The sequence below is a fragment of the Balaenoptera musculus genome, chromosome 21, assembly GCF_009873245.2.
Source record: "Balaenoptera musculus isolate JJ_BM4_2016_0621 chromosome 21, mBalMus1.pri.v3, whole genome shotgun sequence".
NCBI lineage: Eukaryota > Metazoa > Chordata > Mammalia > Artiodactyla > Balaenopteridae > Balaenoptera > Balaenoptera musculus.
Genome location: NC_045805.1, coordinates 23,969,678 through 24,203,620, shown reverse-complemented (window position 1 = coordinate 24,203,620; position 233,943 = coordinate 23,969,678). Strand labels below are relative to the sequence as shown.

The window sequence follows — 233,943 nt, the reverse complement described above, 5'->3', positions numbered from 1 at the left end:
GTGTCATCCTATTTCAGTGTCATCTTACCTCTTTCTTATATCCAAGCCCCAAAATATGGCATGAGAAGATGTAAAACTGAGACTCTTCAGGATAATTTAGAAAATGGGAAACTCAGTCTGTCTTGCTTTGTAGAGGATTTTTGCTAGTAAGGAAGAGCTTTAATATTTTATGGCATAAACTAGTTCTCTTTTTAAAAAAAAAAAATCTGGAGCTGGCTTATCTCCAAGTATACCTACTTTTTCTGGTCTATACATACCCACCCCCGCCAGTTTTATTGAGATACAGTTGACATATAGCACTGTGTAAGTTTAAGATGCACAGCATAAGATTTGACTTACATACATCATAAAATGATTACCACAGTAAGTTTAATGTCACTCATTTCATATAGATACCAAAAACAAGTGATGAGAACTCCTTAGGATTTACTTTTAACAATTTTCACATGTATCATACAGCAGTGCTATCTGTAGTCCTCTTGCTGTACATTACATCCCTAGTACTTATTTATCTTAAAACTGGAAGTTTGTACCTTTTGACCACCTTTGTCCAATTTCGCCTCACCCTGGCCCACACCTCTGGTAACCACAAATCTGATCTTTTTCTGTGAGGTTTTTTTTTTAAGAATCTATATATAAATGAGATCATTTGGTATTTGCTTACTCTGTATGACTTACTCACTTAGCATAATGCCATTAAGGTCCATCCACGTTGTTGCAAGTGACAGGATTTCCTCCTTTTTTATGGCTGAATAAGGTTCTCTTGTGTGTGTGTGTGTGTGTGTGTGTGTGTGTGTATGTATATATCTGCGTGTATCCATTCATCCACTAGGGAACAATGGGGAACACGTCTTGGTTATTGTAAATAATGCTGCTGTGAACTTGGGGGTTCAGATATCTCTTTTTTGACTTAGTGTTTTTGTTTCCTTCGGATGTATTCCCAGAAGTAAAATTGCAGTATCATATGGTAATCTCTGTTAACTTTTGGAGGAACTTCTGCCCACAGTGGCTGTACCAGTTTACAACCCCATCAACAGTGCGCAAGGATTCCATTTTCTCTACATCTTCACCAGCACTTGTTATCTCTTGTCTTTTTGATACTAGCCATTCTGACAGGTGTGAGGTGATAGCTTATTGTGCTTTTGATTTGCATCACTAATGATTAGTGATGTTGAGCATTTTTCCAGGTACCTGTTGGTCATTTGTATATCTTACTTGGATGAAGGTCTATTCGGGTCCTTTGTCTATCTTTTTTTTTTTTTTTTTTTTTTAAAGTGCATGTATAGTATGTTTTTTTTTTTAAATTAATTAATTAATTTTTGGCTGTGTTGGGTCTTCGTTTCTGTGTGAAGGCTTTCTCCAGCTGTGGCGAGCGGGGGCCACTCTTCATCGCGGTGTGTGGGCCTCTCACTGTTGTGGCCTCTCCCGTTGCGGAGCACAGGCTCCAGACGTGCAGGCTCAGTAGTTGTGGCTCACGGGCTTAGTTGCTCCGCGGCATGTGGGATCTTCCCAGACCAGGGCTCGAACCCGTGTCCCCTGCATTGGCAGGCAGATTCTTAACTACTGCGCCACCAGGGAAGCCCTGTCCATCTTTTAATTGGATTACTTTTATTTATTTTTTTGTTATTGAGTTGTATGAGTTCTTTATATATTTTGGATAGTAACCCTCTTATCATAAGATAAATGGTTTGCAAATATTTTCTCCAATTCCATAGATTGTCTTTTCATTTTATTGATTATTTCTTTTGATGTTCAGAAGCTTTTTAGTTTGATATAGTCCTACTTGTCTATTTGCGATTTTGTTGCTTGTGCTTTAGTTGTATCCAAAAGTTTATTGCCAAGACTCATGTCACGGAGCTTTTTTCCTGTGTTTTCTTCTAGGAGTTATATGCATTTTGGTCTTACATTTAAGTCTTTAATCCACTGTGATTTAATTTTTGTGAGTGGTGTAAGTTAGGGGTCTAGTTTCATACTTGTACATGTGAATGTCCAGTTCTCCCATCACCATTTAGCTGTGGAGTTATCATTATATGTCCTTTATTATGTTATGTTCCTTCTGTACCTAATTTGTTAAGAGTGTTTTATCATGAATGGATGTTGAATTTTTTGGAAAGCTTTTTCTGCATCTTTTGAGATGATCATATGATTTTTTTCTTTCATTCTGTTAATGTGACGTACCAAATTGATTTATGTATGTTGAACCATTCTTGCATCCCAGGGATAAATCTTACTTGATGATGGTGAATGATCTTTTTAATGTACTGCTGAATTCAGTTTGCTAGTATTTTATTGAGAAGTTTTGCATCTATATTCATCAGGGGTATGGACCTTTAGTTTTCTTTTCTGGTAGTGTACTTTTTTGGCTTTGATATTAGGGTAATGCTAGCCTTATAAAATGAGTTTAGGAATGTTCCTTCCTCTTCAGTTTTTTGGAAGAGTTTGAGAAGGATTGGCATGAACTCTTCTTTAAATGTTTGGTGAAGTTCCTCTGTGAAGCCATCTGGGCCTGGGCTTTTCTTTGTTGGAAGATTTTTTTTTTTTTAATTTATTTATTTGGCTACGCTGGGTCTTAGTTGCGGTGTGCGGGATCTTTAATTGCAGCATGTGGGATCTAGTTCTCTGACCAGGGATTGAACCTGGGCCCCCTGCATTGGGAGCACGGAGTCTTAACCACTGGACCACCAGGAAAGTCCCTGTTGGAAGATTTTTGATTACTGATTGTTTCTAGCAATTGGTATTTTCAGATTTTCTATTTCTTCTGATTTGGTCTTGGTAGGTTATATGTTTCTAATAATTTTTCCATTTCTTCTGGGTTGTCTGGTTTGTTGTATATAGTCATTCATAGTAGCTGTTTATGATTCTTTGTGTATCACTTGTAATGTCTCCTTTTTCGTTTATAGTTTTGTTGATTTGGATCCTCTCTTTTCCTTAGTGTAGCTAGAGGTTTATCAGTTTTGTTTATCTCTTCAAAAAACCAAGTCTTAGTTTGGTTAATCTTTTCTACTGTTTTTCTGTTTTATTTATTTCTGTTCTAGTGTTTTTTATTTCCTTCCTTCTGCTAACTTTGGGCTCAGTTTGTTCTTTTTCTGTTTCCTAAAGGTGTAGAGTTAAGTTGTTTATTTGAGATCTTTCTTGTTTCTTAATGTAGGTGTTTATTGCTATGAACGTCCTTCTTCGAACTGCTTTTGCTGTATCCCATAAGTTTTGGTGTGTTGTGTTTCCATTTTCATTTGTCTCAAGATACTTTTAAATTTCTCCTTTAATTTCATTTTTGATCCATTGGTTGTTCAGGTGAGCATTATTTAATTTTCATATGTTGAGGAATTTTCCAGTTTTCCTCCTTTTATTATTTCTAGTTTCATCCCATCTGGTTGGAGAAGATACTTGGTATGATTTCAGTCTTTTTGTATTTGCTAAGACTTGTTTTGTGGCCTGACATATGGTCTATCATAGAATATATTCCATGTGTGCTTGAGAAGAATGCCTATTTTGTTGTTGGGTAGAATGTTCTGTACAGTTGACCTTTGAAAAACATGGGGGATAGGGGTGTGGAAGCCCCACACACTCAGAATTCTGCATGTAACTTTACAGTTGGCCCTTGTATCTGTGGTTTCAACCAACCATGAATTGTATAGTATTGTAGTGTGTATTTATTGAAAAAAAAATCCACATATAAGTGGACCCATGCAGTTCAAGATTCAACTGTATATGTCTATTAGGTACATTTAGTCTCTAGTGTTGTTCAAATCCTCTGTTTCCTTACTGATCCTCTGTCTGGATGATCTGTCTGTTGTAGAGAGTGGGATATTAAAGTCCCCAACTATTATTTTATTGTAGGTTATTTCTCCTTTTAGCTCTATTAGTTTTTGCTTATATATTTGGGTGCTCTGATTGGGTGCATAAGTATTTACAATTGTTATGTATTCTTTTTGTTGTTGTTTTTTGGCTGCACTGCATGGCTTGCAGGATCTTAGGTCCCTGACCAGGGATTGAATCTGGGTACTGGCAGTGAAAGTGCCAGGTCCTAACCACAGGACTGCCAGGGAATTTCCAACAATTGTTATATATTCTTGATTGATTGATCCTTTTATCATTATAGAATGACCTTCTTTGTCTCTTTTTACCATTCTTAAAGTCTATTTTGTCATACATAAGTATGGCCATGCCTGCTTTTCTTTTGAATACCATTTGCCTGAAATGTCTTATTCCCTTTGCTCTCAGTCTGTGTCTTTAAAGCTAAAGTGAGTCTCTGATAGGCAGCATATCATTGGATCTTGTTTTTTTAATCCATTCAGCAGTTCTGGGTATTTTGATTGGAGGATTTAATCCACTTATGTTTAAAGTAATTATTGTTAGGTGAGGACTTTACTGTTTCCATTTTGTTAATTGTTTTCTGGCTGTTTTGACATGTGGGGAGGGATATAGTCTTAGTGGGAAATTGTGATAGGAACCCAGTTGTGTTTGAGGGTTGTAATAAAAAGAAAGAAGTTCTTTACCAGTTCTTCTGGGCACCTAGAAACATATCCACCAGAAATTCAAGTTAAAGTCAAAGTCATGTTCTCACCTCTGCCTGTTTCTGCTGGGTCTGTGGCCTGTTTAACAGAAGGAAGTTGGAATGGGCGTGTCTGGGTGTGTTAAAAGTTTAAGACAGTATGTAGTGCATTTGATCTATAATTCATCACCATAAGCCGAGGCTTTTAGGGGATAGCTAAAAGAAATATATTTGAGCCCAAAAGTGTAAAAAATGACATTTGACTGTTGCTGTTACATCCTGTAAGTGTGGCGAGATGATGGTGGGACTCGGGGGACGGAGGAGCACTTGATACATGTGGAGCAGAGTCTCAGGGAGAAGGCAGTGCAGCTACTTCCCGTTCCATTGTTTGTAGCAAGGGCACTGCAGACATACAGCCCTTGGTTCTTTTGTGAGCTGATTGAAGTCACTAGCAGGAAAAACGTTTTGGATGTGGGAATAGGGCATTTGGATTTATAAGTTCCCCAGTTCGTATCGGCTAACAGTGGTTTTCTGAGGCATAGAAAATGAGACTTGGTGTCCCCTCTTCCTTCTAGCTACTGTTTTTACTTGCAAAAATGATTTATTTATGGGGAAGATGATTTTGTTTTTTTTAAGGTTTTATTGACTGTTCTTAACAAGCTGGGTCCAGCACTGTTGCTGTGTAGCGAGGCTGGGGTGCTGTGTGTGGGGACAGAGCGATGACCTGTATCATGTGTTGCTGCCCTCAGGGCTTCACGTAGGACAGTCCATCCTCTCCTCGGGTGTGTTTTTTGGGCTTGTTCTGAGAGACTTAGATGTTCTGTGGGGAGCAGAGGGTGGGGGAGGCCCAAGGACCTCTTGGAAACCACTTCTCAGATGAACTGGACTTTGGAACCCCTGTCCCTGTCCTGTGAGCGTCATGTTGAATGAGCACTTTGGAAACACAGAGCTAGAATAGGCCCTGGCATTGTGCTGTCGACCTTCCTTCTGGCCATAGTTCAAAAAGCAAAAGCACATTTTCCTTCATAATGGGATTTCCGTTAGAGATGTGCTGGTGCTCTCAGGCGAAGTGGCAAGGCTGCTGCCATGGGCCCTTTGGACAGTTAGGCCTGTAGCACTTGTCCAGCTCTCCTGGTTTGGAGATGGGCCAGCACCTTCCTGTGACTCAAACCATGCGGTCTCAAGACCCTGTGAGAACCCAGTGACTTTCAGCCACCCAGAACTTTGCAGGGGTTAAAGGATGTTCAGTGCAGACTTACCTTAATTTTTTAAAAAAATAAGTAAAAACACAGAAGGATACTAATAGGAGAGACTGCTGTAAATCATAGCCTGACCTTGGCAGGATCAGCTTCAGAAACACCAAAGTCAGGTTTACCTTGCACTTACTGTCATGAGATTTTGGACTTTTCTGTGTTCTAGTGTTAGGGGAAAAGTGCTCTTTTGTCCAGGTAAATATTCTAACCTGAGCATCATTTCCTGTTCCATGTAGGTGTGTGTTTTTGCTCAGAGGAGAAGTTTGGGTGGGTTTAATTTAATCTAGCCTAATTAAATTTCTAATTTTTTAAAAAAAATTTTATTTATTTATTTATTTATTATTTTTGGCTGTGTTGGGTCTTCGTTTCTGTGCAAGGGCTTTCTGTAGTTGCGGCGAGCGGGGGCCACTCTTCATCACGGTGCGTGGGCCTCTCACTATTGCGGCCTCTCTTGTTGCGGAGCACAGGCTCCAGACGCGCAGGCTCAGTAGTTGTGGCTCATGGGTCTAGTTGCTCCGCGGCATGTGGGATCTTCCCAGACCAGGGCTCGAACCCGTGTCCCCTGCATTGGCAGGCAGATTCTCAACCACTGCGCCACCAGGGAAGCCCTAATTTATTGTTAATTAGCACGGTGAGAGAGTTTCACTTCAAGTGAGAGATGGGTGTGAGCAGTGGGGAGCGGAAGGCTTCCCTGGGTCTTGAGTTATGGGCATGTTGTTACGGTTCATGGGCACAGGGCCCTTTCCCCCTCATAAAGCAGGGAAGTATGGTTTGTACTGTGGAAGCCCTGGTGAAGCAGCACCTGAGGAAGGTTTCTCACGGCATATGGGCATCTGGGGGCTTGGGGTGGTTAGAGCCAGGCCAGTCTGGGGGAGTTGGGCACCATCCAGGACGTTCTGCAGCAGTAGCCAGAGCTTCACTGTGGCAGTTAAGTGTTCTCCTGTCTAGAGGGCCTTATCCGTTAGCTGACTCCGTATGGCTTTTCAGTGTCACAGTCACGAGTTTCGGTGTAGGCGTTTTGAGGACCAACATTTCAGATAACACATCACTAGTAACATACTCTTCTGCCTTCTCAGAATGTTGTCCAGTTGTTTGATGTCATGAGGAGGTGTGATAGAACGGGGGTGACACTGGAAGAGTGAGAGAGCAAGCAACTGCGTGCTGAAAACTCTCTTCACACTGGGTAAGAATGCACTTTTCACCTAACAGTTGGGCGTCCCAGTGATAGATGGGGGATACAGTAGGAAGTCTGCTTGTATTCCTTGAGCTAAGCATGCCTTGCCCAAAGCACTCAGAAATAGCTAGTTGATTCCTGTATGTCACCGTGACACAGACACCAAGAGTTCTTGGGGTGTCCGGCCATGCTTCTTCTCCTGTGAAAGTAGGTCTGGACGTGTATTCAGGTACTGGGAATTTGAAGCCTGTATGTATGATTGATTATACTGTAACTTTCATTTTGCAAGTTTTAAGGTTCTTTTCCAGATTCCTTTAATTTGTAATTTTGTTATAGAGGTAGAAAGCATAGTACTTAATTTCAGTACTTAATGCCAGTTTTATGACATGAGTCCTGTGTTCTAAGCGGTACATCTTCCCTCTCAATGGAGGGTTTACTTGGTAACAATGGATGGCTTAGTTTATCTTGCTGGATTCTACAGACTGGGACATTATGCGCAGAAGTAAGCAGACAGACCTGCCCTTTTCTTATCGCAAATTCCCAATTCCAGTGTTTGTGCTCAGTGGAGTGACACAAAATGAAGCTGGTGTTCAAGTGTTCAAGTGGGGTTGTGTCTGGAGCTCACGCTAGACAGGTAGGTACTGTCCAGACTTGTCACTTGCACAGCAGTGGTGACCCAGGCACTCACTCATCCATCCCAAGGCCCTTTGTGCAAAAACCTATGGCAGTGACTGTGTTCAGCCCTTCCGGGGGAGGCGCCCTCAATTCCTAGGCTGCCTGGCCCGTCTCTGGTGCCTTGGAGTTGGAAGGTCCCAGATGGGCCGAAGGCAAAGCACACCATTAAGCCTGTCCCAGAGCCATGATCCCGGAGCCATGTCAGATGTGGCCTGCAGAGCCTGGGCTGGGCGGCAGAGCTGTGTGGTCGTTTTCTGCCTTCGTCCCTGGCCCCAGGGTACTGGAAGGCTGTGACTGGGACCCACTTTTGGTGGCTGGTCTTCTCTGTAAAAAGAACGTGAGATCCAAACCACAGAACCAATAACATCAGTGCCCAGCGAGACTAATAGTTAGTTGCTTGTGGTGGTTGCCATTAGTTGGAATTGAGTGCTATGGCCCCCTCCGCCTTTTGGGGGAAGAGGAGTTGGTGAGAATATATTTATATAAAGCACTTTATGGTCTTGGCTATCAAGGCCTGGCTTCTCACTTAATATTTCTTACTCTAAGTCAGTAGAAAACCGCAAATACAGATTTCAGATAGGCCTGAGCTAAAGCTTTGTAGCCTGAGGAGGATGTGGGGTCTGCTGAGTGCAGTAAAAGGCATCACGAAAGGCGTGTGAATCTCCCCTGCGACCCTCCTGTGGGTCGGGAGGCTCTGGTCAAGGCCGCCGCGTCCGTCAGTTAGCAGGCGCCCCCAGTAGAGCCTTTGCATGGGTTGTCCAGGCCCTCCCATCCCTGCCCCTTTCTTCCCTTAGCCCCTCTGTCCTGGGCTCAAGGGCCAGTGCTTAGCTCTGTCCAGACCTGAAAATGGGAGCAACTTCGCTCCCTGGTCTGCAGTGTGGATGCACTGGGTTGGTCTTACAAAAAGGAATATGCCAAGCAGTGGTGTGACAGCTGGAATTAGCACTTTATTCTTAAAAATGACAATAGAAAAGTACCTTTAAACAGTTTATAAAAGCATAATAGACTGTGTGGAAGTTGCTGTTTTCCTTAGAAACAAGAGTACAGAACTGTCACCACGAACCAGGCGGCGCTGAAGGCCTAAGCAGGGCTTGGGTGTGGCAGGGACGTTCCTTCCTGTCACTTATCGGAGGGTGAGTGCCCCTCACCCCTGGCTCCTTTTGCTTTTTTTGTGATGACCTTTAAAAGCTTCTTGATCTCTTTACTTCTAATGGAAAATAATGAAACTAGAAAATCTGACACCAACCATGTATATTAGTCATTAAAACATCGAAGTCTTCAGCACAACGTGAGCAGATCGGTAAGAAAGCTTGTGGTCATGTGTAGCTATATCAGCAGTTAAAAATTCTTAGGTCAATATATTCTTACACCCAGCTCTTCTCCAGCAAGGGGGAGAGTGAGCTGTCACACACCCTGGAAGTGTCAGCTTACCACGCAAGACCGACTCTCTGGCTTTGACGGAGTCTTGAAGCAAGCTGACGAGTACGCATTCCAGACGCCACTGGGCCGATGGGGCAGGTAGTGTCACGGTGAGCACGTGGGAGTCAAGATCATGTTTTAAGTGGTGTGCCTGGCCCGCTGCTGCCAAGGCTCAGGAACGCCAGCTCAGTTCTACCCACGTTTTGCAAAATCACTTGGGAGACGGGAGCAGCTCACTGCAGCCAGGTGGGCCAAGGCTTCCCCTCAGACTCAGCACGTTCACCGGGGGGGTCGCGCGTCAGCTGGGCGCACACAGGAGCGTGCTGGTAGAAGAAAAACGTAAGAAAACGGCAAAACCCAACACTTGGCCCACAATTTATGTATAGTCACCTCTGGAGCTGCCGGGCTTTTCTAAGGGTGCACTCTGGTGAGGAATGTGCACCAAGGAAAGGCTGCTTTGCCCAGCTGGGAACCTGCCGCCGTTAAGACAGAAGCTCCTGGAGGCTTTGATTGTCTTGCAGGGTGTCCTACTAGACCTGGGAGTAAACCCCGAGCACTGCACTAGCGGTTCTAACAAACATCTAATGCCGCGTTACTCATGGACCCTGGACTCAGGCCAGGTAAACAGATTTCTATACATTCACCATATGATTCTGGAAATTTTGATAATGTTTAAAAACATGCCTTAAACATGCAGCTTCTTTTAAAGGAAAAAAATAGATATTTTAAATTACAAGCATTCAAAAGTCAAGCACAAAATCTGTGATCCAACCCAGTGTAAGATCATCCATCCTGTCATACTTAAAATGTTTGGTATAAAAATACTCACTCTCTTGATTTTATCGTTGACATCTTTTATGTTTCATTCGAAAATATCTCCAAACTGTACAGAAATGGCAGACCATGCGTTCACAAATAACACACACTATTTCTTACAATTATACAGTGTAAAAGAGTAAAACATTTTTATTGTATTTTTTTTCTTCGAGAAAAACAGATGTGTGATAGAGGCTGTGGCAGAGTCTTGAAGGGACCAAAACTGGGCGGGTTCCAGCCTGAAACAGAAAGCAAGCGTGTAAGGGCAGCGGGTCTCACAAGCGCGCGGTCCTTCCTCTGAGCTGCGCAGCTGTTTGGGGACACGAGTGGATAGAAGCCATGGCTCAGAGACTCCTGGTGATTCCCTACGACGGCGCATGTGTACACCTCTCTGTAAACACGGAATATCCTCACTGACCCTCCAGATGCAGACCACTCACAAGCCAGACGCCCAGTGGTCTCGCTTTACAAACACGGGGAGTGGGTATTTAATTTCTGTTTATCTTTCTCTTACTAGAATAATCTTTTCAAGCCCTCCCTCCCCTGCAGTTGCAAGGAAGCACTCATATTTGTTTTGCTTCGTGGCAGAATAAAGGGCCTTCGGACGATCATCTAGACTTTGTCCCTGGCAGACCCTGGTCCCAGGCGTTTCTTAAACACTTCTCAGCTCCTTTGTGTCTGCATCTACTCACTCACGTGAAGGCTGCATTGTAGGTGCCCTACTCTTATTCTGTCACTCATTTTACTTTCATCTCTCCAACTCCCCAGTCCCTTGTTTTCTTGCCATCTTACCAACAGGTCAGACTCACATAAATCTGTGACTGCAGGAAAGGTGGACGTAGAAGTAATCAGCATATATACTACTAGAATTCTGTAGGTGGCAGGAGGCCGTCCTTGCTGTTAACAACCCCTCTACGGCCCTGAGTTAAACTCTCACACACAGCACACTGGACGATCGTACTGAGCACTCCTCTCCCACCCAGACCCGTCCAGTGCCAGCTGGACCTAAACTATGACCCAATATATCTTGTCAGAGCCCAGTTTCTGGATGACAGTACAAATGGGTAAAAATAATGAGCCACAAGTCAGAAGACCGAATATAATAACCACAGACCTGTGGCTCATGGAAAACTCCATGGGGAGAAGCTAGGACACTGCTCTCGAGAGTAGGGATCTGGACATCCCGAACCTCTTCTCTGAAGGTAGGTTAACACTTACCTGTCTCTTCAGCTTGTTGTAACTATTAAATTAGCCCTCACCCATCATTTAGTTACGATTATGGAGAGGATAACGAGTGTCCCCTTTGGTTTAGAAATGCTCCCAACTCGAGCTCTGGGAGCCCCGTCCCCACGTCCTCCCTTCAGTTTCTCTGAGTTCTCTGGAACAGGATTTGTCCAGCAGGAGGAGGTCACCTCCTTTAGGAAAATTCCTTTGCTTCCCCTGGTGCCCAGCATAGTGGTGGGGATCAGCCCCCCAGACTCACTCAATGCCGGAGGAATCGAAGCAGGCCAGGACCCTTCACACCCCATCTTTGGTGCAGGTCACACGTACTGTGACACTCAGCAGGGCCAGCAGAAGGACCCCCCTCGTGAAAGCTACATCTCTTCTCCCGCCTGATTTCTACCCAGCAGGGGGTGGGGCACCAGGACCCCCGATCCAGCCCAGGTGTGCACGGCCTGAAGCAGGCCCGGGTGGGTGGCAGGAATGCATGTGCCCAGCGTTACGGGGGTCACAGGGCCAGGCCTGGTCTCTGGTGCTGTAGCAGCTGACGTTCTCTAATGCACTCCGAGCCTCAGTCCCCACGAGCGTCTGATCTGCGGCCTCTGGCTGCCAAAGGGGCCTCCCCACCTGCCGGTCTCTGTCCGTCCACGGAGGAGGGAAACCAGCTTTGGGGACCCGGAGACAAGGCCGGCTTCCTTCCTCCACAGTCTTGGCTTGTCAGGCCTGGAATGACAAGTCCCCCGTCATTCCAAACTTGACCCCATGCCAGCAACCCAAGCCGCGGATGTCGTCGATTCCAGGAAACCAGTGCCTGAGGGCAGTTCCCACTTCGGAGCAGCTCACGGGACAGCAGCGGGCAGCCCGTGGGCTCTGGGAACCTGAGGGGCCCCTCGCAGGGCACGGGCTTGGAGAGGGCCGCCCTTGAAAGCGGCCGACGGCCTTCAGGGGCTGCGAGCAGGGGAGCCTTCCCCGGGGGCGCCCACTAGTTCAGGAAGGACGAAGCCGCTGCAGTCTCTTCCAGCCCCTGGCTGGGTGAGGCAGGGCCTGCCTCGTCTAGGTCTGCTTGCTTCTCGGGTGCTCAAAGGCCACCTTCGGGCAAGTGCACGTTGCCAGCTCCGGCCTCTTTCCGGTTCCACCACCAGCTCCCGGGCGGTTCTCCCCATTCCCATCAGCTCTGCCCTGGGCGCTTCTGCCAGGACCTCAAAGGCAACGCGTCTCTACCGGGACTCACCACTTGGCCTTCACACGGCTGCGTTCCCAGACACGCCCTGCACTCTCAGGTCACTCTGACCACCCTCACCGGCTTGGTTCGCCTCTCCTGGTACGTGTTTCCACTAGACTCTTCATTCATTTTGCTTTGGGCAGTAAGGTGACAATTCCTAAAGCACCTCCCGCTACCTCGCTCAGACCTCCGCTGCCTCCCCAAGACCCTCAAAACCTTGATCAAAATCCACTTTCCACAAGACCACACAGTCATTCTTACGTCCCCCGCTTCTGTTAGTGTATGTTCCACATATACAAACCCTACTATCTTTCAAAACTCAGTTTAAGCCCCACTTCCTCCAGCCTTTCCTGACCCCTTCAGGCTGCAGGGCTTTCTCAGCTCCTGGCCGGAGCTCTCACGGTCCAGGCCACTTACTTGGCTTTCACAAGGATTACTTTCCTCCCTGAGACCATCTCCACCATCCTCTACTCCAGACACAGTCACTTGCATGTAGCAAAAATGCAGACACCTGGACTCTAGGACAAATGAAACGGGAACGATAGGCCATTAATGGGACATGGCCCCCAGGCTAGGCTGAGAGCCAGGAGACTGTGCCTGGGGCCCACGTGGGGCTCTGCACACCGGCCCTGACAGGGCCTCTACAGAAAGCTGATGTGGGGAGTGGGAAGGCGCCCCCAGCTTTCCGAGGCGATAAGCAACACACCCGACTTCAGGGTACTCTGTCCCCTTCCTGGGCCCCTGAGCAGGAAGAAAGATGGACGGGGCCGGTTAATCTAGGCTGCATAGAAAGTCGGATCTTTTGAAGTGAAAAAGAACAGGGAGGGAAGAAACAAAGAAAGGGGTGAGAGTCGATAAGTTCCCCGAGCTTTTCCGCTTTTCCATAACTGTGTTGGGTAAATGCAATTCTCACACGGGAAAAAAATGCGTCCGCATTGCCATAGATGTTCCAGACTGAATAGAAGGTCAAAATGTGGCTATTTCAATCCCTGTAAACAAGGAAAGGGGTTTAGAGCTAGGAACGGAGTTCAAACCTTGGAATGTATTAACAAGGACATTTTAAACAGAAAGCAAAGACATCCGGGAACACAGAGCACCATGGGGGGTGGGAGAGAGTCAGGCTCTGTTTACAGAGCAGACTCTCCTCACAGAACCTTTCCGGAAAGGGGGTCAACTATGACATGCATGTGATGGGATAAACAAGGGAAGAAAATGTGTATAAAATCTTGTCTGAAGCAGGTCACAACTGTCTCAATTTGAAGACAATGGAGAATGTCTCCCTGTGTCTTAAGGAATATTGCACGATTCTAAACCAGTTCATTTCAGCTGTCCTTGATGGAGAAGATCACTGCGTGTCCCTCAGTGCTCGGGGACAGCTGCCGACGTGTATGGGTCATGGTGCCGGCTGCCCTGGTGGCGTTGGGGGGTGGCCAATGTCGAGACCCACAGGAGAGGCTGCTCTTCCCTGAGGCGGCTTGGTAGGTTGGTAAGTTAGAGTGTGTTGATGCAAGCGCCTTGTGAGCGTTTTCTCCCAGCGAGAAGAAAATCCTCTTTCTGTCTTCCCCCAATCCATCTGTATGTATACTTGACCTATTTACTAATGATTTCTTCCCCAAGAGTTTTTTTCTAACATTTATTCATTTTTACTAAAAGGTAAGAAATATTCCCTTCCATCCAAATCTCAACATCATGTGACTAAGGTTTTTAATAAGAGTGGTTTAGTTTTCATTTTATACCTGTCAGCTTGACTTTTAAAAAATCAAATGCTGATACTAATTTGTAACAGACTAGTTAACATTTTAAAAGGTTCACAGTCTATAGAGTCTCCAGGGAACAGTCATCTGTGGTTAGAAACTCCTCCCTATTCTAAAGATGCATCCCCTGCACCAGCGCACCACTGGCCATGGAAACGAGCTCACGCTGGCCGCCCCGCTGTGGCCCTGGGTGGACGCCAGCCCTCAGCCTCAGGAGGCCCGCCCTTGGGGCCAGAGATCCTCCCTCCTCACAGGCCAGGCCTATCCCTGCAGTGCTGTCTGACTGCAGAGCTGGGGAGGGGAAAGCCTCCTCTACACTCTTGTAACCGACGGGCGGCCTGGGACTGGTAAGCCCCACCGCGAACACGGCTAGTGCTGAAGACCCCGTCCACGTGGGCCACCGCCACTCTCTCAGGCTCAGCTGCCCACCCAGAACCAAGCCCCGGTTCTCCTCCCCCTTGTCACCAGGCCCTTCCACTGTCTGCAGAGAGTCACCACACGCTCCAGCTGCTGCTGCTTCCTGACGGGGCTCATCTGCTTGTGCCCGAATTACTGAGATCTGGGCTGATTTACTGCACTAAAAAAAAACAAAACAAAAAAACCCCTCCTCTAACCTTCTAAAAGAATTGTATGGGTGGCTTCTAATTGGTCCTTAAATTTCCCCAGAGGAGGAGAGAAAGCAAAGCAAAATCTTATCTTTTTAAACAGTTTTACTGAGTGGTAATATCCGTAAGAATACTGTGGTCACTTCTGTTAAGGGCCATGAGAAAAGGAAAACCTGATCGATTAGAAGGCTGTAGAACTAGTGGGATATCTCTTGGCTGCCCTGTGTGATGTGGAAAAATCTTTACCTGTTGGTCAGTCTGGTTAGTGTGAGAAACAGACGTCAGTGGGAAAAAAGACCCCAAGTGCCTGACGCCGGGTCCCCACGCAGGCAGGGTGGGCAGGCTGCACGCGCCCACTACGCGCGCCTCTCGGGGGCACTGAGAGGTGGTCTTCTGAGCACGAGATTACTTATGCCCCAAACGTGGTAATGACCTCCTAGGCCCAACTGCCCGGTTCTCTGCCCTTAGCAGGAATCTTGTTCTCTCTATGACTCATCTTTTCTTTATAGGCCCCTCGCAGGGATGAAATCTGCCACCTTATTTGGGCTGGGACATAACTGCTGCTGGCCTGCCCCTGGCATTCCTGCTGTTCTAGGTCAAGCTTTCCAAAGAGACTGGAAGCCCCACATGTGGTGCCCAGCAGGCAGGTCGCCTCCTGGAACCCTGCTGCACGACTGTCCCGAGACCACGCTTACTGCTAGGAGTGAAAGAACTGAGCAGTGACAGCTGGTAGCGACGGAGAAGACGGACAAATCACCAAAATCTTCACCACTAGAAAAGCCCCGCAGTTCAGAGGAGTCCAGGTAGACCCCGTTATAATTCCGTCACGCCCAAGGGCAATCGCCCTGTTTCTAAAGAGGCTCATCAGAATGTCTCCAAGTCATCCAGAAAGGACTGCACTACATTCAGTATAACTGGACTAACAGATCAAAAGGAATATACATACTACATCTGAAGATGTCCACCAAAATGGTTAATTAAAAGAAAAAAAGGCTTAGGGCTTAAAGGGAAAAACTTCATTCACACATATGTTCCCTTTGATGGACTACCTCATACCCGGCTGCTGCTGGCTGAAAGGTGTTGACGGCCTCACGCAGCAGGGCTGTGAGGACCGAGCACTGGGTGCCGCGCTCTGAGAGCCCGCAGAGCTCACCTGCTACCCTGGGACGACTCTCCCCCAGCAGGCGGCAGCTAGAGGAGACGAGCGCACGCTGATCCCGAGCACCCACCCAGCAGGTCGCAACCCAGGGCGCCCAGCGCGGCCCCCGGAGGGGCCCCACCCACAGGGGATGCTGGTGTGATGGTCCCGGCTACACCGCTCCACGCGGCCGTGCCCTGCCCGGGACACGCTGCTGCGTGGGAGGAACCGTTCAGTCTCTGACTTTGGAACTCACCAGCGCGCTCCAGTTTTGTAGAACAGCTCGAGAACAGTAGCCACTTGAAGATTGCGTTAACACCCACAAGACAGATTGCAGCCACCATCACACACCTGGAACCTGGGGTGGAGAAAGAGATCAGCCTTTAACACCCGCGGTGACAGCCACCCCGGCTGCCGGCTTCCCCGGGCCTGTTCCGAGGGCAGAGAGCTGCGAGGCAAAGGCACCAGCACCAAAGGCCTCCACTGCTGAGCCTGAGGACGAGCTCCGACTAGGAGTGCCACGAAGAGCTCTCGCCGGGACGTGGCGCAGCCAGTGGGAGGAGGCTCTCGGGGGCCGGGGTGCCCGGCGGCAGAGGGTGGCTCCCAGGGACTCACTGGCAGCAAGCCCAGTGGGGAGGGCACCTGGAGAAAAGCGTGCCCTTCAGGAGCACCAGGGCATAAGCCCCCCGGGGGCAGGCAGGCAGGGCCTCTGCACACACGTCCCCCAGGACTGGACAGAGGAAAGGCACGGGATCTGAGGCCCCCCCGAGAGGAGCCCGAAACCTAACCAACTCCAGGGGCCGCCCCAGACCCCAGGGACAACTCTGGTCAGCTCAAGGCCACAGAAGCAACTCTCCAGGAGAACCCTGTGCTGTCACGTGCACCAATGAACTCGACTTTGCTCCGAGCACCTACTAGGAAACAAAACCCAAAAGCTAACACTTGTGAACCTACCCTGCTATTCCCAGTGTCTGAGAATTCTGAGACAGGAAGAGGCAGACACTCAGTGAGCAACACATTTTTAATATTCTTCCTGCAGGCATGGCTGCCTCCGGGCTGGCTGGCTTCATCAAGAATTCCTGGTGCTGAGGAAGGCAGGCCCTCGCCCAGCACATGGACACCGGTGCCCGATTCCCCGCTAGCGTTCCTCAAGTCTTCAGCGCTGCTCTCCTTCCCGGGACAGAGAGCCTGCTTCTGGCGCACAGGGCTTTGTGGGCAGGAGCGCACGACGTGCTGTGGAAAGCTGCCCCGGGATGCTGCAGGGAGACCATGCCCTGCGCTCAGACGGCCTCCGGGGTGAGGCGGCAGGCTGAAAGAAAGACCGCCTTCCCAGGGCATCCCTCTTCTCAGAGTCAGGAAAAAAAAAGTTTTCCCCAGAATTTCACTATAAAAACATTGAAGATGAGTAGATGTGATTCTAGTCTCCTGGTAAGAGTTGGGTTGAGGACAGAAAAATCAATGTTCACCCCTGGAAACAAAACCTATCACCTGACCCAAGTTTTGCCGGCCGTGTCCACACTTGCCGGGCACAGGCAAGGAGGGAGGGAGGGCGTGCCTGCAGACCCAGGGTGCCTCCTGGGGCGGCCAGACCAAGACTGCCTTTTTAGGATGCCTGTCGTTTAGGAAATCACACTGATGACCAGATTCCTCTCAGCCTCCGGGCTGGAGCTAGTCGGGAGGACTGAGGTGGTTTAGGAGTCCTGGGACCCTGGCTTCTCGGCCCGGGTTCTGGGAGCCCAGGGTTTTATCAGCAAGCCGCTCTCTCCAGTTACTGCATCAACAACACTTGTCCGCACACCGGGCTCACCGGGTGGGCAGAGAGAGCACGTGGGCCAGAGTCTGCTTTGCAGAGACCCCGGGAGAGGACTCCCCAGAGAACACAAAACACCAGAGGGGAGTCCCAAGGCGTTCACCTTTAACTTTACGGTGAGCACGCCGGCCTTCTGAACCTCTCCTTTCAGCCACGCAGAGAGCGGATGGCAGTGGACGGTCGGCTCCTGCAGGTGGCCCTGCCCTGCGACCGCGGAGACACCGAGGCTCAATGCCCTGATCTTAACGTGCGGCCGCGATCTGTGACCTTCCTCCAGGGGCCGGGCAGGCAGCTCCCTGGTGCACGTGCTCAGGGGCCTCCGTGTCCCAGCCAGACTCGCAGAATAGACCATGGGTGCAGGGGGAGCCACAGGTGACTGCACTGGGCTGTCACAACAGTCTTGGGTGGCACGCGGCTCGGCAGGTGCTAGGAGGTGGTTAGCAGAAAGCTGGAAGGGACGCCACCACCCCGGTGCCTGGCAGGAGGCAGGTTCTCAGGCCCGTCCCTACTTTCTGACTCACACAGGAAGCAAAACAGACCCCAGGGCTCAGGGTGGGGTAATCAGAACCAGGGCACGTGGAGACCCCTCTCAGGGAAGGGCTCATCCACTCGGGCCGCCGGCGCACGTTCTGCCAGCACTGCCTTCAAGCCCTAACCAGCTCAAGCCTGTTCACGTGGATGTAGCAAAAGGGAGGGAAGAAGAGGAGGAACAGAGAAGTTAAACTGTTCTCTAAACTTGAGTAAAGTGAGGTCTGTTCTGAAAAAAGAACCCCATATAAATCTGGGAGAGCTTTCATCTCTGCTCCCGTGTGCAAGGAAGCACCTGCTGACCCCTCACATTTGCCCTCTTTCCTTGATTTACATTTTTCCATTAGCCCTTCTCACCACCTGACCTACTGTGTTTAATTTAGTATTTTATTACTCTTCTTCTCCCTGTTACAGAATGTCAGCTCCACCAAGTCAAGGGTTTTGTCTGCTTCTGTCCACTGTTGTATATGCAACACCCAGAACAGTACCTTACATCCTGCAGATGGTCACTGAATATGTATTGTGTCAATGGACTTACATGTGACCGAAAGACCTTGGTTCGCAGAAGGAAAGGGAATGACCCTGGGGCCTCTTCTAGGGAGAAGGCAGGGGGTGGCCGCGTGGAGCCCCAGCAGCTGTCTGGGCTTCCATGAAGACTCTGCCTTTCCCACCCTGCGAAGCTCTAAGCTCTGCCTGGACACCCAGCAGCTGGGGCTCTCCGGATCACGGCCGCATCCCCAAGGCACTGGTGCTCACAGCCAAGGACAGACTAGGCCATTCCTCCCCAAAACTAAACAAAAGGAACAAACAGGTTCAAATTCTTATCCCTTGCCATGTTCTCCTTTAATTCAGTGAGGCTGTAACTACATGTGCTTATAATTTCTATGCTGTGGTCTTGGTCCCCGGCCAGGGAAATTTCATGAGTTCTTTAAGAACACCCTCCCACATCCACTCCAACTCTAATTCTTTCTCCCCCCTTTTTTCTGATTTATTTAACTACATTTGGATACCCAACCAGGAAAACTGCGTAACCCTTATTCCTTGTAAGGAGCGACTACAGACTTGCTCGTGCTTTTCTGTCCTCAACCCATCTGGGAAATTGATCACTGCCAATCGTTATTATGTTTTCTGGAGTTCTCGGCCACATGGCTGAACCATTAGCAAAACTCTGTAGTGATGTGCACACGTTGCAACCAGACTAAACACCATCTGTCAAGCAAGATGTTGAACAAATTAAACCGTCAGTAACACCCACCCCTCTAACGACCACCCTTCTGGTGGTCTTACTTATGCCGCTGATGGCAGTCCACACGCACACCCACCCCCTTTGGAGCGCTCCTCCCTCTGGAGCATCCTGGGCAATAATTCTCCTTTCTCTTTAAAATGTGTGTCCATGGCTCTTGCCCCTTAGAACTGAAGCTCTTCAGGGGCACAGGCCTAGTTTCACACATTTTTATATCTACCACATAGTAGATAGACAACACACGTTTATTTAAAGAATAAAGAGCTTGTTTACTTTTCTAGTCTAGTCACTGATTTCCCTTTAGAAATAAGCGCTCAGAGTGGGTCAATTAAAAATCCCTGAAGGACCTCTGGGAGAACAGGCCTGGAATGTTCAGGATCCAGAAGGAGGCAGCCCTGACGTTCCACACATCACAAGTGACGCCAGTCTGCATACAGGTCCTTATGTCTGATACCAGATGTCACTTCTGCCCCTATTCTGGCGCCATCTTTCCGGCGGGGGGGGAAGAAAGCCCCTTCCAATGAGTACAGGAAGGCCATGTGGGCCAGTGGTTCCACTGGTGGCACTTACCCTTCACTTGCCCTTTTCTAGAGACTCATTTTGCTCTAAAATGTTTGTTATTTCATCAGCACCACTGTTTTCAGTTCTAACTTACGTTTCCTTAAGATTACACAGCCTGGATTATTAGCTGTCTTGGAAAGGACTTGATCCAAGAGATGAGAAGGAGCCTGGGTAATGGAGCCATACTGAGCTGGTCTAACTTCAGGCGGGATGGGAGACTGCAGTCCCAACCCCAAGTGCAGTGTATTGAGTGCAGTGATCTCTCCTCCTCCGGAGCCACCTCCTCTCCCCCACTCCCTTCAGACCCCAAGGAAGGAGCCTGGCCCATGGCCCAAGTTTATCTCAGCACAATGATGCACCCATAGGAGACATTACATCTTTATGCAGATCCTACAGTGTTTCCGAAGCCATACTTCCAGGGGAGTGGGGAGCAACTGCTGGCCCTTCTCTGGTAGCCACGCCGCCTGTAGATCTCTGGGGAATGGAGCTAGATCTCTTCGACTGCTTACCAATCCTGCCTTCTCTTTCCTTGGGCCCTATGCCACCACCATCTTTTGCCAGCTGGAACTGCCAAAATCTTGCTCAGCTTTCCTACAGCATTTGACGCTGCAGACCAGGCAGCTCAACACTGCCCTCCCCGGGCGCCGTGCCGCTCCAGCTCCTGGTCACTCTTCACTCCCAACAAGCTGACCCCTTGCATCCAGGAGAGCCTCCAGGTTCTGCCCCACCGACCTCACCTCCGATTTCATTCATTTCCTCAACTATCAGCTTACGCGAAAAATGCCAGATCTGCATTTCACCCCATGAACTCTTTCATGAGCTTCAGAATTTCTGGTTTTCTTATCCTAGACACCCCTAGGTGAATACCTACCAGCCTCCGAAAACTAAGAGATAAACACTGTCACAGAGAGGTACCTGGGAACAGTGCCTTCTGGAGCTGTATAACATGACAGCGCTGGACCAGTGCCATCCACTAACGGAGAAGATTCCCACACAACAAATGCCTAAGGCTTTTCGGAACAAAGAAACAATGGCTGGGGATATATAAATTAAATTTAAAAATTAATTATGGGCATATGGATATGGAGCATGGACTTAGGAAATTCTGGACTTAAAGGGACTCCAGAATATACCTCAAAAGCATAAAATTTATATTTTCAGGGAGAAAAAAGTCACCCTTAAATAGCAAACTAAGATTTCACAAAACAGTAAAACATTTTAAAGAACATTTTAGGTGTCTACCATGGACGGCTGACTTCATCTTTCTAAGAAAGGACATTTAAAATACAACTGTCACTAACATTACCATTTCATTTTAAAAGGGTACTTTAACACACAGAGAAGAACATAATTTCAGAATAAGGGACAAATACAAGTAGCTTTAAGGAAAGAATCCTGGTTTTCCCCCTGTAATCACAGATTAGTGACAAGTGTTAACAGGTGACTAATGGTCCAAGGGTTATACGTAGAGGTGCCCCTGGTTTAGATTCTGGATAAGAGGTGAGGGCACGGTTTCCCAAGGTGGGCGCTATGTAAAACATTAGTCTCCTAAGATTCTGTGAGAAAAGGGTGTACTGGTCTCAAATAAGTTTGAGAAATACTGCATCCTAGAGTTTCCTAATCTTCAAGATTCACGATGCTCATATTGTTATAAAGGCTCTGAGAATCGTTTGGTAAAAAGTCTTTTTAACTCCGACCTTAGAAGCATGTAAGTCTCTGTCCACGGTTATACCCTAGGACAAGTGCTCTTTGACCACACTCAGAAATATGTCATCTTAGGAGAAGAAAAGGTACAATCCTAACTTATTGAAGTTGATGTCTTAAAGCACAAAAGTGTCATCCCTTGACTTACTTATTGCCAGGGCCAGAGAAAGAATCCTGACTGGTCGGGGTGTGGGTTGAGTGGCCCCTCCGACACCCTTGTGTGGGATTTCTGATACTCTGACACCCAACACTAATCCTTCTGTTTGGTGAGGCCCTTCCTTCTGACCTAGGACCGGAGCCCTCTGGAAGCGCTGACCTTTTACGGTGCTAAGAACTTCCGTAACTGAAATCTGCACTCAGCAGTTGCCCTGGTAATTGAAATGAAGGTGACATGAGCCACCAACTGAGACTTCAGGTCAACAGGGCAACCTGCCTGTGGAAAGTAAATCCCGGAACTCTCTGGGCCACGAGGAGTTTGTTGGGTGACTGTTCACGAGCATGGACAAGCCCAGGAGTGGGCGCTGAGGCAGGATGACAGCCGCCCACTTATCAAACGTCTGCTCTGGCCTGGGCTCGTCCAGGCACTGGACACAGTTCTCTTCGAAACCAAGTACTTACATGGGATTCAGCAGAACTGACGGGACTTCCAGCCCTGAGAAGTAGCCTCGGAGGGAGGGAGCCAGCGCATCTGGAAAGACACGTGGGGAGAAGGTGTGAACCAGGGCTCCCCCTGCCCCCCCGAACATCCACACTCCTCCCAGGGCGTCCTGCTGGGCTGCTGCCCCCCTTCACTGTCCCCAGGCAGCGCCCACTCATCCTTGCCCACGGGCAGCTCTCCCCCCAGGGGCTGAAAAGCATCGGAGCCGCGTCCTGAGAAATCCTCCACAGGACCAAGCTCTCGCGGAACAGCCGGGGTCCCGCAGCTGCCCCGCTCCCAGCTTCCTTCTCAGCTAACAGCCACTGCTGGGCTAAAATCTGGCCCAGCGAGCCCCCTTTTCCATGCTCACTCAGCGGCACCTAGGCTGGGGGCCAGGCTGCCTAATGGCTTTCTGAGTAGCACGTGGCAACACGTATCAGCTTTGATAAGGAAGGGATGGTTCCCGACACCGTCCACGCCAGTGGTCTGGCCAGGAAGCCTTTTGAGATTCTGCTCCTATTCTTTTAGAAAGGGTCCTGGCCCCTCGGCCCTGCGGGGTGTCTGGTGCCCCGTGCTGTCTGCTCAGTCTGCTGAGCCCCAGCTCCCCCATGAGGTTTCCAAACTGAAAGGCCAGCCCCAAACACAAATGGACGGTGACGCTCTGTGCACTGGCAGAATGTTCCCATCCTGTAACGAGGAGGATGTGAACAAACAAACAAAAGGGCACGTGCACTACGGCTTTGACAGATGTCCATCTATTGGCACCGTCAGTTTTGACCCTGAGCCTTTGGACAGAGGCGAGAGATGCCCGTTTACCGCTGCGTCTGTTTACACCGAGGAGGGACCACCTCCCCACCAGCCTGTGAGCGACACAGGAAGCAGTGCTGGGCGTGGTGGCGGGAGAGCAAATTACAGCGAAGGGGGAGGCTGCCAGCAGGGGGAGGCGGCACACTCCCAAGCATGGCAGGCGGAAGGCCGCTCTTTATTTGGGTCTGGCCCAAACCGGTTCACGTGAGAACGTTTCTGGAGTGGAATGTGACGCTGGGAGGAATTTTACCCTGGCAAACCAACTTCCGTAGTTTAATGAAATAAAATCTGCAGCAGAACCCCTTTTTCATATGGCATCTTATTCACATCTCCAAAGCATAAACAGATGAAGCAGCAATCCGGCTGATACAGAGGTGCAGGGGGCCTGAGGCATTGATGGAGACCTTCTGCCTCCTCTTACCTGACTTGTACAGGTGGGGAAATCAGCTGAGGGCTGGGTTTCCTGAATGATGTCCACCATGGTCACAGAGCCCAGTGGGCTCGGGGCTGGGTCAGAATCCAGGGCTCAGGCTCCACCAGCTCTAACTTGATTCCAAAACCTGGGCTGTCTAGGAATGGGCCCGAGAGAGCCCACGTAGTACCCCTGGCCTCTCCCCCTGGTCCACGTGCACAAGTGCGCGAGTTCCCTTTGACCCGACCCCATGGGCCTCCTTCACAGAGTGGCTGTTTCCCTCTGGCTGTCACTGCAGGGTGAGGGGCCACACTGGGGCACTCTGTCCCAGCTGGGAGTAGAGGCGTCTGGCCTCACTTACTCAGGGGGCTTCAAAGGACCAATGTGCAGCTTCTGCCTACACCAGGACTCCATTTCGGGGAAACCGCTGGGCCGGCTGTGCCTTAGAGACCCGCTGGGGCAGCACATCAGATATGACTAGAAATCAGTTTACCAGCCAAAGTGGGGTCCCCGCGTTGGGAGAGGGCAGAGCTGTATTCCTTGGGAGCCACCAGCTGGTACTGAAGCTCATTTAAGACAGAGCCAGAGTCGTTTCAACACTCATAGCAATTAAGGGGACGGGGGCCAAAAACACTGCATGCAGGTAGGCTAAATACATGTCACGGTGGGAATTTAGGGGGTTAGGCAGGACAAAGGGGAGAGAAAGAAAGAGGGGACGTGTGGAGGCAGGAGGCCGGGAAGGGAGAGGGAGGGTAGAGTACAGGGGAGGAGGGAGAGAGGGCAGAAGGGAGGGGAAGAAGAGACTCAAAGAAAAAACTGATACCTACCCACGGCTTACGGCTTTGGGCATCTGAATCCACTTGCTCACTAAGCAAAGGGCAGAGGTGGAGCTGCCTTCCCGAGACACGTGGTAAAGGATGGGGTGGGGACTTGGAACCTAAGCACACACTGGAGGGGGCGGGTCCGTGCGCACCGGGGTCGGGGGAGCGCGGTGGTGACGGCTGGTGCTGCCCGGGTGCGGGGCCGGAGCGCTGAGCCCAAGGAGGCCAAGACGCGTTGGTGGTCCACGGAGGAGACACGGGACGGGGGCTGCCCGGGGAGGGGAGAGCCGCAGAGTGTCTGGCAGGCGCCTCGCTTCGATGCAGGTGAAGCCCCTCCCGCCCCGCACGCCCGCTCCAGCCTCTCTGAGCGCCTCTCCACGCACACACTTCCTTGCAATCTTCCCCTCGCCGCCGCGCCGCCGCGGGTGACGGGCAGGCGGATGCTGAGCCCCGGGCTCCAGGGTGAGGTGGGCTCAGCCGAGCGGAGGTGAAGTCGGCCCACTGGCCGATTCTCAGGGAGGGTGTGGCGGCCACGCAGTAGACGGGCCCCGAGATCCATCCCTCTCGTGCCCCGCGGCTGGACACCACCGCGCCTGCCTGCGTCGGCTCTGTGAGGCCACTTCCTCAGAAGGCAGGTGGCCGAGCCCGCACTTCTCATCAGCACTGTCCCTGGGCCCGCAGAGGACAGAGCAGCAGAGCTCACGGGGCAAAAACCCGAGCTCAGGCAGCCAGCCCCGGGGGAACAAGCTGTTCTGTGCTAATCACCGCTGTCTGGGAAAACAGGGTTCATCCTTACACCCACTCAGGCTGCCCTTCTGCTCTGGTTTTTGGCCCCAGGTCACTCGTGGCCACTCCTGCCCATTGCCTAGGGGCTACTTAGATGCGTCACAAACACGGGGGAAACCCATGATTCCCCGACTCCAGCTCCAGGGACAATCCAGCAGGGATGAAGTCTACGCAGCTGACCGTCCTTGTAAGGCAATGGTCCTGTCTGCAGAAAAATGCACATGTGCTCAATCACACATACACAACCGCACGCTCACAACCTCGTATGCAATTCCAGGGGCCTCGGAAATCCCTGCAAGAGCCTCTAACATCATTCATACGATCCAAGCTAACACTGATCTTTACTCTGTGCCAGAGACTGCGAAGCACGTCACAGAAATTGTGACGTATAAATGAATAAGCAACACAGAAGACACTGGGACCCTTCCACTAGAGCTTCATAACGCTGGCAGTTATTACTGTCACAATTCACTATCCAGGACCCACACTGGGATTCCACCATGACACTGCTTCAGGAACGCTCCTCTCAAATGCAGTGGCCCTGCAAGGGTGACACTGAAGTCTCCCATCACCTCAGCCTCGTAACAGCTCCTGTGACTGGGGACAGACTGGCGACAGACAGGAGCAGGAGGGCACCCAGAAAAAGAAATGACCCAGAGCAAAGATAAAGTGGAGCGCTAGAGAAAGAAGAAGGAACCCATACAGATAATTTCCATCCTCTTCCATGTGTAGATGAGGAAACTAAGGCCCAGAGGATTAAAATACATAGACTTCATGTCCCCAGTAGTGTTGCCAAGGACAGGAAACCCCGACTGGGCTCCAGGGTGGGAGCCCTGCCTGATGCACTAGCCCTCGTACAGTGGTTTGTGAGGAGCACAGGGTAAAGCACCGAAAGGGTAATCATCTGCATTGTACTATCCCCGACTAGTGATGACTCCCATCATCCCACATGCCTTTAGAAACAGTCATGAGAAGTGCTTACCAGGCAGCTGGCTCAACTTACGGCAACTACCATTAACAGATACCCCTTGGTTTAGCAATTTCCTTCTCTGTGGAATAAAGGGATAAGTCTAGACCAGTGGTTCTCAGAGTGTGGTCCCCTGACCACCAGCATCACCTGGGACATATGTCAGAGATGCAGAAACTGTAGGGGTAGGGCCCAAGCACCTGCATTTAACAAGCCCTCCAGGAGATGGTGATGCATATGTATGCTCCAGTTTGAGAGACAATGCTCTTGAACAGGTTTCCAAAAGTGTGTCCAGAAGAAGTGAGACGCTCTGCAGTCAAGTACGTTTGAGAGAAAAATGCACCGTCTCAGCAGATTCTAGATACACATTAGCACTGAGAAGTTTAAACAAACCTGTTTGACCTGATTTAATCCTGGGTTTCTCAAGTTTATCTGATCACATAATCGTTTGAATTACATAGCAGTGTTGAGAAACGCTGGTCTGGAAGGCCCCTTCCAGTGGTGACATATGGTGGATCCAGGAGGCTGAGGCATGCTGACACAGCATCCAAGTTCCCAGCTCTTAACAAAACTAATTAGGGCTGGAAGAAGATCACCAGACCAGCTGGTACCCTGGATGTCTAATCTATCAGGAGCAGTGACGATAGTCTTACCTTTGCTAATGCAGGTGCTGTACCTGAATGCAGATTTCCCAGCACCACAGTCAGAACGAAGCTTCCTCTCCTTTTAAAGGCATGGATATTCTTAGGCAGGTTTCTACCACTGTCCCCAAGAAGGAGCCCTGAATACCCTGCCAGGGCCTTCCCAGCATTGAGCCATTGGCCGCCAGCCACTCACACACTGTTTAATTATAAGCAACTCTGCCCCACTGACTCCAGCTCTAAGGATCCGCTCTTACGCAGCATCACCAAGTAAAGCATGTCAGGGCCCACGGCAAACTTTGTTGCAGGCTGCCAGGCCGCGGAGGGGCTGCCAAGCCAGAAGCACACTCTGGTCTAAGAAACTCCAAACTCACCAAATAGACTGGAGTGATAATTACAATACAAACAAGATGATCCTCTTTATGGGACTAATTATAGGATTCTTTTAAACAGCAATCCTCCCCATTTCTAATAAAGCATTCACCCAAACTGGAAGAACAAGGTCTAGACCTTGTCGAGGTCTAGAAGTAGAGGAATTCCTCTCCTTCATGAAATGAGGCCCGTGAGGCTCACCCCCTAAAGGAACGTCCACACCCATCGGTCCCCTCTGCCCCCTCACACTCTTTCCTAGCAGACGAGGAGGACACGAATGCAATCAGCATTCTTCACACTACTTGTTTAGCACCTAATACTCCTTGCCTAGGGCAATTAAACAAGTTGCCATCGCCTAGACAAAATGTCAAGATTTACACAAACCGAACCGGTTCAAAGGTTTAAGTTTGCCATCTGACCCACCCGGAGAGCTGGGGAGAAGGCCACGCCCCAGCCCAACCCAGTGACCCCGCCTGATCTCCCAGTCTGAATGGTGGGATGGTGCTGAGGTCTGAGCCCAGGCAGCGACAAGGTCTAGACCTGAAAAGCAAGGTCCTAGGCCTGTGAGTACCTCCTGCTAAGACCAATCAAGGCTGGGCTTAATTAAACATAAGCCTTCAGGGTTAGTTTTCTCTCTTGGGCTTTTAGACTCTTTCCCCATCTGTCCCAAGCACAAACCAGGCTCTTGCTTCCAAACAGGCAGGTGAAATGTGCTCAGACATCCCAGAAATTCACTCAAGACGCCACTCGGGTCGAGGGCACCCAAGCATGTAACACCCTGTGTCAGATTAAGTCCACAGTGGTTGCTTGTCATCCATATTTAATTTTGTCAGACTGTTAATTTTTAACTATGTTTGCTATCAAGGGCCATTAGAGATCTCCAGGAGCCGAGCTCGGTGAAGCGAGAAGCACTTCGTGGCAGAGTGGATGAGTCTTGAAGTTGGGTTGTCCCACTTTGCCATCCTGTCACCGAGTTCTGGCCTTGCCCACTGGCAGCACAAATCTTGAATAAAACATGATCCCATTTGGAGCTGATTTTCCTTTTTACCCCTGTCACAATTGGTTTTCTTCACGGAGTTCACTTTCTTTCTATGGAGGCTACATTTTACATTTCCAAAGTTTCTTTGTAGCCTTGGTTTTGTTTCCCAAGCAGTTAGAATTCACGTGCTTTCAGATGGTATCTGGGTGACTATTCCCACCAAAGGAGGCCAAACACCCTGGGTGGACGGCCAGCTGACCCCACCTAAGCCTGCCCTCAGCTCACACCCCGGCGACAGGCTGCCCTTCTGGCCCGGCTCCAGCTGCTTCTCTTCTTTACCAAAGAGTAAAGCCTGGACCCTTAGGTTTCTGCTGGCGGGGTACCAGTCCTGAATCCCTGCATCCTAACTGCTTCTTAAGCTACAAAGGCGCTCAGGAGCCTCTGGGCCACACCTGAAGTTCTGACCCACCCCCAAAAAAAAGAAAGAAAAGAAAAAGAAATGAAAGAGCTATTTTAACAGTAATTACTACTCTATGCCAAGCGCTTTACTCTTTCCCTCAAAATAACCCCAGAGAACAAGTGTTCATTCTTCCTACTTTATAGATGAGGAAACTGAGGCTCAGGGAGGTTACACAAAAACAAACAAACAAACTTGCCTAAAATCCCAAAGTTAGCAGAACGGATGGAAATTGTCATTAAAATTCGACCTGCTGGATTTTAAACACTGAGGGCCCGATTACATGCCAGGCCCTCGGCACATCCCGTTGTATGGGTGGACCGCTCAGCAGTTAATAATCCCAAAGGGGAGGCAGGCTCACAAACAGCACTTACAGGGGAGACTCACTGAGACTCGGGGACGGGCTCTCCCTGCTCATGAGGTCGGGGGGCACACACACAGCATCTAGGGAGCGTAGCTTTACAGAGGAGCAAACGGGACACGCTTAAGAAACCTGGAAAACACAGCGCACCAAATGAAGGCAATCCTGCTGCCGCCCCCCAGTCAGGAAAGCCGCCCAGTATGGGGAAGGCTGGGCCTCAGTGGCGAAGCAGCAGCTCTGGCCAAAGGAACAACTAGACCCAACAACTCTGGAAGAATGGTTCTGGACTGCTTCTGAGGGGCCAGTGAGGACGGGGTCAAGGTTTGTGTCGCTGCTTTATGAAGAGGATCCTTAGTTCTTCAAATACCAGACAGCAGAGGAGGGGAGGGGAGGGAAGGGATGGATGGGACAGAGAGGGTAAAAAGGGACAGAGAATTTGCTTGGCCAGGAGTTGGCCCCCCTGGGGGTTGCTTCAGCCACAGGACTATGATGAGAATAATATCCCCCCGAGGCACAAAATGTAACCCCATCGCCCGGACATGAGGCTGGGGCAGAACCCTAGCGGAAGGACTGTAGAAAGAATGAGCTAGAAAGCCCAGGGACGAACAGGCCGGGTGACCAGCAGCTGGAGAGTTCAGGGACAACAGCTCTGAGTGAAGCAACACACACGAACCGTTTGGTCTCTCCGGGAATCCAGCTGTTTCCCACTCTTGATCTATTTCCTGTCAGGGACAGGTTTTCTTCCGACAGGCGTGTCCGGGCCTGGCTGTAGGGACTTCCTCCGGGGGACAAGTTCTCCCAGCGCTGGCACAAGCTGCAGGGACCACACTGCTGGACGCAGGGCAGGCGCCGTCGCTCGGGGATGTCGGCGGCTGTCATTCGATGCCCCATCTTGATCACCTGTTCCTCATTCACTCTTTCCAGCCTCTGGCCTTTCATTTGGCTGCAGCCATGAGGACTCTGCGGCCCCATTAGTGTCAAGACAGGCTAGATGTCCTTAGTGTTTGAACTAGCACAGCTTCGTGGGTAGCCAGTCCTGGGCTTTCTTCTCCTTGAAGATTCAAATGCTCCTTAAAAGGCTAACGCTTTCTAAGCCCTTACTGTGTGCCAGGCACCCTGTTAAATGCTTTAACACGAGGGACGATTAGCCCCACTTTAGGTTAAGGAGCTTGTTCAGTCGAGGTCACAGAGCATGTAAATGGCAGCGCCTGTGTCTGACCAGGTAGCCCCAGCAGAGGCCAGGCCTCGAGGGGCCGGCAGAGAAAGAGGCCCCCCTGTGGGGGGAGAAGGGCTGGGAGAAGAAAGGGGGTCCTGTGCTCACTGGGGGCTGGCGCTGGGAGCACCGCGCCTGCCCCGCCTGCCTTCAGGCTCCTATGGGAGTCAAGCCAGACGCTCCTAGGTGACCAGAAAGCCAAACAAAAAACAGGGAACTAGACAAGGCTGGTGCGTGCAGGAGACGGAACACCAAGCAGCGGTTTCTCCCCACCCTCTGACCTTCACGGAGCTGCAGGTTTAGAGAGAAAAGTAAATGTCAGAGGATTAATAGTTTCATTTACGGCTGAAAACAATTCAGAGCCTTGAGCTGAACGGCCTCAAAGACAGCGCTGCAGTCCTTCGAAGCTGCGGTCTCTGGGCCGCTCGCAAGCCCCGGGCTGCAGGCAGACAATACCCGTTCGGGAAGGCCGGGCCTCCAGAATGAGGGCGTCCGCGTTGAGCGTGGATGCCGCGCAAGAGGCGCACAAGCCGGGCGCACATCTCCCGACCCCGCCCCGCCCTCCGACAGGCTGGCCGGCGGGTGAGGGGCGCAAGCTGCCTCCCGTGGGCTCTGCTCACGGGCCCACCCCTGCAGCACTGGCTACCGCCTTCTGAACAGGAGGGAGAAGCTGAGAAATCAAAGTCCTTCCCGAGCCGGGTGCCCACACGCGCCTGGGTGGGAAGCACGGCCGCCCTGCCGCCGGGGCTGTGCTCGCCCGAGTCCGCACTCACGGCCGCCCTGCTCCCCGCGCCCTCGAGACGCTACCTCTCCCCGGCTCCGGACTTAAACCAGACTGACGCCGGCCCGGACCTCCTTCTTCTTCTTCATCTCAGTATTCGCTATGGGGCACAGGGACAGAGGAGATGCCTAATGAGATGTGCTTTAAAGAGAAGTTCACAAACGCAGTTCTCAGAAGCTGCACAGTGAACGCCTGGCCGGGGGCCCCGCAGTCAGGTCACCCATGCACCATCCTAGGCCCCTCTCTCCTCCACGATCTCGCTTCCCTATCTGCCTGTGTCTTCTGCCATGGTTCATTCTGGTATTTGTTTTAGGTTTAGCCTTTAAATTTTTTCCAGTGTGTCACAAGGGACCTCCCTAGGGGCACGTCTTGCCCCCTGGGAAGTCCGTGGTATGATTTTAAAGCCTTTTGTTTACGTGCCGGTAATGCATTGAATGGTCACAAGCTGCCCAGCAGCCCTGGGAGAAGGTCTGCTGTTCCTCGGGGCCATTGGAGCCTCTGAGGAAGGGACAGGCAGTCAGGACTTGCTCTCTCAGTCCCACTTACCTGCACAAGTTTCAGGCCCAACAGTATGATGCTGGTCAAGGGTAAATAGTATCGTTTCTAGAGTGTCGTGAGGACAGTGCATTTTACTGGCTTTCGCTCAGCCCCATCAGCAACAAGACTAAAAGCAAAAATGAACCCAGATTTAAAAAGCTGAGATGTGTGAATATGAGGTGAAAGGAACTGTCTGGACATTCTCTTCGGGGCATAACTTTCCTAAAAGTCGTGAATGAAACCTTCCTCTGCTGTTCCCAGGGACTCACATAATATATTTAATAAACTTCGAATACCAATGACGGTGAAAGTAAGCAGGATGATCATTTCTTACAATGTTAACCATCTTCTTAGAAATCGGATGCTCTTAGAAATAGAGATGTTCTTTCGTCCCTAAAAGTAAAAAGGCAGTCCTGAAGCTTACAGTCCGATTACGTTATCCAGTAATTCTTTAAAAAATGGGATTTGATGTCACATAAGCATCTTGAATTTAGAGATGGATGCACGCGACCACAGATGGAAGCTGGGCAGAAGTAGAAATATGATGCAACTCCTTTTCGATGACAGTTTCTGTCTCTCCTGGGTCCTTCCTTCTGGATCAGACAGACTGGAAAACACTTCCACCCTTGTTGAAGCGAGATCTCCTGGCAGATGTGACACATGGATGCTAGACTGAGAATCTTCCAATATGCAGCTCTTGAGGGTTCAGGAGCCCAAGAAGATACGAGCAGCAGTGAGGCCTGGGCTCTGGACCAAGTGTCCCTGGGATGCTGAGTCCTTCTCGCATATAAGGTATACTGAGTGTCATGGGCCCAGCTCTCCCAAAATCTGAGATAACATCTTAGCTCCAAAATCGCATCAGCATGAAAACAAAACGCTGCAGTCTACTTGAGATCGTTTTTTCTCTAATTAAAATTTTTATTGAAATCTCAAACGTTACCAAGAAATAGTTTTTGCAAAAGGGGAAAGAAATAGCTAACAAGCAAATTCAACATGGGAGCTCCCTCTGCTGGTCTGCAGTAGGTTGATATGTTACAAACACATTCCCAGAGACAAATCTAATTTGCTGGAGAAGTGGACAAAAGACAGGTGTGTTGGGCTTTGCCTCAGGAGAGAAACACTAGAAGAAAAAAAAAATCCACGTCTCAAAACAGAGCACAACATCACTAAGAAAAGCAAAATTATTTAAAAGCTGATCTCCAAAGACATAATACGATTTCCAAAACAAAAATGGAATTAGCCACTAAGAGGACGCTCCATTTTGGTCTCCCCTCTGCTCTACCTCCAGTTAATAAAAATTCTCTCAGGCCCTTTGGGTGAAGGTTAAGTTCTGATCCCCTCGTCTCTGTCTCCAAGTCTCTTCTTACAGGCTTCTCATCTAGTTAGAGAAGAAAGATCCAAGGAGTCACTGGAACAAGGCCTTTCCAAAATTCCATCAAAGGATTAGTCTTTGGTGAGCCAGCACTGAGGTGTGGAAAGAGCTGGGAGTCAGGTGGCCTGGCTCTGGTCATGGCAGAGCCACTTGCGACTTTGGACAACTCTCTCCTCTTCTCCAGTCTGTTTCCTCATCTGTAAAATGGGTCAGACCAGCTGATCTGTCAAGCCTCTCCCAGTTCATTCTAAGATTCTCACACTGGACAAAGACATTTAAATGACCATATTTGTTCATCAGTCTTTAGGATACAGAACCCAAGCTTGCACTGGGAATGACCCCAAACAAGAAGTGGGGTTGAGCACAAGGGTCTCACTGGTATCAGAAGAGAGTCCCACCAACTCTAGGACTGACGTGGCAGTACCAAGTGGATTCCTGGCTGGGAAAGCCTCAAGGTCAAGGAAGAGCTCATGGGGAAAGTGCCACCATGAGCGATACATCCCAGTAAAGCATAACGGTTGAGTCCATGGAATCTTGGCACTGTCTCTCCTCATCCTTTCTCACAATGGCCTGGGCTTTCTGATCTCTTATGACTTTTTAGCTCCTTCTCCCACCGTATCCCCAGAATGACTTTTGATTTCATCCGTTATATGAATGAAGCAAGGACAAATTACCCAGACATCATGGCCAAAAGCCACCATTCGCAGTCTTTTTTGGCCACTGTCAATTCCTGCTTTTCCAGGACAGTGGTGAAAGGCTTTGGTGCTGATTAACCAAAAGCCATGGATATTTAGACGACTAGGCAAACTTGGCACCATTTCGTGGTATTATTAACATTTGCCTCAGCTGTCAATTGACCTGTATCTAGGCAGTCCAGGAAGAGGAAGAGGTGGATCACGTATCCCCAGATGGCAGGGGTGGGCCACAAACAGGGGACTTTTTGAGTTGCTCCACGGTATCTACAGAATAATCTAAGGTCACTACGAGCATTCTGATAACTCAGCAGAAGGTGTCAGCCCGTTTCCTTTCCCTTTCCCTTTGCCCTCCCCTGCTACCTGCCGTTGCAAGGGTGACCAAGCACTGACACGGACAAAGGTGGAAAAAGCAACAGGGAAGGAAAAGCAGAAAGCACAGCGAATCCAGAAATTGGGTCATCAGTCTCGGAAGAACCCCCGTTACTTTGTTTTCTGTGCCAAATACTCTCACCACCACCACCTTTTTCCTCACTACTTGTACTACTTTCTACCCCCTTCTTCCAACACACAGGGTGATCACTTCTGAGGCCCAGGCACCAGGGCCTTCTCTTTGTAGTTTGCCTGCATGGTCCCTGGGAAGCTGGGTTGTCCGTGCACATACGAGGCATCGACAGCTCAGCTGAGAGAGAATGGAAGGAGGTCCAGCTAAGAACACTCCTGACCCCATGGCCTGCCTGGGAGACCCTTGCTGGGGCCCCTTGTAGGTGTCTTGCACAACACAGTAAGTTGTGTACGACATAAGACTTTTAATTCAGAAGGGTCTTCTGGGAAGCTGTTTATTTCATCCAGCCTGGTACACAAACACTAAGCAAAACAAACAAAAACCCCACCTGTTCAGGCTGGTAATTTTTTAAAAACAGGCTTTCCTGCTTTTAGAGGAGTTACACATGCAGTAAGACAAATGAAAGCTATATTCTTTCTATCTTATTTGTTATTATTGATCATCGCGCTGAATCCTAACCTTGATTACTACTACTTGTACTAAAAGCAAAGCTAAGAGAAACATCGTTTCCAAGGGAAGAGAAAGGGTTGGTATGTAGACAGTAATCCTTGTGAAGAAACAGTGGAGTTTGTTTATAAAGCTCAGGCTATTCTTAACTAAGAAAGAAAGCTGATCAGAAGAGATACCTCTACCTTGACGGATAATTACATTTAAGACACTATATTGTACCTGCTTTTCTACAGGGTCTCTTAAAAATGGAAAAAAGGAACCCTTAATCTCTTCTTTAACATATGTAATGATAGCACATAACCTTCCTCCTGGAAGCTCCCAGCTTGCTCCTTCGTCCCTAGAGCTCCCAGAACACAAGAGAAGGAGATCTCAGTACACAGGAGCACACGCAGACAGGTAGCTCTCGTAACAAGCGCACGCCTTCCTCTGCAGCCCTTCCCCACGGCAAGGCACACACATCTCTGCTCTCGTGACACCCTCTAGCTGGCTGGGGAGGTGACCTGGGCCCAGGCTCTCGTGTGTGATATGAGGGTGAGATCATTAAGGAAGAGAGAGGTGTTGTTTGGGGGCAAACATCAGGCAGTGGGTGATATCATTGCTGTCAGACGGTCCTCGGAAGTCCTGGAGGAGTGTCAGCTTGATTCAGAGGGGATCAGTAATCTCTTGAAGGCGGATCTGTTAGCTGGATAGGGGTTAGTTGTATGGTGTGCCCTGGGGAACCAGGTTTGAAAGGGCTGCTGGTGGAGTGAAGTCGTGGCCGATGGGTATGAATTACCTGGGCATGCAGTGAGGCGGGGTAGGTGAAAGCAGGAGGTAGAGCAGGCGCTAGCTCCGCTGGGTACAGAGGGTACGGGGCCCACACTTCAGGGCTACTGGGGTAAAGTGCAGGCACTGTGAGCTCATCTGCAAGAAAAGAATAAGGGAAGAGTTAGTGGTTACCAAACAGCTGGCTTCAAATCAGAAACAAAACACCCAGTGTAGCCCCGAGCCCCAATCAATGTCAGAAGTCAAGTCGCTCTCATTCTTTCAATAACCTGTTGGCTTCGGTCCCCCAAACACTAATAAGCAGGCGAATGGTAAATACGAAATGGACAAAAAAAAAAAAAAAAGAAAAGCAAGAAATCTGCTTCCTGTCTGGCCTGCTGAGATCTCAGGCCCGGGCTCTACCCTGGACACTCTGATGTCTTTCCAACTGTAGCTCAGGGAAACCCACGAACAGTGGGGACTTCCTGCACCAAACAGCAAATGGGGTCCTCCGAGGAAAAGAGGAAGAAAGAGAACTAGTAGGCGATCTCCCATGAAGACTCACTGCAGAGCCTTTGGGAGAACAGTGGCTGACCGGCAGGACGGCGACAGACCAGAAGAACTGGAGGACTTTTCTGTTAATCAGCATAATTACCATTGACAAATATCGGGATCAGATCATCAAGCCTTTTCTGTTTAAAAGCACAAGGCCAGACACTGTGCCTATAGGGCATTTAAGGTGTTAAAAGTTCAGAGAATGGAAGTGCAAAGCCTGGGGCATGCTGGTTAAAGTTAAGCTCCAGAGATCCAAATAAGGACGTTCACAATTGCTGTTTACACAGATTTTATTTTCTAGGGAAAAAAAGATGAGTCATGTTGCCAACTGACTGGTCTAAATGGTCCTCGTGGACCTCTGATTCCACTCAGGTCAAGCCGCAGTTTGCCAGGTTGAAGGGCAAATGCCGGGCCTCAGAATGGATCAGGAAGCAACCCATTAAAGTAACAGCAAACACACAAGGGAGCGTCTCAGCAAAGGCAAAAATAACCTCAGTCAATAGTTCTGAATCTGGAACCCGTGAAGCAGCGATCTCGGTACGTGCTTTTATCACCTGTCAAAGTCTGACATCAAGTAGGCCCAGATGCTCCCCAGAACCACCGAGGAAGTCAGGAAAAGGTGACCCGGTAAAGCCGTCAGTGCCTGTGCCATTCAGGACGTCCCAGAAGTGTACAGTGCACGTGACCCAGGGTCAAGAGAGTCTCTTCACTCCCTCCCACCATCTAAAGCCAGCGCAGGCCTGCATTCTAGGTCTCCCCCATCTCCCCCAGTTCTGACCCCGGGCAGGGTTTTCAGCGTGGGAAGGGGGTTAGACACAGAAAACCGCTTTGCTGAGTGGGACGTGGGGACCGCTCTACAGAACCAGCGGAAGGCAGCTGAGGCCGTGCGCGCCTGCGCCGGCGGACAGGGTGTGCGCACGGCTCCTGTCGCCCGCCCGCGTGCAAGAGCTTCCACGGGCTGAGAGACGGTCCAGAGCCGGCCGATGAGGACGCGTCAGGGGGCAGCTGGGGATGCCCTAAGGTGGGGTCGTATACGTGGCCGCCCCGACTCCCTCGCTGCTCAACAAGGCAGTTGAAACGACCTCAAGACTTGGTGATGGGAACACAGATGGCCTGTCCATCTAGGCGGGGAAGCCTAGGCCCAAAGAGCAGACTAATAGTAATTATCTGGAGAGGGAAATACCAGCATCATAGCCCTCTTTAAAACGATCAGGTCTGTACCACCTACTTCCAGTTCTAGGGTGTGTAGGTGTCTGCAGTTTCTGTAAGGAAATTCCTTACAGAGGGGTTAAGAGAACGCTTCATGGACCCCCGTGTTTCCCGTCGTGATGAGACCACACGAAGTCCCTTAAGAGCAACAACTCTTGTGAGAGCCCAGCTCGTGGAAACCAACTACCGCCAGAACCAATGCCTCAGATTTTAAACAACCATTCTCGGGAACGGCAAGCTATTACTGTTGCTGTTATTGTTATTTCAGCTACCAGGCTATTTTAAGACACTGAGTCTTTTTTTTTTTTTTTTAAAAAAAGGCAAGAGTCTCAAGACCTAGCACACACTAATTTCTTAGCCCACGCTCGTCCAACCCCACTGTGACGGCACAAGACTATCAACAGCATCAGAGGGGCTGTGCTTGGCCTGCAGCCTGACTGGCTAAAGGTGAGGCTGGCTGCAGGGCACCCCTGGGGCTTCCTTTAGAAAGGTTTTAAAATGTGTGTCTTTTAAGATATCTGATCCTAAAGAGATAAGAGTCTGGGTTTCAATCTCAGCCTGATGGAATTTATGATTTCCATACATTTCCACATTTTATCCTAAAGCATGACTTCACACTGGGCCTACACAGATGCTTGGAGACAACTCACTGATTGATATTTGCATAAAACCTAGCCCAGTTGAATGGGGGGCCTGCTTCCAAATCCTCTAAACCCAAAGCTGCAGAGTAATAGCATATAGTCAGGTAGTGAAGCAGAGGCCTAAAAGAGACTAGGGGAAACGCACACGGGATTAAACCCCTTCTTCCATCTCCTCTCAGGATGGAATCTGGAGTCACAGTCCGGAGAAGGAGGATGCACCCAAAATATGTCAGCGGTAATGCTCTGTGTTGGTGAGAACTGGGAGAGGACGGCAGGGAGCGGGTTACTGACGGCACGTGCTGCGGGCAGGAGCCACATCTTACTCAAGTCTGCACCCCTGGGCCAGCTCTGACCCTGGCATTTAGCCTGCAGTAATGCCTGTTGTACTGAACAGTCCCCGACAGAAAATCCCACAAGTTGTTTAGAGATACACCACTGTTTTCTTTGTTAAAGGAACTGAGGGAATATCCATAGGAACTAGATCTAAAATTTCTCAATCCTTGCAGTATTTGTCATATCCACCAAAAAAAAAAAAAAAAAAGAGCAAAGGCAGGCTCAAACAAGAGCAAGTGTTTTTGAGCAAGAATCTTCAAAGTGAAAAATAAAAGCGACGGAACCTTTCTTCAAACGTGTTTCCCAGAAACTCTTGTTTACTAAAAGTGCAGCGGTTTGGGTTGACTTGCTGGTGGTCGTGGGGAGGGCTGGAGGACCTCCACCCCTGTTGAGTCCCCAAAAAGTACAGGAGGGTTCCGGAGAAAACAGCTTGAAAACCGCTCCTACAGCTGCTCTCACCCAGGGACCGGTTTTTAAAGTAAGCTCCTCTTCAAAATCTCGGAAGTCTGAATTCATTCCTGTAGCTCCTGGAAACCCAGCTGAGAGAGGATGGGCGGGTGGGCAGTGAGTAGCCAGAGGGGGGTGGGGAAGAAAGAAGGAACAAGGAAACACCTGGGAGGGAACGAAATAGGCTCTCTTGACCAACTTCAGTGGCCAAGGTACCTTGAGCCCCTGAAGGGCCCAGGGAGAACCTGAGAGAGCTTTAATGGCCTCGCAAACGAGGTGTTGATAAATCTGACCCAAGCAATACAGCAGGTAAAATAACAGGAAGAAAGGTAAACAACCCAGGTGGGGCTATTCACTCCCTCCCCCGTGTTCCCAAGCCATAGCTTCCCACCAGCACCGCAGCTTCCACAGGTGCTCCCGGCACCAGCAAAATCAGCGGCAGCTGGGAGCACGGGGTGGGGGTGGGGGATGCAAATTCTGGGCTCCACCCCAGACCTACTAAACCAGAAATTCTGCCCTCCAGGTGATTCTGATTCATGCTGAAGTCTGAGAACCACTGTTATCTTCCGACTTGTCTTTCTTATTCTATTATTAGCTGCTTGAGTCAAGTGTTAGGCATTTTGCTTTCCAAGGGCTCAGGATAGTACCTGTTACATAGTATCTGTTGAACAAATGAATGAAACACTCCAGGAGAGAAAATGCAAACGACAGCATAATCCTGGACTTGTTTTGTGAGTGAAACTGGAGGGTCAAAGCAGACCCAGCCTGACATCCCTTGCTTGGCTCAGAGCCACCCACGAGTGACAGAAGCACACAGGCACAGCAGAGGCAGCCGGCCGGGGTCAGGATCACACCGGTGAGAAAGCAGCCCTCGCGGACGCCTGCGTTTCAGCATGAGGCTGCAGACTCCCCCAAATGGCACACACTCTCCTTTGATGGAAGAGGGTAGTGAGCTGCATAAGCTTTTTGCATCTGTACGCTCTTTTTTTGTTGCTAATGTGATCTTGAGAAAATTACAGCAGCTTAGAGACAGGTTTTCCACAGCACAAGCCCTCTGTACGACTCCCCGGTGGAAGGAGCAGGTGTCAGCAGAGCTCAGGTGGGCTTCACCTTCTGGAGTCACTGCTCAGCCTGCTCCGACTTAATAGGACGGGAAGGCTGAAAAAAGAAGAGAAAGTTTGCTGCCCTAGGCCCACCGGGATGAACTGGAGTCAGGGAGGGGGGTTAAGGTCCCCTAACAAAAGAGGCTCTTGACCACCCAGAGTGAGCCAGGCCCCAGTGGGCAGAAAGAGATCAGAAGCCCAGGGCTTTTGTCTGGGCCTAATCTGACCCTCCTGAGAGGCTGGGTCACTCCTCTCCCTTGGCGCCAGATCTGGCTACACCCTTTTGTCCTTTTGCACCTCTGAGGATAATGTTGTTGAGGGCTCACAATATACATCTGAAGAGGCCTTTTTCTTAGCATAAGAGTACGCAACCAGGAGAGTCCAAACTGAATTCTAACCAACAAAGACTAGAAACTTCCCCAATTCCAACCTCCAATCCCTTTGAAAAGAAAGAACTGCAAAGTCTGATGAATGTTTAAACCCAAAGAGCTCATGAAGATCACCTAGTCTGCCTTTTCACCTGGATGAGGAAACAAGGATGCAGACAGGCGACGCTTCCAGTCTAAGGTCACACTGAAACGGACAAAGATGAATGACTCTTAGAAACAACTGAGATAAATGAGGGACAAGGAGAATCTTTAATGGACGTAACCTTAGGATAGTTGCGAACACAAGGTCCAAGGACGTTTAAGTCAGTATTTACTTTGTCTCTTGGAGATTTCTATTTGGAAATATTCCACAGCGATCTCACGCTCCACGCGTCCGAAATGAAGCACACTCCCTCCAATGGCCTGTCTTCCTTGGTTCCAGATCTCAGTAAAAGATGCTGCTTAGCTGCCCAAGCCAGGGTGACCTGGAAGTCACCCCACCTTCCCTCACAGTCAGTCTTTCACCAAGGTCCTATTGAATCTATCCCATCATCACTTTGATCCTAACTCCCATCACTGGATTACCGGAAAGGTCCTCCTGGCCGCCACACTGCACCTGGCTCAACTTTCAGAATACACAATTTAGTAATGTCACTCTCCTGCTTAAATAACCTTTCTGATTTCTCTTTGCTCTCTGGACAGGATGTGACCGTGGCCTAGAAGACCCCGCATGATGATCTCGCCATCATCGCCCACCTCTCCAGCCCCGGCTCTCACCTGGTTTTCCCTCCTGCTCTAGGATCCATCAGCCATTGTCCTGGCTTGAAAGCACATGGTTCTCTTGCCACTTCTAGGTCTAGTACACTCTTTTTCCCTCTGCTGGGAGTGTTCTTTCCTTTCACCTGGCTTTCCTTTCACCTTCCCTTTCACCTCTTATTCATTCTTCAAAGGATTCCACTTAGATGTCACTTCCTTGGGGTGGAGGGGAGGTGAGGCAGGCCTTCTTGGGAGCAATCAGTACCCTCTGTGTTCTGCTGCATTCCACACCTCCCCGTCACAGCAGTTACTTCTAGGGCTCTAAGTTCTCACCCTCTGCTTACCCCGGTGCCTACCACCAGAAAGTATCAAGAAGTCAACCATTTGCTCATACTTGATAAAATGGAGGAAAAAAAAAATACCTTGCCCTTCAGGAGGAAATGAACAAATTCTACGTTAATTCATTTCCGTGTGGGAGAGAAATAGGTACTGAAAGAGGATGAGTGTGAGAGCATGCAAGTGCTTTTTAAATAAGATTACATTTCAATCCTGTTTTAATAACACCTATTTTCATACTTTTTATACAAAGCTGCTGAGAGCTTGTACGTCAATATTCCAGATCCTCATTAAAAGCTCTGGAGAAAGGGGCAGGGATGAGTGTCTCATTTTAATGATGAGAAAAGATCTATCCAAGGTCTCATAGCTAACTCATAGCGTCTGAAGTGGGATTCGAATCCAGGTCTCATGTCTCATGGTTCAGGCTCCCTGTCACATAGCATCCTGTCCTCCCTGACATGGGGACGTCCCCACTACTGGTGGTGGTGACAGGCCCCTGGAGAGCAGGTGGTCTTCATCTCTAGCTTTTAGCATACTCAGTTTACTAGAACAAACTCAGGGACAGCGTCCTCCAGGAGAGCTTGCCTGAGAGATGAAGAATTTGGCCAGAGAAAACAGCAGCCATGACACAGAAGACCCAAGATTGATGAAAAATTCCAAAGAAAAATAAATCAAGGATTCTGTTAAGCAATCAACTCCTACTCACATACCTCTGCAAGTAGTTGATCCAAGTTTGTTAAGTAAACCCTTGAAAAACCAGCCTTAAGAGGCCCACTCTTTTGAGGGCTATCCCATTAGGACATGCTCTTCTGGTGTGAGGGCTAAGAATACAGCCCACTCCCCGTTTCTGAGGCAGAGCAAAGTGCACATAGCTCCTGCAGAGGTCTGAACAGTGTCCCCCACAAAATTCACGTCTGCCCAGAACCTCAGAATGTAACTTTTTGAAAACAGAAATTTTGGAAATGTAATTATTTAAGGATCTCAAGATGAAATCATCCTAGATTGGGGGTTCGGGTAAATCCAATGACTGATGTCCCTATAAGAAGAGGAGAGGGGAATTCTCTGGTGGTCCAGTGGTTAGGACTCCACACGTTTCCTGCCAAGGGCCCAGGTTCGATCCTTGGTCGGGGAGCTAAGATCCCACAAGCCACGCAATGGGGGAAGAAGAGGAAAGGACATAGAGAAGAAGGTGAGGTGAAGATGGAGACAGAGGTTGGAATGATGCATCTACAAGCCAAGGAACGCCAAGGACTGCCGGCACCCCCAGAGGTTAGGAGAGAGGCATGGGACGGTTCCTCTCTCAGAGCCTCTAGAAGGAACCAACGCTGCGGATGCCTTGATTTCAGACTCCTGTCGTCCTAAACTGTGAGAGGATACATTTCTGTTGTTTTCAGCCACCCAATTGCTGGGAATTTGTTGTCACAGCCCTAGAAAACCTTCGGTTCCCACAAAAGGTCACATACTTCATTAGCTCTCCAAGAAGGTAAGTGTAGGGGAAGAATCAAAAGATTTGGTGAACGTAGAGAATGGGCTTGAGGACACAGGGAGGGGGAAGGGTAAGCTGGGACGAAGTGAGAGAGTGGCATGGGCATATATACACTACCAAACGTAAAATAGATAGCTAGAGGGAAGCAGCCGCATAGCACAGGGAGATCAGCTCCGTGCTTTGTGACCACCTAGAGGGGTGGGATAGGGAGGGTGGGATAGGGAGGGTGGGAGGGAGACGCAGAGGGAGGAGATATGGGGATATATGTATATGTATAGCGGATTCACTTTGTTATACAGCAGAAACTAACACACCATTGTAAAGCAATTATACCCCAATAAAGATGTTCTTAAAAAAAGATTCGGTGAAAATCTCAAAGGATGTGTTCAGCACCACTCAGCACAAACCACGACTGTAGTGTTTGTGTTCTGCACCGGGAACCAACCGTACTAAGTGCGGGAGACACCAGGAGAAATCAAGTCTGTGTTCAGTCCTCCTCCACTCTACCTGTTCTTTAATCCCGTCCTTGGCCACTTTCTTTGCTTCAATTACTAATTCTATTTAGGGTAATTCATAAACCTACAGCTTTGACTTCCACTCCAACGCAGACATCCTAAACACATCCAAATCAACTCATACAAAAATGCACTCACAAATCAATTCCTCTTCTTACCTCTCCACATCCCTTTATCCCATTCATTCAGGTCCAAAGCCTCCTTCATTTCCCATATCCAAACCGCTGCTAAGTGCTAATACAATAAAGTATAACAGCAGTAGTAAAGTAGCTAATGTTTATGGAGCATATCTTATGTGCCACTCACTGTGCTAGTGTCCCTTGTGGAAGGTACTAACACCAGCCCCTTTACATTATGAGGAAACAGAGGCACACAGGTTCAATACCTAGCCCACTGGCTCACAGCAACCGACAGAACCAGGGCGTGGATCAAAGTCATCTCCGTCCAGAATCCAGACCCTTCACTTCTCTGCCTCTCCACACTGATTACATTCCCTCTGTGCCTTTCTCACTATCTTTTCCCTTCCATCCCTACTTCTACCACCCAAATGCATGTTCCCACTTGGACTTTTAAACTGCCTTCCTAATAACTTCCGCTATCTCTCCACTCACATTTTTCTCTCATAACACACATTCCTAGAGCAACCCTTGAAACCTGCAGGCAAACCCAGACCAACAAAATATGCCAAGGAAATTCCAGAAGCAAGCTGGTCTTTATTCAACTGGCCCAGAGTCACCTCCCCCCTAGTTAATGATATTCTGCCATGCCTCCGAGCAGTCACTGCTCTCAAGGTCCTGCTCTTTCCTTACTGTGCAGCTGGTCCCATGCCAAAATACCTTCCAACCCATGGTTTTAAAAGGATCTGACTCTTGATCTGAGAGTTCAAGGGAACCCAGAGAATAATAAGCTGGAAGAAAACTGTTCCTCGGGGAGTTGACTGAAGTCACCACTGTTATCTACTCTTGCTCATCACAATGGGGCATTTTCATAGCTCTTCCTTCCTGAAACCTGCAACTGCAGGGTTGAGGGTCACCCAGAGCTTCCCCAGGCAATTCCCTTCCCAGACACGGCAACTGAACTTTGAGGGTGTCTCTCTGAGAGCCGGTCCTTAAGAAACTGACTGCAATCAAATCTGGATGTTTAACAGGAGCTCTATTTCCAGGAAACATTGGTTTCATATTACATAAACCACATAAAAACATTCGCCCAGCTCCACTCTGCTAGAGACCTAGGTAAGCTTCATGAGGGTAGAATACTCTCATGTATTCACTACTAGCTATTCCCTACTAGTGAACACTACTAGCTATATTCACTAATGTGCCCTTTCCCAGTGTCTGGAGCAAAGGAGACACTCAATAAATATTCCCTGAAGGAATAAACCCTCCCCTTTTACACAGCACACCCCCTTCTTCCTCTTTTTCTAGTCCAGAACTGCACTCTCAGTTAAAATGTTTCTTCTGCCTCTTTTGCTGTCCAAACAGCCTTTTCCATCTGTGGTAGGTAATTTAATTATAAAGGGATTTCAGAATTGTACATAGGAGTGGCTGTGTGGCCATCTATGGGACTAGTCACATAACAAATGGTCATAATAAGGGTATTTATAACAGTGCATACTTTGTGCAAAATACTTCCCAGACTTTAACCTATTTATTCACCAGAACAGCCTTATGAGGTACTGCTGTTATTACTCTGAGTCACAAAAGCAGGATGCTACCTAAGGGCTTGGCGATGAAGTGACAGGCCCAAGGCCACGCGGCTGGGAGGAGTGGAGCCATGACCTGAATACAAGCAGCGTGGTTCCAGAGCTCACGGTCGTAACCCACTGTTAAGATGGTGGTTTTTCTACCCAAACATCCTCCCCACAAACCATAAAGCTTAATTTTCTAAGTTAGAAAAGACAGGTCACCACCTTCAAAAACAAAAAAGAAACAGAACACTACTTTAGGGCAGATGAACAACACAAGAGGCTATTCTGAGAACATGACAATTCTGGTCTGCTTCTCTGGCACTGATGATATGTAATGAATACTTAATTTTTAAAATTTATAATAAAAAGAAAAGCATATTCATAAGGTAATTTTGACATGAGTTTTACAAAACTAGTTAGGAGACATACTATGTATATATAAACACTAAGTAAGGGCGAAAGAAGACACGAGAAATTACAGGCTTGGATCACAGAGATGGTAGATGAGGAATGTCAACAACTTGTGCTTGACTGAGAATATTAGCGGGAGTAGAAAGAAAGGAAAAGAAATTTCTTCCTCCATTTAAAAAACATTTAAGGAAAAAAAACGTTTAGTGGGAATTCCCTGGTGGTCCAGTGGTTAGGACTCTGTGATTTCACTGCAGAGGGCTCGGGTTTGATCCCCGGTCGGGAAACTAAGATCCCACAAGCTATGCTGTGTGGTCAAAAAAAAAAAAAAAAAGGGATTTTAGCATAACTTCCACTTGCCACTCACCTTTTTGGGGGCATACATGTATTATCTGGTGAGGGAAGAAAGTGAGGAAGGGAGAGGTACGTTTATAAGAACACAGCCAGGAATAGGTGTCTTTTTAATGAAACTGCTGCCTGGATACACCTCTATTTAGTCTATAAAAATAATCTACAGAACTATTTTATTAAACGATAAGCTCCTTGAGTGCAGGGCCTGTGTGTGTTTTGCTCACCGTGGTATCCCCAGCGGCTAGTCTAGTACATTTATCTAGCAGACCTTCATCATTTTTGATAAACGCTGTGTTAGGCATAAATCTCTGCATATGTTGTTTTTCTTTAAGATAAATTCTAAGAGTGGAACAACTATGTCTAAGGTGATGGGCATTTTTAAAGACCTTAATACATCTTGCTGTGTTGAAATGTTTCAATATATATTCCCAATAGATACAGAAACATTTTTACCAATTTTTAATATGACAGTATTGGGAATTATTATTAAAAACAAAACTAAACAAAAAAAAGGCAAATTTATAAACAAAAAAGTCTCTCCATTATTTTAATGTACACTTCATTGACAGTTAGTAATGCTGAACTAACGTACTTCCAGATTCTTATTTGGAGCAGGTACTGCCAAGAGAAGTCTCCATTAAGGCATGCTGCTCTCTTAAACAAGCCAGGATGGGGACTTCCCTGGTGGCGCAGTGGATAACGCTCTGCGCTCCCAATGCAGGGGCCCTGGGTTTGATCCCTGGTCAGGGAACTAGATCCCACATGCATGCCACAACTGAGTTCACATGCCACAACTAAGGAGCCCACGTGCTGCAACTAAGGAGCCGGTGAACCGCAACTAAGACCTGGTGCAACCAAATAAATAAATTAATTAATTAAATTAATATTAAAAAAAAAAATCCAGGATGGACCAAATACCCTTCCCCACCCCTCCCATAACAGCATGTGTGCCTTGATTACTGCACCTGTCACTTACATTGAAAATGATCTCTTTCTGTAGCTTTCTCCTTCCCCAAGTTGTAATCTGCTTCTCCCAGCACTTATGTCTGGCACACACACAACATTCAATCAAAGTTTGTTAAATTTAATTGATATTTCCAAGTGCCTGCAACTTATTAACTATCAAGAGCATGTAGGGACTTCCCTGGGGTCGAGTGGCTAAGACTCCACACTCCCAACGCAGGGGGCCCGGGTTCGATCCTTGGTCAGGGAACTAGATGCCACATGCCGCAGCTAAGAGTTTGCCTGCTGCAACTAAAAAGATTCTGCGTGCCGCAACTAAAAGAGCCTGTGTTCTGCAAACTAAGACCCGGCCACATAAGTAAATAAATAAATATTGATATTAAGAATAAATTAAAGGACTTCCCTGATGGTGCAGTGGTTAAGAATCCGCCTGCCAATGCAGGGGACACGGGTTCGAGTCCTGGTCTGGGAAGATCCCACATGCCACGGGGCAACTAAGCCCACGCGCCACAACTATGGAGCCCGAATGGCACAACTACGGAAGCCCACGCGCCACAATTACAGAGCCCGAATGCCACAACTACGGAAGCCCATGCACCTAGAGCCCGTGCTCCACAACAAGAGAAGCCACTGCAATGAGAAGCCTGCGCACCACAACGAAGAGCAGCCCCCGCTCGCCGCAACTAGAGAAAAGCCTGTGGAGCAACGAAGACCCGACGCAGCCAAAAATAAACAAAATAAATAAATATATTTTTTAAAAAAAAAGTTTAAATAAATAAATTTTACAAAAGAGCATTTAAAATTGAGAAATAAATAACCCAAATGGTTTAAAATTCAGCACATTCCCTTGACTTTTAAGAAAATATCAGTCTAACTCTGCACAGGCTCCGCTCCCAGGCAAAAAGGCAGAAACTTTAATAACTTCTCAGTTTTCAAGAGACTGAAGCTGACTTAGGGAACTGATAAAGCAGAACCTCAAAATATACCTGAAAGTACAGATAACACAAATCCACACACATACGATAGGACGCTGGCCTCTGGGCCGCGTGAGGAATTTCTGAATGAAGCTGTGTGTCTGAGCGGAGCTCCTGCTCTCATCCCTTCCCTTCTCCTGCGCTATGAGCTCAGCAGCCCTACCCGGCCCCCACCCACCCTTCTGGATCCCCATCTACGTTCACGGGTTGGCCCTGGGCTATTTGCCCTTGATTTATCCACAGGGAATGTTGAGAATATTCACAAGCCCTCGGCAGAGCACGATATCCTGGCTGCACAGATGAGAGGTGGGTGTGGGCCACACCGGTAAAACCTATGTCATCCCTGCTTCCTCCTTCTCTGGTTTTCTCTCATGTCAGATCAATCCTAGTCTGTAGTTTGCTATCCTGAAAATAATTCTGAGTTAAATATGCATGGCTATGTCAAAAAGTTCCAAGCATACTTTCTAGAACTCAAGAAAATGTATCCATCTTTTGGAAAAAAAATAAGGCACTAGCTTACGCTAACATTGTGTTTCTCAAGGGGCCTTTCCGATCACTGACAAGGTACAGCTCACAGACTAAAACAGAAATGATAAAGACCTACTGAAGTAAAATGTCATCATCTCTAGAGATAAACAGACAGAAATTTTATAGTTTCTCAGGTGATACTGTAATCTGGGCTCCTAGAAATTCAAGTTCAAATTGCAATTATAAAATTGAACACATCAACTGACTTAGAGGGAGCTGTGTGTATCATTTATCACCTTCCTGACTGAGGTGGCTTGGGCACTTGACTACTACCACCACTACCCCTCCTGACTGTCAAAGCCCAGGGGCTATGGTAGCCGAATCGCAGGTGTGGCGAATGCCATGAAAGCCCCTACAGGAACATGCTTTCCCAAACTATTCCTGCTCCAGCCTCTGAATGGTACTTGGAAAATAAGAAGAAAGACACAAAAGAGTAAGAACATCTATCCCTCATGACACTGTGGTGATCATCAATTCATAGTATTAAAAAGTGAACTGAAAAAAAAAAAAAAGTGAACTGAATGCCTGAAATATCACTATCACTGTCTTTACTTAGTATCGGTATCTCAGCACCACAATGCTGATGGATATGGCCAAGGCTGCTTCAACATTTCTCTGTGCTGAGGTGTTTTAACATTTCTTCCAGGAGGCTAGAAATCAATCACTTAAAAATATGAAAAGCTTCATACCGCCAATTACTGTGAACTGTGAAAAGCCTATTGGAACAAAGCCATCAGAACACTCAGAACATTTCCTGTCCAAGGGTAACAAAGTTGATAGCACACAGAAAACTCAGAAAGTTGCTTTCCTGTTCCATCTTCTCTAAACTTGCCTTCCTTGATTCATCCAGTTTTATAATCTAGTTGACCTCAGAGCGAAACTTGTGTAAACAAAACTCCCCTTCCGGAAACTTTTGTTGCAAGAACTGCTTCCCTTGGTCCCCCTGTGCTCTCAGAGGTGACACAGGTCCCACATTACCACTGAAGGACAATTCCACCTGCACACTCTAGGATGGCGCTGAATAAAATCTTTTCTAAGACGGTTGAACCACGAGGCCACAAGCTGGATGAAATAATTGAGCAGTGTCCAGTTAATAACAGCAGCAAGAGACTAAACTAGTTCTTAAATACAGTTCAGGGCCAGCATGAATGAATAAAGCCCACAGGATGCAAAAATGTCAATTCAGTCAGGGCTACTTTCTCTCAAATTTTATCACATCTCTCTCAATGTCTTCAACAAATATTTTCTAAGTACCTAACTGTGGGCCAGATGCTAGGTGAATGCCATCATTTGAGATTTCTCCAGCCCAAATTTGGGACAGTAATGCTGAGCCCCAGGGGGAGGCCTCATTATCTACGAACGTGAAGGGTAATTCCTATTTAACTGAATGTATCTTGGTGATCCTGGGTGGGGAGAAGAATGTACTCGAAAACAACTATTTGGAAATGGAAGTCCTTATTAATTTCAAGATGGCAGGCTGTTAGGAGGATGCGATTTGTCATCTGGAAAGTGCTGGAAGAGCTGTAAACTCTCCGGGGAGTCAGCAAATGGTGACTGAAAAGGACTGGACAAGAGAAGAACAAATGACCTTCTTGTATCAGTATTACACATGATGTAATTCCAGAAACGTGGTGAGAGGTGACTCAATACGTTTCACCTGAAAGTCAAACCAGTGTTTCTCCTCTTTAAGTCTTAGCTGTAAACGTTGCTAGCTGTGCAATCTTGGACAGTTTATCTAATTCCTCTGAGCCTCAGTTTCCTCAGAGAAAAATACCGGCTATCACATAGGTTCATTATAAAAAGGAACTGAGAGCTCGGGATGCGTATAGTAAGTGCACTGCGTCGCGCACCGTGTTATGTAACAACAGCAACAACTACGGACGCTGATATAGGAAAGGAGGTGAGGACACAAGCTGGGGGTGTAAACAATGTCTCTGCTATAGGAACTCTATCCTAATTACAAGAAAATTCCTCAGTTCGTCAAATTGTCTGGGGCCGCAGCTGCTGGGAGGAGGCAGTGGTGCACTGGAATGTGTGCCTTCAGCCACTTTTCATGTTTAAAAACTTTTCATGTGTCTTCCTCATTCTTTTGTGCCCCATACGCACTGTTCATTACCAGGAAAAAGTTGATGATCACTAGAAGATAAAGCTTTGTTAACTACATGGCATTCACTTTTTTATTTTTGAAACAACAGTGCTCTTTCTTCCTAGCACAAGGCTTCCTTTAAAAGAAGTCTCACTGCCCTTCAGCTTCTCTAAGAGAATCTGATCTGCTCAAAGGTCCACTTAACCTCATAAATGAAAGTGGCCAAGTACCTTTGGAAACTGTGATCTACAGCTCCCCGGTCACCCAATGCCACCGGCTACAACAGGACTAAGTTACAACAGCAGCTCTAGGAGTTGATGCACCTCAGTCCCTGACTGGCCAGATTGTATTCTCCCTTTTTTCTCCATCTCTTTGCCTCATAAAAATCAGAAAGATTTAAGCACAAAGTTTAAGAACAACCATAACAGAAAGCCTAGATCTTAATTGTGCAGGAGGTTAACAGTCACACTGTTGACTTTGCAGTAAGACAAACAGTAAAAACTTGGCAAGCACTACTGTATACTATCCCCCCTCCTCCACTCATTCCTGAAGATTGTACTCATTCTTGGGATGTGAATGACAGGAAGAGTTCATCTGAGAGAACAGGGCATCCTAACCTGGTTAGAAGCTCTGAAATACCAAAGGAGAACTGGAGGGGTTAGGCTAACTGAGCTTCTTCACCTGAGGGAAAAAGTAACTCTGTCTCCTGAGGATCTCAGGTCTGTGATGACCAGATTACCTTCCAACTCTGAAAGGTTGCTTGTTAGCGTAATAAGTCTTTTCCAGTTTTACGCTGATACACAAAACCAGGGAAACATGAGAGAGTCCGCAGGAAGGCTGGCTGGCTACGGCGTGCCTCCTGGGCCTTGGTGGGCAATCCATGCAGGAGCTGAGGAGTCTGTGGGCTTGCTTCACCTCTTCAGAGTCAGATACCAGAGCACCTTAACAGTAAAGGACATGCCCAAAGCCATCCCAGTGCCAGTGAGATCTCTCACAAATCTAGAACCGGCAGCTGGTTAAGCATTATGAAGCAGGTCATATGAGGATTGTTTTGCTTCTTTTTAATTGAGGGGGAGGACCTAATGTTCAAATCTAGAGTCTGGTTAAATAACTATAAAACGGGGCTTCCCTGGTGGCGCAGTGGTTGAGAATCTGCCTGCCGATGCAGGGGACACGGGTTCGAGCCCTGGTCTGGGAAGATCCCACATGCCGCGGAGCAACTGGGCCCGTGAGCCACAACTACTGAGCCTGCGCATCTGGAGCCTGTGCTCCGCAACAAGAGAGGCCGCGATAGTGAGAGGCCCGCGCACCGCGATGAAGAGTGGCCCCCGCTTGCCACAACTAGAGAAAGCCCTTGCACAGAAACAAAGACCCAACACAGCCAAAAATAAAAAATAATTAAAAAAAACAAAAAAACAAAACTATAAAACGGCATATTATTATAGCCACTGAAAACGATGTGATAAATCTGCATTTATAAATACGGGAAAATGTTAACAAAACACTCAGTGAAAAAGAAAACAGGTTACAGAACAACATGGATAGTATAATCTCCTTAATAACGCACACATACATGCTTTGCATGAGGGACTGGTACAATTCTTTGGTTAGCAGTCCAGGATTTGAGCTACTTATTAGCTATGTGACCTGGGGTAAGTTAGTAACTTCTTTAAGGCCAAACTTCCTCATCTGAAAATTATTAAAGAGAAAGAAGGGGAAGAGAAGGAGGAAGGGAGCACCTGTTCTCATAGGCTATCAGGAGAATTGAATGAGATACGTAAAGGATTCAGAAAACTCCTTGTGGATATAATCACAATAATATCGATGAATATGTGTTATCTCTGGATAGTGGATTTTACATATTCTTAATTTTATACTTGCTAAATTTTATACAGAAGAAAAATATCTAAACCCCAGCAAATGACCCATTTAAAAAACTACTAAAAAAGTAAGAGGGGATATATGTATAACTGATTCACTTTGCTGTACACCTGAAACGAACACAGCCTTGTAAATCAACTATATTATCAATAAAAATTAAAAACAAACAAACAAGCAAACACAGCTACTAGGTATTATGTGTCTCAAAATAACCTTGAAGGGCAGGTATTACTGCTTCTACCTTAGAGACTGAGAAAACTCAGGGTGAGAGAAGCTGAGTAACCGGTCCTTGTTCCCACAGCTGACACGTGACAGACCTGTATTTCAGAAACCAAACCTGCCCGACTCTTGTAAATACTACTAGAAAAAGCTGGTGCAATGCAGAGTTCGCTGCAACAAGGTGTGATGCCCAGGGCTGAAGACAGGAGATTCCACCCTGGGGTGGTCCTCAGCTTAGGCTGTAATGTATACATGCCAGTTAAAACTTGGGCTCTGCACAACAGCCAAAAGGTGGAAACAACAGGGTCCATCGACCCGACGAATGGCTAAACAAAATGTGGTATATGCATACAATGGCATATTATTCAGCCATTAAAAAGGAATGAAATTCTAACACATGCTACAACATGAACGAACTTTGAAACATTAAGCTAAGAGAAAGTGGCCAGACATCAACGGCAAACATTACATGATTCCACTTACATGAATGATCTAGAACAGGCAAATTCAGAGACAGAAAGCAGATTAGAGACTCCTGGGGGCTATGGGGAGGAGGGAATAGGGAGTTATTGCCTTATGGTTAGTTTCTGTTTTGGGTGATAAAAAAGTTTCAGAGACAGATATTGGTAATGGTTGCAAAACACTGTGAATACAATTACTACTACCGAATTGTACACTTAAAAATGGTTAAAATGGCAAATTTTATGTCATATATATTTTACCACAACTTAAAAAATTAATAATATACAAAAAACACATTGAATTGTACTCTTTAAATGGGTGAATTGTATGGTATGCAAATTATATATCAATAAATCTGTTTAAATAAACGCAAACACCTTGTGCTCTAGCCCGCCAGACCTGCTGCTTTTGAACCCCAGATGGGCAGTCTGCCAAATGTGACACCTTGGACATATTTTTAAAACTCTCTGCGTTTGATTCCTCCTTTGTAAAATGAGGATAACAGCTGTATTTATGTAACAGGTTGTTGTGAAGAGTAAATGAGATAATATACAGAGCTTAACAAAATGCCTTGAGTAGCAATGGCTGCTGTTATTATAATCGCTATTATTTTCAAACTTCTCATACCTGAAGGTTCCCAAAGATCACACGTGCTCTACCTATTGACTCCAGGTTTGAACAGCTCTCACAACTGTATAAGAAGACCTACGACCCACCTCGATAGTAAGGAAAGATAATGCCCTAGTTCTCCAGCCGGAGCTCATTAGGCAGACAGGCTCGCAGGAGCTCCACCCTTCCTCACGCAACATCAGTTCACCTCTCTTCGCCACCAAAATTTCATAGCAAATCAGAGGAGGGACAGGAACACAGGCAGCTTAGATCCTATTGAAGGGTCTGTGTGGGCAGCTCAGACCACTTTGTCCTAAGTAATGTAACATCCTATATAAAGAGTCCGTCACTAAACAAGGAATACAATTTTTTAAAGTATCTTATGGACAGTACTGTAACTATGACGGAAATGAAGCAAGCAAAGGGGCTGCTGACTATTCTTTCTCAACCTCTCTATCTCCTTCTCAGAGCGAAACCCACCCAGTTCCTTCATCCTTTTCTCTTAGCAACTCCTCTTTCCAATCTTTCAATCATTTGCTTTGTGCTGGATCCCCTCCAAGTTTTTCTCTTCTCAAAGTGCTGAGGCCCAGCGTGGGAGGCAGAGGCTGGGAACAAACCGGTAAACAAATCATAAAGCCCACGGCACATACTGTGCGGGGCTTGGATGGTAAAATATGAAAAGACTAGGCTGTGAATGTAACCAATGGCCGCAGGCCAGCTAGTGGGCGACAGGACAGTAGTTTACAAATGTTTCACAGACAGAAAGGACTGTTTGGAGAGTTGTCTCTGGACCTTTCATGAGAATTGATGAATAGAGAGGAGAACGGGAAGTTTAGCTCAGAGACCTGTAGAATCAGTGGCTGGGGGAAGAACCACCTCATCTAGAGCGAGGCTGGGAGCCCCAGAAGAGGCCTCTTAGGGCAGCTGTGAGATCACGGCTAGGGCCAGGCTTCCGTGGCGTGGAGACCTCACACCAGCTCGCAGAACCGTTCCATCTGTTAATTCCTCTGTCCCTGTTGCAAACATAGAACGAGAAGCTGGCCTGAGGGTTTACAATAATTTATCTCAAGGTTTTGTTGGAAAAGTTACTTTTTCCCACACTCGGAATATCTTTAGATGAGAATCAGGTCCAAAGGGGCAAATGGTGCTGGAAATAAATAGAGGTGGGGGGAGTACTGGGAAAGTATCTTGAGAGCATGTGTCAGAAAAACAGGCTAACATGCCCTTTTTAGGATGGAGCCACAGAGCGTTATCTGAATCATCACCCTGGCACTTTTGATGATGCATTTTTAATCATTATGCTTAATTTGGGGAGATGAGAAAGTACTGAACACAAAGCTACCTCCTTCAAAACCTAATGCTGAATAATTACCTTTCTTACACATTTCCAGTAGCTCCCAATTCCTTTTGAATCAAAGGTAACTCCTAACTGTAGTAAGGATTTCCCTTTGCTCCTTTCTTCCTTCTTCCCATGCCCCCCACACAACTCACCTCTAGCTGGGTAAAGTTAGTTATGATTTCTTGAAAAAAGTTATTCTTGCCACTGAACTTTAAAACCAGTTCTTCCTCTTGCCCGGAATGTAATTCGTCTAAATCAAGGGTAGCCACACAGCTCAGAATGGATTGCACAAGGCTGTGTGTATTTCCAGAGCCAACTTCAGGGCTTCCCAGTTATTAAAATAAAATTGAGCTTGAAAATTTGATCTCAGTGGAATGTCTTTACTTTTAAGAACTTCTTATACCTATCATCCAACTTAAGTCAGTATTTACACGGTCACCTGTATTGTCTTCCTTCCTTCATTAGAAGGAAAACTGTAAGATCTTTGCTTACGCTTCTTCAGAAGGAAAGCCAGCCTTTAGTCTTCTCCCAGTGACAGCTCTTCTACAAGCAAGTAAGTATGTTCTGCCCATGTATAAGAAATCACTCTTTCTGGAATATCTCATTCTTTCTGGAGAACCATCTGCCAGAAATCTAGATTCTGAAGGACTATCATGTAAAAGTGGGATTAGACTTGTACCATGAAGCCCAGGGATTAAAAATAGGTTGCTGGGTGGAAGTTGCAGGGTATACAAATTTTGGCCAGTTAGAAGCAGAACTGGAGCAAGAATTAATTTAGCAAGTATTTATTAAATACTACTGCATCTACCACAACATCCAGTCTTATTACTCAAGAAACTTAGAGACTACAGATGGGGAGATGGAGAGTAATTAGCGATTTCAATACATTATACAGTAGTGAATATAGTATGACGAGTTTTCTCTAAAGGAATAAACACAGTTCTACAGCAGCGACTAATCTAGTAGGGCAGTTAATCCAGAAGGGCAGTTAATTCCTCCTTTGAATAGTCAGACAGGCTTTCCAGAGGAGAAGACTGTTAAGGTGACTTCTACAGGACAAGTAGCTAATGTGCAAAAGGACTGAATTCATGGCCAGGGAATGGGCGCTCTAAGCAAAGAGCCCAGAGGCAAAGAGGGGACATGATTTGCCGGTGCAGACTCCCAGGGGCTGTGTATTGCTGAGGCACAGATCACAAAGGGCTGGGGCACCGTGGTAAAGAGGTGAGACTCTACCCAGAGGGCAATGGAGCTCTTCTCAGGCCACTACAGAGATCTATTAAAAACAGCTTTTCATCAAAAAGCTATTTTAACTGCTATCATAACTGCTGCTAGGGACTTCCCTGGTGGCGCAGTGGTTAAGAATCCGCCTGCCAATGCAGGGGACACGGGTTCGAGCCCTGGTCTGGGAAGATTCCACATGTCGTGGAGCAACTAAGCCCGTGCGCCACAACTACTGGGCCTGCGCTCTAGAGCCCGCGAGCCACAACTACTGAAGCCCGCGTGCCTCGAGCCCATGCTCCACAACAAGAGAAGCCACTGCAATGAGAAGCCCGCGCATCTCAACGAAGAGTAGCCCCAAGCCTGCGCGCAGCAACGAAGACCCAACACAGCCAAAAATAAAATAAAATAAAATAACTGCTGCTAATCTGGGATTTAAATGCATCAAATATTTTAAACAAATCAATACATTTCACCTGAGGGTTGAGGAACTCTTTGACACACTGTATGGTATCCAGGGGAGAATTCAACAGAGAAGTAGCGAGAGGCTGGGAAGGCCAGCAGGAGGGGTGGTCACCAGCGGCAGAGGTGGAAGCTCTATTTGGCTTGATCCTGAGATCAGCAACCTACCTGCCCTTAGAAGGGTCTGTGAGCCAAATACCTTCCTCTGTACCAGGATGTACCTACCTACAGTCTCCTCAGGGAGCGTCCATTCTCTGGAACTAAAATCTCATTACTCATTTGCTTAAAGGAGTAACACAATCCCTTCTAGAAACTGGGGAAAAAAAATGCTCCTGTGGTTCCGCTTAACCATTTTAAGGCACTTAATGTTTCCCAAGTATAAACTCTCATACTTTTATCTGATGGTTTGTATTATGGCTCCAGAATTTTAGATGACTTCAGAGCGGAAGCTAGTGAACTGTGAAAGGACGTCATTTACATTTGTTTGCCGTATCAGGTGGCACTTAAAATATATAAATAGGGAGATGTGGGGAAGAAAAACAAAAAGATTTCTAAAGTTTCCACAGATTTACTGTAGATCCTTTTTATTTGGGGGTGAGGTGGGGGTCAAGTGGAAAAATGATTATATGATTTAAAACATTTAAAAAAAGAATCACATAGTTTCCTGTTTGCACGTCTCTTTTGGCATTTGTTAATATCAGAGTCTAGGTCTTCAGAGAGGCCCATATATTTTAGACTTTTAAAAGTTCACTTAGATTTGAACTAGAAGTGGAAGACTGCTAATTGCTAAATTTAGCTTCTATGCAAAATCCCTACATTCAAAACTTAGCTCAACCTTTGAGGAGTAAGTATTTGCCAGAAGTCAAATTAAATTGCTATTTTAGTAAAAGGACTTAAGTGGAACAAGTTTAAGAAACATTTACTATATAACAAAATGACTTTTGAAATACCTTTAAATGACAAGGCTTATTCTTGTTTATTAAATTTCTTCATGAATATATCTAGATTAAAGTACTTCATAAATACACCCACTGATAAACTAAGAGAGAAGTGTTAGGAAAAGTGGTATGTTAAGGTGAAATGATGGACTAAAGTTGTCATGTTCCCATAGGATTCCAGCTTTGGTATTTATTATCGTGTTAAAAATGGTCTTTAAAGGGCGTGGGAAAAGGTGCTACAAAAATGTAGTTTTTCTGGCAAAGTCTGAATTAAGATTCTAAAGCCACTAATGTTTGGTTATATGTATATTTTGAAACATACACAGGATCAGGCAATAAATTAGACCTAAGTAATGATAATCAATGGCCGGATAAGCAACAGAGAATCAAAATGACAGGATAAACTGGGGAAGGCTCTGGAAGTCAGTTTTGTATCTTTAACTCTCCTGCGTTAACTGTTCAGTTCCTTTCTTTTAATCTCTCACCTTACCTTCTTTATCCTTTCCATCATTTCTCCTAAATGGAGATAAGGTGTGGTCAAAGAAGACAAGAAGGAAGCTGGTGTTATATATGAGATTGAGGCAAGACCCGTATGTTGAACCCTCGATACCATACTTTGTGACCCTGGGGAAAACTATAAGTCCCCTTACGCCTCAGATACATCATCTATAAAGAGAATTAAAGTTTACATACTCTGATACAAGGCTGTACACTATGTAAATGGTTGTAATCTTTATACAGGGCTATCTGGCAAATATATAAAATGTTTTTAAAATTTCATGAAATACATTAAAATAACCAAGGTAAGTAAATAACTAAATATAAAAGGAATGGGCTATTAGGTAAAGTTCATCAATGGCTGTTAACATTACAAAAAAGAGATCAGGATACAACTAATCATTAGGTGCAAGTACAAACTGCTAGTACGTATAAGGTATTCTTGCCCTCCTACCGCAAATTCAAACCTTAATCTGATCAAGCCTTCCATAACTAAACTACTAATTTACTGAAAATTCAGAAATAGGACCATACTAAACAATACCACAGAGATGCAATCAGCAACATCCATGCTATAGGAAATTATGGGACAAATAATCTGAGTTCTTCAGTAACTACACCGTAAGGAAAAAGGAGAACGAGAAAGGAACAGAGATGACCACATCAGAAGTGATTTCAGAGACCAACCCAATGTAGAGATTGTATAGATTTGTACCTTGATTTAAACTGTTAAAAACATCAAAACATTATGCAAACAATTTCTCTACTTTTGTGTATATCTGAAATTTTCCATAACAAAAAGTTAAAAATAAAAAACTAGGAGATTGCCATTAAAAATGGTGACCCTGGGCTTCCCTGGTGGCGCAGTGGTTGAGAGTCTGCCTGCTGATGCAGGGGACACGGGTTCGAGCCCTGGTCTGGGGGATCCCACATGCCGCGGAGCGACTAGGCCCGTGAGCCACAACTACTGAGCCTGCATGTCTGGAGCCTGTGCTCCGCAACAAGAGAGGCCACGACAGTGAAAGGCCCGCGCACCGCGATGAAGAGTGGCTCCCACTTGCCGCAACTGGAGAAAGCCCTCGCACAGAAATGAAGACCCAACACAGCCATAAATAAATAAATTTTAAAAAGAAAAAAGAAAAATCTCAAATAAACAATCTAAACTTACACCTAAAGGAACTAGAGAAAAAAGAACAAAAAACCCAAAGATAGTAGAAGGAAAGAAATCATAAAGATCAGAGCAGAAATAAATGAAATAGAAACAAAGAAAACAATAGCAAAGATCAATCAAACTAAAAAAAAAAAAAAAAAAAAAATGGTGACCCTGAAAGCAAGGTAACAATTTGTAAATGTAAACTCTTTCTTGTCTAACCTCTGGGTTATTTGATTATTCCCCCAGTCACCAGAGTGTAACATACCAAGAGACCATTATAATAACACAATTTGTGTCTATATTAAGTGTAATGAAACTTAGGGACTTTGTAAGAGCCCACGAATTAAGAAAAAGGTATTTCTAGAGGAACTAACCGCATTCTAAATGACACTGTGTTTAAGCCGAGTTTCAGGTCCTCCTGGTGAAGCAGTACCATTTGCAATCTGCCATTATGTAGTGCTTAATATATTTCAAAGCACATTATCTCATTTTATTCCCACTATAGCTCAGTGAGGCCAAGCAGAACATGGAGTTCATCGCTATTTTAAAGGGAAACCACCAGCTGTGATGGGAGCTCATGTTATCATTTTTTCTGGGGGAAGAAAAAAGAAAACACAAAACTACCAGCTTCTTCTTCAACCAAATGATAAAGAAATTATCCACTGAAAATCAACCACACTAGTGAAGAAAGCACTGTTTTTCTAACATAGACATATCAGTAAGGGAAACAAGGAACAGATAAATAGAAAAATACCACTCAAATTAAATGGTCAATGAGCGTATGACAAGATATTAATAAACAATTAAATGCCATGTCATTTTGGTCTATCAGACAGAATGAATCAGTTTATATACGATAATAGCCCCACTTGAGGGGCACAGTCAGGGAACTATGCATTTTTAAACCAAGTGCCTACTAAGTTTCCATCTTTGTGCCCCGAACCATATTTGTTGATGGAATCAATCTACTACTCTTAAAAATAAAATGAAAAATCAAGTAAGTTCAACCTCAGACTCAACTGTCTAGTCTTTCTGGGGGAAAAGTCAGTGAACCCAAACAGATCACTATGGAATGACAGATCCATACTGTCTTGACTCTAGAAAGCCACCAAATTTTCAATGGTATTAAAGAGAGTGCAAAGAAACAACTAAAGGGCTTATACAAACAAAGAGAAAATGTCAAACAAACCCACCCACATCACTGAGTGTCTTCCCGTCTATACATTCCATTTCAGGGACCAAGGTCAGGTGTTAAAACAAGCAGAGAAGACATGTTCCAGGAATACTCCATCAATGGCACACTGCTACAAAGCTAACATTTTACACTAATCTAAATATTTAACTTTTTGCCCCCGAGCTTTTTTTAAAGTATCTAGTCAATATCATTGCTCAGTCTGCTTTAGGTTTATTTTACGTGCATAATTCAAAGACACTCTTTTTATGAGATAAATTTCATTTCTTTTTGAGGATGATTCTGGCTGTTAAATATTCCACGTTTCCATTTTTAGTTTAATTTCATTGGGGGAAATGGAAAACTACTTTTCATTACTCTTCTGCTCACATATTTTTTAAATTAAGAAGAAAATAACCAATCCTATATAATGACTAGTAATCCCAGTGCTCTACTGCAGTTCCTAATTAAGTAATCTGAAGAATTTAAAAAACAAAAAAACAACAATCTCTTTTCTTTCTAAAAATCTTATCCTCAGTGAGGTCATATAAGTGGCCTTTTTTAATTTTGATTAAAAAAATTTGATTTGACCAAATACATGACCAAAGAGACTCTTTATACTCCAACAATGACAGGTCCTACTGAGCACTTGGGGAAGTATATGAACAAAAGTGCACTGTTCCATTCCTGAATCACCAGGCAGGGAGAGCCCATCGCTCCCAAGAATAATGGACATACCAAAGCTCTGCACAGTGAGGCAGTCCTGGAATTTCTTTCCATCAAAAAGATGCTGCCCCACAGTGAAAACAATCTTGAGAAAGAAGAATGGAGCTGGAGGAATCACGCTCCCTGACTTCAGACCATACTACAGTATAGACAAAGCTACAGTAATCAAAAAGTATAGTTCCGGCACAAAAACTGACATAGAGATCAATGCAACAGGATAGAAAGCCCAGAAATAAACCCACACATTTATGGTCAATTAATCTACAACAAAGGAGACAAGAATATACAATGGAGAAAAAACAGTTTCTTCAATATGTGGCCCTGGGAAAACTGGACAGCTACATGTATAAAAATGAAATTAGAACATTCTCTAATGCCGTATATAAAAATGAACTAAAAATGGATTAACGACCTAAATGTAAGACCAGACACTATAAAACTCATAAAAGAAAACAAAAGCAGAACACTCTTTGACATAAACAGCAGCAATATTTTTTTGGATCGTCTCCTACAGTAATGGAAATAAAAACAAAAACAAATGGGACCTAATTAAAAGCTTTTGCACAGCAAAGGAAAGCATAAACAAAATGAAAAGACAACCTATGGACTGGGAGAAAATATTTGCAAACAATGCTACCGACAAGGGATAAATCGCAAAAATATACAAACAGATCATGCAACTTAATGTCAAAAAACAAACAACCCAATCAAAAAATAGGCAGGAAACCTAAATAGATATTTCTCCAAAGAAGAATACGGATGGTCAAGAGGCACATAAAAAGAGGCTCAATATCACTAATTATTAGAGAAATGAAAATCAAAACTACAACGAGGTATCAACTCATACCAGTCAGAATGGCCATTGCTTAATAGTCTACGAATGATAAATGCTGGAGAGGGTGTGGAGAAAAGGGAACCCTCTGGCACTGCTGGTGGGAAGGTAAATTGATATAGCCACTATGGAGAACATGATGGAGGTTCCTTAAAAACTAAAAATAGAGCTACTGGAGGCGGAGTCAAGATGGTGGTGTGGGAAGATGCGGAGTTAGCACCTCCCCACAACTAGGGCGCCTGCTGGCCGCTGGTGGGGGTACACTGATGCCCAAGGAGACAGGAGGAACCCCAAAGTGAACCGGTAGGATGTAGGGGGGCTGAGAGGGGGAGGAGAAGTGGAGGCCAGACAGGATCGGTGCCCCTGAGGCCGGGGAGATCAGGAGAGGCAGGTGGGAGGGAGCGTCCGGAAGGAGCAGGAGAGGAGTAGAGGGTGATCACCCGGCCCACTCGGGCCCGGGGAGCCTGCTGAGCTCTCAGGCTGGTCCCCTGCCCTCCAAAGCTCCCTCCAGGCCACGTGGCTCCTTGGGGGCATAGGAAGGAGGCCTCAGAGATCGGGAGAGGCAGGCGGGAGAGGCAGGCAGGAGGGGCCCTCCCAGACGAGAGGAGCAGAAGAGGAGTGGAGGGTGTTTGCCCTGCCCACTTGAGCCCAGGAAGCCTGCTGGGCTCCCAGGTGAGGTCCCCCACCCTCTGAGACCAGGGATGGGGGGCACGCCTGGGCCCCTTCTGTTCCTTGAGCCTAAGCCCCACCCCCCCACAGCCCCCAGGGCCTTTTCCAGCCCTGTGGGTCCTGAGCATAGGCCCCGCCCACCACCCAAACCACACCCTTGCTTAGGCCCTGCCCTCCACAGCCAAGGCCTTCCCCCCCACCCACCTGCCTTTTCTTCTTTTCCCTCCTCCTTTTTTTACTATTGTGGTACTGATGTACCTTCAAGTTGTTAAGTCATCTATATTTTTATTTTTGTATTCTTTCCAACATATCTGTTAGTTTCCTAGTCTAATTTTATTTTTTACTTTGTTATTGTTTTTGGTTTTTTTTCTTTTGCCACCCCATGTGGCTTGTGGAATCTTGGTTCACGAGCCAGAGGTTGGGCCGAAGCTGCTGCGGTGGGAGCTCCAAGTTCGAACCACTGGACTAACAGAGAACCTCAGACACCAGGGAATATTCATCAGAGTGAGGTCTCACGGAGTTCTTCATTTCAGCACCATGACCCAGCTCTACCCAATAGCCTACAAACTTCCAGTGTTGGAAGCCTCAGGCCAAACAACCAGTAAGACAGGAACACAATTGTGCTCATTAAAAAAAAAAGAGAGAGAGAGAGACAGCAAAAAAATATGTCACAGATGAAGGAGCAAGGTAAAAACCTACAAGCCCAAATAAATGAAGAGGAAATAGGCAATCTACCTGAAAAAGAATTCAGAGTAATGATAGTAAAGATGATGTAGAGTCTGAAATAGAATGGAGGCATGGACTGAGAAAATACAAGAAATGTTTAACAAAGATCTAGAAGAACTAAAGAACAAACAAAGAGAGATGAACAACACAATAACTGAAATGATAAATACACTAAAAGGAATCAATAACAGAATAACTGAGGCAGAAGAACGAATAAGTGAGCTGGAAGACAAAAGGGTGGATATAACTGCTGAGGAGCAGAATAAAGAAAAAAGAATGAAAAGAATTGAAGACAATCTCAGAGACCTCTGGGACAACACTAAAGGCACCAGCATTCGAATTATAGGGGTCCCAGAAGAAGAAGAGAAAAAGAAAGGATCTGAGAAAATATTTGAAGAGATTACAGTCGAAAACTTCCCTAACATGGGAAAGGAAATAGTCACCCAAGTCCAGGAAGCACAGAGAGTCCCATACGATACAGGACAAACCCTAGGAAAAACACACCAAGACACATATTAATCAAACTAACAAATTAATTTCAAAGAAAAAATATTAAAAGCGGCAAGGAAAAAAAAAATAACATACAAAGGAATCCCCATAAGGTTATCAGCTGATTTTTCAGCAGGAACTCTGCAGGCCAGAAAGGAGTGACAGGATATACCTAAAGTGATGAAAGAGACAAACCTACAACCAAGATTACTCTACCCAGCAAGGATCTCATTCAGATTCGATGGAGTAGTCAAAAGCTTTTCAGACAAGCAAAAACTAAGAGAATTCAGCTCTACCAAACCAGCTGTACAACAAATGCTAAAGAAACTTTTCTAGGTGGGAAACACAAGAGAAGAAAAAGACCCACAAAAACCAACCCAAAACAATTAAGAAAATGATAATAGGAACATACATATCAATAATAACCTTGAATGTAAATGCATTAAATGCCCCAACCAAAAGACACAGACTGGCTGAATGGATAGAAAAACAAGACTCATGTATATGCCGTCTAAAAGAGACCCACTTCAGACCTAGAGACACATACAGACTGAAAGTGAAAGGATGGAAAAAGATATTCCATGCAAACGGAAATCAAAAGAAAGCTGGAGTAGCAATACTCATAGCAGATAAAATAGACTTTAAAATAAAGACTGTTACAAGAGATAAGGAGGGACACTACATAACGATCAAGGGATCAATCCAAGAAGAAGATATAACAATTATAAACGTTTATGCACCCAACACAGGAGCACCTCAATACATAAGGCAAATGGTAACAACCACGAAAGGAGAAATCAACAGTAACACAATAATAGTAGGGGACTTTAACACCCCACTTAACACCAATGGACAGATTATCCAAACAGAAAATAAATAAGGAAACAGAAGCTTTAAATGACACAATAGAACAGATAGATTTAATTGACATTTATAGGACATTCCACCCAAACGTGGCAGAATACACTTTCTTCTCAAGTGCACATGGAACATTCTCCAGGACAGATCACATCTTGAGTCACAAATCAAGCCTCGGAGAATTTAAGAAAATTGAAATCATATCAGGCATCTTTTCTGACCACAACGCTATGAGATTGGAAATCAATTACAGGAAAAAAAAAAAAACTGTAAAAAAACACGAACACATGGAGTCTAAACAGTGTGCTACTAAATAACCAAGAGATCACTGAAGAAATCAAAGAAGAAATAAAAAAATACATAGAAAAATTGACAATGAAAACACGATGACGCAAAACCTATGGGACACAGCAAAAGCAGTTTTAGGAGGGAAGTTTACAGCAATTCAATCTCACCTCAAGAAACAAGAAAAATCTCAAATAAACAATCTAACACTACACTTAAAACAACTAGAGAAAGAAGAACAAAGAAAACCCAAAGTCAGTAGAAGGAAAGAAATCATAAAGATCAGAGCAGAAATAAATGAAATACCAATGAAGAAAACAATAGCAAAGATCAATAAAACTAAAAGCTGGTTCTTCGAGAAGATAAACAAAATTGATAAACCCTTAGCCAGACTCATCAAGAAAAAAAGGGAGAGGGTGCAAATCAACAAAATTAGAAATGAAAAAGGAGAAATCACAACTGACACTGCAGAAACACAAAGGATTATAAGAGACTACTACAAACAACTATATGCCAATAAAATGGACAACCATGAAGAAATGGACAAATTCTTGGAAAGGGACAATTTTCCAAGAATGAACCAGGAAGAACTAGAAAATATAAACAGACCTATCACAACTAATGAAATTGAAACCGTAATTAAAAATTTTCCAACAAACAAAAGTCCAGGACCAGATGGCTTCACAGGCGAATTCTATCAAACGTTTAGAGAAGAGCTAACACCCGTTCTTCTCAAACTCTTTCAAAAAATTGCAGAGGGAGAAACACTCCCAAATTCATTCTACGAAGCCACCATCAACCTGATACCAAAACCAGAAAAAGATATCACAAAAAAAGAAAATTATAGACCAACATCACTGATGAACATAGATGCAAAAATCCTCAACAAAATACTAGCAAACAGAATCCAACAGCACATTAAAAGGATCATACACCATGATTAAGTGGGATTTATCCCAGGGATGCAAGGATTCTTCAACACATGCAAGTCAATCATGTGATACACCACATTAACAAATTAAGGAATAAAAACCATATGATCATCTCAATAGATGCAGAAAAAGCTTTTGACAAAATTCAACACCCATTTATGATAAAAACTCTCTGGAAAGTGGGCATAGAGGGAACCTACCTCAACATAATAAAGGCCATATATGACAAACCCACAGCAAGCATCATTCTCAGTAGTGAAAAACTGAAAGCATTTCCACTAAGATCAGTAACAAGACAAGGATGTCCACTCTCTTATTCAACACAGTTTTGGAAGTTCTAACCACGGTATTCAGAGAAGAAAAATAAGAGGAATACAAATTGGAAAAGAAGAAGTAAAACTGTCACTGTTTGCAGATGACATGATACTACACATAGAAAATCCTAAAGATGTCACCAGAAAACCACTAGAACTAATCAATGAATTTGGTAAGGCTGCAGGATACAAAATTAATGCACAGAAATCTCTGGCATTCCGATACACCAACAGTGAAAAATCAGAAAGAGAAATTAAGGAAACACTCCCATTTACCGCTGCAAGAAAAAGAATAAAATACCTAGGAACAAACCTGCCTAAGGAGGCGAAAGACTTGTACTCAGAAAACTATAAAACACTGATGAAAGAAATCAAAGATGACATAAACAGATGGAAAAATATACCATGTTCTTGGATTGGAATAATCAATACTGTGAAAATGACTATACTACCCAAAGCAATCTACAGATTCAATGCAATCCCTATGAAACTACCAATGGCATTCTTCACAGAATTAGAACAAAAAATTTTACAATTTGTATGGAAACACAAAAGACCCCGAATAGCAAAAGCAATCTTGAGAAAGAAAAACGGAGTTGGAGGAATCAGGTTCCCCAACTTCAAACTATACCACAAAGCTACAGTAATCAAGACTGTATGGTACTGGCACAAAAAGAGAAATAGAGATCAGTGGTACAGGACAGAATGCCCAGAGGTAAACCCACGCACCTTTGGGAACCTAATTTACAACAAAGGAGGCAAGAACACACAATGGAGAAAAGACAGCCTCTTCAATAAGTGGTGCTGCGAAAACTGGACAGCTACATGTCAAAGAAAAAAATTAGAACACTACCTAACACCATACACAAAAATAAACTCCAAATGGATTAAAGACTTAAATGTAAGACCAGACACTATAAAACTCTTAGAGGAAAACATAGGAAAAACACTCTTTGACATAAACCACAGCAATATCTTTTTTGACCCACCTCCTAGAGTAACAGAAATAAAAACAAAAATAAACAAATGGGACTTAATTAAACTTAAACGCTTTTGCACAGCAAAGGAAACCATAAACAAGACAAAAAGACAACCCTAAGAATGGGAGAAAATATTTGGAAATGAAACAACAAAGGATTAATCTCCAAAATATACAAACAGCTCATGGAGCTCAATATTAAAAAAACAAACAATCCAGTTAAAAAATGGGTGGAAGACCTAAACAGACATTTCACCAAGGAAGACATACTGATGGCCAAGAGGTACATGGAAAGATGCTCAACATCACTAATGATTAGAGAAATGCAATTCAAAACTACAATGAGTATATCATGTCACACTGGTCAGAATGGCCATTACCAAAAAATCTAGAAACAATAAATGCTGGAGAGGGTGTGGAGAAAAGGGAACCCTCTTGCACTGTTGGTGGGAATGTAAATTGATACAGCCACTATGGAAAACAGTATGGAGGTTCCTTAAAAAACTAAAAATAGAACTACCATATGACCCAGCAATCCCACTACTGGGCATATACCCTGAGAAAACCATAATTCAAAAAGAGTCATGTACCACAATGTTCACTGCAGCTCTATTTACAATAGCCTGGACATGGAACCAACCTAAATGTCCATCGACAGATGGATAAAGAAGATGTGCCACATATATACAATGGAATATTACCCAGCCATAAAAAGAAATGAAATTTGAGTTATTTGTAGTGAGGTGGATGGACCTAGAGTCTGTCATAGAGTGAAGTAAGTAAGAAAGAGAGAAACAAATACCATATGCTAATGCATATATATGGAATCTAAAAAAAAAAAAAAAAGGTACTGATGAACCTAGTTGTAGGGCAGGTATAAAGAGGTAGACATAGAGAAAGGACTTGAGGACATGGGGTGGGAGGGGAAGCTGGGGCAAAGTGAGAGTAGCATCGACATATATACACTACTGAATGTCAAATAGTAGGATAGTGGGAAGCAGCTGCATAGCACAGGGAGATCGGCTCGGTGCTTTGCGATGACCTAGAGGGGTGGGATGGGGAGGGTGGGAGGGAGGCTCAAGCGGGAGGGGATATGGGGACATGTGTATGCATATGGCTGATTCACTTTGTTGTACAACAGAAACTAACACACTATTGTGAAGCGATTAACCTCCAATAAAGATTAAAAAAACAATTATAGACTTTCCATCAGAACTTGGAAATGACCTGGCAAATTTGCGTGTAGTTTACAATAAAAAAATGTTCTTCTAATCCTTGGAATGAGCTTCCCCCAAAGGCGATCCAGTGAAGTGTTCTGCATGCAGAGTATCTCATTACCTGACACAAACATGTAGGGTACAGCTGATGTCAGTGTCTAGTGGTCCTAGGAAATAAACTGCGGCTTCTGGTAAAAAAAAAATAAAATAAAACTAGAGCTCCCATATGATCCTGCAATCCCATTCCTGGGCATGTATCTGGAGAAAACTCTAACTTGAAAAGATACATACACCCCAGTGTTCATAGCAGCACTATTTACAGTAGCCAAGGCATGGAAACAACCTCGGTGTCCACTGACAGATGAACAGATAAAGAAGATGTGGTATGTAATATATGCAATGGAATATTACTCAGCCATAAAAGAGGAACAAAATAATTCCATTGGCAGCAACATGGATGGACCTAAAGATTATCATAGTAAGTGAAGTAAGTCAAAGAAAGGCAAGTATCATATGATACCACTTACATGTGGAATCTAAAAACGACATAAATGAATTTATTTATAAAACAGAAATAGACTTACAGACATAGAAATCAAACTTATGGTTACCAAAGGGGATGGGGGGGGGTGGATAAATTAGGAGTTTGGAATTAACATATACACACTACTATATATAAAATAGATAAACAACAAGAAACTACTGTATAGGGCTTCCCTGGTGGCGCAGTGGTTGAGAATCTGCCTGCCAATGCAGGGGACATGGGTTCAAGCCCTGGTCTGGGAAGATCCCACATGCCGCGGAGCAACTGGGCCCGTGAGCCACAATTACTGAGCCTGCGCGTCTGGAGCCTGTGCTCCGCAACAAGAGAGGCCACAATAGTGAGAGGCCCGCGCACAGCGATGAAGAGTGGCCCCCACTCGCCGCAACTAGAGAAAGCCCTTGCACAGAAACGAAGACCCAACACAGCCATAAACAAATAATTAATTAATTTAAATAAATAAATAAATAAATAAATAAATGATTTGTTTAAAAAAAAAGAAGAAACTACTGTATAGCATAGCTAACTATATTCAATCTCTTGAAATAACCTATAATGGAAAAGAATCTAAAAAATAATATATAACCAAATCACTTTGCTGTACACCTGAAACTAACACAACAATGTCAATTAACTATACTTCAATTTAAAAAAATGTTTTTTTAAAAAAAGATGCTGCCCCTTCGCTGCCCTCAGGTATCAGAAAGAATGACTGAAATAAACTGCAACACCTTGAAAATATAAAAACACGAGTTCATTACGATGCTGAAAAATATGGAAAGTGAAAGGAAAAAAAAGTGACAAAACCCCCCTCAGAACAGTGATCATCAATATAGACAACCAGGCACCAATCTCTTAGGCTCAAAATCGGCAATGAAAGGAAAATAATCAACATTTATTCTGCATTTTTTCTGCCTTGGATGAACTAACTGTATTTCATAGTAAACAAATATAATTAGTAAACCCACCCTTTTTCAACCACGAATGAAGTAGTGAGGTAAAGATCAGTAGATGAAACCAGGGAATTGAAGTTGAGAGACCTTTACAGTGAAGAGATTATGCCACTGCTACCCAAATCCACAGGTCCATCTTACCATCACCAAACGCAGAATAGCCCATATGTTAGTTACTTCATAATGCAATGCCATACGAAGCACACGGCACCACCTATGATGGTGATTCTTGACAAAAAAAGGTGAACGTGGGGGCTTCCCTGGTGGCACAGTGGTTAAGAATCCGCCTGCCAATGCAGGGGACACAGGTTCGAGCCCTGGTCCGGGAAGATCCCACATGCCGCGAAGCAACTAAGCCCATGAACCACAACTACTGAGTCTGCACTCTAGAGCCCACGAGCCACAACTACTGAGCCCGTGTGTCGCAACTACTGAAGCCCGCATGCCTACAGCCCGTGCTCCGCAGCAAGAGAAGCTACCGCAATGAGAAGCCCGCACACCGCAATGAAGAGTAGACCCCGCTCACCGCAACTAGAGAAAGCCCGCACGCAGCAACGAAGACCCAACACAGCCAAAAATAAATAAATAGAAGAAATAAGTTAAAAAAAAAAAAAAAAGGTGAACCTGAATTTAACCATACCTTTCAAATCTAATCAAGCCTTTCAGTTTGCAGTAAGTAGAAGGAACAGAGGAACAAGTAAAAGGACACAAAGAAATAAACAGAAAAGCCCAGCAGGATGGTTTCTTCTCAGGAAGGCTGATGCTTTTTTCAACAAGTCAATGGCATAAAAAAGAGAGAGTGCGGTAAGGGGACTGTTCTAGATTAAAAGACATTTAAGAGACTTAACTAAATGCAATACATTGACCTGGTATGAACAACTGAACTGTAAAAAAGACTTAATTTCCAGATTTTAACATCTGTGATGAAAAGCCATACAAATATACTCATGTTGATATTGATATAAATGGGATTATATATTACGTCATGCTCTGATACCTGCTTTCATTCTCAGCTCTAGGCCTCATTTCTGCATATCAATAAATATACAGCTGATCTGTAACAATGGATTACCCTGTATCAAGGCTCTTTTCCTTGGGGAAAAAACAAGTAGAAGTGGTGGTTGCTTGGAGCGTAAATGAAATGAAAAATGTCAGGCTCGAAGTGTAACGCAGCCCGTGCTTTGCCAATCCTCCTCTTCATTCCACAATGTGTGCAGCTACTAGGATTTTAGCTGTCCTGAGAAGCAACGGAGCTGGAGCCAGAAGAAGCTTCTCTACTTGAACAAAACAGTCTAATCAGTGGCTGAGGGTGGAGAAGTGTCTTTCTGTCTTTTAATTAAATATCTCTCAGGAGGTCAAGGAGCTCACCCTGGCCAAACATGAACAGTTCTGTACAGGAAATTATGGTGTGTTCCTGTGACGATTTTCTCACTTGAGTTGAGCAAACATTTGAGGGGAGGTGAGATAAAAAGTGGAGTAAGGTCCAGTTCTGCTCTTGAGATGTTTACACTTTAGTAGGAGCAATAGGCCTGTAAGTGACTGAGACAGAAAGAAGGCAGAGCAAAACTGAATGTATAGAAAACGCTGTGTGCAAATGACGAAGCTGATCATGAGGCATCGAACGCGGAAAAGACCCCCTGGAAGCCGGCTGACCTAGTAGATGAAGGTGAGAAAGATTTCAGAAAGCAGAAAACGTGCACAGCGATCTAAAGACTGAAGGGATGGCTGGCGTGCTGATGAAGACGGTGAAGGAACGGTATGGCAGGGGTCACAGAGGAGCTCGAGGTCTGCTGAGGAAGAACGGTGCACAGGAGAGAACAGAGGGCGATCTGCTGAGGAAGAACAGTGCACAGGAGAAAACAGAGGGCGATCTGCTGAGGAAGAACGGTGCACAGGAGAAAACAGAGGGCGATCTGCTGAGGAAGAACGGTGCACAGGAGAAAACAGAGGGCGATCTGCTGAGGAAGAATACTGCACAGAAGAAAACAGAGGGCGATCTGCTGAGGAAGAACAGTGCACAGGAGAAAACAGAGGGCGATCTGCTGAGGAAGAATGGTACACAGAAGAAAACAGAGGGCGACAACGCTGGACGGGGGTTTGGGCCACTTCAAAGGAATCCAGGTGAAAGGTTCTGTTCTGTGAACAGGAAGAAACCGCTTTAGGTTTTTGTTTGTTTTTTTTTTTTTTTTAACTCCATCACAGACTACATCTCTCCAGCATCTCAGATAAGCATTTATAGAAAAAGCAAACTGATAAAGAAGTATGGATTAGGGGACTGAGGTTTAAAACCCCATTTCACAGATTCTGTTGGTCAGAATTTCAGGCGCAGGTCCTCTGCCTCTGGTCTCACAAGGCTGAGATAAATGTGTTGAGTGAGCTGTCATCTCATCTAATCTTCCATGCCCACACATTTGTGGTAGATTTAGGCAACCGGGTATGATTTTTTTTAAAGCTGTCATTTAACTGAGCCACTACCATGTGCCCAATACAGGCACATAAGTACATAATCACTGACCTTTCATCACAACTGTGCATGACAGTATTATCCCCATTTGATAGATGGGGGAAAGGGTGCAGAGATAAGTAGAATGCTGTTTTGTTTTGTTTTTTTCTTCCTGATAAGCAGAGGAAGATTCTCTCTGGCGGTTCTGCCTACCTTTTGTCCATTATCCAGAAGCCTGAATTTAATTGGAAAGGAAAGCTTTATTAAAAAGTCTCATTACCCACAGACAAAGAAAACAAACTGATGGTTACCAAAGGGGAAAGGGGGTGGGGGAGGGATAAATTCGGAGTTTGGGATTCGCAGATAAAAACTACTGTATATAAAGTAGATAAACAATAAGAACCTATTTTGTAATAACCTATAATGGAAAATATGAAAAAGAGTATATAAATATACTTATACATATGTGTATATATGTGTACACATACATATACACACACACCCCCCATTACTTTGCTGTACACCAGAAACTAATAAAACATTGTAAATTAACTATACCTCCCTCCCCTCCCCCCCACCCCACAAAAGTCTCATTACCCTGTGACTCTAAGGATTGGGGTGAGGCATGTTTGTATAAAGAAAATGCTGTGATGAAAACATTCCCTGGATAATTTAAATCACCTGCAGCTTAGGAACCCATCTCACAGGGTTAGTGTCTCCTTGGCAACTTTACAAAAGAGATAATTTGCTGCATTTAATTTCTAAGATATACAGATAGTATGTTAAGTAAAAATAGTTATATTATTAAAAACCAATGAACATGAGGAAAATACATGTATATTTTTAAAGCTCTTAAAATGCCTTAAGCCTTTGTGCTTAAAAAATTTGTAAAGCTGTATGTTAAAAAATACAAAGGAAATACAAAAGAGTTTAACAGCGTGTGTCTTTAGGTTTAGGAACTCAAAAACATTAACTTTTAAAAACTCCCTTTCTATCTTTTCCAAGTTTCTTGAAATGAGCTTGTATTGCATTTGGTAAAGGGAGTGTGAGGGGGGAGGAATAAGCATTTCTGAAAGGTACTCAGTCCAGGCCTATATGAGGTTCTCTGAGAATGAATGGGTGGCATATCACCCAGCTGTTCAAATCACCACTTAACGCAGTTATTCTTGGGCTGGTCTCTAGACAATAAGCAGCAGAAGTAGAAGGTCCTCTCACAGCCGAGGCTGGTATAGGAGCCTGCAAGGCCCCAGGCACTGCAGGGGTGATGTTTCCCTCCAGTCTAGCTCTGAATGGCTTTAGCTGCTGAAGCCAAACAATCACCTGCCCCAAATTGATAGTAGTCTTCTGGTAACTGCAGATCTCCATGCCCACTCTATCCAACCAGGAATAAAATATTAACTTTAAATGTTTAAGACCAGTGTTTTCTAAACTTTAGTTTCAATACCCCTTTACACTGGTAAAAACTACTGAAGACACCAAAGAACTTTTGTTGCTGTGGGTTATATCAATTGATATTCACCATATTAAAAATTAAAACTTAAAAAAAATTAAAACCAAACCATTGCACATTAAAATAAATAAGATATATTTTGTGAAAAACATATTTCAAAACAAACAAGGAAAAACTTAAATTCTACATTTTTGCAAACCTCTTTAGTATCTGGTTTAGTAGAAGACAATTTGCAGATGACATGATGCTATACATAGAAAATCATAAAGATGCTACCAGAAAACTATTAGAGCTCACCAGTGAACTCGGTAAAGTTGCAGGATACAAAATAAATACACAGAAATCTGTTGCGTTTCTATACACTAACAACAAAAGACCACAGAGAGAAATCAAGGAAACAATCCCATTTACCATTGCATCAAAAAGAGTAAAATACCTAGGAATAAACCTACCTAAGGAGGCAAAAGGCCTGTACTCCGGAAACTATAGGATGCTGATGAAAGAAATCGAAGATGACACAAACAGATGGAAAAATATACCATGTTCTTAGATTGGAAGAATCAATATTGTCAAAATCACTATACCACCCAAGGCAATCTACAGATTCAATGCAATCTCTATCGAACTACCAATGGCATTTTCCACAAAACTAGAACAAAAAAATCTTAAAATTTGTATGGAGACACAAAAGACCCCGAATAGCCAAAGCAATCTTGAGAAAGAAAAACGGAGGACTTCCCTGGTGGCGCAGTGGTTAAGAATCTACCTGCCAATGCAGGGGACACAGGTTTGAGCCCTGGTCCGGGAAGATCTCACATGCCGCGGAGCAACTAAGCCCGTGCGCCACAACTACTGAGCCTGCGCTCTAGAGCCCACGAGCCACAACTACTGAGCCCGCGAGCCACAACTACTGAAGCCCGTGCGCCTAGAGCCCGTGCTCCGCAACAAGAGAAGCCACCGCAATGAGAAGCCCACACACACACACAAAGAGTAGCCCCCGCTCACCGCAACTAGAGAAAGCCCGCACGCAGCAACGAAGACACAACACAGCCAAAAATAAAATGTAAATAAATAAATAAATAAATTTATAAAAAAGTGAAGAATACAGTGATTACTAGTACAGTTTGGTGCCACTGTCTTGACATGTACTAAGGTGCCAGTAGCTGTGTCTACCACTACACAGTGAGAAAAACAACTCTTCTCATGAGAATAGTTTAGACCTTGTGAACTCCCTGAATGGGTCTTGGAGACCAATCAGGGGTTGGCAGACCAATACTTTTGAGAATTGTTGTACAAGAAAAAGTGTCTCTGTATTTGAGGATTACAAGTGTATGAAAAAGCAGAAGAGAGAAACAGGGAGCCTGCATCAAACTTTAACGAAGAAAGAGATGCTTTCCTTTTAATGAGCAGGTAAAGAGGGTACGTGGCCTTAAAGGAATGAAGTCTGTGGTGTCTGTTTCTTCGGGACTGTACCAGTAAATTAACTCCCTTTATTCTCTCATTTCTCTGCAGAGGTAATGAATAATATGAGTTTACAAAACACTAAAGTTGGGTCAGTTATTTGCATTATGAAAGAATTCTGTGATTTCCAAGGAGATGTGACTTCCTGAGTTCTTAAGGCATTTGTGTATAGCTGATCAATGATCAGATAAACAAGAAACAGAAATTGAAAGCAAAATCTTAACATCCATTGCTAATCAAAGATAGGCTCTTCATTAAATCATAATGTAAATAAATTGGATCAAATTAGCTGATCTACTGATACTGTAATAAAATACCTCCCATATAAAATAAGATATATCTATATGGAAACCACTCTTACCAAATCCATTGCCTAATATTTTAATATTACTGTTACATTTAATTATTAAAATTATTGCAATTACACACATTAAGCAACAACTAGGAATATGTGCAGGTTTGAAGAGAAGAAAGAGATGGAAGCAGGCTGTAAATCTTGGTGTGGCTCAGTAAGTGTTTGATTCTTCTTTTTAAAAGGAAAACAATACTTTTGCTTTTTCAGAGTGGGACATATGTGGAAATAAACATTAGTTTAGGTCTCTGGTTTCTAAGAGTATTTTGCTGTCCTTATTTACTGTAGTTTTGTTCCACGGTTTTATTTCTCAGAATGTCCAGGGGCCTAGGTGCTCTTATATATCCTGAGTGCCAAATACATGTCCTGACTCATAACAACCGGGCGTACAAAATGCCTGTTGGTATTGCCGGGCTGAAGGTGTTCAGTGAGTGCTCAGTGGGTTACTCAAACATTATGGAGTCTCAGTACACAGAATGGAAGTCACTGGCATGTTTCATTGAACATCACTTCTGACGGCTTCAAACTGGTCCAGAGCAAGGACAGAAAGCCTTGATGGTCCCCACTGCAGAGCTGCCTCAGAGGCAATGGGTGCTTGAGTCAAGTAAGCACAGTCAAGCACAGTCCTGCAGGCTCAGCTTTTACACTCTGATGTCCTCATCTCCTTTCCTCTCAGCGGCCGGCCACCTCCTGTTTCCTCCTTGTGTCCATCTCCTGACCTTTACTACTTTCCTTTACTACTGCTTCCCAATGCCTCTGACTGCCCCAAGACTCCTCACTACTGCTGTCTTTCTCCAGAACTTCCTCTTCACCCTTGGGCTCCCTCCCATCAAAACCCTTACCAGCAAGGACTGGGTTAAGCAAAACAGGCGAAACAATGATTTGTGTCCTCACCATCACCAATTCCTCTCCCATAATCTTGGTGGAAGGAGTGGGTGGAGAGGAGGACGGCGTCAGTCCTAAACACGCCACCTCCCTAAGGTATTTCCAGTGGCATTCTGAGTCAAATTTGGCAAAATTGGGGCAAGTGCCTTCTTCCCACTACCCATTTTCCTTCTCTACATAAAAGATTGTATGGTGTTCTGCTCCCTTTCCTGTCTTCCCAATGCAGCTTCCTAGAGCTTAAAGAAGGAGAGTCTGCCTTGGTAAAGTGTGAGACTATTGTGTTCAATGATCTCCATTCTCTCCCTACAAGTTAATTTAGAAAAAATTCCTTAGCCTGGCACTAAAGGCCCTCACCACCATGCCCATACCCTTCACTTATAAAGAGCCTTTAAAAATAATGCTCTGGTTTTACAATCCTGGATGGAAGGATGTTCAGGAGGTAAGTGAGAAATGATAAAGACAGCATGATCACATGTTGTAACCAAACTAAACCAAACAACAACAACCTGCCACACTCCGTATTTTTTTATGCATATATATATATATAGAAATGTACATAGGAAGATACACAACAAAATGTTAACAGTGGTTATTTCTGGACGGGAGGAAAATCCATAATTTTAACCCTTCAAATTTCATTTATGGTCTCCTTACTTTTATAACTAACAATAAATATGGGTCAGGCATAATCATTTTAGAAAATGAAATAAAAATACAATTTTATAAGTTTAAGTGTAAAGAGAAGATTCAAGAAAAAAGGATGGGCCGATTTCTCAAATGCAGGTGGGCTCAGATTGTGATCATATGATCATCATACTTCTGTCTCCAGGGATGGTCCCTAAAATAGACTGAAACCTTTGATCTCCCCAAATAACAGATCCAATATCCAGCTAGACAATCCCTCAGTTCTGTGTTAGTTTTACTTTAAAAAAAAATACTGCAGGACTGGGTCTCTCAATTCTATCTTTTACATAAAGAGCGGGCAACGTTTCTTGCTGATCTGTTCAATCGCTTTGAAAATTAAAAGTGAAAAATTTCCTGCAGATTGTGTATCAGCCTCTTGGAACTTTACAAAGAGGCACCACTTATAGAGCACACTATCTACTTAACCATAAACCGGTGAGTATTTATGCTGGTTTCATACTATCAGTTTCAAGGAGTGGGCAGGTGAGGTCTTAGGACCCCAGACAATGTAAATAAAACAGGGCTGTATCACACGCCTTTCCACCCATGCTCTTTGCCATTTCTATCTGAATGATCTGAAAAGCCTCCTAAGTGACCTGTGTGCATGTCCTCCAAGTATAAACAAAGAAGTCAAATATCCTGGCTGATGATGCCATTATTTATTGAAATAAAATACAAACTGTTAAAAAGTGGTCACTCTTATTTTCTGAAATAATGACTTAGAATTAACTACACCAAAACTAAATAAAACTGTCCAGTAGTTCAAGTTGGTCAACTACTTAAGAATACATTTTAGAGTTAATGGACCCTGGCCATCCAAATCTGATACTTGAAAGAGTTATAGTGAAGCCTGATTTTCACTAAGTAGTGACCTGCCCTGAAATCTTGCCCTTACAACTTGATGCGGGTCTCTGGGGTCTTTAATAAACCTTCAGAGGTTTGATTTTAAAGTACCTCCTAAGGAATATCTTAAAAACAGTGATAGCCAAAAGCACCTGTGGGCTGTAAGTTAGGTAGTATGGTATGGTGAGACCAGCAGTGGGTTTAGAGCCAATTAGGTTAAAAATGAGCCGTGTGACTTTGGGAAGGAAAGTAAGTATTTTACACACAGTTCTTAAGGGAATAGCATAGTTGCTCAATAAATGTTTGTTTCCTCTCTTCCCATGCATTTAATAAAAGCCTACGGATCAATCAACCACCTGAATTCCAGCAGCTCAGGAGCTTGCTGGACTCACTTGAGACCTCAGATAGTTAAGAAAGACAGCCCAACAGACATGTCTACCACCACTCCTCTGGTTTCTAGCAAGGTATCTGTGCCACCTGAATACATAGTGCCCTACAGTAAGTGCAACACAGAGAGACCGTGTGAAGGGTTGTGAGAGCCAGATATTACTTCTGCCTGTTCAATCTCAGTGGGCATCAGAACTTTGGCCCAAAGACAAAGAGGTGAATTAAATGATTTTGAAATTCAAAAATCAGAGATACACTTTCATTCTATGCATGCTAAAGGCATGGAAGGATAGACACCAAAATGTTCATGGTGATTGTCTTGGGGTGGTAGAATTTTAGTGACTTACTTTCTTCTTTATATTTTCCTGGACTGCCTAAAAATGTTTTTCCTCTCAGAAGCATGTACTTTTACCATCAGAAAAAACTAAAACTATTTGCATCATGAAGCATAAAACACAAAAATGCAAGGGAGCTGCTTTTCAGAGTAAAAACAAGTCTTGCCCTCCTCCCCACAGAACACCTGCAACTTTGTCTTTCCCTTGCCTCCCTCTACCCAGTTTGGTTAGGTCTTCCTCAGGCCCAGTTGCCATCTTTCTAGATGATCCCGCTCGAGGACAGCAGGTGTGGGATACACAGCCCCCGGTCCTGGTGGCACTCGGTGCACTTTCAGAACAGGGGCGGGGACTATAAAGACACCCTTGGGGGCTTCTCTGGTGGCGCAGTGGTTGAGAATCCGCCTGCCAATGCAGGGGACACGGGTTCGAGCCCTGGTCTGGGAAGATCCCACATGCCGCGGAGCAACTGGGCCCGTGAGCCACAATTACTGAGCTGCGCGTCTGGAGCCTGAGCTCCGCGACGGTGAGAGGCCCGTGCACCGCGATGAAGAGTGGCTCCCGCTCGCCGCAACTGCAGAAAGCCCTCGCACAGAAACGAATACCCAACACAGCCAAAAATAAATAATAAATTAATAAATTAAAAAAAAAAAAAAAGACACCCTTGGTTTTCCAAGCAGCACATGCTGTGCACGCTACCCTGGAAAATGCAGACATGCTGGCTCTGCTCCCTGGGCACAGAGAGCTTCAGTCCAGGCCCTGGAAGGCCCCTATGCCACACAGGTGATGGCTAAGAGATTTCGTATTTGCTGGGTGTTGTCCCTGGGAGGGCACTTGCCAGGTACTTTAAAGACTTTTCTGAACTTTCACAGGATCCCTTCAGACATAAGTCAGAAAGTTCACTTCCCGAAGGCTGGGGTCAGTATTGGACAAATGGGAAATTCCAGTGGTGTGGCAGGAAAACTGGAAAGTGGTCTGATTATTCACCAAAGGCTTATGTGCTTACTAGGTGTTTAAAAGTATCACTCTTATAAAATAAAATTCAAAAAAAAGAAGCCATTAAGATAATCCAAATATAAAAAATAAAATAAAATAAAAGTACCACTCTTAGAGAGCACTGGCTTTCTTTGGGGGGAGGAGATGCGTGTGAGGCTAGGGTGAGGGAGGAGAGTGAGTAGTAAGGAGAGCTTAACTTTACAATTCCTTGCTCTGGTGATTCTCAAAAATGCTTGTGTATCAGAATCACCCGGAGAGCTTTTAAAAATACAGAGCATAAGTCCTGGACCAGACCCGCAGAATCAGAATGCTCAAGGCTGGACTACAGGGATCTGAATTCTGCAAAGTTCTATAGAGCCTTGTGATATTTGCTCCATAAATCTGAACTGAAAAGGGAGGATCTGTCTGACCTAAGGGCTCTGTTGAACATTGGCTGCTTCCACCTTCTAACGGCATTAGAATACGGTATGCCGCAATGTAAACAGATCAAGAGCATTTATTCAATTAAATTCAATATGTATTATGACAAAACTTACCAAATTAGACACTTGAAGTATGTGCACTTTATCATATCCCAATCATACTCATTAATACTGTGAATTTTAAAAGTTTCAAATGAAAAAGCAGAAAATGAAATCTGTGGCATCTTAAAAAATTCCACGTATTTTTCTAGGTGCTAGGATATTGGGTATACAAAAAGCAGAAAAACTACAGGTCTCACAACAAGAGACAAACATACATTCTTCTATGCACATATTAACAATCACTGAGTACTCACTATGTGGCCCCTCTTCCAACTTTTACATTTGTCAATTAATTAATCCTCACCACCGTACGGGTATGTTCAATTATTGCCATTTTATAGTTGAGAAGACTGAGGCACAGAGAGGTTGTCATTAGACCAAAGTTACAAAACTAGTAAGTGACTGGCCAGAATTTATTAAATCCAGGCTCTATCGCTTGATGCATTAGACTGCTCAGGCTGCTGTAACAAAATACCACAGACTGGGTGGCTTAAACAATAGAAATTAATTTCCTCATAGTTCTTGAGGCTAGAAGGCCAAGGTCAAGGTGTCGGTAGGTTTGGCTTCTCCTGAGGCCTCTGCCCTTGGCTTGCATGGCCCTCACATGGGCCTTTCCTCTGTGTGAGCACATCCCTTATGTCTCTTTTTCTTCTTATAAGGTCACCAGTCATATGACTAGCGTCCCCCCTAATGGCCTCATTTTAATTTAATCACCTCTTTAAAAACCTTATTTCCAATATGGTTACATTTGGAGGCAACGCCCAACTGGGAGGTTGGGACTTCAACATATGAATTTGGGTGGGAGCGACACAATTCAACCCCAAACAGCTGATGACTGTGAAACCTCAAGAAAGTTACTGAACCTTCCTAGGCCTCAGCTTCTTCACCTGTAAAATAGTACTACTGAGAATCAAAGGAGATAATTCATGTAAAAGGCTTATTAGCAGAGTGGTGTGACACACAGTATCATTTTAAAGATGAAGAAAACAAAACTCAGAGACCGTGACTCGCCCTGCATTCATCTCTAAAGCAGAGTTCTTACACTTCAGAACACTATTTTCCTGTATAACCAAATGTACAATCCAGCACAATTTTATATAATTTATAAATTTTATACATCTCTTAACTTCCTGCTTTTTCACAGTATTTTTCTTTATTACATAAAAGGGAGTAAGAGAAGGAGAAGCTCAAATTAGTAAGAATTTAGTTAGGGAAGTATACTACTTTCGTGGGATTGTATATAAATGTCATTCACCTTTTCTCCTAATTTGTAAAGACAACTGGCTATAACCACCCAGTGATGACACCTCAGAAGATCAAAACCTACTTTTAACTATCAGGAATGAAAAGCAACTCATTTTTTTGTAAAAAAATTAGGATTGTCCTTTACATTTGCCTAGTACTCTACATATATTAACACCCATTTAATCTTCAACACAATCTTATAATATCGTTCTATTTAGCTCTCATAACAATCACGTGAGGAAGGTATTATTCCCATTTTTCAGCAAGGGAACAGGAGCACAGCAAGGTCAAAGGTTTTTCTTTAAGTTGCAATACTTGCTTTTCTCATCTTTCATGCTTGGCACAGAGCAGGTGTTCAGCAAATAAGGCAGTCTGACTTGGGGCAATCTAGACTAAGCTGCAAGGCATCTCATTTATATCCTTTATATGGGCCAAGTTTCCTGACAACTTTGATCACCACCAACCCCTTGGATTGACAGCTCTTTTAAGGCAGAAACCACGGTCCCCTTCTTCCCCAGTGTCTAACACACCTGGTGCTCATTTAAGTTCAATATTTGAGAAATGAGAGTTCGAGTAAATATTTGTTTGTATAATCGAATCCTAGCACATTCCTCCTTTAGTGATGGCAATGAGTACTTTTCAGCCACCATCATACAAAAAACATCAACAAAAGGAAGCATTTATAAAATCTCTCTCTCATGGCCTGAAACAGAGAAGCCTACAGGCCTTTTCCAACCCCCAAATCCTATGATTCCATCATAGTCTACTCCTGATAGGTAGTTAAACTCACCACCTCTAGTACCAATTATGGGCACAATGCAATTGGATTCGCCAGTACAGAACCACTACAATGTTCTTTCTTAGTTTGTGGTGTGCTTCAGGGAAAACAACAATTTTGCATATGTGACAGAAAAGTTCACAATTTCCAGAGGTAATTGTAATGGATGATAAGGTCGATCTCAGTGGACGGTGTAATTGCTGTCCGTCAAGGCCCCTATGTCATAAAAAGGAGCTATATTGAGAGAAATCAGGCCAACTTATTTTCTCAAGAATACACTGGTGTTTGCGTTTTAAAAAAAAAAAAAACACTTCAAAGTCTGTTTGGCCATGAGCAGTCAGGCAAGTTTCGACCCTGCCATGGAAACTATCTGACCACTTCTGAGCGGTTCAGTACACAGGGAAGGGTGGTAGGCGGAGCCGGCCACAGCAGCGCTCTAAACTCTGCTCGAAGCTCTCCTGTAACTTCAGGGACTTGTGGGTGTCCAGTTTGTTCATCTATCTTGCTTTCATGTACCCTACTGTGAACTGGCATCACCTCTCTGGCTAACTACTTCACAGCTGCTGTAGCAAATTTAGGGGGGAAAAAACCAAAAACCAAACTCTCAGAAAGAAAAAAATTCAATAAAGAACTGAAAGGATAAAAGTATTGCCAGCATTACACTTCCTGTCTGAATGTTTTCAAAATACTCCGAGATGTGAAGCAGGCAAATTCACTAAGTAAAGAGTTACTCTAGGTTGTCTTTTCTAAGTAAAAGTATCCTACAAATACTCTTTTCTGATGCCTTAAAGAGAGAAGAAATTTCAGAAAGAAATGAAGAGGCATACAAATGGAATAATTCTGCACAAAGCCAAATTAAAATACTCAATTTATCGACATCATCACTAATAAATATTTACTAAATATATGCAATGTACAAAGCACTGGGCTAGATGCTGTTTAGAATACAGAATTAGTAAGAAATGTCCATACGTCCTCCTGTAGTACAACTGTACCATAAGATGAAACTTTTGTTTAGATTTCCCAAATAAACAAAGGTTTTAAGTTTCCCTAGGACATGGAAGAACAAAATATTTTTTTTCTCCATTATGATTTCCTGGCTTCATAGAAAAACTGTAGAACACACCGAGGGAGAAACTCTTCTTTTATCTATTAGTTTCCCCTGATACGCAGCAGCTTTTCAAGAGTGACTGAGCTACAGAATGACTGTAATTTCCACAACAACCCGATTAAATCTGACACGCACATGACACGGGGGAGAAAGGAACCCATGTGCCCTTCGATTTCAATAAGAAATGTTGAAGCATACTGTCAAGGAAGGCAGGAAGAAGATCAAGATCATGTGGCTCAGAAAGAAGATCAAGAATGATAGGACGGAAACATTCCAAGTAACAGCAAGGCACTTGGGATTCCTTGAATGCCCTGCCGTATTCAATCACATACGGCCATGCACTGAAAGGAAAAGCTAGGGCCTATCTCACGCCTCACTTCTGCTACTGATTGAGCTTGAGAAAGAAAATTAAGACAACATTTTCAAGTTACTCAATCAAAGGCAGAAATTGTAGCCTGGACATTTAAGGGAATAAGCTCATGAGGTGGGGTAAAAGACTTGTTTTGCAATTAGTCAGTGTCTTTACCCAATGAATTTAAAACAGGAAGCCCCGAATTTTCTTAAAGCTTTACTGGTATTAGTTTGTTAGAACTGACCATTCTACTATATAAATTCTTTGTGTATGTTTACTTTCCCTCCTAGATTTATGGCCAAACTGTTCTCAAACACAGAACAAACTTCTTATTATCTGCTTCTTTCATATTTAATATTCTATTTCCCTGACGCCACAGAACTGATATTCCTCAACAGATGAAGTAAAGTGAATGCTGAGAACCAGCACTCATGGTCCAAGGATGGGGAAACGAATGAAGATTTAAACCCCAAGGCAAACAGGGCATACGCACAATAAGGTCAGATCACATTAAGGAAATCTACAGCACTTAAAACGAAATTTTGTAGTAACAGTACTGATCAAGCTGAACCATCTTTTGGGACAGCCAATCATGAACAAGATTGCTGTATGTGGAATTCAGACAGCAGGAAAAGGCAGTCTCTTCTCAGAAATGGAAAATGATACTCAGCCAGCTGTACGTCCCATGGTGTAATCTCACATAAAGTACGTGAACAAGTCTTACTTATTACTTTTTATCCAAAATGAAAAGTAGATCAACTTACACGGCTCTCTGGCAATGAACTGAGGTACAGTGTTGGGCAGAGGAGTACTAGGGTTTGGAGTCCCTACTAGTTTGTTCTTGGCCATCTTCGTGTTTGCCTTAGCAAACTCTAGTCGTAGTGTTTGTGGAATCTCAGGATCGAAGCGGATGCCCTTTGGAAATAAAGAACAAATGGAAGATGTTTTCATTTCCTTAGAGTCAAACCGGAATGGTGACAAAATAAACACACCAGTAAACCCGGCCTATCAGGGAAAAAAAGTTAGCAAGAGCTCTCATTCTCACTACTTACACAGAATACACGAAAACCCATAACACAGCATGTCCACAAAGTCAAGGAGATTTAGTTTACTGTATTAAAATTTTAGTTGCATGGTTTTTCATCTATTCCTTTTCTTTTTGGACTAAAACTTTCAGGTTCAAATTTTAAATCTGGACCAGCGAATGCCTAGCATAGTTAAAAACTAATTAATGGCTACCAATAAGAATGAATTAATGTAAAGCCCTGTGTAATACTGGAAAAGTCTAACACCTGAAATCGTTAAGAGGCAAGGCTTTGACCAGTGTTTAAAACAATGTTAATTCTTCAATGTCTTAGTTTCATCACCTATAGAGGGGGAAAATTCCCATCCTTTTCTAACTGGAGAGCTTTCATATGGGTGATACATGTACTCTGAGTTACTAAGTAGCCAGGAACTAAACAGTTTTAAGATTTCAGTATAACTAGTATCATTTAATTCCAGTTAGCTTATACATTTATATGAATGTCTTGATGTGGTAAGGTCCTGATTTTGATTATAGCTGGCTTATTAGCTACATGCATAGACAGACAACAGATTATATGGGCCAAAGAGAGGGTAGTAATTTCAATTACCTTTAACCCTATTATTGCAGTTTACCTAAGCCAAATATATTCAATAAAATAAGTCACAAACACTATAAAATACAAGATTTGGGGCAAGATAAATCTATTCTGAAACCCTCCCACCATTCAAGAATGCCTTTATTACTGAGCATAATGAATAATCTCGATATTTATGTCCAATGCTATGATTCTGGACCCCAACAATAGTATCAAAAAGACACCCCAGAATAGTATGGTGCATAAATGTGCATTCAAAACAGACTTAGGTACCATGTTTGTTTGTATGGCATGTTCTGAAAAAGGAGTGAAGTTCTGAAAATGAGTATCTTAAGAACACAGGTTCTCAGTTTAGCACCCACGTGGGCCTGGGCGCCCCAAAGCCCCTTTCTTCTATTAGCTTGAAGACAAGAGCAATTTCCACAAGAAATTAGTAAGAGTCTCTAACTCTGTAGACCAGGATGAACAACTCTGAACTTCTCGAGCTCAGCTCTAAAGATGGGAGGAACAGCCTGTGACTTGATGGGAGCGGCAGTAAGACAAATAAGGGGGTTGGGGTGGGGAGCGGAAGGAAAGCGAGGCCCTCAGGGAGGCACAACTACAGCCCAGAGCCCTGACCCACACATGTCCTGGAGTGGGTGAAATTTCCAACTGAAGGCACAAACAGGTGAGGGTGCACAAGAAGAAAAGGAATCCTCTTGTGCAGCCCTAACCAATGACGAAAAGGGAAAAGGGGGTGCCAGCTATATGAAATATAAAAAGAAATTCTTTCTTTAACTGGTCTCGGTTTCCGTTTTAATGTGAGAAACCTCAGTATTATCTTGAGAAAAATGTACATAAGGGGAAAAAGACAAAGCAGCATCCTGAAGCAGTGTTTGCTTCCATTCACTTCCACTATGAGCATTTCACTCTATCAAAGCTGACATCAACAACAGAGTAAATATTTCCAAATACGGATCTGAAGAGCTGTGGCCTTTGCTGGGAGATGAGCATAGTCCCCGCTGTCATTTAAAGGTATGCTGTGGAAGGACCTGCATATTCATATCACACCGCATCCAACTACACATAGAAGCAACTTGCTATCAATTTCCGAGTGTCCTCCTTGGCACTTAACTCCCCCATCCTTCCTGTGAAGCAGCAGCTTTCCTAATAACCCTGAGCCCCCATCCACGCGAGCAGCATGGGTAACATGAGAAGACCATCCTGGGACCTGTCAGGGGGCCTCTGGAGTCTCTAGCGTCAGAGAATGGGGCTGGACATCTGCATTCTATGCCTCAGCTCTTTCACTGATGTGCCAGAGCGGTTCATCAAGGCTACATACAACGTGCTTGCCTCTTACACAACCTGGTCTCGTGACTCAGGTCCTAAAACATGCTTAACTGAGCCCCCCCTACTCCCCACCCCCGTCTTCATACCCCTCCTCCCGGTGTGAGCTAAAATAACACCACCATCATGTTCCAAATCAAAGTTCCAGCTCTTTATTTAAAAAAAAAAAAAAAAAAACAAAAAAAACTCAGAAGTTAAAATGACCTAATTTGTTTGGCAGCTTATTCAGAGGCCGGAGGCTTAGAACACAAGTCACATTCCTCTAACATCTTTAGCAGCAATACCATATTTGGTAATCAATATCCTGCTCAGCTCAGTTTCTATCCAGAGGGACTAGCCAAGCCAAAAACATTGTAAATGTTAAAGGATGAAGAAGAGGAGGCAGAGTGGGGCAGGGGCAGGGAGAACATGGAAGTGAAGAGGAAGAATGAGGGGAGAAAGAGGAAGACAGGAAGGAGACAGATAGAAAACAAAACAAAACAAACAAATCCCCTTGTGCTTTTAATTAAAGCCCAATAAAATTATTCTCTGGCCACAGTGACTTCTCATTAAATGCTGTCAGGATAAGATTACTACTAAATCAAAGGGGGAGCCTGTGCCTTTCAAAATCAACTTTTTCCTCTATTGCCTATAATTCACCAAAACCCTTCTGATAAGTGAACAGAAACGTTTCTCTTCCAATTGTAAATGGTGTCTTATTTCCTTGGTGTCCAAAAAGGACAGTTTCTAGATATCAGTATGATATCAGTTTGAGAAGTTACTTAGAAGCAACCCAATCTGACTGGCTATAGGAACAGCCAATAGTCTCTCCAAGATGGCCTAGAACACTGTGACCAAAGCAACACAGGTTCACTGTGATCTACAAAGGCTAAACTCCCTACCCAGGGCAAACTCTGGGAGATAGCAAGTATCCTTAGTAGTCTACTATACCTAAGAGTATATCAGGGCAGTAGCAAATCCATATGCTTATGTGTCATAGACTGAATGTTTGTGTCCTCCCCAAATCCATGTTGAAGTCCTAACTCTCAATGTGATGGTATTCATAGGGGTAGGGCCCCTACGAAGAGATTAGTGCCCTTGGGAGAAGAGGAAGGGACTCCAGAGACCTCTCTCTCCAGGAGCACACACCAAGGAAAGTCCACGTGAGAACACAGTGAGAAGGTGGAGTCTGCACAAACCAGAAAGAGGGTCCTCACCAGACAGTGAATCTAATGGCAACTTGATCTTGGACTTTCTAGCCTCCAGAACTCAGAGAATTAATGTTGTTGACACCACCCTATCTGTGGTATTTTGTTATGGCAGCCAGAGCTGAGATACCTTAATAACACGGTTTTCTTTCCTGCACCATAGTTCCTAAAATATCTCACAGTACGCTTTCTGAACTTTCTACAGTCTCGTCCAGGTAACTCTCCTCTTCTCCACCAGCCTCATCCCCAGCCCCACCTTTTCCCTCAGTCCAAGTGACTCAGCCCATAGGAACACTTGTATTCAACCACCTTTGTTGATACATGTGATTACTGGAAGTCCTAACAGTTCAATCTCAAAAGCTACAGAGAGCAATTAGAGGCTTAAAGGACAATTCAAACCCTGTATTTGCATACTGTAATGCTCTAAACTCAAACAGAGTATATTATTGCATTTAGGACTCTGTTGAGGGAATTCTTAAAAATCCTCTTTTTTCCTCCTTCTCTTTCTCCTAAAATTAAAGCTTAAGAACTCTCTGTAAACAGAAAATCTTGAAAAAGAGAATTTTCTGAATTGTAGACCTAGACCCCTCAATGCAAATTTGTGCTTCCTATTTAAATTGAATTAAGATTCTCAGCAAGTTACAGAGCTTTAAAATGCCATTTTATTGCTCTACAAACTATATCAAAGGCCGGAGTCCTAGAAGGATAAGGGAAGAGCTAGTATATAATAAAACACAAGGAAATGGGCAAGGTAAAAGGAAATCACCAAATCCTGAAGACCCAAGCTTACAGGAATGTAGAGAGTCACTGTAAATGAACTGCAGCTCTTTCAGTGACTTTCTGGAAGACAAAATGGAGAAGCTATTAATTAAATGTGCTGCAAAGCTCAGATCCCAAGTAGCTCTCCTGTTTCTCTAGCTGTGGTGATACTGGCTTCTTATGCACATAGGCTGTGCTGGAAAAGATTTATTGGCTGCAAATCGTGGATTTGGAGCCGTATGATTATTCTGAACATAAAGGTTCAACACCGTTCCAACTCCTTAGTAGTGTCACGGTATTAATGTCATGCCACAAGAGTGGGATAAATATTAGTCAGGAGTTTATTCATTGAATAATGGGGGAAAAAAGAGAGAAGGGCTATTCTAGAATGATTTAAATACCCTTAGAGGCCTACCCTCATATGCAATGTGTGGTCCTTGATTGAACAACCAGATATAAAAGACCTCTCATGGGAAAATGAAGAAAGCTGAATACAGAATGGGCATTCGGCGATATCTGGGAATTGTCCATTTTATTAGGTGTGATAAAATGGTAATGTAGGAAAACGTCTTTAGTTTTTGTACTGAAATACAAAGAAAATATAATGACAAAATGTCATAACATCAGGTATTTACTTTAGAATACTTAGAAAAAATGGAAGCAAATGCAGCAAAATGTCAAGTTGGTAAATTCTGATGGATTAACGGATATCCATTACTATGCTCTCCACCTTTTGGTATGCTTGAAATTTCATAATAAAAAGTAAAAACAGAACAGATTCAACCAAGCACATAAGGTTTGTCATGTACTAGAGACACAAGGATCAGTGAAAATAAGTCCTGCCTTGAGGAGTTCAGACCTCAGGCTCTGGTGAGGGAGCTGTACAGGTAAACTGATGGTTAGACAAACAGACAAACACAATGTTTAGGACTCCAGGGGAAACAGAGCCACGGCCCTGAGTGACTGGGGACCAGGAAGGCATCACAGAGGAAGTGACAGAAGAGCAGAAATTTACCAGGTGGTAGTCCAGGAAAGAGCTCAGCAAAGTTCTGTATGACAGGATGTGGAGAGGGTGTGGATGTGTGTGGATGTGTGTGTGTGTGTAAAAGACTGCACAAGCACTGGGATGAGATCACGAGGAACTTTCAGGTCATGAGTGAGGACTCGGAGTATCTGCATGCCTGAGCCGCTAAAATTTTTTAAACTGGGGAAATATTATGATCAGATTTATGTAGTAGAGCGTGATCCTCAAATGTTAGCACGTATCAGAATCATCTGGAAGACTTCCTGGACACAGAGTGCTGAACCCGCGCCTCCAGAGTTTCTGCTTCAGTAGGTCTGGGATGGGACTAGAGAATCTGCATTTCTAACAAGTTTCCAGGCTGATGCTGATACTGCTTGTGTAGGGACCACATCTGAGAATCACTGCAGTGCAGGACACTCTAGTGGTGGAAGGGCAGCTGGACTTAAACGAAAGACGGGAACACACCAGACGCGAAGCAGTTCAAACAGCCCTGGAAAGAGGTCGGTTGCGATAACTGCTCTGCTGGCCCTTCTTCTCTGGGAAGCACCCAGAGGCCAGCATCCAGGTTCTGTGCCCTCACTCCCCTAGTGACAGCTGACTAGTTAAGGGACAGACAGATGCGGCCCACAGTGACCAAACATGTTTTTTCTTCTGAGGATTTCAACCTTGGGTATAAAAATACAGAAAATGGAGGTGGCTGGAGCTGAGTTACCCTAACAGTCTCCCACTAGAGAAAAGGTCTCTAAACTCCTGTCACTGAGGTCTTCAGAGCTGTCCTAATGCCGGATGGAGTCTTGTTTACTTGGTACATCCTTCAAATCTGTGAGCTACAGCCCAGTGTCTTTACAAATGGTTCTACCATTAAAGTAAGTGGGTTTATCCGCCCTTGACAACTCGTTTTAGAGACAAAGGAAGCATTCATTTAGAGGGGAAAAAAAGGGAAAGAATGAGGCAAAGCTACATATATTTACTGAGAAAGATGTCATGGCAATATGAGGTTTAAAAAAGAACAAGATACTCAACAATGTTTAGTAGCATTAGAAGGAGGAGACTTTGCATATGTACGAGTGTGTGAACCCAGGAATGTTTATAATGGGACAACCACCGCGTTAATAGTGGTAACTTTGGTGGCAATGTCAGGGTGGGGAGGGGATTTCTAGTCTGTATGATTTTGTATCGTTTGAATTTATTACAAATATGTATAATTTATAAAGTTATAATTTACAGGATCTGACACAGGTTAAAAGAAGAAAGAAGAGGGAGAGAGCGGGAATAAAAGGGTTCCTGTGGAGTGCTAGCAGAGCCAGAGGAGAACTAACAGTGACAGATATCCTGGCAGACGGCACTCAACCAGGTATGTTGGTGCTTTCTGCTTAGTTCTTAAAAAATACTTACTTTGAAATAATTTATTTATGGAAAAGTTGCACACATAGTACAAAGAATTCCTGTGTACCCTTTGCCTAGATTTCCCCATACACCTTTGTCCTCCCTGAACTGTTTAAGAATATGTTGAAAGCACGATACCCTTTACCCTTTACAGTTTGGCTTCCTAAAAGCAAGGACATCTCTTTGTGCTGCTGATTCAGGATCTAATCCAGAATCATACATAGCATTTAGCTGTCATCTCTTTAAGTCTCCCAGAATATTTCCCTCAGTCCTTGTCTTCCGTGACCTTGACATTTTGGAAGAGTACAGGCTATTTTTTTTTGTAGACTGTCCCTCAATTCGGGTTTATCTGATTTGTTCCTTGATTAAATTAAGGTTACAAATTTTTGGCAGGAATATCACAGAAGTGTCATTCTCAGTGCATCCTATCAGGAGACACATGATGTCGTTTTTGTCTCATTACTAGCGATAATAACTTTGATCACTTGCCAAGTTTCTCCACTGTGAGGTTACTATTTTTTCTCTTTTTAACTAATAAGTATCTCATAGGGAGATAACTTTGAGACTAAATATTTTGTTTCTCAAATTTTAACATCTATTGATCTATTGTTTTAACATCTATTGATAATTTTTACCTGAAGCAATCTTTACTATTGTGATTGCCAAATGGTGAGTTTTCTAATCCTATCATTCCTTTCATATTCATTAGTCTTCTACTCTAAGGAAAACCTTACCCTTTGGCCCTGTTTATTATTTATTCCTTTCTACATTCGTTTGTTCATTCACTCACACATCAGTACAGATTCATACCTTATTTTATGATTTATAACTTATTACTATTATTTGTTTTGTTGCTCAAATTGTCCCAGACTTATACGGAAACACACGTTTTCACATCCATATCTATTTAGATATATTAAAAACACAAGTTAGTACTGATACCTCCAATTCCAATCCAACACCATTAGGTTAATTCTAGCCTTCCCTCTCCAAATTTGTACTGGTAACTCCTTCTCTGAATACTAGCTCTCATTATCCACTATACATTTACTTATTCGCTCAACACGGGAATGAAGTTTCAGAATCGCTAAACAATATCAACATAAAAAGGAAACCTATTAACTACAGTTCAGTATATATAGTTCTTTTCGTCTTAGGCCTAAAAGTATATAGCCAATATGTACATTCAAGAATTATTTGGAAAAAAAAAAAAAAAGAATTATTTGGGTCAGCTCTCCCCATTCTTCCCAACTTCACTGTGGTTGTGTTATTCACTTGAAATAGATTCATTTGTTTGTGTCTGCACTGTTTGGGGTCTCCCCGTATTCTGTTGTCTTCACTTTCTCTCTCTGTATATTCATAGCAGGTAAAACTGTTTTACCACTTGAGAAGTTAAAGTTGATTCATCAACCCCTCCATCTTTTACCCATTTCTGAATTTCTGGTTATGAATTTATGAATAATTTTACGTATGTTGACTAAAAAGCCGAGGACTCAGAATTTTAACATCTCCCCAACCTGTTGTGACTTCCTGAGACACCCAATCTTTTGAAGGAAGTTTCTAAAGTACCAAGGTTTTCAATGTTGTTTATTGAACTTAATTTTTTAATTAATTTTCAATTACTAATTGAAATATGTTGAAATGTTAAAAAAGAAAAAAGGGGGGGAAGGGGTAAAGAAAATTGGGGCTAAAATTGCTGTAATAAATATTGCTATAAAGGTTCAGTTAAGTTCGAGGCCTGAATGAACCTGGGTTGATGTCCAGGCTTCTCCCGTTGAGTCCTGGGCCAAACGCCTTTACAGTGTCCCGATATGCGCAAATTCAAATGTTTAGAATACTATCCCATTTGGGTGAACTACATGAAACTCTACTGGAAAGCAACAGGTTGCCCCTACTGTCCACTCCACCGCCAGCGGACTCTGCTCTCCTCTGAGACACAGCCACAAGTGACCCATTTCTTCTAGAGCTAAGGTCATTTCCTATCAGAATCTCCTGGTGTTTCACACACACCCCATTCTGACCCAGTAATCCAGTGGATCTGAGGCTTCGGTATTGAACCAGATGAAACTACCTTCTTGTGTGTAGAATAAAAATAGTAAAGTAGCAGCAATCTCATAAGAGTCAATTTAATATGATGGCTGAGATTCCTGGTTGATTCTAATAAGCTTCTTACTGCCCTTTTCTCTATACCCCACTCCAAACGAATATCCACTGCTGCTGTAAGGAATGTGGAGCATCCAGAAAGCCCTGCCTAGCCAGGTGTCTATGCTGAAGGGGAGAAATAATGTTCCTCGTTCAGGTTATAGGTTTTAACCAATTCATTCGGACTTTCTAATACAGAATGAGAATAATTTGTCACCAGAAACTGTGTATGCTGTACAATAAAATCCTGGTGTAGGAAAATCCTAGTATTTCTTTTGTAATAATCTGCTCGGTTCTTCCCTAGCCTTTAGGACTTCCTTTAACCTTTACAGATGAGGTTAATGAAACCCCCATCCTGTGTCCAGGAAATAAGGAAAGGAGCTCAAATCAAGGTCAAACTTAGTAATAATACCTCTCTGATCGTGTAATAATCTCAGTACCTGGATCCTATCTCCCTGCTCCACACCACCCGCCTTATCTCGGTTTCTGGTACTAAAGCCCAGGTCATCTGAGGGCTGGAGTTCTGATATGCCTCTTCAGGTTTACTCAAACAGAGACCCGGGTAAATCTCCAGGGCTGCTTCAAAAACTGCTGTCAAAACCACCAAGCCTCGGAGCTCCACCAGGTGGTAGCTGATATACCTGGTGCCCACTGACCTTTCTATTACTGAGGCGTGATTATCATCCTACAAGGCAGAAGAAATCAGAGAGCATAGTGGGATTAGGGGGTGGGGTGGTAAAGTGATTTCCTTCTAAATTATCAGAATTATCAAGCATTAAACAGAGAAGTTGAACCAACACTGCTAATTTCTGTAAACAGTAGTACATAAAACAAGATCCATAGGGAGGGAAGAACTAAATCAGTTCTCAGGAGTAACTAAAGAGAAAGGCATACTCTGCTGAGGTTGTGGGGATTTTGCAAAGCACTTATATTCCAACTCACTGAGATCATGACTTGGTTGAGCTTTAGTAAACAACTACCCAGTTTCTCAGCAACCAAGAAACCAAGATGGCGTCCTCATAAACTAACCCTTAGTGCTCCAACACCAGTTCCCTCCACTTCAGTTGACTAGAACAAGCTAATAAATTACTTCCTTCCCCTACTGCTGACTAGAACAAGCTCATAAATAAATGAGAGAAAATGATTCTTATTACTTATTCTTGTACACATTGTACTCAAAAGATTTCCAGTCATAATAGTATGTGGGGGAAGATATAGGCAAGGTATTCAGAGGTTGGATACGGCTTAATTATACTATGCTACATTCAAAAGATTTTTCATTCAAGCACAAAAATGTATTTAAGTCCTTTCTTGCCAAGTGACCAAACACTGAGGTCTCTTATTTATGACTTAAGTTTCTATTTAACGTTGACTTAACTAAAAATTCAACATTCTTATTTTTAAAGTTTCTGGAATAGTTTCTGCTATTATAGATATACTTCATACAGCTGTTATTAAAAATAATTCACATACCATAAAATTCACCCTTTTGCATTAAATTTAATGATTTTTAGTACAGTCACAGAGTTGTGCAGCCATCACAATACATCTTTGGAACGTTTTCATCGCCCCAAAAGGAAACTGTACCCATTCTCACTTACTGCTCATTCCTCCCTCTCCCTCCTCACTCACTCTCCTCCCCCAACCACTAATCTACTTTCAGTCTCTGAGAAAGTACCTATTCATACTGGATATTTCCTACAAACGGAATCATACAACACGAGGTCTTTTGTCACACTGGTTTCTTTTAATCAGAATGTTTCCAAGGTTCATCCACTGTTTATTGCTGAATAATATTCTACTGTACAAACATTCCACATTGCGTTTATCCTTTCATCAGTTGGACATTGGGTTGTTGTCACTTTTTTGGCTGCTATGAACACTGTGTACACGTTTTTGTGTGGATATATGTTTTCAATTCTCTAGGAGAAGAACTGCTGGAGCATATAGTAACTCTATGTTAACTTTTCTGAAGAACTGTGAAACTGTTTTCTGAAGTAGCTATACCATTTCAATCCGACTATCAATGTATGAGGATCCCAATTTTTTCACATCCTCATCAATGCCTGTTATTATTGCCTGTCTTTGTCTTCGCCATCCTAGTAGGTGTGAAGTGGTGTCTCAATGTGGCTTCGATGTCCATTTCTCTATGCTTGTTAAATTTTAAAACATTTTGTAAAGAGGATTAAGAATAAAAGCCTTCTATTTTCAAACAGCATTTTGGTCACAAGGAAAGGAAGTAACCTGGGGACCACAAATCATTCAACATATAAAAGGGAATGAAGCTGAAAGAATTAACATTTACCTTTTAGAGTTAAAAAGAAGTTGGAAATATTAACTGTTCTCTGAAAATTATTGATAGACATGTCACTCCCATCAGAAACTGAGAGGAGGTAAATACATACTTCAGAGATATTCTGACGTCTCAGGGGACCAAAAAATATATTTACAGTTTTCTGAATACATTCAGCTTTCTCTTCTAAAGGCAGCATAAAACATTCAACAGAATTAGAAACAGACTCTACGCGAGGTATATGCAGAAGTTTCCCCAGGATTCTGAAAACAATTGTTACATTCAGTCAGAGCCTTAAAATGGCTCAGTGACAGGCCAAATAGAAACACACACCTGGGTAACCTGTTACTATGGAGTGGATGGGGCTCATTCAGAGACAACAGTGTGGAGGGAAGTTAAGAGAAGAGCTGTATGTTATAGATAAAGAGAAGATGATTGAAGAAAAGGAAATGGGGGGGGGGGATCAATCCCACAATCCCACAATTTCAAAAGTTTCTCCTAACTCAATACTGTTTCTGAAAATGAATGAGTAGAATTTTTCTACCATTTATAAAATGTCATTGTACTGCAAGTGAAAATTTGTGATGCCCAAACATTTAAAAAAAAAAAATCTGAATAAAAGAGCACAGAAGGGGGGAACTGGTGGCAAACTGGGTTAGGTTCTCTGATACTAAATATTGAGTACACAAAGCATGAAATCCACAGAATTTAGTATTACATTTTGGGGACCTCCTAATCTAGTAGTTTTCAACCACGGGTAGTGTTCCTCACCGCACCTGTCTCCCACCCCCCACTATCCTGCACACTCCTTAAGGATATTTGGAAATGTATGAGAGCATTCAGTGGGCAGAAAATAATAAGGATGCTAAACTCCTACAATGGGCAGGATAGTCCCATGCAGTATAAGAGCTGCCCCATCCAAAGTGCCATACGCTCTCCAACATACATGAAGAAATGAACATGCAGAAAAGTCAAGTAATCTGCCTAAATTCCCAGTTAACTACTGGTAGAATAAAGATCGGAATTTAATTTTGATTCCTGTTGACTGTGTGCGTGTGTGTACATTACAGCTCTGTGAAGTTCCTTATATAACAAAGACGACATTATTTTCACATAATAATGGAGGTTGTTGTTCAGTTGCCACTGTGCTAAAATTTAGATAGACGTGAGTTCCAACAGAAAATGAACAAGTGAGGAGAAGAATCCATCAGGCGTAAACCATATTTCATGCTTTTCCTAAATAAGGGCATTGCTTGCAGAAACATCAGTACTGTTAATAAAACAGCTTGTGCTACTGGGGCATTGTCCATTGAGAAACTATCAGACCAATTACGCCTTGTTCTTTTTCTTAATCCAACTACCTCAGAGTGCTTGCCCTGGATTTACCTAGAATAATCTGATTTACTACTCACTCCTCCTCGCCTAAGCAGAGTCATTTGGAAAGAATGTGTCCCTCTCCACTGGTAACATATCTAGATCATACTTGAACAAAGAGACCCCTTTCCAAAGGGCTCTCTGGGCTTGTGTGGCTATGCGAGTTGGAGCTGGGCTATAAGGCCAGGTACAATTCCTGCTCCACTGACTAATTTAAAAGTCTTCCAACAAGTATTAGGTTTCTAGATGTCTTATAGTCCCTCGTTTTTAACCCCTTGAATTAAAAAAAAATCCGCAGAATTTTGTTTTTTTAAACCAGATGTTCCATAAGATACAATGAAACTTTATCTTGTTTGGAAATTTTTAGTGAAAGGAATATCCATGTCTAGCCTAAAATGTCTCCAGAGGCTTACCCTTGATTTGAAGCCTATGTAATTCCTCCTCCGATAATACTGTAGAACAAGCTCAGGTCTCTGAGTGTTATAATGGAATCAGCTTGGCCGTGATAGAGAAACTCATTCTCATTCCTCACTAGCCAACCTGAGCCTGGAATAAAAGAATTTTTATATTTCTTTTTTTCTTTTTTTTTTTTTTTAAATTTTATTTTTATTTATTTATTTATTTACTTATGGCTGTGTTGGGTCTTCGTTTCTGTGCGAGGGCTTTCTCTAGTTGCGGCAAGTGGGGGCCACTCTTCATCGCGGTGCGCGGGCCTCTCACAATCGCAGCCTCTCTTGTTGCGGAGCACACGCTCCAGACGCGCAGGCTCAGTAATTGTGGCTCACGGGCCCAGTTGCTCCGTGGCATGTGGGATCTTCCCGGACCAGGGCTCGAACCCGTGTCCCCTGCATTGGCAGGCAGATTCTCAACCGCTGCGCCACCAGGGAAGCCCGAATTTTTATATTTCTTAGTGACTAGGCCACTTTTAAAATACACTTTATCCTTGGCTTCATTTTCATGTGAACAAACTGTAGAACTCAAATTCATACCCTTGCAACACTAAGCCACACTCTTAAGATAAAACCTACAAAGGTTTCCGTTAGGACAGATCTGACCCAACAACAAAATGAGGGAAACTTTGTTTCTGACCACCCCGCTCCCCTAATCCAGAAGGACTAGAAAAACAAAAAGAAAATGGTCTTGGTGGATCCCCTTCCAATTACTGGTGAAAGAATCAAGAAAACAGGTTCTCCAGAAGTATCATCAGTGGCAGTGAATTATAGTGACAATTATAAAGGAGATACCCCACTCAAGGACACAACCAATTTTGGGTAGAACCTCCCCCCAAAAAAGAGGCTTAAAATGTGGCAATTGTGTGGGCATTCATATCTACCTCCACTACCGAAACTGGATATGTTTATTTAACCTTTTTATGTGCCTCAGTTTCCTCATCTGTAAACTGGGAATAACACTCCATACCTCATAGGGTTGGATTGTAAGAAAAAATGGTTAGATTAATGCTGGCCTATGAAACACTCCTGTGGCCAGCTAAAGAGCTGTTCCTCCTAACATGGACTCATAGGGGTTTCTTCGTCTTTGGACTTTCTGGAAAGGTGCTTCTACCACTTGTAAAAGAGAAGGATGTGATTCATGCTCAACTATGAGATTTCCTCCAACTGCAGGAAGCGGGATACCTGAGCTGCTGTTTTGAGGAGATGGTGCTGTACAGGTTCAAAGAATTCTTTTATTCCACCTGGTTTCATTTCCCCCACAGGGAACGGATGTGTGTCCTGCTTCTCTTGCCTATTTCTATTGGTTCTCACAGTCTGAGTAGCTCTTGGGAGACTGGCTGGTAACTCCAGAGACGGGATCCACTATGGAGGAGAATTAGGGAAAAGTACCTAATTTGGAGCTATCTGGGTCTCCATATCTGGTGACTTGACCACTCACCACAGCTAAATTTCCTTCTTTTCCACTAAAGCACACTTTTTGTTAGGCAGCCATTCCCTGTGTACATAACCATGCCCGGGAAGAATCTGCTTTGCATAGGACAACTATAAAGTCATGACAGGGCCTTTGAAGAAGCTATAAACTCAATCTTTAACATGTCAAGAGAATCAGAGTCAAACGGAGTTTATTTTCCCAAGGGTCGAGAGGGCATGATCGTTTGAACTTCTGCCACTACGTTCTCAAACTGTCCTGAAAAGGATGACTGAGAGAGCCGGGCCCTGGCGATGTTAGGAAGAGGATGTCTCCACTTCACGCAGAGTCAGTTACCCGTTAAAGCAGTATTTTACAGTGACACTTTGAAATAGATAATATTACACGGAAAGAAACATAGGCCAGAGTGCACATAGTATTCTTTCATTCAAGAATCCTGACGTTAACGTTTTTACCCTGAGGGCTCTGAAGGTAAACAGGGGGTCAACTGTTCTGGTAGGGACAAAGGCATCTCTCGGAATCCTTAACCCACAAATGCCAAATGTGACTTGCGCTGCCAGCAGTCTCTTTTATTGTCTAGTCCTCAAGCCTCTTTCTCGCCTACCTCATTGTTGGGACAGTGCGGTGTCCATAACCATGAGCATCTCCTGGGGTTAAAGGTAATAGCTGAATGACTGCCTTTTACTCCTGCTATCTGCTGAATGGAGGCACTCAAATAGCACTCACAATGAAAGCTTAAAAGAAAGCAGATTCTAGGCAGTGGTTTTCATTGAAGTGTTTGAGAAGATCTTGAGGTGATATGGGGCAAACCTACAGACAAACTTTTGATGGTCCACATCTGCTTAATGTTGGTCTGTGACATCTAGTCTGATGTCTGTTGCCCCACCGAACACCAGAGGAACCTCAGAATTTTGAGGTTAACTTATTGGAGAAATCAACAAAGAGGTTCTGCCTCAACCAAGTACTTCCCTGTACTTGTCCACAACCTTATGGATGGCTGTCACAGCAAAAATTTCAGGGATTAAAGAGACAGCCTAAAGAAATGTAAGGGATAAACCATGCTGTGCCAGCGTAAATGATTTCGAGGGTATGTAGTTCGTCTCTGTAAAGTCCAGATTGTGAGCTTAAATCAGCAAGTGTGGCACTGAAGAAAAAAGAAAACTAAACAATAAAACTAACAAAAGAAATCACACCCTATTCCTAGCCATAGTCTATATTTCTACACCAGCCAGTCTAGAAAATATACACAGTTGATCACATAGTATATTTGATGAAAAAGCAAGGGTGTTTATGTTCAAATTCCTATCAATTACAACTATTAAAAAAAAAAAAAGCTTAAATCTCTTTTCCTAGTGATGGCCACACATGTGTCGATACAGCTTGCGCAAATCACAAAACCCAGAATTAAAATGGGAAAGGATGTGTCTCTAAATGCTTACTAATTCAACATCCAATGTATCATTAATAGATGACTTAGTCCTTTAAAGATAAAAAGGTTACTGGTGTTGAGACCAGAGTTTAGTGGAGGTGTTAGCTCTTCAAGGCAAAGAATAATCATACTAATTACACACTAATTTTCTAATTAATGAAAAGAAGGAAACCAACCTGCTTCTGCACCTAACACGTATTAGGTGCATGCCAGGAAAAATAAGACAGTGGATATATGTGTGTTTGTGCGTTATTAAAGTACTTACTGAACTCTGAGATACCCTGAATGATTAACACTGTGCAAAGTAAACAGTCTCAGAATTATAAAAACCAACTATTTCTGTGCCTATGTAGACAGGCATATGAAGAATAAGTCCTACTTGTGAGGTAGGCAGGCAAAGAGAATGTATTTAACACGCTGTTCTTTCAGGTTCACCTAAAGTGTGTGTTAGGTCATTTGAGCACCCACCGTAACTTTCTGTATATGCTTTAAGGATCATTCTGCAAAGTTTACTTTGAGTCTTTATTAGTGGCTGGTGTAGGAGAAAAAAGGAGGGAAGAGGGGAGAACAGTGCTGATATAAACAAACCCTATAACTGAAAAAAGACAGTTGCCTAAACGTTCCAAAATCATTTTGAAAAGACTTCCATTTAAAGATCAGACACAGCGCTTCCCTGGTGGTGCAGTGGTTAAGAATCCACCTGCTAATTAATGCAGGGGACACGGGTTCAAGCCCTGGTCCAGGAAGATCCCACATGCCGTGAAGCAACTAAGCCCGTGCGCCACAACTACTGAACCCGCGCGCCTAGAGCCCGTGCGCCGAAACAAGAGAAGCCACTGCAATGAGAAGCCCATGCAACACAACGAAGAGTAGCCCCTGCTCGCTGCAACTAGAGAAAGCCTGTGCAGCTACGAAGACCCAACGCAGCCAAAAAAAAAAAAACAAAAAACAAAAAAACAGACACATCCCACAACAGGCCCCAGGTATATTTTTACAGCCCTGTTTCTGCTTTCCAGTTTATCAGCAGTGAATATCCCTCATCCCAATAGGATCCAGAGGACTCTCCCACTCTGCGTGTGTATAACCATATTTAGGGTAATCTTAAAGTTAAATACTGAGAGGAGGCGAAACATGTACATCCTAGCTATTGAGTTTTAAGCTACACATCAGGATAATGACAAGTCTTTAGAGAGAAAAGGTTTCATTATATTTAAAGATTAAAAGTATTTTAAAAAGTCAATGATGTTATATCCTCAACTTTACTGAGGATAAAAATGAGTGCCATCTTTACCAATAAGTTACTTATTTGGTCCTCAAAGTCACTTATTAACACCACTACAGATAAATCGATCCGTGGGTGGGAAATCTGTTCTCCGATGAATACAGCAAAAATACAGAAATTAAAAAAGGACGGTAGCATTTGCTCCTTAAACCTGTTTTTTAAAAAAACTCTTGCTTAGACCATCACATGGCTTGTAAGCTCTTTCCAACCAAGAATCTGGGGCTTAAGCAAGAGTTGGTTGAAAAGAATGTAAACAGTGAAGTCCAAACTTCGGAAGTTCACTGCAAAGTACTTCCTGTGCTGCACAGGGATCCAAAATAAAGCGTCAAAACAGATCTCGCCTCCGAGCAACTTTAATCCGCACTCTTCCCCCGCTTTAATGCATCAACTCAAGGCCACTTACTGGTTATCTGACAAAGCAAAGGCTGAATTTCTCCCTCTCTAAAAGGCTGCCTAGACAAAAAAACTTTAAAGAATCTCACTGGCTGTTAAATAAATTAGTTTATACGGAATTGACGTGGGGTTCTTTGGTTTGCAATAGATTCAACTGGAACCGGAAATGGAGAAAGACATGCCTGGTTCGCTTAATAGGATAAAAGGGAGATGAGAATGTGCTTGTTGGGCTCACAATATTTTGAAGACTTGAGAACATTAAGGGCAACACTGTTACTCTGTTTCCCTAAAAAACTCCAAGGAAGGACTGATGAATCAACTTCATTAATCATACTATAATACAAATCGATGTATAAAAGTACTCTGAACCCAGGAGAATTTGGGATTCCACAGAAATTATTTTTAAATCAGTCTGTAGAAAAGGGGACCTAAGGAATTAAAACCAGTTCCTTGTGTAACTCATCATCACCATCAATTATCAGAATTTTTACCATTTACTGAGTTCTAGTGGCTTTAAAAATACCTATCTCATTTAATTTGATCCTCTCACCTTTTGTGATAGGTACTGTCAGAGTCTTAACGGGAGAAAACAACTTTGGATTAGTAAGTGGCAAAATCTGGATTTGAGCCAGGTCAGTCTGACTGACACCTTTATTTATTACACTGCCTTTGACCAGAAAGCCCCTCAGACATGATAAGTGGTTACCAAAAAGACACACTTTCCTTGCCCTCCTCTCAGCTGCAATTTAGAGATTCAGTACCTTTTCACAGGTATACATTTAATGTTATGCACAAATACAAAAAACCACCCTAATAAATCAAATACACACCACACTTTTAATATCAGTGAATTAGAATTCATTCTTAGGGTTGTGTTAAGTACGTTTTTAGAATTTGGTGAAAGGCCCCACAGATAAACCAAGAAGACAGAGTGGAGGTTGGCAAAAATCAACATCTTACCGTGGGCTTTTCTAAGCCTATATAAAAGACTTTCCGTTTCTCCTTTATTCAGCATTCTAAGATGTGTAAAACAGGCAGATTCTCTTTCATAATGTGGCTGTTTGCTTTTTTCATTGAGGTGTATCTATGACCTGTAACTGTGAACAGTCTTTTTCCACCTTCTATTCAATTTTCCTTTATTTGCACATTACATTGGCCTTCTAAATGAACACCAAAATTCTATGAAAAATTATAGTGTAACAATCCCATTTACCGTCGCATCAAAAAAGAAAAAAATACCTCGGAATAAACCTACCTAAGGAGGCAAAAGACTTGTACTCAGAAAACTGTAAGATACTGGTGAAAGGAATCAAAGATGACACAAAAAGATGGAGAGATATACCATGTTCTTGAATTGGAAGAATCAATATTGTCAAAATGACCATAGCACCCAAGGCACTCTACAGATTCAATGTAATCCCTATCAAATTACCAATAGCATTTTCCACAAAATTAGAACAAAAAAATTGTACAATTTGTATGGAAACACAAAAGACCGTGAATAGCCAAAGCAGTCTTTAAGACAGAAAAATGGAGCTGGAGGAATCAGGCTCCCTGACTTCAGACTATACTACAAAGCTGCAGTAGTCAAAACAGTATGGGGCTGGCACAAAAACAGAAATATAGATCAATGGAACAGGATAGAAAGTCCAGAGATCAACCCATGCACCTATGGTCACCTAATCTATGACAAAGAAGGCAAGAATATACAATGGAGAAAAGACAGTCTCTTCAATAAGTGGTGCTGGGAAAACTGGACAGCTACACGTAAATGAATGAAATTAGAACATTCTCTGACACCACACACAAAAATAAACTCAAAATGGATTAAAGACCTAAATGTAAGACCAATACTATAAAATTCTTAGAGGAAAACATAGGCAGAACATTCTCTGACATAAACTGCAGCAAGGTCTTTTTTGATCCACCTCCTGGAGTAATGAAAATAAAAATGAAAATAAACAAATGGGACCTAATGAAGCTTAAGAGCTTTTGCACAGCAAAGGAAACCATAAACAAAAGGAAAAGACAACCCACAGAATGGGAGAAAATATTTGCAAACGAAGCAACCAACAAGGGATTAACCTCCAAAATATACAAAGGGCTCATGCAGCTCAATATCAAAAAAACAAACACCCAATCAAAAAATGGGTGGAAGATCTAAATAGATATTTCTCCAAAGAAGACATACTGATGGCCAAGAGGCACATGAAAAGATGCTCAACATCGCTAAGAATTAAAGAAATGAAAAACAAAACTACAATGAGGTATCACCTCACACTGGTCACATGGCCATCATCAAAAAAGTCTACAAACAATAGATGCAGGAGAGGGTGTGGAGAAAAGGGAACCCTCCTACACTGTTGGTGGGAATGTACATTAGTACCAGCCACTATGGAGAACAGTATGGAGGTTCCTTAAAAAACTAAAAATAGAGCTACCATATGATCCAGCAATCCCACTCCTGGGCATATATCTGAAGAAAACCATAATTTGAAAAGATACACGTACCCCAATGTTCACTGCAGCACTATTTATAATACCCAAGACGAGGAGGCGACCTAAATATCCAGCAACGGAGGAGTGGATAAAGAAGATGTGGTACATACAGACAAGGGAATATTACTCAGCCATTAAAAAGAATGAAATAATGCTGTTTGCAGCGACATGGATGGAACTAGAGATGGTCATACTGAGTGAAGTAAGTCAGACAAAGACAAATATCATTTGATATCGCTTATATGTGGAATCTTAAAAAATGGTACAAATGAACCTTTTTACAAAACAGAAAGAGAGTCACAGATGTAGAGAACAAAGCTATAGTTACCAGGGGGGAGGGGGGAGGGATAAATTGGGAGATTGGGATTGACATATACACACTACTATATATAAAATAGATAACTAATAAGGACCTACTGTACAGCACAGGAAACTCTACTCAATACTCTGTAATGGCCTATATGGGAAAAGAATCAAAAAAAGAGTGGATATATGTATATGTATAACTGATTCACTTTGCTTTACAGCAGAAACTAACACAACATTGTAAATCAACTATACTCCAATAAAAATTTAAAAATTATACTATAATAATGTGTGAATTCTAATTTTTATTCCCACTTTTGAAAGTGCAGAAACGCTTTTATACTTTGCCTGTTTTTGCTCCTTTGTTATAAACTTTCTGCTTGAGTGAGTGAATTCTTTTCCATCTAAACTTATTTTCATTTCCCATAATACATTTCTAACTTTACTCTTTAAGTTCTGTGTATTTATTCATCCATTCACTTTTGAGTGATATCTTGTGTCAGGCAAATAAAGAATAAAATAGATTAAAATGGTTTACACTAGGAATTTTCTACCCAACTGTATTTTCCAGGGAAATTATCTGGATCTTTTAATTTTAAAACATTAATCTTTAGGGACTTCCCTGGTGGTCCAGTGGGTAAGACTCCATGCTCCCAATGCAGGGGGCCCAGGTTCGATCCCCTGTCAGGGAACCAGATCCTGCATGCCACAACTAAAGATCCTACAAGCCACAACTAAAGATCCTACAAGCCACAACTAAAGATCCCATGTGCTGCAACGAAGACCCAGTGCAGCCAAATAAATAAATAAATAAATAAATAATTTTAAAAATAACTTGCCCACTATGGCTAGAAAACAAAAACTTACAGCCTTTTATGCAATGTCAGGGTTACTCAAGGTACCCCTTAATTTTTTCAAATTGTTTTCTGCTGAAATTTATCACTACATTTTTAGAAGAGAAATTCTAGTCTTAAAAATATAGTTCATGGGATGGCGCATTTTCTTGCACCGAGTAATGCGGTGTTGCTGCCAGGTGAGGAGGGCAGAGAGTTCTATGGTGAAGTGAGGGGAGGGATTCATGCAGGCGTCCGGGGGAGGTTTGTTCTGAACTCTAAGGTGGGAAGTTGATGCTGGGTACTGCTACTCCCGGATCCCCAGCATGAAAGTTGTGATATCATCCTCGAACCACAAGCTTTGAAATTAAAAAACAACGGAGAAGACTCAAGAAACAGCCCAAAGAATTCTTCTAGAAACTTACAAGCACTTACTTCAGTTACCAGGTAAACAAGTGAAAACCAAACTTTCACAGGCGTTTAATCATTGGCTAAACGTTCCAGAAGACAAGCTACAGATTATCACTGAAGTGACGGAAATGTTGCATAATGCCAGTTTACTCATCGATGATATTGAAGACAACTCAAAACTCCGACATGGCTTTCCAGTGGCACACAGCATCTATGGAATTCCATCTGTCATCAATTCTGCCAATTACGTATATTTTCTTGGCTTAGCGAAAGTCTTAACCCTTGATCACCCAGATGCAGTAAAGCTTTTTACCGGCCAGCTTTTAGAACTCCATCAGGGACAAGGCCTAGATATCTATTGGAGGGATAATTACACTTCTCCCTCTGAAGAAGAATGTAAAGCAACAGTGCTGCAAAAGACAGGTGGACCATTTGGATTAGCACTAGGTCTCATGCAGTTGTTCTCTGATTACAAAGAAGACTTAAAGCCACTACTGAATACACTTGGGCTCTTTTTCCAAATCAGGGATGATTATGCTAATCTGCACTCCAAAGAATATAGTGAAAATAAAAGCTTTTGTGAAGATCTAACAGAGGGAAAGTTCTCATTCCCTACTATTCATGCTATTTGCTTGAGGCTTGAAAGCACCCAGGTGCACAATATCTTGCGCCAGAGAACCAAAAACGTAGATCTTTAAAAATACTGTGAACATTATCTTTCTCTGAGAACGTAGGTTCTTTTGAATACACTCGGAATACTCTTAAAGAGCTTGAATCTAAAGCCTATAAACAAACTGATGCATGTGGTGGGAACCCTGAGCTAGTAGCTCTAGTAAAACACTTAAGTAAAATGTTCAAAGAGAATGAATAATATTAAGCCATTCTTGATTAGGCCTGATAGGTTAGTTGACTTTTTTTTTTTTTTTTTTTTTGGTCTTTTAGCCTATTACCTTTTTAAAAATTTGGACCAAGCTGTTAGTCTCCAAAAACTGAGTGATACTGGTGATGTGAGTGAGGTTGTTTCAATGTAGAATCCCTGTGTACAGATAATCATCATAGTACCAAGCTGAAGGAATCAAAAGGAGCCACATTTAAATAAGTCTAATCTGAAGGTCAGAATGTGCTGTGGTGGGACGTTGTGGCCAACTCTGCCATGCTTCTTCTGTTGATTCTGTCAATAAAGAAGACTTCAGCTTCGGCAGGGTGGGGAATATATATATATATATAGTTCATGGTTTATTTTTATAAATATTAGCCTTTTTAGACAGATTTTATTATTTTTAAGATTCTAGACTAGCCTAATGTTCACTAGAATTCTGTTTTATTTCTTATCCTCCTATTCCCATGTTTATAATGCATGAGATATATTTTCCATATCCTAGAAGGATTTACTCTATTTCCTTGCCTCTTCTTATTTTTATGTACAAAAAAAATCCTTGACTATTTGTGGTTTTCTCATTTTAAAAAATGTTTCCATGTAGTAAGTATTAAAGTCTACTGAAACAGCAAGAAAAGTTTGCATTTAATTATAAAGAAAGAAATGCTGTATATATGTGTAAGGAAATAAGAATAGAATAATTAACAAACGCCCTGTCAAGATAACCTATTCCACTTTAAGGGGGTTAAGTCCTACCCTACTCCCCAAGGCTTTAAAATGTTCTAATGCATTCTAATTACAGAGTAAGACAAAGGGTTTCAGCTTTGTGGACCAATAGTTCAAATCTGTGTAGATAATCAGAAACATAAAAGCCAATGCTGAAGGGAGATCCATAGCCACTTGTCATTATGATGGTTTGATCATTCACTAAGGAGTAAAAGAGTAATTTTACAACAAAGACAGTGACTTAAGGCACCAAAATGTGCTGCACTGCAGAACAATCAGTAACGTACATGGCCTAGGGAGTCAAGATCTTTGGTTCTAAAACTAGCTTGGCTTCCTTACGGAAAGGAATCCTAGCAAATAACTCATTCTTTGCACTTCAGGTTCCATGAACACTAACTGTATTTTCTACTTTCATTTACAACAGGGGCAAATACCTTCTCAGCATTTCGAAATGCCTGAAGAACCATGGAGTAAGGGCAAGGTCAATACAAGATAGCATTTTAAAAAGAGAGTCTAGATAAGTTTAAAACAAGTAGATCCTTGAAAAAAGGCCACAATGCAAAGTCTGAGGGCAGTTTCACACAGCCATGTAGTATCTGATGAACTATTTTACCTAGGGAAAAGCTGGGCAAACTTGAGATCTCCACATATACTTGTCATTAGAATACAGACCGGTTTACGTGTGAGAACCTGTGGTTCTTCCTGCCAATTTCCTTGGATAAAGGATGACGCTAACACTTCCAGCTACTTTTCCTTCTTCAAACTTCCTTAGGATTTCTTTCACCAGCATTTTATTTCCTACTTTCCTATGTGAATGCTTAATAGATCTAAATAACCTACTTTTCTTCAGGCAAAGACTCTAATTGGGAATTCAGCAAATTCCTCACGTTCACCTTCATTTGCTCTTTCAGAACCACTTTTAATTTATGTGCTGCACCATCCTAGAGAGATTTTATAACAACCCCGAGTTGCAAGAAAGAGCAGAGCACAGCACTCCTTCCCCTGCAAAAAAGGGGCGATTTCAAAGTTCTTGGAGGGGGGCTAGCCGGATTTAAGCTGTTTGTCAAGCCCCAAAGTGCACAAAGTCGTTGAGAAAAAGAGGAGAGTCCATCAACCCTGCATTATGGCGGCTCTAGACTGACGCAGGCACAGTCCCCAACCCAGGGACATTAAATGGCTGCTTTAAAACTGCAAGTCAAGAGTAAGCAGTTATAAACAGATTTAACAGATAAACACTAGATCAGACTCATGATCTCATCTGGCAGCCCTGCATATTTCCCATCCAAAAGTCCCAGCTGGGATCACAGTAATTGGGTCTCTTCAACCACTTTGAGCTAAGAGAAATTTAGGGAGAAATTTTTAAAACTGATAAGAAACATATTGACATGGTGCCTGGTGAACAGGGAGCTGAGACAAGCCATCTGGATGCTTGTGTATGTGAAAAGTTTTGTTTAGTGGAAATAATTCATCTAACCCGCAAGCTGTACAAATATTACAATAAAACGTCCTGACTTGCACAAACTGTCAGAAGAACCTGTGCTACAGGAACCAGAGACTGTAGTCCAGACTTCTGTTTCTGTGTGGCCAATACCTGTTTCTCGAGTACCCTGGTATTCCTCTGTACTCAAGAGTTTGTACCAGGACTTTATGCCTACATCTTTTCACTGAGAAAGTATATTCATGGTATGGGTTCACATTTAGAACATTTGCAAGTGTTTTTGCTTGGTGATTTCCCTTTAACGCTCTTGGAAGTAATACCCTTATTTCACAGATGAGAAACCTGGTATAGGAATAATAAATTTATTATATACAAGTGTTTTAAAACTCAGCAGTTGGAGAGCTCAAGCTATTCAACAAAACAAATTATGCACAAGGCTGAATCATTGTGATATAAATAACTACAGTGTTTACTTCAATGCCAGGAATTTATGGAGATGGAGAAAACTACATTTTTCTGATTATGTCAGTTTTTTCAACATGTGACACTACCAAGTACCTTTTCAGCATGCTTTCTTACAAACTAAAGATTTTTTTTAAAAAATCTTCTTACCTCACACTATTGAATAAATTTCCTCAGTAACCAAGAAATAATTTAGTACTATATATCCTCAAGACCTCTTCATTTTCTTCTTATTAAGATGACTGCCATCTTTTTCCTCTTCAAAACCAAACTGCTTTTTTCTCTTTAATTCAAAGTCTATTCAGACCTTAAGAAAACACCTTTCCTTCATGCCTGGCATAATGTATAAGAGAGAATACAAAGCCCAAGTCTTATCTTATTAAATCAATCATCCAAGGGTTGGGTTTTTCCCTCCTTTTCTTTTATGAACAGGTAAACTATTTAAAGGTGACACAATTCTATTACATAGAACTGCCATCACAGAAAAGAAATGTTACTAATCCCCATTAAAAGAAACAATATTTTAAGTCATATGGGGTTTCAAGAGAAATCAAATCTACTACTGAAATTAGTCAAAAAGTATTTATCTGGGCTTCCCTGGTGGTGCAGTGGTTGAGAATACGCCTGCCAATACAGGGGACACGGGTTCGAGCCCTGGTCTGGGAAGATCCCACATGCCGCAGAGCAACTGGGCCCGTGAGCCACAATTACTGAGCCTGCGCGTCTAGAGCCTGTGTTCCGCAACAAGAGAGGCCGCGATAGTGAGAGGCCCGCGCACCGCGATGAAGAGTGGCCCCCGCTCGCCGCAACTAGAGAAAGCCCTGGCACAGAAACGGAGACCCAACACAGCCAAAAAATAAATTAATTAATTAATTAAAAAAAAAAAAAAAGTATTTATCAAGAAACCAATGACCGCTTCACACCTAGTAGGACTGCTATAATTTAAAACAACAAGTATTAGTGAACACAGGGAAAACTGGAATTCCCATACATTGCTGGTGGGAATGTAAAATGGTACAGCCAATATGGAAAAGTTTGGAGGCTCCTCAGAAAGCTAAAAACATAAATACCATATGACTTAGCAATTCCATTCCTAGCTTTATGCCCAAAGGAACTGAAAACCAGGGACTCACGCATATTTGTACACCAGTGTTCACTGAAGCATTATTCTCAACGGCCAAAAGGTGGAAACAACCGAAGTGTCCACCAATAGACGAATAGATAAACAAAATGTGGAATATCCATACAATGGAATACTATTCAGCCATTAAAAGGAACGATGTTTTGATATCTGCTACAACATGGATTAATCATGAAAACATCATGCTAAGTGAAAGAAGCCAGACACAAAAGGACAAATATTTCAATAGCTAAAATAGGCAAATTAATAGAGAGAGAATATAGATTAGAGGTTACCAGGGGCTAGAGGAAAGGAGCAATAGGGAGGTATTGCTTAATGGTTACAAAGTTTCTGTTTGGGATGATGAAAAAATAGAAATAGACAGTGGGGATGGTTGCACAACATGGTAAATGTATTAATGCCACTGAACTGTATACTTAAAAAAATCATTAAAATGTCAAATTGTTATATATATTTTATATACTCAAAAATAGCAACATACCCAAAATCATTGAATTAAATACCTTAAATGGGTGAGTTATAGCTCAATAAAGCTACTTATAAAAGAACCCAATAGACTTGAGGGTGCCATGATAATTGGAGATCACTAACATCAGTGAGTCTGGATTGAGAGTAAAGCAAATTATTGTGACAGCCTAAGCAATGTTTAGTTGTGAAGGCAATTTGTAGTAATGCACAGTTTGCAGCAGACTTCTTTAGTTCTGATAAATTTATAATAACGCCTATGATAAAACCTAGGCCAATAACAACTATTTAAAATTAGGGGAGGAGGGCTATCAATCAAAATGGCACATATACTCAACAGGCCACACGTAACCTTTTTAAATACTTTACACGAGTGAATCTCAAACACCAACGTAAGACAAAGCCTGTCATGGAAGTGTACACAAGCAGGAAGCACATCAGGCCTGCAGATCTCACGTGTTAACTACAGTCATTCTTACTTATGAAAACACGATTTCAGCTACACAACAATGGCAACACTGGGGTTTTCATAGTTGGCAGGAAGAGCCAGAGATGGTTTATTCCCACCTCTGCTCAGGGCCCTTACTGCCAGGCCTGCCTTGCTTCCTGTGTGTGTTTCTTCTTAAAATTTCCACAAATCAGATTTTCACTAAACCAGACTATAACTGTCAATATCACTGTACTTGATTTACATTCCAAAATTATAAACAAATCCTAAAAATAATTTGATAGTTTGGATTATCAGCTCCCCCTTCCATTAGCATGGAACATGGAAAACTGCTGGTATAGAAATTATAACTGTGTGTGAAGGGTAAAGGATAGGTTAGATATTTTGCTGTCGGGTTAAAGAATGGACGGGGTTTCTAGTCATGTGGATTAATGGGACCACAGATAACCTGAAGGGAAGTCTGGGTTTGGGTTATTTTTAGCTTAATTTGAGAGTTTTTGCTATAAAACCAAAATATACTGTATTTACTTTAGAAGATTTAACGAACACCCTGATAAAAGTTCAATGTTACCACTTAATTCAATCTGAGCATGTTTTTCCATAAAATTATCAAACTGACTAAAGCATACTCCAAAAATGGAAGAAAATAAATGGATTTAAACATCATTTAAAGTCATTTTGGGACAAGACTTAATACTAATAACTGAACCAGGACAGGAGCCAAGACAGGGCAACAATAAGAAGAGAAGCTCTAAACATGGACAAGTGGTTTTTAACACTGTGAACTGCTCCACATAGAGGAACTTACTGGATTGAGGCTTACGTTTCTCAATAGTGGAACAAAACAAAACATTACAACATGGAACTTTCCCCCAAAGGAATGTGAGGAAAAGCTTTTAAGAGAAGCTGGATGAATGACATGAGGAAAAAATTTTGTAATGGCTATGAGCATCGGATGTTTTTAATTCACCAAGTTAGAAAAAATGATCATGAAAAGAGCATGTTGGGTCACAGAGATGTGTCAGTTTCATGATTAAATACATTATCCTGAATGGGCCCATTTTCTCTGCAGAGAGAAGAAACCCTGCTCCACGGTCATGTACCAAACTTTACTGCGGGCATTTGTCCTAGACAATGTGATTAAAATATTCTGTCATTGCAGCAACATTCCATGGAACAAGCAAACAGCAAGAAGTTACATAAAGTAGACAGAACTAAGACACAGGAGGCTTCCTTCTAGCTGTAGCTCTAAACCTGTACTTTCTGACTGAGCCATCCATCCTCTCTGGCCTCAGTTCTCTTAACTGAAACAGGACAGTTTCTAAGGGACAAAAACCTCTAATACTTTTATATAAAAGTTAAAAATATCGAGAAAGAGATGACCCAGGACCTTAACAGATGCTCTAAACTCACAAGTCAACCTCTGAGCAGAAGAAAGCTCAGGTATAATACTCCACAGGTAAATCTTAAGAGTTACTCTTCTTCGGTCCACAGAATAGAGCAGAACGAGACCTGTTTCACTTGGAGTTCTTCCCAAGTTATTAATATATGAGCAACAAACACTGAGCCTAAAACCAGACCTTAGGACAAGACAGCATAATGATCTGGGGCCAGCTGGCATAGGAATGGGCTTAAACACCTCTATCACAATGTTACTGCATGTCTCAATACCGGTTATGTGTAACGATACAACCCTCAGTACTAAGAAAAAGTGAAATGATGTTATTAGCTATACTCTGCCTAGTAAGGCAAGGAAACACAGTTTGACTATGACCATTTAAACATCTAAAAAATAAACTTCTGTTAAAAAAAATCAAGCTGTAAACAACCCACTGTAAAAACCTACTGTCTTTCGGACAGTGGGTCAGTGACATATTTCTACACAGAGCAGAGACAATGAAAGGCAATGGAAAGCCCATTCTGTGAACTAGCTTCAGCTGCTGTTATTTCCTTTATAAGAACAAGAAAAAGAAGCTGGTGAAAACTTCAATTTGGAAGGACCCAGAATATTTCTGCATTTAGAAAGATGCCTCCTGGGGGAATATAAATTGGTGCAGCCACTATGAAAAACAGTATGGAGGTTCCTCAAACAACTAAAAATAGAGTTGCCATATGACCCAGCGCTCCCACTCCTGGGCATATATCTGGACAAAACTATAATTCAAGAAGATACATGTACCCCCATGTTCATAGAAGCGCTATTCATAATAGTCAAGACATGGAAACAACCCAAATGTCCACTGACAGATGAATGGATAAAGAAGATGTGGTACACATATACAATGGAATAGTACTCAGCTATAAAAAAGAATGAAATAATGCCATTTGCAGCAACATGGGTGGACCTAGAGATTATCATACTAAGTGAAGTAAGTCAAACAGAGAAAGACAAATATCATATGATATTGCTTATAAGCAGAACCTAAAAAAAATGAACCTACTTACAAAATGCTTACAAACCAAATACAGGTTATCTCTATTCAATTATAGTTGCCTATCTTTTATTATACCACAATGCAGAATGTCTTCTGGGAAAGCAGTATATGCAAGTTTTTAATCAATCAGAATAAAGACTACAACCTGTAAATTTGTTTGTTTGTTTAAGCCACATACCTTAAACAAAAACCTCATGTGTTAAGGAAAGCCAAGATTTTGATCTATTCTTGACTTCGGCTTAGCCACTGAGAGTATAATGATGGCCAAACTAAACTGTACACCACCATAGGATGTGACTGGGCTGAATAAAGACCCACATCATCAGGTATTTTGAGCATTACAGTAAAAGCTAGAGAAGAGCAAAGTGTTATTTAATAGTTTGCACGTCTAACCACAATTTTAGGAAAAATCTCTTCAGAGGGCTAATTAATTAATCCCTTCCTGTTAGATCGAGCAGTCATATTCCTTCCATTTGATTTCCTGTCCAAAGAGGTTCTATTACTTCCTACCACCTCATAAGGAAACCCCCAAAGATTAACATCATTAGTACTTACATTCAAAGCATTCTTTGCAGCTTCTGCTTCTGAGCGACTGTCAAAACTGACAAAACCTACGGGCTAAGGAAAGAAAAAGAAATATGAAGAAAACAATATCAGGGGATGTCTATTTTTCTGGGTCAAAGGTGATATCAAACTGAAGAGCTAAGATACAGAAATCACCACAGGCAATGGGTAGAAACAAGAAAGCCAGTCCAGAAGAATCACGACTCAGTGGCTTAGCCAAATTTCTAACATGAATCAAAGGGATTGTGAGGGTGGTTCTTCAAGGGCACAGCTGGAGATTTAGAGAATCATAAAAAAAAAAAATCTAGAAGGGGCTGGAAGGTGAGCAGCAGTGAACAAGGCAACAGAGGAAAACTTGGGTGGAAAGGCTCTACTTTCCTAAATTGAATTCACTGTACCTCAGTTTCTTCATCTTTTAAAATGGAAAGAAAACCGAATCACCTTTTGGTACACTGTAAGTGCAAGGGATATAATGACACAATGATAAAAGCCCTGTATTCTCACTGCATGATCAAAATTATATCATGAACATTTTAATCTCAAATCCCAAGGGATGCCTTTAAAAAGCTGTGTGTTTAATTAGGTGTATAAACCATACTGTTCCAACTAAAGAGAGGGGTCACAATTCCTTTGGACTCAGTATCTTTCAGTCCAGAAGGATGGTTGCAACATAGCTTATTCTCTGATGAACCAGAGAATACCTTATTGAGAGATGAAAAGTGACCCAGAGAGAGGATGCTGGTTGTTCAGCATTTAAAAAAAAAAAAAGCACATAGCTACAAATTTTCAGGACACTTGCAGAAACTATCAGGGTCATTGGTTACTACCTCCATTCTGTACCTTTTATGCTCCATTCTAGACCTGAGACTCTGCCTGCGGTTATTAAGGGTTTGAGAGACAGCCTGATTCTTCGTCATCAAATTCCCATACCGATCGTGAATGAAAAGTTTGCCTGTTTAACTTTATTAAAAACAAAAAAACAAACAAAAAAAAACACCCAGGAAAGAAATGGCAATAAAAGTGAATTTGGATAATAATCAATAATTTCTTTTGAATATATAGATCAATCCCAATATAACTATGCCGGATGCATTATATTTACCTTGCTTGAGGATAGTCTCAGACACTCTAGCTGCAGGCTATGGAATTAGGAATCACTTTCCTGTGCTAATTCCTAATCAATCTCACCCTTAACTTTACAGCAACAACAAAAAAAATAAAATCTTAATGGAAATAAAAAGAATGTCGAGCCCTAGTAACATTCCTGAAGAAAGCCAATCCAAACTTCTGTGGAAGTGATCATTTATGTGCAAGTCTGAAATTCTTACCTGCTTAGATGTGAGCTTTATAAGAGAACCCTCGTAGCCCTGAAAATAAAGAACCAAATTTAGACCAGAAATAAAGAGTAATAGGAGAAAAGAGCAATTGTAATAATAGCATCCTGCTCAAGTGAAAATGAGTCCTTTATGACTACTGACCAACTCTTCTCACAAATGCCTGTTAACTGGGAAAACAAATTTTATACACACATACATGCATGCATGATGTATACGCCAATCTTTGCATACTTGGGCCTTAAAAGAAATCAAGCCCTGAAATTCATGCACTTATGTTTCTTATCTCTATATATTTTCATGAAATTCAGAAAAGAAACATAAGTGCATGAATTCATGAAAATATATAGAGAAAAGAAACATAAGTGCATGAATGGACTTATTCATAGGAAAATGGCGTCTATGTCAACAGCAGGTCTTTTTCATTTTATGGAACTAGGAGAGGGAAGGGGATAAATTAAGTTAGGAAGGTCAGAGTATGTGATGACTTGGTCATATATTTGGTATAAAACAATAAAACATTAAGATCGTACTTGGTAGAACTTAATGAAAATTTCAAAACTTCCAGGAAAGGTTAAATAGGCAGTGATGCTAACATTTGTTAAGTTCTTTTGCTTATTTATTGCAGCTGTCAGTTTTCACATTGGTATTCTGATTGGGAGATGCGAAAATTCCCTGTTGGCTTTTTACTCCAGCTCATCCTCAAGGAAGATGGAAACATTCCTTTCACTCCCTCCCTTAAGCCCTCCTGGCTCCCCAGGATAAGGATAACAAAGTCTGTTTATTTCTGAAAATAATCAATGACTGTTAGCTTGCACTGATGGATGACACAAGAGGGGAAAAAACAACACTTGACATGATTGACCACCGCACGTATCGGTGCAGAGACAGATTTGCAGACGAGGGTCAGACTCCGGGGACTTTAATTAAAAGAGGGTTGGTAGGAATGTACCAGGGTCCTGACTTCAGCGTTTGGGTTTCTGGGCAGGATGTTGGGATTGATTCATCCTCCTATTTTCCCAGCAGAGAACTATGTTACTAATTAGCTACTGTAAACATTTTACCTCAAAGGCCTTGAGCTCTTCTAGCCAGAGAGGTCGTGATTCACAGTCCTGCCTCTTCCTTTTTCAAGGTGCTCTCACTCTCTGAAAAACCTGAAGGTTTAAACACCCTGAAGGCCTCAGAGGCAAAGGACAAATGGATGTTTCACTCAAGTAAAAGACCACTAGTAGGGATATACTGTCCTCTCAAGTCACAAAAAGAGAAGTAGTATCAAATAATAGTTCAGATGAGGGATGACTGCCTGGGTTTGAATCCTGGCTGTGCCATTTATTATGTGTGTAAACTTGAGCAAAATGTATTCAACTGCTCCAAGTTTCATTTCCCTTATTTGAAAAACATGAGGCTAACCTACTTTAAATGACTGTGATGAGAATTAAATGAGATAATTCTTAAGGGGCTCGCTGGCCAAATCTCTCTGTACGTATACAAAAGCATAACTATTTTGTCCTTTACGAGGATCAGTTAGCTTTAAAAAGTCCTCATCCTACAAAAGAGACAGACAGTAAAAACTACAACCCTGCAGAAGAAACTCGGGAAATTCTATAAAGCTGGCACTCTCCCCACAATACCTTCTCTTTCTTTCCCACTTCCTCTAGCTAACCTCATGGCTAACCCCTTTCTGCTTCCCTCTGTAATGTCATCATTATTGTTGCATTAAAAGGAGAGCTGTCAGAATGGAGTTATGTCCATCATTACACGGTGCCTTTGGGGCACATAAACTAGACTGTTTTATCTTTGCTGGTTTTAACTTGGCTGCCCGCTCAACCGTCCTTCTCGTTCTACTACCCAACTGTTCTCAGCCGTCACATCCTACTCTCTCCCCCTAAGAAGCGAGATACTGTCCCTCAACCTGTCTTGCCTCTGTGGCTGGGGTCCTGCTTCAAATCAGGATGGATCTTTAACCAGCAATCAAGATGGCCCATCACGTGATTGTAAGTGTGGCCCTGGCCAGGCACTGTTGCTGACATGTCCTCAGCTGACGTGACCAGCCCAGACACAGGCCCTGAATCTGTCATGACTTCCAGGTTCGCTCCTTGAGAGCCAAGGCCTTTGGCCCACATCATGCCCAGTCCCAGCTGCCTCCTACCCTCCAAAGGCTAACCTTCAAGGTTTCTCCTTGGAGCATAGTTATTTCAGCTTTAGTTCAACTTCCTGTTAAATTTTCAATCCCAGCTACATTAATTATCTCTAAAGTAGTTCTACCTTGACAGTCACGACGGACAGACAACTTGCATTAAATATTTCACTAAGCAACAGGAAAGATTTCCCTCAACTCACACCAAGCAATTTTTTAAAATTTTGTTTTACTGTTTTTGCAACTTTGGACATTTTGCCCATGGAAAAAATAATGGTGTTAGGCTCCCAGTCTAGTTCATAAAAGCCTACTTAACCTATTATGTCTCCAAAGAATAGTATTAACAGCAGTATTTCAACTGATAAGGAACCTCCTAGGGATGGGGCTTGACTTTTACTGCATTTGAAATATAAATACAGAATAAGTCATGGATAATATTTTTGGTGATCTGTACTCAGAAGAACACCCCTAATTGGCAAGAGGATAAACAGGGAGGACACTAAAGCAGTTCTGTAGAACAGAAACAGACGCATGTCCACGTCAGTAAGAGACTTCTCCAGATTAGCTACTGGGAGGACAAAAGGCGGTTTCAGTCTTTCCAAAGTGAAAACGTATATTAGGACTGAGTTGTCAAATCTCCTTTACTCACTAACCTTTTAAAAAACAGTGCTTTCACAAACATTTCATTTCCTTCTCCAAAAAGCCCCATGAAGCTTATACACACACACTCTTTGTCTCCTTTTACAATTTCTGAAAGATAGAAGAGGTACCTTAAATGGTCTGAAAAGCAGATACAGCTCCCGAGGTTTGATATCCAGAGGGAGACCACTGACAAAGAGAGTCCGGACCTGGAAGATAAATACAAGAAGTGATCAAGGGAGTGGACAGTCACAGAATAGCCCACCTGAGACCCCCAAAACACATTTCTTCAAATATTCCTCGACTCCTACCTAATTCGTGCTCTTTCCATGACACAATGATTACTCTAATGTTAAGATGCCATTAAGCCAACTCTTGAGTAGCTCTGTGTGAATTATCAGAGTGAATCACTTCTAGCTGATTTAAATTTACAAACTGACTTCTCCTTTCCTAGCCATCGCCTGGTTCTAAAAATGTGAGGGGAAAAGAGGGTCCATGATTAAAACATTAGCTTAAGGAAAACAAAAATGCCATGAGGACAGTAAATCTACCACTCCCCTCAGCTCTAATCAAATGAACACAGAATGTGGTTCAAAAATACAACTGAACCAATTTTTTTCTCCTACTTGTCTTGTCATTGCTTCCCTCATTGGCATTGATAATTACAGTAATTTTAATAAATGTAGAAGTTTATTAAACAATTGAAATGCATCTAAATAGTAGCCAAATGCATAACCCTGTGTCTGTTCAGTTCTGAAACAGCAGGACAGACTAGGCTGTACCGTAAGGCCTACGGTACAAAATACGTTACTTAATGTGTGCTAAAATACAGAACACAGATGACATTTCCAGCTGGGAGGATCAGAGTAAACATGTGGGCATCTGAACGGAAACTTCAAGGATAGGTAGCATTTTACCACATAGATATAAAAAGGTGAGGTGGGGAAGAGGCACAGGCAGAAAAAAAGCATTAACCAAGGCAATGAAGAGGGGGCTGATAGCACAGTGTATTCTGGGAGAAGGGGGAGCCAAAAGTGAACAGGTAGCGGAGAATCAAACCAAGCGGGGGTATCACGTCATCGGCTCAGGAATATGGTCTTGATTCAACAGGCAAGGAGTAAACACTGAATCATCATCACCATCACGTTTTGTTTCTACTTATTTTAGTGAGTCTTTAGTCAGACCCACCCCCCAGCTTTGAGATACATTTGACACATAATATTAAAGTTTCAAATGTACTTTTTGATCTAATAAACTTTCATGTACATTTCAAAATGATTACCACTACAGCATTAGCTAACACCTCTATCATACCGCAAAATTACCATTTCTCTTTTTGTGATGAGAACATGTAAGACCTCCTTCTCAGCGACTTTCAAGTACACCTATAATACAGTACCTTAAATATACTCACAATACTGTGCATTAGATTTCCCCCAACTTGCTCAGCTTCTAACTGGAAGTCTGTATCCTTAGATCAACATCTGCCCATTTTCCTCACCCTCCAGATCCAGGGAACTAATTATCCTACTCTGTTTTTATGAGTTCGGGTTCACCCCCATGTTTTCTATTCCTCTTCTCTACTCAAGCTGATACGACATGATCGAGTTCCTCATTAGAAATCACGTTACTACTCAAAGGAAGAAAAAAAACAATCAACGCTCAGTTGTAAACCATGTATAATTACGGAAGATTTTTCCTCGGTGAGAAATACGGAGAATATTTTCTAGACTCCTAACACTTTCCATTGATTCTGGCTTGAAGAAGCACAAATTAGCAAGCAAGACCCTTTGGTTGATCCAGCACAGTATATGGTAAAACGCCATGCCATTTGCATGTAGGTGTACAATAAACACTACGATCAAGTAAACAGCCCCAGAATCATGACTGCCTTTTTATTATTTGCTTCTTTGTATTTTAGACAGCTTTGTTGAGGTATAATTGACATATAAACTGTACATCTTGCTTTACAATAAGTTTTGACATATGTATAACCTGTGAAACCATCACAGCCGTCAAGATAATGAACATATCCATCACCCCCCAAAAAGTTTCCTTATCTCATGCTCCTTTCATCTTCTTTCTACCTTGTCCTACTATCCTCATCCCCAGGCGATCACTCATCTGCCTTCTGTCACTACAGATTAGTATGTATGTTCTAAAGTTTCATACAAATGGAGCCGTAAAGTAGGTATCCTTTTTCGTCTGACTTCTTTCACTTTAGCATAATTATTTTGAGATTCATCCACGGTGCTGCATGTAACAATAGTCTATTCTTATTTCTGAGTCGTATTCTGTGGTATGAACACATCACAGTTCATTTACCCATTCACTTGTTTATGAGACATCGGGGTTATCTCTCGTTTTTGGCTTTTACAGATAAAATGACTATGAACGTTCATGTATCGATTTGTACAGGTCTTTGTGTGGACGTATGTTTTCTTTCTTCTCGGATAAATAGCTGAAAATGGAATAGCTGGATGATATGGTAGGTATATGCTTAAACTTTAAAAAAAACTGCCCTTCAATTCCTTGTTTTATAGCCTAGAACATGATAAATGTTCTGTGTGTATGTAAAATAAATGTATATTCTGTTGCTGTTGGGTACAGTGTTTTATAAATTTCAATTAAGGTAAAGTTTGTTGTTCAGTATACCTTTTGCCACCCCCTTCTCTCTCAACTTTGCCAGTGATAAACACTCTTTCCAAAGAACTTTTTTTTTTATATTTCTTTTTTTTTTCACACACACACACTGTATTTTATTTTTACAAGAGATAAACGGACTGACACCAAGCATTGTACATGGATGACCACAACAAAAGCAACAATGATTGCAATTACCAAACATGAAACACACTCATACTATGTCATAATATTGACATTCAGTCCAGTAATCCTCCACTGTAACAGCTCCTTTACTTTGCAGTGAAAATTGATTTGTATATTCTTTGCCTCTGAGTCCTTGTGGGATTTTTTTTTTTTTAATTCAGACAGAAAGTCACAAAAATTATACTCATCCTCATCAGTTCACTTTCTTTATCAAAGCTGCTAAGGCTGAATTACTGACAACTGCCAAAGACATACACAAGGGAATGCTGCTATCCTGTGTGCCCTCTCTGCTATCCACATCCCTCTTCCCACATTCCAGAAAGTGAACACCATGTGTTCTACTTGGCTGCTCCGGCCACGATAACCTGGACAGAGAGGGAATCCCAGCTTCCACTCATTCAGATTCTGTTGAGTGCCCATTGTATCCGGCACTATGCCAGGTGCTGAATGGATTACAGAGAGTTCCATGGACATAATGATAAGCAGATCCTGTGTTTTAATCACTGTAGTACCATTTGTCAAGCAGGGAAGCTTAGCCATGTGACAGGTATCAATTAAGATCTGGGGAGTTAACTCAGGAAATTAACTACCATTTATAGCACTATCCTAAAGAAAAAGGCTTTAGAAACTTGCAAGTCAAACAATTTATCAAAAAAAAAAAAAAACAACCCACTAGAAATCTGGGAGTTAAACGAAAGATTACTTGATATAAATTAAGGTTCATCTACATCCATAAAATGTATTATGCAACCAATAAAAATTATGTTCAAGGAAAAAGTACATTCAGTTTTATTCTATAAAACAAAAAGCCAACACATGCATGTATATGGAAAGGGGGAAAAATACGCTGTAGGATATATATGCCAAAAGGTTTCTATCTACATTACTTAGTCCTGAATGGTGGAATAATAACTGATTTTTCTTTTTTTTTGGCTGTGCCGTGTGGCACGCGGGATCTTGGTTCCCCGACCAGGGATTGAACCCACGCCCCCTGCAATGCAAGCACAGAGTCTTAACCACTGGACCTCCAGGGAAGTCCTAATAAGTGCTTCTGAGGTTTTTTAATAGCTTATTTATATTTTCTATCTTTCTATAATAAGCATGTTTTAGAGACTATAAATGTATTGTTAGGTTGAGAACAGCCTACATTTTTATTACTTTATTTAGGAAAACATAAATAATGTCAATATTTGTATCAATAAAAATTGTGAAGTTTATAGAGAAAACTTTTTCATATATTTCAGAAGTAGAAGGGCTTCCCTGGTGGCACAGTGGTTGAGAGTCTGCCTGCCAATGCAGGGGACACGGGGTCGAGCCCTGGTCTGGGAAGATCCCACATGCCGCGGAGCAGCTGGGCCCGTGAGCCACAATTACTGAGCCTGCCGTCTGGAGCCTGTGCTCCGCAACAAGAGAGGCCACGATAGTGAGAGGCCCGCGCACCGCGATGAAGAGTGGCCCCCACTTGCCACAACTAGAGAAAGCCCTCACACAGAAACGAAGACCCAACACAGCCATAAATAAATAAATAAATAAAAATAAAAAGTTTAAAAATAAATAAAATAAAATAAAGAAATTTAAATTTAAAAAAATGTGCTTAAACCAAAAAAAGTCAACCTATTTAAAAAAAAAAAAAACTATAGTCCCTGGTGCCCCAAAAACAAAAACAAAAACAAACAAAACAAAACAAAACAAAAAGATATTAGGCTAGTAGGTTGGCTGGATTCTTTCATTTCTTTCAGTTGGGGGTGACAGAACCCATATAATCTCTTTTGTTCTCCAAATATCATGAATGCTACTCACTGCACAAAAGAAAATTTATTTCTAATATCCACTACGCTAATTAACTATCTAGTGTAGATTGAGATGATATTTGAAGTGCTTGCCTTAGTGCCTCTGTAATCTAGATTCCTAGTTATGTTCTCCAAGTGCTCACTAACCTCGTCTTGGGGTCTAATTAAAGTTAGCCTACATACACATATAAATCACACTACTTATTCTGAAGAATTTTGAAGTATATTAGTACCTAGTTGTCCAATAGGCATCTTTCTCCCTATTTCTGCTTCTTCACCACTCACAGCTCAATCCACTCTCTGCTGGCTTCTGTCTCATATCCAGTGAACTGGTTCTAAGGTCATTAAAAACCTTCGTGTCAAAAAATCCACAAACAACAAAAAAACAAAAAAACAAAAAACAAAAAAAGTAGAAGATTCTTATCTCAGTATCTCAACAAAAAAACTGTTAAACATAAAAAAAAAAAACAAAAAAACCCACAAAATAAAAACTGAACTGATAGGCCTAAATTTGCCTCTCGCCCATGGATTAAAAAGAGACTCAAGGCCACTCTGTTTTGTTCATCAAATTAGAGGCAACTAAGATGTCTGGCACTTTATTTACAAATGGACACGAATTACATTTCCTAGAATCCAGTGAAGCCCATTATTGTCTCAGAAACCTGTCAAGACATCTTATCTCTCAATGAAGAGCTATTCTCTCCTCTGACAGAACAGATAGACTGACTAGGAGAAATAACTCTTAAATACTTACATTATGAAGTTATGAGGACAACTAAAGGTCTCTTAAATCCAAATGCTTGGAATCTATGTGTTCTGAATCCTTTCTAGACTTCCTCAGACTGGGAAACTTCATTAAGTTTAAAAAAAAAAAAATCACAGATAATGAATGGAAAAAAAACCTCTTCTTGAATATCTAATTCATGCTTTTCTATGGTAACTGGGACCTAAAATCACGGGGATGTTTTAAAACATTTTAGTTTCCCTACTCTTCTCACCACCACTCGTTTTATCTGAGCCATTAAATAGTAAAGCACTTCTGGGTTTGCCTTTGCTACGTCTATGGAAATCGCAAAGGTTAGACATGATTTTTTTTTTTTTTTTGGCCGTGCCGTGCGGCATGGGGGATCTTAGTTCCCCAACCAGGGATCAAACCCGTGCCCCTGGCAGTGGAAGCATGGAGTCCTCACCACTGGACCACCAGGGAAGTCCCTAGACATGATTCTTTTTTTTTTTTTTTTTTGAGAATCAATTGTTTAATCCACATTGATTGACAGTAAATCAGATAGATGAGAGGAAAAAGGCAATCTAATTCTGAATTTAATTGGCCATTCGGTTTAGTCAAATACCATGTGACTGCACGTGTGGACATGTAAAAGACATCTGCTCTGTCTGCTGGATTCCCTGATTGCCAGCAGTGCCAGGCAACAGCCTCTGCCTGAGGGCAGAAATACGTGCAAAGAGCCCCAAGTATATGCCCACCAACAGTGCAGGAGGGTTCCCTTTCCTAGACGTGATTCTTGCTTGCAGGAAGCTTACTGTCACTGAAGGAATATGCAGCTTTCTGTGACAAGAGAAAGCTGAGCTCATTCACAGAGTAAACAATTAGAACCCAAACAATGAGATAAAAGTTTGAGACATGTAAGATCCATGATCAAATACTCAGAAAAAAGCGCCCCAAAACAAATGAATGATGCCAAATGAACTCTGTCGCAGGTCAAATCGTTTTCCAGGGCAACCCTTAATTTAACAGCACTGTCTATGGACACAGATGTGCCTGGCACTCTGCCTTCAGCATTGCAGACGTTTACTTTATCAGACACATGGGGAAACACATTTCTTAGTCAAGGACACAACATGCCTCATAGAAGTTCAAGATGTGAAGCTGCTGACAGCTCTGTCCCAAAGGGACGCTAATGGATTCTGTGGATGTACCTCCAACTTCATTTCTACCCCAACAGGATTGAAAGAATAAATGCCAGGAGAAATCGTCCTGTGCGGGTCAGGAAGAGCGAAGGCCTTCTTGGTTCAGCCATTATCAATCATTCCTGCAGAGGCCACAGTTCCATTTTGGATAACACCAGCTGTTGTATTCTTAAATGGCACTGTCAGCTCCCACGGGGAAAGACAAGCCACATTTCAGTGACTGACTTCTAAACTCTAATTCAGTAAGTAAAGTCACGGTGTCAGTCTTGGGCTTTCCTGGACAGAAAGGCCAAAACAGGCCCTGAAATGGAAAACGCCCTCCCTTTAACAAAGAACACGCATGATCTTGTAGGTAATCTAGACATTAAAATAAAAACCAATAGACAAATGCTTATTAATTTCAGTATATAGTAGAGAATAATCATGCACACTTTTCAGCAAGCGGCCACATCCAGTAAACACACAGTGTCCCAAGACTATGGGCATTTTCTGTGGACATTTTAATCGTTTATAAAAAGGTCTTAGACATCATCTCTAGCTGCTATGAGCTGACCTCTTGAGGAGCCTCTTAAATTCTAGGATTGGGAAAGGCAACTTCACATTTTCTAATGACTCATGAATAACTGTATAATCATTTATTTGAAATATCCTAAAACCCATGGGGGTGCTTCTATGATCATCTATCCTCTGCAAACTTTCTCTCCACCTATCCACATTCTCACACATACAAATGTAGACTCCAAAAGCAGCTTTCAAATGGGTTTTATGTTTAAATCATTCTGTTGGTGTAACTGTTTTTTGAAACATGCAAGTGGATTCCCAGGTAGGATCTTGCAGTGGGCATTTTAGAGGGTGAAAGTGCTTTTCTACGTAGTGTGTAGCACAGTCCTAAGCACACACTATAAAATTTTCCCTTGATTTTAGAAATCTACAGAGTAACACTGTATTCATGGGAAACAGTAAGTGTTTGCTTGTCAACGCCTCTGGTGATGACACGGCAAACAAAATGAGGTGATCATACTTCCCAGTCACAAGCATATCAGTACAGTTACAACATCAAATGATAAACACTCATATGACAAAAAGGCAGAAAAAATTAAGGTTGTTAAGAGACAGAAATTTAGATGAAAAAGAGAAATGAGACAAAAAAACAAGGGAGAAAAATGAAAAACAGACGAAATCGCATAAAAATCGCAGACATAAAGTCATAAACGGACCACAGAAAATTCAGCACTGTGCACCTATTAACAAGGAGAGAACGATCAGTACATGGGAAACAGTAAAATCACTCACATTTCTACTAATGACGACTGAAACGTACTTTTGTTTGCTTAAATAAGTCCCATTTCAAAGGTAAATGAGTAATTAACAAAAAGTTTGAGAAAATGCTCAAACTCTTGCATTTAAAATTTAAACATTTAAAATGGTGAGTAGATATCCTTATGTACTGATATAGAACAAGGTTTCTGATTATTAAGTAAAAAAGCAAACACCAGAAATTGCCCATAATCCCACTAATTCTTTCAGTGTTTTTAAGTACATGCTCAGGTAAAAAAAAAAAAAGGTACTAAAAGAATATATACCTCATTAACTATTAAGTTAATAGTGGGGAGGGAAGGTGGGATTACAAAGAACTTTCATTTTATATGTTTATACCCTCTGGCATTTAAATATTTATCAGCATAAACGATTTCTTAAAAAAAAAAAGAACAAACACAAGCCCAAAAAGATCTCCTTTCTTTGAAAATATAAACCTTGGGTCCTTCCCATCCACTTTTGTCCTTAGAAATTCTCATCTTCTGCCTGTCCTTGCTCCATAGGGACAAACTTGATCTAGCAGAAATATACATTTACGTAACTTGCTTCACATTTCAATTCTGACCATCAGTGAGTGTTTCTTTGTACTTACTCTAAAAATAAAATCTAACCCAAAAAAGGGCACCAGTGCCTCTAAGGTAAAGCCCTAGGAGCGGGAGCCTCCAGCCTAGCTTCAGTCAAAGGGGCGTTCTTGCTGTGTGATAACCTACTTCTCACTAGGACAACAACAGAGGAATCACTCACTTTCCAACATCCAAGAAGTGCCTTATCTCTTCTGAGACCATGAAATAAACGTGGTTCAGGGGCAGAGAAGTTAAAAGGATCTCCACGTATGTGTGGCAGTATAAGTCCCATAGAGCTGGGTTGTTTAAACACACGAGGCTGGGGCAGGGGATCTGTGTGTTCCAGAGCCCTGTAAGTTTTACACTCTGGTTTAATAATAATAATAATAATAATAATAATAATAATAATAAGGCTTCCCTGGTGGCGCAGTGGTTGAGAATCTGCCTGCCAATGCAGGGGACACGGGTTCGAGCCCTGGTCTGGGAAGATCCCACATGCCGCGGAGCGACTAGGCCCGTGAGCCACAACTACTGAGCCTGCGCGTCTGGAGCCTGTGCTCTGCAACAAGAGAGGCCGCGATAGTGAGAGGCCCGCCCACCAAGATGAAGAGTGGCCCCCACTTGCCACAACTAGAGAAAGCCCTCGCACAGAAACGAAGACCCAACGCAGCCATAAATACATAAATAAAATTTTTTTAAAAAGCAAATAATTAAAAATAATAATAATAAATTATTTTATTCTTTTTAAATAAAGTGTAAGTGGATTTAGTTCTTTGCTTATTCTATAAGCACCAGCTGAAAACCCAAATTGCAAGACTGAAATGAACCACGCTGAGGACTGCTGGTCCTCTCAGTTCCAAAGAAGGTTTTGCTGGCCTGCTATGATTTCCCATTCGTATCTTCTTTTTTGTTTTTAAATACATTTATTTATTTTGTTTATTTATTTTTGGCTGCGTTGGGTCTTCGTTGCTGTGCGTGAGCTTTCTCTAGTTGCGGCGAGCGGGATCTACTCTTCGTTGTAGTGCGCGGGCTTCTCATTGCAGTGGCTTCTCTTGTTGCGGAGCACGGGCTCTAGGCGCGCAGGCTTCAGTAGTTGTGGCGCACAGGCTTAGTCACTCTGCGGCATGTGGGATCTTCCCGGACCAGGGCTCGAACCCGTGTCCCCTGCATTAGGGGGTGGATTCTTAACCACTGCGCCATCATGGAAGTCCTTCCATTCGTATCTTGCCACCGCAGAAATGGATTACCACAATCACTAAAATGGCCTGCCAGGTATTTAATTCTGGTTGCAGCTCAGCAGAAACTGACCAGCCTTTGGTCAAGCTCCAGTTTCTTCGTGGCATTGGCTTCAAGATGGAACAGGTGGTCAGGTTCCTTCTTCCTGACAATGGCCACCTACTGGACTTAAAGACTTGCTCCTTTTCTAGCCCTGAGAAAGTATGTTTTGGTTCAGGAGGCCAGGTTGCTAGAGACACCAAGGACTGACTAACCATAGGATAAAAGGGTCACTATGCTGTTGTTATGGACTCCCAGCTTTGTTTTAGCTTTAAATGGGTAATTGTTCTATCCTTTCTAAAGAAAAAAGCCACATAATTACCCACAATGCATGCCTCCCTAGTTTTGAGGGATCCACTAGTGTTTGCCCCAAGTGCTAATTCAGTTGGATATCCTATCTGTATAACCAAATTGATAGCTTTATTTAGGGCCCATGGGAACCAGGGTCCCTTTGCCAAGGTGATCAAAAAGTTTCCACTAAGTTATGAGGGAAAGGAGGAAGACTCATGGGAGAACATATTGAAGAAAGAGAAACACCACGTTTCATCAACTCGTATGTACAGGGCTCAGAAAATGGACAGGGAACTGGGCCACAAGTTAGCACTAGGTACACCATGCTTCTACTTTCATTCTGGAGGAGCTTATCCCCGTCCAACCCAATATCAATTTATAATCAGTTGGTCTCAAACTCTCACCTTGATAGGACTTCTTAAAACCGAAGTCTAATCTAGGCCATTCCTCACATCTGTTATATTTTTAAAAGGATAAGACAAATCAAGAATTTCTAGGGTTTGAAACTGCCCAAGTATAGGCAGATGTGTCTGTACACGTAAGCGCTTAACCTCATTAAGATATTTTCTTAGTGCTGTCAGACACAAAGAGAGGTGGGTACCAGGGGCAAATTAGGAATTCAGGGTCTGAATTAGCCTAGATAGGAAACGAGATATATATGTCTGTGTGTGTGTGTGTGTGTGTGTGTGTGTGTGTGTGTGTGTGTGTGTGTGTGTGTGTGTGTGTGTGTGTGTGTGTGTGTGTGTGTGCGTGTGCGCGCGCGCGCGCGCGCGCAAGTGAGAACTTAACCACATTATTAAGAAATTCACTGAATGCTGTCAAACACAATATATGGTTGTCAAGTCCTTCGAGTTCAACAAGAAGTTCCTTATAAAGGCAGGAAGCTTTACCCTTTAACACCCCACCATGGCTTCTCTAAGTTCCTTTAGTCAATTTTTTGATGGCTTATTCTGTTTTAACACTGGTTAACCCATGGAATCGTACTCTTTATCCAATTACACTGCACTGCTTACATTGTTAAAACATGAAGATTTTTAATTGGGTACGTTATCCAGTACATTATAAACAGAAGTTTGCGTTCTGATGCCCCAAAGTGCAGTTACCCTTAGGGTTTTTTAATCCTATAGTGTACCCTAAAATTGTATGTCAAAAAGATCCCTTGGGCTACCCATAATACAGACTATTCCATGGCCTAACAAAATGAAATATAAGCCAAAAATATACAGAGATATTATCAAAATTCTAAGACCTCTCTCTCTTTCGGCATAGTTTGGGTGACTATGATTGTCATTTTACAAAACAGATCTCTTGGGGAAAAAAAATTTTTTTTACTTCATTTTACTTCTCCCAAACTACAGAGGAAAACTATCCCAGATAGCACAGGGTTCTTCATAGTCACTTAAAGTACTGGAAAAAATTAGCAGGGGCAAGATTATGGTCCTAACACTGCCCAGGGGTCTAATGCATTTATTGCTTTTGATATCAGTAGTGGACAAACTCCATCTGAGGAACTTGATCCCACTGTCAACTTCAGCTCACAATGCATTCTAAATAACCACCCACAATGCACCATAGTTCTAACAACTACAGAAGGTGTGAGCACTGCAAAACTAAAAGGCTATGGGAAAAATGTTTGCTTCCCAATGTTTAGTCATGGGAAACTACCCAATATACACCTTGAAATTCTTTGCTGCTAGGTCAGTACACCTTCAAAATCAAAGTTCTTCCCCATACAACAGTGGTGAGCATCCCAGTACTTAGCAGTAGATGCTAAGTATCTACAGAATGAACTAAATGAGTGAATCTAAGTATTAAGTCACAGTACTAGGAGTGAGGCATGAAAGAACCAGGTAACCCATAAATACCCAGATGTGGATGAGTATGAAGAAGTGAAGCCACTGTGACTTTTTAATGTGTACTCAAGAGATGAAGTACTCAAGGCAGTAAAGCATATGTAGTAAAAACAAAATGAAACCAAAAAAAAAAAAAGACAAAGAAAAAGTCACATGGAGTCAGGCTGCTGAGATTTAAACCCTACTTCTCCACCTAGCTATGCACCTTGGACCCGTCACTTAACTTCTCCATTCACAAGTTTCCTCATCTGGAAAACTGAGACAATACTGGTAACCCAGGTGTGGCAGTTTTAAATTATGTCCACAAAATCTTTGACACTCCTCCATTCATAACGTAGAACTTAGTTCCTTTCCCCTTCAGCACGGGCTTCACTTAGTGACTCACTTCTAATGAACAGAACATGGTCGAAGTGACTCACTTCTAATGAACAGAATATGGCCGAAGTGACAGTGTGTGACTTCTAGCAACTGGGTGAAAAAAGGCACTGTGACTTCTACAGTAGAAAACTCTCTTGAATCATTCACTATGGGTGAAGCCAGGTACCATGTCATGAGGATATCCAAGAAGCTCTGTGAGGAGGGCTACATGATGATGGACCAAAAGCTACACAAGCAAGTCGTCTTGGAAGCAGATTTTCCAGCCCTAACCAAGTCTTCAGATGACTGCAGCCCCAGCTAAAAATGTCTTGAGGTTTATCAATTTTGTTTATCTTTTCAAAGAACCAGCTTTTAGTTTCACTGAACTTTTCTATTGTTTTCTTTGTTTCTGTTTCACTTATTTCTGCTCCGATTTTTATGATTTCTTTCCTTCCACTAACTTTGGGTTTTGTTTGTTTTTCTTTCTCTTGTTGCTCTAGGTGTAAGGTTGGGTTGGGAAGAGGGCTCAAATCAATAAAATGAGAAATGAAAAAGGAGAAGTTACAACAGACACCAGACACCACAGAAATACAAAGGATTATAAGAGACTACTACAAGCAACTATATGCCAATAAAGTGAACTACCTAGAAGAAATGGACAAATTCTTAGAAAGGTACAATCTCCCAAGACTGAACCAGGAAGAACTACAGAATATGAACAGACCAATCACAAATACTAAAATTGAAACTGTGATTTAAAAACTTCCAACAAAAGTCCAGGACCAGATGGCTTCACAGGTGAATTCTATCAAACATTTAGAAAAGAGTTAACACCTATCCTTCTGGAACTCTTCCAAAAACTTGCAGAGGAAGGAACACTCCCAAACTCATTCTATGAGGCCACCATCACCCTGATACCAAAACCAGACAAAGATACCACAAAAAAAGAAAATTACAGGCCAACATCACTGATGAACACAGACCCAAAAATCCTCAACAAAATACTAGCAAACCGAATCCAACAGTACATTAAAAGAAGCATACACCACAGTCAAGTAGGATTTATCCCAGTGGTGCAAGGATTTTTCATTGTCTGCAAATCAATCAGTGGGATACACCACATCAACAAATTGAAGAATAAAAACCATATGATCATCTCAATAGATGCAGAAAAGGCTTTTGACAAAATTCAACACCCATTTATGATAAAAACTCTCCAGAAAGTGGGCATAGAGGGAACATACCTCAACATAATAAAGGCCATATATGACAAACCCACAGCTAACATCATGCTCAATGGTGAAAAGCTGAAAGTATTTCCTCTAAGATCAGGAACAAGATAAGGATGTCCACTCTTGCCACTTTTATTCAACATAGTTATGGAAGTCCTAGCCATGGCAGTCAGAAAAGAAAAAGAAATAAAAGGAACCCAAATTGGAAAAGAAGAAGTAAAACTGTCATTGTTTGCAGATGACATGATACTATACATAGAAAATTCTAAAGATGCTACCAGAAAACTACTAGAGCTCATCAATGAATTTGGTAAAGTTGCAGGATACAAAATTAATACACAGAAATCTACTGCATTTTTATACACTAACAGTGAAAGTTCAGAAAGAGAAATTAAAGAAACAATTCCCTTTACCAGCACATCAAAAAGAATAAAATACCTAGGAATAAATTTACCTAAGGAGGCAAAAGACCTGTACACTGAAAACTATAAGATGCTGATGAAAGAAATAGAAGATGACACAAACAGATGGAAAGATATACCATGTTCTTGGATTCGAAGAATCAATATTGTCAAAATGACTATACTACCCAAGGCAATCTACAAAGTAAATGCAATCCCTATCAAATTACTAATGGCATATTTTTTTTAACAGAACTAGAACAAAAAAAATCTTAAAATTTGTAATGGAGATATAGAAGACCCCGATTAGGCAAAGCAATCTTGAGAAAGAAAAACGGAGCTGGAGGAATCAGGCTCCCTGACCTCAGACTGTACTACAAAGCTACATTCATCAAAAAGTATGGTACTGGCACAAAAACTGTCATATAGATCAGTGGAACAGGATAGAAAGCCCAGAAATAAACCTATGCACATAGGGTCAGTTAATCTACAACAAAGGAGGCAAGACTATACAATGGAGAAAAGACAGTCTCTTCAATAAATGGTGCTGGGAAAACTGGACAGCTACATGTAAAAGAATGAAATTAGAACATTCTTTAACAGCATACACAAAAATAAACTCAAAATGGATTAAAGACCTAAATGTAAGACCAGATCCTATAAAACTCTCAGAAGAAAACACAGGGAGAACACTCTTTGACATAAATCACAACAAAATCTTTTTTGATCTGTCTCCTAGGGTAATGGAAATAAAGACAAAAATAAACAGATGGGACCTAATTAAACTCAAAAGCTTTTGCACAGCAAAGGAAACCATAAACAAAATGAAAAGACAATCCACAGAATGGGAGAAAATATTTGCAAAGGATGGGACTGACAAGGGATTAATATGCAAAATTTGCAAACAGCTCATGCAGCTCAATATCAAAAAACAAACAAACAAAAAAACAACCCAATCAAAAAATGGGCAGAAGGCCTAAACAGACATTTCTCCAAAGAAGACATACAGATGGCCAGGAGGCACGTGAAAAGATGCTCAACATCGCTAAGTATTAGAGAAATGCAAATCAAAACTACAATGAGATATCACCTCATACCAGTCAGAATGGCCATCGTCAAAAAGTCTACAAACAATAAATGCAGGAGATGTGGAGAAAAGGGAACCCTCCTACACTGTTGGTGGGAACGTAAATTGGTACAACCACTATGGAAACAGTATGGAGGTTCCTTAAAAAACTAAAAAAAGAGCTACCATATGATCCAGCAATCCCACTCCACAGTATATATCCATAGAAAACCATGGTTCAAAAGGATACATGCACCCCGATGTTCACTGTTCGCTGTTTATGATCACCAAGACACGGAGGCAACCTAGATGTCCACCGACTGATGAATGGATAAAGAAGATGTGGTATATATATATACAATGGAATATTACTCAGCCATTAAAAAGAATGAAATAATGCCATTTGCAGCAACATGGATGGACCTGGAGATTATCACACTAAGCGAAGTAAGTCAGAGAAAGACAAATATCATATGATATCGCTTCTATGCAGAACCTAAAAAAAAAATGATACAAATGAACTTACAAAACAAACTCACAGACTTAGAGAATGAACTTATGGTTACCAGGGGGAAAGGGTGGTGGTGGTGGGGAGTAGATTGGGAGTTTGGGACATGTACACACTAGTATATTTAAAATAGATAACTGACAAGGACCTACTGTACAGCCCAGGGAAAAAAAAATGTTTCCAGTCCACTCTCATGAGAGATCCTGAACCAGATGCACCTAGCTAAGCATCCTAAATTCCTGACCCTTAGAAACTGAAATAATAAATGTTCATTCTTTAAGCTGCTAAATTTGGGGGTAATTCTTTACACAGAGTTGTCACAATGATTAAATAAGCTAACAGATGTAAACTACTTAGAGTTCAGTGCCTGGTTCACAGTAAGGGCTCAGAAAATGTTACCTATATTAATTAAGGTGGCTTACAACAATCAAAAAGGAAATGTATTTTCATGCTCCAAAGGCAACTCTAAGAGAGGCTGCAACTGACAGTACTATCACACAACTGTTACACACGGGCTTAAAGTGGACAAGAGAGAAAATAAAAATATGTTTACAGAGCAAAAAGAACTAACAAGTTAAACTAGAAGTACTGTCCAAATTATGAACCCCAATAGTGTGGCTCAAAGTCCCTTCACTACTCTCTTTGTCCTCTTTAGAAGGCCATGAGTACACCCCATTCTGACCAGCAGCCCAGTCTCCTGCTATTAATGCATCCTCCTAGACGCCTTTTCTCCTTCCTTTCTTTCTTGTTTAACTTTCATCACATCAGGAAGTTCTCTTTTCATTCTATTTCTGAGATTTAAAAAAATATCAAGTCTGATAGGTTCAAGCATTCCTATCAAAGAAAAGTAGTAAGGAAAAGGAAAACTAATAAGGAAAAAGAATGTTAACAAATTGTGAAGTGGTATTAGGCAAATCATCGGTCTCTAAAATCTTTAAACTTGGACATAGTAACACCTGCCTTCTTCCTACTTACTTTAATGGTAAAATTAAAAGTAGCAGCTAACTTCTTGATTAAGTATTAATATTCAAAGTATATTAGAAGTACATTTTATTCAATTTCATAACATCTGATCTATTTAATTACTACTTTTTATTGGAGATAATATTTTAGCTACCTTATACATTGATTAATGTCCATAATTCATTAAATTATCCATTTGATTAATATTCCTATCAGACTGTATCATCTCATATGACATAAAAATAATGACAATACTGTGCTGGTGAGGATGTGGGGAAACCAAATCTCTCACTCACACTGCTGGTGGGAATGTAAAAAGGTACAACCACTTTAGAAAATATTATCGTTTGGCAAGTTCTTTCCCAACTAAAGGTGCAATTACCATATAACCTAGTAATTGCATTCTTGGGCAATTATCCCAGAGAAAAACTTATATTCACACAAAAAAACCTGTACACAAGCATTCATAGATGCTTTATTCATAATAGCCAAGAACTGGAAATAAGCCAGATGTCGTTCAATGGGGGAACGGTTAAACAAACTGTGGTATACCAATATCCATGGAATACCACTCAGCAATAAAAAACTGTTAACACAAATAAGTTGGATGAAACTCAAGGGAATTATGTTTAGTAAAAAAAAAAAAAACACACACACACACACAAAAAACAACCCAGCAATTCCTAAAGGTTATATACTACACAAATCCCATTCATTTAACATTCCTGAAATGACAAAATTCTAGAGATGGAAAACAGATGAGTCTGTGGAAGTCAGAGACAAAGAGGGAGTGAGGGGTGAGGAGGAAGGTGTATATTATAAAGGCAATTACAGGGATCCGTGTGGTGATGGGACTATTCCGTATCTTAACCGTGGTGGTGGATACACAAACATACACGTGGGATAAAACTGCACAGAACAAAACACGTACATGTAAAACTGGGGAAATCTAAATAAAATGAGTGGATTGTATCACTGTCAATTTCTTGGTTGTGATATGGTGCTATAGTTTGGTAAGATGTTATCATTAGGGACAACCCGGCAAAGGGCACACAGGATCTCTCTGTATTACTTCTTAGAACTGTATGTGAACCTACAATTACCTAAAAGTAAGTTTAAACAAATTTAAGTGTATATTTTTTAAAACTTTGACATAAATAATTATATAAACATTAGTCAAGAGACTTAACATCAGTTGGTAAAACTAGCCAGTGAAACTCTATGGTTATGGATTCATATGCATTTCTATTTTAAAGTACTGTCAGAAGAAAACTGGTCTTTTTCCTATTAAATTTTTAACTGATAAGATTCCGTATTGTAAAAGACATTAGAATGAAACAAATGTGACTTTTTTTAAAAAGAGTGTATTTTACTCAATTTATAATTTTCCTGATTTGTTCAATCACTACCTCTTATTGTACTACATATCTTAGTTATATTCTATTTTAGTATCCATACCTCATTTAAAATTCATCTCATGATATAGAAAATAAAAATAGCAAATACATAAATTTAAAATATTTTAAACTACTACCAGGTGAAAAACTTGGGAGGGTCACAGAGACTTCCACAGAGCACAAATATATATATATTATATGCAGGCTATATTTTGTATTAACAGGGCTTTAGGTGAACTTACTAAGAACCACCCACTTTTCTAAACCTATTTCTACACGAGAATTTTGGCCAATATTTGTTTGCATTTAAAATGCCACATGCCTGAAATACAAATTTTTAAAATACAATCTATTTTAGGTTGGCTACCTCCTCTAATTTATAAACTAGTTAGTTTATTGCAAAGCCCAGAGCTTATAATGTGTTCTTCCAGTAAAAGAGCAAACTTCAATGTTCAAGTTTGGATCACCTCCTAGCTTTTCCAATGGTAGGAATTTTCAATTCCAGAATACATTCAATATACTTAGGCTATGACTTATAATCTCCCAGCCTACTACAGGAACTACCTCTCTAGTGATACATATTTGTCTGATTTGATAACCACCTATAATCATATCTATTTCCCATTTGTGCAGTCATTTCAATCAAGTCAATATTAAGCTTATATATTACTTATGTGTATGTGTAATTATGTAAAGGGATGCCGGTCTCAGAACACTTGGCATGACTTACAAGCAGGACTGTATGTGTTGGCTACAAGTACTGAAAGATATAACAAATGTCAGAAGAGAAACGATGAGGTTTGAGGTTGAGAAATAACTGAGATTAATAAAAGTATAATATATGCTTTCCAAATGGATCTAAAATGTTTCAAAGTTTATTAGATATTTTATCTGGGTTCTCACAGCACTGTAACTTTTCAATTTCTATAATGGAAGGAAAAGACCACTAAACTGAGCCAAGTAATTTAAGTCACATTTCTGCTTCAGAACTAGCTGTTGAGGGCTTGGGCATGAACTCTCTGAGCCTCAGTTTGCTTATTTATAAAAGGAAGGTGTGGTATAGTTCATCTCCAGGTTCCATCCCAACTCCAAAGGTATAGTGAAAGGAAAAGAAAGGCTTTTGGTGAAAGCATACTGGGGTCAAAGGACATCAGTCAAGAAGACCTAGTTCTTGCCATTGAGAACCTCTCAATCAAGCCCTTGGAATATACATTTTATTGTTTTTACAAGTATATTTTTTAAATTGTGTGTTTTTATTTACAGTAGTACAGGAGAATGTCATCTCAAGCCACAAATTTAAAGAATTCAGCAGAATTGTTAGCACAAAACAAGGTAAATGGGCTCCAGAGTTACTGACAGATCAAAGAATCTGATGAACTGACAGCAAAACAGTCATGACTGAATCTATCTGAATTGGTTTTTTCCCTCCTGAGAAAGAGTGACTTAGTAGAGCACACGGTTTAAGCCCACAAACTCTGCAGGCAGACTGCCTGAACTTGAACCCCAGCTGACACACCTATTAGCTAAATGGTCTTGGACAACATAGTAACTAATTGGAGCCTCAGTTTCCTCACTGGTAAAATGGGGGATAGAATAAAACCTATTCCATAGGGTTGCGAAGAAGACTAAATACGTGAATATCTGTAAAGCATATAGAAAAGCACCTGGCACATAGTAAGCATTCTATAAGTTTTTGTTAAATAAGTAAATATAACCCTTCAACTGCTATCAGGTAATACTTTTTGCTGGCGGGGCAAAATGAACACTAAAGAATGAAATTATTCAAGTCCAAAACTTAGGACTTCATTTAGACAAAGATACTTTGAAAAATTACCCATAAAACAGGTTTTCAACAATAGCTATTAAGGAAAAAACATGACCACTGAACAAACTGCACACACCACTTAAGACACAAATATTCCATTATTAATACTGAATCTCCAGAGTGAAATGCTGTTGCTTGCACTACCTCCACTCGCTTTCAGGAACTTCTTAGAGTTCCTTTTCAAGGTTTAACATGTGAATGAAAATATGCATTTATAATATGACATATTTGTAAAGAACACGAAACAGTACTCTTTCCAGAAACCAGCTCTCTATTTTCCATTTTGTGAATTTCAAACAGCTCAGGCAGGTTCCAAAACTGTTCTTCTCCAATTGAGGACGAATTCTCAAAATTGTCAGAACCTGGGGGCATGTGAAGGATCTTTCCTAGTGGACATGACTTGACCTGTCAGTGATCTCCCTGGAACCTGGTGTGCCAGCCGGGCTCTGGGCAGGACACAGGCTGAAATACGCGCAGCCAAAACCGTTTTCACCGTGCCAGAGTATGTGTTCTATCTAATAAGACCAAATAAAGGTACGAGCAACTTTCCAGATTGTGCTGTCCTGTGGTGCCAAAACTTCTCACTCATTCTTCCAAATGGCCACATCTCAGCCATTAAAGGATAACTTATTTGGAACCTCGTGAAAGACACTCCTAATGTATACATTCTATACAACAGAATATAAAACATCATCAGAAAACTAAAAAACATTGAGCTACAATATGCCAATGACTTAAAACCTTTTTAGTGTAGTTAACACTACATATCACATGCAATACACTTTTTTGCTAAGTGAAATGTGTCCCAGGTACTAGGAAACCAGGGAACCTCACCCCTTTGACACTACCCAAGCGTAAGCAGTGCTTAGACAATTGGTTCGTAACTCTCAGATGACCCTGTAAGGCTGGCACAAGCACCATTTTTTTTTTTCTCCAAACGTCTTAATCTGTGCTACAGTGTCCCATTCATCAGAACATAATAAAATTTAAAACTATCAGAAATTTTAAATTTTATTTGCAATGCCATCTTATGGCTCAAAGATGTTAAAAACAGAATATCAGATACACATACACATGCACACACATTTGGTTTTGGAAATGAATAAAGACACAAACAAAATTACTGTTTTTCTAACCTCACAATCAGCACTGCTAATAACATGCATCAGTTTCTTCCAACTACATGAAAACAAACTTCCCAAGCCTCTGGCCTTCAAATATTCATAATTATGATTCCTTCCTTTTCTGCAACATTTCTTCCCTGGGCTCTACTAAGTCAGTCTTAACATCCATCATACCCTGCTTGCTCCTGACTAAAAGCCTCTTCTTCTTTTACAATTATTCTTTACTTGGGTAGAAGGCTCACTTCTGGACTTAGAAGCCCAAATCAATCAAGTAAGTCTCCTTCCTTCTCCAAAGCAGTAGCATTCCGTGCCTGCTTCATTATTTCCTTCCTTCTTCGCTGAACTCCTGTTGCACTGTTTGTAACAAGGTCATATGTCTTATTCTGTCTCTATTTGTTTCACAGGCTTTAGTTAAGTCCTTTCCAATTAAACTATAAATTTCTTGAGAGCAGGCACCTTACCTTATTCACCTATCACTATAGTCTTGAATTAGGGATCTAAATTTCCTAAGGTTAGGGATCAAAGTTTCCTTCTGGATCTGACATTTACAGATGACACACTCACTTGGGGAAAACCACAACTGGATAGTATTTAAATTATTTCACAGAAATGGTCAGGATCCTAATTGTAAGAGAAGACGACTCCCTTTCTATCTATCCATCAAAAACAATTAATAATTTAAACCCGTGAAGTGGTTTATAAAGTATAAGAATTTGAGATCCCAAATTAAGTAACATTATCTAATAGTGGATTTACACAAACCAATAAATTCAGTGACTTCTAAGAGAGTACCATTAAGTATTTGATAATTTATTTTTGTTTTAATGCTCAAGGCCCAGAATTACTCTAATCCTAAATTAGAGGTCAACACAATTTGTGCCTTTCCAAGAGGAAAGAACTAGCTTTCTTCTGCAAAGTTCAGAAAGGATAGCACATGAACTATTTAATTACAAGAAAAAGAAAGCATAAGTCATTTCTCTAAATAATATAGTAATAATAACAAAAGTTTATCTGAGGTTAAAGCACATTCAAGAGTTAAAAGCAAAGGAGCTCTGACATAAGAGATGACAAATCACATGTTTACGCAAGCCCCATGCACACACATCTACCCCTCAAGTATTTTATGGTGCTTCGTCATTTCACCATCTTAGATCTTCAAAACACTTGCCATTTTTATAACATTTTCAAAGGAACATAAGTAGTATGAAATAACATTAATTTTTAAGTCCTTGAAAAACAGTATTATGCAGTACTTAGTTATACATATTTCAGTTCTAAACTGGCAATCCCAAGCTGCCTTCTTTACTGCTCTTGGGGCAATATATGTTCAAGAAAACATAAGGGACAACAAAAAATATAATCAGAAAGGTAATCTGCTGAGGGAAAGATCAGATAATTCAGTGTTTCTCAGATATGCCTGATTACAAAGATGCCCAGGGTGTCTTAAAAAATAGGTTGCTAGGATTCTCCCCCAGAAATTGATTCAGTTGATCTGGAATGAGGCTTAGGTGTCTGAACTTTTAAGAAGCAACACAGATGATTTTCCTGTTCAGACACATTTGGGAAACACTGATGTAACAAGTTACTACATCCACAGAAAGGTTTTCTAGTTTTAAAAGAACATACAAAGCAATATTCAATTATGCTTACTCCCACTGAGATGAGGTTGTGGCCTTGAAAGCTCCTCACTGCCAAGGGCCTTGGGGGCTGTTGGGAAGACTTCACTTGATCTGGGAGCAGAGGCCTTTGAGCCAGGCCCAAAGTGAATCTCACACACGCAGAGAATTAGACCCTTTCATATGAGAAACAGATCTGTGATTATACTTTATGAGGTACTTCTGCATTTATTTAGGAGGAGATCACTAAGTCTGTGCTTAAACTGGTGACACAGTGAACTCTCACTATAATTCTTTATTGAAAATAATAGAATAATTCTGAGACACTCCCTAAAATTTCTGAAAAGCTGAAAGTTGTGGCTGTTTTGTTTTAGAAAAGGAGAATATCTGAGAAGCAGATCGACGAACCAATAGGCAATGATTAATTACTGAGAGCTTACTACTTGTAAGGAGTTGTAAAGCAGTGTGCTCCAACTTGAGTGTGCCTATTATCTCATAGGAATTTATTAAAATGTAGATTCTGATTCAGTTGACCTACGGTAGGGCCTGAGATTCTGCATTTCCAACTAGTTGCCTGGTCCACAGAACATACTAAAAAGGTTCTACAGGAATGACTGCCCAAACTTTAATGAGCATAAGGTTCACAGGGAGGACATGACGATTATGTAAAATGAAGATCCTTGGTCTCCATTCCTGGATATTCTGATTAATTAAGGCTGGGCCTCTGGAATGTGCGTTTTTAAATAGAGTCCCAAATGATACTGATACAGGCAGCCCACAGAACACACACTGAGAAGTACTGCTACAGAGGTCACAAAGATGGATAAAGTTTGGTATGTCTTTCTGAGGAATTTACAGGGTATGGGAAAGAAGACTTTCTGTGCCAGGGAGCCATACTTCAAAGCAGTATGAGATACTCGGTAAGAACAGTATTCACAATTTGCTCTGAAGTTCGTAGATATTGATATTTTAGAAAGGAAAAGGTTTTGAAGTTTTGACTAGCTAACAGAAACTATTAAGAATAGTTTTTAGGGCTTCCCTGGTGGCACAGCGGTTGAGAATCTGCCTGCCAAGGCAGGGGACACGGGTTCGAGCCCTGGTCCGGGAAGATCCCACATGCCACGGAGCAACTAGGCCCGTGAGCCACAATTACTGAGCCTGCGCGTCTGGAGCCTGTGCTCCGCAACAAGAGAGGCCGCGATGGTGAGAGGCCCGCGCACCGCGATGAAGAGTGGTCCCCACTTGCCGCAACTGGAGAAAGCCCTCGCACAGAAACGAAGACCCAACACAGCCATAAGTAAATAAATAAATAAATAAATAAATAAATAAATAAAAAAGAATAGTTTTTAGACAAATAGCATAAGTATACCTCAGATGACATAAACAAATGTCAGGAATCAGCTCCCCCAAGTCTCTGATAAGAAATGGCTTGACAGATGTAAAATAGATAGCTAGTGGGAAGCAGCCGCATAGCACAGGGAGATCAGCTCGGTGCTTTGTGACCACCTAGAGGGGTGGGATGGGGAGGGTGGGACGGAGGCTCAAGAGGGAGGAAATATGGGGATATACGTATACTTATAGCTGATTCACTTTGTTGTACAACAGAAACTAACACAACACTGTAAAGCAATTATACTCCAATAAAAATATTAAAAAAAAAAAAAAGAAAGAAAGAAATGGTTTGATGCTGAAGCAAGTTGTCCCGGTATACGATCCTTAAAAGAAAATACTACAAACATCTCATTGATGGTCAGGAATTTGAGGCCTAAGAATCACTTGGTACTCTTCCCCACCACCCAGGCATCATTACAGAGGTCAAAGATGATAGAACGACAGGTACTAAGCCAAAAGAAATGAAAGAAGGACCAATCCTATACACTACAAGAAAACAAATTCTTATGGGAGGGGCAGTAGAGGCGGAGAGAGCTAATCAATCTGGATGCAGCGATCTGTTCGTCTAGTGTCTGAACAAATGCCAGTGTGGAATATCTAATTCCAACCTAATGATTCTTCACCTCTCCTCCTCTAACATCTAACATTTTAAAATTATGGTTTGGATGCTTTCTCTCTGAGTGGTAATGCCCGGTACAACCAGCTCTGCACATCAAACATGATTACTCATTCCCTCCTGCTCTCCTGTAGGCTGGACTCATTGGACCTGGGTTTCTTGGCCACCTCTGAATAGAGATAAAAGGCCGCTGGGATGCCCATATTTTTCATGATAACTAAGCAAAGATGACTGTAAAATATATTTCTGATTACTGCCTTCCTCTTATTGAAGTTCAACTGATGCTGAACTTAGTATAATACTACTCGTACTGATGATCTCTTAGAAACAGGAATGCAGCCTCGTTGAGGGAGCCCACAGGGGAGGAAGGCAGAGGGATATGGAGGAAAAAGCACTTCAGGGAATTATGAGTCCTATATTCTAGTACTAAACACCTCTGACCACTGCTTCGTCCCTAAAAATTGTTTTCTAGGGATGTGCCATCTTTCTGAGGATGCTTGAAATAATACTGTAACTAACATAATGATGGAGAGGAAACCTGGAAGCAACCACTTTATAGTGGTTCCAGGCCAATATCAATTCCTGAATCAACACTGCACCTAGCTGTCGACTACTCTGCATTCCCTAGAAGATGGGAACAATTTGTACAGTTAATTTGATTTTTAAAAACAAATGGGCTAAATGTCCCCATAAATAAAATCAGCCCCCAACTGCACAAAGATCTCCAGTTTCTCACTTGTTCTCCATTCTTATCAGTGTATCCATCACTAACAGACTGTTTCTTGCTGGAAAACATCAGTAAAATGACAGTCTTCCCTGAGAAAAGGCACTAATCCCATTCATACTTCTAGAGATCCTGAAATAATGGGAGCTACTTCCAAAGAGAAAACTGTTTGGGGGTCGGGGGAGATAATCCGTATCTATCAAAATCTCAACTTAGTTTCTGTACAAAGCCTTCTTGCTTTGCTTGACAACCTTCACGTGACCTATATTAAAACACCCACTAAATAATGAAAGACAGCTCAGTCTTGCCTAATCAACAAAGCCCCATGAGTACAGACCCTGTGTCAATAGCTGCAGTAATACCTGATATACATCATTTTATACAAGAAGTTTATTAGATATTAGCTTAGGGAGGTATGAAAATGAAATCTTCTGAGGCTTAGGGTACTGGGATGGCAGTTGTGAATCTAAAGACCTCAAAAGCCCAGGCCAGTGAAATGTACTGGTCTGCCTACTTCTGCTACAGAGCAGGTTATGAAAAACAAAAGGACTCCTATATTGCAGCACCCAGGGCCTGTTCAAGACCCCAGGACTGGAACATTTCAGGGCGTGCAAATGACTAAATATTCTACCTCCAGGGCTTTTAAAGCAGTCTACTTTTAAAACAAATATTAAAATGCTGGCTTGTCACCATGCTCACTGTGTGTTTTCTACTCATTTCAATATATGTGGTAGGATTTTTACTAAAGAAATACACCTGCCTTTCATCAGTGAGTATCATAAATTGCTAAGGAAAAATCATTTTACTCCAAAGTTTCTCTACTATTAAAGAATGTTTTCTTAAACTGAAGGAAAACCTAACTTTTATAGCTTTCAGTCAATGGGAAACCCAATAAAACCAAAAATGACCAATAAATTAATAGCTACATTCACCCATGTTGCTACAGGAGACTATGCCAGCTTTTAGAATGCCAGTTATTTTTTCACAGTCATGCTGCTCTGGAAATCTTATGCAGCATTTTATGTGATGACTTCTTCCCCCTCAAGTGTCATGAGTTCCAAGGCAGGAACTGAGACTGAAAGCCTGAGCTGGTTGGAGGGAAACTATCAAAAGTTGCTATTTGTTCACCACTTGGAGTTCCCAGCCAACACCACAGGTATGGGCGTGGTGTTCTGCTCACACCCTTCCAGCCCCTACCTGAAGTGACCTCCCATGGTGTCTGTCCTACCCTCCTCCTCAAAGTCTAGTTCTGGGTATAAGGAATAAAAGGAAACAAATCAGGTTGTAACTATCCAGAGTTTCCATCAGACTGAAAGGAAGTCTACTTGATAGACTTTCCAAAGTAGTCCATCTCCAAGTCCATTTCATGCGGAATGGCTTAATTATTAATTCTTAGGAGCTAGCATGCAAGTGATTAAATATTCTACCTCCAGGGCTTTTAAAGCCATCGACTTTTAAACAAATATTAGAATGTTGGCTAGTCATTGTGCTTCTTGATTGTAAAGTGACTAAACATAGCAATCTAAAGTTTCGTCATTTTAATCCATTCTCCCACCCCTCATTTTAAGAGGAGAGTTATTTGAGAGAAGGAAACTATGCATTAATTTATTTTGATGTGGCAACCTGCCTTCCATCTGTGTCCCTTGTAATACCTCCATTTGTTTAAAAGAAAGATAAACTGTTCTTTAAAAAGGCTTGGAGCCCTGCTTCTAACAGGACATCCTAGTTGACTTGGAGTATAACTAAACGTAAAATGTAATTTTTCACGATTTTCTGTTGAAACTAAACTCTGCCCATAAAACCGTAGACTCTGGTCCTGAAGGAGCGCTTTCCAAAACAATGGAAAAGTACTCTGAAAGACAAAATGCCTAAGAGACTATCAGAGGGGCAGAAACCCCGTAGAATCTGGTCTCCAGCCTGAGCACTGATGTTGCTGCAGTCAATCTCCCTGAGGCCCGGTCTCTCCCTGTGTGAGACGCGGTGACGGTGTTGGCATCTGTCTCCTCCTGAGAGGAGGTGGAACGTGAGGAGGACAGGCTTCGTGACCTGCGAAGAACTAAAGGCGGAGGGAAAAGGGGGACATGATTTAGGTTGCTTCAGGATATGAAAACATGAGACTAAGTCAGAAGAGGAGGATCATGTTAGAGAATCCTAGTATTTTAACTAAAAACCCAAGTTTACAAATGCTATGAAGTTTTTTTGCCTGTCACATTTTCCTTTCTCTTACTTTCTTTTCTTTCATTCAATGAGGCTCAGCAAAGCATTTAAGGAATAGATACCAGAGTGGCAAACTGTTCAAAAGTCTGAGAATGTGGAGTTGGCACTGATCTAAATGCTGTTTCCCCCGTAAAAGGTAACCATCATTCTTCTCCAGCGTTCCTAGCTGAGTGAACAAATATGCCAAACCCCCAGATTTCTAATCCTGACTTCAACTCCAGGGGCAGGGCAGGCTTGATAACAGAATAGAGAGAAAAGCTGCTCCAGTGAATATGGCCTCACAAATGAATTGGATAAAGAGAAGAAATAAAGGGTATAACAGAGTTGTATAATACTTACAAAATACTGCCAAGCATTTTACCACATGCAGTATTTAATCCCAACTCCAACCAGATCAACTAGGTCCTATTTCTGTCTCCATTTTATAGATGAGAAAACTGAGGCTCAGAAAGCTTAAGTAACTTGTAATAAAACTACAAAGTGATAGAGCCAAGACCTGATTCTCCTGAGTCTAAGATCTCTAATCCATTATACCCATTTCTACCCACTGTTCTATGTACTTTTCCAAATTCTTACCAATTTCTACCAGTCACCCTTTCTTTTTCATGCACCGCTGCTTCCATTTCAAAAAAATTCTATACTTGATAGATAAGGTGTCTTGAATTTGAGAGGCAACACGGTAAAGATGGGAAAGAATGGAAAGGGAGCTGGTTTTAAGACTAGTACTGAAAACAGTGGTAGAGCTAATCCTCATGCCAATGGTAAAAGGGGCACAGGGGCCAAACACCAGGAGGGCACCACGTCACAAGTATCCTGCCATCTTCCACCAAGAATGTCACGCTGAACATTTTTTAAAAACGTGCAAGTGACTTCACACATCCTTAATGTTACAGCATTAAAATAACGTGAAAAATACCAACTCTTCTAATACTTTACTGACATACAAGCTAATCCATTAAATTCTAATATTCTAATTAACACGAATTATGCAAAAATGATCCAGAACTAGAAAACAGATTTTTTAATGTTTCATTCTGAATTTAACAATGGACACTATAGTTGTAAACCATCTCAATTTTTGTTTGTTTGCTTTTCATGCCTACACCCTCTTACTTCTAACAGCGTATGTATTCCCAGAGAAAATCCAGGAACACTGAAAGACCAGGCTATAGATTTCTGAGGCAAGAACAAAACGAACTAAGAGGCTTTATAAGTCTCCTGTTTTGATCAGGGAACTATCCATAATTAATCAACTAACAAAAAAATGTAATCACAAATGAAGTACGTGACAGCTATATTAACAGCATTGTTTAAAAATTCCCCAAATAGATTAACAGATACACACTACTGTATATAAAATAAACAACAAGGACCTATATATAACACAGGGTACTATATTCAATATCTTGTAAAAACCTATAATGGAAAAGAATCTGAAAAAGAATATATATGTATAACTGAATCACTTTGCTATACATCTGAAACTAACACTGTAAATCAACTATACTCTAATTTAAAATTTTAATTAAAAAAAATCCCCAAATAAATGCTAAATAACATTTTTTTAAGCGAGGTAGATCTACATTGCTGATACAGAAAGATGTCGAAGATACAAAAACATGATGCAGGTGCAATTTTGTATACTGACAAAATAAAGCTCGAAAAGTATTTATTTCAAAGCCAGTTAGATGAAGCACTTTTACTTTCTAATCTTTACTGAATTTAGTTTTTAAACCATATGCTTTTTTTTTTTTTAAATAACAATTTGTCCTTACAAAGTCTTTCCTAAATTAAGAATTAGGAGATCCTTCTCTACACGTGAAGATTTGTAAGGAAATATTTTTCAGGGATATCCAAGACTGGCGATTTATAGATCCCAATGGCTGTATAACAGAGGTGGGTCTTTTTTTTTTTTTTTTTTTTTTGGCTTCGCTGTGCGGGGGATCTTACTTCCCTGACCAGGGATAGAACACTCTAGACCTCCAGGGAATACCCGGGTCTTTTTTTTCTTTTGGTAAATATTGATAATGATGAGTATCCAATGTTAACAAAACACTGCACTTAATATTACACACTTTAGTAGCAATGGTCAGTTTTCTACAGTACCTATTCTTCCCATTTTACAAAGTAATATATTTTTAAAATTTATTTATTTTTGGCTGCGTTGGGTCTTCGTTGCTGCGCTTGGGCTTTCTCTGGTTGCGGCGATTGGGGGCTACTCTTCGTTGCGGCGCTCGGGCTTCTCACTGCACTGGCTTCTCTTGTTGGCGGCTCACGGGCCCTAGAGCGCAGGCTCAGTAGGTGTGGCGCACGCGCTTAGTTGCTCTGCGACATGTGGAATCTTCCCAGACCAGGGCTCGAACTCGTGTCCCCTGCATTGCCAGGCGGATATTTTTTTATATTTTTATATTTACTTTTTATTTTATTTTTTTTATTGATTGATTGCTGGCTGGCTGTGCTGGGTCTTCGTTTCTGTGCGAGGGCTTTCTCCAGTTGCGGCAAGCGGGGGCCACTCTTCATCGCGGTGCACGGGCCTCTCACTATCGTGGCCTCTCGTTGCGGAGCACAGGCTCCAGACGCGCAGACTCAGTAGTTGTGGCTCACGGGCCCAGGTGCTCCGCGGCATGTGGGATCTTCCCAGACCAGGGCTCGAACCCGTGTCCCCTGCATTAGCAGGCAGATTCTCAACCACTGCGCCACCAGGGAAGCCCAGCAGGCAGATTTTTAACCACTGCGCCACCAGGGAAGTCTCAAAGTAATATATTTTAGCTCGGTACACGATTTGCCAAACTCCCTTGCTGGTTAAGGTTATATTTCTAAGGTCGGCGCACGGTGTGGGCAGAAGCAAAGCCTGCAAGTTCTAAGCTGTGCCCGTCAAGGGAGCATATCGTCCCTCTTTTCTGTTGCATAGAAGATATGATGGTGAGAACTGGAGCAGCCATCTTAGACCATAAGATAAAAGCTACCTGTTGAAGACGGCAGAGCAACAAAATAGAGTCCCTGATGAATATGCACCAACCACACAGGCCATGGACCACTTTTCAGGTTTTCATGTGAGAGAAATAAATGTCTATTATGTTCAAGCCACGTTACTTTGTTTTTCGTTGCTGCAGTCAATGTCATACTGCGTGCATGTGTGCATACACACGCATACACTCATGCTATAAATATCTCATGTTAAAAACAAACTTATTAAACTAAAAACTAAAAAATAATCTCCCCGTGTTAAATCTTAAGATAGAAAACAGAAGCAGAAGAACCTAAGATATCTTGGTTTCTTGCTTAACCTCCTTGGTTTTTGAGCAGCAAGTTTGAAACAGAACAGCCTCAGCCTTAATGATTGCTGGCCTTGATTCCTACTTGTTAAAGGAGTAAAATATAAGATTTAAAATACTGTGAGACTACTAAAAATAAAACATACCAAGTGACCTAATGCACCTCACAGATTAACCACAAAAAAGAGAAAAGTGAACTAGAAGGAATCACCAAACACAAACTATAAAATCAGCTTTCAAATTAATATCCCACCTCACTATGATGTGAAGCAGCAACAGAGATAAATTTATACAAAGAAACAAGGCTTACTTCAAGGTGATTTCTGCCCGTTTAGATCTAACTTTCCAAGTTACTTTTAATGTGCCACATTGGTATGTCTTAAGGAGGCAATGAAATCAGTTAACAAAATCCTCACACAAATATATTTATAGACAGACTAAAGATAACTGATAAACGTTAGAGAAAAAGAAAAATCTAAAAACCCCAATATCAGCTTCACTTGTATAGAGAATCAGTTATTTTTAGGAACTAATGAACTACTGACTTATAAATGAGTAAAAATGAAATTAGTAGTTCTTCAGAGAATAGATATACTTCAGCAAATTAATCTAAAAATTATTCTCCTGAAGTGCTTAAATACCTATGTATATAGTTACTTTTGTCAATATGTCTGTTTCTTACAGACACAAGGATAGTAACATTTCCTCTAAAATTTTAAATTTGCCCTTCATAGAGTACATAGTTTCTGCTTACAGTATCTGTCTTATCTTTTCAAAAGCATACATTATTTTTTCAAACATTCCACATTCTCATTTTGGTCAGGCTCTGACTGGCAAATATATGTACTAAGTGAAAAGAGGATGAAAATCTAGACGTCTACTTATTTTCTACTATAAGCGTCAAGAGATTTTTCAATGGATTTTAACAGAATAAGACGTACCAGACCGCTAGACTTTCAGGCCAATTGTAATACTAACCATGAGTTCATATGAGACAACTAACCCCACAGTCCTAAGCTCAGGAGGCTCCCTTCTTTGAAAAAGAAGACTAAAATCTTAGGAACACTTAAGTTACTTAAAATTTAAGATTTTTCTACATCAGATATTCTAGAAATGATTCACTGGCAGCAAACCAGAGCAAAAGATTAAGATTTACAGGGTGGCTTTCTGTTCTTAATGTGTGCTTAAGAGTAGAGGCAAATGAAAGCAGAAGTCACAAACAAAAGAAAATATTTCAGAAATTTGAAATATTTGAAAGAGATGTTCTTTAAAAAAATTGTTCAGTGAGGAGCCAACTGGTAGGCAAGACAAGATGGCAGTTAAGAAGAACATGGCTATGACCCAGCAATCCCACTCCTGGGCATATACCTGGAGAAACCCATAATTCAAAAATATACATGCACTCCAGGGCTTCCCTGGTGGCGCAGTGGTTAAGAATCTGCCTGCCAATGCAGGGGACACGGGTTCGAGCCCTAGTCCGGGAAGATCCCACATGCCGCGGAGCAACTAAGCCAGTGAGCCACAGCTACTGAGCCTGCGCGCCTAGAGCCTGTGCTCCGCAACAGGAGAGGCCACGACAATGAGAAGCCCGCACACCGCGACGAAGAGTAGCCCCTGCTCGCCGCAACTAGAGAAAGCCCGTGCACAGAAACGAGGACCCAATGCAGCCAAAAATAGATGGATAAATGGATAAATTTATTAAAAAAAGATATATAAATTTATATATCTATATATATATATAGATATATAAATTTATATATCTATATCTATCTATATATATATATATATATATATATATAGGCACTCCAATGTTCATTGCAGCACTATTTACAATAGCCAGGACATGGAAGCAACCTAAATGTCCATCAACAGAGGAATGGATAAAGAAGATGTGGTACATATATACAATGGAATATTAGTTGGCAATAAAAAGGAACGAAATAGTGCCATTTGCAGAGAAGTGGATAGACCTAGAGACTGTCATACAGAGTGAAGTAAGTCAGAAAGAGAAAAACAAATATCGTATAATATCGCTTATATGTGGAATCTAGAAAAATGGGTACAAAGGGAGACACAGGTGTAGAGAACAAACTTATGGATACCAAGGCGGGAAGGTGGGAGTGGGATGAATTGGGAGATTAGGATTGGCATATATGCACTACTATGTATAAGACAGATAACTAATGAGAACCTACTGTATAGCACAGGGAACTCTACTCAGTGCTCTGTGGTGACCTATACAGGAAGGAAACCTAAAAAAGAGGGGATATATGTATACATATAGCTGATTCACTTTGCTGTACAGCAGAAACTAACACAACATTGTAAAGCAACTATACTCCAATAAAAATTAAAAAAAAAAAAGAAGAACATGGCATGTTTCTGCTCTGTCTCGTCCTCCATCTTTCTTATTCTTTTACAATTGGAAAAAGGGGTACACCTGAAACCCAAATGAAATAGTAATATGTGAAAAATACATGTCATTACGTGACCCCCACCATATTCACTTTAAACCACAATGATTTAACTATTCTTATAGTGACAAGCCAAAGGTCACAGAGTATAGAAAGAACTCAGTTCTGCATATAACTAACATTAATATGGTGCTTACAAATGGCTATGTAGGGATCCACAAACCCTAATCCAATTCCAAAACCTAAAAGCTCAGAAAGCCTAAAGTTGTGTGCGGTGGGGGGAGAAGGGTCGTATATGTAAATGCACTGGGTGGCAAAACATGACCTGAAATGACTAGTTTTCATTTCTCCCACTTAGTGTAACTATTTGTTTCACTGGAGAAATAGTAGTCTCCTTAATTACTAGGCTCTACCTTAGACCTCACTGGGGGTATTGTGTTCAGTGGGTTATACACTGTGTTATTTTTTTTTTGAACATTAATCCATTCATTTTATATTTAAGTTCACAAGTCACATCCACATTATGTCCCTAGTAAAAATTCTGAAAGGCCACAGCAAAAAGCAGGAAAGGATCACCTCCATAGGGGTGTCTGTCTATGGGCCCATGTTTGCTTTCCAACCCCCAAAAGAAACACCTGACCCAGCACCCTCTGGGAAAATCAGCCTTTGATTCAAAGAGATGCTTGTTCAGTGATGATTATTACAGCCCTAGCCATACCATCAGCCCCCCGGGAAGTCTATAACCGAGGCAGGCAGCCAGGAGGAGAGAACCTTCCTCTCACCAGGAATTAACTAGCTCCAAGCAAGAGATGGGTGACTTGGTGCCACAGGGGGAAAGATAATTTAGCCACTGTGTTCACGATGAGCATTCCCATTCACTCGTGGAAGCCCTTCAGTGTCACTGGTGCCTGGAACCAAATGTAATCCTCCCAGGCTGTAGCTGGGATGGCGGGTCGGCCACGGGATAGGGTCACAGCCAATCTGTGGCCCAGGCTGGGCACCCTGTAGTTGAGCTTGGGTCAAAACCAGTCTTCTCCACAGTCGCGGTGACCCTGTGCCATGACGATGGTGCCCATGAGTGGAGGAACCTGCAGCTCGCTGAAGGCATCAGCCATGAAAATGGCTCAGAAGAGGCGGCACAAACAAGCTGCTGTGATCAGGCTCGGGTCCACGCTGTTGGGGACCAAGCGGGACAAGTCAAGTTCGCAGAACTCCTCGGGACTGAGGGCATTGCCCCCAAGGAGGATCAGCACTCGTGGTACAAGTGTCCGGGCACTCCAGGTGGCTGAGGACGCTCTCCAGTTCTGCCAGGGTTTGCTGGCATTTCCTGCTGCTCACCTCAGCAGTGGCCCGAGGTTTCTTCTTCACCACATCCTCTGCCAGAGACCACGGGCAGGGGCTGCACTTCCAGCTCCGGGGCCGCCATCACGACCTCCTCCCCACTCTCCGTGTGGTTTGAATCTGTGTTACCTTTTAAAATCTAAAAGATTTTGAAGCACATCTGGTCCCAAGGATTTCAGAGAAGGAAGTGTGGACCTGTATCAACTCAATCACCCTTATCACAACCCTCTGAGATAGGAGTTAATTTGCAAACGAGGTTAACTAAGGGTTAAGGAACCTACCCAAGGTCAAAAAAGTTGGTAAGCGTTAAAGCTGAGATTTCAATTCAAGCAGCTCAGAGCCTGGACTCTTAACATTATGCTATGCAGTCTTGTCTTTTCTCTTTTACAGCATCCAGATGAATGAGGTTTTGGATTTTCTAGTCATAATTACCAAAGTTATTCATGCAGGACACAAAAAAATCTTAAAAACCATATTGAGGCTTCAGGAAAAGAACAATAAGTACTGCATTTTAGGAAAAAGACTGGGTCTATATTTATGCCTGTATTTCATAAACCACACTCACACAGCGCATTGCTCCAGATTAGCGTTGTGGGTACAGGGCAGAGCTCGAATGGGCTCTGTCACAGCCATCCTCGGTTATCAAGGAGCCATTGCCAGTGGGTGTGGAGGAAGTTGTCTAAGCACACGCTGTTTTCAATCGCCCCTACTGTCACAAGTGGATGTTTCAGGGGACATTAATATCGACACCATGATTAAAGAAAAATTATTATGGGGGATTAAAAAAAAAAAGGTCACGATTAAGAGTCATCACATCGGGCTTCCCTGGTGGCGCAGTGGCTGAGAATCTGCCTGCCAATGCAGGGGACACGGGTTCGAGCCCTGGTCTGCGAAGATCCCACATGCCGCGGAGCAACTGGGCCCGTGAGCCACAACTACTGAGCCTGCGCGTCTGGAGCCTGTGCTCCGCAACAAGAGAGGCCGCGACAGTGAGAGGCCCACGCACCGCGATGAAGAGTGGCCCCCGCTTGCCACAACTAGAGAAAGCCCTCGCACAGAAACGAAGACCCAACACAGCCAAAAATAAATAAACAAATAAATTTAAGGAAAAAAAAAAAAAGAGAAGAGCCTCTTATAAAAAAAAAAAAAAAAAGAGTCATCGCATCAGTGGTGACAGCTAATGGCCAAGCTGTTTAGCCTTTCCCTGGAAACCTTAATTCAGTTACTAGTATCATCCCCAAAGCCATCCTGACCTTCCCTCTTCTCTCCGCAGGAAACTTAATAGGTCTCTTACTTGGTGCCCTCCCACTCTTGACAGCAGGCTCGGGCTCAGGCCCAGCCGGTGCCCTCGGCCTCCCTACCAAGATGGCATCCGGCAGGGTGTCCCGCCACCGTAAGTGCGGCTGCACACCGGACACAGCTTCCGGCTGTGGGGACTGCTCTCCGGTGCCGCGTGCATCAGTCGAAGGAAGAGAAAGGCAGGCGGTGTTCCGAGGGCTTAAGGGGCACCATCTTTAGCAAAACAGGAAGACTTCAGGGAAGACAGCGGGAGTAGGGAGAATGTAATTAAGATGAGAAGGCTGTGACCGGCTTGGGAGGGTTTACAGAAACAAGATAAATGACTGGCCGGGAGGGTTTACAGAAACAAGATAAAGTGCCACCAACCCCGCATTTGGGAGCTGCCAGAGTCAGAGGAAGCAAGAAGAGGGAAGAAAACCTTCAAGGGACACAGGAGTGCTACAGAACGAAGGGCAAAAGGGAAAAAAGCAATGAGGACCTGGAAGTGCAAAGAATGAGAAAACGGAGTATGAAGAATCTCAAGTGTTTTATTTCATTTTTTGGCTTAATTATGCCTATATCACCAGAGGGAACATTTGGCATACTAAAGGTCCAAAAAAGTATGGTTCAAAATTAAGTCACTACTTGCTCTTAGTTCAGTAATTTCCCATGTTTTTCTATCCAAGTTACTTGTTTCTCTAATATGTGTAGTCTATAGGAGGCTGATCATGTTGTTTCTGATATGATTGTTAAGAGGATACACGGATAAATAAACACTACAGTGGAAAAACTCCCAAAACATTAGATTTTTTTTCTATTTTTGGAGGGTTCATTTATTCCACATTTAACAGCAAGGAAACAATCTTGATACTACCTAGCGTCTGTAACAGAAAAAGGACAGAAACTAGGCATTATGATGGAAAAAGTGAAACACTGGGGAGTTGAAGAGATCCACCACCTTATCCATCTTTCTAGACTGTTCGGTCTCTGGAACATTTCCATTAATGGGCAAGAAACATCCTAGTGCACTGTGTACACCTGTTATTTGTAAACTCTATGACATGAATCACGCTTTCCCCACAATCTGGTCTACTGAACTTGACTTTTTTTCTATCAGCCTAATACCTGTGCCAAGTTTGAGGTCTGCAATTTTAGCTACACAATGTTCCACTGCTTTTTCTACCCTGGTTAAAAATTTCCCTACTGGCTTTGCTGAAAATCAAGAAGAAACAATATACCAGACCTATTAAAAGCAAGTTAAAGAACAATTTAAAACCCCAGCTTTTTAGACTACACCCGAATCTCCTATTTGTGTACACTCAGGCACTCAAAAATTATTTGATCATTATGGTTAGCGTGAAAATTTGATAATTACTATAGAAAACAAAACAAAATAACAAGTGCTGCCGAAAATGTGAAGAAATTGGAACGCTTCTTCACCGTTAGTGGGAATGCAAATTGGTGTAGCTGCTATGGAAAACAGTATGTCAGTTCCTCAAAAAATTACACATAGAATTACCATATGATTCAACTATCCCACCTCGGGGTATATATCCAAAAGAATTGAAAACAGGATCTTGTAAAGATATTTGCACACCCATGTTCATAGCAGCATAATCCACAATATATCCAGGAGGTGGAAACCATCCAAATGCCCATCAACAAATGAGTGAACAAACAAAACAAAATGTGGTCTACACATACAATGGAATACTATTCAGCTTTAAAAAGGAAGGAAATTCTGTCACATGCTACAACATGGATGAACCTGAGGACATTATGCTCAGTGAAATAAGCCAGTCACAAAAAGACATACTGTATGACTCCACTTATACAGGATTACCTAAAGTAGACAAATACACAGAAACAGAAAGTAGAATGGTGGCTGCCAGGGGCTGGAGGAAGGGGGGAAATGGGGAGTTGTTTAACAGTTACAAAGTTTCAGCTTTGTAAGAAAAAAGGTTCTGGAGATCTGTTGCATAACATGTGAATATACTTAACATTATTGAACTGTACATTTTTAAATGGTTAAGACGGCAAATTGTGTGTTTTAACCACAATTAAAAAAATTTTTTTTAATTATATAAAAGAAGAAACAATTAGCAAGAGAGAAGCAAATTGAAGATTACCTCTACAGAAGAACTTTTTTCTTGTAACTTTCAGAATGTCAAAAGATTTCTAACGACATTCCTTTTTTGAGACGTTCACTGCAAGTCAGCCTATTTAAGGTTCTCTTAGGTCCTATTATAAAAGGTTCCTTGTAAACCATGAATCAGTGCCTCTACATCATTACGGTATCCTGAGAAAGGACTCTCAAAGGAGAAGATTTTGCTTTATGAATTATCAAAATTACTTTTAACTTCTTAGAAATTGCCGGTTCATGACTCCTCCGACTCAGCTGTAAGATTCGACAAGAAACATAGAAAAAAGAACACATCCTTTCCTTCTGGCTTTAGGATTAAAGTGATTTACTTTTAACTTACGCACCCATAAAGTTTATCTTCCAAACATTATTTAACATTAGTGACTGATCACAGCTCACATTAACTTCATCTAAAATTAGGTCAAAATAACCACGAGTATTACAGTATCAGAGTATGTTTGACACTTCCAAGTAAATTCAGATATTCCCCCTCTGCAAACAGACATTTCAAATAAGACCGTATCTTTCTATTTCTAGCTCTGTATATAAATACAAACTTGACATAAACAGTGGCACATCTAGGCTATTTAATAATACATATCATAAATACAAAGGGAAAGAAAAACATAAAAAGGTAGAGTAGTAGCGCGTCTGTACTTGAAATGCTTCTCCCTTCACCACCACCCCCATGTGTGTTAGGATAAAGAAGTAAATAATTTAATTCCAACTGCAGGAGTAAATGGTAATTCTTAATCCTCTGTGAAAGGTAATCAGCTACACCTTTTTTTCTTCGGCCGCACCATGTGGCTTGTGGGATCTTAGTTCCCCAACCCGGGCCCTTGGCAGTGAGTGCAGAGTCCTAACCACTGGACTGCCAGGGAATTCCAGTTACACCTTTGCTTGAGTAAGTGTTTCCTCTACCAAGTCACTTAGAAGTTTCAGGTAAAATTGCATTCTTGGCTGCTATCGTCTTCCCTACCCCTTGCAATAATGACCACCATCAACTTCTGGTTCCACATACTGTCAGTCTACTTCACTGCACAGGTAGGACAGATGGGGCAAATCTACTTAGTTATACTCTGTATCTGATAAAGGTTATAATGACCACCCTAAAACTTGGGAAGAAGAAGAGTAAGACTAGCAGTTGGCTCCGAAATTTTACAATTATTTAGAGAACCCTGCTGATTAGTTTTTATTTTACTAAAAGCCACTAGGCTATTTATCAGCAAGGGAAGAGGAAGATGGGAATGAATACTAAGCAAATAAATATCTAAAATTGTGCTCTAAGACAAACTTCCATAATAGATAAATCATTTCCTAAGTAAAAACAACAGTTTTGTTTTTGTTTTTTTTTTAAAGCACTCAGAGTTCAACACAAAATTCTTCTGAAGTGAACTTGCTTATCCAAGTGGCAGGCTTTGATAAGATCAATTTTAACGTTTGACCTATAATCCCAACAACTCCAGGTCAAACTGCTACACGTATCATGACGAAGAGTATAAACGTATAAAGGTTCATTATTTATTCAATTCAACTGTTCTCACTTATTCAAATGTTCAAGAAACATTACATCCCATGAGCAAGGATCTCTGCTAGTACAAAATCCAATCGTATGAATTCAACACAATGAATCCATCTTTCTTTTGAAAACAGAAACACAAGCAAACCATATCTGCATGAAAAAAATGTAAGGGCACCAGCAAGCTGTGGCAACCACATACCCCAGCCTTGGAGAAGCAGAGAAGCAGGATGACATGTGCTGAGAAAGCTAATGTAGTCCTAAGTGACAGTAATGTTAGATAAAGGAATGTAATGGTGCCAACATGTTCTGCATAGAAGGGCTATACTCAGAGCACAAAACCCCATCTGAAGACTTCCCAGAGAAGAGCAATCAGGTCAGAAAATCAACTGGAAACTATGGCATATAAAAACGGTTGAACAAAGTAGAGATGTTTATCCTGAAGGGAAAAATACAAGGCTCAGGAGAAATTTGACAGCACATTTAAAATATTTACAGCTGCCCTGTACAAGGAGTTGGTTAATTATGTTGTCATCCAACTAGGCAGGAATAGTACTGAGCATGGAAGTCACAGTTCTAGGAGTGCAGAACCACTGAAACTGTCCCTAGTAAATGGGCTACCTTGGAGAATAGAAAGCTCCTGGCAGCAGGAAATGTTTAAAGTGTTCAGAAAAGTGAAAAGAAAACCTGGAGTAATTACTTTTCCGAACATCTAAACATCTTCTGGTGCCAGGAGCTTTCTATTCTCCAAGGTAGTCTGTTTCACTATGAACAATTATTTTCTTCAAAAGAAAAATGGGGATAATTACTGGAAATAACTAAATTCCAAATAAGGACTTAAGGAAATGTCAGAAAAATTGTTGTTCCTTCCCTGTATTTATCCATATTCCAAATGTTTTTTCTATCTTGAATCAATATATTGCTGACTTAATCTAACCAAAGATTGTTCTTCTCCCAGTCACCAACTTACCTTTGAAACCTCTTCAAGATTATTCCGGATACAGAGTCTTCCCTAACTCATCACTCCACCACCACAAACACACAACCACACACAGACTGTGCACACATCCCCATTGGCTGCTGTCTCTTTAATCTGTGTATATCATCAACACAGTACTCATTGTCCCATAAGGATTATTGACATGAACAGAGTTCCAAGTTACAGCAAAGACTGTGAATTTAGGAAGTCATGTACCATAAAGTACTAGTACTACTCAATTAGAAAGGTCTATGAAATTTATGAAAGAATTAAGTAAATCAAAAAGCGATGCACCTTATATCCAGAGAAAACCATAATTCAAAAGATACACGTGCCCTGCAGATACACGTTCACTGCAGCAGTATTTACAATAGCCAAGACATGGAAGCAACCTACATGTCCATCAACAGATGAATGGAAAGAGAAGATGTGGTACACACACACACACACACACACGACTACTACTCAGCCATAAAAAAGAATGAAATAATGCCATTTGCAGCAACATGGATGGATCTAGAGATTATACTAAGTGAAGTTAGTCAGACAGAGATAGACAGATATCATATGGTATCACTTATATGTGGAATCTAAAAAATTGATACAAATTAACTTATTTAAAAAATGACTTACAGACATAGAAAACAAACTTATGGTTACCATAGGGGAAAGGTGGGGGGGGGGGATGGATAAATTAGGAATTTGGGAGTAACATATACACGCTATTATATATAAAACAGATAAACAAGGACCTACTATATAGCACAGAGAACTATACTCAATATTTCGTAATAACCTACATGGGAAAAGAATCTGAAAAAGAATACGTGTGTGTATATAATTATATGTATAAAACAATCACTGTGCTGTATACCTGAAGCTAACAGAACATTTTACATTGACGATACTTCAATAAAAAAATTATTTTTAGAAAGCAATGCACCTAAAAAGACGGCCAGTGAGCATGTATTCTAACTTGGCGCCTTCACAAGGAGTTAGCAACCACTTGGATGGTACGGATATGTGTCTTCTTTGGACCTGTGTCCTTCAGAAACATGTTTTAGGATCTTCTTCATTTTCAGCCTTGCTTAGATTGTAAATTCCTTAAGGACAGAGAGGTCTTCCTTTCCCTGTCCCACAAAAGCCCTCCTTAGGAGCTGGTTAAATGAAATTCCATAAACTGCTCACAAATAGAAAGCCTACACTTGGAGAACTAAATTGTGTGATATTGTGTGTGTGTGTGCGTGTGTGTGTGTGTGTGTGTGTGTGTGTGTGAGATGAGGGAGTAATTATTATTTTTGAAAATCTGGTAGAATGAAACACAAAGTTCTTTTTTTCTGTTCTTAGTGGACAGAAGAGACCACTGATAGTAACTCCCTTACCTTCAACTCTCAGGTAGTAATCCCTGATACACCTAATTTCCTAAGAGTTGTGGAAACCAGAAACTCCCAGAGTTCTATTACTGGGTTTAATACCAATCACAGAATTTCAGAGTTAGAAGGTAACTTAGAGACCATCCAATGTAGCTCCCTCATTTCACTGCTTAGAAAAGTGAAGTGACTTGATGATGCAGGACTCTATAGACAGTTTTTTCCCTTTTCCTTTTTAAACCACAAACAAAATATGGGCTCACTCACCTCACGGAAGTCACTGCATTGGTTTAGGACCACCTGAGACTCATGACTGCTCAGTTACTTTATTCTTGAAGTAACCCACACTTGGAAGTCATCTCTTAAGATACCATGGGTACAATGACAAGTCTTATGTATACAATGGCAAAAATCAGAACACGGGAGTTCTAGGTCAAGTTGATAATTATAATAATAATGACTCAATTATAATAAGAACAGCTATCATTTCATAAACTCCGGCTATACTTAGTTGATTCAATCCTATGCATACAGTATCTCATGTAATCACCCCAATGATCCTGCTACGGCAGATAGAATCACCCCTGATTTACCCATGAGGCTCATTCTGCCCAAAGACAATACCTCAAAGTGCAGAGTCTGGATTTAAACGCAGGCCTGTCTGACTTCAAAGCCTGTGCACTCTCTGCTGTGCCACTTTTAAGTACTGTCTTGCAGTTCCCTCAGAGCTGTTTCAGTTCTCTAGGACGTTTCCAAGTGTTCGGAAAGGCATACACAATAAAAAGTGGTCTGGTTCACTGCAACAAGAAAGGGCTTAGAAGCCAGGCCCACCAGGCTTAAGAGTGCTGACACCATCACTCACTGGCTCTGAATAACCAGGGCACATAGAATAGAGGTATTATGAGAAGCTTAACAGGGCAAATTTTAAGAAATGAAGTCTTACTGAATTAAAGTTATTCATAAATCATCGCCCTTAAAATTCACAGGATTGGATGGAACCTGATAAATCACTCCAAACAATGTACGACAACCCTAGAAAGAAAAAACTCACCCCCCCCCAAAAAAAGATATTTTAAAATCCAAACATAAGAGAACTCTGTATTTTGCCTCCCTTGTGGGTGTTTATTTTGTTTCACAATTAAGTGGCCATTGGAAGAATAAGTTTTTTCAAAGTTCTGGAAAGTCATCTTAAATTAGGCCCCGGAAAGAAATGGAATCTCTTTTAGTAATGACTCTTGTTTTCTTTGAAAGTTCATGTTTGGGTCAGCCAAGTTTTAAACGGTAAAATTATATTGCTGGGTTGTTATTCAAGTTTGGGGGTTGGGTGGGGATGAGGACGCTAGCTATTTGGATCACTGTACGACAGCTTATCTGGTTTCTATACTGAAAGAAGGGTCTATTCTTAGGCAAAAGACATCATCATTTTAGAGGAGCAGAAGCTTGCACTGGATTTCTATTGAACAATCCGCATGGAAAGACTCCAGAAAAGTCTCTCTCTCTCTCCAAATAAAAGCTGTCTTCAAAGCTTGTGTGACTTTTCTTGAGTCAATGGAATGTCCAAGCTAAAGGGTTCTTCTTTTGTTGTTTTCCTATGTTGCAATATAACCAGATAGAAAACAATTGTGTAAGGATTTTTTCCCCCATTTATTTATTCTTTGCCTTGTTGTAACAAGAAGAAAGCCACGAATAGTAACAAATAACTGAAACTACCGCTAAGTTACGAATGAGCCAGAAGCTGTACTTGGTTTTATTACAATAGCTATAACCCTGAACTTAAACTGTTAGTCATATGACTAATATGCAAACCACACTCTCACGCTCTATTAATGAAGCCTATCTGATTTTAATATTACCATCTGCTTTTAATGTAACTACCTTCATGGACGTAGTCATCGCATAGGAGCAAAGGAAGTGGTGTGGCTGATAGGAATGCAAAACAGGTAAGCGATTCCAGTTAAGGCAATACTCCTCAATGGATAAAAAACATTTCACTCCAAGGAGGGTTTAAGTAGCCCTTGGCACCAACATCCTCAAGGGACATCAAAAGAAGTCATGGGCACCTCTGTGGTCAGAACTGTCAACACCAGATCAGAGGTCCTGGTGAAGATTTCTTGCTTAAGGGTAAAAATTAATAATAATAATGCAAATGAGATGCAGGGCTAACTTGTCTACAGTTTTTCATCTAACCAGAGACTCAGGACACCTCATCAAAGGGGTGAAAAATCATTACTTTTTGACCAGAGAGTCAGTTTCAACAACTATAGGCTAATCTGTCAAATTAAAGATGGGTTCTAAAGAAAAGTGATCTTTGGGACGTTAAATAAAAAATTTTAAAACTCTTTTCTTGACAATAGAACTGTATGATCAGTAATACGTATACTGATAAGCACCCTTATTGAATGAGAGAAGAGAGATGAGAGATGAGATGAATGGAGTAGGCCTTGCTCATTTTAAAACCACTTTCACTTATATATTAAAAGTTAATCACAGGGGCTTCCCTGGTGGCACAGTGGATAAGACTCCATGCTCCCAATGCAGGGGGCCCGGGTTCCATCCCTGGTCAGGGAACTAGATCCCAAATGCATGCCACAGCTGAGGAGCCTGAGAGCTGCAACTAAGACCCGGTGCAACGGAAAAAAAAAAAAAGTGTTCATTAAAAAAAGTAAATCATACCCACAAATAATTACTTATCCTCCCACACTGTCATCATCTGCTTTACCTTTCATCATTTTCACTAAGAAAATGGCCTTGTTTTTATTTGTCTTTAAATTTCAGCAGCTTGCACAGTGCCAAGCACATGGTAGACACTTAATATATCTTTTTGGAGTAAGTGAACTATAAGAGATAGGTATTTTTAAAATTCATAGCACTTTCACCCATATCTCAAGAAAAGTAAATGAAGATGAGGCAGAGGCTATTATTTTGGCCTTTAGGAGAAACTACTACATAGGGTGTTAGTACGTGTCTCTCAAAGATATCCATATATTCTCAGACATGTATAAAAGGATTGTTGCATGATTATTCTACCTTCTCCAATTAGTAACTGAGATAGCTACCAAGAACTCAAACACCAGTCTCTTCCTATAACACTTAAATACCACTAATTTTTTAAATGCTGTCATTTTGTAGCAGGAGGTATTATGGTGATAGAACCGTTTTGTATTTTGACTGTGTCATACATACCTACGTATGTGATAAAATTTAGAAACTAAATATAAACACACAACAAGTATAACTGGTAAAACCTGAATAAGGTCAGCGGATTAGAGCAATGTCAGTTCCTTGGTTGAGATATTAGATTTTATACTACAGTTATGCAAGATGTATCACTGGGAGAAACTAGGTGTAGGGTACATGGGGATCTCTCTGTGTTATTTCTCACAACTGCATGTGAATCTACATAACAGTACATCATGGGCCTTGGAATAACCCTTAGGAGGCAACAGTATCAGGCTGCAATCTCAGCATTCATTAATAGAAAAGGAATATCCAGAATACCAATTTAACAATTGCAGTGAATTAATCAGTCCTTATTAAACTACATCTTGAATACAGTGTCTCCAGGAAAACCAGGAAAAAAAAACCCCAAAACACACAAAACTTAAATCCATTAGTCAATGAAAAGTACTGCTTTGTTGCTTGTGTTGGGTACCAGAACACATCAGTGGCATTACTGTAAGGGACAAGAATTAGGTCTTGCACCACTAATATGTGTATAGTAAATTATCCAACTGCTGTGTGCCCTGCTGGGCTGAGGTTGAACAGAGTCTCTCTATCTGCTCTTACCTTTATTGACCAAAAAAATAAAAGAAAATATGGATTTCTGGTGCTTGGGAAATGTGAGGTGGTTTAAGAGTGGGAGAAAATGCTGCGTGTGTGGATGGGAATCATTCTGTGTTTTTGTTGTGGTAGTGGTTGTTTCTTTGTTTTTAATTCATTACTTTAAGCTCTATTCAAATAAACTATTTTTTAAAAATGCTGTCATTATTGCATTTCTGTTCGTTGATATGACATACTTTGTAATGTACTTTGGGGGAATGGGTCAAAAGTTATTCAACAACTCACCAAAAGATTAGTTCTCTTTAGGGCTTCCTTGGTGGCGCAGTGGTTGAGAGTCCGCCTGCCAATGCAGGGGACACGGGTTCGAGCCCTGGTCTGGGAAGATCCCACATGCCACGGAGCAACTAAGCCCGTGCGCCACAACTGCTGAGCCTGCGCGTCTGGAGCCTGTGCTCCGCAACAAGAGAGGCCGCGACAGTGAGAGGCCTGCGCACCGCGATGAAGAGTGGCCCCCGCTCGCCGCAACTGGAGGGAGCCCTTGCACGGAAACGAAGACCCAATGCAGCCAAAAATAAATAAATTTATAAAATAAAAAAAAAAAAGAAAAAGAAAAAACAACTCATGATTTAAAAAAAAAAAAAAAGATTAGTTCTCTTTATAAGATATGAAAAATGTGCCAAACAAGTGCATTTCAGGGATATACACCATGAAGCCCCTTCTTTGTTTTCGCCTCTCAAATACCTTATTCCACGTAAAGCAGAAAATCAAGGCATGCAACGTGTTGTTTCTTATAGAAATACTACAGGTATAGAGCAATAAGTATGATTCTCTCCTGTACTGCCAACAGTGGCAAAGGGACTTGTGCGATTTCATATTTTTTAAATTTGCCAAGTTTATGTGTAGATTATATAACCAAACAGTTGCAAACAAAAATATTGTTCTATGAATCAAGTTACTAGGGATAGGGCATTTAATTTACAAATTACTGTGATTCAATTTCTTCTAAAAGCACTTTCCCCTCCCCCTCTTTCACTTTAAAAATAGTTTAAAATTCACAAATTGACCTACATTTTGAAAAAGGAAACAATAGCAAATGTATACCACTTTCTAAAGCATGGAAACCTGGAGATAATAGTGTCATTTATTGGGCTGCTGAGCTTAGAAACTATGTAGACACCAAGAAGCCAAAACATGAAGGAAAATAACTGCAAGAAATTAATGAAAGGGATCTTGCTGGGTAACGTGAGGCCCCAATTGCTAAGGATGTACTGAGACCTACTATAATTGATTAAACTTTGACTACAAAATAAGATTATAAACTTTTTATATTTCACTACAAAAACTGGGGGACATGTATATCAATCACTGGGTGATGTGGTTAAGGCTTGCAACACTGTCATTAGCTTAATTGCTTTGCTTTTTTAAAAGGGAAAACTAAATACCCTTCCAGGAGGCCTGGATTTCACAGCTTTTAATTTAGGCATAATTTAGTTTTGAAAGCACAGAGAAGGTACTGCCTGGGGAGTCCAGGAAGGCTTTCTAGAAGCAAGCTGCGTGCTTGAAGGCAGAAAGGCGGTCCTGCACAGAGAGCGTGGCACTCCAGCAGCCCCTCACCCCGAGCCAGCCTCATGGCCATCCACGTGACTCCACAGTGAGGGCTGATGGCATAGACCCATCCCACATCCAGACACAATGTTATATGGCAAATCAAGCCACTTTTTTGGACCTCAGTTTCCTTACTTGTGAAAGGAGAAAAGCCTAGACTAGCAACGTTCCTTCCAGTTCTGAAACAGGATTTTTACATTTATGACTTTAGCATGATGTCTCCATCCTGCCTACAAATAAAACACACACAGGAAAAAAACTCCAATGATATTTTTTTCTCACCACCTTTGACCTGTCTTAGAAGCAGAAGCAAATGCTTTTGTGATTAAGTGTTACTTATGAATTCCCACAGGGCTGAATGTTACTGGTGGGGCTAAACATGGTGGTGACCCACTCCATTTCCCAAAGCTTACTAGGGCTGCTCTGAAAGTGATGTGAAAAACACAAGGTTGTGAACACATTTAAACTATATATTAAAAGTGTGCATTTCCGTAAAAAAAAAAAAAGTCTTATATTCCCACAGTATCTACTTTTTTTTTAAATTTTTATTTTATATTGGAGTATAGTTGATTAACAATGATGTGTTAGTTATAGGTGTACAGCAAAGTGACTCAGTTATACCCATACAAGTATCCATTCTTTTTCAAATTCTTTTCCCATTTAGGTTATTACAGAATATTGAGCCAAGTTCCCTGTGCTATACAGTAGGTCCTTGTTGGTTATCTGTTTAAAATGTAGTAGTGTGTACATGTCAATCCCAAACTCCCAGTCTATCCCTCCCTCCCCCACTTTCCCCCTGGTAAACATAAGTTCGTTCTCTAAAGTCTCCCACAGTACCTACTTCTAAGTGCTTTAAAGCCCTTTCATAGATCACAGTTAACATAACACAAAGAGATGGATGGTAGACTGAAAGTACGGTGTCCTACCAAGCCTCTTGGGGTGCCCTACAAATGTTAGATTGATTTATTTGATCTGTGCTGGCATTTAAACTTGGACAATACAGAATAGACTAAATTTCTTGAAATAATGTTATCTCCAATTATGGCTGGATTACTTACTTAAGAGTTTTTCATTCACTCAATAATATTACTGCTTAGGGCTTCCCTGGTGGCGCAGTGGTTGAGAATCTGCCTGCTAATGCAGGGGACACGGGTTCGAGCCCTGGTCTGGGAAGATCCCACATGCCGCAGAGCAACTGGGCCCGTGAGCCACAACTACTGAGCCTGCATGTCTGGAGCCTGTGCTCCGCAACAAGAGAGGCCGCGATAGTGAGAGGCCCGCGCACCGCGATGAAGAGTGGCCCCCGCTTGCCGCAACTAGAGAAAGCCCTCGCACAGAAATGAAGACCCAACACAGCCAAAAGTAAATTAATTAATTTAAAAAAAAACAAACCACGAGTGATCGAACATGAACATTAAAAAAAATAATAATATTACTGCTTAATGTTATGATTAATCATGATGTTTAGCACTTGCTGACTATTGTGTGCCAGACACAATACACATTGATTCACGCCTCTCTGTCCACCCTCCCCCAGAAGCCTACAGATGCGGAAACAGAGGCACAAAGAGACGGAAGTCATTTCCTCACAAGGTCACAAAGTCAGAATCTGAATTCCGGCATCCTAACCCCACAGCCTACCTGTTTAGACGCTGGATGGCAAACACACCTAGCACCTAGCACCGTTCGGGGTGATCAAGATGATCAAGACAAGTGCCTGGTTTACAGGCAGTGGAGTCTGCCAAACATATAAAAAATAATTACAACATGATATGTGTGCACTGTAACCCAGGCCTTTAAAAATTGCTGTGGCAACACAGTGGAGAGAGGGGCCTGCTGGGGGAGTTCAGCAAGACTTCCATCTGAGTCCACTTGAGCTGGGCCCTGAAAGATGAGCACGCATTCCTGGGGTGCAGGAAGGATGGAAGGGCATTCCAGGTGGAGAACAGCATGTGCCAAGGTACATAAAGGTGAGTGAGTGCAGGGAATCCAGTGTGGCGTGAGGGGACAGAGGGCACGGCAGGAACGGGGAGAGTTTCCAGGTTCGCTCACTGGACCCCTTTCTGCCTCAGTTCCTACCGGGCTAATGGTGGATAGAAAGCAGGGTCCACTTGACGGTTGTCTCCTACAGGGATAGTATCTGGTGGAGTCTGAAGGAATGCTTTTTCTTCCCTTCTGAGATTCACTTCCCAGAGTCAGGAAGACTTTAAAAAGCAAATGGTCCTGGGGTGCAAGCAAGAATATATGTGTGATAAACTAACCAGTTAGCTGAATTTTAGAGCCAGGAAGGCAGAAGATGGCACACATAAGGGGAGGGGCAGTAAGTGGCTCCCATGATGAATTTCCGTATACGGTCTGTGGCACTTAAGGGTTATGAACAAATGGGTGTGTGTGTGTGTGTGTGTGTGTGTGTGTGTGTCTGTGTGTTTTCTGGGGAAAGTACCCACAGGTTTCACCAGATTGTCAAAGGGATCAATGACCCCCAAAATCAACAATCACTGCTTTCAAGCAGGCCAGACCTCCCTGCAACTTATAACACCTGGGGCAACCCTAAGACACCGTAAGTTAAAAAAGAAAATCAGTGCAAGCAAAATGAGAAAGTACCCCTGCCTCTTGGGCCTTACCTGAAACGCTGACAAACACTTTAGCTTAAGGCTCTGTTCAAAAGGCCTTTAAGATCTGAGATAGTTATGTTTGCCTAACTTTATTCAGGTCCTATTATGCAAGCCTGCCACCTATCCAGGACCCCAAATGTTCATGATTTACCGATAAGGTGAAAACTCTCCAATTTGTAATCTAATTCTCCTAAGAAAACCTGCTCTCTAAACGGTGAAGAAATCCAAGAAGCTGGATTCACAGGCCAGGTACTTAATTAACTTCTCTAAACTAATATTTAAAAGAAACCTTAAAAATAAACCACACCTCAGTGAGACTTGCTCTTAATTTTCTACCACAAGATTAAAAGGATGACTGCCCCCTGAGGAAGAATAATCACCAAGGAATCTGAATACAAGCTTATTTGCAGACTGGCGACTGGGTCCCCTGGTGGAACGTGAACATTGCTAACCCAGCATCTGTCACCATGGTCACATCTTACATCACCAGCATTTCAATGTGTCACGATTCTTCCATTGTCAGCATTTATTCTCTTTCTGTTCAGCTCCATGCTGCTTTCTTTAAAGCAGTGCACAGGCCAAGGGAATAGAAGCAACTTTTCATGAAAGACACAGAAAGAGAGACACGCCTTTGGGCACTCAGATGCTGGGCAGCAAGGAGCAGAGTGGTGGTTAAGAAGAGCGGTGCTGGAGTCAACAGCTGCCTGGGTTCGATGCCAGCCTTCTCACGAAGCTGTGCAAGCTCAGGCAATTTACCTGCCCTCTCTGTGGTTTCTTCACCTATAAAATGGGGATCATAGTTGTATTTCCTCATAGGATCGTTATGAGAACTCAGTAAGTTAACGTTCGTAAGACGTTTAGAACAGCGTCTGGCAACCAGTGTTTGACGAATACACTAAATCTTACCAAAATTCCTTGGTTAAGGAAACTAGCTGTTTCAACAAAACCGAGAAAGAAAAGCCGTGTTTGGTAGCATGCCAATATCCAGGTTAACATGCCCACTGTTCACTGTGAAATAAAACACCAAAATAACCACTACAAGTGCAAATACTTTAAGTCTCCATGAAACAAAAACTATTTGTAAAAAGAAACATATTTAAAAACCGGAAAATCAACCTAAGTTAAAGAGACATTTATTGAGCTACTACCACATGTTAATCACTGTGCTAGATGTGGGTGATAAAGAAATTAAAATTACTCTACATATACGTCTTTAAATCCCAGGAGCAGAGACTACTGAGAGAGTAGGAGTCATGCTTTTATCCACTGCAATATATTGAGGAGCAAGCCTTAACTTTCGAAGGAAAACAAATTTCTACCCAAGTAATAATAGTGTTATTATTTAATAACGCGCTAACGCTCTTGTTGGGTAGGTATGTTTTCTCCAGAAACATATTGCAGGAGTGTCAAAAATTTTGGAAACAACCATGTTTCCAGAGACAGAGAGTACGATGATGTAACTGTTACTGTAGCATTAACTGCTCTTTTACCTTAAAGTTTACTAAGAATTAAAAATAAGATCCTTTCTAGGACAAGCTCTGTGCCAGACACTCTGCCACATGTTTTACACACAAGATCACCTTACAGTTCCATGAAGTAGATATTACCATCATTTTCTTGAAAATAGATGAAGAAACTATGGTTTAGAAAGGTTAAAGGTCACCCAGCCAACAGGAGAAACACACCATGAACCTAGTTATGTATCTAACCTAACTGCACCCGAAGTAAGTGATTTTTAATTAAATTTTCTGTGTCACAAAAGCTGGGCTTATTGGCTGATTTCTCCATAACCTGTCCTCATCCCACTTCTCAATGATAACCCCCTTCCAAATAAATAATAATAGCAGCTTTGTACTTGTTGAGCACATATTTACATTCTAATGAGGCATACTCTCTATCTATTGCTACAATTTGTATTATGCAACCCTATGGGGCAGATTTTGTTATTCCCAATTTACAAGGAAGACACAGCCTCAGAGAAACCAAGTAACTTGCCCAAGGTAACACAGCTAATAAGTGACGAGGCCAGGATAAGAAACCAACCAGGATTCAAAACCTACACTGGCCCACTCCAAATCTCAAGGCACTCTGAAGAAGTGGAAAGCTCATCTAAATTTTCTGAATGTAGACCCAGAGTAAACCTCTCCACCAGGATGCCCTTCTTCTCAACTGCCCCATGAGGCTGGTCTCTGAAAAGCGAAGATATTCTTCCAGGAAGTTCCCACCCCTCGACCCAATGGACTCCGCAGATTCTTTGGTCCCGATGAGCACCCATGGGCCTGAGATAGAAGCAGAAATGAAGAACTAAAAAGAGAAGAAAGAAAAAGAGGGAAAGAGAGTAAAGAAGAAATGGAAGGGAAGTAGCTGTTTCCCAGCAATAGATTTTCCCTGGGCCCCTTGGAGCTCCGCCCACACTGGAAAACAAGCAGAGTGAGTCTAACTCAGACCTCTCCAGGCTTCCCCTTCCAGACCCTTCCTCACTCCGTCCTCCGAGGTAGCTAGGCAACCAGACCCTACATACACAAAGAGGAAAGCCCTGCCACACAGGTCTTCCAACAAAAGCAGAACTGGTGACTTATAAATACCCGCAAGGTGACGGAAACACAGAACAAAAAGATAAGGGACAAACAGTACAGATGTTTGAGAGTCTGGATCTCTAGTCCGGGTAAGAATTTTAAAAGCCCTGGTAAGACACCGGTGGACAGAAAGTTGGAGGGCTCGGCTGGGACACCAGATAGCAAAGCCCATGGCGATTCAGTTCAAGAGCAAAGAGACTGGAAGTGAGGTTGAACAGCTCTGATATTAACACAGCAATGAAGGTCTGGGGCACCGACACTGTAATATACATTTATTTCAACTTCTCTGAGGCCTTTGGGCCAGGGTCCTGGTTCTCAGCCCTACTTTGGATAGTGGAAATCAATGGATGCACGAATGCAGTCAAATGATTCCCTATTTAACGAGTTCCTCTAGCATAAAAAGTAGACACACAGTAATTGAAAATGGGATTTTGTTTCAGTAAAACACATCCATTCAATACCTCTAAGAATGTGATCTTTAAGAAGGTGCATTTTTGCTGTATTTCTTCTGTAACTTCTTGTGTGTTAGCTTACATAATAAAAAATTATGGCAATGAGCCCAAGTGGAAGGATTTCCAAAACCTACCCTCAGATGTCTAAATGTGTCAGAAACATACATTTGGGTTTCTCTTGTACATTAAGCTCCTACAAAAGGAAAGTGCCATGGAACTCTCATGCCTCAACAAAGCCCAGGTTTGTGTATAAAATAACAGTAGATAATCCGACACATCCCAGCCCAAATGCTACTGCTTCTAAGCAGCTTTCCCCAATATCCTACCCAGTGATTACTCTTATCTGTTACAGCAATTCACCTTTTCTAACCTCAGTTTCCTACTTTCCACCTAGTAGCCCACAAGCCACCTGAGGGCACTGCAATGCTTGGCACAGAGTAGGTACATAGAAAACTTCTAAAAATCATCTATTGATGTTGTACTTTCAAATTTAAGAATACTAAATATAGTATTTGCATATGACATTTGTACTTTAAAGAGTTTTTAATGGGAAAGACATATATGCGCACACCAACGACAAAAACACTGTAGAGGATTCATGAAAACATTGCCAGAAAGAGGAAGCCAAGTAATGCCTACATTTGCTTGAAGAAATTTTACTTCAAAAATGATTACTGCAGATGTGCCTGTCCAGAACTAAAGTTAAATTAGCCTGGTAGCTGCTGCCTGGTGATAATTCTCTTAGTGCCAGGAAGTTGGTCAGTATGTGATTAAACATGATTCTGCTCTTAGCCCCACCCTAGATGCTATCAGTTCCTTAAACAGAAGGTTCTGCAGCTGACCAGCCACACTCAAAAACAACAAAAAAAACAAATCGTGCCAAATTTTCACACAAGTAACTACAAATTCTAAACACCCCCTTTCCCATCCGTGCACCTTTTACTCGTCTTTACAGCTCAGCACACATTTAAAGCACAGGGGGGAATAAATTAAAATCGGCCACTCTCGTGACTCACAACAGATCAATATTTTAAATTTTTAACTTACAATGTCAATAAAATACTAACCAGCCTGTCAATTGATTCCAAGTTTCTAAACCATTCCTACCTCCTGTTCCTAGATATGCCCCAGGACTCTCCTCACCTTCCACCACCACCCTTCACCCCTATTCAGCCACGTCCACTGGGAAGAACACCAGAACATGAAACACACATGGACTTGGCTGACTTGTATGAGTATCTTCCTTTTCTAACCCCTATTCAAGCTTTGTGAAACGTCCAGCAAGTAGATTCTTTGACTGCATATTTTCCTTAAAATACTCTTTTTTAAATGACAAAACAAGAACTCCCCAAATGGAGTTTTGCTGAAAGTTAGAACAGCATGCAATCAGTTCAAAAACTGAGAAATACTTTTAGACTTCATGAAAAAGTGTCCCTAGCTAGCGCTATGACTTTTAGCTGGTCATTTCACCTTTCTGGACTTCAGTGTCCCATTAAGTGATTTGTCTCTTTCAACTAAAATGTTGCACTCTTTAAAAATTTTTTAAAACCATTTTGAAATGGATTTTGATATCTGGTGAGGAAAGTCTCCCTTCATAGTTCTTCTTTTTCAAAACTTTCCTGGCTGTCCATACATTTATAAGTCCAACTGAACTTTAGAACCAGTTTGTCAAATTCTTTTAAAATTACTTAGAAATTTTTATTGGAACTATATTTAATTTAGAAATTAATTTGGAGGAAACTAGTAACTTTATGATACCCATTCAGGAATATAGTCTTTATCTCCATTTATTCAGGTTTTTATGTCCTTTAGAATACAGTATTCTTCAGGTAGTTCTTTCAAATTTGTTTTTATTGTTGCCAAGAATGTATTTTTTTTAAATTTTGTTTTCTAGTTTGATTAGTACTGCTTTCCTATGCTGGTAGGTTAAAAAAAAAGCCTTGCGATTTTGCGTTTATCTTGTCTGGCCAACTTATTGAAGTTTGTTATTCTAGACTTTGTTTCAAATAATAACAGTTTGGGCCTATCCTTAAAAGACAAGCAAAAAACTAGGGGAAATATTTCCAAAATACTTTAGAAAGTACATAGATGAAGCAATGTTTATGATATATAAAGAGTGCCTAGAAATCAATACCTTAATAAGAAAAATGAAGAATATAAATACAGTAGTCCCCCCATTATCTGCAGGGGATATGTTCTATGCCCCCCAGTGGATGCCTGAAACCATGGATAACACTATGTATTTTCTTCCTATCCTAACTGGTGGGTTACATGTACAACATGGATATACTAGACAAAGGAATGATTCACATTCTGGGCAGGACAGAGTGGGATGGCACAAGATTTCATCACACCACTCAAAACAGTGTGCGATTTAAAACTGATGAGTTGTTCATTTCTGGAATTTTCCATTTAATGTTTGGTCCACAGTTGACCGTAACAAACCACAGAAAGCGAAACCATGGATAACAGAGGACTACTAACCAAGTTGTTTAAAAGCTGATAACCAGTGAACATATGAAAATGTTCAACTTCATTAATAAAAAATACAAATTAAAATGATGAAATGCCTTTTTCCCAGCCAATGATTGCAAAGAAAGAAAGACAATTATCTGATGTTAGAAAGGAGGTGAAGAAATGAACAGCATATTAATAAGTCTTTTTAGAGGGAAATTCAGCATTATCTATCAAAAAGTTAAGTGCACATAACCTTTTCTTCCAGAAATTCCAATTCTAGGAATCTCTACATTATACTCGTGTTCCAGAGTTAAAGAGTAAATTTTTAAATGGCATATGGGAAAAAAAATCCTTAAATATCCCTTAAATTGTCCACGTGTATGTAATTCATTAATTCAAACATGCCTAATAGTATACATAAATATAGATTTATTTACCGAGGTACATATATCATAAACAACACATAGACAAAATAAAATTTTACATTTTTAATTATGTAAGAGCATATTATGATTGAGGTCTACTAAGTTAAATGCATAAAATGCAACTTTATTACTGTTAGAAATACCAGCACACCTGTGTCCGAAGATGTATACATAAAGATGCTTCCTGCAGTAGCATTAGTAACAGCAAAAAATACTGAAAAATAACTCAAATGTCAGCAGGAAGTGGTAAGACATATTATTGTGCATCCTTACAACAGATATTACATAACTATTAAAAAGAATGAGGTACGGCTACACATTCTGATACACAAGATCTAAGATTTCTTGTCAGGTTAAAATAAAGAGAGGGAGTAAATCATATGTATTGCATGTAAGAAAACATTTTTATCTGCATCTAAGTGCATAGAAAGGTGCTTATTATACCATTAACTGTTATTACACTTTTGGAACAGAATGGGGTGGGAGATCGAAGGGAAAATTCCATTTTTACTGCATGTACTTCTGTATTTTTACATTAAAAAAAAAAATCACAAGCCTTATTACTTTGTACTTTTTTTTTAACAACGGAAAAATGAGGGAACATGGTATTTATGGTCCTTTGCAACTCTCCAAAAGTTTATGAAAAACAGGTTTTCTGAGGACTCTCCATGTTGATTTCAGTCACTGATAATGTCAGTTATCTGGTACTGGGTAGTAGTGATGATTCCCTGGGAGGTGCAGACAGTGAGAAAGAAAACAGAGAAGGCATCCAACAATTCCAAACATTCTGTAAACGCTTAAATATCCAGTCAATGTGATCTATTCTGTTTCTATATGAAAGTAAACCATCTGCACGTTTCAACAAACTTTTCAGAAATCACAACCACCACCAAAAGACTTTATTGTATTCTGAGATTAGGCAACAAGATGTATCTGTCTCTTTGAAGCACAAGCTTCCCCCATGAAAAGAAAAAATATATGAAAAACATCAAGGCGGTAGAATGAGGGTCAAAAAGTGGATCTGTAGGACTGAGGAGTGAAGAACATTCTATTTCCTAGGGATTAACATTTACACAAACATTGACTTCACTAATGGAGGGCCGTTTCTACCCTTTATCATTTTGTTTAGTTTATCTGGCCAGTATGATGCAAAACAAACCCAAGATGAAGCAGGGGACATGGCTACTATATATGCAACTCTTCTAACTCATAAGTCACTAGTATAATCCAGAAACAACACTCTATGTCCTGGCTCCACAGGGATTTCCCAACTCTGAAAATCCCAAATTGTGATGGAATGTCACAAAAGGGATTTATTGTATTACATTAAAATTTAGCCCTATCCACAGTCATTTTAAGTATAAAGCTAATACAAAACCAAACTGACAGACCTCAGACACACTTAATTTTTGATGAAGAAATCAGATGTCCCTCCCTCTGCACAATGTGCTTCCCACATAGTCCTTCCAAGGAGTCACCGTCCTTCAAAGCCCTGCAGAAATGCAAGCTGTAGTACTACTTACTGCATGCCTTCCACATGCACTGTGCTAGGCACAGAATGTACTAGTCCTGCCATCTAGCACACAAAGTAGTGAACTGTATGATCCTGGCCCAGGTTTTCCCAAAGACAGAGCCATTACAGCCTTCCAGGGGAGCCCAGTCCCAGGTGTATCTTGACCCCTTCCCCATTCTCCTTGGAGCATGTTGCCAGAACCTAGCATTTGCCGTGGTAGATATTCAATAAAAATGCTTACTGAATAAATGGATGAGATGGTGAATTACTAGAGAAGTGAATGCAGCTCAGTATGATTAAAAGCAGAATCTGCAGGAGACAGTGTCACAGATGAGACTATCTGGTGAGGGGATATGATCAAAGGTTTTAAGCAGGAGAATGGCAGAGCATATTTCCATTTTTTGAAAGGTAACCCTGGCTGTCCCTAAGATCGAGAACTGTGGAGAGGCAAGGCTGGAGACAGAAAGGTGTTTCACAAAGCTGGCCCAGCAGCGCAGAAAGTTTTGATGGTGGCCCTGCTCTGACGGTAGCAGGGAAGATGGAGAGAAGGCAACAGATTTAAGAGATACATGGGAGGATGAATTGCTGGATTTGGCGATAGACTAGTTAGGGAGGGAGAGGGAAGAGTTGGGCACCCCGGTAAAGGGTGACTCAGATGTGGAATACAGGGGAGCAAGTTTGGGGGTGAGGATAATGAAATCAGTTACTGGATATGTTAAGTTTAAGGTTTTTGAGAGCCATTCAACTAGAGGTGGTGTGGACACTTGGATATTTGAATCTGGAGCTTAGGACAGAAGTCTGGCACAAAGGACATCACCCATGGGAGAGCAGGATAATGAGAAATGACTACACAGGACAGAGGGCTAAGGAATACTATCGCTTAAGAACCAAACCAAGGAAAAAAGATGAAAAGGAGAATGCAGAAGTGAGGTCAGAGGTGCGAAGGGGGGGGGAAGAGGTGGGGGAGTCCACAGTATCATGAAAGCCAAGGAAAGAAACTGTCAAGAAAGGGAAAAATCCAAAATGTAAAATGTGTCAGTAGTGGGATAAGTGGTTTTTGTTTCCTTCCTTATACTTTTCTGTATTTTCCTAGGATCCTTGATAAACATGTACTTTGTTATTCACCAGAAAACTTCAACTGTGTAACATGTCTAACTGTTATGATATCCCCATAAATTAAAGAGCCACAAATAGTCTTCTATCCTCAGGGCATGTGTTTTGAATTCATTCTCTGGGTCTGGTGATCTATCTGCTCCAGCTTCATGACCAGTGACACACATGGCCCAGCCTCCCGGCCAGGGTCTGGAATCCCAACAGAGCAGAGCTGGCTGGCCTATACACAGATGGTCCAGTGACCCTGGGGTCATAAGCATACTGTTCAAATCAAATGGCTAACCAGCAACAGACCCAGCCTACTGTGTCCCACTTCCTACCACTAAGGCCAAAGTTCCCCAACTCTGCACCATTTCCTATAAACAAGATAGCCTATAAACATTCACACAGATACAGGAGGTTCAAGGCTCACCAAAAATATTTGTTCATTGCCTCTAAAAAGGACTTATGTTTACTTACAAGGTACTGCCCTGGCAAGCAGAAGTGTATCATTAATGAAAATGATGGTAATCCACCGAGCCAGCATAGATAGTTACCAATGACTCATACCTATTGTTCTGATGATACTTTAAAAAAAAAAAAAAAAAAGAGGGGAGGTTTTAACCAAGATACTTCTAGAGGTCAACAAGGATATAAGAAATAATATTCTAACCTTCTACCCTTCTCTTGACCCCAAAACAAAGTTTTGGCATATTTACACCATTCACCTTAATAGCACCCTCTTGGAGTAGGCTCTTTACTTTATAAATTAACAAACTCAAAATATAGGAGTTATTTTACTTGACATAAAGGGATCCAGAGAGAGATGACAGCTCTTCTTCCAGAGAGAGACATAGGGGTCAATTAGAACAGCATGGTCTACTTTAAAAAGGGAATGGGCTCCAGACCCAAACTTGGGCTTCAGCTGACTCACTGCTCAAGGGAGAGTGTTGAACAAAAGCACTTCCTGGGTCCCTTCCAGCTCCAAAAAGCTCTGATAAGCATAAATGGGTATGTTATAACACTGACAGCCAGAGAGAGAGGGAAGATCTTTAAAACCGGATCTCAAACATGTAAGTTTCCATGTTTACATACCACTGTTTGAAAAGCAGTCTCTGTTTCAGGAAAGAAAAATGAACAAACGTTTGTAGTCATCTAGATTGAATATCTGTGCATTTTCATTCATTGATTTAAAACTAAGGAGCACTATTGGAATGCTGTATCTGCTATTTCTTTTTAAAATACAGCATCTTACAAAAAGAATGCATTTACTTCAAAATAATTCTTGGGATGAGTAGCCTTCCCTTTCCAAAAAAAGAAAATTTAAAAACTCTGCCTGGATTATTTTGTTCAAATGGATTTTACTATACTTGGTTTTCATAGGGAAAGAATCATGGACATGGGGTGCTAAAAATAGATGCAATAAAGCTGAGGGGAAAGTACTCGAGAGACTGACACTAACAATTAGCGCAAAAAAAAAAAAAAAAAAAAAAAAGTGGTATCACCAGCATTAAAATAAGAAATCTGAGCCCATCCTGGGAACACTGTCATGGACTGCCACAGCCCATCTAGCTTCACAGGCTGGCCCAGCTCCCCAGCAGAAGTCCCTCGGCCCAGGGGACAGCCTTATAAGGCAACTATGCCCAGAAAGGAGATAAGAACACCAGGCACTTAACATTTCCAGAGGCCTCTACAAATGTTAACTCGTTAATACTCACGGTGCTCTGGGAGAGCCATGCCACTACCATTTCCAAAAGACACTGGGGAGGCAAGACACCTGACATCACATTAATTATGGCCAAGTGGGTAAGGAGCTGGCAGCCCTTGTTGGGCGCCTGGTTCAGGGCGTGACATGCCTCAGTTTTATCAGAAACTGAGTAAACGCTTTCCTACTCATGAACAGCAAGGGGGAGGAAAATTTCTCAACTCTGACAGTGAGGAACGGCCTCCACCCTCCCTGCTCTTTCTCCCCCAGATTCCAGCCCTTGGAATAATTAAGACTCCAAGTTGAACAGCCTAGGAAAGGAGCAAGACGCAGGCGAGGGTCTGGAGGGGAGACATGGCACACAGGAGGATGTGAGGAGACGTGTTCTCTCCAAGTTGGTTTCTAGTCTCCAAGCGGACACTTCACACACATCCTTTCACCTTCAGGAATAAACTCGGCCACTGTGATTACAGTGCCAGTAAGAAATAAGACAGCAACCTATACCTTTGGAGAGGATTAAGTGGCCTCATTCTGTTCTTAAATAAAAGTTTAAGAAAAGTTCAATGCAATAATTATCAAATAATGTTTACTGAGAATCTACACTGTGTGACAGCTTGTGGCCAACTGAAAATATAAAATCGCAGTAAATTATATATATGTTTAAAAGTCACCTAAAATATAAGCTCTGCTAGAATCTTAAGTCTCCACAAAGGCCAAGGCTCTTTAGCCTTGTTCGTTGATTTACCCTAAACTCTCCATTTGTTGAATGAATTGTCTTTAAAACTAACAAGCAAATGAGCTCGAGGTCCAAATACAAACATGTAGATCATGAAAGGACAGAAGTAAAAATACTAGGTAGCACATTCAGTGTGCTAAGTCAGAGCCTGACTTAATAGTTCTATGAGGGGGAAGCCACTTAGGCTAATACTAGGAAAGCCCAGAGGGTAAGCCTGGGGGGGAAATGTAAATGCATGGAGAGGAGGAAAGAAGACATTCTAGGCACAAGCAGGTCAGGAACCTGGAGGTGGAATCATCTTTGTAAGAACAGGGCGCCCAAAAAGTGGCAACAACTCAAATGTTCAACAACTGATGAACAGATAAACAAAACACAGTACATGCATACAATGGGAATATTATTCAGCCATAAAAAGGAACAAAGTACCAATTCATGCTACGACATGGATGAACCTTGAAAACAGTATGCTAAGGGAAGGAAGGAAGCCAGACACAAAAGGCCACATTTTGTACTATTCCATTTGTATGAAATGTCCCTAATAGGCAAATCCATGAAGACAAGAAGATTAGTATAGTTGCCAAGGGCTGGGAGGAGGCGTTGAAGAACACAGGTTTTATTTTGTGGGGGAGAGAGGGGGCTAGCAAAAAGTGTTCTAAAAATTAAGAGTTGTGATGCTTGCACAACTCTAAATATGCCCCCAAAAAGACTGAATTGTATGCTTTAGAAGGGTGAATTTTAAGTTTTGTGAATTATACCTCCGTAAAGTTATTAAAAAAGAAAGAACAGGACACCACCACCACCCGACTAGACGCTGGGATGGAGGTAAAGGAGAGAGAGTGCACACGCGCAGACAGCAGACGCCAAGTCTGGAAGTGCAGGGAAGAGCCTGATCACAGGGAGCTTTAAATGTCAGCGACAGAAATCTGCATCTTACCCACTAACTACAACCAAAAAATGGTGGTGGACAGTGCCCTCCAGTTTTCAGAGTACTTTCCTAGACGTCAGATCCTTTGACCAAGGAGCCTCCAAATGTTTCCAGGTGCTAGTTGATTTATGGAGAGTAACACCTTTGGAAGAGGTACCTCATCTGCCCTTTGTGTGAATGGACTAAGAGTGAGAGAAAGCCAGTTGAGGCTCTGAGGGTCTAACTTAGAGTCCAGACAGGTAAGACGGTGAAGGTGGGACAGATTCCAGATTTTCTGAAACGAGAGACGCTATATGTAACTGGGTGACTCACATCCTTGAAAAGAAGTTGCCACATTACTCACCACTGGGGACTTAGGCAGGTACCATATCTCAAATTTCTCTACGAAGGCAGGATCCTAAGGGGTACTGGGCCCCAAAGATCTCTTGATCTCCTTGGAATAAATTTTTCGAAAGAAACAGTACTCCAGACTGACAGTGACACTTAGTATAAGACGACAGATTCTGAACTAACTGTGCAGGTCAAATCCAGACTTTGCATTTCATCAGCTGTGTCCTAGAGCAAGTTATTCACCTCTCAGCTCCTCACCTGTGCAACAGGAATAATGATGGTTGGTACCTACCTGATATAGCGTTATGAGGACTAAAAGAGTTAACATACACGAAATGATGTGAACGGCGCCTAGAACAAACTAAACAAGGCCCCCTCGTTACCCATCAACTATGCTTTTCCTTCACAGCACTTATCACAGTTTATAATTTTATATTTACAGGTGCTTTTATTTAATATACACTTCCCCACTACACTGCAAGTTCCAGGAAGGTCAAGGACAATGTCTGCTTGCTGCCCATTTGTATCACTAGGGCCTAATACATTAGGAGTTTAATAACTCTGGACTGGAGAAAGCCCTCGCACAGAAACGAAAACCCAACACACCAAAAAAAAAAAATAAATAAATTAAAAAAAAAAAAAATAACTCTGGAATGACTACATCACCTGGGAATTATATATTCTGTTTCTAAGGCTGAGAGCCACCATGACTGATCAACAGCTGGGCTACTGCGGAATGAAGACGAAAAGAAACAAATGCAGTCAAGGAGTAAAGGGCTCCATCCAGGAAGCTGAGGGGAAGAATCAAAGAGGAAAATGTTTTATTTTTCCAGTATGCTAACCTGATTGGCGAGTGTGGCTCTGCAAGACTAGTTTAAAAAAAAAAAAAGAAGAAGAAGAAAAAGCTTAGCATACCGACATTGCGTTCTGCAGGTGCTACCTCTGTCGCCTATGGAACAGGCCTGGTTGGGGAACCAAGGACAACTGATAAAAATTCTTTAAAATATCCTCAAATCTCTACCATTACTCATTCACTCATTCAAAATTAACAGCCAGATAAGCTCCAGAAATTATCTAAGCATTTTAGTGCCTACAAGCAATACTCAAAATAACTAGGAGATGTCTTGAAGGGGGGGTTAAAAAAGTCAATATAGGGAACTTCCCTGGTGGCGCAGTGGTTAAAAATCCGCCTGCCAATGCAGGGGACATGGGTTCCAGCCCTGGTCCGGGAAGATCCCACATGCCACGGAGCAACTAAGCCCGTTGCTCCGCAACAAGAGAAGCCAACTAACAACTACTGAGCCTGTGCTCTAGAGCCCGTGAGCCACAACTACTGAGCCCACGAGCCACAACTACTGAAGCCCGCGCGCCTAGAGCCCATGCTCCGCAACAAGAGAAGCCACCACAATAAGAAGCCCGTGCACCACAACGAAGAGTGGCCAACGCTCGCCGCAACTAGAGAAAGCTCATGTGCAGCAACAAAGACCCAACGCAGCCAAAAATAAATAAATAAATAATAAATAAATAAAAAGGGAATGTAAGCCCTTTGACCCAGAAATTCCACTTCTGAGAGTCTAAGCTAAGGAAATCACTAAGGGTGTATACTCCAATTTAGCTAGCAGGATGTATAGCACTATTTATATCACAAAGCTGGAAACAAGCTCCTGGCTCGATAATAAGGAATGGGTTAAATACATTAAGGCACATCCTTACTACGGCATAGTATAAAGAATTAAAGATGGAGCTTCAGAATGTTATCCACTGGCATGCAAAGATATTCATAACGTAATGTCAAGTGAAAAGAAAATCAAATAAATGTAAGTAAACACTATTATGGTATGATCTCGTTTTTGTAAAAATAGAGGGGAGTGAGTGTATGTGTGTGTTTACACTCGTACACACAGAAAAGGACATAAATAAGATAGATACCAAAATGTCAACATTAGCTGTAGAGAAAGGAATTGTTAAAATTTTAATAAACTTTATAGCTTCTTCTTTTTTTTTTTTTGCTTACCTTTATTTTTGGAGTGGGGGGAAGGGAAAGGAGGGGATAATACAGGTGAATTTATTTGCCAATAAAAAAAAAGATGTTATTTTTGAGGGGAAACACGGTGAAAAGAAATTTGGACCCAACGTCATCCAATTAGGTAAACAAGTGGCTTATGCATCTTGGTAGTCTCAATAATAAAAACCAGATAAAATAAAAATCCAATGGAGTTATTTTTTTAGTGTTGGGAGAAATGACTGCAGAGTTAAGTGCATAACACGATTTAAAATATGCGACAATATCCCAGAAGATAATCTCTGCTGTACACTGAAGCTACGCTGTGGCCCACTGCCGTTGGAGTGGGTACCACAAATGTCCAACACAACAACAAAAAATGGCGTTAATATCCTAGAGCTTTCAATAAAGGGAAATCATCTCAGGACTTTACAACGAACAATACGCTTACTCTTTATCCCAACCCTATATGAGAAATGTCCTAATTTGTATGACTGCAAATTAACCCATTTGGGGTGGGGAGGGCAGTGACGTATTCATGGTACATTTTCCGAGGAATATGACTGCAATTTCATTTTGGACAATATAATGCTTATTAGTTTTGTGGAGAGATTTCAGAGAGCATTGGGATGAGGTGGAGGATCGAGGTCAAATTGCTGGATTTCTGTGCCTGGGTCTCCAGCTCTGAGCGGCACCCAAGCTTTCCTGGGCTGACTTCATTAGTGAATAAGGAAACACAACACTGTTTCGTGGAGTTCAGAATAAGCTCATACCAAAAGGATTTTTCTGTATAATCATGACCCATGATTTATAATAATAGTAATAAGAGCAATTTTCATGTTGATTAATTGTTAATTAAAAATGGGGGGCTTTGGGAAGGCAGAGGAAGGGACAACTTAACGGTTAAAACTTCTCAAATGATCATCTGCCAAAATCAGGAACTCAACATATTCCAAAGCCCCACAGGTATTTTTGAGTCTTTGCTCCCTCCCTACTGGCTTTTGTTTTTGTTTTTAAGATACAGAGTCAGCAGGCTGGGTGCGCTATGACCAAACGGCAACAGATGCTAGTCTTGCAAAGGGCAAGACTCTTCCCTTTGATCATCCAAGAACATTCCTGATCAGGACATTCTCATTTGATTCAAGGTTTACCAGTAGTTGCACGAATGGGAAGAGCTACAGAAGAAGCTGTTCCTCCACGCAATACAATCAGACACGCTTCATTCCCAAATCCATCTAAACCACAAAGTAACCTATGTAAAGCATGCAGGTTGGGAATATTTGGTCCTAGTCACCAAAGCTGATGCAGAAACGGTTCTCAATGCAAAGAATTCTACCGCCAGACATTACAGTTACAAGTGCTTAAATGTAGACAGCAGATCATCACTGGTATTTTAATCTTTTCTTTGTAAAAATACATGATGTTACACAGATAATAACTGAAAAACAACTGATCTTTTACAAATGAAAAACAAATGCCAGATGTATACCATGTAAGCCTCCAAATGAATATGTCAATGTATATTTTCATATCTGTAAATTACTAACACTACAACAGTAACCTTTCTCTCAAGTTTACTTATTAGGAAAATGAGAAAACCTACCAACACATGAGACACTGGAATTTAACAATCTTTCCCTGTAAACCTTTACAGCAATTCTACACTCCTCGATTCCTATTTAAGATACAGAGTCTTTCAACACATGTAATATCCAAATAAAACACTTTCATACTGGGATCTGAGCATCCGCTTTAATCTTATCTCTGCAATTCTGTTAAGTGTCTGGTGCCCTGATGTAATCCACCTCTCTACCCCCAACACACCACACTGTACCCACCAAACACATCAGCAGGCCTTTCTAAAAATATAGTTACAATATAAAGCCTAAAATAGTAGGCTAACAATGTTTCTTTGAGATGTTTGTCGTTTTCTGAAAACGAAGTAAGCCACAAAACCACTTTCAACAAAAATGTGTGTTTCTAATTATTAGTGGGAAGATTTATATTCCTAAAAAAAAAAAAAGGTGTGCCTAGAAGAAGTTCATTGCTGCAAGTCAGCAAGAATCTGTAAAGGCAAAATAATTTTGATAAGACAGAACTACTTTCCTAGCAATATAAATTCAGGATCCTGCTGAATAAATACTGATATAATGAATGGTCACTTTAGAGTGAAGAGAAAGAAGGAGCATTCCAAAGCAGGGGCAAGGCCCAACATTTCTTCACATGGGCCTGCTATCTAACACAGAAATGATTACAAATACCTTCTGTTAGTCAAGCGGCAGAAGTCACTGGCTCTTATCAGTTAAGATTTAGAAAAAATGAAGACGGTAGTTAATGCAGTATTCAAATCTTTGATTTATCCATAGGGTCTTCAGTAGCAAATCACAGCACCCCAACTAATAGATCATACAAAATATCCCTTTCTTCTCCTTTCCCCGTTCTGTATTTCTGCATCCTGCTGGTGATGGGTTTTTCAAGCAGCAGCTAAAAGCCAAGGTTAAAGCTGAAGGTCACGGTGGGTATAATTCTGCCCCACCTGGTTCCTTTCGGCGTGTTGGGGTTATGAAGCCACACTGTCCCAAAAAGTGTGTCCCACTTTACTTTGAACCTCTCCGGCGCTCACACTGGGTACTGCCTGACACTCTGGACATTTGGGAAGGTGAGCAGGGAAGGAATTTTCTCCTTTCTCCCTTCCCTCCCTTCGCATGGCTAAAGCAGAGATTAATTTCCTAGCTCTGGTTTTCTGTATAACCCCTCCTCAAAACACAAAGACTCAGGATGGGCCTTAAAGAGTCCTTTTGTTTAGAGAGGGTCATTTCCTGCCGTTAGCTCACACCCAGAAACTCCCACCCATTTCTCCAGGAGGGGCACGGATTTTCTCAGTAAAAAACAAAAACAAAACAATCTCAGGCTTAAAACCATTCCCCGCAAACAGCCTATCCCCCTCCACCCCGGATGTATCTGGGCTGGCGTGCCAGCACAGCACAGGGGAGAGGAGAAGTGGGATGAAGCAGAAAAACGGCAGAGGAATTACAGATCTCTCAACGCACAGCAGGCGTTGTCTGTCCACCCCTATGTTTTAGTTCGGGGAAACAGACACTTAAATGACTTGTCGTACGTCCCTTAGGAAACAAAAACGGTGTAGTAATTTAAAAAAGAGTACTGATGATTCGGTCAAGAACCGACTAATATAAGGATTTATATACCACTGGTTATAAGACTATCAGACAGTAGATGATGGTAAAGTTTAAAAAGTTTGCTCAAGGTCAAGTATTATGCCATAAATGCCATAAATGAGGATAATCCAATGGCCTGCACTTTCATGAGTGCCTCAGTGAGCTCAATTAACAGGCAGTCTGATGACCAAAGTAAGGAAGACTTAGGTGTCTACATCCTGACACGTCACCTGTTGTGCTTTACAAAGTGAGTAAACACAGCTCCTGCGTCTGTGAGGCTGACTTGTGGGTATAATCTGCGGCTGTGAGGTGCCGGCCTCAGGGTTCCCAGGGCTCAGATCAGCCACTGCCCGGTAGCTACCACACAGCTGCTTACAGGCTGGATTTGGCTAGCTAAAGCCCGCCTTATCCTGAGCTGGGTGCCTTTTTCCTCTGTAGGCAGAGGGAGGAAAGCACATTGAGCTGGAGGCTAGACTAACTCAAAGGGCTGAGAGTGAGTGCTAAGTCTATCTCCAAATCAATTCCACCTGGGTTATTAACATTAACTCTTTGCAACCCAACAGCACATCTGCAAAACAGTAATCAAAGTCATCTTGCCCTACTTTTACTTGTCACTCCATGGGCGGCCCACATTTCACTCTTGCTTCTGTGGAAATACGTATAACTTGTTTTCCATTCTAACTGGACAAAGGGAAGGATTCCTTTACGTATGAAAACCTGTTTTTCCCTCCCCAGCCCCCGTCTCCACGGGATCAATCACTTACCATCCAAAATTTCTGGCTTAACAGCAGGCGGTAATTGTACTTTCTGATGTAATTACAGGGGGATGGGGATCCAGAAATGATCATCTTGAAGGCAGCATTAAAATTTAATCTAAAAACTGCTGGAAAAGACTTAGGACCATGTGGTATATTGTACGGGCCTCAGAATTTGACAGGTTGGTTTGTATTCCAGTCATTGAACAAATAACAAACGTTGGGCAGTTCTAGGCATTGGAGTTACAGCCCGAAACAAGACAGGAGTCACATTCTAGGAGCGCAAGACAAGTACCCAAGGTAAAGTCAGTGAGTAAAAAGTACTCTCTGGGAAATAAAATAAGAAGGATGGGACAGTGGTTGGGAATGTGGGGATACTTTGAACTTGGAGGTCAAAGGTCTCCCTGGGTGACATCTGAACTGACATCTGAATGAATGCCAAGGACGAGGCTGCCATAGGAACATCTGGGTGTACAGTTTCCCAGGCAGACAGAAGAGCACACACAAAGGCCCTGAGGCAGGAACATGTTTGGCAAGCTTGAGATACCTAAGTAAGGCCCAAGCAGCTGAAGCATAATGAATGAAGCTGTGATTCCTGGTGGATGAGGTCAGGAAGACCAGCAGGGCCCAGATCACATGAACCTTGCACACTGCTGGAGAGTTTAATCTCCTACCACTAGTTGCAAATAAAACGTCAGACAAATTACTTAATCTCTCAGAGCCTCAGTTTCCTTATCCCTCAACATGGGATGAGAACACTTCATTGGGTTTGTTAAAGTGCAATGCTTAATGTAAAATGTGCTATATTTAAAACATATAACCAACAAGGACCTACTGTATAACACAGGGAACTCTGCTCAATACTCTGTAATAACCCAAATGGGAAAAGAATTTGAGAAAGAATTGATACGTGTATAGGGATAACTGAATCACTTCACTGTACACCTTAAACTAACACATTGTTAATCAACTATACTCCAAAATAAAATAGAAATTAAAAAAATAATGTGCAATGCTTAAAACAGTAGACACTACTCAGTAGATGCTTAGTGAATTAATGTGCCAAAATCCATACATGCTTTTACAAGTTCGATTATATTTGGACATGCACCTGATCTTCAATTCTCCCTCCAATTTTCTTACACATACGCAGTAAGACTGAAAAAAATTTTTGTAACAAAAATGGTCTCAGCCCTAGCTCTAACCAGTTTTTTTTGCTCATTGCTGGGAAAATGCTTGGAGGTCTTGGTAAAGAAGGAAACAGGCTTAGACGGGTAGAGAGGAGAGAAGGCAGAATCAGAACACGGCGACTGGACTCCAGGACAGCTCATGTTCCTTCTAAGGATAAGCCAGGCCCGGAGGAAAAGCAATTACCAACGTTTTCAGTCTCCTGTCACCCAGCATCCCAGGGCAGGCACAGGACAGAAGCGCGCGCGTGCGTGCGTGCATGTGTGTGTGTGTGTGTGTCCCTTCTCTGCCCCAAAACACATGCGTGTGTGTGTGTGTGTGTGTGTGTGTGTGTGTGTGTGTGTGTGTCCCTTCCCTGCCCCAAAACACATCCTGCCGGCTTAGAGGGATACTGTATTTAAAAACAGATGCTTCTTTGGAAACTCACACATTTTAAGTCCTGCAAATCGCACATGCTGGGTAAAGTAATTACACTTTTGTAGCACTTCCCCTCCCAGCACAAAGGAAATTCTGCTACTTCTGTAAAAAGATAACACTTTCTGTGCTGTCCCTTCTCTCATGAGGCCAAAACTATCTATCCTATAGGTGGGCATAAGAGAAAAGTTCACAAAACAGGATCCTGGGGATTCGAGGGAAAAAAAAAATTTGTTTTATCTCCAGGATTTCTTAGAAAAATGTTGGCCTTCTGCCAGCATATCTACCTGATGACATAAGAATTTAGGAAGAGCAGAGAAAGGAACGTCATTTAAAAAAAAATCAACTCACGAGAAGTAAAGACTAACTGAAAGTAGAAATTAGTCTCTAACTTCTTTTCATGGGTTGGTGAGATGTACCTCAATTTTGAGACTCCTAGGTTTCTCTGTACCTTTGCAAAATCCTAGGGGCTGACATAATTGATCTAGGCTGCTTTGGCATTCCCTCAGCGTTTTAAATTTGTGTAACAATACTGTATTACAGCCTGGAATTTGGAACCGTCTTCCTGGTGTGATTGGCATTTATTACTGCCATTTCCGGTTTTTTCTCCAGTATTCTACATAATGTGCATCATAATGATTGCAGCAGGGTTAAAACCTACGAGAAATACAAATGCAATTGTTGTTTTCCTTAAATTCCCGGACCGCTTTTCTTTATTCACGAGTTGACACTTAGCTGTGAGCAGAAAATGTAGCAAACTTTTAGGAAAGCACGAAATGAATAAATTGAAAATATGACCCACGCAAGAGATGACTTTGGGCTCTAGCCAAAGGCTCATTCTAACTCCCCCCATCCCCATAAAATGAAAAAAAGAACAAAGCAACTCGGGGGAAATTTTTTCTTATAAAAATACTCAAGCCTCTCCAGGCCTTCCATCTTTACCTCCCAAACCCATCTACAAATGTTATGTCCCTTCTAGGTACAGGGTTGGGAGAAGAAAAGTTTAAGTAAAAGCCTGAGAATTAACTGCAAATTTTAGAGGAAAACAATTTGCAAAGACTGTTGATGAAAACAAACAATCAAAAAGTATATGAAATATACTATATATACCCAGAGTTTTTTAAGCTCCCCTGAATCGGGCTTTCAAATGGTTAAGTATCCTGAACACTATTATAACTAGGCAGATATATGCAATACATTCTTATGTTCCTAAATTAAAAGAGTACTTTAAAAAATTTGCTTCAATTTTTCCTGAGAATTTCCAGTTCTCCACCCCAACCCTTTTTTTTTTTTTAAAAAAACACAGCTTCAAATTTTAAGTAAATTGTCCATCTTTTGTTGCCTACCCTCACAAGGTTTCCTAGGAAGAGGGGTCCCACGCCCTCTCTAATTTTCTGGGCACTCAGTTCATATTATACAGCTTTTCGATTGCTAGCTATATAACCTTCAATTGTTCTGAAAGACCTCTCTTCTGCACCTCAAACCCAACCTCTCAGTTGCCTTCTTTTCCTTCCCCTTCCAGGTATTTTCTACTTCTACAAATACAACCACCATTTAGCTAGTCATCCAAAAGAGAAACCCAAGAGGCTCCATGGATGGAACTCCTAGTCTTCTCTCCTGAGCACCTGACAGTTACTGCAGCCCCTGAACACCTCTCCCGCCCGGCTCAATCACCACTGCCAGCCACTGCCTAATTTTGAGACCAGGACTCCTTCAGTGTTAGCCTCCAAATCCACTGTATCCCCTTTGCCACAGGAACATCTCAGAACTCCAAGTCCCCGCTGCACAGAAGCCCAGCTCCCATCACAGGAAGAGTCTTTCCTGGTCCCTGGCATGGAAGGAGAGCTCCTCTATCCTTCCGCCGCCAACGCCTCCATCCCCCTCCCATGCCTCCCTCCCGTTCCCATGTCTCCCTCCCCCTCGTATCCTGACTTCCCTTCCTCTCCTGCTTGTTTTCCCTTTTAAACCTCTATCTTCATTGAAGGCCAATCCCTTTGACTAGACAATCTTTCCCCTCCTGTCTCAACCCTTCTTCATCTGGAAAAAAAATCTCAAATATCACCTTTTTTTAAAGCTGTCTTTCATGTATATAGCTCCATCACCCCCTCCTTGTGCTGCCCACTGGTTCCCAACTCCAACTACCGCCTCACTTAATTCAACACAGTGCTTTACCGTACCTGTTTACACAGGGCCATCGCCACTAAACCTGGGCGAAACTTGGAGTAAGAGCTTTTGTCCCAGATCTTGGGCCCCCCCGAATCTGAACGTGAAGGCCCCAGTCACTCAGCCTCTCAGTGCCTCAGTCACCTCCCCATATAACGAGGGTCCTCATCACCGTAATACCTACATTAGCTCATTGTGAGGATGAGTCACGTGATACACATAAAGTGCTTGGCCAGTACTTGACACAGAATACTCAAAAGTTAACAATTCTTACCTGAGTGAACGGCTAAAAAGATGTCTGAAAATTTCCCCGGATCAAGTATTTCAGTATTTTCTTTTTCCGGCGCTCGGCAAAGACGACTAGGCAACAAACTAGGCAACTCTGTTCTGATAAGCTCCCCAGTCGAGCACTCCCTGCTCGCTCCAACACACACAGCGCACTGAAGTGGTTTGCAATATCCTCCCCGTACACTTAAAGATAGGGATGTGAGTTCAAGGAATCATACCCAAGTCATCCCCATGGACAGATAAGCTCATCCCCCCCCCATGACGCCCTCATATCAACAAAGCATCAATTTAAAGACCTGGTCCCTGCTGGCCTCAAGCCCAGAGAGCCAGGCCTCCACTTTTGCCCCAGCTCTTACTAAGGTTCATTCTCTTCATTCCTTCCTACATTTTTTCTTTGACCAAAGCAAGCACTGTTCAAGAGGAACATTTGCATTCCCTTTCCCCTACCCCCAAGGCAGACACTAAGGTGCCAAATGAAACTGAACACAAACATTCCAAAGTGGCCATCACACAGGGCAGCCTCGTTTGGGAATGCTGTTCTAGCACCACTGAACCAGAGCTTCCAGAAGCCCCTGTCCGAAAGGTCAAAATGAATCCCACAGCAAAAACCAAATTCTAATAGTGAAAACCCAACTGCACCTCAAAATGAGCGGGCCCACACTGGCAGTGGCTGTCGGATAAACCAAGCACACTGGCCCGTGGGCGCAAACGGAGGCTGCAGGTGACAGGTGGGGGAGGTCATTTCCCAGAGGATCCATCCATCCATAACCGGCTCTAAACCCCACATTAAAGAAGTGGCTGCTTTGTGACAGCTTACCTATTCAAGGTCATCACCACCATCCCTACCAGTAAGGATATTTCATATGTTTATAAATTATAAAGAATTATATGTGCATACATGTGTAAGTGTGTGGTACTTACCTTGTGCTGGGGTACTAACTTTGGGTAGGTGTTGGGGATTGGAAACACTGTGATAAGACGGCATAGATCTTAAAGGAAAAACAAAAAACAAAAAACAAAAAAACCCCAAAAATGAAATGTAATGATCCAGGAGTTAAATGGAGATAACATAATGTATCTTCTGGAATTCTGAGGAAAAGCCTCTCTTTGGGATAGGACATTCAGGTGATGAGATCTTGCAAAATGTAGGCTGAAACTTGACTTTTGCCTGGAAAGCAGTTCAAGCTAGACCAAGAGGGAAAGGGTGGTTGAAACAAATGGTGTGCAGAGTATGTACGGTGGTGCCTTAGGAGCAATCTTGAGTGTCATATTTGGACTTCACTGAGTGCTGAAGGAGCTGGGGTACCAGAGGACCCAGCAGTGCGTGTTAGGATGGATTGAGAAAGCATGTTAGAACAAGGAGAGCAGCTGAAGATCACTAGGAAGAGACAGGATAAGGGAATGAGATAAACATTATGAGGAAAGGCTGTGAGGATCAGAGGCCTGATTCCCCAGGCAAGGCTTGGGAGCAAAACGAAATGTGACCAACCCAATGGTTTTGTGACACCTACAGATATTTCAAGGGAAGTTATTGAAATCTAAGAGAAGAGACATAAAATTGCTTTTGTTCCTATGTGCATTATAGAAAATTTAGAAAACACAGAAAAGCACCAGAAAGTAAACAAAATGATTTGTAATGCACCAGATAGTTTTTTTTATTAATGTTTGGTTATTTTTTTTTAATTGGCATCACATAATATAAAACTTTTATTTTTGCTCTTTTCACTTTATGTCATGAGAATTAACCCCTCAATTAAAATGTAGAGAAGCTGGAAGAGAAAGTCAGATTCTCTCCTACAGCATTCAGAGGGCGGCAATGGTAACACCTTGACTCCAGATTTCTAGCCTCCAAAACTGAGAGAGAAGAGATTTCTGTTGTTTTAAGCCACCAAAAAAAAATTTACATGCACGCATGCACACACGTACATTCTTTAAAAATGTGGCTTTTAACGGCTACCTAATATTCTCTTTGAGGAATCAGACCATGATTTACTTAGCAATTTCGCTGTTAGGCATAGAGTCTCTGTGAATTTTCCCTATCATAAATAACTCTAATAATCATCCCTTGAAATAAATCTTTGTGCATGCGTATTATTTCCTTAGGGTAAATTTCTAAAAATAAAAGCACGGAATCAAAGGGCTTGAAATTTTCATATACAGTGCCAAGTCCTTCCGAAAGCTGCCGTGATTCATATCCCCATCGCAGTGCACAAGAATTCCCACTTTACTGCCCCATCACAAACGTCAAAGGCTTCGGTCCTCAAATAAGAGCATCCAATCTATCTATCCAACAAACAAATGCCGGTAGAAACAGATGACAAGTGAGCATAAGGGTTTATCAGGGAAATTTTAAAACCACTACTGGAAAAATAACTCAGAAATGCATGCCATATTGGCAGTGGTCTTGCAGCATCATTTTACTATGAAGTCACCACATTTTCATCCAAAACACTGTCACCAAATCCTATTTATGATTGAAATATAAGTTTATTACATTTGATTTGATTTGGAGTAACAGACTCCAAACTTGGTTAAACTGTACAAAACCATTTTGTATTTTCCCCAGGTCATAATGTAGATTAATCTTAATGCTCAATGAAAACCCACCGTTGCCGCATCAAACTACCATGGTACCCTTTTCTCTGTGCCGATTACCTAAGAAACAACTTCTTCATGACCCCAATATTTGGGCAAAATTACTAAGTACTTTAAAAGGCGGAATGCGAGGTAAAAGATTTGTATTAACTTCTGAAGACCTGACTTTGTGTGATTTCTGCCCAACATCTGACAAACATCTTTTTGATCAACAGTCCAACAAGGCCAAGATTTTCTGTTTTAGTTTTAAGTACAAGAATGTTCAAAAGCAATTTAAGGAGAAATTACTCTAATATCAGTGCTTCAACATAATAAAACACCATTTAGAAATGATTTGTAATCAGCCTGAAAAGTACCCAATGACACAGATAACATAAAAGTAAAAATAAGACCAGATTACTATTTATCTGATTTCCATTTTGAAAATTCAGTGACCAAAAATAATTTCTATCTACTACTAGAATGTCTCAATATACAAAACTTAAATAAGACAAAAAATTATGTCTGTTACTTATATATCTATTAACTTTAGTAAAGTCGATCAAGTGAGAACTGCCAAGTGTTTTAAGAGAATACCATCTAGTCCAAAATTAGAGGCAAATTCTAGGAATTATTTTATTAATTGTAAAGTTACCTAAGAAATTATCTACTGCCCTATACATACATATACAGAAGCCTTGTAAATCTCAGATCCCAAGAAGATTTTGACAACTGGTTTTTCTTTACAGGGACAACTTGCATAGGAACACATATGTATAGAATACTAAAAGCCAGAAAACCAGATGTATTCTTACAGTTGGCTAGCCAAATCTTAAAATTATTTTTCCTCAAAGTTTTAAATACTACCCAGAGCAGAAGACTACTTCCTGCCCAAGTTCTCAAAAACTTCCAACCCTAAAAAGCTGCAAAAATTCTCCTAAGTCCTTGTCTGTTCCTTCTATTCAATTGGAACCAAAATAAGTGTTTCAAGCATCACTGTTTCAAATGAGCTTTAGAAGCTCTCAATCAGGGCTGAAATGTACTGGAAAATAAAAGGAACTCACTTTTTTAAAAAAGTAGGAAAAAAAACAACCCTGGATTTTATAAAGTGATAAAGTCTAAATTACCCTGATGATCTATGAAACTATTTTCTCTTAATAATGACTGGACTCACTCTTCCTCATCAGCTCAATGGCTATCAGAAAACTACAACAAAACACATTTTTCCTCTCTTGTCATTACGTGTAAATACATTGTATATGTGTGTGTTCTGTTTACTGGAATCCTTGACCACGGCTTTTAAATGTGTTTGAGAACAAATTGCTGATCCCTGGGTGGGCAGGGAAAGGGTCCAGGGCAGTGGTTTTGTATACTGCTGAGCACATTAATGGGACTCACCAAATACCATATTTATTTTACTTGTGGCTTTCAGGGTTAGGAAAAAGAGGTTAGGAGTTTTTCAAAAACAAACATAAACCCCAAACAGGGAATTAGGGCAAAATTACCTAGATCATTCAGGCCAACTTACTTTCTTTTCCTGAATTTTTTTTTTTCTGAATTTTTAACATTATAAAACTTTTCTCTTCATGGTGTATCTGTTTTGTCTGCTCCACCTCTTGTACAACTTGGGTTCTGAAATCTTTTTAACTGTCCCCTTATTTTTAAAATAACAAGTATCTTGCGAAAACTGATACCTTCTAGAGCCACATGCCATTCTCACTGGTTAAGAGGCAGTGATTGTTACTGGCATCATCTGATTCTATTATACTAGTACCCAAGCCTCACACATTAAGACGCCCACGATCAGGGCAGACAACATGCCAGTGCTGTCCGCAGTTAAGCTGTATGGGTCAAGCAGAAAAATGTGACTTTTCTCTACCTAATTTTGTCAAGTAGGTTATGGTTTGGGGACACTCAAACAAAAAAAATCTTTAGTTTAACCTGATTAACTTTCCAAGTTCTCAATCAGGCGAAGAGAGAAAGACGGTGTCACGTAATGTATTCTTACCCTTAGAAGTCAACAGATCGCCAATCTAAGTGACACAGAAAGGTTTCTGAAGCCATTATTATCTTGGTATGTTAGCTGAATTAGTTAAACACAGCAACTCCTTAAAAAAGCAAACTTATTTTTAAAATTTTATTTCAGTGGTAGGGAAAACAAATAGCAAAGCAGCAGGTAAGTTTCAAGAAAAAAGCGGAACTTGCAATTCAAGGCTCCATCTCTTTGAAAAAGAAGGAATGTCGGTAGTACTCCACTTGCAGTTAAAAAACAACTAGCATGTAAGCAACGCTTTTCAAAATAATAGTTCATAATAATGAAGGCAATTTCCTCAGGTGAGAAGGCAAACTTCTGGCTCACAGCAATTCACCTGGGGCTCACAGCAATCACCTGGGTTGCACTACCTTACAACCATGTTAAGAGTAAAATCTTGTTTGTTTTGCATGGTCTTAGGGCTCCCCTCCGTCTTCCCCATTTAAACAGTTCCTATTTTACAAGTGCACAAAGTGCTGAGGGCTTGTATGTTTTAGTTAAATCCTCCGCAACCTTTGGTTTCACTATCAGAATTTTAGTTTACACACCACACAGAATCTCCATAATAATCTCAACATCCTAATCGCTTTAGAATCAGTTTACCTTTCGGTCAACCTCATACATCAGCATGCAATACCTATAAGAACGCTTTTACCGAGACTGCATACTTTCTGGCATCTAAACATAAAGTTCCTTTTAGAATGTTTAAAGTCGGTTTCGTGGGCTTCTTAAAAAGTAGGCGGAAAGTATTGTTTATTGGGCTCCAGATAACATACCTGCAGGAACTGAGCCATTTAACAGGATATCAGAAATATCCCAACCACAAAATTCTGAAACATTTGTTCACGAGTTCCCCCCACGTTTATCGAATTTTGTTTCTACCAAAGGAACGCTCTACAGCCGTTAACATATTTACGGTTGTTACGGACGCACCACATGAAATTGACGCTCAGGCGTCAAAGTCCTCCTAAAATAGCCTGGATCGTCACTTGGTGAATTGCAAAGTTTGAAACTCTTGTATTCAACTTCTTGCTTCTTCTTGTATTCAACTCCTGCTCCCCACAACCGGAAAGCCCCTGAACTTACAAAACCTAAACATCCAGGTTCGGGGTCTTTGACTCATCAGAGAAGAATGCGGCTGAAGAGTTATCTATTAATCCAAAACGCCTCAGCTGGGAAGATATTTCACCAAGAACTTTTCACATTGAAAGGGAGGGGGGCAGGGAACCGAAGGTGTCTTTTAACGAGGAACTTTACCCGATTTTCTTCCTTAAGCCACACAAACACACCCCACAACTTCCAGCCCCAGACGCAGAGCTAAGTGCTGACCCTCCCGGTCCCAATCATCTGAGGTCACCCAGGAGTCAGCTCTCGATTCCGCTTTTAAAATCCGGGGCAAACAAAGCTGAGCATTATACTTACAAAGGTCTCAGCAAAGTCCTCAAAGTTACGCAATTTTAGGCACGCTGACGCTCGTGGACCCACAAAAACACACTCTCCGATGATACAGCCTCCCGGGGCCACAGTCTGGGGCGGCGTCTCGGGGCCAGGACGATTCCCAAACCCTCGACCGCGGCGCTCCCTCCCCGGCGCAGCCCGGCGCCCCGGGACCCGCGCCCCGCCGGCCGCCCGCTCGCCCGCACTTTGCAGAAAGCCCGCGGCCACCGTCCCAGGTCCTACCCGCCACCACACCGAGCCACTCCGTACCTCTTCCTCCTGAAGGTTGGCCTCGTTCGGGGTGTTCTCCTTCTCGGCTTTGCTGCCGTTGTTCATCTTCCCGGTCCTCCCTCGCCGGGCAGGGCTGGGGCGCGGGGCTGGGCGAGGGCGCGCTCGCCCACTTTTCCCTTCCCCGGGCGCCGCGGGCTGCGGGGGCTGGAGCCGGGGCAGCGGCGGCTCGGCTCGGGCTCGGGCTCCCGCGGCGAGACAGCGGCAGCGGGCGACTCAGGAAGTGCGAGGGAGAGACGGGGCAGGGCGAGGCGCCGGCGGACCGAGAAGGGGACGGAGACAATCGGGACCCGAGAGGGAGACCTGGAGAGGGCGGGCGGGCGCGAGGGAAGGAAGGAAGAAAGGATGGGGCGAGGACGCGCGTCCCAGGAGTGAGCCCAGAGAGTTGGGGCTGTGGCCGAGTAGGGGCCGGGGGCGGCCGCTGCCCGAGCGTAGCAGCTGCTGGAGGGAGGGGACAAGGGGTACCCGGAGAGGAGCAGGAGGAGGAGGAGGTGCGGGGCAGCGGGGCGCGGCTGGGACCCGGAGAGCCGCTGTGTGCGCGCTCCTGGCTGGCTCTGGGAAGTACGGGCTCTAAGCAGCTCCCCTTCTCTCGCCTGCCTCCCTCTCTCCCTCCCTCCCTCCCTCCCCTCTCTCCTCCCTCCCCTCCTCCTCCTCTCTCCGCCCTCCCTGGACGTGGGCTGCCGGCTGGAGCCGGGAGGAACGGGACGCGGGACGGCAAGACCCCGTGGGAGGAGGGGCTGCGCCGAGGGCGGCTGCCCCGCGGCCGGATGGCGCGAGCCGGGGAGGGGCGGCGGGGCGGCGGGCGGAAGCGGCGGACCCCAGCCCCCGACGCCGCGGCAGGTCGGAGGGCGAGGGCCGAGGAGGGGGGAGGGAAGAAGGGCAGGTCCTACCGCTTGCACGGTCCCTGGGGGTCGCCGGGCGTTGCGCGCAGCTTGGAGAGGGGCTTCGGGCAGTCAGGCCCTGCCCGCGCGAGGACCGGGAAGTGTGATGTGCTACTTTTGTTTGCTTGCTCTTCACGAGGGATTCGCACCCCAATCCCTACCCCTCCTTTTCAGTACCGGCTTAGACCTATCTCTTCCCTTCCTAGTCGGCAGCTTGAAATGACAGGACGCGAGAACTCGAGTAACATCCGGGGGCAGCCCGCTCCGGGCCCGCGTTTTCAGGGCGCAGCTTCAAACCCACCTCCGACGCCGGGTCCTCGGAAACCTCTGCAGCGTCTCCGCACCCGCCGCCCCTGTTCAGACTCCTCTACAGCCCTTTTCAGACTGTCCTGGAATTATTTGTTTACCTGGCTGCTTCTCTTACTCTTTTGGGAGATCCTTTTTGGAAGACGAGACCGGGCCCTGTTTATCTTTTGAATCCCATGGCTATTTGAATACGCTATCTGGTATACAGTAGGCGCTCAATAAATATTTGTTGGCTGAGGGAATATTTCTCACTGCCAGGCGAACTGGAGGCCAAGACAGATGATATTCAGAGGGTCAAAGCCGCTGAAAGACGGGAGAGTCGGCGTTCTGGGACGTCAGCGCACTATGCTTGTTTACGCACCAACCTCGGAAGGAAGAACTGCCTGTTTCTGTTTCCCCCTCTGTGAAATGGGAGTAGTTCTATTTATCTACCAGGAGTTTGCTATTAGAGGAAATTATAGGTTGATAGATAAAACTATAGCACCTGGCACCCATTGGGCCCAGTTAAATCTACCATACCTGGGAGCTGACATGATTAATTTCCACTTTCCCTGTGCCATCGAGAACTTTAAGCTTTCAAACTTAGTGACTGCTACAAACACATAATTTAAAACTCCAAACATCGGTAGATTTCTCCCTCACTTCTCACTCCCAGGAATTCTCTCTCACAGCACGCTGTTCCCTTCCAGCACGACGACAATCACAACTTCTAATTATTATTTGCTTGCTTCACTGTTTGTCTCCGCCCCCAACCCCCCGCCCTCCTCCCCCACTAGACATTCTTTACCCCGGACTGGTTTAAGTGCTCCTGGGAATGGGATGGGGGTGGCGGCGGAGTTGAAGATAAGGCTCCTGCTTTTAGGGAATTGAAAGAGGTGCTGTGGAGACAAGATACCCCAAACAACTCCGCAGCAACGTCACCGCCGATCCTGGTTCAGATGGTAGAAAGCACAGAAAATATTTGCTTTAAGAGCATTTTGAAGAGGAAAAAAAAACAGTACTGATACTTGGATTTACATATTGGATTTTTCTGGTGTTGGGGGGAGTCTGGAGATTTTGATAAAGAGATTATATTGCTGTCATGTTGTCATTTCTCTCTACAGGGAAAAAAAAAAAATGTCCCCTGGATGAAAATAAACCAAGAGTCTATTGAAATTGCAACTGAAGTTCAGAAGGGGCAAGGGTACAGTTATTATTCCTTCAGTTATATAAGGAACCACGAGGGGGCAATGTCTTTCTGAGCAACGGCCGAGTGGTGGTCTTGGGCCCCTGTGCTGACCAATAATGCCGGCACTTTGCCCTCCTTGGCCTTTCTTGCCTGTTCCTGAATACACTCCACAGAAAGGCATTGTCTTCATGGAGCCTGGCAGAGGACCAAGAAAAATGACAATTGACCTAGTCCTTGATAGTCCCCGTCAGACTCCACTTACGAGTAGGTGGATGTTGGGTGGTTCTAGTGTGCTTGGAGAACCTCCCCTACCCCCATCCAAGGAAATGTGGCTTAATCTCAAGCAGAGAACCTGATTCCTTTGTCTTGAAGCCAAGTTTGCACCTTGTCCATTGTTAAAAGTCAAAACCCTCTGGAATAAAAAATGAGAATAAGTTCCATGAGAGGACCCTTGTCTGGCTTGTTTATTCTTGTGTTCACAACATTGAGACAGTGCCTAACACAGAGTAGGCACTCAATAATTATTTTTGAATGAATGAACACATTCTCATCAGGTATTGATTCTAGGGCTTGAATGATATGAACAGATCCTTCCAAGACCTTGCAGAAGGGACTGAATTAGCCGAGGCGTCTCGGCATGGAGAGCACCACAAAGGCACTAGGCAGATTCATGGAAGTGGTCTTCAGTCGTTATTTTGCTGCGGGAGACCCTAGATAGAGAGCTTGTGCAGAATGGGACAACTGATGAGATTTCAAAAACTAAAAAATAAAATCACACCACTCAGCACAGGGGCCCAAGACCCTCAGCCAGTCAACTGACAGACACATCAGGCAATTTACAATAAAGCAGGGAAATCTATAACATATAGTCAATGGTGAGTGTGAAATTCAGCATATGTTCAGAAAACACCCTGGGGATGGGGTAACATACCAGGAAAAGAGGGACTCCTATTTTGCCCTTTCTATGAAGAATGGTTTAGACTTATTTGGAAGAACAATCGAGTTAAGTTGCCAGCAAAACTCAATGGAAATCTGTAAATAGACTGGGTATTTATACAACTTTGTGAGTGAGGCAAAAGAGTTGGGGGAGGGGATGTACATTCATTCAGGATATAAATGATCTTTATGACCTGTTTACTACTTAAAAAAAAGAAAGTTTCAACATGAGATCTCCTCGGTAGCAATAGTTTCTAGACATACTAAGACAACAAAGGGATTTTATACCCTAGAAAAACAGGGCTAATGACCAAGAAACACCTGCTTTTCGCCCTGCCCACCACTTTACTTCATTGCTTCTGGCCTGGAAGGTTACTTGTTAGATTGATAGGGACATATTCTATGCACCTGTAGTTTTCATTCCTCATCTCTGTTTCTCCAGCAGTGTTCATTTTGAAGTTTGCTTTAAGAAATCCAAACCTATAATTATGTCTTAAATGTTCGTCTCTGGGAATTGCAGGCGTTAAAGGTCTATTTTGAGGCAATTTGCATGGCATGGGCTTTGTAACTCTGTTAGTACCGTGGCAGAAAGCTGCAGTATCTAGCACATGTGTTGTGATTTTCTGTTAACTCTTCTACATCCTCTGCTGGACCAAAAATGTTTTTGAAGCCAGAGGCTGTGTTTGATTAGTTTTTGTCATTCTTAACACATCTCTCTCCCTCACCCCTGCCCCCACCCACCTCCAGGCGATCACCACCTTCCCCTGATTTTATCTATTAATTTTCAATTGTGGCTAAACACACACACATTGTATTTGCCGTCTTAACCACTTTAAAGTGTATGGTTTAGTGGTGTGAAGTATATTCACGTTGTTGTGCAACATCCTGATTTTTACCTCCTAAAATAGTTCTGAGATTCAATCACTTCCCTCCAACATTTATGGAAGCCCACGTAGCCACGTGGAGAGGCCCACTGGAAGAGAATTAGGCCCCCAGCTTACAGCTGAGCTCTCAGCAGACAGCTGCGACCAATTGCCAGCCTTGTGAGTGAGTTATCTTGGAAGTGGATACTCCAGCCCTAGTTGATCTGCCCCACCTGACACCACATGGAAGAGACATGAGCTGTCTTCACTGAGTCGCCCAAATTGCAAAATTGTCAGCAAAAAAAGTGAATGCTTTTGTTTTAAAACACTAAGGGTGTTTTTTTTGGAGTATAATTGCTTTACAATGTTGTGTTAGTTTCTGCTGTACAATGAACTGAATCAACGATATGTATACCTATATCCCCTCCCTCTTGGACCTTCCTCCCACCCCCCACATCCCACCCATCTAGGTAGTCACAGAGCACTGAGCTGAGCTTCCTGTGCTTTATAGCATGTTCCCACTAGCTATCTATTTTAGACATGGTAGTGTATATACATCAGTCCTAATCTCCCAATTCTTCCTCCCTCCATCCCCACCCTGTGTCCACATGTCCATTCTCTATGTCTATGTCTCTATGTCTATTCCTGCCCTGCAAATAGGTTCATTTTTCTAGATTCTACATATATGCATTAATATGTGATATTTAAAACACTAAGTTTTAGGGTGGTTTGTTATACAGCAGTAGATAAACTGAAACATAATTCGCATACCTAGAAATGGGATCCTGCCATCACAAAAACACAAAACATGTGGCAGTGGCTTTGGGTTCAGGTGGAAGATGGAAGCTGGAAGAACTTTGAGGAGTCTGCTAGTGAAGAGCATTGGGGTTTTCTTTCTTTTTTCCTTCCTTTCTTTCTTTTTCTCTCTCTCTCTCTCTCTCTTTCTCTCTTTCCTTCTTTCCTTCTTTCTTTTCTTTCTCTTTTTTCTTCTTTCCTGCACTGACCAGGGATCGAACCCATGCCCCCTGCAGTGGAAGCACAAAGTCTTAACCACTGGACTGCCGGGGAGGTCCTGAAGAGCACTGTTAAAAGACAATGAGAGTATTGTCACTGCAGGCAGGAGAAAAGGAGACCCCATGTATGTACTGGAAGAACAATTAGCCAAACTAGCCTGCTATTGCATGAAAGAAGAGATACCTAATGAACATGTGGATCTAGCTAGATCTGGATAGAATGTCAAAAGGGTTGGATGGTTTCTTGTAGATGCTTATGATCTAGCACAAGAGAAGTGAGGTGAGCTAAAGAAAAAAGGAACTGTTCCATTTTCAGTCAGAATCTGGAGGAAACCTAAAGAAGCCAGGACTTGCTGGATTTGAAATAAAACTTCTTCATTCCTAGATTCTCCAGAAGACAAAACTCTCAAAATAAAAAATGGCCTGGGGCAAAGGTTAAATCCAGGTTGCTACCAGGAAAACCTGGCCTTAGATAAAGTTCAAGACAAGGATGTAGCTAGAAGACCCTGTGGTAGGCAGCCTCTACAGTGGCCCCCCAGTGATCCCCAACCTCCTGGTGTTCAAGCCCTTGTGTATTCCCTTCCCTGTGAGTGTGGGCTGGACATAGTGACTTGCTTCTAATGAAAAGAGCATGGCAAAAGTGATAGATATCACTTCCAAGGTCAGATTACAAAGAGACCACAGCTCCCATTTTACACACCCTCTCTTGCTCTCTCACTTGCCGCCTTTGATGGAAGCCAGCTGCTGTGATGTGAGCTGCCTGAGAGAGAGGCACATGTGGCAAGGAATGGTGGAGGCCTCCATCCAAGGGCCAGCAAGGAACTGGGGCTTTCAGTCCAACAACCCACAAGGAGCTGAATCCTGCCAACAACCATGCGAGTAAGCCTGGAAGCAGATCTTCCCCTAAGTGCAGCCTTAGATGAAATCTGTTATGGACTGAATGTTTGTATCCTCCCCAAATTCATATTGTGAAGCCTTAATCCCCAATGTGATGGTATTAGGATGTACAACCTTTGAGAGGTAATTAGGTTTAGATGAGATCATGAGGGTGGAGCCTCCATGATGGGATTAGTGCCCTTGTAAGAAGAGACACTAGAGTTTCTGCTCTCTCTGCCATGTGAGGTTACAGATGGCCATCTGCAAGCCAGGAAGAGGGCCCCCACCAAACGCCAATGGCTGGCACCTTGATCTTGGACTTCCCAACCTCCAAAACTGTGAGAAAAAAATGTCTATTGTTTAAGCCACCAAGTTGTGTTATCTTGTTATGGTAAACTGACATAAATCGGGCTTCCCTGGTGGCGCAGTGGTTGAGAGTCTGCCTGCCGATGCAGGGGACACGGGTTCGAGCCCTGGTCCGGGAGGATCCCACATGCCGTGGAGCAATTGGGCCCGTGAGCCGCAACTACTGAGCCTGCGCGTCTGGAGCCTGTGCTCCGCGGCGGGAGAGGCCGCGACAGTGAGAGGCCCGCGCACCGCGATAAAGAGTGGCCCCTGCTCGCCGCAACTAGAGAAAGCCTTCGCACAGAAACGAAGACCCAACACAGCCAAAAATAAATAAATAAATAAATTTAAGAAGTTGGCTTTTATTAAAAAAAAAAAAATTAAGAAATACAGTTTGACCACATTTAATTCTTTAAAAAAAAATTAAAAAAAAAAAACTGACATAAATCAGGTTGACAAGATCATAGCCCTGGCTGACATCTTAGTTTATAACCTTTGAGAGACCTTGAGGCAGAGGGACCCAGCTAAGCAGAGCCTGGATTCCTAACCAACAGAAACTGTGAGATAACAGTTTGTTGTTTTAAGCCATTAAGTGTTGGGGTAACTTGTTATGCAATAATAGATAAATTAATATCTCAGAAAAATTTAAGGTAGTACCTCATAGATCCTTTCAACTAGACAGCAGGGCTTCTGGGGATCTAAATGACATTGTCCTACAATAGTGTCAAAAGGTAGAGAAGGGGCTGTCTTGGCAAGAAATATGAGTACAGCTTTTGCCTAAGGGAGATGATTATAACTTTAAGTATAAGAAACCTCTGGCTTTTTAAGGATCTCTACTAGCTTGCACTGGAATAGAGACTATTCATAATGAAAAGAGGCCTCTGGACCTTCGATATTATAGGCAGGAAGCAGGCTGAGGAAGCTACCCATTTGCAATTATGAGCTGTTTCCAAAAGGGAAGATAACTCAAGAAGGATGAAAGAGCCACTGAGAATTATTCCCAAAGAGCAGGGGTGAGCATAAGTAAGGAAGTGATATCATATGACAAGCTGGGTTTCAGAATTGCTATGGACCAGCTTCCATGTCCCTCTCCTATTCTCCCCTTTTTAAATGGGAGTATCTATTATAGAGTTTCTGTCCCTACCTTACCATTAGATATTGGGTATGTGAGAGACAGATATTTTGTCCCCTTAGTCCACTGGTCTTCAGATCAAGAGGAACCATGTCTGAGGAGCCATAGTCAAGGAACCACACCCAAGAAGCCACATCTGCACTTGGATCTGACTTAGATGCTGATATCCTAGACCAGGGGCTGGCAAACTTTTCCTGTATAGGGCCAGATAGTAAATATTTTAGGCTTTGCAGGTCACATGTGTGATCCCTGTCACTTATTATTCTTTGTTTTTGTTTTTTATAATCCTGTAAAAAAAATCTAAAAGCCATTCTTATCTCAGGGGCTGTACAAAAACAGCCCACAGGTTAGATTTGGCCCTCAGGCTGTGATTTGTTCATCCCTGTCCTAGACTATGAACTGATGTATAATGGGATGAGATATTTTGATATCTTAGGGAAGGAGATAAGTATATTTTTCATATGGGAAGGAAATGTATTATGGCCAAAAGGTGGATGGTAGTAGCTAGTCTTCAAACACAGCCCCAAAAAACTTCCCTTTTTTGGTACACGCACACCACTCCTGCCATCAAGAGTTAGAGCTTATGTGCCCTCTCTTTGAATCTGAGCTAGGCCTATTTCTGCTTTGAGCAATAGAATGTGGAGGAAATGGCATTCTGGGAATTCTGAGCCCATGCATTAAAAGTTTATGGCAGCTTCTGTTTCCTCCCTTTTGGAACCCAGCTTCCATGTAATGAGAAAGCCCAAGCAGTCACCTGGAGAGGCCCATGTGGAGGAAATTCAAGCCCTAGCCATGCTCCCTCAACCCCCAAGGCTTTATCTGAACTCCCAGCAACACCCAGCATGAGCAACCAGCCTTCTGAGTGAGCCGTCTTGGAGGTAGATGCTGTATCTTGAGCCCCTCCAGATGACACCACATGGAACAGAGACAAACTATCTTAGAATATTGCCCAAATTGTAAATACACTTGTGAGCAGATAAATGATTATTGTTCTAAGCCACTAGGTTTGGGGGTGGTTTTCTATGTAGCAATAGACAATGAAAACACTGGGGGAGGGAACAGTGGGAGCAAAGCTCTGGAAACCAGGAAGCACTGGGCATTTTTAAGGATTAGCCAGTATGGTAACCCTTGACCCAAGAGTTAGATTTGTAAAACAACAAAAATCCCAACTGCCATTTCTAGCATGTACGTTTCGTTCTAAAAGACAGTAAAATGGAATTGAAAAATGTATGTGCTCCCTTCAGAACCTCAATAAAAATTGCTAAATACATGATGATACGTAGAAAACAACAAAGCCAGATTGCCGTGTGGCGGTGGGAGAGTTGGAAGCACGCTTATAATTAAGTGACTTTTTTGTCACCGACTTTATAGCTGTGAATTGAACTTGTGCTTCAGGCAAATAGTAAATTAGCAAATGTCTCTGGCCTTTTAGAGACTCACTTATAAACAGTCAAAGGTCAAATGCTAAATTAAACGCTTGTAAATGTCTACTGTACTCTACCTTGTCTAGAGAACCTCTACATGAGTGTTAAGGATAAGGCTGAATATTTAGTTCATTTAGTCATTATCAAGAACTGCCCTTTAGGAAGAAATCTTCAGTGGCCAGTAAGGTAGATTTGAGTGAGGTGAGATGGGAGATGGAAAACAGGGATGTTGAATGGTCCATGGATAAGCAGAGAAAAAAGGAGGGAAACGAAAGCCATTTCCAAGGGGGAAGCTACATGGTTTGATAAATGATTGAACGGAGAGGCTAAGGGAGAATAAGGCATTTGACCTAAAAGCCAGATTTCAAGGCTTCAAGGATTTGGTGATGCCAACTCCAGAAAGAAAAAAGAAAAAGAAAAGAAATAGATGTCTGGAGGAGAAGAGTTGGGTGTATGGATAGATGAGCATCCAATTCAGCATCAAGCTTCTAAGGTTCACAAGTGTTGGGGTCATGCTGATGGTTGAAAAATGGATCTCTAGCCCAGAAGAGATAGGAGTTAATATGTATATTTAGATGCCATCTGTATTGGAATCATAGGTGAGCTAAAAAAATAGGAGGTTGGAGAACAGAATCTTAGGAAGTATCTATGCTTGGACAGGACAAGGAGAAAGACTAGCCAGGAAAGAGGCAGACCAAGCAGTCTGATTTAAAAAGGGAACAAGCACACTAATAAAAATAATAGCAGCGAACAGCACTGACCAGGGAACCGTGCTTCAAATTTTATGTGGATTGTCACATTTTATTGTTTGAGGATGGCAGGTGAAACATACACGTTTCTATTCACTCTGTTCCAAAACCTCCAATAAAAACGCAGAAAAGAGTTCTTGTTGTTGTTGTTATTATTTTAAGACATAAATTAACAAGGATAAAGAGAATGAAAGGAAACAACAGCAATACAATTGAGGGAGCTGAGAAAACTAAATCCTAAGCCTGATGGGAGAAAATTGAGAAGCAACCTTACACTGAAGAATCCCCCAAAGCCTTGACAGCAGCTGGCAGCGCGGAAGTGAGAGTGAAAATGGGGCTGTAACCTGGACGACTGATCGAAAGGAAAGTGGTTTGTACCCAGATTCCTCTTTTTTTTTTTTTTTTTTTGTACATTTGATTGTTAACATTTTAAATCTCTCTCCTCTTTCTAGGAATATCCAGCAGGAAAAAGAAGAACAGGCATTTTTTTCCTTTTCATCAGAAGTTTATTTCTCTTCCTATGAAAAAAGCCTCATCAAATCAACTTAAGTATAAAATAAGTATATAAATCTCTAAGAGGCAAAAAAACAGGACTAATTAGGTAAGATAAACATCAGTGGCTGAAAAGTTACAAATCTAAATCTTTCTGTGTGTGTGTAACTTTAGGGTCCCAGTAATCCTAAGCATTACTGTAATTTTCACCCTAAGTGACCCACTTTAAAATGTATGTATGACTAATCTTTGTAAATGTAAACTGGACATTCTCCGACTGAAAAGGTTCAAAACTAGTGGCTGGATATATCCATCTTGGTCCAATATGATTTTTGAACAGTTTGTTTCAACAACTTAATTGGTTTAATTGTTTTAAATTTGTTTTTTAAATCAATTTTAACATGCATTTTAAATGGCATTATTATATATTAATACTCTATATCTGCTTTTTAAATTAATCTTGTTATAAATATTTATCCCTATCAAGACATCTTGGTTTTTCCTATCTCATCTTTTTTAAAGCTTTGAAGAATGCCACTATGTGTGCACAACTTCTATACGCATGGGCATTTAAGTTGTTTACAGTTTTTTAATTATCCATAGACAAATGTCTTTGTACATTGCCTGATTATTTCCTTAGAATACATTCTAACGAAATTGCTTGGCCAGACGGTAGGCACATTTTAAATGTTGATATTTATGGCTAGAAAGTTTATACAATTTATACTCACTCCTACAGTGTGCACGAGATTGTCCATTGCATTACAACATTCCAAGTACTGAAGAGTTCTTTTTCATTTTGCCAATCTGTTGGTGAAAAGTATTATTCTTTTCATTTGCATTTCTTGATTGCTACAGGGGCTGACCATCTTTTCATCTGTTTATAACCATTTGGAAATCGTCTCTCATGTCTTTGTGCATTTTTCTAGTGAGGTGTTTGCCTTTTCCTAGTTGATCTTTGACATTATTTTGTTTCCAATATCCTACAACTCCTTCGTGTGTTCCATAGATATGACTGCTAGGTACCATCTAGGTTCTTAGGATACAGTAATGAACAAGAGGGACACAAGCCTGACTTGCACGGGCTAACTGTTTGAAACAGTTACAATAGAGTAGAAAATGCGCTCTAACTATGGAAGTTCACATTTCTAGGGACTTCATAAATGTGGCAAATACATACTCTGGGTGGTCAGTAGTGGCTTCTAGGAGGATGTGACATTTCACCAAGTCCTAAAGAATGAGCAGGAGTGGCCAGGTCAAGCAGGAGTCGTAGGAGTGGAGAGGGTTCCAGTTAGAAACTAGGGAAGGAGAGGACTTTGGGCTAGAGAACTGAAAAAACTGAAGAATGCAAAAAGTGGTCAGAGATTAGCTTAGAGAGGTAAATGAGGGCTAGATAATTAAGAGTTTAAGAACTTTATAAGTTATAGAAAGTAATTTTGACTTTATCCTAAGGCAGTAATAAAAATGTATTCATTAGAATGTTTTCAGCTGCAAGTAGCAACAACAAAACATTTGATGGGGGACTTCCATGGTGGTCCAGTGGTTAAGACTCCACACTTCCACTTCAGGGGCATGGGTTCGATCCCTGGTCAGGGAACTAGGATCCCGCATGCCACATAGCGTGGCAAAAAAAAAAAAAAGGATGGAAAGTGACTTAAACAACAAAAACTTTTAAAATTTCACGTAATGAGAAGTGTAGTCCCTGAGTTGGTTCATCTTTTTACTCTGCCATTGTCAATGCATGTGGTATGTCTTCTTATGACCCCATGATGTCTTCCTTTATAGTCCCCAAACAGCTGCAGCAATTCCAAGCATCACATCCTTACACAATTATGTTCAATGGCTTGGAAAAGGTAGGCAGAGTCTGTATTAATAAGGAGGAAACTCTTCCCCACCTCCCATTGGCCAGAACCAGATTACATGGGAACCTCTAGCTGCACTGAATGCTGGGAAAGTATCTGGCTTGTTCATCCTTTGTGATGGGAAGTGGCTTCTGTCTGCAAGGAAGAAAGGGAAGGGTCAGAGCTATTGAGTAGGAAACCAACAGTGTTATTCTCAGCTTCTCAGGTTTACATTTAGTTCCCTGTTCCTCTGGGTCTTCTTGCTTCTTTCACTGTACTATCCGTTACCTCCATCCTCTACTATCAGCCACCACTTTTCCATCTAGTTCCCCTACTTTTTTTCCCAAGCATATTAATCCCATTCTTTACAACATCTCTAAACATTCAACATGACACTGTTTGATTTAATCCTGATATAATTCCCTAAGACAATTATATCTTTGACATGAATACCTTAGAAAGTGCCTTAGTTGATCCAAAACAATATTCTAAAAGAACTAGTATTTGGGGTTTCAAGTATGCTCAGGGATGCCTGGTATTGCCAGTGGTATGTGAACTGAAACTTAACTTAATTTTCATTATTTACCTGAGAAAATGGTACATTCACTTAGACTGTGTGCCTGGAACACAGTTGATAAATATTTGTAGAATGAATAGCTTTATTTATTTTTTTAAAGATTTTTTTGATGTGGACCATTTTTAAAGTCTTTATTGAATTTGTTACAATATTGCTTCTGTTTTATGTTTTGCTTTTTTAGCCGTGAGGCACATGGGATCTTAGCTCCCCGACCAGGGATTGAACCCTCGCACCCCGCATTGGAAGGTGAAGTCTCAACCACTGGACCACCAGGGAAGTCCCTGAATAGCTTTTAAATAAATAGTAGTCCCTTATCCAGGTCTTTACTTCACCACCTTTTAAAAAATGAGAGCAAGCATATGAATTATGCTGGAATGTTCATTGACTTTTAAAGACGAAATAGTGACATAATCTCATCTGACACTTCCATTATATCTACTTATGCCATATTTAAAACATGTGAAAAACATTACAGACAGACTTGGGTAAATGGTTCTTTTTTTTTTTTTTTTAACCGTGATGCAAATCCACTGAATTGTCTTTCAAGTCTGATGCCACATCAGTTAAGCATTCTAGAAAATGTTTCTTGAAAAGCATTGTTTGTTCTGAAACTGTCTGGAACTTATTTTACAAGTGCTGATCTTGATGTCTAGCTGACCATAGATAATCAGACTTGCTGGCACAGATTCTGGGCTGTAACCTATAACCTGGTCTAATTCAACATATTTTGTGTGTATCTTGAATATCAATCTGAACAGAACATCATCCAATCAAGAAATCTGGAGGAGGGCTTCCCTGGCGGTGCAGTGGTTGAGAATCTGCCTGCTAATGCAGGGGACACGGGTTCGAGCCCTGGTCTGGGAGGATCCCACGTGCCACGGAGCAACTAGGCCCGTGAGCCACAACTACTGAGCCTGTGCGTCTGGAGCCTGTGCTCCGCAACAAGAGAGGCCGCGACAGTGAGAGGCCCGCGCACCACGATGAAGAGTGGCCCCCGCTTGCCACAACTAGAGACAGCCCTCGCACAGAAATGAAGACCCAACACAGCCAAAAATAAATAAATAAATAAATAAATTAAAATTAAAAAGAAGAAATCTGGAGGAGTGTACATGAGGAGATTATGGGAAAGGCTTTATTGTTCAGCTTCTGTCATATAATCACTATCAAACATTTTAAGTACTTGTTGATACTTCCAATAAATGTTAGATGTTTAGAAATGAGTTACAAATGAGTACTTCATACTAGCCATTATTGAATGAATGAGCTTTCTGAGCTACAGATCATAACATATGAACAATGGTTTGAGATCACAGAGTTACTGCTTACTGCTGATTTGTGATTTTTTTGAGTGAGTCTGGTATCATGGAAATTGCAGCAAATTTAGAAATGGTGCATCTATGTTGAGCCCAAGCTCTGCCACCTATCAGAATCAACTTTGGGAAAGGCGCTTCATCTTGTTTAGATGTGGTTTCCTGATTTGTAAAATTGGATTAGTGATAATGGCTCACGTCCTCCTCAGAGCTGCTGTCAAGACCATATGAAAGAGCATATATTTTATTTTAACAGAAGTACAAACATAGTTAGGACATGCACTGCCAGTCCATAAGCTCCTTGATTGATATGCTTGTGCATGACCACATGAAATAAATTTGCCATAAGCGGTGTCTCTGCAATATGCTGTGCAATGCTACAATAGAGTCTGCTTTCTGGAGATTAACTCAGCTAAGGACTTGGTGTGCTTCTTCCACCTTTATGAGGAAATACAGACTTCCTATTAAAAGGTTTATCCTTTTTGAAAAGGTTGACTAGGATGATTCTTAAAAAAAAAAATCCAGATGATTAAATTTAGGTCTGAAGGCCATTCTGAGAATATCCTCTGGATCTGGGCCCACAGTACTATATATATCTTTTTTTTCCAGTACTGTATTTTTTATTGGATTTTGAACTTCATGATATTTCTTTACTTTAAACTCTTGCTTTTCACTATGTAGTTGTTTGTGAGATAGTGGCAATAATCACATTAACCTATGCAGGTCTGCCTCCTTTTTTTTTTTTTTTTTTTTAATATTTATTTATTTGGCTGCGCCGGGTCTTGGTTGCGGCACGTGGGATCTTTTGTTGCCACACGTGGGATCTTTTAGTTGCGGCATGCGGGCTCTTTTAGTTGTGGCATGTGGGCTCTGGTTCCCTGACCAGGGATCGAACCTGGGCCCCCTGCTTTGGGGAGGGCGGAGTCTTAACCACTGGACCCCCAGGGAAGTCCCTGTCTCCTTTTTTGATTGATCTATTTTCTGTTATATGTTTTGCTAATTAATACAAATGTCACTTGCTGAGGTACTTTCACTAAAGGCCTGTGCAAGAAATATTGATATTTTACAGCCACATGAGCATTTTTGTTTCTCCTTTCATTGAAAGGCTTTTCTTTCATCCATTTACCACAAAGAAGTGTCTGAGCATTTGAGTCTTCCGTCCTGTTCCCACATCTGACTATAAATCTGTCACTCTTCTGGCTTTCCCCTGTGTATGATTTTTTTTTCTTTTTACTTTTTAGTTTGAAATAATTTCAAACTTACAGAAAAATGACAAGAACTGTACAAGGAATTCCCATATACTGTTCACCCAGAGACACCATCAGGTTTCATTAACTGTCTCAATAATGTCCTTTAAAGCAACAGTATCCAATCCAGGGTCACACGTTGTCATGTGTATATATATCTTGTTATGTCTCTTCAGTGTTCTCTGACCTGGAATAGGTCCTCAGTTATTTTCTAGAATATCCCTCAGTTGGGTTTGTCTGGTGTTTCTTTTCTCAGGATTAGATTAAGTTACCCATGTTTGGCAGGGACATCAAAGAAGTGATGCTCTGCTTTTCTTACTGCACATCAGGTAGCTCATGATGTCAGCTGGTCTGAAAATAATGATAATAGTGTCTGATGGTAAGGTTACTCTTTTTCCTCTCATAACTAATCACTATTTTGTGGGAAGGAACTTTGAGGCTGTGTAAATATCCTGTTCTCATCCAACTTTCACCTTCCAATTTTAGCATCAACTGATGTTTCCTGCCTGAATAATAACTAGCATAATGATTGACAAGGGGTAATTTTCTAGTTCCATCACTCCTTTTAAACTTATTAGTTGGCCTTCTCCCCATGTATTTACTCATTTGTCTATTTATATCAATGTGGATTGGTGGATTCCTTTTCTATCCAGTGGAATGTAATGTTACTATCATTATTTATTTTGATGCTCAAATTATCCCAGGTTTGTCCCAGATTTGGGCCCCATTCAAGGTGGCTCCTGTGTCCTTTTGATATGGCGCATCAGTCTATAAGCACTTCCTTACTTTCTGGTACAAAACGTTGCAGACTCAGTTTGCACTTTCCATGCCCCAGACCTGGAATCAGCCATTTCTACAAGGAGTCCTTTTAGTGGAGAAAAGGAATTTAGATACCAAGATCTGGGCTTTAGGTGTGCTCATTGCTACAGGTCCTCTTAGTGGACAGAGCAAGGGGATATATAAATGTGTACACACACTTGTATTTTCTGCACACACACACACATATATATATACAAACATATATATTTGTTTCTACATCTCTATATTCCATACCATTAGTTCACATCAATCCCTGTAACCCCAATGCAATACACAATGCTCATTCTAGTTTTTTCCTTTTCTTTATTTGTAATTCCCTTCTCCGACAGTGAGAAACCTGGCTCTCATTATCCTCAGTATATTTACGTATTGCTCAGTTCCACTGTACGTGCTCTTCTAATGCCTGCCAGGCTGTCACCCTGCTTGGCTGCCTTCCTTATGTGAACTCCAACCACCTTCCATGCTAGGACCTGCATAATGTTTTCTTTTTAAATTAATTAATTAATTAATTAATTTTTGGCTGCGTTAGGTCTTTGTTGCTGTGCATGGGCTTTCTCTAGTTGCAGCAAGCAGCGGCTACTCTTCATTGCGGTGCGCGGGCTTCTCATTGCAGTGGCTTCTCTTGTGTGGAGCACGGGCTCTAGAGCGCAGGCTCAGTAGTTGTGGCGCACGGGTTTAGCTGCTCCGCGGCATGTGGGATCTTCCCAGACCAGGGCTTGAACCCGTGTCCCCTGTATTGGCAGGTGGATTCTTAACCACTGCACAGGGAAGTCCTGCATAATGTTTTAAAAATTAAATTACTGAGGAAGAAAGGAAAGGAGGTTTCTCATGATTGTTAAATGTTTAAATTAATTAAATATATTTAATATCACTAATATTTAAGGTATTTTTCAATAACCCAATAAAAAAGTGGTCAAAGGACAAAGAGAGACAATTCACTTAACAAATGTAATATCTAGGTGTTACACACAACCTTGATATTCAGAGGTAGGGGATTGCATAAATAAATTATATTAACACAGTGTATACTGGGCAACCATTAAATAGGATTAACATAGATCCTTATTTTTTTGATTTGAAAAGATTTCCATGATATCTATTACATTAAAAATTGTTACAGGGCTTCCCTGGTGGCGCAGTGGTTGAGAATCTGCCTGCCAGTGCAGGAGACACGGGTTCGAGCCCTGGTCTGGGAAGACCCCACATGCCGCGGAGCAACTAGGCCCATGAGCCACAACTACTGAGCCTGCGCATCTGGAGCCTGTGCTCCGCAACAAGAGAGGCCGCAATAGTGAGAGGCCCACGCACCGTGATGAAGAGTGGCCCCCGCTTGCCACAACTAGAGAAAGCCCTCGCACAGAAACGAAGACCCAACACAGCCAAAAATAAATAAATAAATAAATAAATAAAAAATTAAAAAAAAAAATTGTTACAAAATATTATCTATTTTATATGCTATTTTTTGTGTGCGTGTATATGTGCATAGAAAAAAGCATCAAGTTAAAAAGGAAAATATCAGCACTGTTCCTCTATCTTATATTAATAGATATTATGAGAGATTCTTAGGACATCCTCTGAAACTACCATTTAATGATTTTTCCCCTCCTTTTGCAAAGCACATAGGTTTAATAAACGTTGACTATTTAGTTAGGTCTGTGTGTCTTTTTCAAGAAAACAAAACTTTTTTTTCAAGGAAAGAGAATATATCACATTTGTAGAATTTTGTGAGAAGTCCTTTGTGAAGAAAGAGTGCTTGACTGGTGTTAAATAGTTTTATTAGAGAACAGAGACAGACCTTTCCCTCAGCACCTGGATGAGGTAACAGAGTTGTGCTTGGATTTCACTGTTTCACAACCTTACATGAGGTAAGAGAGTTGTTTGCCATGGTTTCCACCCGAGAGGAGGTATTAAAAATGTATATAGTAGATAACCAACAAGGACCTACTATATAGCACAGGGAACTCTACTCAATATTTTGTAATAATCTATAAGGGAAAAGAATCTGAAAAAGAATATATATATGGAATCACTGTGCTGTACACCGGAAACTAACACAACATTGTAAATCAACTATATTTCAATTAAAAAAAAATGTATATACAGACCACATCTCCATCCTGGAGCAGGGCTGTGGTCGTTCATGCCAGTGGAATTTGGCAACAGGTACATGTCCAGCTGCCCCCCACTGTTTTTTAGCTTTATTGAGGTATATTTGACAAATAAAATCGAAAGATATTTAAAGTGTACATAGTAGTGATTTGATATATGTGCACATTTTGAAAGGATTCCCCTCACCTAGGTGATTAACACATCCCATCACCTCACATATTTATCTTTGTGTGTGTGTGTGTGAGAACATTTAAGTTCTACTCTCTTAGCAAACTTCAATTCTACAGTACAGTGTTATCAACTATAGTCACCACGTTTTACATTTGAACCTCAGACCTTATTCATCTCATAGCTGAAAGTTTATACCCTTTTACCCACCTCTCCCTATGAGTTTGACTCTTTTTTGCTTGTTTGTTTTAGATTCCACATAAAAGTGATACCATGCAGTATTTGTCTTTCTCTGTCTAGCTTACTTCACTTACCATAAGGCCCTCAAGATCCATCCGTGTTGTCACAAATGGCATGATGTCCTTTTTCCTTATGGCTGAATAATATTCCAGTGTGTATGTGTGTGTATACACACACACACACACACACATACATACCACATCTTCTTTATCCGTTCATTTATTGATGAACAGGTTGTTTCCATATGTTGACTGTTGTGAATAATGCTACAGTGAACATGGGATTTCAGCTATCTCTTCGATACCCTCTTTTCATTTCCTTTGGATGTATACCAAGCCGTGGGATTGCTGGATCATTTGGTAGTTCTACTTTTTTTTTTGCTTTGGCCACGTCACGTAGCAGGTAGGATCTTAGTTCCCCGACCAGGGATCGAATCCGTGTCCCCTGCAGTGGGAGCACAGAGGCTTAACCACTGGACCGCCAGGGAAGTCCCGGTAGTTCTACTTCTAATTTTTAACATCGGAATGTTGCTAAGCATCATCAATAAAATGATTTACCTTTGATGGGTCTCTGTCATTTGGTGTCCTGAAACTTTCCTCTCATTGTGACTAAAAGAATCAGGGTAAGGGTCTCTAATTTTGTTTTCACTTTCTTTAAACTTTTATGTGCTGCCTGATTTTTAAAAATGAATATAACTGCATTTCTAATCAGAAATCAATAAAGCTCTCATTTTGAAATTTAAGAATGTCTTAAGAATGTTCAAAACACAATAAGAGAGCAATAAGCTAAAGATCTGAACAGATACTTCAGCCAAAAAATATATGAGTGGTGATTAAGCACGTGAAAAAATGCTCAAAGTAATTAGTCATTAGGGAAATGCAAATTAAAACCACAATAAGATAACACTACACACCTATCAGAATGGCTAAAAAAATTTTTTTTTTTAAATTATGGAATAAGATATCTTTTTTTTTTTAATTTTTATTTATTTATTTATGGCTGTGTTGGGTCTTCGTTTCTGTGCGAGGGCTTTCTCTAGTTGTGGCAAGCGGGGGCCACTCTTCATTGCGGTGCGCAGGCCTCTTACTATCGCGGCCTCTCTTGTTGCGGAGCACAGGCTCCAGACGCGCAGGCTCAGTAATTATGGCTCACGGGCCCAGCCGCTCCGCGGCATGTGGGATCTTCCCAGACCAGGGCTCAAACCCGTGTCCCCTGCATTGGCAGGCGGATTCTCAAACACTGCACCACCAGGGAAGCCCTGGCTAAAATTTTTTAAACTTAAAATACTAAGTACAGATGAGGAACTCCCATGCATTGGTGTTTGGAAAACAATTGAATAGCTTTTTACGAATGTACCTTATACACTCCTAGGTATTTACCCAAATGAAATAAAAACTTATATTCATGTGAAAGCCTGTATGTGAATGTTTGTAATGTCTTTATGTATAACCTCCAAAGATTGGAAACAACCCAAATGTTCTCCAACTGGTGAAGGGATAAACACACTGTGATATATTCATATCATGAAATACTACTCAGCAATAAAAAGGAACAAACTGCTGATTTGCTCAACAACGTGAATGAATCTCAAATGCATTTTGCTAAGTGAAAGGAGCCAGACTCAAAAAGACGACATAGTGTATGATTCCATTTACATCTATGACATACTGGAATAAGGACAGAAAACTGAGCAGCGGTTATGAGGGGCTGGGGGTGGAGGGAGGGTTTCACTACAAATGGTTGCCAGGGAATTTCAGGGAGGGGGAGAGTGATAGAAATGTGGTGGTATTTACACAATTGTGTCTTTCTTTTTTAAAGAATTTGTTATTTTATTTATTTATTTGTTTATTTATTTAATTGAAATATAATTGACATATGATATTGTGTAAATTTAAGGTATACAACATGATCAATTATGTCTTTCAAAACTCCTAGAACTGTACTCTAAAAGAGTAACTTTTCCTGCATGTAAATTATACCTCAATAATAATTTTAAAATATTTTAGTTTGGGTTTTCCTGAAATAGTTCCTGAGAGATAAGGATTTGGGACCAAGTTGTTTATTAACAAAGAAGTATGGTGAGGGCCTGGGGAAATGTAGGGACGAGACGAAAGAGTGTGCTTATGAGCAGCGCTCATCCCCACTGGGGTCCCTTTGAGACTGCAGAATGCACCTAGGAGCTGTCCTGCCAAGGGGTGAGAACACTGGGGTATTTACCCACCAAATCTCATCCCTCATTGATTAAAATTGCTCTTGTGGTTTTTTTCCCCCCTGATACTTCCAGCTTGTCTGGCACATGGGCTGAGCACACCTCTGCAGCCAGAGAAAGCACTCATGAAGAGACTCCGGTGCTGCAGGTGACCTTAGGGTGTACATCGAGGGGATACTGGTGGATGCCAATAGCATCCTCTACAATATTTCAATTAATTAAAACTTTTTTTTCATTTTTTTTTTTAAGTGAAAGAAGGTTTATTCAGGGAGATACACACTCCATAGACAGAGTGTGGGCCATCTCGGAAGATGAGAGAGGCCTTTTTTCATGTTTTTTTTGTTTGTTTGTGTGTGTTTCTGTTTGTTTGTTTGTTTGGCCACGCCGCACGGCATGTGGGATCTTGTTTCCCTGACCAGGGATCGAACCTGTGCCCCCTGCATTGGGAATGCAGAGTCTTAACCACTGGATTGACAGGGATGTCCCTCCAATTAATTAAAACATTTTAAAGAAAACTCTCTCCCTCCTGTCAAAGCAAGATTTGAGAACTGTACAGTATAACCCTTGCTGTTCTACTGATTAGCTCAGAAGACAGTCTTGTTAGGCCTATTAACACCACATAACGAGCCTGCTGTTCTGTTTCCTCCTGCACAGCTAGGTTTGTGTCCTTGGGGTCCCTACTCCTTTCATTATTCACCCCATTCTCTGTGGTTCTGTGGAGCCAAAATCCATGTATCTCTTTTTGACATTAAAGTAGAGGTGTGTGACAAGAATATTTCTGGTGTGGATCAGGGCATCTGGTGCCCTTAAGGAACATTATTACCACTTGGGACAACCTCAAAGGTAAACATTTCTCCAAATTCCTGTTATGCTGGTTTGATGATATTTCCACAAGGAAAAGAGTAGACAGATGGCAGGTGGACTCGCTAGGTTGCAGGTGACAGACAGTCTAGGATACCTGACTCAAGATGAGATTTATTGCATCTTGGAATCCAAGAAAGGTTTGGTACATCAAGATGAGGAAGGATTAAGAGACATGTAGGTCTCAGGAGCGACAGGAAGCAGTCCTAAATGTCCCTGCTTCTCTGTGTCAACTGAATCTCTTGTAAACCAGCTTTCTCTTCCTATCTGGACATGACTGCTGACAGCTCCCAGTTTTATCCTAGAACTCCAGTCACTAGAAAGGTTGAGCTGACTTGTTTTGGTTCCAAGGAAAAAATAATTGGGAGGACCTCAATGGCCCAGCTTAAGTCAGGTGCTCTGGTCCAGTCAACTGTGGGCTGTAAGAACAAGCCACTCACTTAGGGATCGTGCCTCTGGAATAGGAGGTATTTTTTCAAAGTATGGGGTGGTGAGGCTTGGTAGGCAAAATAAGGAGTAAGAGAAAGAAAAATAATGTCAGAGTCAAGAAACAGTACACTTTTATGTTGTCCAAATGGAAAGAGGATAGGCTAGTCAATGCTGCAATAACAAATCAACTCTCAAAGTTCCATTGTTTATTACTCATTCCCACAAAGTTCAATGGGAGTAGGATGGTTCTCCTCAATATTGTAGCAACACCATCTAGAACACAGGATCGCCACAGTAGTGGAATCAAGGGTGGGGGGGAAATGCATCAGTTCTTACCTGCCTTGGTCCTATTCACACATGTGACTTTCTCATAGTCCTCCGATCAGAACTAGTCTCATAGCCCCAACCCAACTGCAAAGGGGGTTGGGAAAAGTGGGGAGCACTTGGGTGTTTGGTGAACACTGTCAAAAATCATTGTTTCTACTCAACAATCAAATAGTTCACAAGGGAGGATTGAGCAGGGGATGCTTCAGAGAGAAGAGAGACTTTGGTTTGTACCTTAGAGGAGACTGCTGACTTGGATAATTGGAGAGAAGAAGGAAAGCAGTAGAATTTTGTGGTGCTCTTAACGGACAATAATGAGTACAGTTTAGCGGGGTGGAAATTTGTGTAAAGGTGAGGTCAGAGAACTGAATTGGGACAAGATGGCAGAAGGCCTTGAATGTCCAGCTGAGGAATATGGACATTAATATTTAGGAAATGGGGTACTACTGAAAGCTTCTGATCCAGAGACTAACATGAACAAGGCAAAATTTCCAGAAAGGTTAATCTGGCAGTGATGTGTAGCTTGGCTTGTATTATTCTAGGCACAGTCTAATTGCAAGCATTCGGTTGACCTCAAAAACATTTTCTGGAGGACTTCCCTTTCTGGTAAAATGGGAGGCTAGATAATCTTAAAAGCTACTCCACTACAAAACACCTCAGATACAAGGAGAGACAGATCAAGATGGCTCTGGAGGTTCATTTCCTCTCCCATTTCTGTAGCTTAGTAAGAAGCTGCTTCAGCAGGTCTGTACTAGTTCAGCAAAAGGACAGCTTTACCAGAAAATGAGCTCTAGAAGTTCCTCTTTGGAATAAGCTAGTTTCCTTAATAAGGAAGCTTTTATTCTCATGGTCTAATTTCTCTATAAATGAACTATACCTTGCCCAAGCACACTTATCCATAGAATAGAGAGAGGATGGGGGGAGGGGACCATGCAGTCTGCTGATTCTCTGCCTATAAGTTTCCCAGTAAACATCACATTATATTTATACCACATGTCGCTAGTGGTGTATGTATCTGTGCCCTTTACATGGCAAAATGAACATCTTTTAAGGCATTTCCAAACTGGTAACAAAACAAGGGAAAGCCTCAGAGGCCAAAAGTAGAATGCCACAAACCAGAAGAAGATATTTGCAACCAACAAAGAATTAGTATCCAGAATATGTGAACAACTCAAAAACCAGTAAGAAGACATATAGTACATACAGTACAATGAGAGGAAATGGACAAAAGACAAGAACAGGCAATTGACAGAAGAAAAAACATGGAACTTAGGAAAATCTCATTAGTAACTAGGGAAATAGAAAATTTAAACCACGATATTATTTTATATTGGTAGAAAATTTAAAGTCTGTCAATTTCTCATACAAAATGCATCTCAGGGTAACCAAATAATTGATGAGCAGAAGTTGCTCTTTAGAGAAATATTCTAGCTAATAAATGAAAAGGGAATGATAGCATCTCACAAGTTGGCAACCTCCAGTGAATTAACGAACTAAGCAATGATCATCAATAATTGTTGCCCTTCCAAACAAAACAGATACAACCTCCTGATGGAAGAACACCCCACCACTTATAAAATGTTCTTGTCAGAAATTTGATCCTGAATCTGATCCAGTCTCTGGATTTAACAAACACATTACTGGAAATGAGGAACACAGGAACATGTGAAACAGTACCAGGAGAATACCTCCAACAAAACTCAGACCGTGGGAAGCTTCAGGACAAACCACTTGCTTTGTTCATCAAATAAACTTCAAGGACGGGAAAAGGGTGGCTTTTACTTGGACCCTGGTTTGAGCGGAAAGCAAAACTAACGAAACAAAAACAAAAGCAGAAGAAATTTGAACATTGACTGGGTATTCCATGCTATTAAAGATTTGTTATTCAATTTTAGGTGTGATAGTGGTCTTGTTCTTATGTTTTTATAAGGTCCTCCAAGAAGGACCAGAAGGTTTTCTGGGTGAACTGGAGCATTCTAGACCTGGGTGGTAGTTTCACAGCTGTGGGTACATGTGAAAGTTCACCATTCACTGAGCTGTAATCTTAAGATTTGTGTACATTACTGTATGTAAGTTTTACCTCAGTTTTTAAGAGGTAGGGTCCTTCTTTTTTAAGGATACATTCTGAAAGTTTTACAAGTAAAGTGATATTATGTCTGGAATTAGCTTTAGAATACTCCAAGATGACCCATGGAAGATTGGCCATGGGTCGGTAAGTGTTGAAGCTGAAGAATGCTCATAATATAATTCTTGTATAAGTTGGAACTTTTCCATAATATAAAGTTTAAAAATGTCTGGCAAGATAATGGTGCCAAGGATGTGAAACAGTGGAAATCCTCATACACTGCTGGTGAGAATGTAAATTGAACAACTATTTCATGTTATATAGAAAAAGTGAAGGTGAGTATATCTTATAGCTCTAGCAGTTTCTCACTAGAGATACTAGCACATGTGCTCACACTTATGTGCACATGTAAGACAATTCATACAACATTGCTTATGATACACCAAAATAAAAAGGGAAGGAAACAACTCAAATATCAACTGACAGGAGAATGAATAAATAAATTATGATATATACCCACAAAGGATTTCTAGCTATGCTTATGAACATGGATGAATCTCACAAAATTAATGAGCAAAAACTTTACAAGTTGCAAAAGGATAGTACAATAGTACTACTAATTAAGTGTTCAAAATATGCAAAATAGAATAATGTCTTTTAGGGGTATATTTATATATATGCAGTAAAACTATAAAGAAAAGCAAGTGAATGATAAATACAGGATAGTACAATTGGGTAGAGGCTTCTAAGGGCTTCAGAGTTTCTGATAATATTCTACTTTTTCAGCTAGGTGATGGGTGTTTAATATCTTTTTTTACCCCACATGTATGTTATAAAAAACTTATATGTGTAGAAATATTTTACAATATTTAAAAAAAATTTCCTGGGGTTTTTCAGCAGTCTTAAGACCTGACTCATAGGTGGTGGTGTAGTACAATGCTAAGAACGCTGGGCCGTCAGGAATTTGGGAAACCTGGGTTTTAGTCCCAGCTGTACTACTAAGTAGTCCTGTGACCTTGTACAGTTGATAAACTTCCCTTAACCCAAGTTCCCTCATCTAGAAAATGGGCTGATCAGCACTTCCCTATGTTCTTCAGAACATTAGTTCTAAGACATGTTATTGATATTTTGTGGCAACAACAATAAAAAAGCTTTGTGGTCAAATTAGTTTGAGGAACTCTGGATTAAACAATAAACAAGACTTCTCAGAGCCTTTTTCACCCCCACATATATGTTATAAAAAAGTATATTGTAGAAATATTTTATAATATTTAAAAAACCATTTCCTGTTGTTTTTCGACAGTCTTAAGACCTGACTCATAGGTGGTGGTGAAGTATGATGCAAAGAACCCGCTTGAATATACAAGCGTTGAGTTGTAAATCTCTGAGAGGAATATAGAATTTTCAGAAGTAGTTTACCACAAAATCAGGTTTATCTGTGTGTGCATAACCACTATTAAAAAAAAAACACAGTTTGGAAAATCCTGGAATAGTTGTTTTCTAAGGTCTCCTTCAACCTAACCTTCAATAAATCTACAGTTCTCAGATCACCCTTACTGCAGAATGTATGGTGAACTGTTGGGAAAGAGATGGGGGTTGGGATACCCACAAGGAGATTATTGTGATGGTCTAGGTATGGAAGCTTGATGACCTTAATAACAGTATGGAGGTTCCTCAAAAAACTAAAAATAGAGTTGCCATATGATCCAGCAATCCCACTCCTTGGCATATACCCAGACAAAACTATAATTCAAAAAGATACATGTACCCCTATGTTTATAGCAGCACTATTTACAATAGCCAAGACAAGGAAGCAACCTTAATGTCCATCAACAGATGAATGGATAAAGAAGATGTGGTACATATATACAATGGAATACTACTCAGCCATCAAAAAGAATGAAACATTATCATTTGCAGCAACATGGATGGACCTGGAGATTATTATACTAAGTGAAGTAAGTCAGACAGAGAAAGATAAATACCATATGATATCACTTATATATGGAATCTAAAATATGATACAAATCAACATATGTATGAAACAAAAACAGACTCACAGATATAGAGAACAGACATGTGGTTGCCAAGGAGGAGGGGAGCCAGGGAAGGGAAGGACTGGGAGTTTTGGATTAGCAGAGGCAAACTATTATATATAGGATGGATAAACAACAAGGTCACACTATATAGCACAGGGAACTATATTCAGTATCTTGTGATAAACCATAATGGAAAAGAATATGAAAAAGAACATATATATATATGCATAGCTGAGTCACTTTGCTGTACAGAAGAAATTAACACAACATTGTAAATCCACTATAGTTCAATAAAAAAAGAAAAAAGTGTAGTAATAGGGATGGAAAGGGAGGGACATAGTCAGAAAACATTGCTAAGTAACCATGAAGCAGGACAGAACCAAGGCCACCCCTTGCCTGGTTAAACTCTACACACCAGTGTTGGTCAGGCAAAACCTCAGTGTTTGCTCCTACAGTGATCAGTTAACCACTCTGAACCTAGCTGTGGCTTTGCAACGCATGGATATTTTTAGTATAGGAAGGGCTCATCGGGTTCAATTCTTGTGATTGCATGTGAACATATTGTGTTCCAGAGTTTGACTTCCCCAAGGTCCCATAGCTCATTAGAGTCAAGAGCAGTGCAGCTCCAGCTTCCTGATTCCCAGGCCAGCCTCTGCACCATGACACCCTGCCATCCGAATATGTGTGTGGAGTGCGAGTGTCTCACCAAGGACTCAACCTAGTTTGTATTCACTTCAATTTCAGTAATGATCTTGTGCCAGATAGCATCTATAAAGTGAGGTGGTTGTTATGAATTCAAGTGTCCCAGAACCAAGAGAGGATAATGGCTGCTTTCACCCTGGATAGTCATCTCATATCTGGTATTAATGACAGTGGAGAATGTGGATGCATTAAGGAAAATCTGACACAAGTTGAATAAATACATAAAAAGGGGAGAAGAGACAAATCTCCCATGTATAATTCCGAATAATTTATACAGATACTCTGCCTGCAAGGGAGGGGGGAACATAACTCCTCTTTCAGTGTGGGCTACGCGTAGTAAATTCTTTCCAAAAAGTAGTACGGAAAGTGAGGGAGTATATTTACAGTGGAAAAGGCTGACAAACAATACCTCAGCCAGGTGATCAAGGTCAAGAACAACAGTGATAAATCATGTGGATAACATGTAACTTTGATACGATGTGATAAAAATGGTACTTTTCCTCCGTGTTCTTCCTCTCCCAAACCCATAATCTCACTCTAATGTGATGTGAGAAAAACATGAGACAAATTCCAACGGAGGGAAATCCTACAAAATACCTGGTCAGTACTCCTCAAAACTTTTAAACTCATCAAAAATAAGGAAAGTCTGGGACTTCCCTGGAGGTCCAGTGGTTAAGACTTTGCCTTCCAATGCAGGGGGTGCGGGTTTGATCCCTGGTTGGGGAGCTAAGATCCCACATGCCTTGTGGCCAAAAAACCAAAACATAAAACAAAAGCAATATTGTAACAAATTCAATAAAGACTTAAAAAAAAAAATGGTCCAGATAAAAAAAAAAAAATAAGGAAAGTCTGAGAAACTGTCACAGTCAAGAGAAGCCTAATGGGGCTTCCCTGGTGGCACAGTGGATAAGAATCTGCCTGCCAATGCAGGGGACACAGGTTCAATTCCTGGTCCAGGAAGATCCCACATGCCGCAGACCAACTAAGCCCGTGCGCCACAACTACTGAGCCTGTGCTCTACAGCCTGCGAGCCACAACTACTGAGCCCACATGCCACAAGTACTGAAGCCCGTGGCCTAGAGCCCATGCTCCACAAGAGAAACCACTGCAGTGAGAAGCCTGTGCACCGCAACGAAGAGTAGCCCCCGCTCGCTGCAGCTAAAGAAAGCCCCCGTGCAGCAATGAAGACCCAACACAGCCAAAAATAAATAAATAAAATAAGAATTTAAAAAATAATAGTAAATAAATTAATTAGTTAATTATTATAAAAAAGAGAGAAGCCTAAGGAGACATGACAAATAATCATAATGTGGTGATCCCTGGGTTACCTTTTCTGTCCTGGAACAGAAAGGGGACATTAGGTCAAAACTAAGGAAATTTGAATAAAGTATAGACTTTAATTAACAATAATGTATCAATATTGTTCATTAATTATAACAAATGTACCATGCTAATTTAAGATATTAATAATAGAGGAACTGGGTACGAGATATATGGGAACTCTCTGTACCGTCTTCTCAATTTCCCTGTAAGTCTAAACCGTTCTAAAAAATAAAGTCTATTTTTTTTAAAACTGCCCTTCTCCTCCCCCACCTCACACCCCAAAAATCTTCAGAATCAAGTAGTTTAACTGGAGAATTCTACTAAACACTTAAAGAAGAATTATCACCAATTTTATACAATCTCTTCCTTCCTAACTAATTTTATGAAGCCAGTATTACCCTGGTAACAAAACCAGACAAAGTCAGTACAAAAAAAATAACAGAACAACATCTCTCATAAAAAGAATTATGAACCATGACCAAGTGGGATTTATTCTAGGCATACAAGTCTGGTTCAACATTCAAAAATAAATCAACGTAATTGATTCAACAAGCTGAAGAGGAAAAATCGTATGACCATATCAATTTGGTGTAGAAAAAACATTTGGTAAATCCTAGCATTGATTCATGATAAAACTCTCAGAAAGTTAGAAATAGAGGGGAAATACCTAAACTTAATAAATAGCATCTACCAAAAATCCCCCAGAGCTAACAGCATACTTAATGATGAAAGAATGAATGTTTTCCTTAATGATGAAAGAATGAATGTTTTCTCCCTAAGATCCCAAATGAGGCAAAGAAATCTACTCTCATCAACATAGTCCTGGAAGTTGTCGTCATTGCAATAGGCAAGAAAAATAAATTTTTAAAAAAGGTAGACAGATTAGAAAGGAGGAAATAAAACTACCTCTATTTGCAGATAACATGACTGTCTATGTAGAAAACCCCAAAAAGTCTACCAAAAAATCTCGTAAAACTAGTAAGTGAGTTCAGCAAGGGTTTAGGATATAAGACCAACACACAAAAAACTATTGCATTTCTGTTTGACAGTGAACATACAGAAACAAACTTAAAACATGATGCTACTTACAACCACTCAAATAAAGCAAAATATTTAAATATACATAAAACATGATCCGTATGCTGAAAATTACAAAACCTCAGTGAAAGAAATCAAAGGAGACCTAAATAAATGCAGACACATATTGTGGTTATGGATTACAAGGTCCAACATAATTAAAATATCAATTCTCCCATACTAACGTATAGATTTGATACAATTCCTATCAAAATCCCAACAAGGTTTTTGCACACATGGAAAGCTTATTCTAAAATTTATATAGAAAGTCATGGGCCTAGAACTGCTAAAACAATCTTTACAAAGAATAAAGTGGGAGGAATCACTCACCCAATATTAAGGCTTACTACATAGCTACAATAATCAAGAAAGTGAGGTATTGGCAGAGAGATACACAGCAATGGAACAGAATAAAGATTCCAGAAATAGATCCACAGAAATATGGTCAATAATGTTTGATAAAGGTGAAAAAGCAATTCAATGGAAGAAGGATAGCCTTTTCAACAAATGGCACTGGAACAATTGGTAATCCACAGGTAAAAAAAACAAAGTTTGACCTAAACTTTACATCTATACAAAAATTAACTAAAAATGGATCACTGATTTATTTATTTATTTGTTTTTAATTTTATTTATTTTTGGCTGTGTTGTGTCTTCGTTGCTGCGCACAGGCTTTCTCTAGTTTCCGTGAGCGGGGGCTACTCTTCATTGTGGTGCACGGGCTTCTCATTGCAGTGGCTTCTCTTGTTGCGGAGCACGGGCTCTAGGCACGCGGGCTCAGTAGTTGCGGCATGCAGGCCCTAGAGTGCGTGGGCTTCAGTAGTTGTGGCTTGCGGGCTCTAGAGCGCAGGCTCAGTAGTTGTGGCACATGGGCTTAGTTGCTCCGCAGCATGTGGGATCTTCCCGGACCAGGGATCGAACCCGTGTCCCCTGCATTGGCAGACAGATTCTTAACCACTGCGCCACCAGGGAAGTCCCATGGATCACTGATTTAGTGTAAAATATAACTATAAATTTTTAGATATAAACATAGGAGAAAATCTTCTTGGTCTAGGGCTAGGCAAAGAGTTCTTAGATTTGACACAAAAGCACAATCCGTAAAAGTAAAACCTGATAAATTGGACTTCATCAAAGTTGAAAACATTTCCTCTGCAAAGACCTTATTGAGAGGATGAAAAGAAAAGCTACAGACTGGGAATGAGTATTTGAAAATCACATGTCTGACAAAGGACATGTGATTTGCAAATACTGGAACACAGGAAAACCACACACACACACACACACACACACACACACACACACACACACACACCTTGCAAAGTTCAATAGTAAAAAAACAAAGTAAGTTAGAAAATAGGCAAAAGAGGGACTTCCCTGGAGGTCCAGCAGGTAAGACTCCATGCTCCCAATGCAGGGGGCCCAGGTTCGATCCCTGGTCAGGGAACTAGATCCTGCATGCATGCCACAACTAAGAAGCCCACATACTGCAATGAAGATCCCGTGTGTCGCAACCAAGACCCGGAGCAGTCAAATAAATTAAATAAATATTTTTTTAAAAAAAGAAAAGAAAATGGGCAAAGGACATGAACAGACATTTCAATGATGAGGATATACAGATGGCTAATAAACACATGAAAAGATATTCAACATCATTAGCCCTCAGGGAAATGCAAATTAAAACCACAATGAGATATCACTACACATCTACCAGAAAGGCTAAAATTAAGAAGTCTCAACACTAAATGCTTGTGAGGATATAGAGAAACAGGATCACTCATATATTGCTGGCGGGAATGTAAAAAGTACAGCTAGTCTGGAAAACATTTTGGCAATTTCTCATAAAACTAAACATGCAATTACCATATGACCCAGCAATTGTACTCCTGGGCATTTATCCTAGAGAAATGAAAACTTATATTCATACAAAAACTTGTACATGATCGTTCATGGAAGTCTTATTTATAATAGACAAAAACTAAAATCAGTCTAGATGTCCTCCCACAGGTTAATGGTCAGATAAACTGTGGAACATCCCTAGTGTAGAGTACCAGTCAGCAATAAAAAGGAGTGAACTATTGATACCCAGGACAACTTGGATGAACCTCCGGGGAATTATAAATTATACTAAGTGAAAAAAGCCAGTCCCCAAAGGTTGCAATACTATGTGATTCCATTCATGTAACATTTTTAAAATGACAAAATTTTAGAAATGGGGGAAAAATGGGATAGCAGAGTAAGGAACTTGGAGCTGGGGGGTGGGGTAGGGCGGGAAGGAGGTGGGTGTGGTGTAAAGGGTCTGCACAAGGGACATCCTTGTGGTGTTGGAATATTCAGTACCTTGACTCTGGTAGCAAATACATGAGCCTACACAGGTGATAAAATTGTATAGTACTTAATAAACACACAGACATGCAAACAAATGAGTATCAGTAAAGCTAGGGAAATTTGAATAAGATCAGTGGATTGTAGCCATGTCAATTACCTGGTGGTAATATCATACTATAATTTTGCAAATTGTTGCCATTAGGGGAAACTGGCAAAGGATAAAGAGACTGTACTATTTCTTACAACTTCATGTAAATCTACAATTATCGCAGCAAAAAATTTCAATTAAAATATGTTGTGTAAATACCTAGATGCCATGGTTTTTGATTTTATCAATACAAGAGCTTAGAAGAGTACATGATGGTATGCAAGAGGAAGGGAAAAGAATTTGGAAAAGGCAATTGAGAAAAACAAAGAAGAGAGAAGCTATAAGAAATGCCCGACAACGTCTCTGAATTTTGGAAGTATAGATAACATACTAAGTTGCTTAAAGAACTGAAAATTCCTCTTCATGTATTGCCTACTTTTGATTTCTAACACTTAGAGCAGCTGGTCTATTTGTAATATACAGGTATGAAGCTCTAAATGCATCTGGATCTAATTTGATGGAATTCTCTCCATTTTAAGATGGTTATATCTTATTCCCCTGACTTTCAGTATCCAACTCAAGCAGTTTTAAACATTTCTGGCACTGATTCATTTACTTTTGATTTGTCATGTGCAATCCTGTAATTATCGGTTTTCCTTCCAATCTTTTGACTTTGTGCTTCTTGACGTAAATGGTTTACCTTGAAAATTGTCCAGTGTTTCGTAAAAGTATCCATATAAGGCATGATCAAACAATGATGCCTCCTCATTTTTATCTTCCTTGTCAGTGATCAGTCATTTGCCAAAACTTATTCTTTGATGTCCCCGAATCTCCTGTTTCTCCTTCTGAAATTACATTAAGGACCAATGGTTGGAAGCTAATTAAAAAGAGCTTTGTAGCAAAGTGGTTTTAGCTCAGCTGCATCTCATGATCTACAGCCTCTTTTAAAACTAGCAGATGCTAGGCCGTATCCCATGCTTACTAATTTTATCCCATTAACAATTACTTGAGGTAGGTTACTGTTATTATCCTAATTTTATAGATGAAGAGGCTGAGGTACAGAAAAGATGGATGACTTGTTCACAGACACATATTGTAGGCCAGGGAGCTGGAATTTGAACCCAGGCAGTCTGATTCCAGAATCTATACTTTTTTCTTTTTTTAAAAATTTTTATTGGAGTATAGTTAATTTACAACGTTGTGTTAGTTTCTGTTGTACAGCAAAGTGAATTGGTTATATATATATAGCTATCCACTCTTTTTTAGGTTCTTTCCCCACATAGGTCATTACAGAGTACTGAGTAGAGTTCCCTGAGCTATACAGTAGTTCCTTATTAGTTATCTATTTTATATATAGCAGTGTGTATATGTCAATCCCAATCTCCCAGTTTATCCACCCCCCCAGCCCCTGCTTTCCCCGCCCCCATAACCATGTTTGTTTTCTACATCTGTGACTCTATTTCTGTTTTCTAAATAAGTTCATTTGTACCATTTTTTTTAGGTTCCACATATAAGCGATATCACATGATATTTGCCTTGTGGTACATATATACAATGGAATATTACTCAGCCATAAAAAAAGAATGAAATAATGCCATTTGCAGCAACATGGATGGACCTAGAGATTGTCATACAGAGTGAAGTAAGTCAGAATCTATACTCTTTACCTCTAAGCCTCTTATACTTCCTGAATCAGAGTCTCTAAAGTGTTGGTGTCTGACTATCTCTTATTTTATAAAACAAACAGATCTCCACAGTGCCAGGTTTGGGGACCTCTAGGTTAAAAGCTACTCTATTGGAGACACTCATGAGCTGAGGGAGGTGCTTACACTCAGTCAGGAGCTAAGAGCTTCCCGCTGACCCACCTGGTTGTCTGAAATAGGTACCATCTGCTGTGATTAAGAGTTTGACATCCATTTTCTCCTTACAACTGCCCTTCAAAGTAAGTATTGTTATCCTTATTTTATAGAGGAAGAAACTGAGTTTTGAGAAGATAACCTGCCCCAGGTCATTCTCAGTAAGTGGTGAGGCAGAATTCAAGCTCTTAACATCAATCCTGCCTCTTCCATTAAGGTCCACCAGTCAATCTTGATCAACTGGTTAGAGCACCTGGTGCTCTGCAATCTTCAAAGCAGAACCATAAACATGATTAGCTTTCAAGACTCCAGGGGAAAATTGCAATGGTAGAACCTTAGGCATTGTGATAAATGTATAGGAAAGATATATGGGGACCAGGAGGTCTGCTCTGCACCTTCTCGGATTACAGCACCTCTGCGGAAATGCAGCCTGTGGGTACCCACCCACGCCTCCCACGGAGCTTCCCTCCAGTGAAATAGTAAGCCAAGGAGTTGGCTCTTTCTGGCTCCCGCACTGTGAATCCTCTCTTCCTTTTCCTTTTTTCGGATCTACCATGAAACTTTGCCATGTGCCGTACAGTGTGGAGAAGGTTTTTAAAAAATGCTCTGTGTATGATTGTTAATGTTTGCCCAATTTAAATAAACCACTGTTCATTGTATTGTACATAATGATGAAACTCATTAACTGCAAAATGGCTTTATGCTCCCTGGTCTAAAATATAGAATATGCTCAATATTAAAAATTAAAATTGATCCATCAAAATCTAATGGTTAAATAGGGATATTAAAAAGTCAGAGGCATTATTTGAATCCATGTAAAATTGTCATGGGATTCATGAAAATCATTGGCAAACTTTGATACAGGACAGAGCCTGAGGTAAAAATAAAATCGCATGCAGACTGAATCACAGATTTGTCATGTCCATTTAGTATAAGGGTTCGTCTAATCATACCCTGGTCTCAGCTTGATGGAGTCATTAGCTCCATCCCACCTCTCAGCCAGCTCTCTCCCAGGGTCACCTGAGGTACATGCGCTAACCGGAACAGGGGGTGATCCCAACTGTAAATCAGCCAAGGGCTTCCCTGTGCTGGCATTGTCTTCAGCTCTTTGTAGGATTTTAATCATTTCAAAGTCTTTCTGGTTGGGTCTCTGCCTAACTAAGTGAAGCCTCTGTTGCTATTTGTTATTAAAACTTGTTTCAATTTCACTGCCTTGGTGTACTGAGTCTCTACATAACTAAGCAATAAATGAAGCACTGCATATTTAGTTCGGGTAGATTTATATGACTAATTTTTTATATTAGTTTAATACTAACTTCAAGACTTGGGGTTTTCTCCTCATTCTTCAGGGAGTTACAGTTGACGACCCATGAATTCTTGGTCATTTATCAGTCTTTTTAATCACACCGGTGCTCTCAAGATGTAACAGAAAGAACATACCAACTTTGACAATGGAAAAAGAAAATCTTTTATTTTACTCACTAATCCAAAAGAGGAATATGGATTTGGTCTTTTTGAACTACACTTTTTTTAAAGTTCATTTTACAATTATAATGTAATACAATATATGTTCATTTTAGAATGTATGAGAAATAGATAAAAGTGAAAAGAAATACCACATAGAATTCCACTGGCCAAAGATTATCTCATTTGAAATTTTTTGTTTATTTATTTAAAGTGATTTTTCTCTTCTGCACACGATTTTTCTGAACTATACTCATAACAGACATCCAATTTTGACTCTAGTTTTTTAAACTTAACATTGTAAAAAAGTATTTTCTCATATTACATAAGTAAAATATTTTAAGAAATATAATATCCTGTTGAATAAATATATATAATAATTTGCATAAGCATTCAAAAACTGTTGGACAGTTTAGCCTGTTTTCAAGTTTTTACCATTTTATAAACAATTCTTCAATTAACACCTTTGCATAGAAAACTTTCTCTCTGTATGCAGAATCTCATTTAGGATCCATTTCCAGAAGCAGAACTTTCTCGAAAATGAGTGTTCAATATTCCTTTGTATCTTATGAAATGGCTTTCTAAAAGGATTGTACTGATTTACATTGCCAGATTGCTGTTCAAACGTTTCTAATTCACTACATCCTCAAAAACATTGGTTATTACACAGGTTTAAATCCTCTCTAGGAACCTCAGTTGCTCATTGCCCTGGGTAGACTGGGTTCCAAGTGTTTTACAAGCCAAGCCAAGGTAAAGAATAGACCTTTCAGCTTTCAAATCAATCATTAAAAACATGAGAGTTCCTGACACATATTAGGCACTGGGAATTCAGGTTTAAAAAGGAGACATTGCTGAGGAATTTGCCTCTTCTTCCCACAGTGAGGGGGCATTTCCCCACAATTGTAAATCCACATCTTCTGCATGTCCAAAAACGTACTGGGGACTTCCCTGGTGGCCCAGTGGTTAAGACTCTGCGCTCCCAATGCAGGGGGATCCCTGGTCAGGGAACTAAGATCCTCATGCCACCTGGCATGGACAGAAACAAAACAAAACAAAACCCCCAAAAACTTACTGGACATTTCCACCTGGATATCCCTCTCCTTTCTTTTTACGTTTCTTCTCTTTTTTCCTAGTTAACTCCTACACATTTATAGATCTCAGACGCCACATCCCTTCTATAGCGAAGTCTTCCCTGACGCCCTCCTTTGGGCCCGCATAGCTCCCTCTACTTCCTTCCTTCAACTTACCATGAGTTATTATTATATATTGTGTGATCATTTGATTAGGATCTATTTCCCTTCTAGGCTCTCATGGGAGCCACGGGGCCATGTCTGTTTTGCCCACTCTTGTGTTCCCCGACAACTAGCACAGTCCCCAGTCTTCAGAGACATCCGGTCAATATTTATTGAATAAGCAAAAGGCAAGCTCAACTTGAACTTCCTCTGTTAAGCCAGAAATGCTCTCTCCCTCCTCTGAAATCCTATGGCTCTTGAGTCCCCCATCGCTCACTCCGATGGCCTTTACGGTACGCTGCCTGGTAGTGTGGCTAATTGTGCATGTCTTGTCTCCCCAGCTAGATCGTGAATGCCTGTGGGCCAGAGATCAGAGCTTCCATGCAACTGTAACTCTCATAGTGCTTAGCCCAATTTCCAGCATTTGACATGTGCACAGTAACACTTTATTCAGAGAACTAATAAAGATGTTGGCTTTTCTTTTTCTGTCCCTAGCAATGTTGGTGGTGACGGGAGGAAGTTATAATTCTCTCATGTTTGGAAATACAATAGAGACCACATTTTATAGGTTAGAGCTAGGAAAAGATATTAGGATGTTGTCCTTTTATTGCAAGAACATCTCTGCCAATTTGCTTGGCAAAGCAAAGACTTTTCTGTAAGCACAGCAACTGGTTCTAATTTTATGCAAGAAAAGGAAAATATAACCCCAAAGCTGTATCTCCACACGAAGGTGAGTTGTTTTTATTCATTCATTTGAGTTACATTATATTTATTTGCTAATGATCATATACGTTCTCATCACAACTGTAACTATTTCAACCTTCAGCTTTTCACTCACCTTCAGAGTGGAAGATGTTGGGCAAGGGTGTCAGAAATGTGGGATGAACAGGTCAGAGCCAAGGGTGTGGACAAACACGAGGAGGACCAGATCTCTTTTGGGGACGCGTTGGCCAGGGCCTGCCTGCAGAGAAGTGCAGAGATTCTCCGCGCTGGGCCAAGCATTCACCCTGAGGCATGGTTTTCAGAGAAAGTGCTGTGTCAGAGAAAGATGCAAAGCCAGCCCGAGGAGACCTGGACCGTGAGGGCTGGGGCGTGAGCAGGTTGCCTGGTGGAATGAAGAGCATAATGTAGGGAACAAGGTACAGCGAGAGTGAGGCCCTTGGTTTAGTAAGACGAGTGCTTGAATTTGGGAGCACCCAGCGGATACCTCTTTCATTCAGACCCAGGTTGCAGAAGGGCTGG

The 233,943-nt window shown here is 41.8% G+C and overlaps 1 protein-coding gene and 2 pseudogenes across 9 annotated transcripts; 1 reads left to right on the top strand and 2 right to left on the bottom strand.

The window, feature by feature from the left end:
• Positions 1 to 8,519: 8,519 nt before the first annotated feature.
• RBPMS (RNA binding protein, mRNA processing factor) lies at positions 8,520 to 196,773 on the bottom strand. Of its 9 annotated transcripts, none has more exons than XM_036838866.1 (9): positions 196,194 to 196,773; positions 118,214 to 118,291; positions 115,301 to 115,339; positions 113,964 to 114,026; positions 84,034 to 84,184; positions 35,241 to 35,368; positions 22,234 to 22,303; positions 16,026 to 16,127; positions 8,520 to 10,068 (listed from the first exon to the last, which is right to left on the bottom strand). In XM_036838866.1, the coding sequence occupies exons 1-7, from the start codon at positions 196,257 to 196,259 to the stop codon at positions 22,241 to 22,243; spliced, it is 588 nt and encodes a 195-aa protein (XP_036694761.1). In that variant the 5' UTR covers positions 196,260 to 196,773; the 3' UTR covers positions 8,520 to 10,068; positions 16,026 to 16,127; positions 22,234 to 22,240. The 9 variants fall into 9 exon arrangements, with proteins under 9 accessions (XP_036694761.1, XP_036694754.1, XP_036694756.1 ...); XM_036838859.1 differs by having other exon boundaries at positions 195,909 to 196,278; XM_036838861.1 differs by lacking the exon at positions 35,241 to 35,368 and having other exon boundaries at positions 195,909 to 196,278.
• LOC118887943 lies at positions 105,265 to 106,432 on the top strand (annotated as a pseudogene).
• LOC118888042 lies at positions 151,218 to 152,478 on the bottom strand (annotated as a pseudogene).
• Positions 196,774 to 233,943: the final 37,170 nt, after the last annotated feature.

What these genes read in the sequence shown, in the direction of transcription:
- RBPMS (XM_036838858.1), bottom strand. Translation starts at nt 196,259, where the DNA reads ATGAACAACGGCAGCAAAGCCGAGAAGGAGAACACCCCGAACGAGGCC. An exon ending in CTGCAAAGAATGCTTTGAAT is followed by an intron (nt 84,185 to 113,963) that starts GTAAGTACTAAT and finishes TTATTTCCAAAG; the next exon opens with GGCATCCGCTTCGATCCTGA. An exon ending in GTTCATTGCCAGAGAGCCGT is followed by an intron (nt 35,369 to 84,033) that starts GTAAGTTGATCT and finishes CTTTTCTTGCAG; the next exon opens with ATGAGCTCACAGTGCCTGCA.